Source organism: Culex pipiens, chromosome 2 (assembly GCF_016801865.2).
Source record: "Culex pipiens pallens isolate TS chromosome 2, TS_CPP_V2, whole genome shotgun sequence".
Lineage (NCBI taxonomy): Eukaryota > Metazoa > Arthropoda > Insecta > Diptera > Culicidae > Culex > Culex pipiens.
The window spans coordinates 39,389,533-39,677,890 of NC_068938.1; the positions used below are offsets into that span (position 1 = coordinate 39,389,533).

Here is a 288,358-nt window from a genome sequence, read left to right on the forward strand (position 1 = left end):
CACCCGCGCAGCGTTCGTACCAGGCGGCCCGAGAGCCCGCCCAGCAACAGCAGCGGTACCGTGAGTTGTCAGCAGCAGCAGCAGCAGCAGAGCAACGTGTCCGTAGCGTGCCCGCCAACGCACGTGAGCCAGAGGACCCAGTCGTTCACGCCAGCCCAGCTGGCCAACTTCCGATCGAGAATCGGACAGGCGTGCGAGTCCGTAGAGGACGCGCCAAATCCTTGAGCCAGTGGACCGCGCCGGCGACTGAGTGTGCAGCAACATAAAACAGCCTTAGGCTGTAGCAGGTCAGATTAGGTTTAAGAGAGCTCTCTATCCCCTCACACGTGCACGTGCCCCTAAATTGTAAAACCTGCCCCCCAGAGAATAAACGAGTGGATGCAAAGTTTATATCTCCGTGTGACTCTTTTGCGAAACGCACCTTCAAAGAACACTTGGTATTTGAGTCCCTTTTCTATCCCTAGTTCCGTTTCCGTTGACGCGCTTTTAATAAGTGGTTCCCACTTGACCTGCCCTGAGAAGCTAAGCCGGGTTCTCAAAGCAACACGCCCTTTCGCAGTGTGGCCCCAAGCCACACTGGCGCTTAAGCGAGAGGGTTTCAAAAGGGTGGTCTTTTCCGGATCGTTGGTTGGCGGAAACAGTTGTGGTGGTGGGTCAAAAAAATCAAATTTTGGTTCCGTGTCCCTCACCTCACCAGTCGCTAATCGCATCCCCCCAAAAGAACTGTTACAACCTAATCGATTAAAAAAATCCTTCAAAAGATACAGATTTTTGAATTTTCATACATCATTTTTGTATGGACAGCTGCTAAATTTGTATGGACAAACTAATGATGCAAAATGGCTTCTTTGGGCATACCGAAGGCACCAAATAAGTTTCAGTCGGATTAAAAAATACAAAAAAAATCGAATGACCGAAATTTGAGAGAACTGCTCATTATAAAAATGATTATTAAAAAATATAAAAAAAATATTTAAAAAAATCAACTGTTCAGTAACCAATTGAATTTAATCAGTTCTTTAGTTCTGGGTTAATTTTAAGACTGCTTCAAGTTCAATTAAAATTTAGCTGACAGAAAAACAAATTCTACAGAAAGTTTATGTGAAATCAATACCTAAATTAATTAAACTTATGGCGATATAATAAAACAGACTAACATTTTTTTGCATAAGGTGCACAACATTTATCAGATGCTTCTTATTTTGCTACGATTACGAAATTTAACTGTTTTTTTTTTCTGTCTAAACGAAAAATAATCCAATCCTGATGCCAACCGTACAACATGTCACCCCAGGAAAGCCCTACCCAATAAATTATTTTAGAGAGATTTTCGTTAATTTAAAGCGCCATAAATTAAAGTAATCACGTCGAGTTTGTCAATCCCCATTTCCCAGTTTCCGTCTCTGACCAGCGTCCATTTAAATTTCAAAATTTCATGCCTCGTGAGTTCATCACGATGTCCTGGAACAAGCCACCAAAGCCGGCGAGAAGGCCAACCTCGCTGCTGAAACAGCATGTCCCAAAATCGCCCCATAGTGGGGGGGTGGAACTGTTTTGGCATCATCATCACCATCCCAACACATAACCTAGCAAGAGTGCCAATGTGAGAGGCTGCAAATTGGAGTCAAATTTATTGTTCCTAGGGTGTCCCGCCAGGGATGCATAGTTCGGGTGACGACCGGCCAGACTCGATTATTGAAGCGACAAGTTGGCACAAGATCAACCAACATGGCCAAAACATCACCATCAGCCTGGGTTGAGCTTTGCTCTGACCGATTGGGTGGGTTGAGATTTTAATTAAATTGAAATTTATAGCCGACTGTAATTGCCGCACAATATGGTCAAATGGAATCAAACGGGCAGTCGCCATTCTGCTCAAATCTGACAATAAATTATGTTGGGAGCCGAAAGTGTAGAACAATTTTTCCATTTCATTTCAGATAATTTTAGTTTTGATTTTTAGTTGGAATGAAAATCTGTTTAAAAGCGCATCCAATTGTGGCCACATTTGCTGCCCAATGAATCGTGAAAATGGAGTGTTAAATTAAAATAGATCACACCCACTCCAAACCAATAATAGGCGCACTCAATTATCGGGATTCGGAAAACACAGAGAGCAAAAACCACACTTTGACAGACGATAGCCATTACGAACCAAACAACCCCTAACGCAGACTGGGCCCATTGTGGAGCAACAGAAAAACCTCAAATTAACCTGATGTTGTAATTAAGGGTGAACTCTCGCTGTGATTGAAATGTTCGGATTCATTAAAATAAACAACAAACTTCAACGATTTCACTTTAATTTTTCCAGGTTTTATTCAGCCATTTATTTTATGGTACAACTTACACGCTAATGATTAAAGTTAGGAGTCTTCTTCAGGGGGCTACGTATTTCGCGTTTTCGATTTATTATTTACAACTATCAACGATTTTTCACCTCTCTCGATTAGCGCCTTTCGGGAACGTTCCTCCTACGATACGGACGGTTATCTTACACAAGTACATAAATCGCGCTTTATTCAACTGATATTTTATTTTTTTACTTTCCTACAACTCGAAACAGCAAGCATTGTTTGTGTTACTGTGTCACAAAAAGAGAACTTTGCATTTTTAATCAGTTACAACGTAGCATTTTTCGTCATCTCTCATCAGTGAGGTGAATTAGATTTTTGCAAAATCAACAAAAGTTACAATAATTTCCTTTTTACACGCACAATAATTGCATTATTGCTGACTTGTTTTATCTCTTCGTAACTACACCGAAACCCAACTTACACTCATTTTTATAGGAAATCAGAGCTCCGCCAAAAACCAAACGCACACACTGGGTGATTGTTCCAGCAAATATCAACAGGTGAGTAGGTTTACGTTACGTTTTAAGCAGGTTTTTCATTAGGCAATACGTCATGTTTGGATTATCGTTTTTTTTTGTTCACAGTTTTACAGTGTTATGCTATGGTTGACTTAGGCTTAGGCTTAGTGACTTGCGCGCACGCTTTTCGTGTTTTGTCTAGTTTTGTTTTTCAATAGATTTTTTCTAGCTAGGATGATCACTAGGATTTTGTGCATTCCTTTTTTTCTCTCACGTAACGTTTGATATGGTTGCTAGTAACCAACTGTCCCAAAACACTCAAACGGTGACTATTATGTGAAGCGTCAAATTTTGAAATTTGGGGAAAACAATCTTATCGAAGCGATCTTTCTGATAAGGATATTGATTTTTCTCATGTTGAAATTATGGTGATATTTTCTACCATTCCCAAGATTTTTTTTATTTAATTCATTTTGATGCAGATATTACCATTTAAGATTGACTCTCAATTTTCATTTAAAATCATGAACGGTTCCACCTTAAGGAAAATATAAAAAAAAACTTATAATCAAATTTAATAGTATAAAAAAAAGTGATTAAAATATTAAATCTATTTTCTTTCTACATTTTCCATAATTTGTTCAGCATTTATGAATTTATTGATTTAATTTCAAGTATTATCTTTTATTTTCAGTGATTAATTTTTTTCGAAATTTTTTATTTAAATATTTGAGCAAATAAATAATATGTTATAAGACAATAACAAATGTTTATCAAAGGATGTTATTTATTAAAAAAAAATCAAATGTTATTTATTAATAGTTTTTTTTTAAACAAAATTCAAATTTTGTTATTCATGTTAGGCCAGTAAAATTTTTTTTGAGTTTAAAATGTTTCCAATAAATCAGCTTTGAATTATTAGAAAAAGTCACTTAAAATGAGTACAATTGTTTTTTCGTTTTTGATCAAAAGTCCAACCTTAAGAAATCTTAAGTTTTGGAACTACTACTTTTATATTTTTTAGGAAATTCAGGTTATCATTTCCGGTTGACCATTTGGCAGCCATGTCAGTTTAGTAAATTGACAAAAAACATTGTTTCGCAAAACAAAAACTTGTTCGGGTGTTGTAAATTGGAGTTTCACAAACATTTTAAATATTTTCAAACGAGTTAATTTGATTATCAACACCAAATTATTCGCTCTACAGCATTGCCTTGGCGTTCTCGATTACGAGATTCCTACTCGAAACTAAGTGTCCGAAGGTTTGATTGTTGATGCAATTGCAAACCTCTTTTTACACCTTAGCTTCCATCCACCCCGGGATTCGAACTGACGACCTTTGGATTGTTAGTAAAACTGCCTACCAGCGACTCCACCGAGACAGGACCCAGGGAGACGACTCCTACACCTGGATTGAGCTAACGACCTAACCTTTTTAGGTTAGTCCGGGGCCAACATTTACTTCCCGTCCGACGGAAGGCGTGATCAGACAAATCTCGTCTCGAAAAATGCCACCGGGACCTTCTGGGATCGAACCCAGGCCGACTGGGTGAGAGGCAATCACGCTTACCTCTACACCACGGATCCCCGCACCACAAAATAAACATTTTAAATTGTTTGCAGATGAATTGATGTTGTTTCCAATAAAATTAAAAAGCTGTTGAAAAAAAAATCTTTTATTCCAACTGACTTTTCGTGCCGATATTGAGCTTTGAAAATTATTCGGAGGTTTTAACTGAGGCAAACACGGAAGGCTATCCAAATGTTCTTTTGAAAATCAAAGAAAATTAAAATATCTAAATAGCCAAAGCTTTAGCCAAATAGAAAAAAATGTCATCATAAAAATTCCATACAAATCCTTATCATACGAAAAAATCCGTACAAAAATTCGTCGAAAACCCGTACGGTAAAGAAAAAATCTGTACAGTTGGTTCGGGAACTAGGGGAAATATACCCTTTCTAATCAAACACTTATCTTCGTCATATGGAGAGTTTGATGCTCGATTAAAGCTCCAAAAATACTTTTCAGGCTATAAACTTACCAGCAACAGCACCGCCTCGAGTAAGCACGCAAATTTATGCCACTTACTGGCCAAAAAGATCAAATTTAATGCGCTTTTGATCATAATTTCTATTTTGCGAGACAATTTCTCATCATTTTGGTGGCACACACATCCACACGCAAGGTCAGAGGTTAACTGCTTAACGAAAGTCGCCATCAATATCTTTTCACTTGCGCTAACGATTTCAAAGCGCTTAAGATATAAAATTGCTTCCAACTACCGACAACATGTTCTTTTGACCATTAGTTAGTCACTCACTAGAAAAATAATCAAAAAAACAAACGCGTTCAGTCTTTTGACGTTTCAATTTTGAATACCGATTCTAATCGAAGGCTGAAGAAAATCGAGCGAGGAGCGAAGACAAATAAAGAACAAAGGGTGGCCACCAACACCACCAACATGCTGGTGTAGCGCCTGTTGGAGTGAGCAAGTGCTGCCAGGAAACTTTCGCTATAAATACTACTTTTCGTAAGTGTTCGCTTAAAATTTCATCAATTTTGGCAGCACTAAGCAGACCCAAAAGAACGCTGGAAGAAAAAAAGGACTAAGCTGAAAATAGAAAAATGGGCGTGGCCCTATGTACTCGACTGATTAGAATGCATTTTTGAAATATTTTTTTTAAATGCTTGTAAAAGGAATAGCATAACCTTTAATAAAAGTGAAATAAACAGAAATGTTCACAAAAAGTTGCTCTACTCGTTGGTGTACTTGGTTTTAGGTTATCTAGCATCATTCAAACACAACCGCTTATTAGGCTTAAAATGGGCATATTTCCCCTATATCCTTTCTCAGCATATTTCGATCATCTGATAGGCTGATGATGGACCGAGATCATAAATTACAGCTTTCATTAAGTGTTTTTGACTGTTCCAAGGTAATAAATAGCTCAAATAAAAGTGAGCAAGCAACTCCCCATTGTTAATAATTCTGAAAATGTTGATTTAATAGCGGAAAACGTTAAAAGTGATGAGAATTGGTCGAACGGCTTATTATTAAAATGGGTATATTTCCCCTATTCTTTTTGGAATTGAAAAAAAGGTAATTTCATTTTCGTAATTCGTCTTTCCACCTTTATCGCACAAATATTGCCTTTTAAACAAAAGAGATCCCTATTAAAAGGGAGAGGAGCTTTTTTCTATAATCAGCTCCTTTCGTTGATCATTCATACTAAGAAATGGCTGACAAACACAAATTAGGGTGAGACCTTGGATGCTAATAAGCAGCCTATCCCACTCTTAATCAGTGTGTACTGTCACTAGTGCAAGAGGGATACGTGGTTTGTTTACATCTAAGGTTGTGCCCTTTTGAAAAATTAATACGGCCTTCAACCAACTAACTTACAGTCGAAACCGAGGTCGAAACGTTGTAAAATCAATTCCATACGAAAAGGTACCGTAGAGTCAATATTTAATTTTTGACATTTAGATATCTTTATTTCAAATCTATTAATTTTCATATTTTCTGTAAGTTTCACAATCCAAATGAGACACTTCACAAAACAGTCACCCGAATCCTCTCTCATTTTCCGTACATTTCCATCTCGCCCATTCCATCCGGAAAAGTGATATAGCGTACCGTTTGTGTGTGTTTGTGCCGTGCTGTGCATGTGCGTGCAATCAGTCTTGATTTATGCAGCCAACAAACATCGAATCCGCCCGTCTAGCTCTCTGTTTCATCTCTGGCACCGCAACTCGATTTGTACAGAATTTCGTCCTTTCCCCCGTACCTCTCCAAACGGTTTTTGAATCCATTATTTACAGGTGTGTGCGATTTTGCGAACCCAAGGAAGCAACCAACAATGTTCTCTCTTACAGAATTTTACGTATATTCACACCCTCACACTCAGTCTTTCGTCCATTCCCCGCCACTTGCACCACGTCAGAATAAGTTATTATAAATAGTGAGCCCAAAGCGCGCCGGCTACCCTCAGACGTTTTCGCCAAACTCCGAGGCGGACCGATAGCTAATGACGCTGCGGTTTCCGGTGGGATGGTACACCTCGCTTCCCCCGGACACTTCCGCCCCGTTCTGGTAGATGCGCCCGTTCCAACTGTTGGTGTTTGCGGGGACGGTGGCGGCCGCGTTGTTTGGGTTGGTGTCCCCTATCTTGATGTAGAGTTGCTCGCCCTTCGGAGCGGCTCCCAAATTGTTCAGCGAGGCCATTTTCTTCTTTTGCTGCTGGAAGGAGGAGGCGGGTTGGGGAGATTGATTGCCGTACTCGGACTCGGCGCGGTCCGCCGTGCCGAAGTTGATCCGCAGGTTGTTGATCGGCGTTCGGGACAGCTTGAAGCGATTCTTCCGGATTGTACCGAACGGCGTCTGCGGCATCGATTGGCTGCTGGGGGCGAAGATTTTTGCGGTTTCGCTGCGGCCTCCGCCGCCACCGCTGCTACTGCTACTGCTGGCACTGCTTCCGCTGTGGTTGGGCACGAGCTGGTAGCCGCCGCTTGTGCTACCATTGCTGGCCATCGCAGCCAGCTTGTTCTCGGTGATGTTGATTTGCTCGGCCGGATTGTAGTACGACTCGGAGTACACGTTCCGGCTTACATTGCCCTGGTACGGGTCGGCGTTGTAGTACATGCTTCCGTACGCGGATTGCGCGGATTGGTGGTTCAACGACTCTAGAGTTGCTCCGCCGTTCGAGGTCGTGATGAATCTGGAGTTGCCAATCAGCGTAGTCGTGGCGTACGGCGCTGGTGACCTCGTTCCGCTGTACTCCGACGGAGCCTTGCCCCCTTCTACCTTGTTGTTGTTTGGATTGAACGACGACACCTCGGCATAATCGCTCGGGTACTCCCCGTAGTCAATCCCAACGTACCGGTTCCTCGCTCCCTGATCCGCCGGCATTGTCCCAACCGGAGCATAGTCCTGAATGTGATCCTTGGGCCTCGCAACCGGCTGCCTCCACAAAATCCCGCTCGGATCCGTCCAATACCCATCGCCGCCACCCGCCGTGTACGTCGGGAACTTCAACACTCCATTCGATTGATGCCCCCGCAACGCCGCCAGCGCTGACTGCTTCATCATCATCTGCTTCCGCTTGACAAAGACCATCGCCCCGAACGAGACCATCATCAGGGCCAAGATCGTGCCCAGCACGGCGATGAACCACGGCTTGGTCAAGATGTCGTCTCCGACCTCGTGGTTGATCGGATACCGTACCGAGCTCTGGTCCAGCTGCTTCGTGACCGGGTCCAACCGCAGCGTGGCCGGGTTGCTGAACGGGCCCATGCCGAGCTCAGTGGCGGCGGCCATGCTGACGGTGTAGGTGACGCCCTCGGTGAGATTCGCCAGTAGGAGGTTGGGGGACGAGGCATCGATCGTGACGTTGCTCAACAGCTTGGAGTAGTTGGAGCGCAGGTCGACGCCGCGAACGAGCACGTGGTACGTGCGGAGGATGCCTGAGTGGAGAAAAGGTTGACAAATGATGAATTAGTCAAATTTTCATCGTTTTCCCGTATTCAGTTATTGAAAACTTTTTAATTATTAATAAAAAGTTTCATAATTTAACTCACCGTTGATTGATCCAATCGGGGGCGCCTTCCACTTCAAATACACTGCCGATGAGTTCAGCAACAGCGCTTCCATGGCCGTTGGGGGAGCACTTGGAACTAAAGAAAACCAAACCATTAGACCTTGAAAATAACAAATTTCCTTCAAAACTCACCATCCTCCAGCGTCCGCGCGATCCTCGAGTTCGACGGCTTCCCCTCAACAGTCTTGTAAAACGGCACGATGAAGAACTCATATTCGCGGAACTTGTGCAGCCCACTGACAGTACAGGACGACACACTGCCAGCGTTCAGCACCGTCAACATCTTGTACGTGCGCTCAAAGTCCTCGTCAAGATCGCGCGCGTAGATGTAGAACCCTTCCACGTACTTGCCGTTGATGATCTGTTTCAATGGTCGACAAAAGTAAGGTTAGGTTTAATCGTTTTAACGCTTGGTTGGTTGAAACTCACCTCCCAAACGAGCTTCATTGAGCTGGAATCGACGGAGGTGGCGTTGACCAGCTCGACGACGTCCCCGGAGAGAAGACTTGCTCGCGCTTCGCTCATGTCCAAACCTGAATTGAGTTCGTTCTGAAAAAATAACAGACCGCACTTACGATCAACAGCTCCCCAAAACAATGATCATCGAACTCACCATTCCAACCATGATCGGTTCGGACATCGGACTTGGCAGCGAAATGCCGTGGGCGTTCTCCGCTCGCACCACAAAGTAGTACGTGACCCCGGGAACCAGTCCCCGTTGGGTGAAGCTCGTGTCCAACATCTTGTTCGCAACCTCCGTCCAACCATCAGTTGCGTTCCGTCCAAACATCTCCACGATGTACCCAACCAAGCTGGACGCGCCAACGGCGTTACTCCGAACCCAAGAAATCGTCACCGTACTCTCGGAAACATCCGTCACCAGAGGCTTCCCCGGAGGTCCCGGAAAGGTGGACGCCTCCGGCGCCCGGTAAAACTTGATGTTCGGGTTGGTTGGCGAGTCCAACCTGAGCGAGGCACTCCACGTGGACTTGCCGGTTTTGCTGCTCGCAACACACGTGTACAGCCCACTGTCGTCGTTCTTGTTCAAGTCCGCGATCGTCAACGTTCCCGAATCGGTAATGTTAACCCGAAACGTCGTCAACACCGGAATCCCATCACGATACCACGAGATCACCGGAGCAGGATTCCCGCTCGCCTTGCACGGCAAAATCGCCACCGACTTGATCGGCAGCGTTTGATTGATAGGACCTTGCAGGATCAACGGCGGCGGCCGATCGTCCTGAAGGTTCACACTGAGCACCACCCTGGTGCTGACGCTGCCAACGTTGTTCACCGCACTGCAAACGATGACCCGCCCGTTGTCAACGCGATCGATGTTGGACACCGAAAGTACGCTGGTTCCGTCGGCGTTTTCGGTGACTTCGATGTTGCCGGAGCGAGTTCCCGGAAACAGGAGCGTTCGGTTACCCTCGAGTGACCAGAACAGTGTCGGATGTGGGTGGCCCGAGGCTTGGCACTCGAACAGGGCTTCCGAGCCCAGCTCGGCGATTTGGTTCTTGGGGCGGATGATGAAGCTGGGGGGAGCTGGAAGGAGTTTAAGTTGGTTTTAAATTAAAACAAAAATCCAGATTCAACACTAAAAAAAAAGATTGAAAATTATTCTAGAATTTTACATAAAATTGTATGTTAGTTTACAGTGCTAATAAAATTCTTGAAAAAATCTGAAAACTATTTTTTTTTAATTTTAAAGTTACAGGATCAAAGAAAATCAGAAAATAAATAAAATTGAAATTAATTGACATTAATAACAAAAATTGTCTATAAAAAATACTCAAAAATAATCTAATTTGGTTTTTTTTTTTGAAAACTTCAAAATATTTTTTTTGTCATTTTTTTTGAATTTAAGATTTTTTTAAAACCTTTTCAATTTAAGAATTTATTGGAATTTTGTGAAATTTTAATTTTTTAAAAGGTTTTTGGAGTTTTTTAATTTGGTTTTATGGTTTTGGAAATTTGTGGACTTTTTTATTTTTTTTTTCAAATGCTTAAATTTAACAAAAAACATTCAAAACCTTTGATTAATTTGTCGAAGTTTTGAATTTTTTAACTTTTAAAACTGTATTTTGTTAATTTTTATTTTATTTTATATTTTTCTGGAAAATTGGAATTTTTAAAGTATTTTTGAATTTTTGGATTTGTTGGATGGTTTAAAATTTTTGGAATATTTAAGTTTGTTAGAACTTTTGAAACAATTTGAGTTTTATTTTTGTTTGAGCTTTGAGGAGTTTTTATTGTTTTGGAATAGGTGGAAATTTTTGATTTTTTAAACTTTTTGATGATTTGTTTTTGTTTTGAATTTCTTAAATTTCTAGAATTGCTTTAATACTAAAGTTTAAGATTTTTTTTAGAATTTTTGAAATTTTGAAATATTTAGACCTTTTGGAATTTTTAAATGATTTGTTTTTTTATGTTTTAATTTTCTTATATTTTTTTAAATGTTTTATAAATTATGGAATTGCTGGAATTTAAAAAAAAATGGTTTAAATTTTTCATTTGTTTTTCAATTTTTAATATTTTGAATTTTTTAGATTTTCTGTTTTTTTGTATTTTTTAAGTTTTTTTTCATTTAAGGAATTTTTCTGTAGTTTTGTTTAAGAATTTTTAGATTTTAGATTTTTTTTTCAATTTTAGAGTTTTTATAGAATTTTTAGAATTTGAGATTTCATTTTTTTTTTGTGGAGTTTTGGTTGTTTAGGAAGAATTTATTTTAAATATAAGAATTTGCAAAAAAATATTTTTCTGGAAATTTTATATTTATGGGAAATTTTAAAAATTTATAATAATGATAAAATTTTGAGAATTTTTAAAAAATTTTAAAATTTTTAAATTTTTGACATTTTGAAAAATTAGCAAAATTTGGAAATTTTAGAAATTTTGAAAATCAAGAAAAATTTTTACTGGAAAAAAACATTGGAAATTTTGTTTTTTTTTAAATTTTGGAAATTCTAAAAATTTTAAAAAATTTCTAAACTTTGAAAATTTAGGATTTTTTTTATTTTGAAAATCCTGCATTTGTGGGAATTTTTAGAATTTGAGATTTCATTTTTTTGTGGAGTTTTTGGTTGTTTAGGAAGAATTTATTTTAAATATAAGAATCTGCAAAAAAATATTTTTCTGGAAATTTTATATTTATGGAAATTTTAAAAATTTAAAATATTGTTAAAATTTTGAGAATTTTTAAAAATTTTGAAAATTGTTGAATTTTTGACATTTTGAAAAATTAGGAAAATTTGGAAATTTTAGAAAATTTGGAAATTTTAGAAATTTTGAAAATCAAGAAAAATTTTTACTGGAAAAAAACATTGGAAATTTTGTTTTTTTTTTTAATTTTGGAAATTCTAAAAATTTTAAAAAATTTCTAAACTTTGAAAATTTAGGTTTTTTTTTATTTTGAAAATCCTGCATTTGTGGGAATTAGAAGAATTTTTGGATGTTAAAATTTTTAATTAAATTTTGAACTTTTGGAATTTCTGTTTTTTATTATTTTGAAATGCTTAAATTGTTTAATTCTCTTTGTGAGTTCTAAAATTTTCAAAATCTTTGAAATTTGTGAGTTTTTAAAAATGTTAGGTTTTTTGGAATTTTATAATTTTAGGATGTTTGTTTATTTTGCCAAAGTTCGTTGAAGAGTATTGAAGGTTATGATTAATATTTGATGTTTTGAACAGTATTAGTTATCAAAATTCCTGCAAGAATTGCGAAAACGTGTCTACAAGGCTCGCAGCTCGAATACTCACAGTGCACCACCAAATTCCCGGACGCCGTAATTGAACCGACGGCGTTGTCCGCCTCGCAGCTGTACTCGCCCATGTCGTCCACGGTGATGTCGTCGATTTTCAGGCTCCGATCCTCGAGGATGTGGACGCGACCTGCAACCGGGGGGTTGGGGGGAAGGGACAACTTTGTTTTAGCATGTCGAACTAATTGAAATTGTGCGATAAATTTGCAAATACTCGGACTTTATGTTCGGGTTTGACCTGTGCGCTTTTGCTGCTCTGCTGCCGGTCAGTCGGTAATTAATTTAATCCCCCATCAAAGAGAGAGAACTGCGTGGTGACCAGTGCTGGTCTATTGGCTTGTTTAAAGCTTATCACCGGGCACATGCCGGAGCTGCTGCATACTTGCAGGGGGCAGACAACGTACACACGGCGCTCTCTGAACAAGATAATACTAAATAACACCCCCGGCTCTGGGATTCTTACCGAGTGGCATGTTTCCACCGGATGCCGACCGTCTCCACAGGACGTCCGGGATGGGTTCCCCGCCGACACGGCACTGGAAGACCACCGACCGGCCGGCCACCACGGTTTGGTTCTGCGGTCCCCGGATCAGGAATGGTTTCACTGTTGAGGGCGAGTAGAGAGAAGAGGGAGAAGTGTTGAGTGTTGTTATGAATATTTGCAGGGGTCGTGAGCAACGTACCATGCACCCGAAGGAATGCCACAGTTGACTCTCGGATGCCGACGACGTTCTTGGCCACGCACTGGTACCGTCCGTCGTCGGATTGGCGGGCGTCCTGGATCGCCAGGTTGCCGCCATCCACGATGCGGATTCTGCAACGAGAGAACAATTTCAAGCCAATTCCGTAAGACGAATGCGCCTTCAAGTATGCAACCGCGTAACACACTTACCGTTTGGAGTTACTCATGTCCATGGTTTGACCGTTTTTTCGCCAAGTCACGACCGGTTCGGGGTAGCCTTTGGGAGGGCCACACTCCAGCAGGGCCGTCTCTCCCTGCGCCACCCGCGTGTTCTGGGGCTCCAGTCGAAAGTCTTCACGTAACACTGAAAAAAAAAGAAAACAAAAAAAAAAAATCAGAATTGATCGACTTGAACCAAAATTATTGCCGGCTATAAGTCAGTTTCCGAAACATGCACACGCACCTTTTCCGGACCGTGCATAAACGTTTTCCCAAAAAAATTTCACCCAAAAAAAGCAAGTGGAAAATTTGATACTTCCCGGCAAAAGGTGGGTCTCGCGTGCAAACCTAAGCTTTCCCGGTATCAACCCCCCTCCCTCCCCACACACCTTCTGGGAAAGCTTCTGCGGCAGTGCAAAAAGGTCAACCTTTTGGCAAATATAAATTTCTGTGCGAGCGCACGTGGGCGCACTCTTCTTTTGGCAATATTGACCCGGAAACTTCGGTTTCGTTTTCAATCAAAGATGAGCCACCACCAACGCCAACACTGGGGCTGGGATCGGGTGGGTGGAATTTTTTTTCGAGGTTGATGTTCGGTGTGCGACTCCGGAGAATGATTGAGGTGAATTTGTGGGTGAGGTTAAGAGGAGGATTGAACTCTATTTTGTGGACAGTGGGATAAATTTGTATTTTTTGAATTTTGTCTAATTTGTCAATTTTGTCAATTTTGTCAATTTTGTCAATTTTGTCAATTTTGTCAATTTTGTCAATTTTGTCAATTTTGTCAATTTTGTCAATTTTGTCAATTTTGTCAATTTTGTCAATTTTGTCAATTTTGTCAATTTTGTCAATTTTGTCAATTTTGTCAATTTTGTCAATTTTGTCAATTTTGTCAATTTTGTCAATGTTGTCAATTTTGTCAATTTTGTCAATTTTGTCAATTTTGTCAATTTTGTCAATTTTGTCAATTTTGTCAATTTTGTCAATTTTGTCAATTTTGTCAATTTTGTCAATTTTGTCAATTTTGTCAATTTTGTCAATTTTGTCAATTTTGTCAATTTTGTCAATTTTGTCAATTTTGTCAATTTTGTCAATTTTGTCAATTTTGTCAATTTTGTCAATTTTGTCAACTTTGTCAATTTTGTCAATTTTGTCAATTTTGACAATTTTGACAATTTTGTCAATTTTGTCAATTTTGTCAATTTTGTCAATTTTGACAATTTTGACAATTTTGACAATTTTGACAATTTTGACAATTTTGTCAATTTTGACAATTTTGACAATTTTGACCATTTTGACAATTTTGACAATTTTGACAATTTTGACAATTTTGACAATTTTGACAATTTTGACAATTTTGACAATTTTGACAATTTTGACAATTTTGACAATTTTGACAATTTTGACCATTTTGACAATTTTGACAATTTTGACAATTTTGACAATTTTGTCAATTTTGTCAATTTTGTCAATTTTGTCAATTTTGTCAATTTTGTCAATTTTGTCAATTTTGTCAATTTTGTCAATTTTGTCAATTTTGTCAATTTTGTCAATTTTGTCAATTTTGTCAATTTTGTCAATTTTGTCAATTTTGTCAATTTTGTCAATTTTGTCAATTTTGTCAATTTTGTCAATTTTGTCAATTTTGTCAATTTTGTCAATTTTGTCAATTTTGTCAATTTTGTCAATTTTGTCAATTTTGTCAATTTTGTCAATTTTGTCAATTTTGTCAATTTTGTCAATTTTGACAATTTTTACAATTTTGACAATTTTAACAATTTTGACAATTTTGACAATTTTGACAATTTTGACAATTTTGACAATTTTGACAATTTTGACAATTTTGACAATTTTGACAATTTTGACAATTTTGACAATTTTGACAATTTTGACAATTTTGACAATTTTGACAATTTTGACAATTTTGACAATTTTGACAATTTTGACAATTTTGACAATTTTGACAATTTTGACAATTTTGACAATTTTGACAATTTTGACAATTTTGACAATTTTGACAATTTTGACAATTTTGACAATTTTGACAATTTTGACAATTTTGACAATTTTGACAATGTTGACAATTTTGACAATGTTGACAATTTTGACAATGTTGACAATTTTGACAATGTTGACAATTTTGACAATGTTGACAATTTTGACAATTTTAACAATTTTGACAATTTTGACAATTTTGACAATTTTGACAATTTTGACAATTTTGTCAATTTTGTCAATTTTGTCAATTTTGTCAATTTTGTCAATTTTGTCAATTTTGTCAATTTTGTCAATTTTGACAATTTTGACAATTTTGACAATTTTGACAATTTTGACAATTTTGCCAATTTTGACAATTTTGACAATTTTGACAATTTTGACAATTTTGACAATTTTGACAATTTTGACAATTTTGACAATGTTGACAATTTTGTCAATTTTGTCAATTTTGTCAATTCTGTCAATTTTGTCAATTTTGACAATTTTGACAATTTTGACAATTTTGACAATTTTGACAATTTTGACAATTTTGACAATTTTAACAATTTTGACAATTTTGACAATTTTGACAATTTTGTCAATTTTAACAATTTTGACAATTTTGACAATTTTGACAATTTGACAATTTTGACAATTTTGACAATTTTATAGGAAAAACAATTGAGCGCAAAGTCAGTATCGACACTTTGTGGCCATTGGGCTGCTCGCCATCCTCTTCCAATCCTGTCCGACACGAGATTCCAGATCAAAAGGAGGGAAAAAGAATCAAGAAGAATCGAATCCCGGCGTTTTCGCCCCAGGCCTCGAAGTCAATTGACGTGTATCTGTCGATCATTATTACCGTGAAATATGGCGCACATCCAACATTCTCATTTCCGTATTTTTTTCTCTTTTTCTCCAATAGGCAGCAGTGTTGCCAGCTGGAGTCCTCTTTTTTTCTGGGGGTGGAGAAAAGGGAAGGTATAATGTCCTGCCCTGGGGATCATCCCGAAAAAAAAGTGCGAAAAAACAACATCCAGGCACGTACGGACGGGCTGACATCAACGGCCAGGAGGTTATTTTTAAGTTTTGCCAGATGGTGGCGCCACTGCTGACTGTTCGACGATGTTCGACGAGCTGGGTGACATATGGCTTCAAGGATTGCTGGAAGGGCAGCACCGTTGTTTGGTTTGGTTGGACACACTGAAATAATGACGACCTCACTTGCTTGCGACAACTGTGTCACTTGGAAAGATCAATCAAATGGGGTGTTCGAAAGTTGGAGAAATTCTGTGAGCCTTCTAGGAATTTGATAAAAAAGTAGAAATCTTTGAAGGCTGACTGTGGGAAAACTTTCTTTATGAATTGAATGTGTTAATATATTGATTGCTTTAAATAGAAATCCGAAAAATATAAAAAAAAGTCAAATAAACTAAAAATTTAGAAAGTGTGAATATTTTTCACTCCACCAAACAGTGCCTGGAGTGTTTTCAATGTTAGTTTTTCAAACCAAGTGCAGAGAGGATTGAGTATTCGAATGTGTGATGATATTTCATATTTATCCAATGTAGGAGATGTGAAGTTGAATATTTTTAGATTTCCAATCAAATTCTTGAAACTAGTTAACATTCAATATTTTATAAATTGAAAATTGATGATTTTAATAGCTTGATTAAAAATTTAAAACAGTTTTCACAAAATAAAATCACTGAAATTCTCCCCTACACTGAACATACCATTGAAATCACGGCCATCGCGGCCTTCCCTTTCGTGTCTGTCGCTCAAATGGGAATGAAAATCCCTCACAACAAAACGCACATGATTCCGGGCACGTGTGCAGGAACTTTTCTTCAACGCGGACAAAGAGAGTTTGGCTTTTCCACCCATAAATAAATATGTCAATTTCAATTTGTCAGACGCCCTTCCCCAAACTTCAAACTTCCGGTTTTGTTCGAAGAGGGGAGCATTGTACAACAGAAATAAAAAAAAATGTTAAAAGCGATAGTTTTTGAAAAAATATGGAAAATTTGCAAAATCAAAATGATTTTCAAAGTTGATTAAACCATCCAAGTTACAAAAATAAACATTGTATTTAGCAATTTAATTATTATTTTATAAATTCACGTGAAAACTTAGCCCAAGTCAAAACTCAAAAGAAGTTGTTAAGCGAAAATGTGCGTGTGTACGCACACACACTTTTATTCAAACACACATACACGCACGAACGCACGCGTTACCGGAAAGACGGCCAACGGCAGTTTGTCAATGGAATTCTTCTACCACCGATGCTGTTAAAAGGCAAGACCTTGTTGAAAAAAAAATCTAAAGGCATTGGCAGAAAATCCAATGAATAGAACAGAGATTCTTGTCCCCCCCCCCCTCTTCAAGCGCTCCGAGCACCAGATTCTGTTTGTGACAAAAAAAGGGCCAAGCTTTTAATGTAATTACATGGATGGAAAATTTAATCATTGAATAAACATCTTTTCGCATGATGAATGGAGAAGCCTGAGGAATTTGTGAAGGATGGGGGGGGGGGGGTGGCTGGTACGGAATCTACCTGGAAGGTATTTGTGATTTAAAGCAAATGATTTGAATCATGCGAGTCATTGGGCTTGTTTTAACTGATGAGAGCAGACCGAAGTGGCTGAAACTGGAAAACTTATTAAATTTAGATTGTAAATTATTGAAAACAAAAATAATTTGAAAGTCTTTTTGCTTTCTCTAAAAGTTATGTATTAAAAACTGAATGAAATAAAAAATGCTACACTGAAAAAAATTTGATAGTACAAAATTCCTTTATTTAGGAATTTGGTACTGTGTATTATACATAATAGAAATATTATATTATTATTATAATATATAATAGAAATATTAAATAATCTTGAGAATGTATCGATTCTAATCAGTGTTTTCGACAAAAATGTGGGTATTGCTTTTACTCTTAAAAAGTTTACCCATTGTTCAATAGTATTTTTCTCATAAAAAAAATATATTTTTTTTGCAATTCCATGTTGAAACAACCAACTTTTCCTGTCATTCTCGAGCAACGAAACCCACTTCTCTATACCAAATATTTTTGGTATTAGATTGGAAAATGAAAACCTGCTGTTGAACTTTTCAGCACTAGTATTGAAAAGATTTTTTTTTCAATATTTTATTGTTTTGAGCGGTGGGTTTACTTAACTCTTGGATTTTTGTCATAAAATTCCGTTAAAAAAAACCGTTGAAAAGTTTGATTTTTGAAGTTTTTTAGGCAACTCGTGCTGAAAAAAAATCTTTTTGCAATTTGTTTCATAAACTTCTGTTTTGTTAATTCTCGTTTTTTTATATGTTTTTTGAAGCCAATCATGCTATATTTTGGGTTATGCACAAGTTGGTCAAAAATTTTCTTGGAAGTGATGCAAATTTTTCAGCAAAATCATGTTTTTTTAAACGATGAAAAAAAATTTAAATTTTGTTCACTTCAGATTTACATGTCCAATCGAAAAGTTGTATTCAAGTATCGTTTTGAGTTATAGCCAACTTAAAATATTTTTTTTTTGTTGATGATTTACACTTTATTTTTCAGAAAAGTAAATTTAATATAAATTTGCCTCAAAGACATTGAAGATTTGTCCAATGCATTGGTTGCTGAGGTACAGCCTCTGAAAGAAAAGCTAATACGAAAAATAAAGTTTTATGTACACCATCAAATGGCGTCAAAATTCGAAGGGCCAAAACGACATTATTGGGAAATTTTTGAATAATTGAATTATCATGTTTTCAAAGTTTAAGCCACCCCATAACAAGTTTTTTTTCGACTATATTTAATGTAAGAGTTTATTTAAAAATATTTTTCATGTTTTTCAAAGTGAGCCCCTAAAACTGGGAAGAATAATTATTATGTGTTAAAAAAAAACAATTTTGCAAAATTGGCTAATTCAAATTTTATTTAAAGAAAGTAGAACTTTTCAGCACTTGTATCGAAAAGTATTACTTTCCGATTCTTTTATTTTAAGTAAAAAATGTGAACTTTTTTTCATGCTAGAATGACAGGATATGTTATTAGTTTCCCAACGGAATTGCAAAAAATGCTTTTTAAAACACTTTTTTAATGCAAATGTTGAAACTTTTGCTTGTTAGGCAAATATTTTTCAAAGTTTATCCCCTTCAAAATAGGTTCGAAAAATCAGGGGACAAAACATATTTCTTTCAAAAAACTTGAAAATGTCAATGGTCTTATCGACTGAAAACAATACAAAATGCCCTATTCTGCATTGATAATCATATTCAGCATGTTTGAGCCCGCTTCGAAATATTTTGAACTTTTATGGAATTCAAATGTTTAGCACCGCAAAAACTTTTTATTTCTTGCAAAAATAAAATTTTCATCTATGCTTAGAAATTTCGGAAATTTATGATTGCAAAACAACTGGACAGGTGTATAAAGCATTTTTAAACACTTTTTTCATTTAAATGTTGATAACGTGGCAAGTAATTTCAAATTTTTAACTTTTTTTTGGTAAAATAAAAAAAATAAGATGTAAGGAATTGGTCAAAACTGAATTTTAATACTTTAATCGTTAAAATATAATAAGTTAAAATTTTATTTTGATTTTATGCAACTTACAGAAAGCCTTTTGCTCAAATAGTTGCAAAGTTATGATAAAAAGAAAAAAAAGTTTTTTAAAAAATCGTAGAAAATCGTCAAAAAGAAAGCGGCGTCAAAAATAGCGGGATGGACCAATCAGCACCAAACTTGGGATTTCTGTTAACGATCAATAGATGAACGTTTTCTCCAAGTTTGGTCCAAATCGGTGAAGGTCGAGTCCAAAAGTGTACCCAGTTGACCAGGAATGACCCATATTTTTTTTATTACACTCAATTTTCTTTTTACTTGGAAATTCTTTTTCAATTGGTTGAAATGAAAGTTGAACAACATGTTTTATACACCAGAAGTCAAAAAAAGTGAAAAATTGTTTTTGTTTTGCCACGAAATCATCAAAATTAGAGTTGTCTGAAATTTTAAAAAATCTTTAAAAATAAAGGCTGAAGTTGTTTTTTTATCAGCCAGAACTCTGCATTATTATCTGAAATCAGTTTATTTTTAATTGTTTTTCATATGAATTAATAATTGATTGGATTGGCACATTTAGTATAGTTACATTTTTGAAATTTTGTTAGGATAATTTTTTGTCTTATAGAACGTTATTTTTTAAAATGATTTCAGTACAGTATTTAACATTTTTGAAATCGTTTCAAAATTCTAATTAAATTAAGTAGCCTTTTTTCTTTTTGAAAAGAATTCATATTTTTTGTGAAAAAAAAATCATTTATATTTTTGAATTATAAGTGTTCATCAACAAAGTCCTCAAAGAATTGCCCTCCAAGAGCTGGCCCAACTACACACAAAACAACTTGTTAAGGTTTAGTTTAGCATGAATGCCGAACGCGGGTGAGAGCACCCTCTTCAGCGTCATTCAGAGCTGGAAAAAAAAATAGTAGGTACTTGGTTTACAAACCACAGCGCGCACGGTTAAACGAGAATAAATAAAATGGGGCCCCTTTTATACCGCTGAAGAGCTTCCGAGTGAAAGGGATTGGAAAATGGTAAAAAAAAGTCCTCGGTGGTGAAATGCATCATAAATAAATCCATTGACGTTTTACGACTGATAAGCGAAAGAGCACTTTTTCCGAAGTTTGGCGTTGTGGAGTAGACTTCGCCGTAAGATTTGCATATTTATCAAGCAAGGGTTACAGCACTACATTCCAACTTGCCCAATTATGATCGAATTGTACTTGAACTGTGCCCGTAAAACGAGCACAACTCTTGTGGCAGGTCCTCTAATGGTCGTCCTTTTTTGGGGGGGTTCTTCCTTGAAGGACACAAAGCCAGCTCAAGTTGAGCATGAAACTTGTTGTTGATGTTCGTAGTGCGCCGTGGGCCAGCATCATTTGCATCGACTTGGCTGTAGAAGACAGTCAGTGCACCCTTTTGCAGGGAAGAAGTCAACGAAAAGGTTCTTGAGGCGGTCTCAAATTGGTTTGCACTGTGAGAAAAATGTGTAAAGAGGACGTTTTTCTGAGTTGTACTAAAAATCTGCAAAATTTTCTACTGTGTAATCTTCAGACGACTCGGGATGTAATCGTAACAGAACATGATAATAGCACACATTTTACACAGCACTGCGTCTCAATCGTAAATAATTGAACATGGCTGCTGCAGCAGCAGTGGCTTCTTCGGCGGGGAGTTCTGTCGTCGTGTCACGGTATGTGGAAAATTGTGCGTGTATGCATCGGTTGGGTTGGATTTCTGTGACAAGTGAGCAAATTATCGAAAGCGTTTTGTGCTCGGGGGTGGAAAATTTTACATGAATTTCTGCATGTGAGTTAACAGGCAAGCTGGGATGGGATCGTACAGTTACACACAATGTGCTTTAGTGAGACATCACAAGGAAATGTTGCATTTGACAACAACATTGTGGATGTCAATTGTACAAGGAATTGGAGAAGAGTTCAAGAATTTAATTTAAAAGGGTAATTCTCTACCAACTCACACGAAATCGGGAAAAGTTGCCCCGACCCCTCTTCGATTTGCGTGAAACTTTGTACTAAGAGGTAACTTTTGTCCCTGATCACGAATCTGAGGTTCGTTTTTTGATATCTCGTGACGGAGGGGCGGTACGACCCCTTCCATTTTTGAACATGTGAAAAAAGATGTGTTTTTCAATAATGTGCAGCCTGAAACGGTGATGAGATAGAAATTTGGTGTCAAAGGGACTTTTATGTAAAATTAGACGCCCGATTTGATGGCGTACTCAGAATTCCGAAAAAACGTATTTTTCATCGAAAAACACACTAAAAAAGTTTTAAAAACTCTGCCATTTTCCGTTACTACATTAACCCAGAAGGGTTATTTTTTAATTTAGAACAAAAATGTTGTTTGTGTTTTTATAACTTTGCAGGGTTATTTTTAGGAGTGTAACAATGCTCTACAAAATTCTAGAGGAGACAATTACAAAAATTTTGATGTATAAACATTAGGGGTTTGCTTATAAACATCACGAGTAATCGCGATTTTACGAGAAAAAAAGGTGCAGGTGGTTATGTTACACATGACCAGTATGATAAAGAACTTAGCAGAAAAGCTTTTATAATCAAGCCATTTTGTTGAATTATGCGTCAGATAAAATCAAAACACAATTGGATTTATTAATTCACTCAATTTCTCTTTATGCTCCGTATCAAAAACCATGATATCTGGGGTCGGGGCAGCTTTGCCCGATTTCGTGTGAGTTGGTGGAGAATTACCCATAAAATTTTAGAAAAAATATTTATTTTGACATCCAAATCTCCCTAGAGTCTGTCAACATCTCCGTCATTCAATCAGTCCCCAAAACCCCTCCAAACTTTTCCAGCACATCTGAGTCCGATTCATGATTTACGGCTCTCCAGCCCGATCGTTATAACTTGGTGTCCCAACTCTAGGGAATCGCCCCACCAAACTTGACACCAAAACCTGCGAAAATGATACGCAAGTAGACAAACGTGTTCAGAACTTTGATTTTGAACAGCTTCTTCCCCGCAAGAACTCGCCAGGCTGGTGGGGGAAATCAGTAGAATCACGTTTATCCAAACAAGATTAGAGAGGGATCCATCGCCGTCTTCGGCGTTTCTTCGGGAAAAGGGTGGCCACAGGACCAAACTCACTGCAGAGGAAACTCTTCGACAGGGAGATTTAGAAGTCAGCAGTGTGCGACCTTTTCTTTGCCTCTGCAGAGTGGTACTGAAGAAAAATATGTGACTTCTTGTTGTTGTGTTGTTGGCCACATATGGTGCTCTGTCGTCAGAATCAATTTATGGGGGTTGATCGTGATTGCTTTTCGTTCTGCTGCTGTTGACCTGACCTGCTGGAGGGGAAATTTGAAACGGAAACCGTTACTTGGAGTCGGGTTTGTAATTTGAAAATTGAAAGAATGTTTCTTCTTGTTTTTCTCGGCATTCGATGAACGAATTTTATCCGGGTTTGTTTCCAATCCGTCCGGTTTCCTATCCCATAGATTGATGTTGAAAATTGTAAAGTTTGATATTGAACTTCAAAAGTTAGATCAGATCCAACCGAGTTGATGTTTCTAAATCAACACCTTTACTTTTGACCTCTAGCGGATATATTTGAAAACTAGCTTTTGCAAAGCTTTATGCATGCATTCAGGCGCAATCAAATTTTCAAGCAGGAGATTTTTAAATTTTTGATTTTGACCCAAACCTAAATATCTCCATACAAAAGCTGGAAACTGAATTACCATTTATTTGAAACTTCAAATCCAATAATCCAAACTCCCCAACTTGGACGGTACTTTCGTAACAAACTTCTTACGTGAACGCACGCCACCGAGCTCGGCTTCGCCGGTCACCAGTGTGTGCAGCATTAAGTTGGGTGGGGAAAAGTCGTAAAGTTTGAGATTTGGCCCCTTTTTTCGGTTCGTCGTCGTCGCCGTCCTCGAAGGATTCTTTTTTTCCCCCCGTTTGAGATATCGACTTCAGGTGGCGCTGATGGGGTAAGTTCTCATTTTTTTTGCCCCTCCATCGGGGCACTCCAGAGGAATGACATCATTGGTGGTGAAACATAATTTAAGGATTTTGGATGAGTTAGGGGTTTCGGATATCGGGGAACCTGCTTGGAATACAGATTTGGACGGGGTAAAAGGGGTTGAACTGCTCGCCAGAGAGAGAGAAAAAAACGAGTGTTGCAGTGGTAATAAAATATTCATGGAATTTTATGGCACAAATGTGCGTGAAATTTGATCAAACAAAAACCGCCTTCAAAAGTCGTTGGAACACAGAATCCCAACAAATTAAACCAATTAGCGCGCGTGTGTTCCAGATTGAGTCGTCATCCAGCGATCCAATTACGGTGAATTGGAAGAGCATCACGCGCGCGCGGGGGAGTGCAGTTATAGAAATCCAATATCTATTCATTTCCTCTCAGGATATCGACCTATTAGAGGGGAGCAGTCAGTGACTGGTGGCAGAGCCATTTGAATTTTGCCGAGTGTTGTCGTTCCCCCTGTCGTTAACGTTGAGTGGCGAAGGCGAAAATCTCATCAAACAGACAAATTCTATTACACTTTACGTGTGCCGGAAAAATAACTTCTCTGTGGGAGTGTTCGCTTTTGGCGAAAATGGAGCAGGAAAATTTGGCGTTTCAAGCCAAAATATCGCTCAGTGTCAAAAGGAAAACCTGCCGGAACCAGGGTTGCCAGGTTGCCAGATAAATCTGGGAATGCCAGATTTTTCAAGTGTTAGCCAGAATAAAGATTTACCCTTCTCTGTGTCAGATATTGACAGATTTTGCCAGATTTTTCACTGCTTGCCCATTTTAAACAATTTTTGATTTAAATTAACGTATTTAATTGAAAATCAAATAAAAATAGAACGTGTTTTTCAAAAAAAAAAATGTAAACTCAACATTTTTTAGGTCATAAAATCAGTCAAACCATCTGTATTCTACAAATTTTTGAATCAATTCATATCGTCCCTCCCTTTACCATTCAGATTTGTAAAATTTTTGTCTGCCAGATTTTTCCAGATTTTTCATCGATATTTTGCCAGATTTTTCAAATTTTAACCTGGTAACCCTGGCCGGAACTGTAATCAAACTCGTGTGTTTAGAGTGATGAGTAAGGCTAAAGTATTTAGCACAAGTTTGGAAACGGTGTCAGTCAGTTAGAACTGAGATTTCAATCATTAATAATGTTGTTATGTTAAAATTATTATAAAATCCAAATTATGACCAAAAATCGTTTTTTTGACACTTTGATGTTAAAATTACTATAAAAATCCAAAATATGACAAAAAATCGTTTTTTTGACACTTTGGATCAATTCTGAGGGCAGATTTAGTTTTAACAAAAAAAAAATTGAATTTCGTTAGGGTAGTCCCTTACACTTTTTCCTTGAAATTCAAATTAAGATATCTCGAGTTTAAAAAAAAACATCTCTTCTTTCAAATGCAACCTGGAGCTTTAAGTTTGGCCTACGCCTTTTCGAGATATTTATGTTTTGAATTTAAATATTTTTTCCTTAAAATGGCTGTAACTTTTGACCCTTAAGTTCAAATTAACCTGTCAAAAATAAAAATATTAGGGCTCTGAAAGTGCCTCCAACATCTCTATTCTCTTAAACTCAACCCCAAATTGCTACGTACAAAAAATGATTTTTGAAGGTTAGATTAGATGCTTTCTCTAAATTTGTTCGTAGAAGGTGTAGATTGATCAAATTTTGGTGTCTTCGACAAAGATGCTACGATAAGCAAGCCTAACAACTTTCGGAGAGACAAAAAAATCCCGAAAATATTCCTGAAAAGTTAGATTTTAAAAATCACCTTAATCGTGAACCACCCTTTTTTTCAATCAAACCAAATGTTGCCTCTTTCTATTTACAACAACTCTTCACAAGACATCAAAGCTCCAAATTTTACCAATTTTTGGAAAATCAATTTTCCACTAAATTTTGCGATTTGGACCACTGTCAAAAAAATGAAAAATTTAGAATAATTGCGTTGGTTTCAACATTTCAATGAAAAATAGTATTAAAATGTACACTGCCCATAATTGAAAATTCGGCTATTATGCCAAATCAAGTATTCCGAGAAAAACGCGTTTTAGTGTTTGTCACAAAATCTCCGTCAAGGCAATTTCCCATAAGAGTGGCATATTAGCCGTTTGGTTTATCGCATCGGCAGCCAAGTCTAAACACTATTTCAGTGAAATTCAAGTTCCAGAAGATGCGTTGGAACATCCTCTACCACCTAGTGCTAATATCTCGTTTTTGCCAAAAGTGGATATTAGCCGTTTTTTCAATGGTGGGCAGTACAGTACAGTTGTTTTACAACCATTAGTTATCAAAAGTCTTAGTTTCGCAAAGCTTAAAAAAAATAGACTGTTTCAATCATGCTCTAAGTGATTATCAACACAGGGAAATACATTTTAAATTGTTTTCACGCCTTATTTCTTTGAAATCAATTTTGGAAAAAAAATATTTGCAATATAAAAGTTGTTGTGGAGTTCGATTATCCAAACTAATTTTCTTATTGCATTTTTTACGGAAAATTATTTTTTTATGGGACAAAAATCAACCCAATATTTCGTAAACGTTATTCGGCTGGTCAATTAAGGGCCACTAATAAACAACGTGGACACTTTAGGGAGAATATTTTTTAATAAGGGAGGGGGTCTAAAATAAATAAAAGCAGAGTCCCCGTAGTTTATGGATGGCCCCTTAAGAGTGGGAACGGTTATATTTCTATTCAAGAAAATTGAAACATATTTGAATCTTTGAATTCTTGGTAAGCTAATTAATCTAGATTTCGGCTTCAAAAAATATTTAAAAACACGTAAGTGCTTATAACTTTTAATAGGATTGTCAGATCTTAAATCTTTTGGAATTCATTGGAAATGTATTTTTATTACCTATCAAACAATGGATCGCATGACAGATCTGGACATCGTTTTCATCAAAATATTTGAGATCCGGCCTCAAAAAAGTGTATAAATAACACGTAAGTGGTCAAAACTTTTGATAGGATTGTCAGATCTTCAACTTTTTGGACTTGTTGAAAAGGTCTTTTGATAATCTTTCTAAAAATATATGACATGACTAAGTTTCTTACAAAAAACACCCTTTTGAAATTGTTAAAATTGTTCTTTTACAATAACTTCTGAAGTACCTAACTTAACATCATAATTTGTAAATAGTGACTTATGGGACCTGAAGAAGGATCGAATGAGACCAAAACAGTCAAAATCGGTTCAGCCAGTCCCAAGATAAGCGAGTGCAATTATTTTGATCAACATCTCACCACTTTCGAGTGATTTTATAGCCTTTCTTCATTGAGGTGAGGAAGGCGAAAAGATGGTTTTGACATAGTTTCTTGTGTAAACTGGTTATTTTTTGACGATATTGATAAATATTTTGAAATATTCTTTAAATCTCAACAAATAAATAGAAAATCTGTTGAAATTACTAACAAATCAGACCTGATTGCTCCTCCTTACACCATATTTGAAAGAGTCACGTCCCAAAACCATTTCCCCACTTTCCAATCACCAGCTAATCAGCGTTTAAACTGGCCCCTCTCGAAGCGGTGGTGGTTATTTTACCTGCTATTTTACACCGGAAAACACCCACTTCAACCCTCTTGAACACTCCTCCATCGCAATTTTCTAATGAACTCCTAACGACCGGTACAACACGCGTCGATTCCGATCAGAATCAAAACTGCGGTCCATTTGTGGGGTAGGAGAGGAGTTTGGGGGAAAATGCATCAAAAGTGCACAGTTGTGCAAGTTGTTATACTTAATTTCCGGCCTTTTGCCTAACTTCTAATTGAAGGATACGTACACACCAGTGAGTGCAAACCCGTCAGAACTCGCTGACTTGAAAGGCTGTTATTAAGGGGTACCTCTTTTGTGTTGCTAAAGAGGGTTGTTGCTATAAGCAATGTTCGCGTACTTCTGTCGAAAGGATTTAAATTGAGTTGTAAATCGGAGGGATTACACCCGTTTTATGTATCGGAAGGAGTTTGCAGTTCATTAAGACGATAGAATGCATTTGGAAAAAGTAGGGATGGGGGGAGTAGTTGGAAAAGCAGTGCACCGCACTTAATTGGATGTCAGTTTGATGGTTAATTAACGTTTAATTTAATGAAGGAAACGATGTAGTCTGGAGGTGCAAAGTTTAGTGAAATGGCAAACGTTTTTTGCGAAATCTCCCTCCCCTTTCAAACTTTTTACGCAGTAAATTTCCAGCAAATCCTTCCATTAAGCCCCAATTTATTTGATGACAGTGGAAATCTCCGTTTTAAAATGACCCCCAATTTCGAAGCAACTTCCCCCACCTTCTTGTAGTTCGAAAAATTGACACAATCGCCCAGAGCGCCACGTCCCCCCAAAATCGCACACATAAACATTAATCCCATTTGCCACTAATAGAGACAAATCCTACAGCTCCCGCACCTTACCAACTAAAAGTCCACAAAAATCCCCCCTTTGGCAAATCCCGAAAACGTTTCGACTTTTGCACGGTGGGTAAGAAGGGGATTATTATGCAACTTGCATGCACCTCGGAAATTCCTCCTGGAGGTTGTTGGGAAGACTATTCTGAGTCAGAAAAATCGATTTCCAAAATATTCTGTCGGTGAAAACTGATTTTATCTCGATTTGAAGTTAAAAAATCTAATATTTCACCTAAAACCTCAAAAATACGTCTAAAATCTCGGTCTAACTCTGGACAAAGATGTAAATTTTCATCAAAATATCAATTCTTAGTTCCCAAAATATATTCCTGACATAGTACACCTTAAATCGGTCCATTACTTGAGTCCCAGCGTCATGAGAAGGTGTTTTTTCTTAAAAAATATTTTCTAATTGCTCTGGTAAATAAACTGTCATGTCTGAATTCCAAAACTAATGTTGTAGCATTGTTGCAAACAAAATGAAGAACAATTTTGCAGAAAAAATAATGAAATTTTATCCATTTTTAGTAAAGTTATGTCCATTTTAGTGGGAAAATTGTTGCCAATTTTCAAAATTCATCGATATTTAACTCATTCCTGTTATTACCAGCTACTACGATCATACTCAGTAGGATGTAACAAAAATTACTTTTTGTCGGGCATTCAGGGGTTGGTTCCGGTGGGCCTTCTGAGCTCAAATCTCAAATATGAGCTTGATTGAACTTAATAGGAGCTGTCGCTTTGCATTTTAATTTTAAATGGGATTTAACCAGTAAAAAACATGGTTTTTCAAAAATGTAGATTTTTAGGCACTTTTTAGCCACTAAAACGTTTATCTTCAACATCATTGGCATGTAGGACAGATCCTTGCGCATGTTTTGGTATATATAACTTTGAAATTTTGAGCAAAATGAAATGGCACGTCGCCTATCTTTTCTGCAGAGCCGTTTTGCCTTCCTCACCTCACTGAGGCAAGGCTATAAAATCACTCAAAAATTGAACTTTTTAAATAAGCCTTCTAGATATACCTTTACGTATACATAACGGCTCAGAATCAAATTCTGAGCAAATGTCTGTGCGTGTGGATGGACGTAGAATTTTTTTTCTCACTCACTTTTCTCGGAACTGGCCCGACCGATTTTGTCCGGATCTATGTTTTTAGATTCGCCTTCAGGTCCTTTAAGTCTTTTTTTAATTTCATCCGGTTTGGTGCAGTACTTCAAAAGTTATGTTAGAAAAACTGTTTTGGTTGATACTAAAAAGGGTCATTATTTACATAATTTGAAAGCTCCGGCGGATAGCTGTCGGAACTTTCCGCTCAGTGCACGCCGTTCACGCACACAAATACTGCAGTGCTTTCAAATGAATAATAAAAATGTATCATAGATGGCAGCACTCAGATGTATAGTGTCTTTACTAAGTAAGCGTTAGCCAAAGCTTTCAGGAGGAAGGCAGCAACCACCTTCTGGTGGATTAAGTGACGTTTTTAGAAAAAAATCAAGACATTGAAGGCCTGAGCTCCAGAGTGCTTCAATTCAATGTTATATATACCAAAACATGCGCAAGGATCTGTCCTACATGCCAATGATGTTGAAGATAAACGCTTTAGTGGCTAAAGTGCCTAAAAATTTTCCATTTTTGAAAAACCATGTTTTTTACTGGTTAAATCCCATTTAAAATTAAAATGCAAAGCGACAGCTCCTATTAAGTTCAATCAAGCTCATATTTGAGATTTGAGCTCAGTATGCCCACCGGAACCAACCCCTGAATGCCCGACAAAAAGTAATTTTTGTTACATCCTACTGAGTATGATCGTAGTAGCTGGTAATAACAGGAATGAGTTAAATATCGATGTATTTTGAAAATTGGCAACAATTTTACCACTAAAATGGACATAACTTTACTAAAAATGGATAAAATTTCCTTATTTTTTCTGCAAAATTGTTCTTCATTTTGTTTGCAACAATGCTACAACATTAGTTTTGGAATTCAGACATGACAGTTTATTTACCAGAGCAATTAGAAAATATTTTTAAAGAAAAAACACCTTCTCATGACGCTGGGACTCAAGTAATGGACCGATTTAAGGTGTACTATGTCAGGAATATATTTTGGGAACTAAGAATTGATATTTTGATGAAAATTTACATCTTTGTCCAGAGTTAGACCGAGATTTTAGACGTATTTCTGAGGTTTTAGGTGAAATATTAGGTTTTTTAACTTCAAATCGAGATAAAATCAGTTTTCACCGACAGAATATTTTGGAAATCGATTTTTCTGACTCAGAATAGTCTCCCCAACAACCTCCAGGAGAAATTTCCGAGGTGCATGCAAGTTGCATAATAATCCCCTTCTTACCCACCGTGTTTTGGTTTTTGCTCGATTTACAATTACGTGCTGGCCAAAAGTCACGTAATGAAATGATCCCTTGGTTGCTGCTGGGCAGAAAACCAAAAACTTGCTCCCCCTTAACAAAACTTGCAATGAGTGCGTGTTTGGGGAGTCCGTGGTGGAGGAGTTCTTGTATCGCTGAATAAACTTGTAAATTCCACCTTAATTCCCTTGGAGGTGCAGAAAATGGGGAAAGCGCGTTTCGATGGATTACTCGTTCCAGAGTTTTTCTCTTTCTCTCTCTCTAGGATGATGGAGGAAAAGTTTGTTTCTCTTTTCTGGGGCTTGAAAGGATGGAAGTGTGTACACGTTTTGGTTGGAGGATTTGATTAGGAGCGGGATTACAAGTTTGTTTTTGCGTTTATCGGCTTCTTGGCTCACACTTTGATGATCTTTTTTTTCACTTTTTGATGCATTTTGAACTTTTTTTTTACATATTAGATAAAAGTATTTCAAGAATTTGAAAAGAACGAAGTTTTTTACTGCTTTAATTTTCATTTTTAAAATGTTAGTTTTAGGCTACTCCTACAACCATTTCTTATGAATAATTATCTCATCTTTTCCTAATTTTCAACAAAAAAAATTTCTTGACATTTATCATAGCATTTTCAAAGTTAAATGAAACAGGTTATCGGTTAATTCCGATATAAAGAAAATTTAATACATCTGTAAAAAGAGGCAAAATAAGGTAAAAATTGGTTTTTGGTGAATGTGTCGATATTTCATGGTCACCCCTTTTTAGATTTTGACATATCCAAAAGGTATTACAATTTCTTTTGACTATGTTAAATTCACTTTATCTTTTGAGTTAACTTCTAAAAATGTGCATTGTGATGGTATTACTTGTATTTAATGTGTTATGAAAGTCTGATACATTCCTTCTTTAATATATTTTTTACGAGTGTGTGTGTGAAGGTAAGTTTTATTTCAAACAATTTTGGTTTTATTTTAACCAATCCATTTTGATTTTTAGTTCCTTTTTTCGTTAGATAATTCAATATTGATTTTTTTTAAACTTCACAGATTCAGATTGATTTGATTAATGACCAAGACCATCAAACAGCAACAAACCTAAATTACCTTAACTCATCTTACCATCATTGTCCACATCACAGTACAACCCCCTTTGACCGTTGCACTTTTCTGCAACTCATCAAAGCTTGCACTCTTTTCTGCCCCATCATCGTTTGGGTAGTCGCTCAAAAGTGTTTCGTTGGTTTTGCTCACTCCCAACTTCATATTGAAGCATGCTAATCCACACGACGGCATTCATCAGGCAAATCCCAAAGAAAACGCCTCATCCGCGTCGCGACCGCCCCGTTTCAGTTAATCATCCGCTCATTCAAGCCGTCATAAATACTTTGAGAATGGATAAACGTTTTGAACCCTTTGCGGTCCTTGATGAGGACTTTTGATTACATTCATAAAATAATAAATGTATTTTTGTAAGATGAAGAGAATTACTTGAATAAATTGTTTAATAGCCTTATTTATCGTAATTTATTCGAAAAATCCTGGAAAAAATTAATCATTTATAATTTTGAGAAACTGATCCATTGAGGGTTACCTCACTTCCAAAAGGAACGACAAGTCCTCACATCAAGCATTCATCAGGACTGCCATCTCCTGTGCATCCCCCACGTCAGACAACATCACACACAACATCGCGCACATTCTTCAGTGTGCCAAAGTTATGAATCGGGTAATTTACGATTCACTTAATTTTATTTCGCTTTTAATAGAATAATGACTGTAATGAAGTCGTTCGCATCATTCATCCATCGCGTCCCGTCTGTCTGAAACAGCTGAGAGAAGACGTGTTGGCGTCGTGACGATGATGCTCCACACGTCGAACCATAATCCCGGGCCAACACATGTGCCAGTGTGTGGTATTTAAGAGCAAATTGAATAAAACGTTTATCCAATTCATGCTAATTCAAAGGGAAAATTTTCCCGCACATTTTTCGTGCTATCTCTTTTCAAAGAAAACGAAGTGGGTGGCCTTGGAAAAGTTTTTTTTTCAGGACGAGAAAGCATATGTACTTTTTGGGGTGGGAGGCAAAAAGTTATCCCGAGAAATTAAATGACTTTCTGATTGAGTCAACTTTTGCATAAAGTGAGAAGGAAATATTTTCACAAGAACCGAATCAAACTTTTCCTTCTGGTGCACGATGCATTTTCCTCAAAAAAGGAGAGAGCAGGAAAAACCCATAAATCTACAAAGTAACAAAAGTGCACTCTCCCTTCGCCATTTTCCCGCCAGAATTTCCCACCCCACCCAACTCTAGCGGGGAAAGTGCCAAACCTGTGTGTACATCCGTTCGCATATAATGTTTTGAATAAATTTGAATAACAATCGCACAAGTGTAAACTTTTTGCCGTTTGCAACGCAGTTTGCTGGGGCCCGGAAATAGCGACCTCCACCTCTCTCTCCCCGCCGGAGTCGAGCTGACGTCTGCCGCCAAAACCACCAAAAACAAATTTAATAATTACGCCAAATCTGCATCTCAAACAGTTTGCTGTGGGTATGTTTGTGAATCTGCCTGCCGCCTGTCTGTTGGAAAAATCTTGTTCTACTGCAGTGCAGGGATTCGCTGCAGCCAGCTGTTGGGCTTGCATCGACATGACGGCGCGTGTGGCGCCCCGGATGCTGTGTGCTGACTGTTGCAGCAGGGGATTTGGCCTGTTAAGATGATGATGTGGGTTTTGAGGTTGGGAAGGATGTGGGGGATGATGCTAGGATGCAAATGAATTTTCGGGATTGTCTTGATGAAGCTAAAGCGGATTTGAGATTTTTTTTGTGTTGTATTGGAACAACTGTATGAAAATGTTCATTGTCTACATTGTCTTAGATTGAATTTCTCAGCTTAACTTTAACCTATTATTAATCTTATTTAACCCTTTCAGGCCTGAATTTTCAAAAAAATATTTTTTTTTGAAAATGATGGGAAAATGATTCTTATGACCATACGAAAATTATAGGCTAGTTTTGGAAATTTTGATATTTGAGTCATATATGACCCATCAGGCTCGAAAGGGTTAAAGACAGTGGTGACTGAATTTCGATTCAGTTTTGTGAATATAAAAAATAAATGGTTGGAATTTTAAAACAATTGTGAATTCAACACAAAATAATGAAAAAAATATTATTAGAAAAAAAAAACAAATAAAGAATCACAAATACCACTTTAACACTTAACTCTTCTTTTACTTTTATAATGATCATTATAGGTATTTTGATTTTTAAAGTTTTAATTTTGAAATCAATTTTCTAACATTTTTTTCTACAATGTAATTCTTATGGAACGAACTGTCAAAAACTGCTCGACGGTTGGCACTCCATTAGTAATTCTCTACGTTTTCCCAAATATAGTAAATAGTTTCTCCATAAAATTTTGCTGACTGGTTATACTTAATGGGAAAAGGGTACGGAATAAAAATCCCGACTTTTTTTAGTTTATCACTTACTTTGAATTCCTTAAAAAAAATATTTTTTGAATTTTATTCAGCCCGCAATTGTAAAACAAAAATTAAATTAAATTAATTCTAATTTAATGTTTTTCAAAAATCAAATTGAATATAATTGAAAAATAGTACAAGATAACAAAATATTTAATTAATATTTAAATATTAAACTCAAACAAAATTTCGAATAGTTTTTTCAGCGTTTACTTTAACTTAAAGTTTATCTTTTTTAAGGAACTTGATTAAATTTGTAATTAAAAATAACATGAGAAAGCAAACAATTTTATGTTATTTTCAGCGGTAAAACTTGCTTCAAAAATGTTTTTAAAATATCCACAGTAATCGTACTGAAAATAAAGACCGCTGCAAATATTTTTTCAAAAATCAAAAAAGAATCTTAAAGATGGTCAAGAAATTGAGAAGCAAAAATATATTATTGATAAACCTCCATATTTTGAATAAATTTGAAAAAAAAACCTTTGAAAAATTTTCAATACATATTGTTTGATACATATGAATATTTCTTCTTTTAGTCAAATTTTGGGAAAAATTTTCATGTCATCAAATTAGCCCTCATTTTTTATCTCGCCATACCTTGGAATCTATTGATTTGGTTTTCAATGTAAAAAATTGAACTTCTGTGAAATATTCTGTTCTCAAAGTAAATAATCAAAATAAATTCGAACATTTTTAAATAACTTTTCAAAAAATCATATACTGTCATCATCATCATCATCATTTATCATGAAAACAATCCTTTTTTTGTTTACAAAAATATTGATACTAAAAAATATTACACAAAACAAAGGGGAGCCAAAGCCAATAAAAAAATGTGAAAGGCTCTGCTAATGTAAGAACCAGAAATTTACAGACTACAAATCCAAACATGGCATCCAATCTTTGAAAGCTGAATAAATTTCAAAAATAATCATGTGAGTGGAATTAAGCAGCAGTTTGCAAAATGAAAAATCTTTTTTTTTATTTTATGCCATTTTTGTTAAAAAAAAGATACAATTTACGGCGTTATTTTGAAGACTCTTTTAAAATGTGGATAATACAAAGAAATTAACTAATTTTAATGTTATTATTAATCTCATACATCGTTTAAAATAATTTTGAAAGAAGTATAACGGGCTCAGATTTCTGAATAATTGTGTAAACTCATGCTAAATCAACCACACCATCATTCATCGTTTGCTAGAACATCCCTCAATTGTTCGAAATTCCAACTGTCCAACCAAAAATTCCACGAGAAAACGTCAGTTAGTACCCGTCCAACTTCCCTGCCATCAATGCCAATTTTCATTTCAATCCAATCGCAACCCTTTTGAAAAGCTCAGGCTTCTATTCACCAAAACTCGCGTAGGACACACATTTTTCTGCACTGACTGACTGCCGGCCATCCCAATGTCCCACTCGCATAGATGTGCAAAACTCACCTGACACCTGCAGCGTTGCGTTGCGGCTTCTGGCCACGCCAAGCTCGTTGCGGGCCTCGCACCAGTACACGCCGGCATCGCTTTCCCGCCGGGAGTGGACCACCTGGAGAAAAATTGAGAGGAGAATTTTGATTTAGGAATTTTGTGAAAAATTGGAAAAAGTTAGAAATTTTGCAATCGTTTGACCCCAATTGCCCCCAACCTGCACCTGCCAAGTTCAATGAGTAATGCTCGCCAAGTACCCATGTAAATCCGTAATGGAAAAATCGATCGACCATGAGATTCTACCTTTTGGCTCCTTCTCGAGCAGGATGTTGTGCAATATTCCTTGGCATCACGTTGTATCAATACGCTTGACCGGGACCATCATAAATATAAGTGCGGGAAAAGTTTTCGAGGTCGGCACTTACTCTGACGAAGAAGATTTAAGGGGTCAGGTCGGGACTCGTAAACGGACCAGGTACAACTCAGAAAAGGTTGTTTGCTGCTCGTGATGGAACCTAATAAAAGTGTGTTTTTTTCCGAGGAGCGAACTAATTAAAAGAGGTTGCTTTCATCGCAAGATTGTTGTTAATACTCAATTGAGTGTTTATGGGGGACCCCAAAAACGTGACCAATATCCATAACTCGAACCCGTTTTGACAGCTTTTCCCACGATTTATCCTCCAGCGCGTTGCAAATCTGCCACGAAGGAACGATTCCTTTCCCCGCGCGCATATCTCAAATCCTTGTGACAAGTGGAAAATCCACGTCCTCTCTTATCTAGGAAGATCACACACCATCGAGAGGAGGAAAAATGCATCCTTCGTGCATCTCATCTTTCATCCCCAACTCGGTCAACCCGATCTGAGTGAAGCAGAGTGCAACATTATGACTTCCTATGTTCGCCGGGAAAGCAAATGATTTTATTACCCAAGGCGACAGTTAAGCGGAATTATATGGCGCCCTGCTCTGGTGTAGAGTGAACCAAAAGAGAGTAACACATTGTGAAAGTAGAAGGATTTTTTTTTTCAGAATTCTATTCCGTGCTCTTCGGGGCTGTAACTCGACCATCATAAAAACAGTAGTGGTCCGAGGAACTTTGCATAATTCAGTGAGTGGCTGCCGAAGCTGGTGATGCTACTACTGTAGCTGCGAGGGAAAAAGTATGCACAAAACCACGGAAGCTCATCTTGACGTGAAGAATGCAGATTACAGGAAATGATGGAAGTGCAGATGATGAGGTGGTCAGCTAGCAGGTATTTAACTTGGGTAAGGTAACAAGAGCTTAAAGCAAGAAAATTTTAAAAGAATAAAAATTGTATGGCAGGTTGCGACTGTAGAGTCGGTTGAATGTCGCGTTCTTTTTTTACAATTTTGTCAATTTTGTCAATTTTGTCAATTTTGTCAATTTTGTCAATTTTGTCAATTTTGTCAATTTTGTCAATTTTGTCAATTTTGTCAATTTTGTCAATTTTGTCAATTTTGTCAATTTTGTCAATTTTGTCAATTTTGTCAATTTTGTCAATTTGGTCAATTTTGTCAATTTTGTCAATTTTGTCAATTTTGTCAATTTTGTCAATTTTGTCAATTTTGTCAATTTTGTCAATTTTGTCAATTTTGTCAATTTTGTCAATTTTGTCAATTTTGTCAATTTTGTCAATTTTGTCAATTTTGTCAATTTTGTCAATTTTGTCAATTTTGTCAATTTTGTCAATTTTGTCAATTTTTTCAATTTTTTAAATTTTTTCAATTTTGTCAATTTTGTCAATTTTGTCAATTTTGTCAATTTTGTCAATTTTGTCAATTTTGTCAATTTTGTCAATTTTGTCAATTTTGTCAATTTTGTCAATTTTGTCAATTTTGTCAATTTTGTCAATTTTGTCAATTTTGTCAATTTTGTCAATTTTGTCAATTTTGTCAATTTTGTCAATTTTGTCAATTTTGTCAATTTTGTCAATTTTGTCAATTTTGTCAATTTTGTCAATTTTGTCAATTTTGTCAATTTTGTCAATTTTGTCAATTTTGTCAATTTTGTCAATTTTGTCAATTTTGTCAATTTTGTCAATTTTGTCAATTTTGTCAATTTTGTCAATTTTGTCAATTTTGTCAATTTTGTCAATTTTGTCAATTTTGTCAATTTTGTCAATTTTGTCAATTTTGTCAATTTTGTCAATTTTGTCAATTTTGTCAATTTTGTCAATTTTGTCAATTTTGACAATTTTGACAATTTTGACAATTTTGACAATTTTGTCAATTTTGTCAATTTTGCCAATTTTGTCAATTTTGTCAATTTTGTCAATTTTGTCAATTTTGTCAATTTTGTCAATTTTGTCAATTTTGTCAATTTTGTCAATTTTGTCAATTTTGTCAATTTTTGTCAATTTTGTCAATTTTGTCAATTTTGTCAATTTTGTCAATTTTGTCAATTTTGTCAATTTTGTCAATTTTGTCAATTTTGTCAATTTTGTCAATTTTGTCAATTTTGTCAATTTTGTCAATTTTGTCAATTTTGTCAATTTTGTCAATTTTGTCAATTTTGTCAATTTTGTCAATTTTGTCAATTTTGTCAATTTTGTCAATTTTGTCAATTTTGTCAATTTTGTCAATTTTGTCAATTTTGTCAATTTTGTCAATTTTGTCAATTTTGTCAATTTTGTACATGTTGTCAATTTTGTCAATTTTGTCAATTTTGTCAATTTTGTCAATTTTGTCAATTTTGTCAATTTTGTCAATTTTGTCAATTTTGTCAATTTTGTCAATTTTGTCAGTTTTGTCAATTTTGTCAATTTTGTCAATTTTGTCAATTTTGTCAATTTTGTCAATTTTGTCAATTTTGTCAATTTTGTCAATTTTGTCAATTTTTTCAATTTTGTCAATTTTGTCAATTTTGTCAATTTTGTCAATTTTGTCAATTTTGTCAATTTTGTCAATTTTGTCAATTTTGTCAATTTTGTCAATTTTGTCAATTTTGTCAATTTTGTCAATTTTGTCAATTTTGTCAATTTTGTCAATTTTGTCAATTTTGTCAATTTTGTCAATTTTGTCAATTTTGTCAATTTTGTCAATTTTGTCAATTTTGTCAATTTTGTCAATTTTGTCAATTTTGTCAATTTTGTCAATTTTGTCAATTTTGTCAATTTTGTCAATTTTGTCAATTTTGTCAATTTTGTCAATTTTGTCAATTTTGTCAATTTTGTCAATTTTGTCAATTTTGTAATTTTTGTCAATTTGGTCAATTTTGTCAATTTTGTAAATTTTGTCAGTTTTGTCAATTTTGTCAATTTTGTCAATTTTGTCAATTTTGTCAATTTTGTCAATTTTTTCAATTTTGTCAAATTTGTGTCAATTGTATGTGAATTTTATGTCAATTTTGTGTCAATTTTGTGTCAATTTTGTGTCAATTTTGTGTCAATTTTGTGTCAATTTTGTGTCAATTTTGTGTCAATTTTGTGTCAATTTTGTGTCAATTTTGTGTCAATTTTGTGTCAATTTTGTGTCAATTTTGTGTCATTTGACAAAATTGACAAAATTGACAAAATTGACAAAATTGACAAAATTGACAAAATTGACAAAATTGACAAAATTGACAAAATTGACAAAATTGACAAAATTGACAAAATTGACACAATTTTTTTTTTTTGCTTTTTGTTTCGTATTTGGACCTAAAATATCATTTCTCACCTTCAGAAAAAAAATCAGATTCGATGCAGTTGCATCGTGTACGTACCTTCAGAAAGAATAATCCCCCCGCGGGCAGCAAAATTTTATGCGAGCCCTGTTCCGCCTTGATCGGTTCGCCGTCCTTGTACCAGGTGAGCGTCGGCGCCGGGATGCCGTCCGCCTTGCAGTTCAGTGTGGTCGGTTCGTGCCGGGGCACTATCACGTCCAGCGGATGTTCCGTGATTTTCGGATACTCGCCGGCTGTAAATAACAAGAAGAGAAAAAAACTCTTTTAGTGATAATCCATGTTTACCGGATTACATGATGTAAATGTTTTTAAATATTGATGGCACGAACGGAACAAACGTGTTGATATTTTACGATCGGGACGTCCCAGGTTTGGTTCCCAAAGGGGATTACCCGGAAAAGTTCCATTATGGCCATCATTCCGGATCACTTGTGTTTGTTGGTTTCATTAAATTAAGCCGATAAGTTGGCTCGTTTCGAGTCCTGTTGGCACTTTTACAATCTGTTGATTTTATTTTTTTTACAGAAGAACATTCCTGAACTTTTTAGGTATGCAGATTTTATCATGAATTATAAATTGATTTTAAAACTTATTTACTTAACAATTTTTAACAGTGACGACCATCAAAGGATCACGAGGACACTCCCGAAAGCATTAAAACCAACAGGAGCAGCACAGTTGAAAGTTGTACAGTTTTACCAGTTGATCCTATTTTGCGCTCGACAAACTATGCGGAAACAGCAAAAGTTAACTATTTCAGCAGTAGCAGCATTTTCGAGCAGATGGACAGGAAAAATGTTTACAAGCTGATTTGGACCAGGGCAAAAAAGGTGGCCCAACTTTGGTAAGCTTTTGCTGCCCGGCAGTAGTTTTGCGTTGGAAACGATGTAAATGTTGTTTTGGTAAACTGTTGCACACTTTCCTGTGTGTGTGTTTGTGTTTTTTTTCTGTTTGCCCACAATTTTGTTTTTAATTGGGATGCTCCAGTTGGGGCAACGAGAGCGAGAGAGGATGTAATGCTGTCATTAAAATCAACTTTGCATGATGTGGTTGGAGAATTTTAAGCTTCAGTTGCAGTCGGTGCTAGAAGCTTTGTTTGTAGTTTGAAAGTTAAACTGTTAAATGTTTCAGTTGAAATAGTTCGAGCTAAATTGTGGGTTCGAAGAGTTTGTTAGCCAAAGCCATTTTCTGTGCAAAAGGTCATTGCAAATTTTATTTCAAGTTCAATCAAAAATCAATTCAAAGCATTACTACAGCTGCTAAATCTGTTGCATCTTCAAGATTATTTCAACTGAAAACCACTCCCTAGACAATGTAATCAAAGCAAATAACGCAAATTTCCCTGGAGCGAGTACAAAATACAAAGCAAACCTAATTCAGCACAGCCTTCCGGGCTTCACACATACACAATATTCCCACAAAATAACACCTCCTTGCGCGATCCTAATCCACCATCAGCTGCCATCAAGATCAAGCGCTCGCAGTCATTCCTGCTGGGGGCTAATCCACCCACCAACCACCAAAGTCTCACGACGTATGGCCGCCGCCGGTGACAATTTATATCGTCTCGCAAGGCAGGTGGTCCCATTTCATCCTCTCTACCTCCAACCACCAACATCCGGATCCTGTTTCTCCAGCGGTGTCCTTGGCTTTACTTAGTCGTCGACGAGTTGGCGCGGAGGTGGTTATAATTTATTCAATTAGTGGAGCCTTCTGTGCGACAATCTAGAGCGATTTAGCTCCGTGATTACTTCCTCTCTCGTTCGCGCAAACTTGCAGCAGCACTACCAGGCACAACTTGCACATAGATATTAAATGCTAATAACTAGTTGATGCTTGGTTGCTTCTCCCGGTCCCGATGAACTTCTAAGACAACGACGACGATGCTTGCACAGATAAGGTCGGAGAAAATTAAATCGCTGCTCCTGTCAAGCGAGAGGCACTCCCGGAACTTCTGTAAGGATTCCGGACTAGGGTGGTTCAAAAGTTTCTAGGCAAAGTTGCTAAAAATTTTCCTTAAAATGACATGTTCAATAAATATTTACAGTTGAGTAACGGAAAATGGCAGAGTTTTTAAAGCTTTTTTAGTGTTTTTTTTAATGAAAAATTATTTTTTTTTCGGAATTTTAAATACGCTATCAAATCGAGCGTCCAATTTTACATTAAAAGTGCTTTTGAAACCAAATTTCTATCTCATCACCATTTCAGGCTGCAAATTATTGAAAAACATGTCTTTTTTCACGAGATACCGAAAAACGGACCTCGGATTCGTGAGCAGAGACAACAGTTACCCGTTAGGACAAAGTTTCACGCAAATCGAAGAGGGGTCAGGGCAACTGCTGTGTGAGTTGGCGGAGAATGACCCTTTAATGATTTTATGATTTTATGATTTTATGATTTTATGATTTTATGATTTTATGATTTTATGATTTTATGATTTTATGATTTTATGATTTTATGATTTTATGATTTTATGATTTTATGATTTTATGATTTTATGATTTTATGATTTTATGATTTTATGATTTTATGATTTTATGATTTTATGATTTTATGATTTTATGATTTTATGATTTTATGATTTAATGATTTAATGATTTAATGATTTTATGATTTTATGATTTTATGATTTTATGATTTTATGATTTTATGATTTTATGATTTTATGATTTTATGATTTTATGATTATATGATTTTATGATTTTATGATTTTATGATTTTATGATTTTATGATTTTATGATTTTATGATTTTATGATTTTATGATTTTATGATTTTATGATTTTATGATTTTATGATTTTATGGTTTTATGATTTTATTATTTTAAGCTAGCGAAGTTGCTTGAAGTAGTGAACTTTAGATTCACTAATCCAAATGAACCACCCTAGTCGAGAATCGGCATTCCTCCGACCAGAATTCCCAGGACTCGACATCTTAATCTATCGACAGTTCGCAGAGCTTAGGACGGCGGTCGTAATGCACTGGCACCTGTCTCTACCGTGTTTCAGTGCATCCTCCCAGGTTGCACTACCGCGTATGCGTGTATACGTATGTGCCACCGAGGATAACTATCATCGACATCCCAGAGAACTTGTCTCTGATGGCTTCCCAGCAGCCAACACGGCTGCAGCTTCTCCAAGGATGCACCATCGTTATCCATCGTACGATACCCGGTAGCTACGGCACACAATTGACACACAAAGTGACTTGAACTTTAGCCTTTCACCTTTCATCGGCGATACCGAGAGAGAGAGGTGGGGGGATAACTCGTGCCAATAGAATTACACTGCTGTGAGTCTGCCCTTAAGCGACCTCTCATCCCGTTGACCACCCACTCGTGATGATGATCTTCGAGGACTAGTAGCAAGATTACAACATCCCCCCACACCAAAAGAGCTATCGCCGTCGTTCGGAACTTGAAGCAGTTATTACGAGTTGTTGTTGTCATCGCTGAAAACCACTTAAGCTTGAAAAATCACTCTCTCGGAAAACACTGCCGCGTCTGGGTTTGGTAATAAAAAAAATGAAACTACCGGACGGAGCTGGACAGACACCCCGTTTTCTGGACTCGGGACAAAACAATAAAAGCGGCATCATAACTCATTTCTGGCTGGCGACACATTAGCGGGGACGTTTTTCGGGAGCAGAACTAGACAGTTTTGTTGCTGTCTCGGTTACGAGTTTTTCGGAAACTGAGAAGATGATATTTAAGGACGTAATTGTCCTATAAATGAGCAACATTAAACTGTTTCTTTTTGTTTTTAGAATTCAACAGCATTCTTTAAAAAACCTTTCCCTAATGCTAATTAAGTTTGTCTCCAATTTAGTGTAATCATTGTGTCATGATTCTACTTCTAACAAACTGGTTCATTACCTTCCGTTTCCCTAAACCCTTTCCCATATCCCTCACCCCCACAAAAACTGCCAGCTGTAATAATCCCCATTAAACAGCAATTCCTGCCGTTTTCCCGTCAAGCACAATATGCAGCAAGCAACCTCCGGGAAAAGTTTTCCCCATCAAACGCCCTCTCTCCTCTCGCCAGTCGACGCATATTGTTATGTTATAACCATAATAAACTAAACTTTTCCCATATTTAATCCGCGCGCATTGTGTAAATCACATTCAAATAACGTGTCTCCCTCGACTACCCACCCACCTTCCCCGCTTAACCCTTTTTGCTCATAGTCTTAGTCAAAAAAAAGGGTGGTGGGGGTGTGGGGTGGAAAACCGCACGAGATTTTCCCCTCCTGGCCAGAAGAGCGGTGAGTCGTCGCTTTTTGAGGAACGAAGCGAAATTTGAATGCAAGCGCGCGTACGTGTGTGTTTGTGGGTTAGTTGGAAAATACTATCAAGAGTTATTTAGTTTTACAAGAAAATATACGGCAGCGTAAATATGGGTGAACGTTGAGGGGTGGGATTGCTGAAGGAAATGTACTTTGCTCTTGGTGATAGCGCTGGAGAAGTATCATCTCATTTATGAGTTAGTGGGATTCGTGAGCTAAACATATTGTTGCCAGAAAATCAAAACTCAAGCTGGAATTGAATTGTAGAAAGTTTTCTAGTTGTCTTTAGAACACATTTTCGAAAAGATAAGTTGTATATTATTTGTCATTGAAAATCAAATTGTTAAAAATGTGAAAACAAGTCATCAACAATCTAGCACTAGTGATTTTTAAATGCCAAGTTCAACATGATAGTAAAAAAAAAACATTTTACAAATTCTAACTCTTACCATAACAAAACAAAAAATAGATAAATAGTTTTGCATAGAACTCAAAAAATGTACAGAAATCAAGGCATCAGGCAAACCTAAAACAAAATTTCAAACATTTTTTTGTTCCAAGGAAATAAATTTGCGCAAATGAAAAAAATGAAAGCCTGATTTTCACCAAAGATATTACAAAATGACAAGGAATTATTTTTTTCTTAAACTGTTACGTCTTAAACAAACCTGCAGTGCCAAAATAAAAAAGTGTTAAACAATGTATTTCGAATGATTTACAACAAATTTTACATGTACTTTTTTGACGAATTTAAAATAAATGCAATCATTTTTTCTATCCCTCATTTCCAGGAAAATTTTGCAGGGGACATTCAAATTTTATTAGAACTTTCTCCCCTTTCCGTTGTTCCCTTCATTTTTTTTTTTTCATAAAAAGGGCACGCAAATTTAGGATAAAAATTGTTAACTATCATTCCATTATAAGCAATTTATGTTATTTATTATAATGTTGATGTATGCTTTTTTGATCAAATATGCTTCTCCATCTGCTAGACTTTTTTTAATTGTAGAATAACTGTAATAATGGCCAGAAAAAAAGTAAATCTCGACCAGAACTAAACATTAAATAAAACTTTTACTAAGTTTAATACTTTCTATTAAACTAAATTCAAAAAACAAATTAAAATGTAAAGAGTTACTAAAAAAAATCAAAACTACAAATAAGGTTTGAAAGTTATTGTAATTTTGATATTCACCATTTTGATATATATTGTAATTAAAAAAAAGACATAAAAAAGAAGAAAATCGAGAAAAAAAATAAATTACACTGTCAACTGGGGCGAATACGAACTAAGATCTGAATAGGGACAGAAGTTAAAAAAAATATATAATGAGTTTTTCTGAATCTGTTCTGACCGAAATCAATTAGTCAATATCAAAAATTACGTTCAAGAACCTGATAAAAACAGTTGTCCCAATTTGCCCCATGTGCCCCGATTCGTTTTCACCATCCTCAGATCGGAGATTTGAACTGCCTATTTGGAATTTTTTGAAACCGTTGTTGTATTTGTCAAATAGTCAAACCCAAAAAAAAACATTAAAAAAATATCGTGAAGAAAAAAATCTGTGTTTTTAAATGCATCTAGCAATAATTTGTTTTGCTGTTTGGATTACTATTTTAAAGTAAAAATAAATTTTGATTTTTTGTAGAATTGCAGTATGAATAACAGAAAAAAAAATGTTACGACCATTGGACATATTTTTCAAAGTAAATATCTCGTAAAATCCGTGAGCCATTATTTTTTGACGTTCTAAAACCCAAAATTAAATAAATGCCTGCGAAAAAAAAACTATTTTGGCATGATTACTCTAATTAAAGAATAAGTGGAAAAAATTTACGCACTGCAAAAGTCTTTATTGTATTTTTTTGTCAAGACTTAGATTTTTGAAAACTATCGATTTGAATTCCTGTTCTTGTGGTTTTTGTGATTAAAGTGTTGATACTACGGCTTGTTGATTCAATTTAACTATTTTTTAAAATTATTTTGCTTCCCTCGACTTTTTCCAGAGGCATGGGGCATAAACTTTTAAAGAATATTAGTGCGATTAAAAAAGTCTTTGTTGTACAATTATAACTTCGAATTGATTTTTTTAAATTAAAATTCAGGTTCTTGACCGAGCCACGTAGCCCAGTGGTAACGCTTCCGCCTCGTAAGCGGTAGATCGGGGTTCAAATCCCGGGTCGGACCGACACAACTGGCGATCTTTTCCCTTCTGGATTCGATTGCTTAGTAAAGGAAAGGTAGTGTATCGTCACAAACTGGACCTTATCTCGACACCTTAGGAAGACAACCTATGGAATGTTAACATTAACCTTAACATGTTAACATTAAGTTGATTTATAAAAAAAACTGTCACTGAATCCGCTTTGTAAATGCCGGTCCCGATACTCTTCACGGGTGTTCCCCTCAGGAACAGAGAAAGATTTACTTTCTTGAAAGAATAAAAAAATCATTATTTTTTCCTCAGAAGGATAATTTTACTTTTCTTTATTGAAAAAAGGTAATCTTAGTTCAAACTTATACAATTCAATAAAATGTTGATTATTTATACAATTAAGGGTGCACAGCAACCAAGGAATTTTTTGTCATCTTTATCCAAAATTGTCAAACTTACGGACCCAATCCTGCAACAATCTGACTGTTAAAATAATCAAACTTTGTTGTAAATTATTTTGTAGACGGTACTTTAGCGAATGAATAAAAAATTATATCGATAGTTCCCGTAGTTTTGAAAATACTAAAATGTCTATAACACAATTTCTTGGTGCAAAAAGGTCTGGTTGATGTGCACCGTTTGAATCAAAACTTTTTATTATTTGATGTTTTTTCTGGTTTGTTACAGTAAATCATGCAAATGCTTGAATTGGCAGTTTGATATCTTGCCTTTTGTCATCTTTTGATTGAATGTAAAATGTGAAATTTCTAAACATAAATATATGTAGTTGAATTCGATTGACATATAGAGTAAATAACTTATGGATATTTTGTTAAAAAAATATGTTGATCAATTGAAAAACATTCCCCATTTGTTTTCAATATATCAAAAATTCAAATTAGCAGGCTCCATCAAACAACAGCTTTTTTTTCTTCACAACTTATTTTTATTAGGTCCTTTTAGGTGCTGCGACCAGGTTAGGACCGAGGATCAAGAGTACAACAAATAATAAATATTAAAATAAAAAAAAACTGGAACTGAATTAGATGATCATTTTCTCGTGCCATGTGTTAGCAAGTGTGCCATCACGTCAATCTGTTCCTCGGGTGTCTTGCACTGCCTCAAGCGAACTCTGTATTCTCGGTAAATGGCCCACAGCTCCGACTCGCTGTACAGCATCCGAAAAAAAAACAACAGCTTTTCCGTTTATTTTCACTTTCCAGTACGAAAAACATTCCCCCACAAAGTAGCAATATTTTCACTATCATTGAACCGAAAACCCACCCCCTCACGTATGACATCTCCCAGCACGTGCAGCATCTCACGAATCAATTTCCCACGCACACCAGGCCAGGTCAGAATTCATCTCTCTCGTCAACGTCAATCGCGCGCGATCGATTGTTTATCTGATGTTTTTTAACGCTTCAATTAGAGTTCAATTAAATTGCTCTCAATTTTTCTTTATTTTTTTTTTCTCTAGCGAGTTCAATGGCTTTTACTGGGAATTGTTTCCTCGGGGCGGGAACCAATCGTTTGATTTGATGTCCTCTCCCCCTTAACCATAGATGGATGGACTTGCGCGACGCTCTTGGCGGTTAATTGCGAAATTGATTGCAATTTATGTCATTGAAGGGTTTATTGATTTGTGTGTGTGTGGGGGAGATCGAGATAGTTACGCAAGAACTTGCTTTTTAACTAGAGGTTACGAGGCCAATTCCAAGCCAATTGTTCTGTGTGCCTTTCTTCGCAGAGAGAGCTGGTTAAATATTCAACGTTCGTTCGTAAACCTTGCGCCCCGGCTTATGTCAATAAACATCCACCTTTACTGCCAATAGATCACCGAAATATGCAAAGCGAGTTACGTGGGCTTGTAGTCAGGACCTAGGCAAACTAATTCATTTAAGGAGGCGCACTCCCTTTCTTTCTGGAGTTGGCGTTTTACGAGAAAGCTAAAACCAACAAAGTCCGTGCCTTAAGCGGAGCCCTAAAACTAATAAACGTCAATACGAACCGGTGTCACGACAGTTGGCAACACTGTAGGGAAGAGTTTGAAGGTTCTGTAGGGTGGTGCAAATTTGGAAAGTTGTTGATTAATGTTTTTTCAAATATTTTTTTCAAACCGAATTTTGAGAATTTGAACAAAAAATAATGCAAAAATCTTTTTTAACTGTGCTTCCAATCCGTCAATTCACTTTACCTATTGTAGAATACAATAAACATCAACAAGCTGTGCCACGTGGTTTTGTTGGAGACCACCACCCCTCCCTCATCCCACCTGAACTGCACAAGTGTTTCTCGACAGCAAAACCAACATCGGAGAAAACTCTAAGCCGCGCGACTTTTCTGTGACAAGTCGTAAAATGTCCTGACGCCCCCTCCTACCCGCTCTTCGAAGGAGCCGGATTCGAACCTTTGGTTGTGCATTTCTGGGTAGCAGCAAAAAAGGAGCCAAAGTTGCCGGTTATTGGTATTGTTAAGGTGGGTTTGTTGTGTGTTGGGGAGAGTGCTGAAGCAATTTATGCTTCCATAAAAGTTATGATTTCTCAAGTAGTGCGATCCGCGCGCAAGGTGGCCTGAGGACCTGAGACCTTTTTTCGGCTTGAGTAAAGTGTGTTTGTTTGCGTGGAGAAGAGGGAGGTTCACCAACGATGGGACGTTGCAACAGGGGTGAAGTCTGGTGAGTTCAAATTTTTTAATTTGAAATTTAAATTTAAATTTGAAGGAGGCTTAAATGATCGGCTACTGAATTTGATGAAATAAAAAAAAAACGTGTTCTTGAACTACAACCTTTGCTACCTTCTCCCCAAACCATTTAGCCAGATTCCCAGACGCTCGACCCGGAGCGTCATTACGAATGCCGACCGCGGCCACAACATGACAGACTTATCGAAGAGGTATCACAAATTGTAACAATCCGCACTGGCAGGAACGGCGGCAGCCGCCGGTCGGAAGAACTTTCCCGTTTCACCACAAATGGAAAAGGAAATACATAGTTTCCAACCAATTGTGAGTTCTTGTGGCATGAAAAACACGGGTAAAATATCCGGAAGCATGCTCCAACCAGCATGGCACAGCACACACACGACTGGAATTTATGTCTAAATATTTATTTTATTTCTGCGACGGTGCTCCAGCGCCAATTGTTTCAGGACTCCAAGTTGTACTCGAAAGAGTCCTTCCAATATCATGAGGAAGACTGGTGAAACACGCCCCGCGTATGTTGAAACGGTGTGTGCGGTTGTCATAATTTAATGGGAAATGGGAAAAATCCACCGTGGAAAAAAAAACTGAAAACTGCATAATGTCGCCAACCCCCGCAAGCCGGATATTTGAGCGAAAATATCACCCCGTTCGTTTTCTTTGGAACCGCGGCGTCGCCCGGAACCGGAAACCGAATGCGAAATGTGTCAGTGACAAGGCTTTTCAGGCCGGTTTTAGGGGAGAGGTGTTAACGGTGTTGAGGAGTTGTTGAATTCGTCGATTGGTTGATTTGTGATTTGTGATTTGTTAATATGTTGATTTATTGAAAATTTAAAATTGTAAATTTTAAGTTTCGAATTGGATATTGGAAACTGGAAATAGGATCTTGGAAATTGAAAATTGAAAATTGGAAATGGGAAATTAGAAATTAGAAATTAGAAATTGGAAATTGGAAATTGGAAATTGGAAATTAGGAATTAAAAATTGGAAATTGGAAATTGGAAATTAGAAATTAGAAATTGGAAATTGGAATTGGAAATTGGAAATTGGAAATTGGAAATTGGAAATTGGAAATTGGAAATTGGAAATTGGAAATTGGAAATTGGAAATTGGAAATTGGAAATTGGAAATTGGAAATTGGAAATTGGAAATTGGAAATTGGAAATTGGAAATTGGAAATTGGAAATTGGAAATTGGAAATTGGAAATTGGAAATTTGAAATTGGAAATTGGAAATTGAAAATTGGAAATTGAAAATTGAAAATTGAAAATTGAAAATTGAAAATTGAAAATTGGAAATTGAAAATTGGAAATTGAAAATTGGAAATTGAAAATTGGAAATTTATTAGTTAGTAATTTGCCATTTGTTGATTGATGGTTGTTGGTTGTTGGTTGTTGGTTGTTGGTTGTTGGTTGTTGGTTGTTGGTTGTTGGTTGTTGGTTGTTGGTTGTTGGTTGTTGGTTGTTGGTTGTTGGTTGTTGGTTGTTGGTTGTTGGTTGTTGGTTGTTGGTTGTTGGTTGTTGGTTGTTGGTTGTTGGTTGTTGGTTGATGGTTGCTGTTGATTTGTTGAGTTGTGGATTGTTTTATTGTTGATTGATACATTAAAATTATAAAAATTTAAGTTAATATATCAGTTTACAGTTATAATATCTTTGAATATTCTTTACAGCCACTTTCCCCTAAACTTTAAGCGGAAATCGAGCGGCCATATCAGTTATGAGGGAATGGCGTATCAATTGTATCAATTTTGCCTCATTTCCGGGCGGTGCCTTCCCACAATGTTGCGGCGACAGTTGAAAGGTGAGCTGCCGATGTAAGTTGAGAAAATGGCTTTTCATTCGATTTCCGAATCCGGACTAAACGGGAAAGCGCCACCGATTGAGAGTGTGAATCAAATAAGTAGAGGGGCGGGGGTGATTCTAAAACCGCAAAAGTGCGGTTCTGTATTTGAGCTGTGAAAGCCGGAAAATGCGCTCCTGGAAAGGTGCAAAACTGCGGCGGTGTCGGAAATGGATTTGATCAAATTCAATGCCTGACGTACGGTTCAGGGTTTTGTGTGAATGATGGGATATTGACGAGGGCGTCAATAGTTGCTGCTGAAAGATATCAGCAATATTCCAACATCCATTAGGAAATCAAATGCAAATAGTAGCGAGTGAAAGCCCGGCAGAAACCAAATGTTTGGTTTAGATTTGAGTACGATTGCATAAAGTATTCAAATAAATAAAGAGCCCGGAAATTTCCAACCAAGAAGTCGAAAGCTTCAAGTTTCAACATTTCCCAGAACCTCACATCTCCACCAAAAATTCAATTAAGCCTCATCCGGTTGGAGTTTCGCTTCAAGCTGAGAGCTTTCATTAAATTTTATTTTATTAAATAATTAGCAATCTGCTGGATTCACTGCAGCACTGCCGCCGGCTGCAGGCCATCGGAAGGATAACAGTTACAGCGAGTTAAAATTGTGACTCCCCAGGGGCAGAGCTGTTGTTGCTGCTTTCGGTTGTGCAAACGTGTGAAAAGCAACAACTCATTGATTTAATTGTGGTGAAGTGGATGCTGTGTTTTTTGGGGGCATGGAAAAGGGAAAATTGGACCACTGGGGAAAATTTCGGAATAACTTTGCAGCTGGAGCAAGGTTAATTAATTTGAAAACATGTTGAGGTCCGGAATACATTGTTGGAAATTTTGTTGAATTTTCTCTTCGTTCAACAAATAAATAAGGAACAGGTTTTTGAGTGAATTCCGGAGAACCTCTGCAATCTTGCTGAGCAGAATACACATAAATCAATTAATCTGATTTTCTGATTTTTGTCCTCCCCTCGTTCCTCAAGTCAGCATGAAAAATAATATTGATGCTTCCGTCGTAGCTTATTCGAATCTCATAATCCATTCATTGAATCCTTCTGTCCATCTCCGCCCCCAAAAGCCTCTCGAAATCCCAAAAGAAAATGCCTCCTCCCCTTAAGAACCTTCCTCGCCACCAGTTCCGATTGGCAGAGAGTGCATAAAAACCCATCATCTCTTCATTTATTCAATAAAGCATATCCTCATCGACTTGCCAATATCTTTTTTCTCTTCGGTCCAGCTCGATCTTTCCTTTGCAGGTTAGAAATCTAAGCATTGGCCATCTTCACTGACTGTGCTGGGGAGCACCTATTCAGGGGAAAACCAGGAAAAACGATTTTCCTTGACTTGGTCTTTTCAGCCGGCGAGTTGCTCTCTTGGGGAAGCTTCTTTGAGATCGTCTTCGAGTGGGCACTGAGGGAAATTTACTGGTGGTTTTCATCAAATTTCAGTTATATTTTTGAAAAATAAGTTGATGAAATCTTTTAGAAGATTAAAAAATTTCAACAAATTTTTAAATTTGAATTTCCGCAGTGCAACCTGAAGCTTCTTCAAATCCAACGAATCTCATGAAAAGCCATTGTAGTTGTGAAGGAGCCGGTTCCCCTTAAGGATCAACCTCGGCATCGTCTTCCTGATATCTTGCCTCCCGAAGGAAGGCAAGACAAGCCGGGGCGTACATGTCTGTTTAATCAAATAATCGTTAGATATTCAATTGAATGTGTAAGGAAGACGGGCCAGAACTGGGTGCTTATTTTTATTTCTTTGCCAGCTCTTTGCAACGTGAAGCTGGAAGACATGGTCCGGGAAGGTATGGTTGGAACAAGTACTGCGGATGGTTTTTTTCATTCTTAGAATTGAGCAAGATTGGACCAGTGAAGAAGGCATTCGAAAAATCAACAAGCAAAGATGTTTAACTGAAGATGGAAAAAATAACCGTGAAATGATTGGAGTTGGAAGCGATTTGCAATATCCAAACAGTGACAAAAGTAATTTTCTATGAATCTAAATATTTTTCAGACAAGTATAATATGACACACTGTAACACTGGCAGATTCAAAATCACAATAAATCATATTTAATAACGCCCCCGTTGTCAAACCTGACACCGTTCTAATAAAACCCATCATCAACAACAGTCAGCTCATCAACCATCACCTTGCGCTCCACAAGATGAACGACTACCGATGATTACCCCTCGCGTACAGAATCTCTCCCAAGATGGGATCATCCATCTTCATCCCAGCGCGCATCCAGCCAAGTTCTCGCCCGTGAGGTGCGGCTCCTCAACAACGTGGAAAAACCTATTTAGAACGGCCGTGTTACACCTCGGCAGCAGTGCGTCGTTTGATTACAGGTCGTGCCACTTGTAGACATTTATTTAGTCGCTGATTATCATTTGTCAACCCCCGGAGAGATCCAAGCGTCGTTGGGCGTAACCATATTTGTACCGGGGGCCTACGCCCCCAACAGTTCTTCTTGGAAGTAGGCGTTTGGAGTTGAAGTGCACTTTTGCTAAACTTGTTAAATTGCTGCAAAAGTTTAACATCGACCACAGAACGGAAACCACATCATCATCAGATAAATTCATGAAACCCAATTAAAATGGTGTACGTGAACTACCGGAATGAAGCCTTTTCGAACTCATTTTGTTCGACATTAGGGCGATCCTTGGATCAATTTCAACCAAATAACTTAAAATCCACAAAAAAAAATCGAGACACCCTACCAGGCAAAAAGTTGTACTTGCAGGCCTGCACTTATTGGAAACGGATCCGTGCACTTCTGCATTATTAGGCCGGCCGGGCCGGGAGTTGCGTTTCACGCCGAAAAAGCCCGCAACCCAAAGGGCGGGTGATAATAAATTGGTCAGCTCTGTGTGTAGTATAAATGAATGTTTCATGTGGCTAACCGCAGCATATGTTGTTATGCTGCCATTGAAGTCCTCTGGTGGTTGGGCTTAGGGCCAATGTTGTGATGCTGTGCTGCTCCAGTTCTCTAGCGTTGTTAACTGAATAATGGGATCGTGTGGTGGGCACACGGTCGTTGGTGGCTGGTTAGAATGTTTGGGGAATTATCGGTTTGCGATTGTTAATGATTGGTTCATTAATTGGGAGATTAATTGCCGGTTGGATTGGAACAAATTGAAAGTGTTTGAACAATGAGAAAAAAGATTTTGTATGTCACGTTATTAGCTGTACTTTTCAAAGTTTCTGACAAAATTCATGGAAAAAATAGTCTTAGAAAATATGATGTAATTGTGAACAAGAAAGCTATTTTCAGTTTTTCAGAATCACTTTTTCAGAAATCAAATAAAGAAAATTTGCTGCCAACTTTTATTTAAGATATTTTAGTACCGTTAACCGGGGTGACTTTGATAGGATTTCAATTTGTTTTTGAAATATTTTCCAACAGGTAAGGTTGTATTCAAGATTATTATTTTTAAAACATGTACTGGGGTAGGCCACACATGGGCCATGCACTATTTTGGAAAAAAGTTGTTTTTAATAGTGTTTAGAAAAATAGTTACGTTAAAAATTCTTAGTTTAAATTACGGGGTGACTTTGATAGTAATATTTTTTGTTTTTAAAATTCAAACTTTATTTGTACGTTAAATGCACCATCACTGAACTTGCTGATATTGTTCTAAGAAATAAAATGTTTAAATTTAGTAACTAAGTTTATAAGCTTTTTAACAAAATAAATATAAATTTTTCGTAAAATTGTTAAAAAGTCGGCATTTTACCTGAAATTTGTTAAATCTAGTTATGTTTAAAATATTATTGATTTATATTGCATTTTCTACTGAATTCGAAGCACTAATCACAAGTATTCACATTTTACATGAAAATTGTTGAACTGAAATTGCCTTTAAATTTGGAGATTTTTTTAATTGTGTTTCAAAAATACATATTATTTATTATTAACAAACTTATTTTACCTTCTCCTAGTGGACAATTGTCCAAAGAATTGGAAAATGCATTCCGTTTTCCGATTCAAAATCATGTGCATTGAGAAAATCCTGACACTTTGAGAAGTTTAAAATAATGACTTTCATCAACATTTTCATAACTACAGTTAACTAACTTTTTAAACTTTTCAAAATTTTATAAAAAAATCTTTTTGAGGTTCTTTGAACACTTCTCTACCATGGTCAGAATGATTCTAAACAATTCCGTACGAATTTTAATTGTACTCTTCATTTTGCGGAAAAATCGCAAACCTATCAAAGTCACCCCGTTTTACGGTAATTCTTCGTTTGCCAATCGACAAAATTTTTCAATATTTTAAAATGGGTAAAACTTTTTTTCTTTTTTTTTAAATATGTAAAATTTTGTTAAATTAGTTTTCCCAAATAAGCTGATCATACAAAATGACCATAATACAGTGTACTCTCTGGCTGTCAATCTTCTCGATATCAATTTTGCTCCAGCTGTTAATAATTTTTCAGTCCCTTCAAATAGATTGGTTTGATTTTTAGTTCTATAATTTAATAACGCCCGCTCTCGACGATCCCTTCAATATCGACAACGAGAGAGTCCAGTTGTATTCGAAAATCTGTATCTTGAGAAGGGATTTTCGAAATTATCCTGGCCATGGTCTTCGTTTTCTACATACACGAATGGTATTCCGGGTCTATAGGACCCAGAAATGATTTCAGCTGCCAAAATTCGAGATTGTAACCGATTTTGGATGTCTTGACCGCAAATGAAAGGCTAGGATGTCTACTTTCTGAATCCGACTGGCAGAACCGGTTTTGGACACCGTGGCCACCGGGAACCTGCTATAACCGAAAAAAGTCCTTTTTGAGGCCCCTACTTTGGGGACCTGTATCTCCGAAACGATTGCACATAGCAGGTTGCTTCCGGTTGCATTCGACAGATAATAACCTGAATTTTAAGCCCCAGAAAAAATAATTGGTCCATAGTGGCCACCGGTTCCGGTAACCCGGAACTTCCGGAAAACTTGATTTTTGCAGTTTTTGACATAAAACCGTCACACAGACCAGTATTTTGAAACGGATTATTTTGCAAATCATTGCAGAATGATACTACATACTACCCCTGACTATTTGGTATCGGTTCTGGCCAACTCTGGCCAATCCGGAACCGGTTCCAGGGTACCACTGAAACGGTTCCAATAATTGTTACGCTAGAAACCCGTCATGTTGCATATCAAACTTCATGAATTTGCATGTTATGACCATCTGAGGTCATGCCGATGACCTTTGACCCATCCTGGTCACTCCGGAACCGGTTACCGGTGGCCACCGGGGGACACTATCGGAATATGCAATGAACCCTATCATCCGACGTATCAAACTTCATGAAATTGAAAGTTATGACCATCTGAGGTCACGCCGATGTCCTCTGACCCATCCTGGTCACTCCGGAACCGGTTACCGGTGGCCACTGGGGGACACTATCGGAATATGCAATGAACCCTATCATCCGACGTATCAAACTTCATGAAATTGAAAGTTATGACCATCTGAGGTCACGCCGATGTCCTCTGACCCATCCTGGTCACTCCGGAACCGGTTACCGGTGGCCACTGGGGGACACTATCGGAATATGCATAAACCCTATCATCCGACGTATCAAACTTCATGAAATTGAAAGTTATGACCAGAGCTGAAAATGTCAGGGGTCCTGACGCGAAAATCGGCGACGCATACACGATTCTTTCAGATCCATTCACTGAACCGCAAAACCGTGACATAAACAAACCCGACTCAGTCGTGAGTGCCCTAGCTCACTGAGCAACTGCAATGCGAGGCAGTAGTCGACCAACGCTCATTCGACGTTGCACGCACACACATAAAGAAACAAATTTTTACACAAAAAGTTGGTATTTATGTGTGGAAATGTAATTTTGAATATAAGTTATGGTTGTTTTAAGTGTTTTGCACAGTCTAGAACCATTCAATTGTTTAAAAAAAGTCAAAATATTGTTTAGAGAGGATTTTACGAGTCAGTCATACGACACGAATTAAGTGAGTGTAGCTCATTTTTTTACGTCTCTCATTCTCCAGCAGCCGACCGGCACGAGTCAGGCGGCAGTGGTTGAACGGACACAGTAAGCTTACAGTCAGATGCTAGCAGTGAACTGACATTTTGGTTTGCTTCATGTGTACGCTGGGTTGGAAACATTTTGCAGGCCTGGTTATGACCATCTGAGGTCATGCCGATGTCCTCTGACCCATCCTGGTCACTCCGGAACCGGTTACCGGTGGCCACTGGGGGACACTATCGGAATATGCATAAACCCTATCATCCGACGTATCAAACTTCATGAAATTGAAAGTCATGACCATCTGAGGTCATGCTAACGTTCTTTGAACTTATCTGGTCACTTCGGAATCGGTTTCCGATGGCCACTTGGGGACATTTGTGGAATATGCTAGAAACCCTATCATCCGAAATATCAAACTTGAATAGAAACCCTATCGTCCGACATATAAAACTTCATGAGGCCGTCTTTCTCTCAAACCGAGTGTTGCCGAGATTTGGGTGCAGAAACTCTTTCATCTAACCTTTGATTTTGATATTTTAGAAATTATAGACATAGTGTGATAGTGTGATAGTGTCCTCCAGTGGCCACCGGTAACCGGTTCCGGAGTGACCAGGATGGGTCAGAGGACATCGGCATGAACTCAAATGGTCATAACTTTCAATTTCATGAAGTTTGATATGTCGGATGATAGGGTTCATTGCATATTCCGATAGAGTCCCTCAGTGGCCACCGGTAACTGGTTCCGGAGTGACCAGGTTGGGTCAGAGGACATCGGCATGACCTCAGATGGTCATAACTTTCAATTTCATGAAGTTTGATACGTCGGATGATAGGGTTCATTGCATATTCCGATAGTGTCCTCTAGTGGCCACCGGTAACAGGTTCCGGAGTGACCAGGTTGGGTCAGAGGACATCGGCATGACCTCAGATGGTCATAACTTTCAATTTCATGAAGTTTGATACGTCGGATGATAGGGTTCATTGCATATTCCGATAGTGTCCCCAAGTGGCCACCGGTAACCGGTTCCGGAATGACCAGGTTGGGTCAGAGGACATCGGCATGACCTCAGATGGTCATAACTTTCAATTTCATGAAGTTTGATACGTCGGATGATAGGGTTCATTGCATATTCCGATAGTGTCCCTCAGTGGCCACCGGTAACTGGTTCCGGAGTGACCAGGTTGGGTCAGAGGACATCGGCATGACCTCAGATGGTCATAACTTTCAATTTCATGAAGTTTGATACGTCGGATGATAGGGTTTATGCATATTCCGATAGTGTCCTCCAGTGGCCACCGGTAACCGGTTCTGGAGTGACCAGGATGGGTCAGAGGACATCGGCATGACCTCAGATGGTCATAACATGCAATTTCATGAAGTTTGATACGTCGGATGATAGGGTTCATTGCATATTTCGATAGTGTCCCTCAGTGGCCACCGGTAACTGGTTCCGGAGTGACCAGGTTGGGTCAGAGGACATCGGCATAACCACAGATGGTCATCACTTTCAATTTCATGAAGTTTGATACGTCGGATGAAAGGTTTCATTGCATATTCCGATTGTGTCCTCCAGTGGCCACCGGTAACCGGTTCTGGAGTGACCAGGATGGGTCAGAGGACATCGGCATGACCTCAGATGGTCATAACATGCAATTTCATGAAGTTTGATACGTCGGATGATAGGGTTCATTGCATATTCCGATAGTGTCCCCCAGTGGCCACCGGTAACCGGTTCCGGAGTGACCAGGATGGGTCAGAGGACATCGGCGTGACCTCAGATGGTCATAACTTTCAATTTCATGAAGTTTGATACGTCGGATGATAGGGTTCATTGCATATTCCGATAGTGTCCCCAAGTGGCCACCGGTAACTGGTTCCGGAGTGACCAGGTTGGGTCAGAGGACATCGGCATGACCTCAGATGGTCATAACTTTCAATTTCATGAAGTTTGATACGTCGGATGATAGGGTTCATTGCATATTCCGATAGTGTCCCCCGGTGGCCACCGGTAACCGGTTCCGGAGTGACCAGGATGGGTCAAAGGTCATCGGCATGACCTCAGATGGTCATAACATGCAATTTCATGAAGTTTGATATGCAACATGACGGGTTTCTAGCGTGACAATTATTGGAACCGTTTTAGTGGTACCCTGGAACCGGTTCCGGATTGGCCAGAGTTGGCCAGAACCGATACCAAATAGTCAGGGGTAGTATGTAGTATCCTTCTGCAATGATTTGCAAAATAATCCGTTTCAAAATACTGGTCTGTGTGACGGTTTTATGTCAAAAACTGCAAAAATCAAGTTTTCCGGAAGTTCCGGGTTACCGGAACCGGTGGCCACTATGGACAATTTTTTTTTCTGGGGCTTAAAATTCAGGTTATTATCTGTCGAATGCAACCGGAAGCAACCTGCTATGTGCAATCGTTTCGGAGATACAGGTCCCCAAAGTAGGGGCCTCAAAAAGGACTTTTTTCGGTTATAGCAGGTTCCCGGTGGCCACGGTGTCCAAAACTGGTTCTGCCAGTCGGATTCAGAAAGTAGACATCCTAGCCTTTCATTTGCGGTCAAGACATCCAAAATCGGTTACAATCTCGAATTTTGGCAGCTGAAATCATTTCTGGGTCCTATAGACCCGGAATACCATTGGTGTCAGTTTTTTTTTGGTGGGCACTTCCGGTGGCCACCGGAAGTTCATTTTTGGCCAGAATGTGTGTCTTAGTAAGATACACAAAGTCACAAAATTTCAGATCTCTAGGTGTTTTTGGTCAAAAGTTACAATTACTTTTATAGTGCTACTGGGTCCTATAGACCCGAAGACCATGCCCGGGTTATTTGTTGTTTCCAGAAAATGATTGTAATGATTAGATTTTTTCAGAAAAATAGAAACACGGAAAAATACCGATTCTCTTGTATGGCTTTTCATACCAAAATTCCTTAAATGTTTTTTAAGTTAAAATTTGTGTCGATATGTTTTAAGGGAACTTTCATTTCCGCTGGCAGTTTAGAATGGTGCAAAATCTGCTGTTGGAGATATAATTTTTTGAAAAAAAAAGATTTTTGCTGAAAAACTCAACATTTAATCGAACATTTTTTTCTTCAAAACAGTGTTAACTCTGCATCTTAAAAGGTTTTTTTTTCGAAATTGTTATTTGTTTTCAGCAGTAAAAATTTCGATGTTTTTCAGACGTTATTTTGGGATATTTTTGAAATTTTATTAACTTTTCTCTCTTTTTAATTATTTTCAGAATTTTTCACTTATGGATTTTAAAAACGTTTTAAAAACATCGAACTTCATTTTTTGTTTTAAAAATCAAACTTTAAGTGGTAAATGGTGCTTTTTATCCAAATTTCTCTGGAGAATTTTCCGATGGCAAACTATTTTTTTCAAAAAATTATAACTCGAAAGTATAATTATGCCCATTTTTCTAAAGCAAATTATTAAAAAATGCGGATTGTAATAAATTGATTTTTTTGCGCGTAAAAAGGTTAATTTAAAATCTATAATTTTATTCGTGTACTTTTTCAGAAAAGTCCTCATCATTCAAAATATTCCATTTTTGGATATGATTAGATGCCAAAATTGTATGGAGACTTGTATGGTGAAACAATGAAGCAAAATGGCTCTTTTGATAATAGGAGAGGCAAAAAACAAAAAAAAATCGGCCGATTTCGTGGCGAATCTCTTTGTTAAAAAAATAAACTTTATGGAAATTGTCTGCACTATGTATACAACATATATTTAAAATCATAAAATAATGTGAAACCATTTGAAAGGTAAGCCCTTTCATTTTAAAATATTTTATGGAAACAAAAAATACTTTCCGGCATTAGTAATAATTTTAACATGATTAAATACGTTTAAAAAGAAATGCATCTGTTTAGACACAAACACTATGTTGATTTGATAATAGTATAAAACACTATGTTGATTTGATAATAGTATAAAATAAGATGAATTTGTTTTTGTTTAATTTTATCCAATTAAATGTGTAGACTTTGAAATACAACAGATTTTTTCTGGTAAAAAAATCTGCTGCATTTATAGATGTAATATTACCAAGATTTTGTGTTTACGGCGATGACCTTTTATTTAATTATTTGTTTCTATTTATTTTTATCAATTGTATTTCCGTCGACTTCGGCAACTGTCAAGAGAAATTTGCATTTACCTTAATTTTAAATATTTTAAATTTTTGATATTTTTGATGTTTTATGGATTTAAGGTTTAAAGGTTTTTTTACCCATAATACTGCATTTTTCAAAAGCATGAAAGTATGTTCTGTATAAAATTCTTACTTTAGTGAAAAAGTTTTCTCGACTTCAAATCGTTTGACAGCAGGAAGTGATCAAGTTTTGCTGTTACTTAATTTTAAAGTTTGCTGAATTGTCAAAAATGAGTTGTATTTATGTTTTCTTCAAAAAAGGATTTTGCTTGATTCATTTTTGTACTTAAATTTTAATAGATTATCATCAAAATCAGATGTCATTTGAAATTTTATTCTATTATCGTTATTATTTTATCTGTTTTGGAAAGCCTGGATGGTTATAGTTTGAAAACACGTAGTTCAGTACAGTTATTTCTTTGAATTAAAAATTCACAGTTAACACAAAGTAATTTTTTACGTCAGTTCTTATTTATAAAATATAAATCTGTTGAAAAACAAAACAAAAAACAACAATAAAATAACTCAAACCAATCAACCACACCTCCAACTTCGTTTTCCTAGCTCGGTAACCTTACCATCAAGGCGACGCAACGCGCATTTTCGTCCAATTTTCACCAAATCAACCTTGCCCCATTAAGAAATCGGTTGATCACTAGGCCGTGGCATTGTTCGCCGCTTGTGATACCGCTTGGAACCATATAAAACCACCCGAAAACCAACCGAAAGACATCAATCGAGTGCGACCATCTCACCAACTCACAGCTCAGTTCAGGGGTCCGAAAATCAGTGAAGCTTGCGAACATGAAGGTAACCATCATCCCACCCAAGTAAGTCAGTTAACTAATTCAGTTTAATAACTTTCTTTTTGTTCGTAACAGGCGTTTGTGGTGCTGTCGATGGCCGTGGCCATCGTGTCCTGTGCGGCAGTCGACAAGGAGTCCGCCTCCAAGAAGGACAAGCGTGGCCTGTGGGAGCTGGGACACGAATGGAGTGGGCAGGGGTTTGACAGCTATGACCACCACACTAAGGTGCACCATCACACCAAGGAGGTTGTGACGAAGCACGTGGATCGACCTGTGCCGTACCCGGTGGAAGTGATCAAGAAGGTTCACGTTGACCGACCTGTCCCATATCCAGTGGAAGTGATCAAGCACGTTGACCGTCCTTACCCAGTGGAGGTCGTCAAGAAGGTTCATGTTGACCGTCCCGTTCCATACCCAGTGGAAGTGATCAAGCACGTTGACCGTCCTTACCCAGTGGAGGTCGTCAAGAAGGTCCCGTATCCAGTGGAAGTTATCAAGCATGTTGATCGCCCTTATCCAGTGGAGGTCGTCAAGAAGGTCCCGTATCCAGTGGAAGTTATCAAGCATGTTGACCGTCCTTACCCAGTGGAGGTCGTCAAGAAGGTTCATGTTGACCGTCCCGTCCCATACCCGGTGGAGGTTGTGAAGAAGGTCCCAGTCCATGTGGATCGTCCTGTCCCATACCCGGTGGAGGTCGTCAAGAAGGTCCCGGTCCATGTTGACCGTCCCGTTCCATACCCAGTTGAGGTTGTCAAGAAGGTTCCAGTCCACGTTGACCGCCCCGTCCCGTACCCAGTCGATCGTCCCGTCCACGTTGACCGTCCCGTCCCATACCCGGTGGAGGTCGTGAAGAAGGTCCCCATCCATGTAGATCGCCCAGTCCCATACCCAGTGGAGGTCGTCAAGAAGGTCCCAGTGGTCCACAAGGAGTTCGTCGAAGTGCCGAAGCCTTACGCAGTTCATGTCGAGAAGCCCGTCCCAGTGTTCGTCGATAAGAACCAGCACCAGCACCATCACCATCAGGAGCAGCACTGGGATCAGTACTGAGAGTGCCCTGAACGTGAGAGATTGATTGTAAATAAATGTTGAGTTTTGTTGAGCATTGAACAAATCCTGTATCTTAATCATTTCCAACTGCATTTCTTGACAACAAAAACGCTTAATTTTTCACAGTAATCGTATCTAAGCTGACAATCTCACCGCAAAAGAGCTGCAGCTCGCAATTTCCCACCGGGAAATTCGTACAATTATTATCCGCTGTAAAAATCCACTTTGCCATTTAACTCGAAACTCGCGCTTTTTTCTCATCTACCTTCCACCAGGCCCTGAACAACTCTTCCTAAAGGGGGGAATTCCCAAGAGGAGCTCGAGCAATTTCGCTTCCTTTTTCCGCGTGACAAAGGGACTGACTGTTTTTACCGCCACCATCATCATCCACCTCTTTTTTTTTGTTAAAGTAAAGTTTTTCTCCATTTTTTTTACCCTCAACTACCTTGCATTATCATCAGCATCATTATCTTCGTGCTCAACGCTCACACGTGAGTCAGGTTGCGAGTGGGTGTAGTGTTTCCTGCACATTCGCAGACGCCGGAAAATTCAAGCCACCCCAAAGAGTTCTTTTTTCTCCTTCACTCTGTGGCGGCTCCGGTAAGATTCTTCATCTTCATTTACACTTTACACAAAAGCCCGGCACAAACATTTTTATTTCGCTTCCATCCGCCGGCGGCACTTTGCGACGCGAGCGAGCACACACGCACAAGTGTGTGTGGCGGTTCTTGCAAAGTCAAGCACGTGGGGGACACGTGGGGTAAAATTGAACTCCCAACAAATTTGAAAATTTCGTTGAATTCACAGTTTAGAAAAGAAATTTGATTTTTGTCAACAAACAAAGTGAATGAGATGAGAATGAGATGAGAATGAGATGAGAATGAGATGAGAATGAGATGAGAATGAGATGAGAATGAGATGAGAATGAGATGAGAATGAGATGAGAATGAGATGAGAATGAGATGAGAATGAGATGAGAATGAGATGAGAATGAGATGAGAATGAGATGAGAATGAGATGAGAATGAGATGAGAATGAGATGAGAATGAGATGAGAATGAGATGAGAATGAGATGAGAATGAGAGGAGAATGAGATGAGAATGAGATGAGAATGAGATGAGAATGAGATGAGAATGAGATGAGAATGTGATGAGAATGAAATAAATTGAGCCTCTTTCAAACTTCAACCCATTTCACCCCACAACATTTCAACAAAAAAAAAAATCATGAGTGGCTGCCAGCAAAGACGAAGAACACATATTTTTCACGTGTCGCCGAGAACTTCTGGCGGTGTGGGGCTCGCCCTTATATTAGTGGTGTCGTGGTTTTGGGGGGTACGACCATATCCTAAGCCGTTGTCGTCGTCGTCCGCGGAAATGGAACTAATGTAAAATTATGCAAGCAGACGTTCTCACCGGCTGGCTCGCGCACCCTGGTATCATTTTCCTTGCTTTTTATGGCCGAGCAGACTTTTCCTGTCTGAGCGCACACACACGCACACAAGCATGAATAGACCTTGGTGGAGGTAGATTTTTTTCATTCTTTCATTTTTCAAAGGACTCGGCGAAAGTCAAAAAATTATATGACAAATTTTTCGCTTTTCTTGCCACACAAGCGACAGAAGTGGCCCAACTCGAAGCCCAATGTGGTGGGGGTGGATGGGAAAAGTATGCAAATAAGTGTCGTGGAAAACAATGGATTCTTAAGAGGGAGAGAGGAAAATTCTTTTTGTGGGGTGTCATGATTTTCTTAGCATATTTTTGGTTGGAAATTTCTCTTCTAATTTAATTTTGGATTTTGTCAGGCATAACAATACAAACGAATTATTTTTAAGAAGGAGCAGGGCCAGTTCATTTTTCAATTTTTTTTGATTTTGAATCATTTTTAAAACACATTTAGGAAGCAAACAAAATAACCGTCTATTTAACCCAAAAAATCATTTTGTTTTAGCCTGTATTTTTCATATGGTTTTTAAAATAGATTTCCCATCATTAAATAGAAGAAAATTAAGTTTTACAATGTATTCAAAATTGTTGTTGTTAATCCATTTTTTCCTAATAGCTTTGATCTAAAACAAATTTTAGAAACTGAGACATAAGAAATTAGTTCTTCTCTCGAATTTCACTTTTTTCCACAGTGTTAATTTTGCATCTTTTTTTAATTGCATGTAAAGCTTCATACAATAAATTTTAGATTTTCCGATTTGTTAAATATATTTTTCAGGGGATTTAAAAAGGCACCAATTACGCTAGAGTAAAAGGCGTTGGATATTCTTGTAGGATATGAATTATGAAAAAAACTAAAATATTGTCAAACATAATTTTTTGAAGCAAAAGCAAATTTATTATCGAAAATAACATGCGTACAATATTTTCAGTCAAATGGCCGAAAATGAACTAATTTCAACTCGCGATATCTCGGTAAGAATTGGTTCGATTTTTTATGTCAAATAATGAAATATTTTTGAAATTTTAACTCTTTTCTATAAAAATAACTAAGAATTTTTAACCTCAAGAGTAACATTTCAACACTTATTTTAGAAATTTTTAGATGTTGAACTTGATATTTTAATTTAATTTTTTAAAGAATCAGATAATTTTAGCAAAACTTTATGACTGTTTTCGAGACATCACGAGTTGGAAAATGAGAGCTTATTAGATTTAAATTATTTTTTGCAATTCCGTCGTGAAACTACTTACTTTTCCTGTCATTCTTGAACGACGAAATAGCCTACTTTTCTGTACCAAAAATAACAGAATCGAATAGCAACACTTTTCAAAAATAATGCTGAAAAGTTCTACTTTTCAGCACTGAAATGGGTGCTGAAAAGTTGAACTTTTCAGCACTTGTTTCGAAAAGTAACACTTTTCAACATTTTTTTGATTTAAACGATTTATTGACAAAATACATGAAAATTCGACTTAAAATTTAACTCAATGGGTGTTTTTCGAAATTGCAAAAAATGTTGTATGGAACTCATTGCAAAACTTGTTTTTTCAGCACTCGTCGTATTTATCCAACTCGGTGAACCTCGTTGGATAAATGTACGACTCGTGCTGAAAAAATACTCTTTTTGCAACTTGTTGCATAAACTACTATTTTGCAATTCCGTCATGAAACTACTTACATTTCCTGTCATTCTTGAACGACGAAATAGCCTTCTTTTCTGTACCAAAAATAACAGAATCGAATAGCAACACTTTGCAAAATAAATGCTGAAAAGTTCTACTTTTCAGCACTCAAATGGGTGCTGAAAAGTTGAACTTTTCAGCACTTGTTTCGAAAAGTAACACTTTTCAACTTTTTTTTTTGATTTTAACGATTTATTGACAAAAAAAAATGAAAATTTGACATAAAATTTCACTCAGTGTGTGTGCAAAACATGTTGTATGGAACTCGTTGCAAAACTTGTTTTTTCAGCACTCGTCGTATTTATCCAACTCGGTGAACCTCGTTGGATAAATGTACGACTCGTACTGAAAAAATCCTCTTTTTGCATTTGTTGCATTAACTGCTATTATAACACAATTTAAACATAAGGCTGCATCATAGCAATCAGCAATCAGGTCAACTCAAAAAAGAAATTTGCAGAAAATTATCACAGCTCTTTCAAAATATATTTTGCAAGCTGTATTTTAATATAGCAAAAAATTACTATGTACGATCAAGATAACCTTAGAACGCTTTTTTTAAATGGTTGACTTTATCGAAAAATTTGTTAAGTAAGTAAGTAATTTTCGATCTAAAAAGGATTTTTGAATTTTATTTTACATTTTTACTGTAAAAATCGCAATTTTTCTACCAGATGATACCCGATTTTGCACCATCCTAAACTTTACCGCAAAAGATGCCTTTTTTGTTCCCCTAATAGATATCCAACAATTTCAAGAAAGTAAATTAAAAAAAAAGAATCATTAAAAAATACTATGTTTTTTTTCTGAAAAATTATAATCTCAAGCTACACTTTTGCCGAAGACTTCAAATGGATCAGAAAATCTCTTCTTAGATGCCCATTTTGTATGAGAAGCCCTTATTTTTCTTGCAATGGCTTCATTTGACAAAAGAAAAGTATAAATAAAGTTTCATCCAAACAAAAAATAAAGCAAGAAAACCTTTGAAAAAGTTGATTTAAGAAGATTAAAAATAATTACACAAGAAACAATATTGAATAAATACATCCGAAGAAAACAAATTTCGAGCACATTTTAATGAAATATGGAATAAAATAAATTCTAGGATCTGGCTGTCACAAAAAATCATGTTTCCATACAAATGTATATAGATAACTTGAAGTTTCAAATAAAATTGTTTAAATTATGCCAACAAGTACAGAAGCAAATAAATAACATTTTTGTAAAGTTTTTCATCAGCATTTCTTTTGCTAGCATCTGATGAATCTTCTGAGAAAAAATATTAGTTGAGAGGAAAAAGACAAGGAAGAGACATTTTATGAATCAATTATTCTTGCATATTCCTTGTTATAAATGGCTTTTTTTATCATTGAGCAGCATTTTGCAAACAATGTGTTACGAAATAAATGGATTCGGAAAGAAGTAATGGTGATTTATTGAAATTTAAATTTAAAAGGGTTAGCCTTTTAATATTTCAATTCAGAAATTTAAACATAATTTGTTGATGATTCTGTTAAAAGATGGAATAGACTGATTTTGAATAGCTATGATTTTTTTTAGAAAAAAGAGGAGGATTAAAAAGCAGGTGTTAAAAATTTTTCAAAAAACTTATAGTTTTCATTTAAAAAAATCATAACCAAATCCATCTGATAAATTTAACTCTTCATAAAAGTGCATAATTACGCATTTTCTTTTCCCCCTTCCCAACCAGAGCAAAATCGAGATTATTTACATTTTTCTACATGTACTCGTTACTAGATCGTCTAAATTGCATGACATTTTTATGGCTATAAGTTTACGTTCCATGTAAACTAATGCAGGTTGAACCAGGTTAAAAAATGCATGGTTGCAGAGAATTTTAACATGGGTTACCATGGACGTTAGAGGGTTAATAATATGTAATGAATCTTTAAATCATTTAAAAAAATAGTAAAAAATGTTTGATCCTTATGAATGATCTAAATTTTAATATTTCAAACAAAAATATTTTTTAAAACTTCGTCACAACCCTACCGCTCTTCCACTAAACAAACCAGCAAACATTTGCCACCACAACACTGAAAGCACTTGATATGTTTTCACGCCGAAAAGCATGTGTGTCTTCTTACCTCCCTTTTAGAACTGAGGTGGGGGGGTTGGAAAACCGGTAAATTCCGTCCCCCAAACCATGAGAAAATACCCAAGTTTCCATGGTGCGTGGAGAGATTTTTCCTCGGATTAAGGCAGGATAGCGCCGGGGAAGGCGAATTTATGAATCATAAACGTTAAATTAAACGCAATTGACGCGCTTGGCGACTAGGTGGGTGATGGAATATTTGATGAGATTGTCGGATGTAATTTGAATTGTCTGTTGTTTTCGTCGCACCGTCTGATAATGTGCAATTTTCGTGGTGATCCATAAGGTTCGCGCGAAACGAGCCAATAAAATATGAAAAATGAGATATTTTCAGCACTTTTTGCGTTGTTTACAGCGTTGTTTTGGTGCAAGGGGGGAAAACAAGATCCTTAACCAGAAAGTGCTCTCTATACAGCGAAGCATAAGTACCATAGTTTAGTTGGCTAGCAGCAATTACTTACGGGACGGTTGATTGCTCTTCAAATTAACACCTCTCGGATCGGTTGCGCTGGGAGCCTGTTGTTGAGATAATAAATCCCACTTTATTGATTATAAGTGCACTCTTGGTTGAGGCGAAACCCCTCCTTGACCATTGTTGTGGAAATTGTTGGCTGGTGTTTGCTGCTGTTGCTTCTTGGAGCAGTTGGTTTAATGCCCCAGCAAGAGTAATTAGTTCAATTCGTATGAAAAATGTGTGCAACAAAGTTTTGCTGTGGGAAAATGGTGGCGATAATTATCGACCCACGGGCGAACCCAGACCAAACGAGGTTATTTATGGTAGTTTCTTTACGACTTTGCTCACATGTACGTGAGATGTAACTAGCGGAAATCGTAAAGATCTCTCATACTAAAACAGTCTAATCTAATTTGTCAGAAATCACCAAAGAAACCGGATGTTATGAGTTTTGTGTTCAACGAACAATCATTTTGATTCATGATAAATTAAAGTTTTGTAAAGCCAAACAAAAATATTTTTGACAATTAAGTTACTTACAAATATCCCGTTTTAAAATCGTTTTTGATGTTTTTGGTTTACCTGAAAGAAAGAGAAAAAAATGTTAAAAAATGTTTTTACTGTAAGTCTCGATGTGAAAATAAAAAATATTCAATAGATTTTCAAAAGAAGATTACCTCTTCGATTCGTTACACTTCCCCCCGATCCGACGACTTCCTAAACGTGTTTCCTCTCATTTCCGCTTCCTTTTTATTCCACCTGAAGAGGGAAACTCTTCGGTTGACCCAAAAACAACTACGTAAAAAAAACCCCTGAAGAGAAACAACTTCAAAGACGTTCAACTTTTTCGCGCTTCAGCTTCAAAAACCCGGGCGCTACTTTCTGTTGATTTTCAATTTCCGAGCCAATTTAATTATCGCTCGCTTTAATTATGATAAGTGGCTCGTTTTTGGCTCGTATTTTTCCGTAACTCCTCGATTCTTCAAACGAGCTTCCGGCGACGAAGCCGTTCCGCTTCGGTGGGAAAATCCTCCTCTGGTCCAGCCAACCCGAGCATGGGTAAATAACAAGGGAAATGCGTAATAATACCTTTCTCTGGTATCAATACCAAATTTTGGTATTCCTGGACCCTTTAAAATTTGTCTTAAGGATTATGCAAGAGCAAAATGTGGTATCATACCAATTTTAGGTATTGTTTTGATATTGCAAAATTGCAGAATTTGTCAATGATCGAACACCACATTTTGGTATTCTTTTGGTATTACAGTATTTTATCAAATTTCTCTGCAACTATGGGAAAATTTTGACCAATTTTGACAAAATAATTAATTTTGCGCTAAAATCATGTCTCAAAGCGAATGCTTTCATTCAAAACCGGAAATTTCAAACTTGATTTTAAGCATTTTTGATATACCCCCTATAGAAATGACTTGAAATTGTGGAAAATTTTCTAAGTCAGGATGGCACATTTTGGTATTATTTTGGTATTTAAGTGTTTTGTCAAATTCCTCTGAAACCATGGGAAAATTTTGGCCAATTTTGACAAAATAATTAATTTTGCGCTAAAATGATGTCTCAAAGCGAATGCTTTCATTCAAAACCGGAAATTTCAAACTTGATTTTAAACATTTTTGATATACCCCCTACAGAAATGATTTGAAATTGTGGAAAGTTTTCTAAGTCAGGATGGCACATTTTGGTATTATTTGAATATTGAAAGGTTTCATCAATTTTCTCTGAAACTATGGGAAATTTGTTAAAAAAATTTTACGAGTTAATTAATTTTGCGCTAAAATGACTTGAAACCCAAAAATGTTAAAGATGATTTTAAAAATTAGTGTGATATACCCACTAATATTTTTTTCAAAAACGTTGAAATATCTCTAAGTCGGGATAACCAAATACTTTGAAAAACGAGTCAATCGACAGATTAATGAATTTTGGTGAATTTCAATTCAGTTTCATTTTAATAATACTTATTTTTCAATCTTGTTATTTTTCAGAAGCTTCAAGAACTTCAAGCACAGGCCGTTCATCAATGACAAATGCATTCGGTGTGGTGAAGAATATCACTAATAACATCATGGAATCATCAGGTTAGTAGATTTGGCTGTTGCATATGAATAATTTCCGTTTTTCACTAACTGCAACTGCTGCACTAAAAATGGTATGAAAATAGCAAATTTTGGTATTACTAGTTCAAATACCAGCGACCATAATGTGCTCTTGGTTGCCCAGTAATAGATGGTAAAATACCATGAAATCATACCAAAATCATGTATGTGAAAGACCACAGAAATACCAAAATATGATTTTCCAAGGGCGCGGGAATACCTAAAAATAAAACCATGGCAATACCAAGTTTTGGTATTCAAGCAATGTTCAAAAATCCAGAAGACCTCAAACTTGGTATTGAAATGGTTTTATTTTGAGGTATTATTTTACCCTTGGAATAACATGGTTTGGTATTGTTGTGCCCTTACACATACAAGATTTTGGTATGATTTCATGGTATTTTACCATCTATTACTGAGCAACCAAGGGCACATTTTGGTCGCTGTTATTTGCCCAAGTAATACCAAAATTTGGTATTCCCGTGTTATTTACCCCTGCTCGGGAAGCCTCCTCGATTGATGAAGAATCAGCAAAGTTACATTTTATCCCCACCACCAGGGGGAAACAACTTCGTTTTGGAAGGAAAGTTTCTCGAGCAGCTCACCTGGCCGAAGGCAGCTCAAGCAAAGTTCCCCCAAGGTGGCCGTAAAATATCGTCCTACATGGGGCGAAAAAAAACTAAAAGGTACCCAAAAAAACACAAAACTTTTGCTCTCTAATGTTCGATTCACTTTGCGTTACAGTTTGGCGAGCCGGTGTGTTTACTTACCCGGAAAGTTAACTTTCTCATCATCATCATCATCAGCACCGGCATCGTCTAGAGCAGAACTTAAGCACTTCTTGTGCGTTGGTTTGTGCAACATTTCGAACAAGTTGGCTTAACCTTTGATTGGGCATAGTTTAAGTTGGTTGATCTTTTCGCATTTTTAAAATGTGTATTTTTAAAATAAATTTAAAATGTGTTTTATTATTGGTAAATATTTTTAACAATTTTCAGATTAAAAAATTATTCTAGTCTAGTCATTACAAGGTTAAAACCTTAAGTGCTGCAGAAAAAGAAGATCTCAACTTCCATTACATTTCCCTCCGGAAATACCTGGAACTACTGCTCATTGAAGACCGCACACAGCCGTTTCCTGTTTGACTCCAAAAAAGTTTTGTTTTTCCTCCCATCACTCCCACTTCCCTTTTCCAGTCTGAAGAAAAACGATTCCATTTTGGGCACAGTTAAAATTTAATTTATTTTTGCGTGGAAAATATGGTTTTTTTTTGTAGTTGAAACATTTTTATAAGAACAAAAGTTTTAAGTTTTTTGGAAAAAAGTTTATTTTCATCTGTGATTTGTGATACACAAAAAGCAATAGAAAAGTTGCAAATTTTTCCCCACCAAAACTTGCTCTGGATGTCGATGGCCGGAAAACGACACGCTTGTGATAGCTCCTAGTTGCTCCTCTGGGTTGACGCTCTCTCTCTCGCTCTGAAGTGGGCAAGTTTTTCGTCGGAGACTTACAAAAAGTGACGCTTACGATACGGAACCGGAAAAAGAGACTTTTTGCGGTTACGGCGATGGCTGTCAGCGGAAAGTTACCCTATCGGAAAGCGGATTGAAGCAAGATGTCTCCCAAGTTTGGACAAGTTTAACCATCAAATGATTGGATAGTTTTTGGGGGCAAATGCTGATGGTTTGATTACAGGTAAAGTTTTATGTAACTTGAAGGAAAAGATCTATTTTTTAATGTTTGTCAAGACAAAATCAAAAATAAACATAAATAATTGTACTTTCCCTTCAAAAATCAACTAGTCTCAACGAGTTTGCGAAACAATGTTCCAAACTGCAAAGATTCTTAAAGACCTTTAACGTTATTGTTCTAAAAAAAATAAAAACTCCCAACAGTGACAAATCCTCAAACAACTTCTTATGTTGTGAAAGCTGTTCCAATCACTTCTGGTGGCGCCACATTGTCCAACTAGCACAAGAACTGCATTCACTGGGATGGCAGCCAAAACTCTTTCTCGGAACAATGAAGACTAATCGTTGACAAGAGCTTTCTTGAAAGCTCCTAAACACACAGCTCATCCATTTGGTTGAGTGTGGTTTAAAGTAGAAAAAAAAAAAATCCGAAGAAAATCAATTCACTCTGCTCGAAAATGGTCCAGCTCAAAGGTCACATTTGACCGGCGATTCCGGAATGTCGGACCTCTCGGAGCAGACCCCTGCCAGAGTGATTCCAAACCGCGTGCGATGGCACAGCCAAGTGCAATTTTAATAATGAAAGCACCTGTTCTCATGTTGGAATTCAATTTAGTTTTCCACCGCCCGAAAAGAAAACCGACACAAACGTTCCGTTTCATTCAAAGTCAGTTTTGCGCCGGGTGAAAACTAGCCACGTCAACCTTGAAGTTGTGCTCCTTCCACCGAGCGGTGCTGCTGTCAAGACGGGGGAAAACCCGATGAAAAATTCAGCATCTTTCAGAGTTTCTTTTTTTTTTGCTTGCCTTTCTCTGACGAGACCAGCAAGATATTGGAAGGTACTTTCGATGTGTAACGGTGTTAAAGAGATGGAATTTTCCTCGGGAAAAGGAAAAAAAAAACAATGAAAAGTTTTCCTTGCGTCCGGAAAAATAACCCAGCACGAGCTTTTCCTCGCAGCCAGGAAAACGCTGCACTTTGGAGTGTGTTTTTCCTCGACGGAAAAAGGAAAGGAAAAATCCAATTGTAGTATTTGCGGAAATGTGCCATTTCAGAGGGGTATTACTTCCGGGGTTGTTTTGAATAAGTAGATCACTGACGTTTGAAGGTTGATTTGATTAGGATTTCTGGGGGAGGACCTACTTTCACCGTGCAACTGTTGCACCACTTCGTTGAATAACCCAAAATAACACCCTTAAAGTTCCCGTTGACTCACGCGCATTCAAGTAAATGTTTGCAGTTGCATAGTCCAATTACCACTTAAAATTCCTCACACACAAATCTGCGCCACCAAGTCGATAGTAAATTTTAATGGTCCCCCCTTTTTAAGCTCATCATGCATGTGCGCGCCGAGGGTTTTCACGTCGTTTTTCCCCCGAAACTGTCAGTAAGATATTCGAGGCATTTCGGCGTAGCCGGGTTTTACACCGTGGCGAACGCGGCGGCGTGCAACTAACATCCAAATTTAATTAGTTGGTAGTGACAGTTACTACTCTCGTGAGTGGGCCTTGAGTGGGTGAAATTTTGGCTTTTGAGTAAAGTTTGTGTAGTTTTGTATTGTTTGTATTGTTAGTTTAGGTTCAAAATATTGAAACATCATCATCAGGTCTTTGGAATTAAAATTTATTATACATTCCATAACATTTAAAATACAATAAATTTTGATCCAAGAAAACAAACTTTTTTAATCCGGACATTTTTCGAAATCATTTTTGACTACAACTTTAGTACTATTGTACTAAACTATATAATTTTCAATATGGACTCATGGGACTCCAAGATGGATCGAAAAACACCAGCCCTGTCAAAATCTCTTGTACTTTAGTACTATTGTACTAAACATTCTGATTTTCAGTAGGAACTTATGGAACTCCAAGAAGGATCGAATCACAAAAAACACACACATTCCGAATCTTGCAGACTTCATCAAAAAAAAATTTTTTCACTATAATTTCAGTACTATTGTACTAAACTATATAATTTTCAGGGATATATGGGACTCCAAGATGGATCAAATGACAAAAACCCGATCTAAATCGGTTGTACCAGTCCGTATTCTACCAAGAACACAATCTTTTTGAATCTTTCGTATTTTTTCCAAAACCATATTTTGGCTATAACTTTAGTACTATTGTACTAAACTTAATAATTTTCATAAGAGACTTAAGGAACTCCAAGACGGATCTAATGACAAAAAAAAACAAACCTTTTGAATCTTCCGTATATAAAATCATCTTTCGATTTAAGTTTAGTACTATTGTACTAAACTTTATAATTTTCAATAGGGACTTACGGGACTCCAAGATGGATCGAAAGACACCAACCGGGCAAAAATTGGATGTACCGGTCCGCTTTCTACAAAAAAAAACTTTTTGAATCTTTTGTAATTTTTCTAAAATCATCTTCTGACTATAACTTTAGTACTGTTGTAAACTTACGGAACACCAAGATGGATCGAAAGACACCAACCGGGCAAAAAATGGATGTACCGGTTCGTTTTCTACTAATTTTTTTTTCAATCTTCCGTATTTTTTTCAAAATCATCTTTCGACTATAATATTAGTACTATTGTACTAAACTTAATAATTTTCAGAACTGTACTATGAGACTACAAAACGGATCGAATGAAAAAAACTCGGTCAAAATCGGTTGCAGTAGTCCGGAGATAATCAAATGAATTTTTTTTAAACTCGTAAATTTCAGTTGAAATCTTGTAATAATTTTTAAAACTTGTAAATTTCAGTAAGTTCAATAAACATTATTTAGGTAAAACATTTTGAACTTAATTTTGAAGTATCCTGATGTAATTTTTGACAACAAAGCAACTCTCTACGAAATCGGCCGATTTCGACCATTTTTATTTTTTGTATTATTTTATTTGACTTAAACTTTGCGGGGGCCTCCCCTATGACCAAATAAGCTATTTTGCGTCATTTTTTCACCCATACAAGTCTCCAGTCTGGCTGCTGTCAATACAAAAATGGTATGTAAATATTCAAACAGCTGTAACATTTGAGCAAATTTTCTGATCAATTTGGTGTCTTCGGCAAAATTGTAGGTATTGTTGAGGACTTTAGAGAAAAAAATAGGTACACGGAAAAAAGAAATTGCCAATTTTTTAAATAACTTTTTTTTCACTAAAACTCAATTTTCCAAAATACGTATTTTTTTATTTTCAAGATTTTTTGATATGTTTTAGTTAACAAAATTCCGCAACTTTTGAGCCATAGAGAAACATGGTCAAAAAATCTGCCGCCGAGTTATGAATTTTTGAAAAAAAAGTGATTTTTGAAAAAAAAATCGAAGTTTCATGCAAAAACAAGTTTGACATTATTTTTTAATGCAAAATTGAATTTGCAATCGAAAAGTACTTTACAGATTTGTTGATAAAGGGCTCTGTTTTCAAGATATAGCTACCGAAATTTTGATTTTAGCGAAATATTTTCAGTTTTTCAATTTTTAAAAATAGTAACCATAAGTGACCATCTCTAATTTTTTTTTTGAAAAGTTCAGAAAATTTGCTATAAAATTGTCTAAGAGACATTGAAGATTGGACCTCGGGTTACTGAGATAGAGCCGCTTTAAGAAAAAGAAACACGAAAATTGAAGTTTTCTTAATCTCACCAAAATAACCCACCATTTTCTAATGACGATATCTCAGCAACTAATGGTCCGATTATCGATGTTAATACATGAACCATTTGTGAAATTTTCCGATCCTTCCGAAAAAAAATTAAAGTACTTTTCGATTGCAAATTCAGTTTTGCATTAATGTAAACTTGTTTTTGCATGAAACTTCGATTTTTTTCCAAAAATCTCTGTTTTTTCAAAAATTCATAACTCCGCGGCAGATTATTTGACCATTTTTCTCTATGGCTCAAAAGTTGCGGATTTGTGTTCCCTAAATCATTTCAAAAAATCTCGAAAATCAAAAAATACGTATTTTGGGGAAATTGAGTTTTAGTGAAAAAAAAGTTGATTAAAAAATCTGCAAAAAAAAATTCCGTGTACCTATTTTTTTCTCATAATTCCTCAACAATACCTACAACTTTGCCGAAAATTCACTCAAAAGTTACAGCTGTTTGAATATTTACATACCATTTTTGTATGGACAGCAGCCAAAATTGTATGGAGACTTGTATGGATGAACCAATCACACAAAATAATTTATTTGGTCATAGGGAAGGCCCCCACAAAGTTTGAGCAAAATCAAAATATACAAATAAAATCCGTTTCCAATTTTGGTAGAGAATTGCTCAACATACATAATTCAATTTTAAATGATTTCAGACTCAAAATCTTCTCCAACGTTCATTCAAGTGCTGCCCCACCCAGTACGTGACGACGTGAAGACAAATTAGAGGAAGAAAGCAAACCTCAACCTCAGCGCTACTCGTGCGCATTCAGCAGATGAAAATTTAAATGCTTCCGCGGGGGAAAATCCCCTCTCTGACTGTGTTACAACAAATGATGAGCAGCTAATAAACTTACCGAAAATCTCATTAGGCGGAACGCGCACGGCGACTTGGTTAGTTACTAGCTCACTCGCTAGTCCCGCGACTCTGTCTTATTTTCATGGGTCGTAAATTACTTTCCGAAAATGATCACCACCCGCCAAACGTCGACGAATTTGTTTGAATAGAGTTGTTTGTTTTCGGTTTTAATGAGCATTCCTGCGGCCATTGAGGACTTTTTTTTGCGTTTTTCAAGGAATAAATGCACATCAAAAATTAAAAATAATTAAAGTGTTTGTGCCCGGGGATGCCAATCATACTTTCACACAAATTTCCCTGGAAAAAATCACGACTGAATGCCACTCGTGGAAAACAAATCCCGTTACCGCCACCCACGTTCCCCTTTCTTTCAAATTGCAGCTGACAGAATGGGAAATTGATTTTGATTAGCCAATTTTCCGTCATTACGGGGGCGATTTGCCTCAAATATTCTGTCGGTGATTTCTAAGCGTGAATAGAGAGAACCCCGCTCCCACCACTCCTTTTCAAGCGCACAAATCCTATTGCTGTAAGTCCGGGAAAGCGACAGGACAGCATTTCCACCAGAGTCAGCGTTTTTTTTTCTTCCTTGAATCCCAGGTCCCCCATTGAAAACAATACCTGGGGTAATTGAATCAACGGGAAGCGAGTGAATCGGGATGATGTTTCCTGCTGCTGCTGTCTGACTTTTCCCTGAGTGTGGAGGAGAAGTAGGTGGGGGAAATCGAAGTCAATCTATAAATATGTGATGCGGAACGTCGATAATCATCGTCGTGTGGCAATCAAATCACAACTAGCTAAAGGGCGGAACTTGGCAGGGATTTTGTTTTAAGGCAGAACTTGACTTGGAGACCAACTGTGACCGGATGCTCTCTGCTGGATTGGCACCGTCAACATTTCTGAAATTATTAATTATTTAAAACTGTCATTCGAGTGCAATAATTGAGATTGAGGATTTAAATTTGAATTGAAGTTGATGATTCTAGATTTCAAAAATACATATTTTTTACGGTGTTAACAGTTTTGTCGGAAATCTTCATGTTCAGGAAATCTTCATGTCAGTCCCTGAGAGATACAAGGACGCAGAGTTGCATTATTTATTAGCAGCACGCACGCACTGGCTGTGATTTGGCTCTTTTTCAGTTGGGTAGATTTTGCGTGCCGTTTTTCGGGTGAATACTCTTTGCGTTTGACTCCGAGAAAAGGTACAATCGACAGCAAATCACAGCGTACGTTTTTGCAGACGGAGGGTAAATAGTCTGATGTAGGGACATCTGTACTGATTTTGGCAACTACAAGGAGGAGCAATCCACTGGACCATGTTAAAAGCTTCCGATGTGCTGAATAATTGGCAATGAAAAAGTAACTCTAATAAAAATTTACTGGTTTGAAAATTTAGCTCTTTTAAAACTGAAAAAAAGAGAAATGTTCTTTCTAAACTTCTTTCATCCTGTCAATACCATCCAATTCCAGCATTACACCAGAAGAGCCATGTTTGTCTGCTTTTGAAAATCCCACACATTTCCAGATTCCCATATCAAAGTTTTCCCCGATAACACTTGGATTCCATTTGTTGATAAGAAAGAGCCCCGATAAGCCTGCCCGAAAAATCGCCTCCAGGGTCAAAGTTTAATTAAAAACATGTCCATGGCTATCAGATTGGCCGCAGGCCATGGAAGTGGGAAAAGGCAAGAAAAACACCAACATTTCAACACATCATTGCTGGCGCGAGATTTTCCCTCCAAGCCGGGGCTATCCGTGTCGGAGGTTCATCACTTTGATCTCTTGCGTCAGTTCAGTCTCTTCAGGGGTCAAGGGATCCCCTCCTCTCCCCATTTGGTCCAAGAAAATGGAAGGTAAACTCCGTCAAGTGGTGCAGTTTAGCCAACACAAAAACCGGAGCGGATTGATGAGGAGATGAAAAATTAAAAATGCTACGCATTTTTTTGTTTTGATCCTTTTATTTCCAATGATTTTCCACATTCCTCTCGAAGAAAAAGGTTTTTCTTTTCAGCCGGCATTCTTCTCGTTGGTGAACACCACCCTTCCGGGTGGAGTATTTTTAATCCTTCCTTTCTTTGCCCCCAAAAAGAAGATTCAATCCTTTCACGGGAATTTTCCGCAACACAAGAAAAAAACATTTGAAAAGCCCCCTCGAAACCGAACAGGGGGGAGCCTCCTTAAGAGGCTCTTTTCCTCTCCACAAAAAAATGTGCGTTCAAGAATGCGGACGAAAATATTATGACATGCGTTGTTTGTCTAAGCAGACCAGAAAAAAGGACCCTCCCACTTAAACGGGCCCTCTCAGTCCCCAATAGAAAACTCATCCTCATCAGTAGCGGGATCTGGGGAAAACCTGGAAAATTTGACGACGAAAAAAGCAAAGTCAAAAAGTGCGAGCGTGTGGGGCTCTTAAAGAAAAAATGTCCCCACACACATCCACCAGGACCAGGAACCAGGAAGGGAAAATGTTTGCCAAGTGGGAATTGAATGGAGCACAAGTCTTACGCAAACAATGTGTAATGGGAAAAGCCGGGAAGACGTGAGAGTATGTTTGTGCGTGTGGGTTTTTTTGTGACCACTTTGGGCAAAGGTGGAAGGGGATAATATTTTGAGAGGGTTTTCTTCCTTTCTTTTCGGAGGGGATCACTGTGGAAAGAGTATCTTTTCATTGATAATATCATTTCCATAAACATGGTGCTGTTTATGGTGCACACCTTAAAATTGTGTTAAAGGATTATGGACAGGATGAAAATCTTTAAAGCGTTGTAGTAAATTTTTCTTTTTTTAAATTGTAATGTTTTTTTTTTAAATATGGCTGAAACTGTTTGGATGGCTTTTAAATATAAAAAAGCCATTTTGGATCACCAGTTTTAAAACAATCTTTAGTTATCTGCATACATATTTTTTATCGATTTAATGTCTTCGGCAAAGTTTTAAGAATGAAAACTACAAAATATTGATAACCAGAAATTTTATTTCGCTTATTTCTAAAACCCTTTTTTGTCACTAAAATTTGATTTAAAAAAATCAATCGTTTCATCTTTTCAAAAAAATCAAGAAAGGGCAGAACATCCTTGACCAGCGATTAATCACTTAAAAAAAATAAAAAAAATAACTACAAAATATTTCTTTCATGTAAAACCAAAGCAATCAATTAAGTGATAATTTAACAAAATGCACTGTTTTCAAGTTATAGCTATTTCAAGTAACTTTTTTGAAAAAAAAACAGTCTCAGCTTAAATTTTCAAAACAGAAAAAAAATGTTTCCTGCATTTTGCTTTAATGAACATTGTTGATACGGCCTTTGGTTGCTGAGATATGGCCATGCAAAGATAATAAAAAACAGGCAACATGAGATTTTCTCAATGTTGTCCAATTAGCCCTCGTTTTCGAAAATGGATAAAACAGAACAGAAAATTTCAATTATTTAACCATTTTTAATATTTTTAATTGGACCACCTGCCTGAGATATCGGGGATAAAAAATGAGGCCTAATTGAACAACACTTAAAAAATCTCATTTTTCCTGTTTTTTTTTATTGTTTTTGCATGAGTATATCTTAGCAACGATCAATTTGATTGCAAATTTGTGTCCTTATTTTTGGAATTTTTTTTTCAAATCACTGTCTTTTGAGCAATTCTCTACGAAATCGGTCTTTTTTTTAAATTTTATTTTTTGTATTTTTTAATCCGACTGAAACTTTTTTGGCGCCTTCGGTAGGCCCAAAGAAGCCATTTTGCATCATTAGTTTGTCCATATAATTTTCCATACAAATTTAGCAGCTGGCCATACAAAAATGATGTATGAAAATTGAAAAATCTGTATCTTTTGAAGGAATTTTTTTATCGATTTGGTGTCTTCGGCAAAGTTGTAGGTATGGATATGGACTACACTGAAATAAATGATGCAAGGTAAAAAAAAATTGGTGATTTTTTTAACTTTTTGTTACTAAAACTTGATTTGCAAAAAAAAAAACACTATTTTTAATTTTTTTATTTTTTGATATGTTTGAGAGGACATCAAATGCCAACTTTTCAGAAATTTCCAGGTTGTGCAAAAAATCTTGGAGCGAGTTATAAATTTTTGAATCAATACAGATTTTTTTCAAAAATCGATAAATTGGTCGCAAAAATTTTCAGTGTAGTCCATATCCATATCTACAACTTTGCCGAAGACACCAAATCGATCAAAAAATTCCTTCAAATGATACAGATTTTTGAATTTTCATGCATCATTTTTGTGTGGCCAGCTGCCAAATTTGTATGAAAAATTATATGGACAAACTAATGATGCAAAATGGCTTCTTTGGGCATACCAAAGGCACCAAAAAAATTTCAGTTGGATTAAAAAATGCAAAAAAAATCGAATGACCGAAATCTGAGAGAATTGCTCTTTTTTCAAAAAGAAAGTCATGCCTTTTCATATTTAAAATGTTCTGATAAGATGGCATTTTATGTCTCCTACAACAAATGAAAAATTATAAATAGATTTTTTTAGATAACAATTTTTAGTGACAAAACATAAAAATTACCGAAAAAATAACTGTGATTTTTTTTTTTCAGTGTAATCCATATCCCCAATCTCCAATTCCTACAACATTGCCGAAAACACAAAATCGATCAAAAATTTCCTTCAGTTTTGTATGGACAGCTGCAAAATTTGCATGAAAAATAATATGGCAAACTGATGAAAAATTGCTTTTTTGAGCTTAAGGAAATCTCTGAAAATTGCCCTTCATTGAAAACTAATTGTTATTATTAAAAAACTTCAACCACAGTCTTTTTAACAAACATCATAGATTTTTTATTCGCTCAAAAAATCATGTAAAGATATTAATTTTGGAAGTACTTTGGCGGAATCTTAATAATTTGAAAAAAAAACATTATTTTTGTTAAACGTTGAAAAAAATAGACAAACAAATTCTACTTTATTATCAATGTAATATTTATTTTACAATTAAAAAGAACTTTAAATAAATTGCCAAAATTTAAAATATATTTGATTTTAATTTAACATTTTATTTATAATATAACATTGAATATAATTTTAAACATATTTTTATTCTAAATGAATTTTACTTCGTTGACAATCATATTTAGCATGTTAAAACAAATTTAAAATACAAACATTTCAAACCACCACACACTTTCACTCACTCACATGCTGTCAGCAAATCCACAGTTGAGCAAATCACCAGTCAGGAAACATGTCAGTCGGCAAATATTTAATCATAACATTGTAAACTTGGCTCTGTCTCTGTCTATACTAATTTATTTTAATTTCCCTGCCCCTCTCGTGCCGGCCCCACCATCGTCAAGAATCGTGTTGCACTCCCAAGGCAGTCAGTCAGAACGGAGAAATCTTCTAAAACTCCAATGAAAACATTGGCTCGGCTCCACAGGAAAACGAAGGAAAGGGGAAAACTTTGTCTTAATTACATTCGTTTTACTCAATCATACCAAGGGGGTGGTTGAGGGTGGTGAATGTCCCAGGATGATGTCTTCCTTTTTCGAGCAATCCAAAGTTGGAACTCTTACAACAAGTGTGCGCGTGTGTGCAAGTAGAATTCCAATTTGTCTTGGAATTCAAATTACAGTTGGATCCTTGCAGTTTGCTTCCGGGTGCAAAATTTTCCTTCTGATTCATTAAGCTTGTTCGGGCCTCGAAACTTTCTCCTCACTCTCTATCCTCAAAAGGGAACTTGGGAAATGATCGCTCGCGGCACAACTTTTCACCAATATGAATAATAAGCTTCGATTGCTATTCATTCGATTTCTTGCCGAAGAGCATCCAAACGCCGGATGACACAACCGGGGTGGTCCATTTCCCTCCAAATTGACTTCATTCTGAGGGTGTTTGCCGAAAGCAAACACCAAATAGCCCCGAAAACAGAACATCAACAACGCGGAGGGCAAGAAGGACTGCATAAAAATTCGAACCTTAAACAAACAATGAATTCCAGCTGCTGCCGCAAACCGATGCTTTCGGAATGCTCCCGATTCTTCAATTTGGTTGGAAAAATGTTTTGGGAATACGGAAAAAAGTTTAAGGACATTTTGTCGAATTTCACTGGCAACTTGTTTTATAATTCATTTACTTTAAATTTCAACTTAAAACTAGGTCAATTTGTTAACAAAACTTCATCACAAGTTTCATGTAAATTCAGAGTGAGATTTTTCTCCGTGCACCACTATCGTCTTCCAGGCAGCGATTCCCAACGGAATGACCCGAACCTAGAGAGAAAAAAAAGCGGAATTCGATGGAAATGTCACGTGTTTGTTTGTGTATGTTTCTTCGAGAAATCGTGAGGTGGCAAGATTTTCCTAGTCCTCTCGCTATTTGATCAAGTTGTTTTCGTAGTTTTTTCTTCACTTCATTTTGTTGGCGGTGGCGGTTTTTCCGGTGTATTGTTTTTCGCTTTTTGTTTGATGTTGACCACAGTGAGGGAATTTTAAGGTTCTTTGCTTTGCTTTGAACTTGACGCCGCGTTTTGTGTTTATCTTGTTGCGTTCTCTTTTTGAACGCCACCTCCCGTTCTTTTGGTATGCTTTTATTTTGTTTTATGGAAAAGATAAAAATTGAAACGGTAGGTTCGGTATTAAAAAAGTTCATATCACTTGTTTGTAAGCAATTTAAGTACATTTAAAAAACTAAAGCAACAACTTTTTTGTAAACTAATCCTGGTGTGTAAAAAAAAATCGCATGTTTGTTTTGATATCACGAATTATTTAATAAAATTTTTAGAACTAAACAACACACTACAAATATTTATTTTTTCTATCCAAAAAGCCCGACCTCCGTGTCGCCCCAGAGTCCATCAATCTTTGTGACAACTGCCGAACAAATCCCAACGACAGATGATCATCACCTCCAACTTGTGAAAAATAAATCACTTTCCCGAAGTGTTAAAAGTCTGCCTCGAATAATAAACCTCTGAACCCTTTGTCTTCGCTCCCAAAAAACTACGACGCTTTCCACGCTGCATTGTTTGTGTATTTTTCCCAAAGTTCAAGAAAACCTCGAGACTTGACGCATTAACAAATTTTCCTCGGAACCAAAATATCGAAACCCATCAATCTCGGAAGACACACGACGGCGGCGAGGGCACCAACAGGTCTCCGGGATTTCTTTCCGGATTTAAAATGGGGACATGAAAAACTATTGGCATTTTTTATGCTCTCTCGTGTGATGTGGCGGAGCTCAGAGAAATAAAATCTACTGCCCAGCGGGTCTTCCCGTCAATCGCTGAGAGTGAGGTGTGGGAGGGAGTTTGGAAAATCCAAACAGAAAAATAGAAGAAGTTTACTTTTTGGATTCGGGATTCTTGGGAAGATGTTTGAGACAGGCACACACAAACAAAAAATATATAAACAGAGAGTGGAAGAGCATAAAAGAAATGAAAATAAAGAAAATAAAGATGAAAGGAGTTGCGCAGAGAAGGAGAGTCGGTTGCGGCATGTGAGTAAATCAAATAAATGGACGATAAAACAGTCTTTGGAAATCATCTCCTCAGCGATATTAACTAAGATGGAAAACGAACGATTTCGGTGAAATGATCGCAGAGTGAGTCTTTAAAACAGATGAAGTTTTTTTATGTTCATTGAAATGTAAATAGTACAATATTTATGCTGCATTGTTAAACATTCGGTGAAAGACAAAGAGAAAATGTTTGTTCATCTCTCTGTGAAAGGAAAAATTACAAGTCAATCCTTTGTTGAATCATCGGCTTCATGCATTAATAATTACAAAGAAAGGGACCTCATCAGAAGTTGTAATTTTCATTGGCATCTTATTTGCTGGCCATATTTTATTCTTTTGACAAGAATCACATTGCTTTACATAATTCAAAACATCTCTTCGCATATTTTCCCATGTAAAAAGAGGACTCATTCTTTTAATCATTCGTTTACCTCCGACATGGCCACCCAACGGTGCGTCGTGAAAATCTTTAAGCACTTGATCTCTGTCTTCTGGCTTTACATAAATTCGTTCATTTTCTGTTGCATATAGTGTAAATGACTTTGAAAGTTTGATTGCAAAAAATCGTAATAAGTTTAGTTCCAACTCTGTTTTAAATATTCTATGAGAAATAATTTGTATAACTGATGCATCTTTAGCAAAATCAGGATAATCTTTAAAGCTTTTAAATAAACCATCGAAAAATTCTTCGTTCTTAACTGCTGAACGATATGTTCCATTCAAAATTAAACCCCAAATTTTCTTTTGCGGGAATACAAATATATTTTCATTAGTGTAATCCTTAATACCATGTGGAAGGTCAATGTATTTACTCAATTCTTTGTGTACCGTAACACTGTTTAATATCATAAATGTAGCTTCGGCTTGTTCAAATGGTATAATATTTTTAGAAAATTTTAAAACGTTAAAATCGATAACTGTATCTTGGAAATCCTTGTAGGTAAATGTTTTATCGTTGCTATCATCGTCATTATCTAAATTTATGTCAATTTGTTGAAGTCCATTCATATTATTATTCCAATTAGTGTTGTTTCTAGATAAATTCTGTCTGTTTGAAGTATTTGTTGAGTTTTGATTATCTGAAATATTTTGTCTATTTTGTTTTGCTTGTTGACGAGTTGTAATTGCTACTAATTTTGATGCTTGTTTATCATCTGCATGATCTTCATCATTATTTAAACGTGAGAGAAAATCTGCAACCACATTGTCCTTTCCTTGCTTGTAACGAATTTCACATCCAATGCCTTGGATTTTCAAACGAAGTTTTGTCAAAGTTGGTGATGTTTCCTTCAAATGCCATAGAGCTACCAACGGTCTATGATCTGTGTAAACGATAAAATCTTGGTTATGAAAAAAATGTTTGAAGTGGTCTATTGCCCAAACAATAGCTAGTAGTTCCTTCTCAATGGTGAAATAATTTCTTTCAGCCCCGATAAGCGCACGACTTGCGTAAGCGATGGGGTGATCATTTGACTTCTCATTAGTAAGAACTGCTCCGATAGCATAATCGCTAGCATCAGTTGTCAAAACAAATTTGTCATTGTAGTTCGGTCTAACTAAAACTGGTTCTGAAATTAAATAGTTTTTTAATTCTTCAAAAGCATTTTCACATTCTTCTGTCCAAATAAATTTCACATTTTTCTTTAATAATGCATTAAGTGGCTTACGTTTATCTGCAATGTTTGGAATAAATTTTCCATAAAAATTAACAGTTCCCAAAAATGATCTCACATTTTTAATCGTCTGCGGCCTTTTCATGTTTTTGATTGTATCAATATTTTCACTAGTTGGTCGAATACCTTCTTCACTAATAATATGACCCAAATATCTGACTTCTTTGTGTAAAATTTTACATTTTGATGGTTCGACTTTTAAATTATGTTCATGTAATGCATTCAAAACTTTATATAAATTTTCGTTGTGTTCTTCGATAGTTCTACCGAATACAATAATATCATCCAAGTATACAAACGCATTAACTGGTTGTATTTCATAAATAAGTGTGAATGTAAATTTTTGAAATGTTGATGGACTATTTTTCAGTCCCATTGGCATTCTTAAAAATTCATAATGTCCTAAAAATGTTGAAAAAGCGGTTTTCGCAGCATCCTTTGGGTTAATTGGGATTTGATAAAATCCAGATTTCAAGTCAATGGTTGAGAAATATCGAGCTTCTCCAATACTGTCCAAAATTTCGCTAATAAGCGGTATAGGGTACACAAATGGTTTAGTAATTGTATTTAGGTCTCGAAAATCCACTACAATTCTATAGCGTTTGTTGCCTTCGGCGTCTAAGTCTTTCTTTGGGATGCATAATACTGGTGCATTCCACGGACTTTTACTTGGGCGTATTATCCCTAATTTTAGCATTTCTTCCACTTGTTCTTCAACGTGTTTCTTAGTGGCTTCAGGAAATCTATATTGTCTTTTGTTAATTGGAATTTCTGTTGTTGTCTCTATATCATGCATGGTTAAATTGGTATAAGTCAACTCGTCACCCTCTAAATAAAATATTTCATTGAAATCATGCAAAATATTATTAATTTCTTGATTGATATCACCTTTCAAGTGGTCTGTTTTAACCAATTCATAAATTTTTCTCATTCTGTCGTTGCCTGTAAGTTTCTCATGCTTCATGTTTTCAATCACATCATAATCCCGATCGTTTTCTAAATTCATCTCTTTTGGGTAATCTTGGTTATCATCATCAATTTCGATTTGATCGTCATAATACTCATCAATGCACGGTTGGATTCTGCCATTGCAGCCATTGCCATTATCATAATTATTTCCATTATTTTCATCGTAATTTGTATTAAAATTGTCATAACTATTTGCTTCAATACCTGCCATATTTACTTTGTTTATATTTTCAATGTCATTGATTCTAAATAAATTGGTCATTTCATGATTATTATATTGCATATTATTTGTGTCAGGCGTTCGTAAAACTATGTTGTCGAAACTTTGACTAATATATAAGGTGTATTTCTTTAGAAAATGTGCTCCAAGAATTGCATCATCAGCGAAATGCTTCAAAATGTAGAACTTTTCCTCGTATTTTGAATTTCCTATTAATAAAATCATATTTACAGATCCTACTGTATCTTCTGCTATTCCATGAACCCCTCTAATGGAAATTCTATCGTTGAAATCAATGTTAGTTAAACGCATATTACTAACCACATCCCATCTTACAAAATTGTTACATGATGCGGAGTCAATTATAAATTTGTGAAATTTTGTTGGCCTTGCCAAGGTAGCAATATTTGCATAAAATATTGAATCATTATTGAAATTGATTTTTAATGTTTCATGTGGTGGAATGTATTCTTTAAATTGCATTTTAAAATTATTTGGAATTTGATTTTTATTGCGTCGACTATTTGTATAAGTTCGTTTAAAAGTGCTCTTTGCAGTATTCGTTTTATAACATTCATAAAATTTGTTAGCTTGATAATTATTTCTTTGATAAAAATTTTTATTTTTATTGTTCCAGAAATTTCTGAATTTGCTGTCAAAATTAAGGTTTGAATTTTCAGTACTAGCAAGTAACCTTTGTTCGAGAGTTCTTAAAGACTCTCTGTCAATTCGTTCATTTTCTAAAAATTCTAGCAAATTTTCCAACTTCATATGACGGTTATTAGTGGCAATTGCTTTGATTTCATTATTTATGATTCCAACTATAAAGTGGCTTTTTAAGCAATAAGCTGTAAATGAATTTTCGTTGTAACTTTGATCAATTTTTATGATTTCGTATTTTATGTCAAGAACTCTTCCTGCATATGATTTAAATGATTCATCCCGTCCTTGTTTCAGAGTTTCAATTTGTTCAATTATACTACCAAAAGTAGTTTTGATACCAAACTCTCTAATTAAATTTGCCTTGGTTTCTTCCCAAGTGCTTGCATAAATTCGGTTAATACGTGCTGCTGCTTTAAATTTTAGTTTCATAAAAACAATATTTAAAAATTTACTCTGATCTTCGCCTTCAGGAATTTGATCAGCATAATAATCTATTAATATTAAAAATTGCTCCAGTGAGTCTAATGACCCATCAAATTCTGGAATAAGCTGGATTAAATCCGTCATCTCCAAATTCGCCATCTTTAACGGTGCACATCAACAAGAGCTTTTGCACCAAGATTTTTGTTACAGATATTTTAGTATTTTCGAAACTACGGGAACTATCGATATAATGTTTTATTCATCCCCTAAAGTACTGTCTACTAAGTGATTTACAACAAAATTTGCCTGTTTTTACAATCAGATTTGTGCAGGATTGGGTCCGTAAGTTTGTCAATTTTGGCATAAGAAGACAACAACTTCCTTGGTTGCTGTGCACCCTTTTAAGCGTGTTTTTAACTATTTACATCAAATTTCGGTATAACTTTTGTTTACTCACCCTAAACTGCCAGATTTCCATGGTCGTCTTCTTGGGTGTCCGATGTGGCTGATTTTCGTCTCCAGTTGGTCCAGATGATCTCGTCATTGTTGAATCCCTAATGCTGTCCATCTTAGAACTCCTTACATAACATTTTCTTCAATTTAACGTGTTTTTTTTTACTATTTTAACTGTTTGTTACTTCGCGAAATCATTTTGTTCATTAACTTTCACACATAGTCACATTTTCAACTCTCGGTTTTGTCCAATCATAATGGCGTGTCCAAACACACACAGCGTTGCCCACCGCTGTCACCACCTGAACGGCCCGAGCGGTTTAGGCTTTCAGGATTTTTGTGATATTTACTTGCAGAGTCAAAACAGATCAGTAAACTTCACTTATTTGTATATTACACTTTTTTAAAGATTACATTTTTGCGGTAACACTCTTAACTTTTTTACGCGCACGATCACATCACTTTGCATTAAGATCTTCGTCAAGCCAGTTCTCTATGTTGAAGCCAGACTTGTCCTCCAGACCTCTGCGCCGAGCCATGCCAGACCCGAAATCTGCTACGTCCCTGGTTGACTCCACGGCGGCTAAGTCCCGGCGGACTCTTCGCGGCGGCTAAGTCCCGGCGGACTCTTCCCGGTGGCTAAGTCACGGCGGACTCTTCACAGCGGCTAAGTCCCGGCGGACTGCGGCCTCCACCGCTAAGTCCGGCTGGACTGGGGCCTCTGCTACTGGTGGCTGCTGGCGGGTCCGGCTGGTCTGGGGCTTCTTCAGGATCTGGAACTGGACTGGTCTTGAACTGGCTGGAACTGACTGGAACTAACTGGAACTAACTGGAACTAACTGCCCTCCTCAAGAATTTTGGGGTTTTTATAGTCAGTCCCCGAAAACTCTACTAAATTTTGTTCTACTAAAAGTGGTCCGTTTCGATGAGAAGCATCGATGAACCTCATGAATTAAATTATGCAGACCTCTGCAATTCTTCATGACTTTCCGTATGGTGTAGTGAGTACACCTCAAAATCGGAAGTCATGGGTTCGAACCATTGTCGTGAAACTTTAAATTATGTTATTGGAATATCAAAATTATGTTCCTAAAACATTCTCAAAAATGTTGGTCAATAATGAGAAGGTCGAATTCTCCATTGAACAAACATGCCAATGAATTTGGTTAAGCCACACCCTCAATTTCCCCTGTGTAATAACATCGCACATTCATAATTGAAAGCTTAACCATTTTTTTTGATTGCCTAACAATTGGCGAAATTTAATAAAGGGCTTTTCAGGTGAGGATGACTCATGATCCACACCTGTACATAAGCTTAATTATTTGTCGCGCAACGCGAGCCGACGGGTAAAATTATTTATGCTTGCGTAAGCGCGCATGGTCAGAACTGTGGTGAGGATCGAAAAATGGACAAATTTAATGATTTAAATTTGAGGTCGCTGCACCACCACTAAACGTGCAAAGCAGATTAAGTGCAAGAACTATGCGCTAATAAGTCCAGCGTGCATGCTTAACCTCTATCTTCCCTGAAGGTCTACAAATCTTAACCACACAATCCACCTGGGGACACTGCTCAAACAGGAAAGGTGCTAAAACCATCGGCATACAAATTTGCCATTCTTTCATCAGGGGGGGTTGTCCCTCAAGCAACTTCCCCCGGGGGGCCCTCATCACTTCAAACAAATGGGCCCACTTTGATATTTATTTACCCCATTCATCCCCAAACCATTGCTCAGTTCCTCACTCACCCCAGCTCTGGGATCAGGACGGCACACGTTTTGTGTAAATTATTGATGCAGAAAGTCGTGGCGCAGAGACCGAAAGATAAACCACTCTGCGAAAGCAAACAAACAGACTCACATCACAAGCCAACCATCAGGCTCATCTTCTTCAAACACGATGAAGTGCAGATTGCATATTTATGGGGATTGTCCTCAAACAACCGCCCCTGCAACAGCTTCTCTTTTTTTTTGTTTTTGAGGAGATCAAGAGTAAATTAGCGAGACTTTGAGTTTTTACCAGGAATTTTTTTTATCATTTTAATTCTATGAGTTGCCTGACATAGATTTGTTCAACTAAAGTAATTATATCATGAATATATTCCAAAATAGAAAGACATGTCTTTTTTAGACCTTTTTCGGAAAAATTATTCTTATGATTTTGAATTACTTCATTTTCTTGACCTTCAACATTAACTGTGGTAACACTGTTTGATAGGTATTCAGTCAATTTTGAAATTTTAGGAAAATTTAGGATTTTCAACAGGCCGGAATTTTTGAAGGGAATTTCAACATTTTTTTAATCTTAAAATTGCTTTTTGATTTGGTCGAAGCTTTTGTTACATATAAATTTTTATTTTTCTGTGAGTTTGATTTTAAAAGGGAGAGTTTTCCGGGGTTTTTTCAATTCAAATTTGATTATCAATAATTCTAGAGTTTTTGAACTATTGTCTTTCATATGTTGATAGGACCTTTTAAAAAAACTCTAGAATTGTTCTTTTAGAAATTCATTATCAAATCCACATTTTACAATTTTGTGCTCAAAAAACTGAGGCTGGTACAATTTTTTTTAATTTGTGTCGATTCCTCAAATTTGGTCTTAAAAATCATGGGGCAAATAAATATTTTTCAAAAAAACTTCAAAATATCAATGGAATGTCAAGCGCAACTTTGCTAAAATCAATTTCAAAGGCATTCCCTTGCGTTTAGAATCATTTTAAGCATGTTTGGGTCTGTTAAAAAATCTTTTAAATTTTTGAAGGTTTCGATTTTCAATACCACAAATTTTTTTTTTGTTTCATTTATATGTTTTCGTAATTTTTTTTAAACTTATGATTGCAAAATAACTGAACTAGTCTAAAATGCATTTTATAACACATATTTTATTCAAATGTTGAGAACATGGCTAGTTATTATTTTTTTTATATATTTATTTTTTTATTTTTTGTCCTTCCATTGACCCCAGCCAGAGCCGAGGGACAAAAACTTTGAAAAATATTTGCATCGCCCTAACTAAAAAATAAAAATTATGACAAGTATTTAATCAGGATGGAATCACTGAAATAAATTTCAAATTTACAGTCTAATTTTTGAAATTTCTAAAAAAAAAGGTATGAAAAAATGCTTAACACATTATTACAGTTGTGCGTCTATCGAAAATTTTCAAAATATCAATGAATATGTATTTATGAAAAAAAAAAAGTTTTTCAAAACGTCTAAATTTACCAATCTATGGTTCCAAAATTCAAAATCTGAACAAAAATTTGTTGCCTTTATTTGATTTATAATTCATAATGCGTTACGAAATGTTTACAATCGATCGTTTACAATTTAAACTTTTTTCTATGAAAACTTCAACTTTAGCCAACAATTATTATCTTTGCATCTGTTTTTTCGGGAAAAGTTGAAGGAGCTTGGAAGGGATAAAAGCTTGAAACAAAATTGGAAATGGCCTTATTTAAAATTCAATTTGATCGTTGAAATGTTTTGATTTTAAAAAGTTAAAAAAGAAAAGTTAAATTCTAAATTAAAAAAAATCATGATTATTTTCAAATTGTGACAAAATTATTGAATCAAAAACGGTATTATTTTATTTGGACTTTTTTTTTAATTTATTAAATGTATGTAACCTTTAATTCCTCGTAAGACATCATTTTTCTTCAAAATGTGATTGCTGTTTGGAATTTTTAGTTGATTCTCAGTTATGTATTACAAATATCTATTGTTACGTTATCAAGTATCGAAGTACTACAATTGCCTAAAAATTTAAATATGATAAAACAATTATCAATGCGAAACTGGTAAATTTCTTAGCTATTTCAAAGAAAAAATCGAAAAGTTTCTACCCAAATTAATCTTATTTAGATGGTGTCACTATTTCAGACTGAGCCTAACTCTTCCAAGTAGAACGTCAGCCATTTTTACTGGAATTTTTACGACTGTAATAAATATACTGCTTGAAATATTTATGCCAATTTCAAGAACACAAATTGTAATAACAATTTCAAAAACGGTACTTAATCCACCCTTAGGTGGTTGGTGCCTTCCTCTCATTCAAAGGTAATGCTATCCAAAATAGACACGCTCGTGGGAAGGTCTTTAAATTACCTATCCAAAGATAGGTCGCATGATATATTTGGAATACGTTTTCATCTAAATGTCTGAGAACTAGCCTCCAAAAAGTGTATAAATAACTCTTAAGTGCTTATAACCTTTGATAGGGTTGTCAGATCTTCAATGTTTTGGACGCGTTGGAAAGGTCTTTTGATTACCTGTTCAACGACGGGTTGCATGATAGATCCGGACAACGTTTTCATCGTGGTATCTGAGATCCGGCTTCCAAAAAGTGCATAAATAACACTTAATTGCTAATAACTTTTGATAGGGTTGTCAGATCTTCAATGTATTGGTCGCGTTGGAAAGGTCTTTTAAATACCTTTCTAAAAATGTATAACATGCTGGGGGTTCTTACAAAAACCACCCTTTTTACAATCTTCCGGACTTTAGTCAAAATCGTTTTTTTAGCATAACTTTTGAAGTACTTTACTAAACTTCATAATTTTCAATAGGGACTTATGGGACCCCAAGATGAATCGAATGAGACCAAAATGGTCTAAATCGGTTAAGCCAAAAAAAACGAAACTATTGGCACTACGCCCCCCGGGGCATGGCCTTCCTCTAACGTGGGATTTCTGCTCCAGCGCCTCTGACGAGACAGGAGAAACCGGGACCGACGTTTTACTTCACCATCCGATAGAAGCTCAGTGGATAAGGCGGGAATCGAACCCGCGTCTCATAGCGTCATCGGGATCGGCAGCCGAAGCTGCTACCCCTGCGCCACGAGACCCACTAAATCGGTTAAGCCAGTGCTGAGATAATCGAGTGCATATTTTTTGGTGCACAGACCCACATCCCTACACACACACACATAGACATTTGCTCAGATTTCGATTCTGAGTCGATAGGTATACATGAAGGTGGGTCTAGGAGGTCTAATTGAGAAGTTCAGTTTTCGAGTGATTTTATAGCCTTTCCTCAGTAAGGTGAGGAAGGCAAAAATGATTGTTGAAATTTTATTTTAGAATAACAAAAAACTTATAAAAAGATAAGCTTAGTATTTTTTAAATATTATACAGAACCAAACAAGTTTCCAAATTCTATCCATTTAACCCCGGATTAACCATTCCTACCCTTGGAGAGCAATATTTACCCATCTCTGAGCTCCCTTTGATAAAGATAAACAACAAGTGATACTTTGTCACTCAGAAAGCAAAGTCCGCGCTTAACAACATCCCCCAAAATCCAATCCCTCAACCCCTTGTGAACAGTGCAATCCTCAATGGTCACCCTCAAAAATTTCCTTGGAGGGAAGAAAAAAAAAAAAGCCTGTTTTTTCAGGGGGTGTCACTGACATGTCAGTCGGCAACACGATTTGTGTCAGAAATTCGTCATATTTTCGTTATGATTCCAGAAGCCCCCTCCGGAAGAGAGCTTCGGGCCGGATTGAACCTCTTTGGCTGCGGATAAATATTTTCCGAGATATTAAATTTTATTGTGTTTGTGTTTGTCCGGGGGGATTTTATGCGTGCTTCTGGTGCGCCCCGGCTGGTGCGGCCGGACATGAAGGACCTCTAAAAAAAGGGACACACAACCACTTGAAACGGTCCCGATAGAGAGAGCGAGCGATGTGTTTGCTTAGGAACATCCCGGATTGACTGGTGTGCAGCAGAACCGCCCAACTTCTGGCATTTGGTATTCCACGCCTGCAGTCTATCATTAAATTTAATTTCAAAGCAAATAACTCTCACAATAACTTCTGGCGAAGCGAACCGAACCTCCCAAACCGACAACAAACAAACCCGAGTTGGAATCTCTGGGAAGAAAGGGTTCTCCGCGCGCTCGTTCGCCGTAGCTGTGAATCAACAAATTAGGTAGTATAAATTCATGCTGCACCGAAAACACCCAAGTCACGGTCCAATGCAACGCCCTCTGGCGCACCAACGCAATTCAAATTCCGGGGCCAAACTTTCAATTTGTCTTCAGGACCCTGCCGCCACCATGACAACATTCGAGAGACCCAGCGCTATTTCGGCGGCAACTCTTCCCGAAAAACATGCATTCAATTTACATTTTCTGGGTCTCGATTTCGAAGTGGAGGTCGAGCGCTTCCTCAATTACAGAGCGCGCGCGATGCACCTATTACTATTCAGCTCACCTTTCGTCAACGTGAGGGCTCCTCTGGTGGAAAGAAGGTTCGACACCTTGGAAGAAGCTGCCAACGGAGCGTAACCCGGCAAGTTTCTTGACAAAAGTTACACGACCGGAATCATACGTGTTTCGTTGGGTTTGGTTGAGATGAGGGAAAGGGTTGAAGAAATTTCCAATTTCGTTGTGTAAATTGTTCTTGACAGTAGTGCCGCCACCATAAAATGCTACAGAGAGCAATAGTTTTCGATGAGACACGTGGTGTATTGGTGCTACTGAAGGTGTTGCACAGAATGGTTTTTAGGTGGTAGCGAGCACGTCTAATTAATGAGGTATTGTTGTGGAAACGGCTGGAATTGATGTTTCGGATGCATGTTGTTGATTGCAGTCTCATTCTGGAAAGTTTTGAGGTTATACATTTGTTATGAAGTTCAAAATAGCAGGAAAAAGTTAAAAACTGAATCAGTTGAAACATAGAAATTCGTAAAAAAAGGAAGTCAACTTTTAGCACAAAAATATGGCAGGGAATAATTCACCAATCAATTTTCGCTGCCAAAGACAACTCGCAATCCTAATTCGTACCACAATACGTTGAAGATTTTCCGCATCGCCAGGTTCTCATTTCCTTGATTCCGTTGTCGTCGTCGTCGTCGACAATATCCCTCGTCTGAACCTCCGACGCAATCATACACGATCCGTTCAAAGCCTATTTCTCTGGTGGTTTGACATGTTCCATAACTCACTGACATCGTTCCCGCTCTAGAAAAGGGATCCCCCTAATCCCGTACCAACATGTCCCTGGCAGGCAGGCAACCGACCTTCCTTAGCCGGTATGATTGGTTCAATTTAAATCAATTCAGTTCACGATTCACACCCCCAACCACCCCCGTAAAAAGTGCGTCCCCTGCTCATATCCAGAACTTCCGGGTGGGAGCCCTTCGATGAGTGATTTCGTTTGTAGTGTAGTGCCGCTATCGAGAGGACCAACAATTCAGCATATTTTAGCAAAACAATACGCACAGAGGGCAGATCTGCCCTCCGATATCTCGATGGTACCGATTTCAACCACATTCCCCCCTCCCGGTGTCGTCACGAGCGATGTAATGGTGTGATGATGATTGAGTTCTCATCCTTTGGGAAGATCCACCGAAAAAGGGCAGAATCCCGTTCCAAGTGCGATTTGCGGGGAGGGGTTGGAAAAATCAAAACAACACCACAAAAAGCCACCCCCTCGGTACCTGGGGCCGGAAAAATCCAACGAACGACCTGACAGTCAGACACTTGAACTGGCTGGTGGCCGGATCATCATGCACGCAATTTACCGAGGACAAAGTCGTCGAGTGAACGAGAGAGCGTGGGTGGGGGGACAGGACACAGAAATTGCGGTACACAGAGAGAGAGAGTTGTCTGTGGTTTTAAATCGTTTTCAGAATTTATTATTGAAATCCATTATCTCGAGAGGGTGGTGTATGTGCGAGCAGGGGTAGCAGCGAGTTCAAGTGTTCGTACACACAGGACCTTCGTAGGGGCGAGTTCAGGGAAGGAAAACATGCCCATCTTAAATCGATCATCGGACAACCTAGGAAAGGTCCATTGTCGGCTTGACCGACAGCAATACCGACAGGGGGCTTTGAATAGAGTGATAAGTATTTTGTGGAACACCTTTCATGAATATTTTATTACGAGATTTGCGTCTCCGACGTTAGGCAGTGCGGCCAGTGTAAATTTGTATATGTGAAAAAAATTAAAAAATAGTATTGAACGGCCCGAGCGGTTTAGGCTTTCAGGATTTTTGTGATATTTACTTGTAGAGTCAAAACAGATCAGTAAACTTCACTTATCTGTATATTACACTTTTTAAAGATTACATTTTTGCGGTAACACTTTCAACTTCTACGCGCACGATCACATCACTTTGCATTGAGATCTTCATCGAACCAATTCTCTATGTTGAAGCAAGACTTGTCCTCCAGACCTCTGCGCCGAGCCATGCCAGACCCCGAACTCCTAAGTCCCGGGTGGACTCTTCACGGCAGCTAAGTCCCGGCGGACTCTTCACAGCGGCTAAGTCCCGGCGGACTCTTCACAGCGGCTAAGTCCCGGCGGACTGCGGCCTCCACCGCTAAGTCCGGCTGGACTGGGGCCTCTGCTACTGGTGGCTGCTGGCGGGTCTGGCTGGTCAGGGGCGTCTTCTGGAACTGGAACTGGACTGGAGTTGAGCTGGCTGGAACTGACTGGAACTAATTCTGGAACTAACTGCCCTCCTCAAGAATTTTGGGGTTTTTATAGTCAGTCCCCGAAAACTCTACTAAATTTTGTTCTACTAAAAGTTGTCCGTTCCGATGAGAAGCATCGATGAACCTCATGAATTAAATTGTGCAGACCTCTGCAATTCTTCATGACTTTCCGTATGGTGTAGTGAGTTCACCTCAAAATCGGAAGTCATGGGTTCGAACCATTGTCGTGAAACTTTAAATTATGTTATTGGAATATCAAAATAATGTTCCTCAAATATTCTCAAAAATGTAAGTCAATAATGAGAAGGTCGAATTCTCCATTGAACAAACATGCCAATGAATTTGGTTAAGCCACACCTTCAATTTCCCCTATGGAATAACATCGCACATTCATAATTGAAAGCTTAACCATTTTTGTGATTGCCTAATAATTGGCGAAAATTAGTAAAGGGCTTTTCAGGTGAGGATGACTCATGATCCACACCTGTACATAAGCTTAATTATTTGTCGCGCAACGCGAGTCGACGGGTAAAATTATTTATGCTTGCGTAAGCGCGCATGGTCAGAACTGTGGTGAGGTTCGAAAAATGGACAAATTTAATGATTTAAATTTGAGGTCGCTGCAGTATCATCTAAGATATTCTTGAACAATTTTTCGATGTTTATGCTATTTGAAGAAAAAAATTATAGAATTTCTGTAAAATGCTCATTTTTAACATAACCTTTAACTAAACATACATAAATTCTGCAAGCTGAATGTAATTAAAGGGTCATACAAAACCTTTCACAAGGTTTTTTTTATTATAATTTTCAATATTTCCAGTTATTCTCAAATTTTCAAAATCATATTATAAAATCACTCAAAACCTGTGAATTAAACCTGTTTTTTTAAATGTTTTATCAATGGATAACTTACTAAAATCGTTCAAAGGTTCATCATCCCTACTTTTAAAAGCCCTTAAAACAAAAATAATCAAACCTAATTTCTGAAAAGCAAAGTGTAAACAACTTAAAACAACCCAAACATAAAATTGTTTTGAAAAGTTTTCCATTATTTTCAATAATGATTATCGACAATTATTGATAAATTTTTCTAGTACATTTATTACAAAGCCATGCTAAAAATTTTAAACGTATTTAAGCAATTTAATTTTTATTTTCAAATGTTGTGGGGGCAATCTCTATGACCAAAAAATTCATGGTTGTCATTTGTATTTTTTTACAGAACAAAATATATTTAAGAAGCACTACTCATGTTTGAAAGAAATAAAAAACTCCCGAAATTATTATGACCGTTAAGAAGTGTATTGCTACACAATGAAAAAATACAATATTTTACAGAATATGCAAATAACAATACATTTCAGAAATCAGATTAAAAAAAAGAACTGTTTATATTTTAATTAACCAAACAGCTAGTTTTGAAAAAAAAAACGAATTAAAAGAAGAAATTTCACAAAGTTATAGCAGAGCTTTGTATCACTTTTTAACATTTTCGGCCTATTGTCCCCTTTAAACCTTTTGTTCATTCGGCCTTTTGTCGCACAACCGGTTTTTTTTAAATGTTATTTTTTTTGTAAGAATTAAGACTTTTTACAGCATTTTTCTCGGCATTAATATCAAATCGTCAGTTGTGTGCTATCTTGTGACAACGACCATTTAGTACTTTTCGAAAAAATCGATTTTTAAAGTTTGTTGGTAAATAATTTCAAACCTATGAATGATAGAGCCAAACTTTTTGAAGCAATCAGTTCGTATACTATCGCTTAACAAACGCTCCAAGTTTCGACTAATTTAGTTACATCAGTTAAAAGATACAGTAAATAATGTAAACAAAAATCTGAAAAGCACGTGTCACAAGTGTGTTTCGAAAGTAAAATTGTACTACGTGTCACAAGTGTGCACAGAATTCCCATACAAACTTAAATAAGCTCAAATCAATGGTTTAATCGACTTAATCAGTATATTTTTTTAAACAAAAGGATGCATTGCCTATAAAAAGTATGTGTGTACATAAATTTGTGAAAAACAAGAAAAAATTTCCACATTTTCCAACAACATGTATGACGTGTCACAAGTGTGCACAATCATTTTGATGATAAATTGGTCTATGTCACAAGTGTGTATTGCGATATCCGGGAAACGGAAGCGAGTTTCCAAAATTGGGTTAAAGCATCTTGTAGTGTTTGTTAGGAATAGCAAAACGTCATCATTAACTCATTTTCGACCAAAATGGTCTATGTCACAAGATAGCACACAGCTGACAAAATGTTAAAACATGTGAAACTTGACTTGAACTCAAATAACAGTTTTTCAATTTTAAAAATTCTGTGTTCTCTAATCTAATCTAATCTAATCAGACCCTAGCGCAGCCAATCTTTCGAAGGGATCCTGGAGAGTGCCTTAGGTTAGATGACGCCTAGCACTCTTCTTGTCATTTATTAACATTTGTAGTGCGCCATTGCATTAGAATGCATTGAAACATCACAAGCGTTAAAGCGGCCAGGCCTACTGCGTAAAGCCGTATCGCAGAGATGACTCGTAATTGGGTTGAGTTTGAGCACTGAGTGTTCGAACAACAACACAATTCTGAATCGACAGGGGAGGAAGAAGCGTGGGGACACACCACCATACGCTCCGAGATTTGGTTGTATTCGTTGGGAGCACCATGCTAAGAAGGTTTGGTACTCCGGGACCCTCTGGGATGGGACATTGTATTTCCACGAATGCCCTGGACACTATTTGCCGTGGTTATAGCGCCACAACTCGCTCTCTGTAACAGTATTCCTAATTCCAGTCCACGCTCACCAAGTCGTCATGGCCTAGTGGTTAGCATTTTTGCTTACCAATCCAAAGGACGGAGGATCGAACCCCGCCTCGAGCGACTTTGATTTTTCGTTCATATTCATCATTTCAAATTTATGTGTTCTTAACTTTCTCGTTGGGAGCAGATGGGAATCGAACCCAGAACCATTCGCTTACAAAGCGAACACCGTAACCAGTCAGCCACGGCCGCTCCAATTTTAAAAATTCTGTGTTCAATTTCTAAATTATTTTCTAACACATTTTTTTTTCTAAAATTTAGATAATTTCCAATATACATGTCGAAAAAAAAACATTTAAAATTTTGGTCGCTGAGATACAGTGGAAATAAGAAAAATAAACAGGAAAATTGAGCTTTTCTAAGTTTCATCTTCCTTTTTGTCCTTTTGTCGCATATCCGTTTTTAAATAATATTTTTTGTTAAAAAAATAAATTTTACAGAAAAACGGCAGTTTTAAATGTACAATTGAATTGACAATATAAAAGTTTTTTACAGAAATTTCAAAATGCCACATTCGAGTTATATAGTCCCTCAAAGATTTATTTAAAAAAAAAATATTGTGCAATTCCATCGTGAAACTACTAACTTTTCCTGTCATTCTTGAACGACGAAATAGCCCACTTTTCTGTAACAAAAATAACAGAATCGAATAGGAACACTTCTCAAAATAAATGTTGAAAAGTTCTACTTTTCAGCACTGAAATGAGTGCTGAAAAATGAACTTTTCAGCTTTTTTATGAAAAAAACACTTTCAACATTTTTGAAAAATTTTACTTCAAATTTCACTCAATGGGTGTTTTTTCGGAATTACGGTGAATCTTGTTGGATGAATGTTGAAAATGTTGAAAAAATCCTCTTTCTGCAACTTGTTGCAAAAACTACTATTAATGTTTTACATATGTTATAATCATTTGGGATTTTTTTCTAAAGGTTTTGAAAATCCTATAAATTAGTCAGACAAACAGAGGTACAGCTAATAAAGTAAAAACAAAATAAGTAATTTGAGGTTTTCAAAGCCTGACCCAATCAACTTCCTTAATGCAAATTTTTTATTTAAAAAATGAAAAATTTGTGAACTTTTCTGATCTTAAAAATGTATTCAAAAATTTCTAGAAGTATGATAAATATTTGAACATTTGTGTTACTAAAATTTCAATAATAAACATAAATATTTTGTCCTTTAAAATATAATTATTTAATTTGACCTTTTCGACAAGTAACGTCATGATTCGAAATCCGGACACTTAGTACCATATTATTTTTGTTATAACTGGCATAAAATCATGTAATAAGTTGGAAATGTAGAAATATCATAAGAATTTAGTATAAACAATCAGTTTTAAGAGAATGCATGCAAAATATGTCTTTTCTAACAATTTTTTATCAGAATTTGAAAATTAAAATGACTTGTTGTGCATCGAATCCCGGACACTAATAAAAGCTGATTCGAAATCCGGACACTTTTGCTTCGAATTCCGGACACTCGATATGGCTTATGAATCGCACAAATTTGGACTGAAATGTTAGTGAATGGCATTCTTTAAGTCTCAAATAAGCTGTTAACATCAAAACAATCAATAGTTTGTATAAAATGGCTAGAATTTAAGAAAATCAAAAACATAAATTTCTGCTTTGCCTTCCCGGTGCTTCGGGCGCCTATGAAATATTTCCGTTGAAATGTTTCGCATTTTTGGTAAACTTATAATTTTATTTTATTTAATTGTTTTGGCATTAACTACAGTGTTCAGACAAACATTAAATGAAAGTTGATGTTAGAATTCATCAAATAACACAGTTTTGACATTCATAATTCGAACTTATATCCAAATAATTGATCAAACAAGTTGAAGTGTCCGGGTTTCGAAGCGTCCGGGAATTCGAATCATGACGTTATTTTTTCTTCGAAATTTCGTAAAAAAATTACAAACCAAGAAAATTGGATTAAAAGTTGCTGAGATATTGGCATTAAGGGAGCTATTTAGGTGAAACTCTGAAAACTCCAATTTTATTCAATCTCTGTTTCTTAGACAAATTTATAGGATTTTGTTCTAAACTTCCAAAGAAAAAAAATGAAATTGATACTTATGATCTTGTGTTAAATCGAAATAAATATTTTTTTAGTAGAATAAAAGATTAAGAGGCTGTACATCGAAATCAGCGTACTTTATCAAAATTTCTGTAATTTTACACGATTGCGATTTTTGCCCATTTTTCGTGTTTATTCATGGTTCATAGAGATTGAAAATATGACCCTGTCACGGAAATGGAAAAGATTTGGGTTTTTTTATTGTACAAATATTGTCAACTTTTGAAATAACTAGCTACACTGTTAAAACATCAGCTATCTGTAGCTCCTACGTTCACACAACAACGACTGCCGTAAATTTGTCCAAAAGTTGGTTCTCAGATCGCGCACGATGACCATCCCCCAGATCTCATCATCAGATATCCACCGAAATGGACAAGAATGCCAAGCTGCCACCACACCAGTTCAGTGAAATCCAAATCGGGGCTGACGGCATCTGCCGAAATGGAGCGCACCACCACCAACCCCATCATAAATTGGTTGAGTTATGAGCCGCTCCTCCCTAGTCAGCGATGAGCCGCGCGATTCCGTGCTCCGGATGCCACAACGTCCGACCCGTAATTGATGCCCGATCCACAATCGATCTGGGTTAATTGCTGGACCTTTGACAAATTCCTCCACTTTTAGCACTCTCAAAGTGAAGCGACAGAAAACCGCCTTTGTTTGGACGGCTGCTCGAAATTTCAATCAACGTCGTCTTCATTCATAATTCAGCAAGTCGGCGGAACACCCACTCCGATTTGCATTTGTCAAGTCTCGTTTGAAGTCGGATGGCCGCACGGCCAGTGCACGAGCGTTGTTTAATTAATACTTTTAAAAGCAAAGAATAAACATGTGTTTATTTGTTCGTGCTTTTAGGTACGATTTTTCCTCGTACGTAGACATCGTCAAGATTGTTCAAACTCTTATTAGCACGTGTGTGCCACAACGTCGTTGAGATGGTCTCTGTGAAAAACGTATTATTTTCAGGATTGTTTAGTAATATCAGACAGTTTTTAAATTAATTTTTCTTGAAAGTTGTTAAATTGTTACATTGCAAATTTAACAAAACCATCATCAACATTGTTATTTGTACAAAAATATATCAAAATTAAACCTATAAATTTCCCAGAGAGTTCCTCACAAAGTCTCGCCAACCCGACCCAACCTTCCAACTTTTAACGACGACGCCTCGTTCGACAAACAGAGACACCTCACGAAAACGAAAAGGACCATTTTACCCCTACTTATCCTTAAATCGTCACCCGAAAATGTCAGCTCGAGCCCAGCTCCACCAGGCAACCCTTTCGGCATGACGATGTGTGGTAAACATAAGCCGACGACGACGACGACGAGAAGGAGGTATGCAACAGTGTTCAAATATTTACCACCCTTGGTTCGCCCGTCGTCGTCGAGGTTTGCTTGAGCACAGCATAGAAGACATAATTACAAGAGGTGTGTGTTTGATGGCAAAAGCGCGCCGCGCACATGCGAGCTTTTATCTTTTGGCTAAATAGAAAGAGGATGGACCCGGCGTGGCAAACACCTGCTCAGCATGCGAGGGGAAGGAGGACGAGGAATTTTGGAGGGTTTTTGTGGGAGGTATTAATGCTGACTTAAGCAGTAATGAGTAGGAAGGTCATCTTTTGAAAATGCAAAAAAGTTTAATTGATTAAAATTGTCCTAAATGAAATCAGATTATATTAAAGCTGTCATTTTGTTACGCTTAATTTTTTACTTTATTTGAAATTTGAAACTGGAATTAATTGTTTTTAAATAATCAAAATATATTTTGTGCTTCGAATTGTTACCATTTAAGCTCATTTCAAGAAATCTTTAAAAAAAATTAACATTGATAATCAGAAAAAATAAATCCATGGAATGAAAGGCAACCTGAAAAATGGAAAAGTTGTACAAATTTTGTAAATTTATTCAAAAAGCATTTCTCGTTGTTGATTTAAATTCTCTACACTTATGTTCTTACTGTGTTTTGTGCTTTATAGTTCCGATTTTTATTTCAAATATTTGTCTCGAATTGCAATCCTTTTCCATTTTTTGAAGTTTTTTGTAACAACTTTTGCTATGAATGGCAGGAAATATATTTTTTAAATTTATTTATTTAAATTGTTTTATTCAACAATAAATAATATTATCTTTAAAATAAGACATAAAAAAAGCAGTTCTTTTATCGAGTTGGAACATGGATTTTTTCAAAAATTTTGAAACTATTTATTAGAGCGTCCAATTTCCCGGGGTTACAAATTTCCCGGGAAACGGGAAATTTTTAGCCAATTTCCCGGGAAATCCCGGGAATTCCCGGGAAATTTTAAATTTATTGAAAATTGTTATGATCTTGGTTTCAATTAATATTATGCAACAAAATTGTATAGGACATCAATATTAATGGTTTAAATAAAAATGTATTTTGGTATTTTTTGATGAGAAATTTTAAACTTGCCTCTGTGACCAGTTTATTGAAAAAAGAAAAAAAATGCAGAAATTAGGTTTTTCATGACAAATACTGGTTTCAGCTCTTGAACAAATGGTAAAGCTTTTTAGTGATGGTTTTTACTCCAAACAACCAATTTCTTCAAATATTTGAAGAAAGCTTTCAATATATTTTTGTTTAATATCGCTACCGGTTAGCGGGTATTGGATTGGACCACACACACACAGCTTTGAATATATTTTTGCATTTTTTTAGAACAAACAATAGAATGTAATTTTTCAATGATTTTTGTATGTATTATTATGCAACATGATTTAAATTATACGGTAGATTAACATCATTCCACAAAAAGTCTTTTAGTTTTTCACATTTAACCCTCTAACACCTGTAGTTGCACCACTGCTCCTCTTTTACTTCAAATTGTAATTTCTTTAGTACCAGGTATTCAACCAAATGAAATAATTCATTTTGCCGGGAATTCCCGGGATTTTTATTCCCGGGACGGGAAATTGGACGCTCTACTATTTATTTAATTTTCGATTTACAAATTGGTTATCGGTCCGTGACTCAAAACTACTAATAGAAGAAAGTTATGGAAATTACCAATAAGAACATGAGTGTAGAGAATTCAAATGAACAACGAGAAATGTTTTTTTTTAAATTAAATATCCTTTATTGAATCTATCTTATAATAATTACATTTGATTTACATAATAAGTGGTCAGCTGTGGCTCTTCAGCTTTAGTTTGCTTTTCGTGATTTAAACACTGTTAATTTTTATAACTTTAAAAGTATATGAACTATAATTTTTTGTAAAACTAGGTACAATGAGGAAAAAAAAGTTAAGAAAACATAACCTAACCTAAACGAAAAATGCTTTTTGAATCAATTTACAAAAATTGTACAACTTCTTCATCTTTTAGTTTGTTTTGCATTCCATGGATTTATTTTTTTTCTGATTATTAATGTTAATTTTTTCCACTTGATTTATGTTGAAAATTTCATAAATAGCGTTTCAAAAGTTTTTTTTTTGAAAAGGTCCTATAAACTATTGTCTTTCATATGTTTATAGGACCTAGATCTAGATTTTTGAGACATGGGTTAAGTAAACCCGACCCCGCTTTATGCTAGCTTCGATTTCATAAAAATTACAAAAATAAAATTTTCAACAAACTTTTGATCTTAAAAAAGCAGTTAAAAAAAGTTTTAGAAAAATTAGGGTTGAAAATTTACTTCTTGATTATTATTATGCATTTTATTCTTTTGTTATTTTCTAAACCTTTAACTCTTTTCTAAAAAAATATTTTATTTTGAGTAAAAATAAGCACAATATTTTTTTGTATTGCCCCAGGCTATGCTTGTACGCATTCTATTATAATTTGAATGATGCACCAATAAATAAATACATTGGTATGATTTGACTAAAATTTATTGTAAGTGAAAAAACAGGAACAGAAAAAAAACTGAAACAAACATAAACTAAACAAGATAAATGCAAATTTAAACACTTAAAATTTAAAAAGAAAACACAAAAAAGCATTGTATTTTTTTGTAAAACAAGAGTTGCTCAAAATGACTTCATAAACAATGGAAAAATAATAAAAATAAAAAAAAACATTAAATTGTCACATTAAATTGTCTAAAAATACTCAATTAAAGCCTAAATGACAACATAGATTAAGGAATTGCATAATTTTAATTTTTGTATGAAAGGTTTTAATCATATTTTCATATTAAACAAATCATGAAAAGTGTATTGATAAACATAAATAAAATTTAAGAAATCTGAAAATTAATACTGCTGTGATGCGCCGAAAATGGCAAATTCTCAAAATGTTGTAACCTTACGAAAAAAAAAAACGTATTCTTTGAGCCTGAATTTGTAGAAAAAAAAATCAAAACCAATTTGTAGATATTCAAGCTAGCAACGTTGCTAGATAAATAATAGAATTGATTGGAAAATCAATGGTCATATTGAGCATTTTTATTGATTATTTTCCAGGCTTGTTTTTTTTTCAATTTCAGATTTTATTATCTTTATTTATTTTTTATGTTTGCTGTTTTCAAAAGTTTTATATAAAATCAAATCTTTAACAAACTAGTTGCAACGAAATGTAATTAATTACAGAAATAATAAACAGCCTAGTATAATCGTTGGGGATGTTGGTAAAAAACGTGACCAAAGTTGTCTCTTAGAAACATCAAAATGAAAACATGAAACTTTAAATATTCAAGGAGTTATGCTCAAAACTATTTGATCCCAAAATGTAATGCAGATACATTACTTAAATATTTTCTAGTGATAAAAATATAAAATAATGTCTAAAAGCTTATTTTTATTAGATTTATTTTGTCAGTTTTTGAAATAAAATATCATAAAAAAATTCAAAATTATGTATTCAAGATATCACGTTCAAACTTCATTTACTTATGGTTACTTTAAAAAGTTCAAAATTTACTTCGTTAAAACTCGTCAAAAAAGTAAAGACATCCCTCTTCTCAAACAACTTCTTTCCAAAGTCATTACAACTCTGCATCTAATCAACTTGGACGCCACCTCCTCCGTCGCTCCATTCAGCATCCCCAAAATTACTCATGCATATCAAAGTGGATATCATTTTGTCAAACGTCCGCTGAAGCAAATAAAAGAAACGTCGACCAGCGAAACGAAACCCTTCTGCCATCACCCGTCCGAACGAAAACGTCTTCGACTTGTTATATTTGTCTTTTCTAATGTGTATTTGCATATGCGCCTCGAACCCCGCACACACACATGGTTTGGAGGTAAATTTTCCCTTTAAAGTGGCGCAAAAGACATTAATACATTATTTGAGACGTGTCTTTCGAGTGATGTACGCGAGCGGAGGTGTGGTTGTTGACTTTAGACCTCTGTTTGGTGAATACTTAATTGAATTTTCAGCAGGTGCCGATTTCCAAACACGTTGTCGTTGATCAACATTTGAAGTTTGGTTGGAACACGTGCTACCACTAAGCGATTTCAAGATATTTGAGAAAATGTCTTAAAGTTTCTCGACGTAAAAGTTGAACAGGCGCCAAACCTTAGCTTTCATCCTCTAACCTCATTTTTCTTCCACGTCTATTCAGAGTTGACAAACAGCAGGCAACTGTAAACCAACAGAGGCGACGTTCTGGGCAGAACCTACATAAAAAAAGAGAGCGACCAAGCCAACATACCAAGATTAAAATTAAATTTCACCGAGATAAACCTGCCATCATCCGTGTCGTCCGTGGCCACACTTCTCCGCAGTACTGGTTGCTCGACCCTTTCAGGATATCCCGGGTAGTTTTTCATGTCCAGACTCTCTCTCTCTTCATCCCAATCAGGACCGTGTCCCCGTCCCCTCGAAATCCGAAAAAGTTCGAAAATTGATTTCGACCCATTATCTCGGGACCCGGAGTTCTATTAATGACCGGGCTCAAACTCCGAGATTCCCGCATTTATCAGTCGATTTTTCACCGGGCGTAAATACCGCGCACGAGACGGATCCTTGGACGGGGTTTGCCGCCGGTCACAGAGAGAGAGAAAAAAAGTTGAAGAAGGAAAGTGCGCGCCCAACAGGCGGCTGCTTTTGGTCCCGTTCAGGGGTCTTGGGCAGCAAACACACACATTTTCGTATATATGTGGGTCAATTAAGATAAGAATAGTTGTTGAAAGTTTAATGGTTGGGCTGGGAGAGAGGGTGGTAGGTGGCCAGCTTCTTTATTGCTGTTCTCTTGATGACCCGTAGGGATGTCCGTTTAAAAAATCATCTTTTTTTTTAAATTCTGCAAATTTAATACATAAGATAAGAGCCACCATATCCTCTGAGAATTTTTTATATCATTCCCATCTCATTCTCATCTCATTTTCATCTCATTCTCATCTCATTCTCATCTCATTCTCATCTCATTCTCATCTCATTCTCATCTCATTCTCATCTCATTCTCATCTCATTCTCATCTCATTCTCATCTCATTCTCATCTCATTCTCATCTCATTCGCATCTCATTCTCATCTCATTCTCATCTCATTCTCATCTCATTCTCATCTCATTCTCATCTCATTCTCATCTCATTCTCATCTCATTCTCATCTCATTCTCATCTCATTCTCATCTCATTCTCATCTCATTCTCATCTCATTCTCATCTCATTCTCATCTCATTCTCATCTCATTCTCATCTCATTCTCATCTCATTCTCATCTCATTCTCATCTCATTCTCATCTCATTCTCATCTCATTCTCATCTCATTCTCATCTCATTCTCATCTCATTCGCATCTCATTCTCATCTCATTCTCATCTCATTCTCATCTCATTCTCATCTCATTCTCATCTCATTCTCATCTCATTCTCATCTCATTCTCATCTCATTCTCATCTCATTCTCATCTCATTCTCATCTCATTCTCATCTCATTCTCATCTCATTCTCATCTCATTCTCATCTCATTCTCATCTCATTCTCATCTCATTCTCATCTCATTCTCATCTCATTCTCATCTCATTCTCATCTCATTCTCATCTCATTCTCATCTCATTCTCATCTCATTCTCATCTCATTCTCATCTCATTCTCATCTCATTCTCATCTCATTCTCATCTCATTCTCATCTCATTCTCATCTCATTCTCATCTCATTCTCATCTCATTCTCATCTCATTCTCATCTCATTCTCATCTCATTCTCATCTCATCCGCATCTCATTCTCATCTCATTCTCATCTCATTCTCATCTCATTCTCATCTCATTCTCATCTCATTCTCATCTCATTCTCATCTCATTCTCATCTCATTCTCATCTCATTCTCATCTCATTCTCATCTCATTCTCATCTCATTCTCATCTCATTCTCATCTCATTCTCATCTCATTCTCATCTCATCCGCATCTCATTCTCATCTCATTCTCATCTCATTCTCATCTCATTCTCATCTCATTCTCATCTCATTCTCATCTCATTCTTATCTCATTCTCATCTCATTCTCATCTCATTCTCATCTCATTCTCATCTCATTCTCATCTCATTCTCATCTCATTCTCATCTCATTCTCATCTCATTCTCATCTCATTCTCATCTCATTCTCATCTCATTCTCATCTCATTCTCATCTCATTCTCATCTCATTCTCATCTCATTCTCATCTCATTCTCATCTCATTCTCATCTCATTCTCATCTCATTCTCATCTCATTCTCATCTCATTCTCATCTCATTCTCATCTCATGAGAGCTGCAGTCGGAGTCGTTGAATTTTCTGAAGCCGGTTCCGGAGTCGAAGTCAGCTAATTTTCAACAACTTTGTATGAACGTTGTTGTTGGAGTCGGAGTCGATAGATTCGGGTATATTTGAAAAGGTGGAGTCAAAGTCGCGGGATCACCAGAATCCGGAGTCTGACAATATTTCAAGAAGCTGGAGCTAAAACTCAATTTCTAGTGCATCTCTACACCATCGTAGATCAGCTTCCGTGAAAAGCCCTTGAAAGCCAAGTCCCAAAGTGAGCTCAAGAAGCGCAACAATTTCTTCCGTAAACTACGAACGAACGAGATTCGTCCATGCGAGCCCCCGTAACCTGGACCAGGACGGCACATATGGATGGCCATCGTATTTAGCTAAAGTGCTTTTTAATTCCTACGTTTTCACATTATCCCTTTTGGACCTAGGCGGAGGAAGAATGATATCTTGCCAGCCAGCAGTTGCGCTGCTCCTGGTTATTATCATGGTCCTTTCCCTTCTTCTACCAACGGAGGACTAGAGAGCGCGTCGTCCTGTTCTTGAACTACGCCGGTCTATAAGTCGGTCCCTACGTGGGTTCTTATCGCTTCTTTCTCTTTTTTTTTATGCAGGAGAAAGCAAGCGATAACGATAAATTAAACGATTTTTTCTCAGCGTGTGACGAGTTTTATTATACGAAATTGAGTCGGGCTGGGGGTCCTCAACAGTGAGTTTGGGAATTATGAGGCTGATCTGGCTTGACGGTAAGCTGCACTTACGGAGGGTGTTTTACTTACGATTTTTTTTTCTTTTTTCAAGAATTATGAGTTGCGTTAGAATCTTGGAGTTGAACATACCTGAAAAAGAAAAGATAAAAACATCGTTCATTAAGCATTCTTGAAAACTCTGATGAGATCTACACTTCAACAAGGCAGGCGCCGGCAATGATCACAATCCATTGAATTTAAAACTTTTAGTCGATTAAGTCGAACAAATTTGCACTTAAAACTCCTGCATCAGGAGTCTAGGACATTCAAAATTTAATACACAACTCATCGCTCATCAAGAACCAGGCAAATCCCCGCCGTAACACCGCTTGTTGTGTGGTTTATCATTTAATAACGATTCCAACACCTGGTCCCGGGTCTCACCGCACCGTTTTCGAGTAGGGGTTCAAAAACTTTTCCCCGACAACAAGAACAAAACCCATCTCGTAATGGATATATGCCTGATGGTTTATGATACACCTCATCGGTTTATGGTCCTCCTGGCTTTTCCCCTAAAATCGATGATGATTCTTGAAAAATATAAATCGATTTTCGCTCGCTCCGAAAGTGCATCGAATCGCTCGACGGGTGACAGTTGTTCCCTAATCCAGGACGCTGACAATACCTCTGGCAACAGAGGATACATGCGGGGATTCAAAAGCCATAAAAATTAAAACTACGTCCCCTAACTTTCAGCGCGCGCAACACACACTCTACTTTCAATTATGGCAGCAGTCCCGAAGACCTTCAAGCGAAATTATTACCCATATCTCTGGTCTGGCCCCGGCTTGGAAGCGCCTTTGTTTGCGTTGACATTTTTGAGATAGATTAGATGTAGCGAAAAAACAGGAGAAGCAGATTGTAATTGGAATGCCAACCAGGCTGGTCCGGGTTTGCAAAAATATAAATATATGTGGCACTATTTTGGGACAACAACAACAAAAGGGCGAAACTGGAGGAAAAAAAACTGCCAAAGGGGCTTGGGCTTGTTGCTGCTGTCATTTTAAGGGATGACGCTAGCGTTGAATGGTTTTTAGGGAAATTTTTCGTATTATTTGCATTTGTTGCGATTTGAATAACGCTATTGGACACGTTGCTAAACTACTGAATGTTAAAATTAAAATTTATGTTTTAATGTTTGAATACGGTTTGCTTCTAATCATTACAGCTACAGATAAGCCCATTTGGAAATAGTTATTTCAGATACAGTTAAAACTCTGTTATCCGAAGTTCCATACAAACCTTCGAATATTCGAACTTCGGACCAGGGTTGCCAGGTTGCCAAATAAATCTGGAAATGCCAAATTGTTCATGATATGCCTTTCTCTGTGCCAGATTTTTTTGATTTCGATCAAAATTGATTTTTTTTTATCAAAATGAACGTACCAATTATTCAATTATAAATTTTCTTACAATTTCAATGTTTTAGGGAAATTGAGCCATTTTGAAACACCACAATAGATTTTAATTGACGAACTGCAATCTTTTGTTTTACCAAATTTTCACCTTTACTCCCTATCTTGTTCGTCGCTGGTGCATCTTTGCTTGCCAAATTTTTCAGATTTTATTATCGGCACTTGGCTTTAATTTTAATATTTCGGACAATCAAAACTTTGAATAATCGAGGCTTTGGATCGTCGAGTTTGAACTGTATTAAGTAATTTTAGTACTCGCCATGTTCTGATCAATCTGATGTATTTTTTTAATGTAATGGTCATTTTTATAATTTGGTAAGGCTGGTTTAAATATTTTGATAAGTTCAAAATCGGCCCAAAACATCAGGGGGTAAAACATTTTTTTCTTTAAAAACAACTTCAAATTTCAAGTGCAATCAGATGAAATCAATTTGAAATGCATTACCCTGAGTTAAGAATCATTTTTAAGCATGTATGGAATTATTCAAAAATCTTTTGAAATTATTTTTTTTTCTAAGAAAAAAAAAGTTACACTACCAATCCCATTTTTTTATTTAAAACAAGCTTTTCCCGGCAAACTTCGTCCTGCCCTTTTTTGGTTTCTTGACGTTTTAAACTTGCCTCCTGTGATCAAAATTTGATTTTACGCAACTTTTCCCATACAATCTATAGATTTTCCGAAATCGGTTCCAGAGTGGTCAAAGTGTCAATTAGTTACCGTATAAACCTTCCTTGGGCTTATACGAACCCAACGCAACAAAGACCACCTCGATCCGACGCTCCGTTTTGAACTGATTCGCGTTCGAACAAAACCGTCGAAATTTTTTATATATATAGATTTCACAGAAAATAAAATGGAAAGCAAAAAAAAAATACCTATTTTGAACAATCTTATTTTATTATAAGGCTCAAAAACATTTATTTTCGACCATATCAAATGTTTTGGGTTAAACTAAATGTTTCGAAAATATTTTTATTCGAAACCTCATTTTCTAAGGTTTCTCCAAGCTCATAAATTTTTTTATGTTTAAAAAGATTTCCACGCTTGGTTATGATTTCTATGCGAAAAAAAACATGTTATCAAAATAAAATCTAGGTTTTTGATGCTACTCTCGTTTTGAAAAAAAAAGTCGATCGATTGGCAGCACAGACCAATATGTGCCATAGCTCAAATGATGCAGTTTTTGTCATTTCTTTGGCAACATATTTATTTTGCAAATTTCAGTATTTTCTGTCAAAAGCAAAACTAAAAAATAGGTACTTTTTGGTAATTAAAAAATACAGATTTTTTTCCAGGATGTTTAAAGCAATATCTACGACTCTGCCGATGACACCAAAACGTTCAGAAAACTCGTTCTCAAGAAGCAGATTTGTGAATATTTTGAAAGCCTTTTTGTAATGAAAGCTGCCAAAGTTGAATCGAGACTAGTAAGGACGAACTAATGATTCAAATTTTCTTTATTGGTCATAGTAAAGGTAGACAAAAATATTCATACAAAATAAAAAAGCAAATAGTTTAGCTCCCGTTTGAGAAGAATAACTCAATTGCTAAATGTACAAAACTTCAAGCAAAATTTAGTTCATCAGTTGACCAAGTTGTTTTAAATTATTTAGAATTTTTCGAAAATTTGCTTTCAACACGAGTTTTGACCAAGCTATCAAATAAAAAATATTTTTACAAAATTTGAAATAATAAAATTCATATTTCTTACTTTTGAAATTTCCCATTGATTTCATTAAACGTAAAAAAATTGTTTAAAATTCCGAAAAAGTGTAAAGTTTTCCTTATTTGTCCCTAATATTTAAATTATTATATTATTTATTCAAAATCAGTTTATCACTATTGGCAGTCAATTTGTCGGGGTTTTATTTTAAATTATAGAACGCTTTTTGTGGGAGAAAAAGTCCTGTGGTCTTTTTCAATCTGGGTTCTTTGAGATTATAGGGTGACGAGCGGAAATTCCCGGGAAAAAATTCCCGGGAAATCGATCATTTTTGGACCTCTCGATTCCCGGGAAATTTGGTCGAGACTCCCGGGAAATTTTATTCTTATAAATATGAAAGCCAAATTATATAAACTAATCAGAAAAACATTTGAAAAAATCGAAATTGTTCAGAACATTGAGTGTTCAATGATCGATATTCAAGTTCGAATAAACCAATGCTTCTATAATCTTCTTATTCAGAAAGTGTAAATTTTAACTTGTCAAAAATTCCAATAACTATAATTGAGTGTAGCCAAAAGTTACTTTAAAGCATACTTAGCAGGTACACCCCAGAAATGAAAAACTCAAGTTTTTTTTTAAATATGGATGATTTTTTAATATTATTTCTATTTATTATTTCTAAGAGGGAAAAACCTTTTCATATAAGATAAGTTCAATTTTCACATCATATCTCGAGCATATCAAACCTGAAAATTTAGTTTTTTTTAAATTCTAGGTTAGTTAATTTTGCTGTATCAAGGTAATTTCCTTTTTGATGTCATTCAAAGTTTTCGGTTTTGCATCAACCTCAAATTAATTTACATTTTGGAAGAATAATTCTGCAGCTCTTTGTAACGTTAAGGTCCAACAATTGTTAAAATTCTGGTTTTTGGATAGCTGTTAAAATTTATTCATTTAATATTTTCCAGGTAAATATCTCTTTATTTTAATATTTACAGTTGACCCTAGAAGGAAAAACAATTTTGAATTGTTGTTTTGAGCCGTTATTTATCATATTGCAAAATAAAGATACTGGGAAATTATAAATTAGCTAATTTTAAATTTTTAAAAATCTTATCACGAGTTCATGCTAAAAACTTCAGAATTCATAAAAAATGTATCAGAATGTAGAACTGTGAACTATAAAACGAGTATACTTAAATTAACGTTTCATTGATTAAGTTTGATTTAATTGTAAATGCATTGGTTGAAAAGTAACAAATGTATTACATTTCTGATAAATTATTGACACTATTGCATACTTAAAAAAAACTCCCGGGTCCCGGGAATTCCCGGGAAATAGCAAAATACAACTTTCGATTCCCGGGAAATTGAAAATCTCGAGAATCGTCACCCTCTATTTGAGATAAAATAATTATTTCAATGGAAAAGGGGCAGAATTGACCTTTTCTCAAGGTCTCTAGTTGATGAGACCAAACGATTTTTCAGATGGCCCCCTGTGTGTCGCCTCATAAAAAATATTTCGATCTAAATTTAATCTGTAACTAGAGCGTCCAATTTCCCGGGAAACGGGAAATTTTCAACAAATTAACCGGGAAATCCCGGGAATTCCCGGGAATTTTTAAATTTAGCGAAAATTATTCTGATCCTGTTTCTGATTAATCTTTTGCAACAAAATTGTATAGAACAGCATTTATGATGGTCAAAATGAGTGTGAGGATCAATTAATGGCTTGACTGCTTGTAAAAACCCATGCAGCTTTGAGAAAATATATAAACTTTCTAATGTTTATGCCGTCATTTTTTTAAATCAATGCTTAAAATTGCTTTTAAATTTGTCTCAGTGACCATAAAGTTAAAATGAAAAAAAAATCATGCAGAAATTTTGTTTGTCATGGCAAATAACTTATTGTAGACGCGTAGTGAACATTTATAAAGATCCGGAAATATCTTCAAACCGGACATTACAATTAGACTTATTCTCATAGGAAGGAGGAAATATCAGGTAGATTCACCTGACCACAGGGGGGCTACCAAGAACAAAAGGAAATATCAAAGGGTTAATGAGATTAGTGAGAAGGTAGACACCATGTGGCGAGGTAGTTAAAAGGATTACATGACAAGGAAGGAAGTGTGTAAATCTGATTAATCCGTCCCGCTTACTCTTATGCTGATCAATAATTTAAACTATATACTTCAGTAGTGTAACACGTAGGTTTAATGTTATATTGTAAAATTTTCCAAATAAAAGTTAAGTTCGGAGATCACTCCCAAAAACAACTGTTTTACTTCAGTCAATTGAGAACTCCTCATCCTCGTATTGGAACGAGCAGTCTCCAGCAGCCAGCAGTCTCCAGCAGTCACCCGGGATCAGCACCAGCAGTTCTACTTGGAGTCGTCGGCAGCCAGAGCGTAAGTTCCGCAAACTAAAAACGTACCCACACGTTTTTACATGGTGGCTCTGCAGAGAGGATTAGGAGAAGTGCTTGTCGGAATCAAGCACTGAGGACTCCGAGCTTCCGGTCAGTCGAAATCTGATCGTGATCGTAAGTAAAAGCGTGTCCGACGCTATAGAGCGGACAAGTGATCAAGTGTGAGCAGTGTCAGGCTCAGTTAGTGCAGACGAATTATCGTCAAGAGTGTAAAAGCGTCTCCGACGCTCTAGAGCGGTCAAGTGACCAAGTATGAGCAGTGTCAGGCTCAGATAGTGTAGACGAGTTATCGTCAATAGTGAATAATCCTGGACAATAGTCCAGAAGAACACAGTGAACGATCCTGGGCAAGAACCCAGAAGAAGAAGAAAGTAAGAAGAACCTTTTTCAACATTAAAACTTTACTTCAAGTAAAGGGAAGACTGGATGAAAATTCAGAGATCCGCTTGGTTGCAGAAAATCACCAAAAATAGTAAAAAAAAAAAAAACCTTTTAATAGATAGGTGATTTCAAGAAGTGAAGTGAGTGGTTAAAGGAAGACTAGAAACACATATATAAATAAAAAAAAATATATATAATAAAGGAATAAAAACTGTAAGATTGCAAAGCAGATTTAGTGCAAAGCGAGTGATAAAAAAAAAAAATATAAGAAGTAACACAGCGAGGTCGAACATCAAGAAGCAACATCGAGCATCAACATCGACAAAGCAACATCGAGCATCAAGAATCGACGAAGCAACATCAAGCATCAAGGATCGACGAAGCATCATCGAACATAAGGTATTTAGAAATATGGATCACAAATTCATAGTGAATCCAAATGGTAGGTGCAGGAGTTGCACCAATCTTGATGATCAGCACATGCTAATGTGCAGTCATTGTGATCGGTTCTTCCACCTGCAATGTGTAGGACTTGGCCGTATGCCAAATAAGAATGAAAACTGGCACTGCATCAAGTGTGATGCAGTTGCCAAGACTTTACAAAGTTTTGACCAAAAGGTCAAACAATTAGAAAAAAGTATTGAGGATGTTTCAACTAAACCCTCAACAGAAAACAAAGATATATTGACTTGCCAGTTTTTACAAGGCATAGTCAATAAATTAGAAGGACTGTCAGTTCAACCAAGAACTGCAGATTCATTTTTATTTAGGCAAACTTTAATAGACTTGCCAAAATTCAACGGCTCTTTTAAAGATTGGCCAAAATTTAAACAAACTTTCTTTGAAACCACCAAGCTTGGTAATTTCTCTGACATAGAGAACTTAAACCGGCTTGAAAAATGTTTAAAAGGAGAAGCTCTACTTAGAGTCAACTCCCTTTTATCGGATTCTAGTAACGTCAGCAAAATTATGAACGTTCTAGAAGAGCGATTTGGGAGTATTGAACAAATTTACAACGGATTAATGAACGATATTATAAAAATTCGCAACCCCAGTTATGATAACCCAAAATCCATGGTTGACTTTATATCAGCCATCGGAGATTTGGTTATTAATATGGAGAGTCTTCATCATGAAGAATATTTAAACGATCCTCGACTAGTTCGGGATCTAATGAAAAAACTTCCATCTGGTCTTCAGAACCAATGGTTAGACAATATAAACGAAGAAAAAACGCTATCATCACCTATCAATCCTTATAAAGCTCCAACGATAAAAGATTTTTACACTTTTCTAAAACCAAAAGAAAAGGTAGCCATTGCAAAATTAGTCGATTCTGATAGTTCAAATTCAAGAACTAAATCAGAACGAATTCTTTACACACAGGATACAAGCCAAATTAGCTGTATCAAGTGTAATTTAAATAATCACAAACTAATACAATGCTTTAAATTCAAAAAAATGACACCAGAAGAAAAGCAAAAATTTGTGACGGAAAAGAGGTTATGCTTCTCTTGTTTAGGAGCAAATCACGTAACAAAACAATGTCGATCTGCTCGAATTTGTAATATAAATAATTGCAAAAGTAAGCATAATAGGATGCTTCATGGAAACAAACCAGATTCTGGATCAGGAAGGGTATCAACAGAACATACAGTAAACTGTCATGTTAAAAGGTACAACAAGGTCTTTTATCAAATTGTTCCAATAACGTTGATAAATGGTAACAACAAAGTTAAAACCTTTGCCTTTCTTGATTCCGGCTCATCAGTAAGTCTCATAAATGCTGATACTGCAGAGCAACTTCAGGTTAAGGGAGTATTTAAACCAATGACATTAGCATGGACAAATGGAGATACCCAAGAGGACTCCAAGAGCATGTCAGTGCAAATAAGCATCAAATCTTCCAACAATAGTAGATTTAACGTTAAAGATCTACGCACTATCGAGAATTTAAAACTTCCAACACAATCTCTAGACATTAACTGTCTTAGAAAGCAGTTCTCGTATTTAAAAGATGTTCAATTAGAATCATATGAAAATGCAACACCTACAATACTATTGGGTTTGCCTCACGCTTACTTGTTCAAAGGGGAAAAAGAAATATCAGGACAATTTTCTGAACCTGTAGCAAAATTGACTAAGTTAGGGTGGGTATTATATGGCAATAGTAAACATGACGCCCATAACAACAACGAACATTTATTTGTAATTTCAGAAGACATAGATGATGAGCAATCAATTAAAGAAATGATGTCCAAATTCTTTTCGGTTGAATCTTTGGGAGTAAAAGTTCCCGAAAACGTTCTTATTTCTAAATCAGATGAACGTGCCTTACAAATAATGGGCAAAACATTAGTACCAACAGAAAAGGGATATGAAATTGGTCTATTATGGAAGGATGACAATGTTAATCTTCCTAATAGCTTCAAAACAGCTCTGAATAGATTCCTCCTTTTAGAAAAGAAGAGCGCTAAGGATCCTTCATTGAAGGAATGGTATAACAATAAAATAGATGAATATTTGGGTAAAGGTTACCTGAGAAAGTTAAGCCCACAAGAATCAGTAGCGGAACTTCCGAGAACCTTTTACCTGCCCCACTTCATAATTGAAAATAAAAATAAAGAACCCCCAAAACGAAGATTGGTCTTCGATGCGGCGGCAAAAATTAACGGTATTTCATTAAATTCTCAGTTGTTATCTGGGCCTGATATGACCGAATCATCTCTAGGAATTAAAATGCGCTTTAGGGAGGAACCAATAGCTGTATCCGGTGATATACAGGAGATGTTTCATCAGGTGGGAATTCGTAAGGAGGATAGAAACTCTCAAAGAATTGTTTCTCGAAAAAATCCTAATGAACGTTTAGACATCTATGAAATGCAAGTAATGACCTTTGGTGCCACTTGTTCTCCAGCCTGTGCACAATACGTAAAAAACACTAACGCAAAACAATTTTTGAACACTTGTCCAGAGGCAGTTGAAGCTATTTTAAAAAATCATTACGTGGATGATTATCTAGACAGTTTCAACGATTTAAACAAGGCAACAAAGATTGTGTTAGATGTGATAAAAATCCACGACAAAGCACACTTTAAGATGAGAAATTTTATCTCAAACTCAAAATCATTGTTGGCAAATTTACCCAGCGATAGAATAACTGCATTGAACGAAATCAAATTAGACATGGACGAGAACGTTTTTGAAAAAGTACTCGGCATGTACTGGAATACGGATAAAGACAATTATAAATTTAAAATAACCGCCAAATTTGATGAGATACAAGATCCTACAAAAAGACAGTTATTGTCGTTTGTTATGAGCATTTACGATCCCCTAGGTTTGATTGCACACATAACGATACACTCAAAGATCATTATGCAAGACCTTTGGCGTGTTGGAATAGAGTGGGATGATAAAATTCCAGATTCAGTAAAAGAAGATTGGTCTACGTGGATAAAACTATTATCTACACTAAACAACCTTAGAATTCCTAGATGTTATTCATATGCAAAGAATATTATCAAAAGAGAACTACATGTATTTTGTGATGCGTCAGCAAGAGCGTACGCTACCGTCATCTATATCAGAACTATACATGATAAGGGAATTGATTTGACAATAGTAGCAGGTAAATCAAAAGTTGCCCCTACAAAAATTATGTCAATACCTCGTTTGGAACTACAAGCTGCTGTATTAGGAACAAGACTAGCAAATACTGTGCAAAAGGAAACACGGTTGGAAATTAATACAATAACTCATTGGTCCGACTCAAAAACAGTTTTAAGCTGGATAAAATCTGAAGTCAGGAAATATAAGCAATTTGTGCAATACAGAATAAGTGAAATCTTAGATACCACAGTAGAGTCTCAATGGCAATACATTGATACAGCCAACAATCCCGCAGACGAAGGAACTAAAATGATAACAACACAATCAAAATGGGTTTCCGGTCCAGATTTTTTGAAAACTTACGATAACCTTTGGAAAATTGGAGATAAAGGTTCCCCAGATCTGAGCCATGAGGAATTACGACCTATTTTTACCATAGCAGCTATAGATAAACCAAATTTTGATTGGTTGAACATTGAATGGTGCTCTGATTGGACCCGTTTAAAAAGGTCGGTATGTATAGTAATGAAATACATAGATTGGTTAAAACATAAATCAAAACAGACAACATTTGATAAAAATATTACAGCCTTTGATATGGAAAAGGCAGAAATAATCCTTATCAAGAAGGCACAATGGGACTCGTTTAGCGATGAAGTGTTGGACTTGACAACTAAAAATAGAATCGAAGAAGAGAGTAATATTAAACCACTAACACCAATCTTAGATAAAAATGGCGCACTGGTTTCAAACACTCGGTACGTCAATGCTAAATGCTTACCATATGGAGCTAGACAACCATATATTTTGCCTAAAGCTCATTATGTTTCACAACTCATTTTGAAAAAACATCACGAAATCTTTTACCATAAAAAGAGAGATGTTGCAATCGCTGCAGTGAGATTGAAATACCATATAATTCAGATAAAAGCAGCTATGAATAAAGTTGTCAATAGATGCCAATATTGCAAAAACAATAAGGCGAAGGCTTACGTTCCACAAATGGCGCCTTTACCTGAATGCCGAATTCAACCGTACGTAAAACCATTTACGCATACAGGAGTAGATTATTTTGGTCCTTACAATGTCTCAATAGGTAGAAGGACCGAAAAAAGATGGGGAGTCGTTTTTACATGTATGACGACAAGAGCAGTTTATTTGGAAGTTGCACACGATCTAAGTGCAGACGCCTTTTTGGTCTGTTTAAACTCCGTTCAAAGCAGACGGGGGAAGATAAAGTTCTTGTATAGCGACAATGGCACCAACTTTGTAGGTGCAGATAATGAGTTAAAGAAAATTCGCTATAGGCTTGCGTCTGATGGAATCGTTTGGACCTTCAATCCTCCATTATCCCCTCATTTTGGAGGAGCATGGGAACGAATGGTAAGAGAAATTAAGTCCTTGCTTCCTAGCGATACTATGCCTGAACATACGCTTAGAGCACTCCTCACTGAAATTGAATTTATTATAAACTGCAGACCACTTACATCTATATCGTTAGATGCAACGGATGACGAACCTATTACCCCGCATCATTTCTTAATGGGATGTGCAGGAAGTACTGAGACGTCACTAAACGATGTTTCTAAAGCCGAAGCCTCAAGGCAACAATGGAAAAGAGTACAACTCTTAGCAAAGAATTATTGGGACAGGTGGTTACACGAGTACCTGCCCACTCAGGCAAAACGATCAAAATGGTCAAAGGTTGTAAAAAATGTGAAAGTTGGCGATATAGCACTTATAGCAGACGACAATCAGAAAGCCAAATGGAAAAAGGGAATGATAATAAAAATTCATACTGGCAAAGACGGTAATGTAAGATCAGCAGTGGTAAAAACCGCTAATGGTGAATATACTAGACCAGTCGTGAAATTAGCAGTTTTAGATGTTTTGGAACCATCTAAACCTAAGGAAACTGAAAAACAAACTAAAAATATACAAGAACAAAACCCAGTACATTTTGTAGGCTATATAAAGGTTATTGAAAAACCAAAAGCCAACTGGGGTATAAGAAAACAAGTAGACATAGATGAAGTTAAAAAATTAGCTTCAAGGTTATCTGCATCCGACCCTAAACCAAAGAGGAGGAAAATTATTAGACCCTGCACCTGGATGAACATTTTAACAACGTTGTATTTTATATGTTTATTCCTTGGAAAATCCCTTGGATTTCAAGGATCTGGATTAATTGCATATGATTGCAGCAATCCTGAGGTAAATTTAACTAGCTACTCTCTCTTGGACGTGGCTTCATGTTTACCACCGACAACTAATCTGTCAACACAGGAAATATATATTCAGGTGTTACAAAAAAAGGTGAACAAGGAGACAAAAGTTTTTCAATGTAAAGTTATAATACAAAGAAAAATTAGGCATTGTGGGATGCATTCGCACACATCGGATTATTACAAAGGGTATGAATACATAGTTAAAGATTTTACTTCAGAGGAATGTAGATATTCACAACAACTGGGAACAATCAAATTAGCGTATGACTTCCACCTTCACGAATTAAAACGCAATGCTACCACTAGAGGGGAAGAGTTGATCGTTGGAACACTTTCCGGTAGCAGTTGCAGAGGTGGGACTTATAAAACTCATCTTTACACCTGGGAAGACGCTCTGGTTTACTACCAATATGAAATTACTCTACGCGATTATACAGCAGTAGTAGATTCAGAAAATGATATTATTCATCTGAGAAATGGTTTAACCTGCACGTACAGCCAAGGAAAATGTCTGGATGCAGAAGATGGATACTTAACATGGGACATAGAATTCAATAAAAAATGCGAAGAAACTGAATTTGAAGTTTTGTTTGAAGGGGTAGTTAACAAAACCGTGAATAACGAAAATTCAAACCCAATGTATAGTACTATTACTTCCACTCATTTGTTCTCGATACGCACCAAAGATGTAACGAGAATCTGTGGAAGAATAGGGTATACCACTGATCACCCCCGCATTATTCTTTTAGAAACATCTGTTAGAGATTCCCCATTCACGAAATCAAACGTGGTGGGAAGAAATTTTGATCTCTTTACATATTTCAACTCAAAAATTACGTTCGTAGAAAACTACTTCGGACAAAGTATGACGGAGTTGTACAATACTGTAATGACAGAGATGTGTAAAGTCGACAAATCTTTACTAGAAACAAAACTAACATTAGCAAGAATTAATCCAGCTGAATTCGTCTCAAGCATTATAAGACGATCAGGATATACAGCAGTAGCAGCAGGGGAAGTATTACATGTACTCGAATGCAAACCTGTATACGTAACACCCCGGTTTGAGGATAACTGTTACCAAGAGATTCCAGTATTTTATAATAATAAATCCATGTTCATTGCACCAGTAACAAGAATTTTACAAAATCGTGGAAATCAAATTGATTGTACACCAATACTGCCTGCAAAATTTCGCATTGGAGGGAAATGGTACACAGTAGATAACAAATTTAGAGAAACGGTAGCACCGTCTAAAATATCAACAGAAATAGTCACAGCTTGGAAATACACTCCTTTACCAAACTTAATGGAAAGCGGTGTTTATGACTATGACAGTGTAGAGAAAATGAAAAACATGATTTATAATCAGGTAGACAAACGCGTTGCCTCAAATGTGCTTCATAGACTATTAGACGGCCATCAAACAGATCAACAAGGATATCGATTAGAAGCATTAAATGTAGTTGAAAAAGCCCAGAACATTATATACTCGATATTTGAATCATCATATATTATAGGTTTTTGTCGTATTTCATCATTCTTTTCTGGAATAATCATGATGAGTTATATATGTATACTAATATTTAATCCCATGACATGGATAATGATCTACAGGAAGATTAAATGTAACAAAACAAGAGAACAAGCACAGATCAACATAAATTTAGAGACGCATCTGTAATATTTTATTTTGTAAACCATAGGATGATTTACGGGTCCCGGAATGTAGACGCGTAGTGAACATTTATAAAGATCCGGAAATATCTTCAAACCGGACATTACAATTAGACTTATTCTCATAGGAAGGAGGAAATATCAGGTAGATTCACCTGACCACAGGGGGGCTACCAAGAACAAAAGGAAATATCAAAGGGTTAATGAGATTAGTGAGAAGGTAGACACCATGTGGCGAGGTAGTTAAAAGGATTACATGACAAGGAAGGAAGTGTGTAAATCTGATTAATCCGTCCCGCTTACTCTTATGCTGATCAATAATTTAAACTATATACTTCAGTAGTGTAACACGTAGGTTTAATGTTATATTGTAAAATTTTCCAAATAAAAGTTAAGTTCGGAGATCACTCCCAAAAACAACTGTTTTACTTCAGTCAATTGAGAACTCCTCATCCTCGTATTGGAACGAGCAGTCTCCAGCAGCCAGCAGTCTCCAGCAGTCACCCGGGATCAGCACCAGCAGTTCTACTTGGAGTCGTCGGCAGCCAGAGCGTAAGTTCCGCAAACTAAAAACGTACCCACACGTTTTTACACTTATCTCAGAACAAGTATTTTCATCATGTGAATAAATAAATAATCATTGAATTTACCTTAAAAATCTAATTTCTAGCGCTTTTTAACTTGAAAAACTATTTCATGAAATCACAACTCAAAGTTTTCAAATCTGTGGAGGGTATTTTTGAAACATAGTTGCATTCTTTGGATAAATTCAGTATGGTACGAAGTTTTTTTTATGGTTTTTCATGGTTTTATGATATGATTTTGGTTATATGGTATTCAGCCTAAGAAATTAATTAGATTAAAATAAGTTTGAGTATTTAAAAGTGGTTGAAATCAAACGATATTTTTTCATATTTAACTCAAGTGTTTCAAATGATATTTCAAAAAAAAACGTTAAAAAGGTTGTCAAAAATAATATAGTTTATTTTCATTCCATAACAGCGTAATTTTTGTTGTCCAACATAAAAGCAAACAATATTCAGAAATAAATATCATCTGAATTAAACCTTGACATGAAATTTACAGACAAGCTGATTAGTTTAATATGACAGTAGATTGATATAAATAAAATCAAATCAGGTTCTTCAATTAATATTTTTTGTATAATTTCAAAACATTTGTTCCAAAAAGGTAGGAAAATGTAATACTTCTGATTGTATTTCGGGAATTCCCGGGAAATTCACAAATTTCCCGGGAAACGGGAAATATTTTTTTCCGGAAAATCCCGGGAATTCCCGGGAAATTATTTCCCGGGACGGGAAATTTGACGCTCTATCTGTAACGCATTGAATGACAATCTGGATGAAATGACAGAGGTCTATAGTATGAGTGCACATTATTTCCAGACAAATACACGTTAACAACAAGCAGTGTTCTAAATAAAACATAAAAATAATATAAACAAGGGTTCAGCAAGCAATCCAAGTCGCAATTAATTGGTATTCTGGTACGAACAATCGGATTGTGGTTTTACAAATTAAATTCATCTTCACGATGCCCAAGCAGAAACATCTTCCACCCTTTTCTAGAAGGGGCCAAACGTCGTACAAATGCTTTTCTCATTCCCAATCTTTCCTCAAAACAAAACGAGAAAGTATTTTCACCCTCACCCTCCACAAAAAAGAAACTCTACGCTAAGAAAGACCAAATTTTAAGGGTTAAACGCTTCAACTTCCTAGCTAAAACACCCCTAAACCTTGCATGGTGTGACTCGTTTTCTCAAATTTCGTCTGACCTCTCCGGGGATCAATAAATCACTTTTAATTTCCCGTGCTGTTAAAGTTGACCTTCTGCGACTCTCAAAACCGTCTGGCAGACGGGGTTTCGGTGCCTCTTTTAAGATTTTCCAGCACGATATGGAATTGTGAAAACCTCTACAGAATCCTTCAAGCGATAAACTAATTTATTCCTATACAGGCAGAAGAGGTCCTTCGAGATTCCACCAATTGATCGTCTGCGGCTTTTCTGGGATTGTTTTCCAAAGGGGGAAGGAAAAACTCGCCAGTAATCTGACCCACAGCATCAGTTTCAATTACGGTCGAAGCCAACAAAGATGGATGCATTTCATTAGGCTAAATGCACTGTGCGTTGCTCATTAGAGCGAACCGTGTCAGTGGCAGCAGCATCACGGAATAATTAACATCATTATGACTATCTGCTCGGAATAATATTATTTGTTTCCGTATCAATCCGCTTCGGTTGGCTCAGTAGGGTTGGGTGGTGTTGATGGAATTCATCTCAATCAACGGGAAACGGAACTGAGTGGAGCAAACAACCGGCCGAGCCCGGAGGATATCTCTGCTGGGAGGAAGGACCAACAAGTCTGTGTTTGATGAACGCTGTTGGAATACCAGTGGATTCCGTCTACCTCTGAAGAGTTTTTTAACAGTCAATCTGCACCTTTGGTGACTAAAGTGCGCAAACTGTTATGTTAACTGCACAACGAATATTTGCGAATGGTCTTTTTAAATAAAAGCCTCAATTGGTAGGGCAGTCTTTCTCGTGTATAGTAGTTAAACAAGCTGATTCAAGAGAAAATAATCCAGCTTACAGCGGAGCTAGTCTCAGGTACTAACATATAACTACGGCACAACAATAAAAAAATCCAAAATCTCCACCGTATTTGTTCAACCCTTACGCAGAAATCCTCATATCGCGTCAGGCAAAAACGACCATTCACAAAAAAGCCATGCAATTCAAAACTAATTAGTCTCCAAAAACGTTCCTCTCCTCTCGGAGATTCCCTTGGAGACTTCCGACGCCGAGCCCTCCCGAAAAACTTAATCCCTCTTTTCAGCTGCTCAGCTCTCTGCGCGCTCATAATTAATTTATTTTCCTTTGCACAGAGAAGAAGACGACTGCACGGTGACGAGACCCACCCGTTGACGAGGTTGGTTTCTGTGGGTCTCCACCATCGTGACTGACATCCGACCGATGGGAAGGGGCCAATTTCGGTCTTTTGGTTTTGGGGGATTTTGCATTGCATCGTATGTGTCCAACGGAGGTGAGTTTCCGAAAGGTCCCAGTCGTAGTTCAAAGAGTTTCGTGAGAGGGAATTTCTACGACCTTTTGAAAACATACCCCCTCTGAATTTCTATGAACACATTCAACGGCAAGCCAAACCCGAAGATGACTCTTCACTTTCCACCTAATCAAACATCAATCAGCCGCTCTAATCCGCTTATGCTCGGATGGTGGTACCCTATGGATGCTGTATTACCGGGGTGTTGCATGGTGACGACGGATGCGGTGGAGGTTCTGAGACTAGAGGTCGCCTGGAGCACACGGAATCAACGCAACGGCTTAGAACAGTCGAGCTTGGTTGAGATAACTCCATTGATGGGTGAAAATTTGTGAAATAACTGAATGACTTCAAACTGCACGAATAGTGACTAAAGTGCGCAAATTGCAAGGGTTGCCACACAGCAAATGATTGCGACTTTTTTTCTCTTAAGGGATGTCACGATGATTTGGAATGTAGATAACGTAGCTTTGCTAATCAAATGTACAACTTGGATCAACCTGGAGCTCAACACAAAGTTCTAGTTAACTTCTTGCCAAAGTTCAAACCAACTCCTTGCAAAAGTCTCCGTCAAAGTGTCTCGAAAGTTTCCAACAACCTTAACCGTAACTTCCCCGACAACCCCTCGTCGTGAAAAGTTACATCATGAATCTCCTAATCACCGCGCGCTGCATAGCCATTCAATTCCCTCCACCGAGCGCAAAGAAGTTAAATCCCGTAAATCGAACGTCAACACCAACAGCACAGTCCAGCATCCACCGGAAAACCGAGAAAAACTTTCGATATACCTTGTGCTGCCGGATGGGTCTCTGCTGCAAAATAAATACCATTTAATCACGGCGTAATCTCCTTGATAATTAATGTCGAGCTGCTTTTGCTCTAGCGATGCCAGACTGCGAATATCCCCGGGTCTTAGTCAGGTGGTTTATCGGTCTCCGGTTGTTGTCTGCGCTGTACCGGGAAGTCGGGAAATTCTTCGGAATTGCAGCGAAGAGGTGGAGGGGGAAATGGCTTGGATTTTGCTCGTTTCATTGCATTTGTTGTGTGAGATTCTGGCTTTTATTTGGGCTATCAGAAAAGATTGGAACTGAAAAAGTGAGTTGAGTTGGTGAAAATGTCTAATATTCGAAGAGAAAAAAAGGACAAAAGATCATAAGGACGTTAGGACATTTGAACATTTGGACATTTGGACATTTAGACATTTGGACATTTAGACATTTGGACATTTGGACATTTGGACATTTGGACATTTGTACATTTGGACATTTGGACATTTGGACATTTGGACATTTGGACATTTGGACATTTGGACATTTGGACATTTGGACATTTGGACATTTGGACATTTGTACATTTGGACATTTGGACATTTGGACATTTGGACATTTGGACATTTGGACATTTGGACATTTGGACATTAGGGCAAATTAAGAGTTTGCAGAAGATTTTTTTTTTCATTTTTCCGTGCCATAAAAAATCTCAAACTCTTGAAAACTTCACATGACAGCGATTCACTGCAGCGCCACATAAACATGTTTTTCCTCTAATTAAACCAACTTGGCAATGGTTGGGGGCGAGTTGCCGTCGTTCCCTTCAGGGTAAATGACGATACAGGAAAATGAGGGGACTCCTAGGGGGAAGTTTTCTTTGAAATAGTCTTGAACTTTCCTCCCTCACAAAAAGGTGAATCTCCAAAATAAATACTTTTGATTAAAATTGCCGAACTAATCAAGCCATCGAGATATTTTCTAATTACGATGTCATTTAAGGTAATTATGGCTTGGGTCACCCCTCAACCTATGAAGAGAGTGGGGGAGACCGTTTTACAACCCCCCAACAAAACCAACAGGAAAGAATCTGTTTGAAATAACATTAATTTGATTAAATTTAGGGACACACTATTCTTTTGATGCCGACCCCCTACCGGAGATTCTGGAGCCGCCGCAGGTATGTCAAAGCAAAACACATTCCGGCTCACAAAGAGAGATCTGGGGACGAGCGTGCGCCATTCTTTTGCCATCCACGTGTCCCTTTGAGTAAATCTTTGTGGTAGCAGAGCGAAAAAAAAGAGCGAGCAACAAAGTTATTTTCAATTACACTCCAGCCAGGACCAGGACTGACACAGGACTTGCCCGGAAAAATCAATATTAAACCAATCAAATTGATTGGAATTCCTTCGAGATATTTAAGCAGACAGTAACCAACCCGAAGGTAGGCAGGTAAGTTTACCTTGCCTCAAACCACCCCAAAAGGAAATTTCTTCGAACTTTAATGCACAAACACACATGACGTATGACGAGTGTGTGTGTGTGATTGGACATATGAAGGCATGTCAGAATCCTTTGCGGGGAAGGATTTCAGGGAAGCATCTTTTTTTTGTTTGAACGCACGCTCCCTTAAGCAAACTCAGGGGGCCTCAGGTTGTAGAGTATGGAAGACTTGTTGGATTTCAGGTGAGTGACTGCCACTGTGGTGGCACACTGGGAGAACAATGTCGGAAAAATGATCAAAAAAAAAACAGAAAAAAGAGAAATCTAAAATAACTTAAAACAAGAATTCAGGACATTAGGTCATTACGACAATATAACATTAACACTTTAGGACATTTGAACATTTTAAACATTTTAAACATTTTGAACATTTTGAACATTTTGAACATTTTGAACATTTTGAACATTTTGAACATTTTGAACATTTTGAACATTTTGAACATTTTGAACATTTTGAACATTTTGAACATTTTGAACATTTTGAACATTTTGAACATTTTGAACATTTTGAACATTTTGAACGTTTTGAATATTTTGAACATTTTGAATATTTTGAACATTTTGAATATTTTGAACATTTTGAACATTTTGAACATTTTGAACATTTTGAACATTTTGAACATTTTGAACATTTTGAACATTTTGAACATTTTGAACATTTTGAACATTTTGAACATTTTGAACATTTTGAACATTTTGAACATTTTGAACATTTTGAACATTTTGAACATTTTGAAAATTTTGAGTATGTTCAAAAAACATTTGGTAATTTGGAAATTTGCAAATTCAAAAATTTGGAAATTTAAAAATTTGGAAATTTAAAAATTTGGAAATTTAAAAATTTGGAAATTTAAAAATTTGAAAATTTGGAAATTTGGAAATTTGAAAATTTGGAAATTTGGAAAATTTGAAATTTGGAAATTAGAAAATATGGAAATAAGGAAATTTGGATATTTGGACATTAAGAAATTTGGAATTGTGCTATTTTGGACCATTAGGCATTTATTTTTTTTTATTTGGGTATTTGAAAATTTGGGAATTAGGGCATTTGGATAATTGGACATTTAGAATCGTGCAAATTTTTACCATTGTACATTTGAAAATTTGGAAAAATGCAAATTTGAAAATTTTGAAACATGGAAATTTGGAAATTTGGAAATTTGAAGCATAAAATTTTGGAAATTAGGAAATTTGAAAAATTTTGAAATTTGTATATTTGGAAGTCTGGAAAATTTGACATTTGGAAATTTGGAAATTTGGAATTCTGCAATTTCGGACCATTGGACATTTAATTTTTTTTATTTGGATATTTGAAAATTAGAAAATAAGGAGATTCGAAAATTCGGAAATTAGGAAATTAGAAATAAGGTAATTAGGAAATCAGGAAATTAAGAAATTAGGAAATTAAGAAATTAGGAAATTGGGAAATTGGGAAATTGGGAAATTAGGAAATTAGGAAATTAGGAAATAAGGAAATTAGGAAATTAGGAAATTAGGAAATTAGAAAATTAGGAAATTAGGAAATTAGGAAATTAGGGAATTAGGAAATTAGGAATTTAGGAAAATAGGAAACTAGGAAATTAGAAAATTAGAATATTAGGAAATTAGGAAATTAGGAAATAAGGAAAGAAGGAAATTAGGAAATTAGGAAATTAGGAAATTAGGAAATTAGGAAATTAGGAAATTAGGAAATTAGGAAATTAGGAAACTAGGAAATTAGGAAACTAGGAAATAAGGAAATTATGAAATTTGGGAATGGGGAAATTTAGAAAATTTGGATTTCAAAATTTCCAAATGAGTTCTGCTGTTCTGTTGATGTATTTTGACGTTTTGTAGATTTATTTTTCTTAAGCTCATCAACTCTTCCCAGAATCAACCCACTTTTCCCACTATTCACCAACGACGATGGCTCACAGTTCAAACAAACATGACCTGGAAAAGTCACTCACACCCCTCTTCCCAACCCTTCACTGTTGTGTCTTTTCACGTGCTCTGATTGGCTTCCAGGCAGAATACATTTACCCCGTTCGATCCTTAATTTGCGACGACCCCCTGCGGGGGTAAGCCAAAGGAAGAGCTAAACGATGGGCGCCCCGACTCATGGTAACCCTTTGGCCCGAAAACTGCTCGCAGCTATAGTTGTTTGGTTGATTGAGGTTAGGATTTTTCTCTGCTGGGCCAGGTGGAATTTTGCTGCTGAATGGTGCGTTACACGTGTTGTTCTGAATGGGAATAGGCCTTCGGGATATTGGTTTTGTGGGCTTATGAAAACAGAAGCCGAACGGAATAATGAAAATCCAATAAAGCGTTAAATGGAATAATTGTGTTGTCTTTGAATGGTTGAATGGTAGTGAAAAGAGGGGTAATTACACAACACTTGAGGCTGGGTGATAGAAAATTTTTTGAGTCTGAAAGTCATTTTTACTTGAAATTTCAGACCTGAAGGTTGATGGAGTTACCTGAAAATGTAGCCAATGTTTCATAACTTCAAATATATCTCCCAGATTGTATGTTCAGCGCTCATACCAGCAATAAATTACATTACATTAATTGCTGAAAATATTTGCCCTGCTCAAACAAGTGGTAATTTGTGTTTCCTACCCATTCAATCGCTCACTGAAAACGAAAATGAACGTCCATCATTAAATTTTGTTTCATCAATTCACCACGCACGACAGCCCCTCAGCCCGTAACAAAACCCATCGATTTCGGAGGAAAACACTCACACACCCGGTCCAAAACTAATCGAAAAACATGAAACGTGAGCTGGCAGACAAATTTTTCATATTTTTCAATGGCAGCATTGTTTCGAGTTTTCCCTTTCATTAACTTTACACCCACCATTCATCGCCATGGCAATCGTCGTCGTCGTCGAAGTCTCGTCATCCGATATTACCGGCGGGACTGAATAATTCCGTCCGTCTGTCCAAGTCTGGGCTCGAAAGGGAATCCCGCTTTTCCGGACCAGACCAGACTCTCCATCAATAGAAGTCTCTGTCTGACAGGACTCATCAATGGAGAATGAACTAGCCCCGAAATTTGTGCACCAGAATGGAAAATATTATCCTCTTAAAAACAGCCCGATATTTGGAAATGAAAACCCAGGTTTGATCGACACTTTGTGCGAGGGCCCGTGCTTCAATATGTCAACATTTTTTCGCGATACCCAAATCCTGGACCCTTCAACGCGGGCTGACTGCCGTGTGTGTCATAATTGAAACCGATGGCCCACCGCAGGGCATCTCTCCCTCGATGAGTGGGTTATTATCGTAATCACCATCGAAATGTCCGGCTGGGATTCAGTTATGGCTCTCGTGACAGTCATTTCACTTTAAATTGGCAAGTGTGGAATTATTTGAACATTAAACAATCCTTTTTAATAAAGAATTAAAATACCAAATAGTTCATTAGGCTATTAGGACATTAGATCATTACATAAAAGGATATTATTACTTGTGGACATCTGTACATAAGGGAAATCGGACAATCGGACATTCGGATATTAGGACATTCGGACATTCGGAAATTGCGACATTTAGTCAAAATTAAGTTTATTTTGTTTTTTTTTTTTTCTATTGTTATGTTGTTCTGTGGTTCTGTTCTGTTTAAGATTTTTCAAATCCCTGGTATGACCTAGAATTTTAACCCACCCTGTACCGAATCCCCCAAAGTGCACCGAAATATCGGAAGCTATAATTCATGGTCAGAAAGTATCGAAATGAATTTTTAATTACCGACCAACCAGATCGGCACACATGTTTGCAGTATGGCTTGATATGTTCAAAAGCCACCTTTTCGGCGGGAACATCGCCCCTGGAGAGTTTAATGATACTCTCCCACCCACGCACGTGGGGTAAATATTTCACCGTGTCGGAATCGGAAATCCCCGCGTTAATCTGCACCAGGAAATGGGAGCGAGTTTAAATATTTGATCAATAAAATTACGGTTTGAGCGTTTGCTTTATGAAAATGTATAACAAATCCATTTGAACGGAAAACAACAACGAAAACCTAACGCGTTGGAATTGTGACACATTTTTGGGTGTGTCATATTTTGCTGGTAATTGAATTCTGGCCCAAATTCTCATCGCACGAGTTTGAGAATAAAAAAAAAGGTGCGGTCATTACATCGAAAACGATCCGTTGGGAATTCGCCAAACGGTGGCGTCACCATCCCACTACAAGGGGGACGCAGGGATGAGCCACGAGATAAATTGAAACCGGACGACCATTTGGCAACATAAGCTCCCACGGGGAGCTTCGATGCGTTCGATGCAAGGACATGGACCGAGACAATCGGAGAGCTTCTTTCCTTTAGAAAAAAAATTAGTTAGTGATTACTTTGAAGAATTAAAAAACAGTAATTTAACAGTCCACTTGTCTATGATAACAATACCGGAATGGAATTCTCGAAAAAAAAAATCGCAAAGCTTTTTGTAACTGCACTTTGGGGACAGTATTGTGCCAGCTCATCCCCGCCGGATTTCGATTTTGGGTTATCGGAGAGCTTTGGTGATCTGATGGTCGGACTGTGGCAAACGTACGTAGTCCATAGTGAAATCGATAGTTTTTGGGCAACATTTTGGGTTTTGTGAACGATGTTGCTTGGTGAATTCAATTAGAGTGGAATGGATTTTTATTTCGCTGGTTTTTAGGTAATTGATTTTTGTTGGGATCGATGGGGGACAGCGGTATGTAGCGGGTAAGTTTATCATTGATTGATTGGTGATTAAAAACAAGTACCGTAAAACGGGGTGACTTTGATAGCCGGGGTGACTTTGATAGGTTTGCGATTTTTCCGCAAAATGAAGAGCACAATTAAAATACGTAAGGAATGGTTCAGAAACATACTGACCGTGGTAGAGAAGTTTTCAAAATACCTCATGAAGAACTTTTCATAAATTTTTGAAAAGTTTATAAAGTTAGTTAACTATAGTTAAGAAAATGTGGATGAAAGTCATTATTTTAAACTTCTCAAAGTGTCATGATTTTCTCAATGAACATGATTTTAAATCGGAAAACGGAATGCATTTTCGGATTCTTTGGACAATTTTCCACTAGGAGAAGATTTAATAAGTTTGTAAATAATAAATAATATGTATTTTTGAAACACAATTTAAAAAAACTCCTTTATCCTCCTCCTTTATAGGCAATTTCAGTTAAACAAATTTCATGTAGAATGTGAAAACTTGTGATTCGTGCTTCGAATTCAGTATAAAATGCAATATAAATCGATAATTTTATAAACAATTATCAACAATATTCTGACTTTTTAACAAATTTTACCTAAAATTTATATGTATTTTGTTAAACAGTTTATAAACTTAGTTAACTTAACAAAAACATTGATTTTTTCTTACAAACTATATCAGCTACTTTAGTGATGGTACATTTAACGTACAAATGATGTTTGAACATCTTAAATATGATTTTAACAAGAAAAAACTATAACTATCAAAGTCACCCCGGAATTAAAACTAAGAATTTTTAACGTAACTATTTTTCTAAACACTATTGAAATTTTTTTTTTCCAAAATAGTGCATGGACTCTGTGTGGCCTACCCCAGTACATGTTTCAAAAATAATAATCTTGAGAAAAACCTTACCTGTTGTAAAATACTCTAAAAACAAATTGAAATCCTATCAAAGTCACCCCGGTTTGCGGTATTGAAAAAACTATAAAGGATAATGAAAAAATAAATACTTTCATTATGTAATCTAGTAATTCTTAGAAACAACCAAACTAATCTTCTTGTCACATTTTTGTCTATGCCAAATCGATTCCATTGGGAAATTTAGCATCTGGTCCTAATAAAAGTATTTTTTCAACAAAAACTTGAATCACTTTGCAGTCTTCGACAGAGTTGATCGGCGTAAAATTCCCCAATGCCCGAAGGGTTAAAAAAAGAATTTGTGTAAATTGTCATGTAACATTTTGATCATTTTTTAATCCAGTATACTGCCCATAATGGTGTTCATTTTTTCAGTTATTCAAACCAAGTTGCTTTTTTTATCGAAACAAAACAGGTTTTTTTTTTTTTTTTTAATTTATATTTATTCAAATTTCTTTTCCATGTACATTCATTCAGTTAAAATATTATTGAGTGTCCAATCACAAACGATGACTTTTCACCTCAATTTTAAATACTAGCAACTTTCATTTATTCATGAAATATTGTAGCTTTCGCTATTCAGTGATTTCAAATGTAGGAGGTCCTACATGTACAAAAGGGAAAAGGGATACCTTAAAACTAACTTATAAACTATATAAAGAGCGGATCAGTGCAGCTGAAGACTGCAATGATTTTTGTCGAAATGCATCAATTATCTTATTGGACATAACATCCAAAGTGTCAACTTCGGCTAATTGATGAAGTTCACTGGTGCTGAATCAGGGAGGAAGTTTCAGAATCATTTTCAGAATTTTGTTCTGAATCCTCTGAAGTTTTTTCTTCCTGGTTTGGCAACAGCTTGTCCAGATCGGCACAGCATAAAGCATGGCAGGTCTGAAAATTTGTTTATAAATTAAAAGTTTATTCTTGAGACAAAGTCTAGAATTCCTGTTTATAAGTGGATACAAACATTTAATATATTTGTTACATTTAACCTGGATACTTTCAATGTGATCCTTGTAAGTAAGGTTTTTGTCAAAACCAAGTCCAAGATATTTCACTTGATCCTCCCACTTTAAATTTACCTCATTCATCTTTATAATGTGATGACTTTTTGGTTTAAGAAAATCAGCCCTTGGTTTGTGAGGGAAAATAATAAGTTGAGTTTTTGCAGCATTTGGAGTAATTTTCCATTCTTTCAAATAAGAATTGAAAATATCCAAGCTTTTTTGTAATCTTCTTGTGATGACACGAAGGCTTCTGCCTTTGGCGGAGATGCTTGTGTCATCAGCAAAAAGTGATTTCTGACATCCTGGGGGCAAATCAGGCAAGTCAGAAGTAAAAATATTGTATAAAATTGGACCCAAAATGCTTCCTTGAGGGACGCCAGCACGTACAGGTAGTTGATCAGATTTGCTATTCTGATAACATACCTGCAGAGTACGATCCGTCAAATAATTTTGAATAATTTTCACGATATAAATCGGAAAATTAAACCTTTTCAATTTCGCAATCAAACCTTTATGCCAAACACTGTCAAATGCTTTTTCTATGTCTAGAAGAGCAGCGCCAGTAGAATAGCCCTCAGATTTGTTGCTTCGAATTAAATTTGAAACTCTCAACAACTGATGAGTAGTTGAATGCCCAAGGCGAAATCCAAACTGCTCATCAGCGAAAATTGAATTTTCATTAATGTGCGTCATCATTCTATTAAGAATTATTCTTTCGAATAATTTACTAATAGATGAAAGCAAACTAATGGGCCGATAGCTTGAGGCTTCAGGAGGATTTTTATCCGGTTTCAAAATCGGAATTACTTTGGCATTTTTCCAACTACTGGGAAAATATGCCAAATCAAAACATTTGTTGAAAATTTTGACCAAGCAACTTAAAGTTGCTTCTGGTAATTTTTTAATTAAAATGTAAAAAATGCCATCCTCACCAGGGGCTTTCATATTTTTAAATTTTTTGATAATAGATTTTATTTCATTCAGATCCGTATTAAAAACTTCATCTGATGAAAATTCTTGTTCAACAATATTCTGAAATTCTATTGAAATTTGATTTTCAATAGGACTCAAAACATTCAAGTTGAAATTATGAGCACTCTCAAACTGCTGAGCAAGTTTTTGAGCTTTTTCCCCATTAGTTAATAGAATATTATCACCATCTTTTAAAGAAGGGATGGGTTTTTGAGGTTTCTTAAGAACCTTTGAAAGTTTCCAAAAAGGTTTGGAATAAGGTTTAATTTGTTCGACATCTCTTGCGAACTTTTCATTTCGCAGGAGAGTGAATCTGTGGTCAATAACCTTTTGCAAATCTTTTTGAATTCGCTTCAGTGCAGGATCACGAGAACGTTGATACTGTCTTCGGCGAACATTTTTCAGACGAATCAGAAGCTGAAGATCGTCATCAATAATGGGAGAATCAAATTTGACTTGGACTTTAGGAATAGCAATATTCCTAGCATCCAAAATTGCATTAGTTAAAGATTCCAAGGCTGAATCAATATCAGCTTTGGTTTCTAAAACAAAATCATGATTTAAATTATTCTCAATATGATGCTGATACCTGTCCCAATTAGCTTTGTGGTAATTAAACACAGAACTATTGGGTCTGGTAACTGCTTCATGAGAAAGTGAAAAAGTTACTGGAAGATGATCAGAATCAAAATCAGCATGAGTCACTAAAGGACCACAATACTGACTTTGATTTGTCAACACCAAATCAATTGTTGATGGATTTCTAACAGAAGAAAAGCAAGTTGGCCCATTCGGGTATAAAACTGAATAAAGACCAGAAGTGCAATCTCTGAACAGAATTTTACCATTGAAATTTACTTTTGAATTATTCCAAGATTGGTGTTTGGCATTAAAATCACCGATGATCAAAAATCGAGATCTATGCCGAGTAAGTTTATTCAAATCCCCTTTGAAATAATTTTTATTTTCCCCAGTGCATTGGAAAGGCAAATATGCAGCTGCAATCATAATTTTCCCAAAAGAAGTTTCAAGTTCAATGCCCAAACTTTCAATAACTTTTAACTTAAAGTCACGTAACGTGCTATAAGTCATACTACGGTGGATAACTATTGCAACTCCACCGCCATTTCGATTCATTCGGTTATTAGTTATAACTTTATAATCTGGATCACTTTTCAAATAAGTGCCAGTTTTTAAAAATGTTTCGGTTATAACAGCAACATGCACGTTATGAACTCGTAAAAAGTTGAAAAATTCATTTTCTTTCGCTTTTAAAGAGCAAGCATTAAAATTCATAATATTGATGGAATTACTTAGATCCATGATTAAACTTCAGGGTAAGAACAACATCATTCGCAAATTTTAATCCAATCTGGATTGCTTCCATCATGGATGTAGCATTACTCATTGTTTGAATCAAACCAAACAGTGAGTTTTGCAAAAAAGTCATTTTTTCAAACGTAACATCGCCGAGATCAGAAGATCCCAAAGCGTTGCCAGCAGAAAAATTTTCAAATGAGATTTGAGGTACCTGCCCAATTTCAGAAAGATTGGTAGAGGATTTAAAATTCGTGGATGAACCCGAACCCGAAACGACGTTAGCATAAGAAATGCCATTGTTGTTACCTAACTTTTCGACGGTAGGGGTATTTCTAGAATTGTTCGAGTGAGACAGCACGAACGTTTGATTTAAAGATGCAGGTACAACCTGACATTGAGAAAATTTCGGTTTGAATTTCGGCTGATGCTTAGCACGAGAATCCAAAACCTTTTTTCTGATGGGGCAATCCCAGAAATTTGATTTGTGATTTCCACCACAATTTGCACATTTAAATTGGGTGACTTCTTTCACGGGACAATTGTCCTTGTCGTGAGAAGAATCCCCGCAAACCATGCATTTTGGAACCATGGCGCAATGATCAGTACCGTGACCGAATGCCTGGCAACGCCGGCACTGGGTCAGATTCTGGCCATTACCGCCATGTTTCTTAAAATGCTCCCACTTTACCCGTACATGGAACAAAAACTGAACTTTGTCCAAAAGTTTCAAATTGTTGATTTCATTTCTGTTGAAATGAATCAGATAAAATTGTGAAGTCAAACCAAAGCGAGAAATATTCCCGTTTGATTTTTTCTTCATTGGTATTACTTGGGATGGGGCAAAGCCAAGCAACACCTTAAGTTCGTTTTTGATCTCATCCACCGACAAGTCGTTGGAGAGACCTTTCAAGACCGCCTTGAATGGCCGAGCATTCTTGGTCTCATACGTGTAGAAATTGTGTTTGTGGTTTTTCAAATAACCAACAAAAGTTTGGTGATCTTGTAAAGATTCCGTCAACAAGCGACATTCTCCTCTTCGACCAAGGTGGAACGAAACCTTCAAATTGCAAGTTTCCTTGCAATTCTTCAGTTGCGTTCGAAAGCTGGCCAAATCGGAGACGGAAGTCACTACAATTGGCGGAGCCTTTACTCGTTTCTCGACGGCAGAAGGCTCAGTACGAGGAGAAGGTTCCTTGTCATCAGTTTCAGATAAAACACCGAAACTGTTTGTCAATGGAATTGGAGGATTGACCTCACATTCAGAATCAGAATCAGACCTCAGAAGAGGCTGTTTTCTTTTTCTGTTTCCGCTAGCCGGTTTAGCGTTCAAACGCTTCACCGACGTAACGACCAAATCTTCAGAAGATTTGCGTTTACCTTTGTTTTGACGCATTTTGCAAGCAAAGTTCTCTTAAAAAGATGGCTTCGTTTGTAAAATACAACAAAATTTCAGGTGGGGTTAGTCTTGAAAAGACTGTTTAGAATTTTGGAAAATAACTCAGGTAGTCTTTAAAAAGACTGTGAATTTTGTTTTGAAATAACTCTGAGCTTTGGTAGTAAAAAATACCGCAGCTCTAGTGTCCGTTCACCACGAAGGTTCGCAAGACACTGAAACAAAACAGGTTAGGTATGATTTGATTTGATCACTTACTTTTTGATACCTGCCATCAAGCATGCTTGGTTTGTCAAATTTGTGCACTATCGAGTGTCACCAAGTGAGATGCTTGTTTTTTTTGTTTGATATTTTTTTAGAATTTCCTGTTAATAGAAATGAAATAAAAACCTCAATGAATGATTTGGTAAATTGGTAAAATAATCTACAAGCATTGAGCAAAAATTTAAATGTTCAGAAACAGTCAAAGACACTAAAGTCAAATTAAGACGCTCAAAATGTATTGATCAATTTTTTTTGGTAAATTCGTTTTCCTGTCATATTTTGAGCATTTTTTTGTTGAATGAAAAACTAATTTTTCTTGCTTTTGGTTTTTCTTCTATCATTTTTAGAATTTTTGTTTGCATTTTAATTTTTTAGTTTTTGTTTGGTATTGTCACAATTTAGTCTACTCAATAACCGTCAATCATTTTCTTTTGCCAATTTGTTGTTATTCATATTTTTCAAATCCTTACGCCGAATGTGACGTTTCGCTGATGGACATTTTGGAGCATATACATTACGCCGACATTTTTGCTTTAAATCATAGGGATTGCTTGCATTTATTTTTGGTTGAATATAACATTAAATAATGACTTTTCAAAATATTTTAACAGTGCCTCGTCGTTATTGTATTTAATACAAAATCTTAAAGAAATAAATGAAAATTGAACTAAGTTTATGAATGATATCAATGTAAAAGGACAATCATAAATTGGCTGAAAATTGATTTCTGGTCAATTTTTAAATCGAATCGCGTCTAAAGGCAGGGTTTGGATGAAGATATGAAATTTTTATTTCAGTGATCATATGATTACTTTTTATCAATAATTCGAGAAGAAGCATTTTTCTCAGTTGATTATAAATATTTAAACGTTTAAATACTGTTAACATACCTACACCCAAAACTGGGCAGCGCTCGTTTGAGAGAATAATGGCCTCGAGTCGAGAGAATAGTGGTACCATGCACGGACACAGAGAACACAGCTCGAGATGGGCGAGAGAATTATTCTCTCGAGGTTCATTTGCAAAAAAAAATTCATCCGTCAAAACAAAAAAACCAAAAGTGTCAACTTCGGGAATCGAACCAGAGACCTTTGACAGCCTAACTTAATGACTTTAATGCTTCGGCCACCAGAGCTTGGTGACTAAGAAGTGGTCAGATGTCGATGTATGACACTTGTTGGGGATTTATTGTATAAATTAGCAAATGAACATACTTGTAATAATAGTGTGAGTTTGTAGAATTATTATTTCGATTTTGGCTATGAGCCCACAATAAATTTTGCGGGAACGATTCTCTCAACTCGGAATTTTGGATGTAGTATATGGAAAGTGGCGATTTTTGAAATAATCGGGTTTTTTTGCTTGAAATAAAAACTAATAAATAACATTTTTTCAAAGAAATATTTTTCTATATGTATAAGAATTATATTCAACAAAGATTGAAATTCTTAACACATCGATGCTCGTGCGCTCTTTTGTAATATCTAGATAAGAAGAAGCTTTCAAAAAAGCTTAGTACAAGAGAGCACATCAGCATCCATACGCAAAATAATATAAAATTAAAATATGGCAAAAAATATTAAAAACTATTTCTCAAAAGTTAGTTTTTTGCAAAAATGATGCATAATTTTTTAATTAGCGGTAAAACCTTCAGAAATAATGAAAAAAAAATCTTTGATAGTAGTATTTCAAACTTTTGAAAATAATAATAATAATTGAAAATGAAAATAATGTCAGTTTGAAGAAACCAGGAACTTTTACTCCACAGAAGAGTTAATCATGTCAAGCTCGAACCAAACTGTTAGAAACAATTACAAAATCCATTCCTCCAAACGTCCCAACCTTCATAACTCATTTCACAATGCTCAAGCCTTCGATGCAACCGACGGTTCCTTTCAAAATCATGCTTCGTTTCCTTCGCCAACCCATTAAAAAGAAGCGACCTCCATAATCACCTACTCCGTTCCAATTTTTCCGATCTTTAAAATCCTTCGATACCTGTCTACTGCTGCTCCACTGTTGAAACCAACTCTTGCACTAAGCTGCCAACTATATAGCCGTAGGTCTATCACGCTGGAATCGAGCCAAGCTCAAGCAAAGAAGCCAACTCCCTCGCCCGGGTAAAAGGATATCCGTCCGTCCGGTAATTGATTGAAAGATTATTTTTCTATCCATTATGAATGAAGCTTGTCTGTCTAGATTGTCTCGCGCACAGCCTGACTATACCTGGCACAAAACTTTGACAGGCCAGGCCGAACCCCCTTCCTCGTTCGTGGAAAAATCGCTGGAGTTCTTCAACGCGGTTTTAAAAATTAAATACAAAACTTCAATCCACCTACCTTGAGCTGCGCTGGCAAGGACGCAGACGACAATCAGTGTCGTGATTAGAATCTGCCACATCCTGGACTGCTTCACCGGATGTCCTTTTTTGTGCGCGAGTCCGCGCGCGGGCTCTCAAATATTTACACGAATTAGCAATTTCTCACTCGCGGACTTCGACCTTTTGTCCGTCCCGGGGGATTCAATTTTCCACTTGTTCAAGCATTTCGACGCTATCAATTATTGATCAGACTAGAAGGAGCGAAGATGTTTCAAGGATCGAACCCCTTTTCGCCAAAAAAAAGGTCAAGCTGCTCGCAGCTTTCAATTTTCCTCAAGTGCATTCACCGTGATTGTCTTCGGAATCGTTTCTTGCTTCAATGGCGGCAAATCACATAATTCGTCTGTTTTTGTCTGTGTCCCCTCCCTGGGATTCCTTTAATTGTCTCTGTCCCAGCTAACGGTCCCCGGGCACGTGACTGCCTCAAATCTTCAACGGAACGAAATCCAATTCCTCTAATTGCTCTCGAGCTTCACTTTTCTTGTAATCTTTGATAGTTTTGCTCGCTTCTTCCTATTTGTGAGCTATTTCCAGAGTCATCTTGACTTTTCACCCCTTTTTTCGCTCTTCTCGCTTTCTTCCTCGGAACAGTTCCGGTAAATATTTATTCAACTACCGCACACTTTCTCCGCTCCTTGAACAGAGATTTCCAGCAATTATGTAATTAGTTAACGGGAGGCGCGAGGAGGTTGAAACAATCCCAGAGCGTTGAAGAAATTTAAATTTACGACCGATGACGACTTCCGTGTTCGACCTTGCGGGATAAGGACCCTCTCGGGGACTATTTTTAGCTGCCACCAGAGAGCGTTGTTATTCTTCCGGCGTGTTGTTCCATATGGAATGCCGAGCCTATGACTCCTGGAATAATAAAGAAAGGAAAAATGCGTAAGTATAAGGTAAGGAAGAACTGAGAATTAAACAATAAACTTTATGGTTTTTGAGTGGTGTTCAAAGCTTGAAAGAGGAAAGGAAGAATATTCAAATTTTAACTGTTACTGAGAGCTTCTTTTGAATCGAGACTCCGGTGAAGAATCCTGCTCACGTGGCAGCAAAGGAAGTGTAAAATTTGTGACAGATGGTATATCTTGTGGGCGGATTGCGTTTCACGGGCAATTTGTACTCAGCGAGCTAAATGGCTCATTAGTATGGTAATCGGGAGTTTGGTTGAGATAATAAAGGATGAGCGGGAATTCCGGCACACTTGGAATGGATGGAAAAGGTGGAGTTTAAAGCAATGTTTGGGCTAAACTGTTTCTGTCAAAACCATGTTAGTTTAATTATTTATAAGAAGAAAAAAAAAACACCCTTTTTCTCGAGATTAAGAGTTTAGGTGCTAAGGAAGAATAATTTACCTATTTTCATTTCAAACAGTGAAACATATCCAGGTTTACATTTTGGTGTTTTTAGCCTGTACAGAAAACTTTTTAAGACAAAAAATACACTTTCCAAACTTTATTTAAAATTAAATTTTCTTCTTTAAATTTTGCAATTGAAAAGTACTTTGGCTTCAGTTAAATATAAAATATAAAATGAAAATTTATGGCACTGGAATTTTTAAAATAATTTTCTGAAACAAAAATGCTAGCGTATGTTGCAACAAAACCGTTACATGAAAATAATGTGATTTTTCGAGCTGAATCATGTAATTTTTTGGTGCAAATAATGATGATTACCCATATTTCTATGACTTTTTTTAACGAAAATTCTTCGATATATCTTGGCAGTGTAACCAGATGTCTTTTATTTTCTAATAGTAGTTAGTTTAAGATATCCCTTTCATAATAACTTGTTGCATTTGGCCTTTGAAAAAACATTTATTGGATATGAGTAAATGGCTGCCAGATCTCTAAATAATCACGATGATCGATTTTTTCAGGAAAGTGTCTAAAAATGTAGTTGAGTGATAGTTGAAAAAAGTGCAATTCTGGAGTTTTTTTTTAAAAGATCCAATAAACCAAATTTTCAGTTTTTGCTTTTTGGGTGTTTTTTAATACCCCTGACTCAAGGCGATTTCAAAAACACCCAAAAAGCAAAAACTGAAAATTTGGTTTATTGGACCTTTTTCAAAAAAAAAAAAAACTCCAGAATTATACTTAAATTACATGCATTTTTCCATGTTGGGATTCGATCGTAGCAATCAGGGTGTGCGGACGCGAAAACTTTTCGCTGTCACAGTTTTTCTCGGGCTTCAATAATTTTTGATGAAAAGTTGTGAAAGTTATGTGTTTCAAACGAATAGTTTTCGGCGGAAATTTTAAAAATCTTGATGGAACGCGGTGCTGATGGTGCTGGAGAAGGGCGGTTGAATCGAGGACGTGGCTCGTTCTGGGTCGGTTGCGGAACTGGCATGGAACGCGGTAGCTGTCGAGCATTCCCCAAAGACCAGGATGGTGGGTTCGACCGGGAAGTGCAAAATTATCGGTCCTCGATCACCGATCCCTGTCAATGTAAACATCCCGCGAACAAAAGGGAATCGGAGCCGAGGGCCATGGATTAGTTCACTGGCACCGGTTAATGTGGAACGCAGTCGCAGCAAGGAGGTTCAGTTGCCGCAGCGACAGAAGCTTGGAAAAATCCTACAAAAGAAGGACGACGGAGCGGATTACGAGTGGAGCGGTGACAAGCGGAAGCAGCCCAAGCGGGAACCGGCCTTTTTGAGCGGGTACCAGCCCCCGTTTGACGAAGACGATTGAAGATAAGCTGGTTTTGAAGAATTTGTTGACTGGTGAGCTCGTTCTTTTTATAAGACCACAATTCTTTCATTTATTCTGACATACATACACATCATTCAAGACAAAACCGGTAAGGTGTTTACAAGGAGCAGCCGTGGCTGACTGGTTACGGTGTTCGCTTTGCGAATGATCCTGGGTTCGATGCCCATCTGCTCCCAACGAGAAAGTTTAAGACTCAGAAATACTTGAAATTCTTTAATATGAACGAAAAAATCAAAGTCGCTCGGGTGGGGTTCGATCCCCCGTCCTTTGTATTGGTAAGCAAAAATGCTAACCACTACGCCATCACGGCTGCTTGGTGAGCTATGACTGGAATAAGGAATACTGTTACTACCACATATATACGCGCTGGGCCTTTGTCCACTTGGCAAGGGTACGGAAGTTCTAAATAACGTTTGAATCCGATTGATGCAAACGTTCTTCAGGGCGGGGCTTGTCGATTCAAGCTGAGGTACCTCGCGCACGGCTAGTCTGCGTAGAAATGGGTCGCCAAAGCTCGGCATAGCTAACACCATCCAAATGCCTATGCGAGTTGCATGTGTAGAATGTAAAAATTCTAAAATACATGGAAACAACTCAATTTGTAAGAAGCGACCGTGTGGTCCCGTTTGAATGGTTGCACACACACACACACACAATTACATGCATTTTTCCATGTTAGTTACTTACTCAGCTTACGTTAATGTAAAATTACCTCGAAAAAAAATTTAATATTCAAATTCAACCTTTAAACTTTGTAGCCTTCTAAAATTCAGCTATATTTTTACTTTGTAGTAAAATTTCTTATGATGGTAGCCAGAGTTCCGAAATATATTCTATTGAATAAAGCACAGTATGAATAATTTGGAAGCCATTTCGTAATCATAATCGTACCTCATAGATTTTTTAAGCTATGAAAAACTTTAACCACTGAAAATTTCAGACAGAATTGCCAAACATTCATTATTTTTCTTTAAAAAAAAACATTTATTTTTCGTTTTCTTTTTCTATAAGATAGGATTTTCAGTCAGCCATTTCACATTTTGATAGTACGACTTGAAGATCTACCGCTTCAACTCCATTTATAGGGCTAAGTTTTTTACAACCATTCCTCCATAATTTTATCGGCAATTAGCAAATAAACATGCACAGAGGCAAACTGCCTCTTCATTTTGGGATCCTTCTTCGGGCATCCCCAGCAGCATCCGCCGTCGGCCCAGTAATAGACATACTAACGTGCAGACAGCACATGCTGAAGGGACCATATAGCTCAACACAGTGAAAAGTATTTCAAAGATTGAGGAAAAACCTCGTGTCTAGTGAAAAAGTTTAATTAGGCTAAAGAAATATGTGAATTTACATGTTTTCAATTGTAAAATGTAAAAATACATAAAAATGAATGTAATTTTACACAATTTTCACAGTGCAGCTTTGCAGTCGATGAGTACAAGAACGTGCATCGCAACGCACCGAAAGAAGAAAACGCGTGAATTGCTTGTCGTACATGATCTTCCCCACCGACGGGTTCGCCGTCGTTCCTCCCTAGCGCTAAACAAGACAAGTGCGGTCCTCCCCGAAAAAAAAATGGCACGGATTCGGATTCTGCCAACAAACGTCGTTGTCGTCTGCGGTGGCGATTCGAGAGACACTGACGTTGTGACGTCGTAGACAGTGGAACGTACATTAGCACTGACTGAATGGGAGTATTCAAAATATGCGGATCGCGTCGTTCTTTGGCTCCTTCTTTTTTTATTGACTCATCCACTTTCTCCGTTGCTGCTCAACTTGATGGTTGAGGGCAGTGGTGCTCATCCGCTTGGTTTCAAGTGAGTTGCTCTCGATCACCCAGTAACTCACGAGCGAACGAGTGAACTCTTTGACATTTCGAAAGACAGTAAGCAAGAGAGCAAATCTCGTTCTACGCCTATAAAGAGAGCCGCGCTCTCGCTCACTGTCTTGTCTCACGCTCTTGGCCAGTATGGGTCAACAACTCGCTCAAAAATTTTAGTAATTTTGGACTCAACGTTTGGGCACCACTGACCTCCACTCGTGTCAGCCGAAAATGGTTCTGAAGGCTGGCAGCCTGACTGCGTCGGAATTTCCCTGACGAGCTGTTGCTGTTGTTTCGACGACGACGTTTACTTGGGTTAGCTCTCCGAGATTTGCTGCATCTACCGCTCGAGATTGTCTGCAAACATGTATTTTTATTCAAGTCGCTGCGAAAGGTTGACTTGACGACGACGGTGATTTGTGATCCGTGTAATGTGCGAACATATTAGTAGCATGCTCACACAACCTGGCAGGTCTCCCCCGGTAGCGATGCTACTAAACATTTTATGATGAGGGAAGACTTATGATGCCTGCTGCTGCTCACTGATGAGAACTATTATTTCGGGGCCGAGATGGATGCGTTGGACGTGGCCTTTTCGACATTCGCGTAAGTGAGCGCAAATTGATGGCGCGCAATGAGCCGGAGGTTTAATGAACCGTTGACACGGGCCGGGGCAGCAGATTGATGTGTGGGAGTGAGCTAAATACCTGCGCCGGCAAGATCGTAAACTGCGGGAACTGACCTCCGTTGGGTGGTTTTGGGTTAGGTTGATGTGGTTTATTAGGATCGGAGCATTTAGGATGGTAACGTTTCGTGATGCAGGAAATTGAGCACGTTTCGGGAGATTGCTTGGGCTTGAAGGAGAACATGTCTTCATTCCAATGTGCATATTTTGTTAAAATTCTAAAAGTTTTGCAAACTTCTAACGAAATGACTTATCAAGAGTTGATGCTTCACACCAACCACATTTATGAACTCTGATTTTTCCCCAGAAAACCTCTAAAATCTCCCATTTCGCCATGCAATAAAATTCCAAACTAAAAAAGTCAAACCTTTCCATAAAGCCAACCACACGCAAGCATCTTGATGAAATTAATCTCCACATCCGAAAAACCCTCCTCCCAAAAGGCCACACTAATCTTGCCCACTCATCGTAAAAGACGACAGTGCATTTAATAACGATAAAAATCCCTGTAATTTGACGATCATAAATCCTGCTTCAGCAAAACGCTCCCCAACTCATCGACCTCCAAACCTTTTGTCTTTGCTGCGCGTGTGAACCTGCTCCTCTCTAAGTAAAAGTCTCGCGCGCGCGTTGATGACCGTATCGAAGGGTCTCCCTTAAGGGGCGTTTATGACTAACATCTTTGTTTCCGCCCGTGGAGCAGCAACCTTTTGCGCGATTAAGGTGTGCGTATTAAGATATTGGAAGTCACCGTCAGTGCAACGACTGATCATCGATGGGTTTTTCGGGGGGAGCAACCTCGAAAGTGTGTAATTTTCTGGATTTCTAAGGGGGACAGCAGCGAGTCAACTGGGACCAGATTTACGACCCAAAGCAGGAATATTTTTTTGGTTTATGGTAATGGTCACGGTCGCTGGTCAAACGCCGACGGTGACCATCAGGGGATAATTTTGGCGCGCGTGACTTTGTCTTTCTCCAAAAAGAAATCATTCGAACATTAAGCCGTTATAGGTTGTAACTTGAAACTGATGCTTCGGGATGGATTTTTAATTTAATTACGCTAGCCGCCATCAAGCGATGATTTGTGGTGAGAAACTGTTTGAACAGTTGTGGGTCCTGACGGCACGGGCGAGAAAGTCAATAAAGCGAAACGTTACAAGCTATTTTCGATCCCCGGAGAAGTCGGTTGTGTGCTATAAAAAATACATATCACAAAACAACAAAGTTAAACTGGGTGTTCCGGAAGGCGAGTTCGGAACCGTACCGATCGCTGGGGCCTCAGTGGGTGTACGTGTGTATAAATAACTTGTAAGTCCTTTATGGTGGCAATTAGCGACACCATTAGCAACAATCAAGCGAGAGACCTATATGTCCAGCTTAATGCCTTGTTATTGGTGATGGAGACGTGCGTTGGACGGCGAGATGAAGACGAAGTTTAATATAGGACAATAAACCAGTATCTGAGATACAATCAAATGATATCGGATATTGCATTTAGAAACTAGGAAAACTGTTATGACTGATTAAAAGGTAAAAATCTAAATGTTTAGGCTAATCGATACAGAATTAAACAGATTCCGTGAATTTGTTTGCTGAGACATGGCCTTGCAAAGATAAAAAAAAGGAAAATTGAGGTTTTCTTAATTACCCATCGTTTTTGCCTTCCTCACCTCACTGAGGCAAGGCTATAAAATCACTCGAAAAATGAACTTCTTAAATACACCTCCTATATATACCTTCACGTATACCTATCGACTCAGAATCAAATTCAATGTCTGTGGGGATGTGTGTAGACATGATTTTTTCTACACGATTATCTCAGAACTTCCTGAACCGATTTTGGCCGGATCCGCCTTATTCTGTTCGTTCTCTATAGACTCTATTAAATTTTATTCTGTTTAGTGAAGTACTTTTAAAGTTATATGAAAAAGTTTTTTTTGTAGGGTGATTTTTGCTTAACCTCAAAAGCCTGCTTAAGCAGTGTCTGCGTCTCTTCTGGAAAAAGTCTGTATTAAATATGTTGCTGAATACATCATTTTGTCTCAACAAAGAGTTACACGAACTTTTTACTGAAATATACAACTCATAAGACATTGTTTACAAAGACTAGGGGGACAGGATGCAATTCCATCGTGCACCTAATGTTGGCATATCAGCACTTTTAAATTCAAAAAAAGCCCCCCGTTTTTTCGTTTATTTTGGAGAGTTGATTAAAAAAAGAATTGGTAAAAAAAATAATTATAAAAAATTAAATGAAAATAAAAATAAAAAAATGATCTTAAATAAATTTGTAAATACAACCTAAAATACAACATGAATGTGAGGAAGGCACCAACCAGCTTAAGGTGGATTAAGTAACGTTTTTTATCATATGATTATGAAAATTTTGTCTAACTTTCTAATCTTGTAACAACTTTTTTTTTAATTTCATTATCAATGATGTGTGAATGGGCACAAAAAACTTATTTTTAGCATTTTCAAATGTTGGGCTAGATTTAAAGATTTCAAATAATTTTATTTTTCAAATTCAAATTCGGTTTTATTGGTGAATAATCAGATACAATAAGTTCTTTTAAGGTACAAAACAGAGTTTTGGAGTTCCTTTCAGCTGTGTGTTACATCATAATCCATATTGGAACAATTGTTGCTTGTAGTTAAGAGGTTACCGAAAGTAAGAAAAAGTTAAGAAAAAAACTTACTAAAATTGCAAGGGAAAGGGGATAGAAATAGAAAAAGCTTAAAACTAGATCACAGTTTTTTATCCTTTATAGATGTGCTTAATCATCAGCTCCCCGAGGGCCAGAAATTGCTCCGCCTTGTTACGGCAGGTCCGAAACCGCGTCATCATCTCCCCGCGAGAGCAAAGAACTCCGGCAGGGTAAAGAGATCTTCCCCGGTGACTCCTTGCTGGGCCGCATCGCCGCTACCGGCAGCGACCACGCTTGCAAACGACCGCCCCCATCCAGGAGGGAACGCTGGGTTGTCCGTTGGAACCGTACACTGGCCAGCTGCAGGAACGGCTGCGCTCGTACTTCGTTGAGAAGGGTGGGATGCTGCTGCTTTCTTCTTCCTCTTTTCCTGCTCCTCTAGAAAGGACTTTCGCGCGAGGCATCCGCGGTAATTACCGGTATGGTTACCGCCACAGTTCGCGCACTTTACGCGCGACTTGGTTTGTTCTGCGTTTTCCCCCAAGTCCGCCTTTGGTGGCAGTGCGCACACCTCCGAGAGGTGTGACTCACCGCACTTCACGCAGCGGGGCCGGAGGTTGCAGTTCCGCGAGCCGTGGCCGAATTTCTGGCAACGGTGACATTGCGCTGCGTCCGTCGGATTTTTGGAGTAAAACCGCCAGTTTACCCAAAAACCGTCCAACGCCTTAGTCCGCCGCAGGTCTAGAATTTTGACGGTGCCGCGGTCGAAGTACAACAGGTACAGTGTGTGTGTACCTGTGACGGTTGTCTTCCGCGAGAGGACTTTTATGTCTCGCGGCGTTATTCCGACACCCGAGAGGTGCTCCTTGAGGACGGAGATCGGGCGGTCTTGATACCCCTGCAAGACGATCTTAACAGCGGTCTTCTGCACGGGGTCGAATGTGTAGAACTTGAAGTTTTTACGCTTCAATTTCTCCACAACCAGGTCGAAGTTCTTTTGGTCAAATGTGAACACTTGCACTGACGATTTACCTATTTTGAGGCAGTACACGAGGCCTTCCAGCTGCTCGTCAACATCGTCCGCCAACGTGTCCAAAACGAAAATTGGTGGTGGTCGTCGTTCCTTCGGAGTAATTACTTTTTTTGGCGAAATAACTTTCTTCCGTGCACGACCATCGTCGTCGTCGTCGTCGGTAGTGCTACCGTTGGTGTTGTTGTTGTTGCTTTCCTCGTCACTCAGTCTCGCGAACTTGTTACTGGTGGGAATGTTGGCGGATGTTGAAGCGCCATCGGTCGACGGATTACCGGAAGTAGCTGAACGGAGCCTTATAGGGCTGCGGCCCTGGGCACGGTAATTAGGGTGTAATAACTTGGGGTCGAATCCTTTGGCGCACACACTCCCCGGCGCGTTGGCGGTCGACGCGGCGTTGGTTTGTTTACCTTTTTGCACACGGCCGGTAGACGAACTTCGCGGGTTTTTCGAGGCCGCACTCGAACTGCCACGGCCACGGCCGGCCCTTGGCATGCTGTTGGAGCAAACTCGCGGCTAATCACGGTAAATTACGGCGAAAAATTTCGAAAAAACGATAGAGCACTGAGCACTTGACTGCTGCTTGCACTCGTGCGTACACGGAGGGAATAATTTTATTTAAACAGCCGAAAATGTCATATTTTTATAGTTTTTTTAACATTTATTCGGACCATTAGTTCCCGAGATAACGGTGATCGAAAACCGAAGTGAGATTTTTGGCTCGAGTTAAATCGACTCGAGGCTCGAGCCGAAATTCTAGTTGGGCAGCAATGAGAAAAAATATTTCTCCTGATTTTTCCTGAAATTTAGGGAATTTTCCCAAGTTTTCGATTATTTTTTATTACATGAGCTAACGTTAGCATTATTTTTGAAAATTAATAATATTTTACTATTTTGTTCTAAAAGTTATCTGTCTTGAAAATCTGTGCACTTTATCACAATTTCAATTTAGTACTTCAAGATTGAACATTTGATTTAACATAATCTAGAATTTTTTTGAAAGATAAAGTTTTATGTCCCATGAAAATAATAAAAGTAGTGTTTTTAAACCAATTTTAAGTGACAAAAACTAATTTTAAATATCAGCAATAAAAATTATCCGTTCATTATCAATTCATTGTAGTCTTCATTCATACCTACAACTTTGCCGTAGATACCAATTTTATCAAAAGAAACAGATTTTTTAATTTTCACAAACCATTTTTTGCATGAATAGCTGCCAAATTTGTATGAAAATGATATGAACAAACTAATGATGCACAATGATTTTTTTGGGCATACAGGAGGCATCCAAGCGTTTCAGCCAGATTAAAAAATTGATACACGGTAAAAAAATTTAGTCATTGAAATTTTTGTTACTGAAACTCGATTTGCAATAAAAACTATTTTATTTTATTTTAAATATATTTTAGAGGACATAAAATGTCAACTTTTCAGAAATTTTCAGGGTTGAGCTAAAAATCATTGACTGAGTTATGATTTTTTTAATCAATACTGATTTTTTCAAAAAATCGAAATATTGGTCGCAAAAATTTTTCAACGTCATTTTTCGATGTAAAATCAGTGAAATTTGGATAAAGTACACAGTTTTAAAATAATAACCATTTTTAGGTAACTTTTTTCCGCAGTTTTCAAGACTAACATTTCAAAAGGGCTAAACATTCACTATGACGCCCTTTGAAAATGTTAGTCTTGGTTTAAATTTTTTGAAAATATATAATTCGAAAAGATCGGAAAATTTCACGAATGTTTCATGTTTTAACAATGTTAATCGGACCATTAGTTGCTGAGATATCGACATTAGAAAATGGTGGGTTTTTTGGGTGAGACTTAGAAAACATCAATTTTCCTGCTCTTAAACACTTGCATGGCAATATCTCAGCAACTAAGGGTCGTATCAACAAAGTTCTTAAAAGTAAAATATAGAGAATTTTTCAACTTTTCAAAAATATTTTTTTCAATTGTGGGCAAACATGTGCACTAATTTAAAAAAATAAAAAACTGCGACTATTTTCAAAAAAATTACCTAAAAATGACTATTACTTGAAAACAGTGCACTTTATCAAAATTTCACCAAAGTAATTTTTGATTTAAAAATTGATTTTACTTCGAAAAATTGCGATTTTTTAAAAATCCGTATCGAATAAAAAATTCATAATTGAGTCAAAGATTTTTTGCTCAACCTGAAAATATCAGAAAAGTTGGCATTTTATGTCCCTAAAAAAATATTAAAAAATAAAATAGTTTTTTTTGCAACTCAAGTTTTCGTAATGAAAAATTACCATTTTTTTACCGTGTATCATTGTTTTACAGTGAAGTCCGTATCGATACCTACAACTTTGCCGAAGACACCAAATCGATCAAAAAATTCCTTCAAAAGATACAGATTTTTGAATTTTCATAAAGCATTTTTGTATGGACAGCTGCCAAATTTGTATGGACAAACTAATGATGCAAAATCGCTTCTTTGGGCATACCGAAGGCACCAAAAAAGTTTCAGTCGTACTAAAATATACAAAAAAAATCGAATGACCGAAATCTGAGAGAACATTTGTTATTATTTTTTTAAGTTACTTCTGGCAAGCAGAAAAAATCATTCCTTCATTCCATTTGAAACAGTTTGAAATCAATCCACCCAAAAATGTTCTCCACTTTTTAAGCCCTGCTGTCAATCTCAATGCTACAGCGGTTTTTGTTGTTTCCAATGATGGTCCCCGAGTTGAAAAAAAAAACATACAGCACAGAGCCGTATTGTCCAATTTCATGGTCTGGTAGATTTTCGAGGATTAATGTGCTTTCGAACTAAAATCCGGGCGCTTCATTTACTGGTGCTGTACAGAACTCGATGATGAGGGCTTTCGGGAGAGATTTTGAGAGGACAGTTTGAAGAATGGAACCAAAAACGAAGCAAAAACAACCAAATACTGAACACGTGGATCGGAGTGTGCTGTTCGATTTCGCTTTCACTTGCGATGAAGGTAGAAATTCGTTGGGAAGGTTGAAAAAATCAGGCAAAAATAACAGAATCATCCAGTAAATCCCTGTGCCAGTCAGTCTGAGCAGAATACCAGCAGCTGGTCGGTGCGTGTGTGTTGTTTCATGTTCCGTTTTTCAGGGATCAGCAACGGAAAAATAAATTACTCATCGAACATCGAACTTGAAGAGCCCCAACTCAAGGCAGAGTCAGACCTTGGTCCCTTTGATCAGCGGCTGGTTGACAGCCAAGTAAGAAGTGCAGCGCGCTACTAGCGAAAAGGATTATTTTCGATCACTTAGTCAACTATGCAGCCGCAGCTAAATCACGCAGTTTAAAAGCTACTTGATGCGCGTTGTCAGAGTGATTTGTAGTGGTGGCTTAATTGCAGCGTCTAAAAATAATCGGTTTGGGTTGCGTAAGGATGACTAATCGGAGCGGTTTTGTTGATTGTAGTAGAGATTTTAGTGTAGAACAAGTAAGGATGATAGGGATTAGATGGTACTCTTCTAATCAACCTTAGAAAATGTTCAACAACTTGTTGCAAAATAAGACAATTGACAGTTAAATCTCTCTTTCAATGCACTCCAAGAAAAACAAAAAAATACCAAAAAACCAGCATCACTTCTAGCCAACTAAAATTCAAAGAAACTTCCTGCAACAAAAAAAGAAAACTTTCACTAAACGCTTCTCGTTCAGTTGCATTTCACGGTATTTTTTATCTGTCGCTTTTCCCGTTCGTTACACTGATCCGCCTAATATTCCTCTCCGGCATTTGCGCGACTTTTGTCAGCACAAGGATCCCGTTTCCCAGGACCCAGCCAGAACTGCACCCAGCGCTCACGATGACGACGGTGTGGTGCGTCAAAGTCGACAAAGCAGAGACAACTTTTTAACCGACGACGACGAAGAAGAGTTTGTCGTTTCATTCATAAAATAACAAAAGAAGTCGAACTGGTGGTGCACACAGACTTACATACAGATATACAAGAAATGCTGGAATGTGGTAGAACGCCGATGGTTTGATAGACTGCAAGAAGCGACAATTGGAAGTTACTCGTAGTCCAACTAGCGAGTTTCGACCGTACTGAGCAAGAATGACAGCTACGGATTGGAAGCCCGCCCTCGAAGTACACACTTCAAAGAGTGCGCGCCAAAATGCGTTCATATTTTCATGCATTCTCGAACATGATCTATGGGAGCGATTCTTGAAGGAGCACTCCCGTTTGTACTACTTGTTGGGCTACCGCGGAGTCTGCATGGTTCGTTACGTTCGTGGAACCTCACAATACCGTCTTTAGTGGTAGGAAACAGATGGTATTGGTTGGAACCTGTCCCGTAAGTAGCTTGTGGGAGGCATCTTAAAAAGTTCGTTAGGAATCTCTCAAGAATTCTGGAGTGATTCTACTTGAAAGTTTCTCATCACTATAAAAGTTCATTCATAAATTAGGAATTGGAATTCATAAAACCATGACAAATTTCCAAAATATTTCCAGCAAACTGGACGTGTGAAGCACGCAGAGAAAAATAGAAAAGCCATTGAATTTATTGCCGGCTTATGGTGGTGGTATTCCAGCCGGCTTCCCCAAAAGTGACCATTAGCCGTTCGGGAAATTTATATCAATCTATTGTCCGAAATCGGTAAAACGATGTGAAGGAAGCCTGAAAAAAAGTAAGTGAGAAAGCCATCCCAGGAAATTGGTTTCCAACCATACACACTGGGACTGAATAATGTGCATCTGCTCTATTGTACTTGACTGAAACGCTTCTTCGCCGCTTCTTCAACTCCCCTGTTGTGTGTTCTGGAAGGCCTCGCATAGCGAAGCAAGCATCTTCTTCAGCCCAAGTGCATTCAGAAAATCATAAATTAGAATTATGTCACACCGAGAGAGAGTCCGGATAGATTCCGACAGACAACGACAACACAGGGCGCACTTATTGTTGTAAGGAGACACCCCTCCCCTCGGACGGCAGTGATGTCAGTTTATGAAACTGACTGCACACTGTAGTTAAGTGCTGAGTTGAGCAGTCGAGAAGGAAAAGTATCTTAAGCTTCGTTGTTGTGACTAACTGAATTGATGAAAAAGGTTGGCAGTGTTGCCAAAAATCCAATCCTCGTGGTGTGTTCTTTCCAATAACATGAACACTCTCAGCTTTCTAATTTAATGCAACCCAACAACATGCACACTTCGAGGGGGGGATGGTACTTGACAATCCGGCCTGGATGTCTCCCAGGTACTTCACCGAGACCAACCAAGAGCAGCCAGTATACTTCCAGCTGAGGTAAACATGGCCCCATGTTTCAGCAACAGAAATCTCTCCCCGGGAAAGAACGTTCTACTCTGCTGTGTGACATACCGGGCCGAGATTGTGACCTAGTGTCTCGACCTCTTCATATGTATGAAGATCTTGACGCTGCTGTGTAGAGTCACTGCCAGCATCGCTTCTATTGTTGTGACTTTTTCACTCGACCAAGTACAGGTTGGGATTTTCATGTACTAGTTTGAGAACTCTTATGGGGCGAAATCTGTACAGTCTTGAACCAAATCTTGAGAGCGCATCGTGTAGATGGGCGTCATTCTAGGCCGGGTGAAGAAGTGCTTTGACTTGTTGAAGGGGGAAATTTATCGGTTATTAGAGAGTTGAGCTGTCGTCGTTGGTGGTGATGCAGTTTTGCATATGGAGTACTCTTGAGTGACGACTTTGCTCATCAGATTGATCGGAATTTAACTACTTTTTTAGGATTTTGATTTGTGATTTTGTTTTTATTTTAATTTTAAGTGTTAGAAATATTTCAAGTCCAAAATTTTATATTTCAAGGGTTTTTTTCGAAAGGTTATAGAAGCAATGGATTCTTTTTGTTTATTGAACATTTAAAATTAAACTTTTATATTGTTTTGACTTGATCTGAAAGTTTTAAATTTATTTTATTGTGATGAGCATAATATTCCAAGATTGCTTCATATTCTAGTCTGTTGTAATATTTTTTTTTTTTCCGGAAAAATAAGAGGATTTTTTTAAATACTTAAAAATTTCAACGAAATTTTGAGTGCAATTTTTTTCAGTTTCTGCACCCAGAACTGTACATCGGCGTACGAGAGGATAAAGAGCACGATTCGGTAGTAAAATGGTACTGTGTGCGGACTGAGAGGATAAATCCCGAAATTACCGAGAGTACTTTACTCATGGGTTCATCTTCAAAAAAAGTTCATCTATCAAAAAAAAGTACCGGTACCGAGACTCGAACCCAAGACCTTCGGCATATTGAACCGTGCCTTTGCCGTATGGGCCACCATGGTTCGGTGACTAAGTGGCGGTCATTTGTCCATATAAGCCATTCAATAGGATGAACTGTTCCAATGAACGAATGAACACGCGAGAGGACTATACTCTCGCAAAATAGCACTTTCCTCACGTTTCTTTTCGTGAGGACTATCCCCTCGTTCTTTAACTTTGGGTGTGGCCTGTTATTTAAACTTTAATATTTTATTTTTTTTAATTTTTGGACCTCCTCCTCCCCCCTTGACCTTTACTAGAGTCGGATAAAAACTTTTAAAAATATTTGCATCGTCTTTAACAATAAAAAAAACTTACCAAAAGTTTCCAAAATATTTTCAGTTAAAAATTAAGGCAAATTTGATAAAACTGAAAAAAAAATCAATATAGCTAAAATTGTGAATATATTATAAATTTTCTCAGCTACTCTAAAATAGATGTTGCTTGCTCCTCAATTTCGCGTGACCATTTGCCGGTTACTTTTTCAAAAGGTCCTGTCAGCATAGGTAACCCATAGCGAATTGGAATTTTTGAAATTCCGTCGTGAAACTACTCACTTTTCCTGTCATTCTTGAACGACGAAATAGCCTACTTTTCTGTACCAAAAATAACAGAATCGAATAGCAACACTTTTCAAAATAAATGCTGAAAAGTTGAACTTTTCAGCACTTGTTTCGAAAAGAAACACATTTCAATTTTTTTGTATTTAAACGATTAATTGACAAAATACATGAAAATTTGACTTAAAATTTCACTCAGTGTGTGTTTTTTGGAATTGCAAAAAAAGTTGTATGGAACTCGTTGCAAAACTTGATTTTTTTCAGCACTCTTTGTATTTATCCAACTCGGTGAACTTCGTTGGATAAATGTACGACTCGTGCTGAAAAAATCCTCTTTTTGCAACTTGTTGCATAAACTACTATTTCAGGCATAAAAGGGTTCCAAAAAGTAAAATAAAAAAAAGTCGATTGCATCAAAATACAACATTATACACTTTGGATTTCTTTTGAAATTTTGGAAAATTCTCCAAAAAAAGTATTAAAAAAAGTAATGTTTTGAAATATTTCGAAATGTAAAATTAAATAAAATTACAAAAATTTTCTTTTTCATCCCTACTCATATTTCAGAAATTTCTTTAACCTTCTACTGCCCATATTTTTTTCGAAAATTTTTATTTGTAGGTCAATCATCTTGGGAAACTTTTGTTCTTCTCAAAACTTTACTCTTCATATTATAGTTTTTCTTGTTTCATTTTTGTACTTTAATTAGCATTTATCTTGTTCAGTTTATGTTCGTGATTGATAGTAATTGGCCTACTCAACCAACTCTTATCATAACATTTTTTCTTTCTATTTGTTTCATGTTTTACCAGTCACTTTTTCAATGTTTTGCTTGTTTTTCACATTTTCTGGTACAGAACGGCACCATGATCATTTAAATTGTATTTTTTTTACTACAAAAAATTACTGCATACTACTTTTTACTTAAAATATAGGAAATGTTCGTAAAAACACAGCCAAGGTTGACCTCTGAAAAATGTTATTTTAATAAAATATTCCCAAAGTCCAATGCTTTTTAAAGATCAAAAATTGTTTGAAAAAATGATTTTAGATTTTTTTTTTTTCGAATGATTTTTTTTAGATTAAAGCCCGTCTAGAGGTGAGGTTGGGTTTTAGAGGGTTAAAAAATAAAAAAGCAATATGAACAATGAATCTGGAGTTTTGTTTTGAAGACCATTCCATGTTTTGCTTCTTGGTTTTCTTTAAATAATCCTTACTATCGACGTATGAAAAAAATAACCTTACAATTTAAGTAGTGGAGCCTTTTCAAAAAACAAATTCTGATGTTAAAATTTCATACTTTATTTTAAAAAACTAAAAGCGTATTAGATATAAAATTCAAAGAAAAATAAAAAAATTCATCGGAGAGAATTAAATAATTACCCTTCCTAATTAATTTAACGGTCAAAGAGGTTAATTAACAGACTTTCACGATTTTCTTGGCTTTGTTACAGGTTTTAATGGTGAAATTAAATAAAAACGGATGTAAAACTGTCTATGTGAAAAACAAATGTTTCAAGCTTAAAATTCATTTATTTTTTATAACAGAATTGAAAAAATAATAGTTGGAAATGCACTAACTAGTTACAGTCATAGAAAATTTTAAATTTATTTAATGATGAGTTTATTCAATGAACATTTTTAATAATTTTTCAAAACCATGAATTAAAAAAATTCATGAATCACACCCTGTTAGAAGTTGTAATAATTGGCTTAAATGGTGATTATAATAATGATTGACGATCACTCTTTATTGTTTTGCTTTGTTAATTTCAAAATGCCAACCTGGAATATGCATTTACCGTTAATTCCGTCATTTGTTCGCGATGTTGGCTAATAATGGTTTAGCCCCGAATACAAATCAAAGCTCGTCCATTCCCCGTATTGTGATGAACTGTGCAATGGAATCTGATAAGCTCAACATATGTCATTTAAATGTCCAAAGTTTATGTGCGAGAGGTTTGAGCAAGCTTGAAGAATTTAAGCAATGTTTTACTAATAGTAAAGCGAACATAATTTGTGTTACTGAATCTTGGCTTACTGAAAAAATTGAAGATGAATTAATATCCCTTGATGGATACAAATTAGTGAGACATGATAGAAACATGCAAACTCGTGGAGGTGGTATTTGTGTGTATTTTAAAACGGGTATTAACTGCAAAATTTTGTCATGTTCCAAAAATGAATCTAATAATATAACTGAATTTATGCTTTTTGAGATGGAAATTGCAGGTGAAAAAGTTTTACTTGGTGTTTTCTATAATCCCCCGAGAGTTGATTGTGCAACTGTTCTTTCTCAAAAGCTAGCAGATCATTCTCTACATTACAATAAAATAATTTTTATAGGTGATTTCAATACTGATATCAGAAAATCTTGTACTCTTACAGACAATTTTCTAAATGTTACTGATACCTATGGATTAAGTTGCATAAATACTCTACCTACTCATTTTCATTATGGAGGAAGTTCAATGATTGATCTCCTTCTAACAAATGATCCAGATTTTGTTCTAAAATTCAATCAAGTTTCTGCTTCGTGTTTTTCGAGACATGACATAATATTCTCAACTTTAAATCTGAACACATCAAATACATCAAACTTTAGTTTATTTAGAAATTATAACAAAATTAATTTTCAAGCCTTAGATCATGCTGTGGCTTCTATAAATTGGAATCTATTGTATTCAATCACTGATTCTGAGATTGCTCTTGATTTCTTTAATGTAAATATTAAACAACTTTTTGAAAATTTTGTTCCTTTATGTAAATATATACCAAGAAAAAACCCATGGTTCAACAATGACATACTCAAAGCTATGATTGAAAGGGATCTGGCTTATGGCTTATGGAAAGCGGATAGAAGTACTTTAAGGTTTGATGAGTTTAAAAGGCTTCGGAATAGGGTTACTAACTTAATCAATATTGCCAAATCAAAATACGTCGCTAATCGATTAAACACTGCAGAATCCAGTAAAGTTCTCTGGAAGAAACTTAAAGTTATTAATGTCAAAAGTAAACAACCTCGTGTAGAGCAATTTTTGAATTCAAACAATGAAATAAATTACCATTTTAGTTCTAATTTTACGCAAGATAATACGCCTCCTCATACCTTGCTGCCAAATAACAATGGCTTTAAATTTTCAACGGTAGATATAAATGATGTTATCCTAGCGCTTAGTTCTATGAAGTCCGATGCTATCGGTCTTGACCAAATACCACTTAAATTTATTAAGCTAATATTACCTTTAATTGTAGATAAAATAACATATATTTTTAATTTAGCCATTTCTACTTCAAAATTTCCAAGAGCTTGGAAGTCAGCAAAAATTATACCAGTTAAAAAGAAACCAAGAAGTCTGGCCTTGGACAATTTGCGCCCCATTAGTATTTTACCTGCTCTTTCAAAAGCTTTTGAAAAAATTTTGAAAGCTCAAATACAAACTTATCTAAATAACTTTGATTATTTACATAGATTTCAATCTGGATTTAGATCTAAACACAGTACAACTACAGCGTTACTTAAAGTGCATGATGATATACTAAAAGTTATAGATCGCAAAGGAGTAGCACTTTTATTGTTTATAGATTTTTCCAAAGCGTTTGATCGCATTTCTCACTCTAAATTAATTAACAAACTATCATTAAAATATAACTTTTCTATAGAAGCTGCTAAACTAATTCAGTCTTATTTAACAGGAAGATCTCAATCTGTTTTGTCTGGCGGCACTTTATCTATTCCCATTGATATAATTTCTGGAGTACCTCAAGGTTCAATTCTTGGTCCAATTTTATTCTCACTTTTTATAAACGATCTTCCAACCGTTCTCAAGAATTGCATGATTCATATATTTGCTGACGACGTTCAACTGTATTTAGCTTCAAATTCTCGGCCCGTCACTGAAATGGCAAGGCTTTTAAATGATGATTTGTGTGAAATTCTCCGCTGGTCTACCCGTAATTTGTTGCCGATCAATCCTTCTAAAACCAAAGTCATGTTCATTTCTCGGAACAGAGGAGTTTCTACCCTACCTGAGATTATTTTTGAACAAAATGTTATTGAATATGTAACTGAGGCGTCTAATCTTGGAATAATAATGCAAAATAATCTTGAATGGGATTGTCATATAAATGGGCAATGTAGAAAAATCTACAACGGCCTCAGGCATCTAAGAATGACTTCAAGTATGTTGCCAATACAAACAAAGCTCAAACTGTTCAAATCTCTCCTACTTCCGCATTTTATGTATGGTGATGTACTTTTTCTTAATGCTGCAGCTAATTCTATTAATAAATTACGTGTTGCCTTAAACGCGTGTGTACGTTATGTCTATAATCTATCAAGATATGACAGGGTTTCTCACCTCCAGCATAATTTACTTGGCTGTTCTTTTAATAACTTTTATGAGCTCAGGTCATGTCTTACTCTGTTTAAAATAATTAATACTTCTACCCCTAGATATCTAGTTGATAAACTTTTAAATTCTCGCAGTACACGAACAAGAAATTATATAATACCACAGCACAGATCATCACATTACAATGAAAGCTTTTTTGTTAGGGGCGTTGCTAATTGGAACCAGCTTCCTATCTCCATTAAAAATATACATTCACCGATTGAGTTCCGAAAAGAATGCATAAACTGGTTTGGCATGAGAAATTAACAAGCGCTGTTAGTGGTTAAGTTGGCAAAGCCATATAATAAGAAGAAGAACTACACACTCTCGAACTCTAATTGTAGTAATTGAAAAGGAGCAGTCCTTACTCTACATGTATAAATAAATAATGAATTAATGAAATTGAAAAAAAAAAAAATGAGACATGAATTATAAAAGTAGAAAATAGCTATCTAGAGAGAATAGATTTTACCTGTTTTTGAACTTTTATAAGCATAGAATCAAATTCTTTTTTTTCGAAAATAAAATGGTTTGCAGGTTTGACTTGTTTTTTTTAAAGCAACTTGCATCTTTAAAGCTGATTTTTGAGAAAATGTGAATTACGAGCCTAAAATTGAAAAAGTGACAGGGTAAAAATAAAAAAAAAATACACACACAAAATATTATGACTGAACAATGGCCATTGTATCACAGATATAATGTGATTTTCTTTTTATATAGCAATAAAAATAACAAAACCTTAGCAAGATAAATGTAATAACTGCCTAGATGAGTTAAGTTTTCCAAGTACAAAAGTAGCTTAAAATGAGTTCCTAAACACGAGAAAAAATTTTGAAATCTGATTTTTTTCAGAATATTATTTTCATTGAAACAAAACTAAACCATCCTCTGAATACATTCAACAACCAATTTATTTCTTAAAATTTATGCCTCCCATTTGCCAAAATAAAAAAAAAACCCTCAACTAGCCAATTTATGCTATCCAAATCTGTTCACATTAATTCGCCACAACAGCCGTGCGTGGATATCGCGAAAGTGCGTCCATCGCGCGCGCTTATAATTAATCATAAGTAATCAGCCAACAAAACTGAACATCAAAAAACGCACATTCACAAAAATACACACACACACACGCACTTTTGCTCAGCGCAAACTTTTCGCCCAGAAGAAAAACACAGGCGGCAGAGCGGCAAATTTCTTAATCATCATCATCATCGTTGAAGTTATTAGGCATATTAATTTGTGCTGCTCATTTCGAATTGTGAGTGGGGTGGCAAGTGGGGTATTATTAATATTCTTTTAATAGTGAACTATTTTAACTTCTATCAAAATGTTGTAGTTGAAATTGCAATTTACATACTTTAATTTTTTTCAAAAAATGGTCCATTAAACCCCACTCACCTCAACTAAATTGGATTCGCTCTTCGCACATTTTTGGCGCTTCTGAAATTAATGATGATTCAAAAAGCAGAACCTTTTACCCGTAAAGAAAAAATCTGCTTGTTCTTCCGTTAAGCAGCATAAACGGCCAAGATCCAGAAAACCAGAAGAGCACAAATCGTGACCACCGAGGCTCCCCACCATGCTGAGTCACTGTGGCCAACTGGAAAGCTCCTCTTGCCCCCACAGAAAGCTTATTAGTGCGTTCTTGAAACAGCTTCACCTGGCTGCCGGGAAGCCTTTTAGACCAGACGGGAAGCCCTCTCATCGGAAAGTTAGCAGAACCAAAGCGAAGGAAAAGTCAAGAACTAATTTTGCGAAGAAATTAAAATTATCTTCCTGACACGCTGCCGCCATCACCACCGTTGACAGCGGTGAAGACGATGAAGACACACGACTCGATGTCAACGGGGATGGATTGTGGGATTAGGTGGTCAAAACTCTAAATTCTTCGAAAAAATACAATTTTAATATTTTTACAGGATTATTTTTCAAAATCCTAAATCGTGATTTTTTAAAAACCCTAAAAAAATAGATTCAAATTTTTTCATCAAATCCAACCCACCGTGCATTCTGTCGCCGACGCGCGAAGCAAATCGTGTTGACGATGATGATTAGTGCGAACGATTATGAGCTTCTGGACAAGAGTCCTGGGAACCCCGGGCCATCGGCTGTTGAGGGGTGAGGGGGGCGTTCGCTAAATTGCTTTATTTTGTTTTCATGGCTATCGCCCGCGCCGCCGTCAACGACGGACACGATCGTGACAGAAAGTTTCAAGTCTTGGCAAATTTTGGAAAGGGGTGGGGGGAGATGAGGACGGGACGGAATATCATTAGCATGATTTTATTTTTGGCCATTTTTGATAGAATCGTACTCTCAATTGAGGCGAGCCGGGAAGTCGGGGGTGGATTTAATTGTCGAGACATACGAGAAGCCGCGAAACGCGGCTGTCTTTATGGTGCGAAACAGAACCATTAGAAGACGTTATGGTGTGCGGTTTCTACTGGGTTGGTGAGCTTCTTTTGACTAGCCGAAAGGAATTGGAGCATAGTTTTGAAGGAAGATTTGAAAATCAAAGACAGTGCTAAAATTTGTTTTATTCTCCGATATCATAAAGTATCTGGAAAACTATTTTAAAAAGATATGTGTTTTTTATACTATATCTTCCAAATTTATTAAATAAAAAACACCTTTTCAAAGATCTTGTTTTAATAAAAAATAAGCTTGACAAACAATACTTTTCTGGGCTCATAAATTTCTAAACAAGCTTTTGGCGGTAGACAACACTTAGTACATGTATCTAACGAAATTCACCAAGTTGGATAAACATGACGATTGCTGACAAAATCATTTTTTGCAACAGGTTTATACAGCATTTTTGGCAATTTTTAAAAAAACCTTTTGAATAGAAAGTTAGGTTAATTCATCGTCAAATTAAAACAATATTGAAAAGTATTGTGCTCAAATAGTTCAACATCAGCACCTACTGATGAAAATTAGAACTTTCCAGCCCATGTATCGAAACGTATAAGAAATCTGTAATTTTTAGTACAGAAAAGAAGACTGTTCGAGAATGACAGAAAAATTAAGAAGTTTATCGATGGAATCGCAAAAATTCTTTTCCGCATCGATTTGAGTACTGAAAATTCAACTTTTAAGCACTTCTATCAAAAAGTTTTACTATTCGATACTGCACAGTGGTCGGAACCGCAAATCTAGCACGAATAATTTATGTCCGCTTCAGGGATGTGTTTTCGAGCTTCGATGTCTAAGATGCATTTGTAAAGAATAAAATTCTACATCTTTTGGTCAACATGTTATTAGGGTGGTCCAACAATTTATATTATTTTCAAAAACTATCTTCGCTCCTAGATGGGATGGAGGTATATTTCATCTTCAGTATTGTAGTACTAGCCATTTCAAATAACTTTGTCGAAGATACCAAATCACTTTCTCTTAATTTGTTCATTATACAGCATTTTATATGAGAATTACTAGGGTGGTCCATCAAAAAAGTGTTTTTATTGTGTATCTTTTTTGAATTGTTTTTGTTTTGTTTTTTGTTTTTTTATCCTCAGTTTGAATCAAAATCGAGGAAGTGTTTTATTTTGATTTTCAAAAAACGCGTTTTAAATAGTTAAAATGCTAGAACGGAACCCTAAAAGATAAATAAAAATCGAATTCCATACTCGATGTTAAAATATCAAAGAGTGTCAAATTTGAATTATTTCTGAGACTTTTTGAAAAAAAGTTAAAACTTATTTTTGGGTGTTTTTGGTTATTAAATTAGAATATTCTTTTTAAAGAATATACAAAATTTCCAAGAATCCCAAAGACGAAAAAATAATTAGATGATTTTCATTTCCTTTTATTTTTAACCAATTAGGCCGTTGCAAATATTTTTTGAAAAGGGGGGGGGGGGGGGTCAAGAAAATAAAAAAGTTTAAACATTGAATTTACGAGCGATGGTTGCAACATTTGAATGAACAAAGTTTTTTAAAATGCATTTTACACCTGCCCAGTTGTTTTGCAATCATTAGTTTCCAAAATACCTAAGTATTGACGAAAATTTATTTTTTTGCAAAAAAAAAAGTTTTTGCGGTGCAGTACATTGTAATTTCATAAAAAATCTAAATACTTTTAATCCAGCCCAAACATACTAAATATGATTATAAATGCAGAAAAATGCGTTTTAGATTGTTTTAAGTTAATTTGACTTCTATTTTCATAAAATTTTTGAAGATTTTTGAAAAACATATTTTTTTCCCCCTGATTTTTCGGACCAATTTTGAAGGAAGGGGGAGGGGGCGTGACATAAACTTTGAAAAATATTTTCAACGGCCTTATCAGGCTATTTACCATTTTCAAATATATTTTCATTAATTATAGAACATTTAATTTTTAAATCAACTGATTAGGTTTAAGATTGGTATATACATCTTAACTTCAAGATTTTAAAATGTTTATGAAAATTTACACCTTTATTTCAAGATATTCAAAATCCTCAAAATGTAAAAAATTAAAAAAAAAGAAATAAGAAACTGTTTCGAAAAATTTTAAGCAGGATTTGCAAAGATTAAAAAACTTGTAAGCACAACCCCATATTCCACGAGATATTTCTCTATAAAAATCATGAAATAGTTTTTTAGGAAAGTAAACTTTGTTGATTTTAATTTTTAACTGAAATATGGTTACATTAATGATGAATGATTTGTGACATGAGAACGAATAAATCAAAAAAATAATATTTAAAATATCTGGACTTATATTTAAAACTGACTCCCCTCCTTCTTAAATTTCAAAATTTCTTAAATATTCTTGTCCCAATATTCTTCGTTGATTTTCAACGCTATAAATCAAATCGAAATTTTGGACAGCTACATGAAGCCATAGCATATATTTTCAAAAGTTTATGTTCAACTTTCAAAATTGGCCCGTAAAATCATGGGACAACAATAAATCATGTTTAAGCTATTTCAAAATGTCAATGAAAACAGACGTTCAAATAACAGAAAACAATTTAAAATACATATTTTTTAGCAGTAATTAATCAAATTAATGATTTTCAGGATACTTATATTTTCATAAAGTAATTGATATTTTGCAAATTTTACGCCTTTGCACATATTGTCCAAAGTTCAAGTCGAGTATTGACTGTATAAATATTTTAATTCACAAATATTGAAAATTAGACTCAAATTTTACCCAACCCAAATCACTGCAAGCAAAATAAGGAACATGCTGTCGCTTAGCTTTATTGAAAACAAATCATTAATTCAAAAATTAAAATGAAAATATTTTTGATAAAACTTTATGAAGTTCTACTGTTTGTTTGAACAATTTTATGAAGAGAGTGCTAAAAAATTTGAAAAATTTATGCTAGATTGTGTGTTTGCCAATTTCTGCAAATAATTATAATAATTACATAATGTTCCAAATTGAATTAATCCATACACATTTCGGTACTCCACCAAAACCCCGCATCATAAATCCAGCTTAGTAAACAAACCACACAAGCAGTACACTCACACACGCATTCACAGCCCAATTTTCGCCGACCTTAAATTGCCCCACTTTCCAACAAAAACACACACATATCCACACCCGCACACAAAGCACAGCTTTTCCGGTGCTTTTCCTCCGTTTAGTAGCTCCACTGCCAAAATTTTGCACACATTTTCCGCCCCATTGGGCTTTTTCCGACGAATTTCCCCCGTTCACACAGGGTTTCACCTGTTGTGGGAGCCTGTTGGCGATGCCCAAAAAAAAAAAACGTGAAGAGCTTTCCCTCTAAGGACTCGTCGTTTAAGGGGGAAAGAAGAAAGCTCACAAGAAAAACATTAATCCCCACATAATCACCTTATAATGTCGGCAAAAATGCTGCTTATAATCTGCCGGGTTTCGTCGTCCTCGTCGTCGATTCTCGGGGTCCTCCGGAGAAAGTCCTTATTTCACTCAAACACACACACGTACAGGTGCGCCTAGTCCGGGGATCAACGTCCGCTCTCTACCTTCTCCTTCACCAGGATAATCCGTTATTGGTTTCAATCAAATTACTCTCTCCGGATGATTATCATGTTGATTGCAATCACTGCCGCTTTGGGTTCTGTTGCACACCGAACGAGCTTCCTGGGAGCACTTTATCACACATTTTGCACCTGTGAACCCACTTTCAGACCCTTCTTCTTCCCTCTTCATGAATTCATCATCATCATTATCACCTGTTCACGACCGCTCACGAATCGTGACGCTTTTGTCGCGAACGAATTTTTGCGCGATTTTTAAATTATTTTCGTGTTTTTTCCACTTGAATTGCTTGCACCTCACTTTTTTATTCGTTTTTTTTTTATTTCAATATTTTATTCCCTCACGAGGATGCACTTTCCCGGCACCTGCTGAACAACGCATTTCGCATCCTTTTCGGGGTAATTTTCAGGTTCAATTGTGCTCTCGACACTGATTCTTCACACAATCACTCAATTGAGCCGTTCTGCATCCAACTGCAGTACTTTCACATCATTAAATTTTCGTCAATTTTTCCACACAGCTTCCCGCAATTCTTCACATTCGACGAGCTTTTCCAAAGTAAATTTCCACGTCCCAAAAAACGCACCCCTTTTCAAACACCGGAAAACTCCAAACTTCGACTGACGCAGAGACCCCCCGACCAAAGTAACGTCCGATGCGAGCACACGCCAAAGAAGCACTGATGTCGAGGGGATCAGAGCAGAGCGAACGCGAACGATGCTTGTCTGGTCGTGTTCGTTTGTCGGCGTCGGAGCGGAGCTTCGCGGCTTCGGGTTCGAGCACGTTCGGGTTTGTTTTGATTTTGTTGGTGACGAAGGGAAGAAAGCAGAAGAAAGCGGTGAGCGTGAGGTTAGCCCTCGTTTTTCGGGGTGATTGCGATAGAACAGCTGTTTGTGTGAGATGAGAAATGCGTTCTTATTTCAGAAAAATAGTTTGAACATACAAATTAAAAAAATACAACGAAACAGTGATTTAAATGGGATGTCAACACATATAGGGACCATCCATAAACCACGTGGACACTTTAGGGGGGGGGGGGGGGGGGTATGGCGATTGTCCACGATCCATACAAAAAAGATTTTTTTTGTATGGACAATTGTCCACGAAGGGGGGGGGGGGGGTAATAGATTCCCAAAAAAGTGTCCACGTGGTTTATGGATGGTCCCATAAAATCAAATCGAATTTCCATGTATTTTTTTTGGACCTTTGAGTTAAATAATTTTGTAACGCAGGACAGACCACAATATATTATCAGCATTTATTAGGATTTTTAGGGAAAATTGTTGAAATTCAAGTATACAGATCCGCAAAATGACTAACGCTTTAAATATGTTATATTTTTTAAAAAGACTGGGTATAGTGTTTACGTATATTTATGAATTGAAATAAAAAAATGTCATAATAAATTATTTTTCAACAAACCTTGGGCAAATCAGGAAAAATAAAACTATTAAAGGCTGCAATTTAAGCCAATTTTTTGGCATAATGTTTTGAATGACTTCGGGTAAAACTGGAACAGAACAATACAAATAGTACAGCGATTTCCAAATTAATTGTTCAAGAATCATCTGTACCTATTCAGACTGTAGTCCGATTTTCTCCAGTTTGCGGTAGTAAGCTGGAAAATATGTGTTTTATATAAAACATGAAATTCAAAAATTATCTAAAATTTTACATTGATTGGTATCATTTTATTTGTTGTCGCTTCTTGTTTTTTGCTTTTCTAGTCCTTTTCAATAAAAAAAAGGAATATATTTATAAAAGATTTATTTAATTTGAATCAAATTGGAACAAAAAAAAACATTTTTAATTTCTTTTAGGCTACCGTCATCAGGGGTGACATTGAGTCTGGGGGGTGAGATTGGGTGATACAAATTTCAGCATTTTTGTATGACCCAATCTTATCTTCCAGACCCAATGTCACCCCTGTTGACGGTATTTAAAAACTGTTGTCCTTGTATAGATGGAAGTGTACATTATCATCAATACCATTGAGCCAATTAAATGAATTTAAGCATGAATAACATAACAAATATAATGAAAACATAGATTTTATTACTGTTTTCAAAACATCCCGGGAATTCCCGGGATTCCAAAAATATTTTTTTCCCGTTTCCCGGGAATTAAAACACTCGGGAAAATTGGACGCCCTACTGAAAATTACCAACATTTAATGAAAAATACCAACTCGGCAGATTCATCAAAATAAAATTGCCTTATTTTTGTTTAACATAATTTGTTATAAATTTGATAGTTTACTACAAATTAATGATTTTAAAAAGTTTTCAATTTTTCTAACAACTTTCCGATTGCCCCTCTACTGCCCTTTTCTTTTTTTTTCTTGTTCGGGAGATCAATAAAAAAAACATCTTTTGTTTCATGTATGTATTTCTTAATAATAAAAAAATTCAAAAAATACCTTATTTTAGGAAAATTCTCAAAAGTTCCGAAATTTTGTACAAACAAAAAACTCTAATAAAATGAATATATATACATAATTTCGTATCGTTACGAAATTGTGTGTATTTTAATTTTATTAGAGTTTTTAGTTTGTACAAAAAATCGAAAATTTGAGAATTTATTTATCTCTTCGAAAGTAAAAATACATATAAAATATCGCAAAGTTTGATACCCAGACAAAGTTTGTACTGTTTGAAACCTTTTTTTTTATTTTGAATGTTTATTTTGGTATTTTACAAAAAATTTTAAGTGAGTATACTTTAAAACTCACTACATTATTTTATAAATATATTCTGAGTAAAAGCTATAATATGTTCACAGGATTTAGTTTCAATAGGTTATTTTATTTTATTTTTAGTTGTATATTTTAACTGAGCTATCGTTGATAAAATTATCGCCACCAGAATATTTCGATTCGATTCGATTTCGATAACGTTTACGCTAACCAATATCATTATCATTACAAACTCGTTTATTTTGTCGGTAAAGTCTTTGTTTTTCATTGGCACTTTGCCAATCCTGTCTTGCCTGTGCCTGTATTTTTTCCAGGGACACAACAAAAATGACTGCTTACTTATTTTGACCAAAAATCGCTTTCCCATACTTTAAGAAGTTTCTAAATTGGGTTTTGTGTTAATTTTAAACCCGAAGTCCGCTTTGAATAGGATTTAGAGAATCGATAAAATTAGGTTTTTTAAAATTACTTTTATAATTTTGATAAATTCGATAAATATAATATTAATTGCATATATTTGAATTCATTAGTAACGATAACAAAAAAATATGTATTATCATTTTTCATTGTTTTTCTAACAGTCTTGCCCTTTTTCAATGCTTCTTATCATAACTGTGAAAATTTAAGAATTTTGGACATGTTTTCATTTTAAATTATTCTGAAAACTTTTTTATCATACAAGGCAATTCAATAAATAGTTATTGTGTGGAACTCCCCAAAATGCACTATTTTTTTACTTATGCAATATTTGTTTCTGATCTTATTTACCCCATTACTTTCCTTTGTCAAAAGAAGCTATTTGACCAAATTAGTTTAATTTTATTTGTTTTATTGCAAAATAATTTCAAAATTCAAAAAAAACAATGCATTTAGAAAAAAACAGTACAAAATTTTAAAAAAAATTAAGCTGAAACTGCTTATTACTTAAAACGGCGCTCATCTGATTTTTCATGAAAAATAAGCTCATGTTTTTCATACTCCAGTACCATATTTTGCACCATTCTAAAATCTAGAGCGAAATATGAACGAAACGAACAAGAATACAACAAGAATAAATAAATCTTTCCAATTGAACTTTTAGTAATAAAAAATCATTTGAAAAATCGGTATTTTTTCCTGTACCTACTTTTCTAAAACAGATTTTCGAATAATAACATGCTTATTCTGAATGACCAGCCCGTGAAATTTGTACGGAAAAACTTATTAAGTAAAATGACTTCTGCAACATATGGAATACATTCACAAAATTTCATCCAAAACAAAACGTACAGTATTAAAATTCTTTAAACAATTTTGATTTCCAAAGAATTACTCTTATACGAACTGAACAAAAATCAGCTTAAAAAATGCTAAATTATTTCCTTTTATAGTGACAATCTGAAAATTGGATGGGTATGGAGGCGAATTCATTACCTGTCAAACAAACGAAATTTCGAGGATCTTAAAAAAATGTATTCATTTTATTTCAGTTGAAAAGCAATAAAAACACCAAATCTTCGTTAAAACTAACATACCACCCCAAAATTTAACGAAAGCAGTACGTGAAACACTCTTTCTTCCGAACCGTACCACGTGCTCGTTCGGCTCCCTCTCTCGTTCGCACAAGAGAAACTTTTCCCGAAGTGTTATGCGTTTCTACGAAGAGAGCAAGCCAGCCTGCGGCTTCTCTCAGAATCAGAACCCAACATTGTTTATGTTTTCAATTTGCGGCCGCCGCTAACCCGATTTGAGCTCTCTCTCCCCCTCATTTTTGTTTTCCTCTCCCACTTTTTATGCTGCTCTATGCTCGCCGTTCGTTCTTCGCGCAGCAAAAGAAGCATAGCAAAACAGAAAGCATAGAGACAAAACGCCGCATGAACTTGAACATTATTTATTGTTTACATTTAGCCGAGCTATGCTTTGCTCGGCGTAGAGGAGAGGTTAGAGAGCATAAGACCACTCACCCTTCTTCCTCTTCTTCGAGGTCTTCTTTTCCCCCTAGCCGAAACTTTGTTTAATTCACAGCAAGAATCTCCGGCGACGAAGCAAGACAACGCAACGGAAGACGCAAAGCAAGCCTAGAATTTTCGACATGCGATGCTTATGCTCTTATGTTGTGTGTTGGTACCGGGAAGGAGCAGTATCGAACTCAGGCTAATGTTGTCCCGCGTCGGGGCCCCGAGAGTGTAAATGCAGCTATTAAGGTACTTGAGTTCGCAGCAGCCAGCCGGGTTCAATTGCTGGTGGCATGCTGTAAATTTGGGTATGTTGTGCGCAGTAAAAGTGGGATATACATATTTTTAAGTTCGAGTAGGGAAGCAATCTGTGCAGGTTCAGGTGTTACTGGGAATGCAATGGGATATGCCTTCTGGGAAGATTCCGGGTGTTTGGGTTTGGGCATAGGAAGTTTTCGTGCAATAAAATAGGTGTTATTCTGTGGAATAAGGTGATAATTCGTATATGGCAGTTGCTCTGTCCAGATTTATGCTTCAATACAATCCAGTGACACCTATTTAAAAAAAAAGAAAAACTGCGACTATTTTCAAAAAGTCACATAAAAATGGCTTTAACTTGAAAACGGTGCACTTTATCAAAATTTCATCAATTTACTTTTTGATTGCAAATTTGATTTTACATCGAAAATTGAAGTTGAAAAATTTTTGCGACCAATTTTTCAATTTTTTAAAAAAATCGGTATTGATTCAAAAATTCATAACTCGCTCAAAGATTTTGTTTTGCACAACCTGGATATTTCTTAAAAGTTGGCATTTGATGTCCTCTTAAACATATCAAAAAACAAAAAAAAATAAAAATAGTGTTTTTTTGCAAATCAAGTTTTAGCGACAAAAAGTTAAATAAAAAATCACCAACATTTTTTTACCGTGTAACATTTTTTTCATTTTTTTTCTACAACTTTGCTGAAGACACCAAATCGATAAAAAAAATTCCTTCAAAAGATACAGATTTTTGAATTTTCATGCATCATTTTTGTATGGCCCGCTCCTAAATTTCTATGGAAAATTATACGGACAAACTAATGATGCAAAATGGCTTCTTTGGGCATACCGAAGGCACCAAATAAGTTTCAGTCGGATTAAAAAATACAAAAATAAAAATTGAAGGAAAAAGACCGATTTCGTAGAGGATTGCTCAACTGTTTAAAACTGCTATGGTTTTCACAACATTGATTGAATGCTTCACGAATCCCTTAAAAATTTATAAAATCAGCAAATTTAAATAACAATTAGCTTTTAAACTTCATTTGAAGAGAACTTGGTCAGAAATAAATCTATTAACTGATAAAATCGCATGCAAAAGCTTAAACATCACCGTCGTCAAAAAAGACACTTAATATTACACACTGCATGTACATTTTTTTTACACACAAAAAAAAGTTGCAACCGATGGGATTCAAACCCAGCACCAACAGGAAGGACTGGCGCCTAAGCCCGTTCATCAGACCGATGAAGAATGGAAAGGATACACACATGAATGAGCTTAAAATTTCGGTCAAGTGGGATTCCCATAGTGATGGGCTGCATATTTCAGGATGTAATATTACATAGAATTTCATAAAATAATGCAAAATTTATTTTACACTCAGGCCTTTTACACGCAGCTAGATTACTACTTTTTTTTTGCTGTGTAGGCTATTAAATAGGCTGCAGAATCATAAATAAAATATTAAAAAATAGTTTTATTTATTTTTATATCGCCTTTTGACAAAAATATCTTTGAATTTTATCAATATTGTAGATTGAATTTTTGTAAATTAAAAAAAAAAGTGGGTCAGCATTTCAAAATTTAAAGGCTTGTTATAAAAACTTTGTAATTATTTTTTCGAAGCCTAAAAGACTGTTATTTGTATACCAGAAACACTCATTTTTAAGTATTATTTTAGCCAAAGTTGAAAATATTTTTGATTGTTAGTATTTTCTTGTGGTTTTTCTCAAATCATCTATACAACTGGGTGTCTTTGTAGTAAATGCAAATATCTTTTGAATTGTTCTGATTTTTTTTGGTCAAAATTCAAAACAGTTTGACTTTGATAATCAACTAAAAACTGAAAAATGTATAGTGTTAACAATTTTGCGCTTAATTTGATTTATTTCATAACAGTTGAAACTCAATGCTTCATAAATTATTTCAGAAAGGTTTTAAATAAATTAATGTTGTATTTTATACAATTGTTTTTTTTTTTGTATTGTTTCGAGGAATCTACAAAGTACAAAGTATAACGCCCAGCTTTAAGGATAGGCACTTGGTTCATAAGAAAACAAAATTAATAAATTGATTAGAGGTCAAATCTAAATCCAATCATAAACAAACTCTTTTATTGGATTATACTGTTATAGATTGTAAGGTACACAACTATTTCTCTGTCCACCTCTTCATAACATCTTCCCAAATCATCCCTAGCTCAATCGTACCATGTTGGCTGTCATGTTTTATCAACTTTCCCCATCGGAGACTTATGTTGCTCTGATAAGACCTAAATTGTGAATTAATGTAACTACTTAACTCTAACGCATTTCAGCGATTCGTTTTTCTTCTTTCAAGAATCCAACTCTTGTTCAAGCCAAGAAATAAATGTGGAACATCGCCGGCGGCTGTCTCGTGCGGCGCTGATGCTGTAAAAATTAATGAATAACGTTCCTGCGCCGGTTTCGTCAGATTAAGAAGCGGGGGCCACTCACAGCGATGACACGAGTCAAACCTGAAAGGGCCGGGAATGCTGGCTTGCCCCGCCACGGTCATTCTCGAGTGAGTGAGAGATTATTTACGATAATAGTCTGGATTCACTTTATAAATTTTGATGTTTTGACGGCGTCGGACGCCGGCGACCCAGCGATGATGAGCATCGTCGTCGTGTCCGAAATGGCCCGGATTACGTGGATTTAGTGGCCGTGGCCAACCTTCGACACGGATCTTTTTGTTTTCGGCCAACAAAGGATTAGCGCTAATGGTGACGACAGGTTTTTTTTTCTCTTCCCTTTTTTATTTGAGAAATCCACCATTTTCATTGCTAAATCGTTTTCACAATCATCATAAATCACGCCGTGGCACCTGATTCACTGAAATTTCGATGCCGAAAAAAACGCAGGGAGGACCCTTCAAAACCGTTCCGAAAAGTTGACACCCGTTCATGATTTGTAATTTCCACCACCGCGGAGAAGACGTTATCCCGCCGGATGTACCTTTCCGCACCTACCGCCCAGGTTGGGATCCGCTTGCTCTTCATCGCACGCACACACACACTTCCAGTTCGTTAATCATCGGCCGTTAATCGACAACCGACCGCGCCGTGATCCCGACGATGAAAACTCACTTAGCCAACACGCGGGGTTTAGAGGGTTGGATATTCTCTGCAGAATATGACAAAGTTTTGGCTTTTGAAAATTTAGTGACTCCGACTCCGGCTTCTGGAGATATAGCGATTCCAACTCCAGCTCTTCAAAAAGACCCGGTTTCACCGACTACAGTTGAGTTTATTTATATACTTGAGACGTATTCAAAATTGAAAAAAAAACAGTTTTCCAGAGAAATTCACAGCAGGTTTAGGAAACGTCAGAAAAAATTATCATAAATTGAATGGAAAGACACAACTCACTGAATTCATGAACGGGCCCCAAGACCCACGCGGCAGGGGAGAGGACCGTAACGAAGGATATCATTTACACAAACTGCGTTCCTCCTCGCGCCGTCATCGTTTCCTTAATTCTTTTGATTTCTTACCCCGACCACTTCTTTTCTTTTTTTAAGGGAAAACCGTCGTTTCCTTTCCAGCCGGCACTTTTTCGCGGCCCTCGACGGCGACGGCGGCTGAGTTCTTTCAAGAACGCGTGCGATTGAGATTGCTTATCTTCATTAATCAAAAACAAACGTGCCGACAAGCGACCCGACCGACCGGGGGTTTTGAGAACCCGACGAAAGGAGGAGGTAATCTCGCCAGAGGTCGTTGCTACTGTGGAGGAAATCCAAGACAGTGGATAGATGAACGATTAAGGAGAAAGTAAATGGGTGATTTGAGGTGCTTAGCGGGTGGTCGAAGGGATCGCCAAGTCTTAGGTATTGAAGCAGGTGAATCTGAGAGGTGGTCGGAGAGAAAGGTTCTGAAAATTTTATGACCTGGTTTTTTTTCGATATGGAGCATCACTAATGACCAAATTTAGATTCCGACTGATTGCTTGAAAATAACCCAAAAATTTGGATACCAAGAGCGCAGAAAACTTATTCCTAAATTACTTAATTATAAAAATGTAAACATAAAAATATAAGCATAGCTAAATTTAAATTTGTGACCATCATTAAACGAATCAATAACATATCCCCGAATGTCACATTCCCGAAAAGACACTTTCCTGTAATATACTTTACACAAACAAAAAAAATATTTTTTTTATTTAAAGATAAATTCAAGGCTCCTCATTGCCCAAAGAAGACTCATTCACTCGCGACCGCAAGTCGAACGCGACGAAAAACTGCTCTGACCGTTTTCTACTATTTTTCACTTCCACGTCGATCCCTACTGATTACTCTCTCATTGCTCTCGCTCTCACTCCATTCGGGTAGTACAGCGAATGATTCAGAGAGACCGTTTGCGTTTGTTGCTCAAAGCTGAATCGAAATAGTTTGCGATCGGCTTTGCTTTGATCATTTATTAAACTGCTTAATATCATTGTTATTAAAAATGTTTTCATTTTTTGTTGATAACAAACCGTCAAAGAGGCATTCAAATGCAATTTCCACCCTGCCAAATACAAATTAACTGCAAACTGAGGTATTGCAGGCCAAAACAGCTCTGAGCTAGTTTGTTACTAGATTCTCTCCTGGCTGAACGTATTCGTGTGTGACTCGGGTCGAGGGAAGAAGTAGACAAAGAAATTCACGAAGTATTTGGGTTACTTGGTTAAGCGATTGAGCAAGTCGCTGGCAGCCTGATATTCATGTTCGCTCGCGAATGGTTGTAAGTTAAGCCCGGGCAGACCGTAATAACAAAATTCATGCCAATTCAATAACAAATGTTGTTAAAATAACAGAAGGTGTTATGGAATCTTCTTGAAAAATCATTTTTTTGCATAAGGGTTTAATAACAATTTATGTTATTTATCATAACAATATTTGTTATTGGTCTAATATTGGTTGAAAGCCAAAACTACTTTGGAATAACATTTTTTGTTATGTAAGAATACCTACAACTGTTATTGGGTTGATCGGATTAGTTGTTAAAGTAACAAAAAAATAATAACATAGATTTGTTCAGAGAATAACTAAAAATGTTATAAGTCTGATATTACAATAACAATCCAATAACAAAACAATCATAGCGACGAAAAACAAATCTTGTAATAAATAACGAGCAATTCCAGCTCAAATCAGGAATTTGTCTGGTATTTTTGTACCCGACCCTCTGCGATTTCAATGAAACTATGTAGACATGTTATCCTAGGCCTATATAAGCCATTTTTGTGTATATGGAGCCAATTGTACTCGAAAATAATATTTGAGAAGGGCGTAAGGTATTTAAATATTTTTGTGTTTTGTAATTTAAAAATTACTGTATCTCGAAGCCGTTGCGTCGTATCAAAAAGTGGTCACAGACAAACTTGAAGGAAATTGGACGAGCTTTCTGAATAAAAATACACTGAAACAAAAATACACGCCACATCTATGAATTTTTTTGATTTCTAAGTCTAAAACTTAATATTTAAAGATGATGTCACGAATTTTTTTTCGCTCAAAATTTTTGAGGAAAAAGCCTAAAATATAACCAAAAGACTGACGAAAAATGCAGGATGGTATGTCTCTCCTAAAAAAATACAAAAGTCATTTACTAAAACTGTTTTTTTTAAAGTGGTCTAAGCGTCAAAATTTTTGAAAACCGGTAGTGGGAATCGACTCTCCAGATAATTTTACATAAAAGTCTCCATATTGACCATTGTCCTATGTCCAATCCTTGGGAAGATACAGTGGTTTTAAAAATGAAAATGTTGAAAAAACGGGTTTTTTGTGGTTTTTGGCAATTTCTATATGACAGACTTGGTTTTTCAGTCTAGTAAATATTTTTACCGGAAAGCCCGTTCAATTACCCATAAATTTGCGCTTGACAGCTTTTTGATTTATATCGTTTTGCCTTCCTCACTTTACTGATGAAAGGCTATAAAATCACTCGAAAAACGAACTTTTTAGTTAGACCTTCTAGACCAACCTTCATTTGTACATATCGACTCAGAATCACCAGCTGAGCAAATGTCTGTGTGTTTGGCTGTATGTAGACATGTGTACCAAATCAATGTCACTGGAATATCTTGTCACAGGCTCAACCGATTTTGGCCGGAATGGTTTTAATCGATCCGTCTTAACGTCCCCTAAGTTGCTATTTAAATTCATGCAGTTTTATCATGTATTTAAAGAGTTATGTAAAAAAAACTGTTTCATATTAAGTTAAAATTATGGTAAAAAGGGTGGTTTTTTCATGAAACCCTCACATGTTATATATTTTTAGAAAGCATATGAGAAGACCTTTTAGGTGGAATTAGAATTTTCAAGATCTGACTTACCTTTCTTAAATTAGAAGCAGTTTAAAAAATGGTCGGAATTCACATAACCTCAACTGGTCCCGTCTGATCGCCACGAAAAAGCCTTGTAGAGGGATGCCATTTTCCTGAAAGGCGGTGTCTGTATAATCTTGACAAAAAGTCTGTAGGAAGTTTATTTTTTTACTCGTCACTTTTTTTTATTAGGACCTCTTAGGTGCTGCGATCACGTTAGGGGAGATCCATAAACCATGGGGACACTTTAGGGGATTGTAATCACTCTATAAATGAGAGGAAGGCACCAACCACCTAAAGGTGGATTAAGTAACGTTTTTATAATTACGTTATCAAATTTACTATCCTCGTTTCTACCACACTGAAAAAAATATTCTATTTTCAATTGAAATGCTGTCAAAGGTAAACTTATGGGAAATTTGACGAGCTTTTCGGTAAAAATATTTACGAGACTGAAAAACCAAGTCTGTCATATAGAAATTGCCAAAAACCACAAAAAAAACCCCGTTTTTTCAACATTTTCATTTTTTAAACCGCTGTACATAGGACAATGGTCAATATGGAAACTTTTATGTAAAATTGTCTGGAGAATCGATTCCCACTACCGGTTTTACAAAATTTTGACGTTTAGACACTTTTCAAAAAAACAGTTTTAGTAAATGACTTTTGTATTTTTTTAGGAGAGACATACCATCCTGCATTTTTCGTCAGTCTTTTGGTTATATTTTAGGCTTTTTCCTCAAAAATTTTGAACGAAAAAAAAACCGTGACATCACCTTTAAATATTAAGTTTTAGACTTAAAAATCAAAAAATCTCATAGATGTGGCGTGTATTTTTGTTTCAGTGTATTTTTTTCAGAAAGCCCGTCCAATTTACTAAAAGTTTGTCTTTGACCACTTTTTGATACGACGCAACGGCTTCGAGATACAGTAATTTTTAAATTACAAAACACAAAAATATTTAAATACCTTACGCCCTTCTCAAATGTTAATTTGACATTCTGCGGTTCTAGCGAGCGTCAGTCTGCCTACTAAGCAAAAGGCGGTGGTCTGTTCTGAGCTGTTTATAGGCCGCGATTTTTTATAATTAAGATGCAGATATATCTTTAACATTAATTGATTTCAATCAAACTACACTTTTGGGTTTTATTCTTTCTATAAAAATCCATCAACTTTTTTCTACCATGCATGTTCAAACCTTATCGTCAAAGACGGCATCGTTTGATTCATTTAACTATGTTTCTTTCAAGCCACACTTCAAAACAAGAAACTGCAATTAAACTGCTCTCGTTAAGCACTGGCAGCTAATTTAATTACCGGGAGTTCAGTTCAATACCGACCTCCAGGAAGCAGGTACTTGAGCTGCAAAAACCTCTTTCCAAAGCAAAACTCGCACTTTTCGCTCTTGGTTCTCTGATCCTTTCCATTTAAAAGTGATTTCTTAAGCTACTTTTCAGGTTGAGTTTTTTTTGTTGGATTGAAAACACACAAACTCTTCAAATCATTAATCAAGCCGAGCGTTACGTAAAATCCATTTCCATCCATCAACCTTTTTGGAAAAGCTGAGCCTTCGCCGAGTCTATCCTTTCAAATAAAGGCGAAGCCCAAGACTTCAGGACGCCTACCTGTGTGCAGAAATAGTTTTTTTTCCTCTCCTTCTACCTTTGATTTGCTAGAAACAAACGCGCTTCGACATAAATCATTGCATTGAGAAGTGGACATTTCGGCCGCAGCGGCCGGATTCCTTTCAGGCCAGAGCATATCCCTTCTCGCAGGGATGACACAATGGCTATTTTACTGCGAATTGCAAGGACGGATGGTAGAAATTCGATTTTTTTTCTCGAAAAGTGACAAAAAGTTTCTTTTTTGACTAACCTCCAACAACAACTAGGTTAGTAAGGGACAAGCTTGATGAATTGAACGACGGACACCTCACATTATTGCTGTTGCTGTTGGTTGCGAAAATAAAATGAATGAAGCTTTCCCAGGACATTTCGAGACCATGATGGGATGAGGATGCTGGGCTGGACTACAATGGTACGAAGGTAAGAAGAAGCATTGCCAAAAAACATTTGTTTTGTTGCTTTTTTGGGACATAGTTTCTGTCTGTGTGGTGATTTATGGAGCATTTGGTTGGAACAGAGCAAACAAGACGTCTATTTTTCATCTCCGGAGATGAATCTGGAAGAAGTGTTTTGTTCTAGGAAATGTCGATGTACTGGATGAAACTGCCTGGTGCGAATTTTGATTTACTGAAACAGCAGTTTAAATTGAAAATTAATTCAGTAAAATTGCCCAAAATTTCAAGCCACGTGTTTTCACTTAGAGGAAAATTTTGACAAATGATACCACCACCCCCATCCGTGTACCCATCAAAGACATTCCTGTCGCGTGAGCGACAATCAACCCCAAATTATTTCCTAATTTTCCACCGTTTGAACCCACCCCCAGAGAGGGTGGAAAACGCAAACAATCAAAATCGAATAAGCTTTTCACCGTGACGATACGTCATTATCGCGTCACGTCACTAGTTCAGGGTGAGTCTCCTGGGACTGTCGCAGCCTGAGGGCCACACAAAAAAAAATCGATGAACTGATAAAAAAGGACACTGCCGAAAACCGCATTAGCCGGAAAAATACACACAAAACTCAGAAGGGGAAAACGCCACCCACCCACCTAGAAAGAGGGGGTGGAGTTGGGTGAATAAGCTCGTGGTGGCACACGCGTGGATGGATTGGTGCAGCATAAATTATCTGCATTGTCAAACGCGGAATTGAGCTGGTTTTAATACTCCTCCCTTTTCGTGTTGGTGAAATTCTGAGTTGCAAGTAATTCCAACTGAATCAGCATTGACTGTGGTGATATCATTTACAAAACTTAAATGAAATTAGAATTTCGCCGATGTCATGATTGTGATCAAATTTGTACAATTTAGTTGGTTCAGAATTTTGTAGTGTTTTTTTTATTCAGTATGATTAAGCAAATTGTATTTATCTAGTATAACACATTTTTTTTCGAGGTATTCAATTTTGTATTTATGATTTTTTTGTTAAACTTTGTCCATCAATTCCTTTGGTCCAAATACGCCATTACAATTTTCAGAGTAAGCGATAAAAAAAATGCTACCGTCATTAGGTGTTAAATTATTTTATTATCACAATAAATCAATTTTGACAAACTTCACCATTTTCGATTTAGTTTTTCATGTTCACGGAGGTATAAAAAAATCCTCCTGAAAAAATACCAAACATAATTTTTGAAGCTTATGTTGAAATTTGAATTAAAAACAACTTTTGTGATCTTCATTTTGAATAAAAGGCATTTTAAAGATTAAAATCAAAATAACCAAAAATGACATTTTCTAAGTGCTACCCATCTGGCCCTCAATCGTTGGACACAATTGATCAGAATTTTAATGTTAAGAAATAAAACTCGTGTTTTCATAATCTTTTGAAAAAATAAAAACGTTAAAAAATCTGTCGGATTTATTAGAATCATCTTATTCCAGGTCATGACTGAAACTTTGATAGAATAAGTTTAAAAAAAAAATCTGTTTTTTAATGTAAAAAATTGATTTGAATTTTTTTGATTTTTCGTACGTTCTACTTAACTAGAGGGGCAAGACGAACAACCTGTTAATACATCAAATTAGGATGTATTTGAAACGTTTCTTTAATTTTTAGATTAAAAAATAATATTTTACTAAAAATTTGACCGTTTTAACGAAAAAAATATTACTTAAATGATAAATAGTAGATTTTCATGATATTTTTATATCGTGTATGGACAATTTAAACAATTGTTTATCAGTTTTTAAGAACTTTTATGTATTTTTTTCACAATAAAATATATTGCAAAAGTCGTCGAAAGTCGTTTCGCCGAATGGACATTTCGCCGAATTTTTTAGGTACTGTTTGGGGGTCATCCAAAAACCACGTAGACGCTGAGGGGGTTGTGTGGGGGTTGTTTTTTGTTAAGATTTCGACATTGTATAAATGGTTGAGAGATGGTCTCTTATGCTATTTAATAGAAAGTGTTTTTAATTTCATGTATTTTAAAAATGCTCTTTTTTAGTTTTTTTGTTGTTGTTTTTTACTGCTTAATGCTTAGTAAGAAAGAATTATATCCATAGTTACAACAAGTTTAACAAAGACAAGATTACTGTAGGGGCAAACAGTTTTAGAATAGTTTTGTTCTACCCTTTTTTTGTTTTAAAAACTGCTGTATAAATTCACAGACAATATTCAAAATTATTTGTTTGAAAAAGAGTGAAACAATTTTTTTTTTAAACAGTGTATAATTTCCACAGACATGTACATTGAAGTCGGATTGTTTAAAGAAATGCTCATGTTTTAAAGAAATTAAAAAACATGTTCAAGAAAGTTAACTTCGCCTTAAAAACCATCAAAAGAACTCCTCTTTTTTAAAAGAATGTGGAAGCACAACATTATTAATTTTAAAAGAGTAGACAATTTCCAGAAACTTTTTTTATTGAAGTCATACAATTTCGAATTAAATACTATGATAAGAACTGCTCATGTTTTAAAGAATGGAAAAACACAAACAAAAATGTTTAAAAAGATAAAGATGTCTCAAAGAATTGATGTTTTTCCAAACATGTTCTGATCTAGACTGACAACTACACTTAAAACCATCAAAAGAACTGCTCTTTTTTTTTAAGTGTGTGAAAACACAAAAAAAAACAATATTAATTTTAAAAGAATAGACAATTTTCAGAAACTTTTTCAAGTCATTCAATTTTGCTTAAAAACTATGATAAGAACTGCTCATGTTTTAAAAAATGGAAAAACACACAAAAATGTAACAAAACTATTGATGATCCTATGAAATTTTTTTTTGCCAAATCAAATTAGATTATGATAAATTCGTTTTCATACTTTTTATTTTTATATAATTTTTCATTTTTGTCACAAAAGTTTGCATAAACAAAGTAGTCTTCTTTATTGACAACTGTTCCGCGGAGTAAGTTTAATAGTTTAATCATTTTTTGTCCTTTTTATAATTTTTTTTTTCATTTTTTTTTCCTTTTCGGCGAAACGTCCCATTCGGCGAAACAACCTTATTTTGTACTTTCCAAATATTATAAGGAAACAAAGGTTTTGAAAAATAAATTCATTCAATCTTATGCCCCGTGGCGTTTACGTCGTTTTGACGGTTATGTGGTAGTAGAATCAGCTAATTGCATTGCTAGCAACAATTCCTCATACTGGAAATAATCAAAATTGTAAAAATTACGGCCTTACGAGCGATTGTTCCTCTTGCCCCATATGGTCGTCTTGCCCCACCTTCCCCTAAATAAATTTAAATCCACAATTTACACTTTAGTTAGGCTTAGTATTAATTATTGGACGAAATTTCAATGGGGGGTTGTCAATATCGAGTAAAACAAACATCAAATCGATTGAAAAATCCCTTCACGTGATGTCGATTTTCGAATGTTTGCACAGCACTTTTCTATGGACAGCCCACACATTTGTAGACCAATTAGAAATCAATTATGCAACATAAGAAAACAAAGAGAAAAATACATTTTCATTAAATGTAGAATGTACCTCATCGATCAGCTCGTAGGCAGGATCAATATAGTATGAAAATTAATTTAATAATTTCTTTCACTTTTTTTTAGATTGGTAAAAACGTCTATATCGAGAAAACGAAGAACTTTATCAAAATAATTTGTTAGATTTTATTCCTATTATTTTGTTTTTTTTTTGTTTCAAAATATATCCAATTTTTTCCAGAAATCACTTTTTTTTACAAAAATGCATAATTCTGGGACCAGATCTATTAAAATATGTTTGACTTTTAATCATAAAAAGTTAAACTAATGTTCTACAACTTTATCAAAGACATCAAATCGATCAGAAAAACTCTTATCAGGTTCAAATTTTTGAACTCAAACGAGCTCATTCTGAGGCACAAGCAAAGTTTCATAAAGATTACCATATAAAAAAATTGTAAAAAATGCAGAATTCTAGATAATAACTCTTGATATTTCAAATTAATTAAACGAATATCTAACTACAATGCATTTGAAATCTGTCGATTCAAATGTGTTTCAATATTATATAAATTTGTTATGGAATCATTGACGTCCTGCTTATAATCATTTAATACTATTTTTACACTCGACAATACATGGTGAATCGACCTCCAACTAAATCACGTCATGTATGTAAATGTCTTGAACAACTTATAGGATTAAAATCTAACCAGTCCCTGGTGTAAAATGACTTTTATGAAAATTTTTGTTTGAAAAATCAGTTCTGTCAGTTTGTGTTGAAATTAACTTTTTTACACAATACTTTATGTAAAATTACTCAAAAATACGGAATATTCAACCATCAAATTTTAAACTTTCTAAATAAACTTTTTTTTTAATGTGAAGGAATCACTAAAATTTGACTAAGGTTGGGTATCGGAGCTTGAATGTGGTGTATAATATCAAAAATGCAATTCAGGTTTTAGGATCTTTTTTTTCTATTAAAATTCTGTTATTTTTTAATGGAACATTACTTTGTGAAATCCAAGCCGTTTCCTTTGATGTTCAAAGTAAATTTCCCAACGTCTCCCATCTGCCAGGCCAGGAGAGACATTCCCAGCGTGATTAGTTAAACATTCCACTTCAACCGGGCGGACGAGTGCCTCTAATGGTTGTATATTTTCTCAGCAGCAACCGGCAACACAAACCTCAGCGGGTGGCTGTCGGATTAGTCTGCACCACCCGGGCCACGCTGCTAATCAACGGCCCAAAAGGTGCTCAACGGACCCAAAATGGCAACAGCAACAAAGCCAAGGATGGTGTTTGTTTGCAAGGATTTAATTTTCACTCAGCCAGCCGGGCCCACCATCGGTAACAATGTTTCAAGTGTAGAGTCCTCGAAAATTTTGTTTCACATGCCCCGAAGGGGATGAAACCCCGATTGGTTGTGCACAGTGAAAATGGTAACTTGAAGCACGTTCACGTCCAAAAAAAAGTTCTTCCCAACAATTTTAACAGTGCACGTCTCAACAATAGAGCCTGTTGAGTACTTCGCGCACACAAACGGCGAGTTGACAAACGTAATAATGCTGCAAAGGAGGACCCTTCTCCCTCACTCGGTACCGAAATGCCAAATAAATTGGCACCCTCGAGGAAAAACTCCCACCCCTCGCCACCACACGTGAAAAACGGTGGAACATGTGATCGGCGGCGGCGGGAAGTAAACATAATTACAAGGTCGTCACACAAATGCTTCAAATGCCTCTTCCAGGGCTGTGCGGCGAGGGTCCCATAAATGCAATTCTGATCGCACTCGAATTACGCGTTTTTCGAAGGTCCTTTGCGAGAGTGGGTCCACTTTTGTAGCACAGTTTCGTGGGAAGTTGACTTGCGTCCGGTTCCGCGGGAAACATCCGGATCAGGGAAATTTATTGGGTGAAATCGATTATCGATATCGATTCGCTGTCATTCAGCTTCAGCTCGTCAGATCGGCTTTTGTGTGCGCTTAATGGTTTTGTGCCGATGGTGATGAGAGTGCATTGTTTGAATTTGGGAACATTGATTTGGGTGATTATGGGAATGTTGATTATAGATTTTTTCCTGCATTGATTGCATATTCCAAATCGTCGCTGTCGTGCTAACTTGTCGCACGTGCATTTTGGGCCAAATTGAGTTAAGAACGCCATTTTGTGCACCTCACTATGCCCCACCTTTTGACCTTCATAGATCAACAAAATTCGATTTCAATCCTGAGATATTCAATAAAAGCCGAACAAATCCGTGCATTTTTCTCACTTTCCATATTAAAAAAGATTCAATCTTGTCGTGCTGTCTTGACACATCCAAAAAAGAGATATAAGTGCGATAACTGACCAAAGGGATTTCAGGTCAGAACGTGTTTGACGCACGTACAAGCTAGACTACCGTAAACATTTTAAATTATAACTCGGGCAACCAATTCAACCAAACTTAGGGAAAATGCACAGAGTAGTCACCAAACAAAACGTGTTTGTTTGTGTTAACATTGTGTGCTCTACACAGAAAAAAAATTATTGTAATTTTCATCAGGAAATGGTGAATATTCGTCAGTTTCTGATGAATTTTCATCAGGTTCACATTCTTACACATTTTTTTCTAAAAAGAGGTAATAATATTCAACCTACCAAATTTTCAACTTTCTAAAATTCAACTTTTTTTCTGTGTATGTTTTGTTTATTCAAGGTCAAACATTAAAACTTCAAACATTAAAACGTATATATTTGAAAATCTGTAACCTTTGAATGAATTTTCTAATAATTTTGGTGTCCTCTGCAAAGTTGTAGGTATTGTTGAGGACTATTCAGAAAAAAGGTAAACAAACAAAAATTACCATATTTGAATTTTATTTTCACAAAAACTCAATGTCATTTAATTCGTCTGTTTTATGTTTTCAAGATTTTTCGATATATTTTAGAGGACAATAACCCGCAATTTTTGAGCCATTGAGAACCATTGTCAAAAATTCTGCCGCCGAGTTATAGTTTTGAAAAAAATAGTGATCCACTTGGACTTAAAAAAAAACATCAGTTTTCCTGTTACTTTTTCTTTAAGCCGTTGCAGCGTGCTGTATCTAAGCAACCAGAGATGCAATCTTCGCTGAAATCAAACTTTCGGTGGCTACATCTTGAAAACGGGGCCCCTCTATCAAAAAATCTTTAAAGTACTTTTCGATTGCAAATTCAATTTTACATAAAAAAAATTGGTCAAACAAATTTTATGTACTAAATTTTTTTCCAAATATCACTATTTTTTGTAAAAAATTCATAACTCGGCGGCAGATTTTTTGACCATACTTCCCTATTGCTCAAGAGTTGTGGGTTTTTCCCCCTAAAACATATCAAAACCCTCGAAAATCAAAATATATTCATTTTGGAAAATTGAGTTTTTGTAAAAAAAAAAAATATAAAAAACCCCGCAATTTTTTTCCGCCTACCTATTTTTTCTGAATGGTCGTCAACAATACCTACAACTTGCCGAAGACACCAATTGATCAGAAAATTCATTCAAAAGTTACAGATTTTCAGAAAGTTACGTACTATTTTAGTATGGACAGCTGCCAAAATTGTATGGAGACTTGTATGAGTGAACAAATGACACATAATAGCTTCTTTGGTTATAAGGAAGGCTCCCACAAAGTTTGCGCCAAATCATAAAATACAAATCTAATCTGCAATAACCCAGATGAGTCATATTTTCATTTTTTATTTTAAAATTTTGTGTTTTTTGTAACTTTGCAGGGTTATTTTTTAGAGTATAACAATGTTCTATAAAGGCGTAGTGCAGACAATTTTGATTTGCAAACATAGTTGGTTTACTTGTAACCATCACGAGATATCAAAATTTAGGAATAAAAGTTGTTTTTTTAATGTTCAAAAATGAAAGGATTTGTACCGCCCTCTTTTAGCGAGATATCGATAAACGGAGCTCGAATTCGTGATCAGGGACAACAATTACTCCTTTAGACAATCCTTTAGGCAAATCGACGATGTTGGGGCATTTTTTCTGCTTTCGTGTGAGTTCACGGAGAAAAAGTGTTTCCAAAATCGTGAACAAGCGTTCATGAAAATGGGAACCACGAACAAAGTGTTCAAATCCCATGGTACGATTTTGAAAAACGTACCATGGCATTTGAACACTTTGTTCGTGGTTCCCATATTCATGAACGCTTGTTCACGATTTTGGGAACTCTTTTTTCTCCGTGTTGGCGGAGAATAACTTAAATTAATGTATGTTCTAAATTATTTAGAAACTTCGTCTTGATAATGTTGAGTAAGATGAACGATTTTCTCTAACCTTGAAAGAAATCGTCTCATCTACACACTGCGCACTCTTGCAATAATCCCTCAAGCATTATCCCACTTTCCATATGCAAACAGAGCTATATCACTTCTATCCCAAAATGTCCGTAATTCATCATATCCCTAATCCGCTTTCACCACCCAGGAAAACATTGCACTGACGTTGAGTAACACATAGCTGTCACACTCCAACCCAGTTTCCTCCTCCCACAAGAACCCGTCTTACAGCTCTCTCTCTAGCCCTATTCACAATTTCATCAACTGGAGTCATTTGATGTTGATATGATTATTAAATTCAATTTGTTCTAATTGTGTTTGTTAAAACCACCGTGAAATGTGTTTCCCAGAGCCGCCTTGCGTCAACCAAACCAACTCCAACATTCTGGCAAACGCAACTTGTTTGGATCATGTGTGGTTGTTTCACCGAGAATGTTGAGCAGGTTTCATTAATAGGGTGATATTCAGTATTAATTTCACGAAAATTGAAGGATGTAGTTTGTTTGTTATTGTATTTTATTCAAAAATTTAAAAAAAAAGAAAATTGTGAAATTTCAAAGTTTTTGAATGTTTTAAGCTATTGATCATTCTAACAATCCTACACAATACCCAAACTCAAACAGTGAGGCGCGAGATGCACGTCAAGCTGATGTTTTCATGAACTCTCTATCTCTCTCTCACAAGATCATCCACAAACCAAAGAGGGGGCGGTGGTTGTTGGCAGCTCAGCATCAACAAGCAGGGCGCAGCGGGTAGGTTTTCATCAACCAAACCAAACCCAGCAAAACCAGCCTGCCAAATATGAAGCTTCACCAACTAGGTTGTACCGAGGAGTTGCAGTGCAGCTGTGGAGAGGAGAGTGCATCACCATTCAGCTCCGTGTACCGTGGATAAATGAATTTGCTGCTCCACACTAGACCACATAAAACAACCATGCGTGAGCTGGTAGACTGAGCCAAATTTTATTACAACTGCCTTAAAAATTCTTCAAATTAAGATTTCAATAAAATCAGTTTAAATTTGGAGTTGAAACCATTTTAAAGGTTATTTGAGAAAATTGAGAACCATTCTAACCAAACCGATGCACTCTCCGCCTGGAATGCAGCTTCCCACACCCTGAGGGGTGGGTGTTATCCAGATCCTCGATCCTCTTCATTGCCATCAGGCATCAAACACATGAAAGCTGTTTTCGTTCAAAACCGGCGAAGAGAGAGTGAGAACCGAGCTTTTATGCTGCACTTTTCGAGCGCGCTCGGTCGTACAGTGAAGAGTGAAAGCCAACTGTGAAGCCAATTTAATTAATTCAAGAATGAATAGATTTTGAATATCCCAGGTATTTGCTACGGCTTGTTGAATGGCCGAACGTTATTTCATATCGATGCTTGGGCCCTTTGTTCGCCCAGCTCAGAACCACACCGCCGGAAGACCCATCAGAACAAACGATGGGCATGTTTTGTGTAATCCTTTCAGAATATTTTGAAATATGTTCGGCACAATATTGCCCGGCAGCCCATCATTTGCGTACACTCAAAACAATCCTCGAAATGATGATCTGTTTATGTTACGAGCCAAAAGCTCTTTAGTCAAATGGCTTGCCTCAACACCAAAGTCACAACCCGTATAAGCCGTTAAAAGCAACCCTTCCACTGAGCAAGCAAACAAAAAAAAGGTCACCAAAATGAAAAATGTCGCCCTTCATCAAGATTCGGCAGCGATTTATAACCGAAACAACCTTAACACCTCAGCGCTCTTCGACTTGATTTTCGGAGCACACTCATAATGCCGTTCGACGTTTTCAACATCGGTGTAAATTAAAGTGTCATTTTTCTTGTCACAAAAATCATATTTAAAGGCAGGGAGAGTGCGTTCGGCCATTTCCATGTGCATAAACGTCTACTTTTCAACTTCCTGTCCCAGGTCCCAAAGTGTTGGGACCATTTGGGAGATTTGCTGGGCGAATTACAATCTGCGTTTGTCATCGTCCCAGAAGATGGAAGGGCATCACTCTCTCTCTCTTCTAGTCTGGGAGAAATGTTTTCAAATATCTATGCTGGCCTGCGTGGAGAAGAAGTGTGCGACCGTGTTGAGTGGAAGAGATTCATAATAGCCATAATAAACAAACTGGCTCGGGTGGTTTTGGGTTGACACATGGTTGAAAAGGAAGGATTTCAGTGCAATGAATGTTGGTGGAAATATTTTGTGATATTCTTTTTTTCAAATGGTCTGGTATTCAAAATACATGATTGATTTTTTTGGAAATTGAGTTCAAAATTTATTCGCATAGTAATGAGTTATTTATGATTTATAATTTTATTAATAATTAATTATCCTATTATTTGACAATAAAGTCCAGACTCGATTATCCGAAGTTTCGATTTTCTGAAGGTTAGTTTGGGACTTCGCATTATCGAATCATAAACAAAAAGATTTTTTTCTTACTTTTAACATCAAATTCGAGTTCTGCGACCTTATTTTAGTCAAATTTGAATAGTTGATTGCATATTAATTTACAAAATGCACCTTATTAAAAAAAGTCTCCGCCATATTGGCCGCCTTCTTGGATTTAATTTTTTTCTATCACTTTTTTTAGTGATTCGATTATCTGAAGTACAATATGTTTAAGGCCTTCTGATAATCCAGTCTGTATTTAAATTTCTTTATAGATTTTTTATGAAAAAATCAAGATCTAATTTATATATAACTTGAATATAATATTTAGGGCTAGTTATTTTTCACGGCAAAGGAATCAAAATTTCGAAGCATGCCAATTTCAAAACATTGGAATTTCACAGCAATTTCACGGTACCCTAAAAACTGCAAAATAATGTTAAACCGTGTTCTTTTGGCAGAGCTATGAACAGAAAAGTGTCATAAAAGTTAGCAGTAGTTCAAAATGCAAAATATTTGAGAAAAGTTGTTTTGTATTTATTTTAGGAAATTTTGCAGAATTTCCTTCAGTTGAATTTATGAGCTATTCTAATTTCACTGAGAATTGAAAAAAATCATTTGCTAAAATTTTTCCAAAAAGAAGCACAATCCTAAACGCCACATTCGTCAAAAGTTGAATTAGGGCGTCCGAATTCCCGAGTTTGCAATTTCCCGAGATTTGCAATTTATTATTTTTAAGTGTTTTGATTTGCCATGCATTTTAAATGACCCAAATTTGTATCCAATGTGATTCAGATAAAATAAGTTTCTGGTAAATAAATTCTAGAGTTTTTTTTTGAATAGGTCCTATAAACATACGAAAGACAATAGCTTATAGGACCTTTCAAAAAAAAAAAAAAAAAAAAAGACTCTTGAATTTATTTTCTTTATTTAATTTGTATGACATCAAGTCTTGGATATTGTCAGAAAAATAAACCAAAAAATTAAATAAATGGAAACGGAAATCTAAATAAAGACCATGTTAATTTAATGTAAGCTTAGAATTGTACAACTGATAAGTTCAGTGCTTCTGGGGACGCGCAGTCCTGTTTTTTCGCGATAATTTTCGTCTCTTTTGTGTGGCTGTTTGTGTGCATGGGGTGATTGGTCAGTATAATTGAATAATGCCGTCATAAGTTCAGTGCTTCTGGGGACGCGCAGTTCTGTTTTTTCGCGATAATTTTCGTCTCTTTTGTGTGGCTGTTTGTGTGCATGGGGTGATTGGTCAGTATAATTGAATAATGCCGTCATAAGTTCAGTGCTTCTGGGGACGCGCAGTCCTGTTTTTTCGCGATAATTTTCGTCTCTTTTGTGTGGCTGTTTGTGTGCTAGGGGTGATTGGTCAGTATAATTGAATAATGCCGTCATAAGTTCAGTGCTTCTGGGGACGCGCAGTTCTGTTTTTTCGCGATAATTTTCGTCTCTTTTGTGTGGCTGTTTGTGTGCATGGGGTGATTGGTCAGTATAATTGAATAATGCCGTCATAAGTTCAGTGCTTCTGGGGACGCGCAGTCCTGTTTTTTCGCGATAATTTTCGTCTCTTTTGTGTGGCTGTTTGTGTGCATGGGGTGATTGGTCAGTATAATTGAATAATGCCGTCTTAAGTTCAGTGCTTCTGGGGACGCGCAGTCCTGTTTTTTCGCGATAATTTTCGTCTCTTTTGTGTGGCTGTTTGTGTGCATGGGGTGATTGGTCAGTATAATTGAATAATGCCGTCATAAGTTCAGTGCTTCTGGGGACGCGCAGTCCTGTTTTTTTCGCGATAATTTCGTCTCTTTTGTGTGGCTGTTTGTGTGCATGGGGTGATTGGTCAGTATAATTGAATAATGCCGTCATAAGTTCAGTGCTTCTGGGGACGCGCAGTCCTGTTTTTTTCGCGATAATTTCGTCTCTTTTGTGTGGCTGTTTGTGTGCATGGGGTGATTGGTCAGTATAATTGAATAATGCCGTCATAAGTTCAGTGCTTCTGGGGACGCGCAGTCCTGTTTTTTTCGCGATAATTTCGTCTCTTTTGTGTGGCTGTTTGTGTGCATGGGGTGATTGGTCAGTATAATTGAATAATGCCGTCATAAGTTCAGTGCTTCTGGGGACGCGCAGTCCTGTTTTTTCGCGATAATTTTCGTCTCTTTTGTGTGGCTGTTTGTGTGCATGGGGTGATTGGTCAGTATAATTGAATAATGCCGTCATAAGTTCAGTGCTTCTGGGGACGCGCAGTCCTGTTTTTTCGCGATAATTTTCGTCTCTTTTGTGTGGCTGTTTGTGTGCATGGGGTGATTGGTCAGTATAATTGAATAATGCCGTCATAAGTTCAGTGCTTCTGGGGACGCGCAGTCCTGTTTTTTCGCGATAATTTTCGTCTCTTTTGTGTGGCTGTTTGTGTGCATGGGGTGATTGGTCAGTATAATTGAATAATGCCGTCATAAGTTCAGTGCTTCTGGGGACGCGCAGTCCTGTTTTTTCGCGATAATTTTCGTCTCTTTTGTGTGGCTGTTTGTGTGCATGGGGTGATTGGTCAGTATAATTGAATAATGCCGTCATAAGTTCAGTGCTTCTGGGGACGCGCAGTCCTGTTTTTTCGCGATAATTTTCGTCTCTTTTGTGTGGCTGTTTGTGTGCATGGGGTGATTGGTCAGTATAATTGAATAATGCCGTCATAAGTTCAGTGCTTCTGGGGACGCGCAGTCCTGTTTTTTTCGCGATAATTTCGTCTCTTTTGTGTGGCTGTTTGTGTGCATGGGGTGATTGGTCAGTATAATTGAATAATGCCGTCATAAGTTCAGTGCTTCTGGGGACGCGCAGTCCTGTTTTTTCGCGATAATTTTCGTCTCTTTTGTGTGGCTGTTTGTGTGCATGGGGTGATTGGTCAGTATAATTGAATAATGCCGTCATAAGTTCAGTGCTTCTGGGGACGCGCAGTCCTGTTTTTTCGCGATAATTTTCGTCTCTTTTGTGTGGCTGTTTGTGTGCATGGGGTGATTGGTCAGTATAATTGAATAATGCCGTCATAAGTTCAGTGCTTCTGGGGACGCGCAGTCCTGTTTTTTCGCGATAATTTTCGTCTCTTTTGTGTGGCTGTTTGTGTGCATGGGGTGATTGGTCAGTATAATTGAATAATGCCGTCTTAAGTTCAGTGCTTCTGGGGACGCGCAGTCCTGTTTTTTCGCGATAATTTCGTCTCTTTTGTGTGGCTGTTTGTGTGCATGGGGTGATTGGTCAGTATAATTGAATAATGCCGTCATAAGTTCAGTGCTTCTGGGGACGCGCAGTCCTGTTTTTTTCGCGATAATTTCGTCTCTTTTGTGTGGCTGTTTGTGTGCATGGGGTGATTGGTCAGTATAATTGAATAATGCCGTCATAAGTTCAGTGCTTCTGGGGACGCGCAGTCCTGTTTTTTTCGCGATAATTTCGTCTCTTTTGTGTGGCTGTTTGTGTGCATGGGGTGATTGGTCAGTATAATTGAATAATGCCGTCATAAGTTCAGTGCTTCTGGGGACGCGCAGTCCTGTTTTTTTCGCGATAATTTTCGTCTGTTTTGTGTGGCTGTTTGTGTGCATGGGGTGATTGGTCAGTATAATTGAATAATGCCGTCATAAGTTCAGTGCTTCTGGGGACGCGCAGTCCTGTTTTTTCGCGATAATTTTCGTCTCTTTTGTGTGGCTGTTTGTGTGCATGGGGTGATTGGTCAGTATAATTGAATAATGCCGTCATAAGTTCAGTGCTTCTGGGGACGCGCAGTCCTGTTTTTTCGCGATAATTTTCGTCTGTTTTGTGTGGCTGTTTGTGTGCATGGGGTGATTGGTCAGTATAATTGAATAATGCCGTCTTAAGTTAAGTGCTTCTGGGGACGCGCAGTCCTGTTTTTTCGCGATAATTTTCGTCTCTTTTGTGTGGCTGTTTGTGTGCATGGGGTGATTGGTCAGTATAATTGAATAATGCCGTCATAAGTTCAGTGCTTCTGGGGACGCGCAGTCCTGTTTTTTTGCGATAATTTTCGTCTCTTTTGTGTGGCTGTTTGTGTGCATGGGGTGATTGGTCAGTATAATTGAATAATGCCGTCATAAGTTCAGTGCTTCTGGGGACGCGCAGTCCTGTTTTTTTCGCGATAATTTTCGTCTGTTTTGTGTGGCTGTTTGTGTGCATGGGGTGATTGGTCAGTATAATTGAATAATGCCGTCATAAGTTCAGTGCTTCTGGGGACGCGCAGTCCTGTTTTTTCGCGATAATTTTCGTCTCTTTTGTGTGGCTGTTTGTGTGCATGGGGTGATTGGTCAGTATAATTGAATAATGCCGTCATAAGTTCAGTGCTTCTGGGGACGCGCAGTCCTGTTTTTTCGCGATATTTTTCGTCTCTTTTGTGTGGCTGTTTGTGTGCATGGGGTGATTGGTCAGTATAATTGAATAATGCCGTCTTAAGTTAAGTGCTTCTGGGGACGCGCAGTCCTGTTTTTTCGCGATAATTTTCGTCTCTTTTGTGTGGCTGTTTGTGTGCATGGGGTGATTGGTCAGTATAATTGAATAATGCCGTCATAAGTTCAGTGCTTCTGGGGACGCGCAGTCCTGTTTTTTTCGCGATAATTTCGTCTCTTTTGTGTGGCTGTTTGTGTGCATGGGGTGATTGGTCAGTATAATTGAATAATGCCGTCATAAGTTCAGTGCTTCTGGGGACGCGCAGTCCTGTTTTTTTCGCGATAATTTTCGTCTGTTTTGTGTGGCTGTTTGTGTGCATGGGGTGATTGGTCAGTATAATTGAATAATGCCGTCATAAGTTCAGTGCTTCTGGGGACGCGCAGTCCTGTTTTTTCGCGATAATTTTCGTCTCTTTTGTGTGGCTGTTTGTGTGCATGGGGTGATTGGTCAGTATAATTGAATAATGCCGTCATAAGTTCAGTGCTTCTGGGGACGCGCAGTCCTGTTTTTTTCGCGATAATTTCGTCTCTTTTGTGTGGCTGTTTGTGTGCATGGGGTGATTGGTCAGTATAATTGAATAATGCCGTCATAAGTTCAGTGCTTCTGGGGACGCGCAGTCCTGTTTTTTCGCGATATTTTTCGTCTCTTTTGTGTGGCTGTTTGTGTGCATGGGGTGATTGGTCAGTATAATTGAATAATGCCGTCATAAGTTCAGTGCTTCTGGGGACGCGCAGTCCTGTTTTTTCGCGATAATTTTCGTCTCTTTTGTGTGGCTGTTTGTGTGCATGGGGTGATTGGTCAGTATAATTGAATAATGCCGTCATAAGTTCAGTGCTTCTGGGGACGCGCAGTCCTGTTTTTTTCGCGATAATTTCGTCTCTTTTGTGTGGCTGTTTGTGTGCATGGGGTGATTGGTCAGTATAATTGAATAATGCCGTCATAAGTTCAGTGCTTCTGGGGACGCGCAGTCCTGTTTTTTCGCGATAATTTTCGTCTCTTTTGTGTGGCTGTTTGTGTGCATGGGGTGATTGGTCAGTATAATTGAATAATGCCGTCATAAGTTCAGTGCTTCTGGGGACGCGCAGTCCTGTTTTTTCGCGATAATTTTCGTCTCTTTTGTGTGGCTGTTTGTGTGCATGGGGTGATTGGTCAGTATAATTGAATAATGCCGTCATAAGTTCAGTGCTTCTGGGGACGCGCAGTCCTGTTTTTTCGCGATAATTTTCGTCTGTTTTGTGTGGCTGTTTGTGTGCATGGGGTGATTGGTCAGTATAATTGAATAATGCCGTCTTAAGTTAAGTGCTTCTGGGGACGCGCAGTCCTGTTTTTTCGCGATAATTTTCGTCTCTTTTGTGTGGCTGTTTGTGTGCATGGGGTGATTGGTCAGTATAATTGAATAATGCCGTCATAAGTTCAGTGCTTCTGGGGACGCGCAGTCCTGTTTTTTTGCGATAATTTTCGTCTCTTTTGTGTGGCTGTTTGTGTGCATGGGGTGATTGGTCAGTATAATTGAATAATGCCGTCATAAGTTCAGTGCTTCTGGGGACGCGCAGTCCTGTTTTTTTCGCGATAATTTTCGTCTGTTTTGTGTGGCTGTTTGTGTGCATGGGGTGATTGGTCAGTATAATTGAATAATGCCGTCATAAGTTCAGTGCTTCTGGGGACGCGCAGTCCTGTTTTTTCGCGATAATTTTCGTCTCTTTTGTGTGGCTGTTTGTGTGCTAGGGGTGATTGGTCAGTATAATTGAATAATGCCGTCATAAGTTCAGTGCTTCTGGGGACGCGCAGTTCTGTTTTTTCGCGATAATTTTCGTCTCTTTTGTGTGGCTGTTTGTGTGCATGGGGTGATTGGTCAGTATAATTGAATAATGCCGTCATAAGTTCAGTGCTTCTGGGGACGCGCAGTCCTGTTTTTTTCGCGATAATTTCGTCTCTTTTGTGTGGCTGTTTGTGTGCATGGGGTGATTGGTCAGTATAATTGAATAATGCCGTCATAAGTTCAGTGCTTCTGGGGACGCGCAGTCCTGTTTTTTCGCGATAATTTTCGTCTCTTTTGTGTGGCTGTTTGTGTGCATGGGGTGATTGGTCAGTATAATTGAATAATGCCGTCATAAGTTCAGTGCTTCTGGGGACGCGCAGTCCTGTTTTTTCGCGATAATTTTCGTCTCTTTTGTGTGGCTGTTTGTGTGCATGGGGTGATTGGTCAGTATAATTGAATAATGCCGTCATAAGTTCAGTGCTTCTGGGGACGCGCAGTTCTGTTTTTTCGCGATAATTTTCGTCTCTTTTGTGTGGCTGTTTGTGTGCATGGGGTGATTGGTCAGTATAATTGAATAATGCCGTCATAAGTTCAGTGCTTCTGGGGACGCGCAGTCCTGTTTTTTTCGCGATAATTTCGTCTCTTTTGTGTGGCTGTTTGTGTGCATGGGGTGATTGGTCAGTATAATTGAATAATGCCGTCATAAGTTCAGTGCTTCTGGGGACGCGCAGTCCTGTTTTTTCGCGATAATTTTCGTCTCTTTTGTGTGGCTGTTTGTGTGCATGGGGTGATTGGTCAGTATAATTGAATAATGCCGTCATAAGTTCAGTGCTTCTGGGGACGCGCAGTTCTGTTTTTTCGCGATAATTTTCGTCTCTTTTGTGTGGCTGTTTGTGTGCATGGGGTGATTGGTCAGTATAATTGAATAATGCCGTCATAAGTTCAGTGCTTCTGGGGACGCGCAGTCCTGTTTTTTCGCGATAATTTTCGTCTCTTTTGTGTGGCTGTTTGTGTGCATGGGGTGATTGGTCAGTATAATTGAATAATGCCGTCATAAGTTCAGTGCTTCTGGGGACGCGCAGTCCTGTTTTTTCGCGATAATTTTCGTCTCTTTTGTGTGGCTGTTTGTGTGCATGGGGTGATTGGTCAGTATAATTGAATAATGCCGTCATAAGTTCAGTGCTTCTGGGGACGCGCAGTCCTGTTTTTTCGCGATAATTTTCGTCTCTTTTGTGTGGCTGTTTGTGTGCATGGGGTGATTGGTCAGTATAATTGAATAATGCCGTCATAAGTTCAGTGCTTCTGGGGACGCGCAGTCCTGTTTTTTTCGCGATAATTTCGTCTCTTTTGTGTGGCTGTTTGTGTGCATGGGGTGATTGGTCAGTATAATTGAATAATGCCGTCATAAGTTCAGTGCTTCTGGGGACGCGCAGTCCTGTTTTTTTCGCGATAATTTCGTCTCTTTTGTGTGGCTGTTTGTGTGCATGGGGTGATTGGTCAGTATAATTGAATAATGCCGTCATAAGTTCAGTGCTTCTGGGGACGCGCAGTCCTGTTTTTTCGCGATAATTTTCGTCTCTTTTGTGTGGCTGTTTGTGTGCATGGGGTGATTGGTCAGTATAATTGAATAATGCCGTCATAAGTTCAGTGCTTCTGGGGACGCGCAGTCCTGTTTTTTTCGCGATAATTTCGTCTCTTTTGTGTGGCTGTTTGTGTGCATGGGGTGATTGGTCAGTATAATTGAATAATGCCGTCATAAGTTCAGTGCTTCTGGGGACGCGCAGTCCTGTTTTTTCGCGATAATTTTCGTCTCTTTTGTGTGGCTGTTTGTGTGCATGGGGTGATTGGTCAGTATAATTGAATAATGCCGTCATAAGTTCAGTGCTTCTGGGGACGCGCAGTCCTGTTTTTTCGCGATAATTTTCGTCTCTTTTGTGTGGCTGTTTGTGTGCATGGGGTGATTGGTCAGTATAATTGAATAATGCCGTCATAAGTTCAGTGCTTCTGGGGACGCGCAGTCCTGTTTTTTCGCGATAATTTTCGTCTCTTTTGTGTGGCTGTTTGTGTGCATGGGGTGATTGGTCAGTATAATTGAATAATGCCGTCATAAGTTCAGTGCTTCTGGGGACGCGCAGTCCTGTTTTTTTCGCGATAATTTCGTCTCTTTTGTGTGGCTGTTTGTGTGCATGGGGTGATTGGTCAGTATAATTGAATAATGCCGTCATAAGTTCAGTGCTTCTGGGGACGCGCAGTCCTGTTTTTTCGCGATAATTTTCGTCTCTTTTGTGTGGCTGTTTGTGTGCATGGGGTGATTGGTCAGTATAATTGAATAATGCCGTCATAAGTTCAGTGCTTCTGGGGACGCGCAGTTCTGTTTTTTCGCGATAATTTTCGTCTCTTTTGTGTGGCTGTTTGTGTGCATGGGGTGATTGGTCAGTATAATTGAATAATGCCGTCATAAGTTCAGTGCTTCTGGGGACGCGCAGTCCTGTTTTTTCGCGATAATTTTCGTCTCTTTTGTGTGGCTGTTTGTGTGCATGGGGTGATTGGTCAGTATAATTGAATAATGCCGTCATAAGTTCAGTGCTTCTGGGGACGCGCAGTCCTGTTTTTTCGCGATAATTTTCGTCTCTTTTGTGTGGCTGTTTGTGTGCATGGGGTGATTGGTCAGTATAATTGAATAATGCCGTCATAAGTTCAGTGCTTCTGGGGACGCGCAGTCCTGTTTTTTCGCGATAATTTTCGTCTCTTTTGTGTGGCTGTTTGTGTGCATGGGGTGATTGGTCAGTATAATTGAATAATGCCGTCATAAGTTCAGTGCTTCTGGGGACGCGCAGTTCTGTTTTTTCGCGATAATTTTCGTCTCTTTTGTGTGGCTGTTTGTGTGCATGGGGTGATTGGTCAGTATAATTGAATAATGCCGTCATAAGTTCAGTGCTTCTGGGGACGCGCAGTCCTGTTTTTTCGCGATAATTTTCGTCTCTTTTGTGTGGCTGTTTGTGTGCATGGGGTGATTGGTCAGTATAATTGAATAATGCCGTCATAAGTTCAGTGCTTCTGGGGACGCGCAGTCCTGTTTTTTCGCGATAATTTTCGTCTCTTTTGTGTGGCTGTTTGTGTGCATGGGGTGATTGGTCAGTATAATTGAATAATGCCGTCATAAGTTCAGTGCTTCTGGGGACGCGCAGTTCTGTTTTTTCGCGATAATTTTCGTCTCTTTTGTGTGGCTGTTTGTGTGCATGGGGTGATTGGTCAGTATAATTGAATAATGCCGTCATAAGTTCAGTGCTTCTGGGGACGCGCAGTCCTGTTTTTTCGCGATAATTTTCGTCTCTTTTGTGTGGCTGTTTGTGTGCATGGGGTGATTGGTCAGTATAATTGAATAATGCCGTCATAAGTTCAGTGCTTCTGGGGACGCGCAGTCCTGTTTTTTCGCGATAATTTTCGTCTCTTTTGTGTGGCTGTTTGTGTGCATGGGGTGATTGGTCAGTATAATTGAATAATGCCGTCATAAGTTCAGTGCTTCTGGGGACGCGCAGTCCTGTTTTTTCGCGATAATTTTCGTCTCTTTTGTGTGGCTGTTTGTGTGCATGGGGTGATTGGTCAGTATAATTGAATAATGCCGTCATAAGTTCAGTGCTTCTGGGGACGCGCAGTCCTGTTTTTTCGCGATAATTTTCGTCTCTTTTGTGTGGCTGTTTGTGTGCATGGGGTGATTGGTCAGTATAATTGAATAATGCCGTCATAAGTTCAGTGCTTCTGGGGACGCGCAGTCCTGTTTTTTCGCGATAATTTTCGTCTCTTTTGTGTGGCTGTTTGTGTGCATGGGGTGATTGGTCAGTATAATTGAATAATGCCGTCATAAGTTCAGTGCTTCTGGGGACGCGCAGTCCTGTTTTTTCGCGATAATTTTCGTCTCTTTTGTGTGGCTGTTTGTGTGCATGGGGTGATTGGTCAGTATAATTGAATAATGCCGTCATAAGTTCAGTGCTTCTGGGGACGCGCAGTTCTGTTTTTTCGCGATAATTTTCGTCTCTTTTGTGTGGCTGTTTGTGTGCATGGGGTGATTGGTCAGTATAATTGAATAATGCCGTCATAAGTTCAGTGCTTCTGGGGACGCGCAGTCCTGTTTTTTCGCGATAATTTTCGTCTCTTTTGTGTGGCTGTTTGTGTGCATGGGGTGATTGGTCAGTATAATTGAATAATGCCGTCATAAGTTCAGTGCTTCTGGGGACGCGCAGTCCTGTTTTTTCGCGATAATTTTCGTCTCTTTTGTGTGGCTGTTTGTGTGCATGGGGTGATTGGTCAGTATAATTGAATAATGCCGTCATAAGTTCAGTGCTTCTGGGGACGCGCAGTCCTGTTTTTTCGCGATAATTTTCGTCTCTTTTGTGTGGCTGTTTGTGTGCATGGGGTGATTGGTCAGTATAATTGAATAATGCCGTCATAAGTTCAGTGCTTCTGGGGACGCGCAGTCCTGTTTTTTCGCGATAATTTTCGTCTCTTTTGTGTGGCTGTTTGTGTGCATGGGGTGATTGGTCAGTATAATTGAATAATGCCGTCATAAGTTCAGTGCTTCTGGGGACGCGCAGTCCTGTTTTTTCGCGATAATTTTCGTCTCTTTTGTGTGGCTGTTTGTGTGCATGGGGTGATTGGTCAGTATAATTGAATAATGCCGTCATAAGTTCAGTGCTTCTGGGGACGCGCAGTCCTGTTTTTTCGCGATAATTTTCGTCTCTTTTGTGTGGCTGTTTGTGTGCATGGGGTGATTGGTCAGTATAATTGAATAATGCCGTCATAAGTTCAGTGCTTCTGGGGACGCGCAGTCCTGTTTTTTCGCGATAATTTTCGTCTCTTTTGTGTGGCTGTTTGTGTGCATGGGGTGATTGGTCAGTATAATTGAATAATGCCGTCATAAGTTCAGTGCTTCTGGGGACGCGCAGTCCTGTTTTTTCGCGATAATTTTCGTCTCTTTTGTGTGGCTGTTTGTGTGCATGGGGTGATTGGTCAGTATAATTGAATAATGCCGTCATAAGTTCAGTGCTTCTGGGGACGCGCAGTCCTGTTTTTTCGCGATAATTTTCGTCTCTTTTGTGTGGCTGTTTGTGTGCATGGGGTGATTGGTCAGTATAATTGAATAATGCCGTCATAAGTTCAGTGCTTCTGGGGACGCGCAGTTCTGTTTTTTCGCGATAATTTTCGTCTCTTTTGTGTGGCTGTTTGTGTGCATGGGGTGATTGGTCAGTATAATTGAATAATGCCGTCATAAGTTCAGTGCTTCTGGGGACGCGCAGTCCTGTTTTTTCGCGATAATTTTCGTCTCTTTTGTGTGGCTGTTTGTGTGCATGGGGTGATTGGTCAGTATAATTGAATAATGCCGTCATAAGTTCAGTGCTTCTGGGGACGCGCAGTCCTGTTTTTTCGCGATAATTTTCGTCTCTTTTGTGTGGCTGTTTGTGTGCATGGGGTGATTGGTCAGTATAATTGAATAATGCCGTCATAAGTTCAGTGCTTCTGGGGACGCGCAGTCCTGTTTTTTCGCGATAATTTTCGTCTCTTTTGTGTGGCTGTTTGTGTGCATGGGGTGATTGGTCAGTATAATTGAATAATGCCGTCATAAGTTCAGTGCTTCTGGGGACGCGCAGTCCTGTTTTTTCGCGATAATTTTCGTCTCTTTTGTGTGGCTGTTTGTGTGCATGGGGTGATTGGTCAGTATAATTGAATAATGCCGTCATAAGTTCAGTGCTTCTGGGGACGCGCAGTCCTGTTTTTTCGCGATAATTTTCGTCTCTTTTGTGTGGCTGTTTGTGTGCATGGGGTGATTGGTCAGTATAATTGAATAATGCCGTCATAAGTTCAGTGCTTCTGGGGACGCGCAGTCCTGTTTTTTCGCGATAATTTTCGTCTCTTTTGTGTGGCTGTTTGTGTGCATGGGGTGATTGGTCAGTATAATTGAATAATGCCGTCATAAGTTCAGTGCTTCTGGGGACGCGCAGTCCTGTTTTTTCGCGATAATTTTCGTCTCTTTTGTGTGGCTGTTTGTGTGCATGGGGTGATTGGTCAGTATAATTGAATAATGCCGTCATAAGTTCAGTGCTTCTGGGGACGCGCAGTCCTGTTTTTTCGCGATAATTTTCGTCTCTTTTGTGTGGCTGTTTGTGTGCATGGGGTGATTGGTCAGTATAATTGAATAATGCCGTCATAAGTTCAGTGCTTCTGGGGACGCGCAGTCCTGTTTTTTCGCGATAATTTTCGTCTCTTTTGTGTGGCTGTTTGTGTGCATGGGGTGATTGGTCAGTATAATTGAATAATGCCGTCATAAGTTCAGTGCTTCTGGGGACGCGCAGTCCTGTTTTTTCGCGATAATTTTCGTCTCTTTTGTGTGGCTGTTTGTGTGCATGGGGTGATTGGTCAGTATAATTGAATAATGCCGTCATAAGTTCAGTGCTTCTGGGGACGCGCAGTCCTGTTTTTTCGCGATAATTTTCGTCTCTTTTGTGTGGCTGTTTGTGTGCATGGGGTGATTGGTCAGTATAATTGAATAATGCCGTCATAAGTTCAGTGCTTCTGGGGACGCGCAGTCCTGTTTTTTCGCGATAATTTTCGTCTCTTTTGTGTGGCTGTTTGTGTGCATGGGGTGATTGGTCAGTATAATTGAATAATGCCGTCATAAGTTCAGTGCTTCTGGGGACGCGCAGTCCTGTTTTTTCGCGATAATTTTCGTCTCTTTTGTGTGGCTGTTTGTGTGCATGGGGTGATTGGTCAGTATAATTGAATAATGCCGTCATAAGTTCAGTGCTTCTGGGGACGCGCAGTCCTGTTTTTTCGCGATAATTTTCGTCTCTTTTGTGTGGCTGTTTGTGTGCATGGGGTGATTGGTCAGTATAATTGAATAATGCCGTCATAAGTTCAGTGCTTCTGGGGACGCGCAGTCCTGTTTTTTCGCGATAATTTTCGTCTCTTTTGTGTGGCTGTTTGTGTGCATGGGGTGATTGGTCAGTATAATTGAATAATGCCGTCATAAGTTCAGTGCTTCTGGGGACGCGCAGTCCTGTTTTTTCGCGATAATTTTCGTCTCTTTTGTGTGGCTGTTTGTGTGCATGGGGTGATTGGTCAGTATAATTGAATAATGCCGTCATAAGTTCAGTGCTTCTGGGGACGCGCAGTCCTGTTTTTTCGCGATAATTTTCGTCTCTTTTGTGTGGCTGTTTGTGTGCATGGGGTGATTGGTCAGTATAATTGAATAATGCCGTCATAAGTTCAGTGCTTCTGGGGACGCGCAGTTCTGTTTTTTCGCGATAATTTTCGTCTCTTTTGTGTGGCTGTTTGTGTGCATGGGGTGATTGGTCAGTATAATTGAATAATGCCGTCATAAGTTCAGTGCTTCTGGGGACGCGCAGTCCTGTTTTTTCGCGATAATTTTCGTCTCTTTTGTGTGGCTGTTTGTGTGCATGGGGTGATTGGTCAGTATAATTGAATAATGCCGTCATAAGTTCAGTGCTTCTGGGGACGCGCAGTCCTGTTTTTTCGCGATAATTTTCGTCTCTTTTGTGTGGCTGTTTGTGTGCATGGGGTGATTGGTCAGTATAATTGAATAATGCCGTCATAAGTTCAGTGCTTCTGGGGACGCGCAGTCCTGTTTTTTCGCGATAATTTTCGTCTCTTTTGTGTGGCTGTTTGTGTGCATGGGGTGATTGGTCAGTATAATTGAATAATGCCGTCATAAGTTCAGTGCTTCTGGGGACGCGCAGTCCTGTTTTTTCGCGATAATTTTCGTCTCTTTTGTGTGGCTGTTTGTGTGCATGGGGTGATTGGTCAGTATAATTGAATAATGCCGTCATAAGTTCAGTGCTTCTGGGGACGCGCAGTCCTGTTTTTTCGCGATAATTTTCGTCTCTTTTGTGTGGCTGTTTGTGTGCATGGGGTGATTGGTCAGTATAATTGAATAATGCCGTCATAAGTTCAGTGCTTCTGGGGACGCGCAGTCCTGTTTTTTCGCGATAATTTTCGTCTCTTTTGTGTGGCTGTTTGTGTGCATGGGGTGATTGGTCAGTATAATTGAATAATGCCGTCATAAGTTCAGTGCTTCTGGGGACGCGCAGTCCTGTTTTTTCGCGATAATTTTCGTCTCTTTTGTGTGGCTGTTTGTGTGCATGGGGTGATTGGTCAGTATAATTGAATAATGCCGTCATAAGTTCAGTGCTTCTGGGGACGCGCAGTTCTGTTTTTTCGCGATAATTTTCGTCTCTTTTGTGTGGCTGTTTGTGTGCATGGGGTGATTGGTCAGTATAATTGAATAATGCCGTCATAAGTTCAGTGCTTCTGGGGACGCGCAGTCCTGTTTTTTCGCGATAATTTTCGTCTCTTTTGTGTGGCTGTTTGTGTGCATGGGGTGATTGGTCAGTATAATTGAATAATGCCGTCATAAGTTCAGTGCTTCTGGGGACGCGCAGTCCTGTTTTTTCGCGATAATTTTCGTCTCTTTTGTGTGGCTGTTTGTGTGCATGGGGTGATTGGTCAGTATAATTGAATAATGCCGTCATAAGTTCAGTGCTTCTGGGGACGCGCAGTCCTGTTTTTTCGCGATAATTTTCGTCTCTTTTGTGTGGCTGTTTGTGTGCATGGGGTGATTGGTCAGTATAATTGAATAATGCCGTCATAAGTTCAGTGCTTCTGGGGACGCGCAGTCCTGTTTTTTCGCGATAATTTTCGTCTCTTTTGTGTGGCTGTTTGTGTGCATGGGGTGATTGGTCAGTATAATTGAATAATGCCGTCATAAGTTCAGTGCTTCTGGGGACGCGCAGTCCTGTTTTTTCGCGATAATTTTCGTCTCTTTTGTGTGGCTGTTTGTGTGCATGGGGTGATTGGTCAGTATAATTGAATAATGCCGTCATAAGTTCAGTGCTTCTGGGGACGCGCAGTCCTGTTTTTTCGCGATAATTTTCGTCTCTTTTGTGTGGCTGTTTGTGTGCATGGGGTGATTGGTCAGTATAATTGAATAATGCCGTCATAAGTTCAGTGCTTCTGGGGACGCGCAGTCCTGTTTTTTCGCGATAATTTTCGTCTCTTTTGTGTGGCTGTTTGTGTGCATGGGGTGATTGGTCAGTATAATTGAATAATGCCGTCATAAGTTCAGTGCTTCTGGGGACGCGCAGTCCTGTTTTTTCGCGATAATTTTCGTCTCTTTTGTGTGGCTGTTTGTGTGCATGGGGTGATTGGTCAGTATAATTGAATAATGCCGTCATAAGTTCAGTGCTTCTGGGGACGCGCAGTCTGTTTTTTCGCGATAATTTTCGTCTCTTTTGTGTGGCTGTTTGTGTGCATGGGGTGATTGGTCAGTATAATTGAATAATGCCGTCATAAGTTCAGTGCTTCTGGGGACGCGCAGTCCTGTTTTTTCGCGATAATTTTCGTCTCTTTTGTGTGGCTGTTTGTGTGCATGGGGTGATTGGTCAGTATAATTGAATAATGCCGTCATAAGTTCAGTGCTTCTGGGGACGCGCAGTCCTGTTTTTTCGCGATAATTTTCGTCTCTTTTGTGTGGCTGTTTGTGTGCATGGGGTGATTGGTCAGTATAATTGAATAATGCCGTCATAAGTTCAGTGCTTCTGGGGACGCGCAGTTCTGTTTTTTCGCGATAATTTTCGTCTCTTTTGTGTGGCTGTTTGTGTGCATGGGGTGATTGGTCAGTATAATTGAATAATGCCGTCATAAGTTCAGTGCTTCTGGGGACGCGCAGTCCTGTTTTTTCGCGATAATTTTCGTCTCTTTTGTGTGGCTGTTTGTGTGCATGGGGTGATTGGTCAGTATAATTGAATAATGCCGTCATAAGTTCAGTGCTTCTGGGGACGCGCAGTCCTGTTTTTTCGCGATAATTTTCGTCTCTTTTGTGTGGCTGTTTGTGTGCATGGGGTGATTGGTCAGTATAATTGAATAATGCCGTCATAAGTTCAGTGCTTCTGGGGACGCGCAGTCCTGTTTTTTCGCGATAATTTTCGTCTCTTTTGTGTGGCTGTTTGTGTGCATGGGGTGATTGGTCAGTATAATTGAATAATGCCGTCATAAGTTCAGTGCTTCTGGGGACGCGCAGTCCTGTTTTTTCGCGATAATTTTCGTCTCTTTTGTGTGGCTGTTTGTGTGCATGGGGTGATTGGTCAGTATAATTGAATAATGCCGTCATAAGTTCAGTGCTTCTGGGGACGCGCAGTCCTGTTTTTTCGCGATAATTTTCGTCTCTTTTGTGTGGCTGTTTGTGTGCATGGGGTGATTGGTCAGTATAATTGAATAATGCCGTCATAAGTTCAGTGCTTCTGGGGACGCGCAGTTCTGTTTTTTCGCGATAATTTTCGTCTCTTTTGTGTGGCTGTTTGTGTGCATGGGGTGATTGGTCAGTATAATTGAATAATGCCGTCATAAGTTCAGTGCTTCTGGGGACGCGCAGTCCTGTTTTTTCGCGATAATTTTCGTCTCTTTTGTGTGGCTGTTTGTGTGCATGGGGTGATTGGTCAGTATAATTGAATAATGCCGTCATAAGTTCAGTGCTTCTGGGGACGCGCAGTCCTGTTTTTTCGCGATAATTTTCGTCTCTTTTGTGTGGCTGTTTGTGTGCATGGGGTGATTGGTCAGTATAATTGAATAATGCCGTCATAAGTTCAGTGCTTCTGGGGACGCGCAGTTCTGTTTTTTCGCGATAATTTTCGTCTCTTTTGTGTGGCTGTTTGTGTGCATGGGGTGATTGGTCAGTATAATTGAATAATGCCGTCATAAGTTCAGTGCTTCTGGGGACGCGCAGTCCTGTTTTTTCGCGATAATTTTCGTCTCTTTTGTGTGGCTGTTTGTGTGCATGGGGTGATTGGTCAGTATAATTGAATAATGCCGTCATAAGTTCAGTGCTTCTGGGGACGCGCAGTGCTGTTTTTTCGCGATAATTTTCGTCTCTTTTGTGTGGCTGTTTGTGTGCATGGGGTGATTGGTCAGTATAATTGAATAATGCCGTCATAAGTTCAGTGCTTCTGGGGACGCGCAGTCCTGTTTTTTCGCGATAATTTTCGTCTCTTTTGTGTGGCTGTTTGTGTGCATGGGGTGATTGGTCAGTATAATTGAATAATGCCGTCATAAGTTCAGTGCTTCTGGGGACGCGCAGTTCTGTTTTTTCGCGATAATTTTCGTCTCTTTTGTGTGGCTGTTTGTGTGCATGGGGTGATTGGTCAGTATAATTGAATAATGCCGTCATAAGTTCAGTGCTTCTGGGGACGCGCAGTCCTGTTTTTTCGCGATAATTTTCGTCTCTTTTGTGTGGCTGTTTGTGTGCATGGGGTGATTGGTCAGTATAATTGAATAATGCCGTCATAAGTTCAGTGCTTCTGGGGACGCGCAGTCCTGTTTTTTCGCGATAATTTTCGTCTCTTTTGTGTGGCTGTTTGTGTGCATGGGGTGATTGGTCAGTATAATTGAATAATGCCGTCATAAGTTCAGTGCTTCTGGGGACGCGCAGTCCTGTTTTTTCGCGATAATTTTCGTCTCTTTTGTGTGGCTGTTTGTGTGCATGGGGTGATTGGTCAGTATAATTGAATAATGCCGTCATAAGTTCAGTGCTTCTGGGGACGCGCAGTCCTGTTTTTTCGCGATAATTTTCGTCTCTTTTGTGTGGCTGTTTGTGTGCATGGGGTGATTGGTCAGTATAATTGAATAATGCCGTCATAAGTTCAGTGCTTCTGGGGACGCGCAGTCCTGTTTTTTCGCGATAATTTTCGTCTCTTTTGTGTGGCTGTTTGTGTGCATGGGGTGATTGGTCAGTATAATTGAATAATGCCGTCATAAGTTCAGTGCTTCTGGGGACGCGCAGTCCTGTTTTTTCGCGATAATTTTCGTCTCTTTTGTGTGGCTGTTTGTGTGCATGGGGTGATTGGTCAGTATAATTGAATAATGCCGTCATAAGTTCAGTGCTTCTGGGGACGCGCAGTCCTGTTTTTTCGCGATAATTTTCGTCTCTTTTGTGTGGCTGTTTGTGTGCATGGGGTGATTGGTCAGTATAATTGAATAATGCCGTCATAAGTTCAGTGCTTCTGGGGACGCGCAGTCCTGTTTTTTCGCGATAATTTTCGTCTCTTTTGTGTGGCTGTTTGTGTGCATGGGGTGATTGGTCAGTATAATTGAATAATGCCGTCATAAGTTCAGTGCTTCTGGGGACGCGCAGTCCTGTTTTTTCGCGATAATTTTCGTCTCTTTTGTGTGGCTGTTTGTGTGCATGGGGTGATTGGTCAGTATAATTGAATAATGCCGTCATAAGTTCAGTGCTTCTGGGGACGCGCAGTCCTGTTTTTTCGCGATAATTTTCGTCTCTTTTGTGTGGCTGTTTGTGTGCATGGGGTGATTGGTCAGTATAATTGAATAATGCCGTCATAAGTTCAGTGCTTCTGGGGACGCGCAGTCCTGTTTTTTCGCGATAATTTTCGTCTCTTTTGTGTGGCTGTTTGTGTGCATGGGGTGATTGGTCAGTATAATTGAATAATGCCGTCATAAGTTCAGTGCTTCTGGGGACGCGCAGTTCTGTTTTTTCGCGATAATTTTCGTCTCTTTTGTGTGGCTGTTTGTGTGCATGGGGTGATTGGTCAGTATAATTGAATAATGCCGTCATAAGTTCAGTGCTTCTGGGGACGCGCAGTCCTGTTTTTTCGCGATAATTTTCGTCTCTTTTGTGTGGCTGTTTGTGTGCATGGGGTGATTGGTCAGTATAATTGAATAATGCCGTCATAAGTTCAGTGCTTCTGGGGACGCGCAGTCCTGTTTTTTCGCGATAATTTTCGTCTCTTTTGTGTGGCTGTTTGTGTGCATGGGGTGATTGGTCAGTATAATTGAATAATGCCGTCATAAGTTCAGTGCTTCTGGGGACGCGCAGTCCTGTTTTTTCGCGATAATTTTCGTCTCTTTTGTGTGGCTGTTTGTGTGCATGGGGTGATTGGTCAGTATAATTGAATAATGCCGTCATAAGTTCAGTGCTTCTGGGGACGCGCAGTCCTGTTTTTTCGCGATAATTTTCGTCTCTTTTGTGTGGCTGTTTGTGTGCATGGGGTGATTGGTCAGTATAATTGAATAATGCCGTCATAAGTTCAGTGCTTCTGGGGACGCGCAGTCCTGTTTTTTCGCGATAATTTTCGTCTCTTTTGTGTGGCTGTTTGTGTGCATGGGGTGATTGGTCAGTATAATTGAATAATGCCGTCATAAGTTCAGTGCTTCTGGGGACGCGCAGTCCTGTTTTTTCGCGATAATTTTCGTCTCTTTTGTGTGGCTGTTTGTGTGCATGGGGTGATTGGTCAGTATAATTGAATAATGCCGTCATAAGTTCAGTGCTTCTGGGGACGCGCAGTCCTGTTTTTTCGCGATAATTTTCGTCTCTTTTGTGTGGCTGTTTGTGTGCATGGGGTGATTGGTCAGTATAATTGAATAATGCCGTCATAAGTTCAGTGCTTCTGGGGACGCGCAGTCCTGTTTTTTCGCGATAATTTTCGTCTCTTTTGTGTGGCTGTTTGTGTGCATGGGGTGATTGGTCAGTATAATTGAATAATGCCGTCATAAGTTCAGTGCTTCTGGGGACGCGCAGTCCTGTTTTTTCGCGATAATTTTCGTCTCTTTTGTGTGGCTGTTTGTGTGCATGGGGTGATTGGTCAGTATAATTGAATAATGCCGTCATAAGTTCAGTGCTTCTGGGGACGCGCAGTCCTGTTTTTTCGCGATAATTTTCGTCTCTTTTGTGTGGCTGTTTGTGTGCATGGGGTGATTGGTCAGTATAATTGAATAATGCCGTCATAAGTTCAGTGCTTCTGGGGACGCGCAGTCCTGTTTTTTCGCGATAATTTTCGTCTCTTTTGTGTGGCTGTTTGTGTGCATGGGGTGATTGGTCAGTATAATTGAATAATGCCGTCATAAGTTCAGTGCTTCTGGGGACGCGCAGTTCTGTTTTTTCGCGATAATTTTCGTCTCTTTTGTGTGGCTGTTTGTGTGCATGGGGTGATTGGTCAGTATAATTGAATAATGCCGTCATAAGTTCAGTGCTTCTGGGGACGCGCAGTCCTGTTTTTTCGCGATAATTTTCGTCTCTTTTGTGTGGCTGTTTGTGTGCATGGGGTGATTGGTCAGTATAATTGAATAATGCCGTCATAAGTTCAGTGCTTCTGGGGACGCGCAGTTCTGTTTTTTCGCGATAATTTTCGTCTCTTTTGTGTGGCTGTTTGTGTGCATGGGGTGATTGGTCAGTATAATTGAATAATGCCGTCATAAGTTCAGTGCTTCTGGGGACGCGCAGTCCTGTTTTTTCGCGATAATTTTCGTCTCTTTTGTGTGGCTGTTTGTGTGCATGGGGTGATTGGTCAGTATAATTGAATAATGCCGTCATAAGTTCAGTGCTTCTGGGGACGCGCAGTCCTGTTTTTTCGCGATAATTTTCGTCTCTTTTGTGTGGCTGTTTGTGTGCATGGGGTGATTGGTCAGTATAATTGAATAATGCCGTCATAAGTTCAGTGCTTCTGGGGACGCGCAGTCCTGTTTTTTCGCGATAATTTTCGTCTCTTTTGTGTGGCTGTTTGTGTGCATGGGGTGATTGGTCAGTATAATTGAATAATGCCGTCATAGGTTCAGTGCTTCTGGGGACGCGCAGTTCTGTTTTTTCGCGATAATTTTCGTCTCTTTTGTGTGGCTGTTTGTGTGCATGGGGTGATTGGTCAGTATAATTGAATAATGCCGTCATAAGTTCAGTGCTTCTGGGGACGCGCAGTCCTGTTTTTTCGCGATAATTTTCGTCTCTTTTGTGTGGCTGTTTGCGTGCATGGGGTGATTGGTCAGTATAATTGAATAATGCCGTCATAAGTTCAGTGCTTCTGGGGACGCGCAGTTCTGTTTTTTCGCGATAATTTTCGTCTCTTTTGTGTGGCTGTTTGTGTGCATGGGGTGATTGGTCAGTATAATTGAATAATGCCGTCATAAGTTCAGTGCTTCTGGGGACGCGCAGTCCTGTTTTTTCGCGATAATTTTCGTCTCTTTTGTGTGGCTGTTTGTGTGCATGGGGTGATTGGTCAGTATAATTGAATAATGCCGTCATAAGTTCAGTGCTTCTGGGGACGCGCAGTCCTGTTTTTTCGCGATAATTTTCGTCTCTTTTGTGTGGCTGTTTGTGTGCATGGGGTGATTGGTCAGTATAATTGAATAATGCCGTCATAAGTTCAGTGCTTCTGGGGACGCGCAGTTCTGTTTTTTCGCGATAATTTTCGTCTCATTTGTGTGGCTGTTTGTGTGCATGGGGTAATTGGTCAGTATAATTGAATAATGCCGTCATAAGTTCAGTGCTTCTGGGGACGCGCAGTCCTGTTTTTTCGCGATAATTTTCGTCTCTTTTGTGTGGCTGTTTGTGTGCATGGGGTGATTGGTCAGTATAATTGAATAATGCCGTCATAAGTTCAGTGCTTCTGGGGACGCGCAGTCCTGTTTTTTTGCGATAATTTTCGTCTCTTTTGTGTGGCTGTTTGTGTGCATGGGGTGATTGGTCAGTATAATTGAATAATGCCGTCATAAGTTCAGTGCTTCTGGGGACGCGCAGTTCTGTTTTTTCGCGATAATTTTCGTCTCTTTTGTGTGGCTGTTTGTGTGCATGGGGTGATTGGTCAGTATAACGGAATAATGCCGTCATAAGTTCAGTGCTTCTGGGGACGCGCAGTCCTGTTTTTTCGCGATAATTTTCGTCTCTTTTGTGTGGCTGTTTGTGTGCATGGGGTGATTGGTCAGTATAATTGAATAATGCCGTCATAAGTTCAGTGCTTCTGGGGACGCGCAGTCCTGTTTTTTCGCGATAATTTTCGTCTCTTTTGTGTGGCTGTTTGTGTGCATGGGGTGATTGGTCAGTATAATTGAATAATGCCGTCATAAGTTCAGTGCTTCTGGGGACGCGCAGTTCTGTTTTTTCGCGATAATTTTCGTCTCTTTTGTGTGGCTGTTTGTGTGCATGGGGTGATTGGTCAGTATAATTGAATAATGCCGTCATAAGTTCAGTGCTTCTGGGGACGCGCAGTTCTGTTTTTTCGCGATAATTTTCGTCTCATTTGTGTGGCTGTTTGTGTGCATGGGGTAATTGGTCAGTATAATTGAATAATGCCGTCATAAGTTCAGTGCTTCTGGGGACGCGCAGTCCTGTTTTTTCGCGATAATTTTCGTCTCTTTTGTGTGGCTGTTTGTGTGCATGGGGTGATTGGTCAGTATAATTGAATAATGCCGTCATAAGTTCAGTGCTTCTGGGGACGCGCAGTCCTGTTTTTTCGCGATAATTTTCGTCTCTTTTGTGTGGCTGTTTGTGTGCATGGGGTGATTGGTCAGTATAATTGAATAATGCCGTCATAAGTTCAGTGCTTCTGGGGACGCGCAGTCCTGTTTTTTCGCGATAATTTTCGTCTCTTTTGTGTGGCTGTTTGTGTGCATGGGGTGATTGGTCAGTATAATTGAATAATGCCGTCATAAGTTCAGTGCTTCTGGGGACGCGCAGTTCTGTTTTTTCGCGATAATTTTCGTCTCATTTGTGTGGCTGTTTGTGTGCATGGGGTAATTGGTCAGTATAATTGAATAATGCCGTCATAAGTTCAGTGCTTCTGGGGACGCGCAGTCCTGTTTTTTCGCGATAATTTTCGTCTCTTTTGTGTGGCTGTTTGTGTGCATGGGGTGATTGGTCAGTATAATTGAATAATGCCGTCATAAGTTCAGTGCTTCTGGGGACGCGCAGTTCTGTTTTTTCGCGATAATTTTCGTCTCTTTTGTGTGGCTGTTTGTGTGCATGGGGTGATTGGTCAGTATAATTGAATAATGCCGTCATAAGTTCAGTGCTTCTGGGGACGCGCAGTCCTGTTTTTTCGCGATAATTTTCGTCTCTTTTGTGTGGCTGTTTGTGTGCATGGGGTGATTGGTCAGTATAACGGAATAATGCCGTCATAAGTTCAGTGCTTCTGGGGACGCGCAGTCCTGTTTTTTCGCGATAATTTTCGTCTCTTTTGTGTGGCTGTTTGTGTGCATGGGGTGATTGGTCAGTATAATTGAATAATGCCGTCATAAGTTCAGTGCTTCTGGGGACGCGCAGTCCTGTTTTTTCGCGATAATTTTCGTCTCTTTTGTGTGGCTGTTTGTGTGCATGGGGTGATTGGTCAGTATAATTGAATAATGCCGTCATAAGTTCAGTGCTTCTGGGGACGCGCAGTCCTGTTTTTTTCGCGATAATTTTCGTCTCTTTTGTGTGGCTGTTTGTGTGCATGGGGTGATTGGTCAGTATAATTGAATAATGCCGTCATAAGTTCAGTGCTTCTGGGGACGCGCAGTCCTGTTTTTTCGCGATAATTTTCGTCTCTTTTGTGTGGCTGTTTGTGTGCATGGGGTGATTGGTCAGTATAATTGAATAATGCCGTCATAAGTTCAGTGCTTCTGGGGACGCGCAGTTCTGTTTTTTCGCGATAATTTTCGTCTCTTTTGTGTGGCTTTTTGTGTGCATGGGGTAATTGGTCAGTATAATTGAATAATGCCGTCATAAGTTCAGTGCTTCTGGGGACGCGCAGTCCTGTTTTTTCGCGATAATTTTCGTCTCTTTTGTGTGGCTGTTTGTGTGCATGGGGTGATTGGTCAGTATAATTGAATAATGCCGTCATAAGTTCAGTGCTTCTGGGGACGCGCAGTCCTGTTTTTTTGCGATAATTTTCGTCTCTTTTGTGTGGCTGTTTGTGTGCATGGGGTGATTGGTCAGTATAATTGAATAATGCCGTCATAAGTTCAGTGCTTCTGGGGACGCGCAGTTCTGTTTTTTCGCGATAATTTTCGTCTCTTTTGTGTGGCTGTTTGTGTGCATGGGGTGATTGGTCAGTATAATTGAATAATGCCGTCATAAGTTCAGTGCTTCTGGGGACGCGCAGTCCTGTTTTTTCGCGATAATTTTCGTCTCTTTTGTGTGGCTGTTTGTGTGCATGGGGTGATTGGTCAGTATAATTGAATAATGCCGTCATAAGTTCAGTGCTTCTGGGGACGCGCAGTCCTGTTTTTTTGCGATAATTTTCGTCTCTTTTGTGTGGCTGTTTGTGTGTAATGTTCCGTCAGTGCAAGCGGGTGGTTGTGTTTGTGTGCAAAGTGCCCTTTCTTCATCCTCGCTGGTTGGAAGGCAATTTGACGGTTGAGTTCGTTAGTTTTATCGCGTAAAATAATATTTTGATTCATCAAGAACGTTGTGTGGTGTGCGAGTCTTTTTTTTGTGTTGAAAAGACCTTCCCATAGCTCCGTAGCTCGGAGGGCTCGACGTCGGTTATTTGTGTGTTAAGCCCTCTCCATAGCATCGTAGCTCGAGAGGCAACGATAATCAATACCTCATCTAGCTAACAGAAAAAAGATCGGAAGGCACTTGATGGTTGAGTTCGTAGCGTCGTTTCCGTAACAAATTTATGAATTAAATGGTTATATGATTAAAAATCAGACTACGCTATCATTGCAGCATTGCGTTTAACACCTCATTCTATAAATAAACTTTATTTGGCTTTATCTTTCCACAGCCGGCTGTCTAAGATGAAACCATTTCATTTAAAATTTAACAACAGTTAAACGGGAAATGTCTCATCCGCAGCATCCGATTGTTTGCCTTGAGAATAATATATAATACCTTTCAACAAACACTATGATTTTGGGTCGCATCATCATCTTCTATGATGAATCCTGACCAAGCACCCTATCCTACTAACAAATTTTCAGGTTCCTGGCGCTTGTGGGGTGTAAGCACAGAGTAAATCAGCTGCCCTAGTAGCAACCTGCGCTAACTAACATTCCCGTCCCTTAAAATCGAGGTCTACAAACTGACATGGCGGGCGCCGTTGGTGGCCAATGACTGTTACCTATTCGCAACTGATTTAGCTTTAGCAATCATGGTGTTTTATCTTTTCAGCGCATTCATACATGCTGTTGATAAGAGAAACACCACTAGATCGTCGAAGCTTATAATCAGTAGTGCTGAAAGGATATTACGGTTCTGTTCAGCAACGGAGGGGCAACCATGGGTGATCTCTCATGCTCATGCTCATGCTCATGTAAGCTTAGAATTGTACAACTAATACTTTTTCAAATTTTCTTTTTTTTTTCTTTTAGGTCTCTAATTCGAACGGGACTTCAATCTGAATAGGGACATAAAAATTAGTATAAAAATTGTGTTGATCTGTTCCTGTTTTATCTCAAATAAATCAAAAATATCATAACATTGTGCAAAATATTGCTTCAACAGCTGTCTCAATTCGTTACATTTATCCGGATTCACCAATATGCTGGTCCCTAAGGAAGGTTCCTGCTTCGATTTAAAAAAAAAGTAAATATAATACCCAATTTGTTTAAAATGTAAATAAAAAACATAGAAAATATTTATTTTAAAGCTAAGATGCTTAATGCTTGCGGATCTGTACACAAAAAAATAAAAATAAACTTTATAATCCAAGTATTAAACTGTTTCAATTTTTAACATCCAAATATTAATTTCCAGGCCAAAATATCATAATTTTTCAAATTCGGGAAAACCACATTTTTATTAAAATCCCGGGATTTGAAAGTTCCCAGTTTTGGAAAAAATCGCGGGAATTTTGTCCCGGGAAATCCCGGAATGGACGCACTAAATAGAATCAGTAAAATAAGTTAAGCAATTTTTTTGTTGTTTTTTCCTACATTTTGCATTTCGTAGAATATTCTTATGAACAATATACTAAAAAAAATGTAAATCTGACATGCAATTTTTTAACTTGAAAACTGCATCCAAAATGTTTGCTGTAAATCTTGAGAAGTGTTTGAAAATGAAAATAAAGCTTAAATGCACTGAGAAGCGATTTATCAATTGAATATTTCAAATTTCGCGGCATTTTACGGTATTTACCAAATTTCACGGATTACGCGGCTTCCACGAAATGATAATGATATTGTTTCTTCAAAGTATTATATCTTTCCTTTTTTACCCCAAAACAAGCAAAACAAGCAAAAAACAATCTTTAGTTTTGTTTAGTAGCAAGTTAAGACTTCTTAATTTTTCAAAAATTGGGAACAAATTGAAAGTGTCTAAGAATTTAACATTGCAGATATTCACAGTTTTTTATAATAGATCCATTTCTTCAACTTTTTTTTGCTTCATATTTTTGTAAAAAAACATTTTTTCAAAAATAGTGAAGAACACCTAATGATCAAAATAATTCCAAAAACTCGAAAAAAAATCGTACTTTTAAATCACTAATATTTGAGAGTACGCAAAAGCTCACAAAAATCTATTAAACATATTATCTTTTATCAAAAACTGGTAACGTTAACAAAAACAAAATACTTTTAAAAAAACATTTTATTTTTAAGGAACTGCTCATGTATAAAAACATATTTAAAAAAAAAACTTGTATCCTTCCCAATTCGTTTTCAGCACAATTCGACGGAACATAAAAAATACAGCTTTGTGTTTTTTAATAACCTTTAAAAAACTGAGGTGCCAAACTAGAGATTTATTCATTTATTTGCAATAAAAGTTTAAAAACATTGGTATGATATTGCAACCTCTCAAATAATTGTGCATACACTAGACCTATAGTTATCAGCTAAAAATCTAAATAAAAATACGCGTGGAATTTCTGAACATTTAACATTTTGCAGAAATTATAAAATATATCAACAATTTATTTACACACTTAGCTTTTTTACCGGATTCGATAAAGTTTACCAAATGTTCAACTGCTGAACAGTTTGGTAAACTGAAAATCAACGATTTCAATAAATACTTACCGAAATTCGGTTAAGAAGTTCTTTATTGTAAATCGTTCAATCGATATTCTGTAAAATTTTGTTCATTTTGAGAGATGGTTTACCGATCAAAACTTTACCAATTTTTTAACTACCGAATTTAGTAAAAAAATTAAAGTGTGTTCGAAAAAATAAAAAACGACATTTAACTTTTAGCTATCAATGTAGGATTGATTGAAAAAATATTATTAAAAATCAAATGATGCTGCTCTTAATTAATTTCGATATATCCCAAGCAATTTCTTATAATTTTAAATGATATACAAGTATTAACCTTGTTTTAATCTCATATATATTCATTTTTTCCCAATATTTTGATCTTTCGTTGGTTTTGATTTGGGGTTTCAGTCATAGAAATCAGTACCATATCTTATTTTGCATATTTTTGCCAATGTTGACTTGTAAATTGGAAGATACTTCTGCCTATAAAACTAATGGAAATATTTTTAATAAGTTTAATGTTTAAATAATAGACACAAAAGTGTTTACATGTTAAAGTATGTTTTCACTTTTTCAAAATAATATATCAGTTTATGTTACTTTACGGAAGTATTTGGAAAACGAATAGTATCTTAATCAATCTTAAAAACTAGCTCTTGAAATAGGCAGCATAAATAACACTCTTACCCAGTGCATCCATCTGGCACCAGCTGGAACTATCTGTCCGTTTCCCCCAACTCCATACGGCACACTTGATCCACGATGGTGGCGCATAATCTGGCTTCTTCGCGCCGAAACACTTTGTCTTTCGAGTGTGGGGACAACAGTTCTCCGCGCGACACCTCCTCCGTGCGTAAAGATCTCCGGCCGGCGTGAACGCATCTGCGGGATAAAACGACGAATGATCCTCCATTAGCTCAGGGGGGCCTGGATGTGTGGCCTTTACTTGAAACCGGCGGCGTGGGACCCTCTAATCAAGTGATTGATTGAGTTTAATCCAAAAGCTGAAATTAAAAGTTGTCATCCGGCCGATCTACACGTGTCCAAAAAAAAAAGACTCCAGCCACGGCTGGCTAAAGTGGTTTGGTTCGATTTCACCATAGATTCCCCACTCACACAAGGGCTATTTGCGATGAAATATGGTTACATCGGGACCAAATTGAGAGATAAATGGTATTAAAACATCGCCGGACTTTGGAAGTTTATCAATATTTTTGGTGGGCCCCGTGGAAAATCCAATTACGAGACGAGGTTGGGAAAGCCTTGCGTGGTCGTTCGTTGGAGGAGGTGAGAGAAAAAACTGAATTATTCGCCGGATATTGCTGTTGCGTTCCACTAATTGCACGTGTAGCGGAATCCACGCGTGCCAGGGGCACCCCGTGATGTTGGTGGTGGGTGGCACCAGCCAGGGCTCGTAATTGAGAGATGATTGCTTTTTTGCTGACAACGAAAGGGGTTAATATTCGCTTCGATAATCTAATAAATTCCTTTATCCCTGGGAGCTGCGTCGTTGTTGGCGTTGTCGTCGTAGAATTATATTGTATGCATGGGAAGTTGGCATATTGGGGGAGGTTGGGGCATATTGGGCATATTCAAGCACTTTAAACTTTTTTTTATATGAACAGAATTTCCATCCCAAAACATGATTTTTTCTAGTAAATATTTACTCGACCCTCTCCGATATCAATGAAACTATGTAGACACGTTATTCTTGGCTTATTTAAGCCATTTTTGTGTATATGGAGCAAGCTGCACTCGAGAATGGCATTTGTGAAGGGCGTTAGTTATTTAAATATTTTTGTATTTCGTTATGTAAATATTGCTGTATCTCGAGGCCGTTAAATCGTATCAAAAAAGGTCTAATACAAACTTGTAGGCAATTCGACAGGTTTTTTTTAAATACACTGATAGATAAATACACGCTACTTTTGCTCGATTATTTGATACTTAAATATAAAAACAAAAATTTGAGGTGAAGCCACGATTTTTTTATTCTTCTTTTTTTTTGTTGTAAAAATAACCTAAGATGATGTAAAAGCATTACAAAAAATGCAAGATGGAAAGTCTCCCCTAAAAAATACAAAAAAAACAGTTACAAAAACTGATTTTTAAAAAAAGTGGCCTAAACGTCAAAGTTTTAATAAACCAATTACGGGAATCGATTTTCCAGGCAAACCACACAAATATCGTCATATTGACGCCTTGTCCTTAGTCCAATCCTTGTGAAGATACAGTGTTTTTAGTTCTATTTTTTTTTAATGAAGGTTTTAGTGTCGATACTGTAGTTATGCCATAAGGTTTGATGATGATAAAACAGATTTTTTTTTTAATTTGACTGATCACAAAAAGATGTTTCTAGAAAAATTTATGGTTTGTTTGGACTTACCCGAGCATAAGTAAATAACAAGGGAAATGCGTAATAATACCTTTCTCTGGTATCAATACCAAATTTTGGTATTCCTGGACCCTTTAAAATTTGTCTTAAGGATTATGCAAGAGCAAAATGTGGTATTATACCAATTTAAAGTATTGTTTTGATATTGCAAAATTGCAGAATTTGTCAATGGTCGAACACCACATTTTGGTATTATTTGGTATTGAAGTGTTTATCAAATTCCTCAGAAACTGTGGGAAAATTTTGACCAATTTTGACAAAATAATTAATTTTGCGCTAAAATGATCTCTCAAAGCGAATGCTTTCATTGCAAACCGGAAATTTCAAACTTGATTTTAAACATTTTTGATATACCCCCTAAAGAAATGACTTGAAATTGTGAAAAATTTTCAAAGTCAGGATGCCACATTTTGGTATTATTTTGGTATTGAAAGTTTTCATCAAATTCCTCTGAAACTATGGAAATTTTTTATAAATTTTGACGAGATAATTAATTTTTAATTGACTTGAAACCCAAAAATGTTAAACCTGATTTTCATATTTTTTTGAAACACCCACTAAGATTTTTTTTAAAAACGTTGAAATTTCTCTAAGTCGGGATAACCAAATACTTTGAAAAACGAGTTTATCAACAGATTATTGAATTTTAGGTGAATTTCAATCCTTATTTTTCAATCTTGTTATTTTTCAGAATCTTCAAGAGATGCAAGCACAGGTCGTTCATCAATGACAAATGAATTCGATGTGGTGAAGCATATCACTAAGTACAACATGGAATCATCAGGTTAGTAGATTTGGCTGTTGCATATGGATCATTTCCGTTTTTTCACTAACTGCAACTGCTGCACTAAAAATGGTATGAAAATACCAAATTTTGGTATTACTTATGCAAATACCAGCGACCAAAATGTGCTCTTGGTTACCCAGATGGTAAAATACCATGAAATGAAACCAAAATCATGTATGTGGAAGACCACAGGAATACCAAAATCAGATTTTCCAAGGGCGCGGGAATACCTAAAAATAAAACCATCGTAATACCAAGTTTTGGTATTCAAGCAATGTTCAAAAATCCAGAAGACCTCAACTTGGTATTGAAATGGTTTTATTTTGAGGTATTATTTTACCCTTGGAATAACATTGTTTGGTATTGTTGTGCCCTTCCACATACAAGTATGGAAGTCTTAATGAAAAATTGAAGGTTTGTTTGGACTTATGGAAGTCTTAATGAAAAATGTTATAGTTATTATGAACAATTCAATTTCGAAAAAATTTTTAAATTTCTTTGAATTCGGTTCCAAAAATTTATTAAGCATATCAATTGAGAAATTCTCTACCAAAACTGTAAATGGATTTTATTTTTTATTTTTTGATTTGGTTCAAACTTTGTCAGGGCCTTATCTATGTCCAAATAAGCTATTTGGTGTCATTGGTTCACCCATTTACGTCTCCATACAATTTTGGCAGCTGTCCATACACGAATGGTACGTAAATGTTCGAAAATCTTTAACTATTGAATGAATTTTTTGGTCAATTTGGTGTCTTCGGCAAAGTTGTAGGTATTGTTGAGGAATATTCAGATAAAAACAGGCACAGATAAAAATTAGTTTGACAATTTTTGAATTTTTAATTCATAAAAACTCAATTTACAAAAATCTTTTATTTTTTGATTTTCGAGATTTTTTTTATATGTTTTAGGGGACAAAATCCCGCAACTTTTGAGCAACATTCTACCTCCGAGTTATGTATTTTTGAAAAAAAAGTAATTTTTGGAAAAATCGAAATTATATGCATTTAATTTTTTACGGTATTTTTTCATGTAAATCGAAAAGTACTTTAAAGATTTTTTTTGCAGTTTATGGATTTTTAAAAAAAGTAACCGTGAGTGACCACTCCATAATGTTTTTTTTTAGAAAAGTTATGTAACCCTTCATCATGTATTTTTCATAATGATTTTTTTAGGTTTTATAGATTTAGTTGATTTTTGAATTCTTTGTTAATGTTTTCTATTCACGCTTGTAGATTGTATATTTTTTAGAGCTCAATAAGAACTTAACAAGAACAAATTATGATAAAAAACCACAAAACAAGAGAAAAAATGGTAACAACAGAATCTTAAAAAAAAACTCGGAAAATAAAAAAATACATTAATTTCTAATGAATAAAAAAAAAGATTGATTTATTTTGCTTTGATTTTTTTTAAGTGTTGATTTAAATCTTGAAGAAAATGTTTAAGAGGTAATTTTCCAACAAGAGCTATCTATTTGTATAACTTTGAATGTATGCTATAAGTTTCATGCATTTATTTTTGAAGACTTTTGTTTAATAATATGTTAATTTACTTTTTGTTCTGAGCTGCTGTTAAGATGTTAAACTCACGACCAAATGTAATGTTTAGAGTTTTTTCAACAACAGGATAAATAAATCATTTGGTTTAATTTTTGTTGTTAAAATTCTTTGATAGATTCAGCTAACGGATGAAAAAATCATGAAAAATTCTTCAGAAATAAGAAATTTAAAAAAATAAAGAATAAAAAATACTATTGTTATTCACTGCATATAACATATTAGTGTAATTTCCACCAAATTGGTAAGAGAAATTTCATTTTCAGATTTTTTAAATTGGCTATGAAGTTGTTTCAAAATTTGTTCTGTTTTTGTTGAAAATAATTGTCCAATACTAATTATGTTATCAAGAAAATTATAATTGACGGTCAAAATAATTACAACATGCCATGAGCAGGGGTCATTTTAAATAAACATAAAGAATTTATGAATTTAAAAATTGACGCAAATTTGCTCGTCGTTGACCATTTTTTTATTGACCACTTGAACTCTTCTGTTAGCATAACCATGGTTTGAATGCAAGTTGCATAACATGCGTTTGAACGTATTTTAATTAGTATATTCAACAAGTTATTTACAAGTTATGTAAGGTTTGCCTTTTTTTACAGAACTAAATAATGCAAACATCTCTAATATAAAATGATTTTGTTACTGTTGCTTCTCGTGAAGATTTCATTAAAATCCATTTTCCCCTACAGTTGCCAACATATGCGAGCGGAAAACTAATTATTAGGAGAATATTGGAATTTTTGGCTTATTTGGCTTGCTGGCTTCTGCTGGTTGTTTGACGCCAAAGGGTTCCACCACTGACTGCTGCCAAGGGAGAATAACTTTGATGCCAACATCGGGGATGGTTAGCCGTTGAATAATATTGAGTGATGGATTAGAGAATATGGACGACGAGCGCTCAAAGTTCATGGTCTGATCCCTGGAGGGGCAAAAATATGCCCCGATTCATTGGAATTTTAGCCGAGATTGCATTGTTATCTAATTAGGAAATTCTTGAAGGAAAGTTAGACGCTTGCTGGCTTATTATAGATTTTGGGTGGGTAACTCAATTAGTTCCTAAATTGTTTCTGTGAAAGTTGTTTGCATGCCACGATTGTTGTGCAACAACTCCTTCAACCTCTTTTCTTCCCAGAGGAGCTTCCCTTGAATCAATCAATTTACGAAAAAAAATCCTTTCAAAGCCCGCATACAATCGCCCAACAGTCGCACTCCTTTCAAAGTCAATCACGCGTAAAACGCTCAATTTCTCCGAACATGTGCGCCAGCTTAGGTGACAACAAGGGAAATTTTTAATTACGCCAACAAACGCACTTCAAAAACGTTACGACAAATCCCGGGACGACGGCGGTCCTTCCGACGATGTTAAATCCAAGATATCGATCACTTTCACCCTCAGCCTGGAGAGTCGAAATGCACTTTTTGTCCCGTAAATTTCATCCCGGCGCAGGACAGAATGTTGTTGAGAGGGGTTCGCCGTGTCGTTCAGCCGTGCAAGCCGTCCCATAAATCAATAAGGTCGTATAGTTGCCGCCCGGGTACGGAGACGGATACATTTTTTAAACATAAAAATTGTCACTGTGTATTTTTCCTGATCAGAAGGGAGCGATTTTTTTCTTCTCTATCGCTGTAAATATTACACTTCTAATGAGGGGAAGCAGCGAGGCAATAGTTGCGCGGCGTTTGTAGTTACGGAAATATGTTTTCAAATTTTGGCCGAATCGCTACAAGGGAAGTAATGACGTTTTGTTGCATCGCAAATGAAGCTGGGAGGGGCAAAATTGTTGGAGGAGATTTGCCGCAACGAAAGATTTTTTCACTTTTGTTACAAATTATATATAATTAAACTCATGGACATTGATTGAAAACGATTTATTACATGGTCAGTAAAACAGTGTGACTAGATTTACCAGAACTTTCCCCAACCGAAGAACGAGGCCACCAGTTCAACGAACTTGTCGACATCGATTCCGTGCTCGCGCAACTTCTGGAACAGCGACTGAACCTCCTTAGAGTTCTGCAAAAACGATTCAATCAGTACTTATCAACTCAAGAAATACGCAATACTCACGTTGTAAAACTCCACCAGCTTGTGGAAATCAGCGTGCTGCAGCTTCTCAAACAGTGCCTTGAACTCGGGGCTGGTCTTCAGCTTTTCCTCAAACAGGGCCTTGATCTGGTCCTTGGGCAGCAACGCGAGAGCTTCCTCCAGGAATCCGCTGAGTCCTCCGGTCTTCATCAACCCTTCGCGGCGAATCGGCTTAACGTGGTTCAAGCCCAGCAGGTCGGCGACCACATTCAACGCATGGTACACATCCAGACCAGCGTCTTGGAGGTAGTTCAGCAGGTCCTTGATTTCTTTTAGCGCAAACAGCTGATCCCAAATGGCGGCAAATTCCTTGTCCTGGAGGTAGGCGAACGCGGCTTGCACTTCCTTGTCGTTGGCGTAGTAGTCCAGGGCCAGCGAGGTCAGCTTGTCCACCGGGACCAGGGCCAGGAAGTCCTTGAGGTCTTCCTTGAGGCCGCGGGTTTCCGGGATGGCGGAGGCACTGGCAAAGGCCACCAAGGCAGCGAACGCGATGAAGATCTTCATGGTTGGTTGAGGCGGTGTACTACGGTTGTGATGCTAACTCGACGGACTCGACGGTTTTTATAGTACTTTCTCAAGTGCTTTCAACAAACGGATTAAGATAGCAATTTTTAAAGTGTTGTTTTCAGACTCTATCGCACCGAGTTCAACAAGGCAAATCCATCATTAGCCAGATAACATAACCTAGTACAACACAATGCCACCGTAATTGAGCATAAGGGTCGCACGCGCTCAAAGCAAAACTGTACGTTTCGTCCCCTCACCCAATGATGGTGCTCGTTGATCCTGGCACGCATGCTGCGAAGATCTGCGTTTCTCTCTCTGTCATCTGTTGGCATCCATCATAATGATTCGTTTCGGCTGACGGCGCACGGCTCAAAACGGCTGTTTGTACAAGGGGATTCGGTAGGGCTTACACGCTGTTATTATGAGCCATTGTAGATTTCGGAGATCTGAAAAAAATCAGCTTGCGCAGAAATCCTGGCTCTCGGAGGGAAAGTACTGCGTCATTGGGTTAGATTCACGATGCGATAAGGTTTTGATTTAAATGGATTTTTTCCCTTGGATTTCATTTCAAAGTCTCAAAAAAACTATTTTTGAAAATTTGAATAATGTCTGTAAATTAAAATTGAGTTCTTTAATAGACACACAGAATCAGAATTTCAAAGGCATTGTATTATCTCCCTTTTGTCTAAACATAAAAGCGTAATTGCCATCATTACGTCCAATTTGAATTCACCTGTGCCGATTCATCGAGTGAATGGTTGCCATTATGCATCTGACTGTGTGTGGTCGGTTTCCAGGATAAAAAAAAATGATTCAAACCCAAGGTTTCCATAGTGCACACAAGCAGCTCCAGCCAGCTAAGCCGATAAGGACTTTCGGGAGCAAAAAGTTGAAACACAGAGTACAACCGAAACGCTCCAGTTAGACAAGGACGAAAAAACATAGAAGGGTTAGAGAAAAAGGTGAAATTATGATACTCCATCATCCTCCCAGCAGCCACAGCAACCACGCGGGCCATGTTGAAATGTTGTGTTGGGACCTGGTGTACACACCAGGTACGAAATAAAGACCACCATCGTCCGGGTGACAATGGTCTCCGAACAGGGGGGGAAGGCTTCTCAGTCGCTTCAGCCGGGTTGGGAAAAATGACTATTAATCCGCTTAGCTCGCGCGCTGTTGTGAATGGTGGGGATAGAGAGAGAGGGAAAAAGGCAAGGAAAAACTGTGTTTTCCTCCGCTGCTCTGTCTCTCGCCATGCATCAACTCTCGTGAATGAATGTCTAATACGTGTTGAATGAGGATCCCTCTCGGAAGCACTCTCTGCAAAGTTCCGAGGGCTCCCAGCAGGGTAGATCCGGTGTGCGGTGGCAAAAACTGAGCACCCAGGGTTGTGATGGTAGTGAATGACTGTTTCTCTACAAAGTAGTAAACAACAATTCTGAAAATATGCATAATTATTTCGAGGTTATAACAGGTTAAAATAAGTTTTTTTTTATTCTCCAAGATTTAAATCAAATAAGAAGCCAAAACAAACAGAATTGAATAAAAGAGTATACACATTTTGAAAATCTTTCTTTGTTAAAAAACAGCAAATTACTCAATGGAGAAAAACTTAAAATTACAAGTTGTTTACCATAAAAAGATTTTGCTAACTTTAAAGATTTTTTTTATTTAGAAAAGCAATGAAAATTAGCTTTTAGGCGAGGATTGCGAGAAAAGTGTTCCTTAAAGTCCCATAGTATTCAAGAAACGATGCATAATTTCTTGTTAGAACTAAAAAAACATATGAGCGAAATCGACAATAACATCAGTTACGGAAATTGCTTTCCGCATAATTGATGGACGCCACCAACATCGTCAGCACAGCCAACAACAGTAACCCAAACTGCGAACAAAGCTAAACTTCGTTTACCTCGCCGCGATTAAAGCAAGTAGCTCGATTAATGCTCAGTAAGCAAAACCTCAGTACCTCGTGTGTGAGGCTCTGGGGGACTTTTTGATTACAATAAAATCAGAACGTTTTGGACCGTCAAACTCAACACTTTGGAGTAATTAATTAAAAGAAAACCACCCTTTCATAATGGACGTTTTATAACTGGCGCAGTCGAGTCTTCGCCGAAAGGTGGCTGTGCCCAGTGATTGTAGTGGTCGTTCGCGAAAATCTCGGTAGTGAGACCAAAAGTGCAAGTTAATGCGGAAAACACGGCAGTTGTTCATTCAGCAGAAATTCGTCACCAACGGCTCTGGAGATCAGGAGTGAAGCAGCCAAGGAAATTGCCTGGTGAAATAGCCACCGACCGAAGAAGATGAACCAACGTTATCCGCTGGATACTTCGGCAAGAGGCGTGATACCATCGTGTGCACATCGCGAAAAACTCGGTCAGAGTTCAGGAGCGCAGCACGACGTGGACTTCAACACCTTCGACGAGGAGGACAAAGGAACAGCGTTACCCGGATTTTCAACAAGCAACAAAATTTAAAGTGAAAAAAAATCCAAATTCAAAATTTAAAAAATATTTTTCCAATTTTGATAAGTTAAGTAAGTGTGTGTGAGTAAAAACAAAATCAGCAATTCGAAAATCAGATTAACTAATTTGACAAAAGGAAAAAACACGATTCAAAATTTATTTTTAGAAGGTGTGTGAGTGATAAAAAAAACAAAGAAAATCATTTCAAAATTATGTAGCAAAAAAATTTAAGTTAATCGAGTGTGTTTGAAATTGTTAAGAGGAAACATTACAATGAAATAATAGTTTGTTTGTAATAGCTAATTACAAGTCTCGATTTGTAATTCAGAGTTACAGAAATGTAACAAACGAAGATGTAATTAAGGATTACGTACTCTTTGATTACAAATATTTGTAAAACTGAATTACAAAACAGCAACAACTATAATGTTTCAAACATCACCAAAGAAGCTTTAGATATTTCAAACTCGCTAAGTGACCTGTTTGGTAGTTCTTTCCGATGGAAAATTTCTATGCAGTCGATACGGATCGGGACGATCCTTTCTTGGTGAGGGAGCAGTTACGGAAATTGCTTTCCGCATAATTGATCGACGCCACCAACATCGTCAGCACAGCCGACAACAATAACCCAAACTGCGAACAAAGCTAAACTTCGTTTACCTCGCCGCGATTAAAGCAAGTAGCTCGATTAATGCTCAGTAAGCAAAACCTCAGTACCTTGTGTGTGAGGCTCTGGGGGACTTTTCGATTACAATAAAATCAGACGTCAAACTCAACACTTTGGAGTAAAACTTTTTTTAGTGTATTCCTGAAATTTCTATAGGAATGTTTTACAATAAAAACATTCAAAATAGTTCGTTGTTTAATCAGTTTTTTTTAATTTTCGTTAAACTTTTGACAATTTTTTTTGTAGATTATCAAGGATTGAGGATAAAATCAACTAGCCTATTAACTTTCTACGAAATAGTTATTTAAATGAGAAATTGTGTTTTGTAACCCAAAAATAATAACCCTTAAAATCTGTGTCCTCAATTTCCATCGGAAAACACGTATAAAAAGATTACAAAAGTTAACTTTGAGATTTTAACTTTTTTTGTGATAAATTTTTATTTGCAACCACGTTTTAAAGCCAAAATAATGTTCTTTGAACAATTTGATCCCGAAATTGTTTAAAAAACATTAATTTTGTTAAAACTAATATTTATCAATTTTGATTTTTATTAACTTTTATGAAAAGTTGTGTTTAAGAACAACATTATGAGGCAGAAATAATAACCTTGAAAATGTTGGTCCTTAATTGGGTCCAAAAAAGAAGCTTAGAATGATGAAATAATTGTTTACAGCTATAAAGCTTATTTTTGTGAGTACAATGACCCTTTGTACGACCACAAAGAGTTTAAAATGGATTTTTAAATCAATTTTGAAAAATTAACCTCGCGGTCCTTCTTGACAGAAAAGCTCCTACTTGACAGCTCGTTCCAAGGGGACCATAGTTGATCCACCGAAAAAAATGTTGTCTTGTCAAAAAAAAAAATTGCATTAAAATGAAAAAAAAAGTGATCAGAAATGGTTTTAAATCGTGTTTTTTACCGCTGTACATAAAAATTTACATAGGGCTTTAGTACCCAATTTCCTTCGGAAAACAAGGAAAATCAAATTGACAAATCTTCCTGGACTTAGGAAAAACACAGTGATTATTTATTTAAAAATCTGAAGTTTTTTTTTTTTAAATAGGTCATATAAACATATGAAAGACAATAGTTTGTAGGACCTTTTCAAAAAAAATCTAGAAATTAACTTTGAGATTTTAACATTTTTGTGAAAAATTATGACATGCAACCGAGCCAAAATGATGTCCTGAAGTTTTGAAATGAAAATATGTTGTTTTACAACTGCATTCAAAATAAAAGTTTTGAATCCAAAATAAATGCTTGATTGAGGAGTAGATAGATGATGCCCAGCTGTGTGTTCTTGGTTAGGGAAAAAATAAATGAAAATAAAATATGATGATTTAATATACGGTATTTAGGCCGCTGCAAATATTTTTCAAAGTTTATGTTCTTCCAAAAAACTTCAAAATTTCAATAAAAATAGAAGTCTAATCAACTGAAAACAATCTAAAATGCATTTTTCTGCATTGATAATCGTATTAAGCATGTTTGGGCTTGTTTAAAAATGTTTTGAATTTTTATAAAATTTCAGTGTACAGCACTGCAAAAATTTTATTTTTCGCAAAAAATAAAATTTACGTCAATACCTAGATATTTTGGAAACTAATGATGGCAAAACAACTGTACAGGTGTATAATGCATTTCAAAACACCTTTTTCATAAAAATGTTAAAACTATTGCTCGTAATTTCAATTTTTATACTTTTACTTTGGTCAGAGTCGGGGGACATAAACTTCAAAAATATTTGCAACGGCCTTAAGGATGTTTGATAAATTTCTTTTTGCAAGCCTGATTTTCAAAAATTTTAAATATCAAAGTATCACTAAATGCTTTATACATCATTAAATTTTACGTCTTTAGAAAATTTTCAAAATATCAGTGAGTTTATGATTTTTTTTTCGTAAAATCTTATTGATTTAAAATGCATGAATAGGCGTTTTACAATGTAATTTGATGAATTTACTATCGGCAAAAGCTTGATACAAAAATTTGCAATGATTCTAGGCATTTTGTGTCAATAAGTTTTTTAAAATTGGGCAGCTTTAAGAAGTCTGTAGGATTTTTGATTTATCATGGAATGTGAAGTTTGCTCAAAGCCATATAATTTGACAAACAACATGAAAATCGCGAAATTCAAATTATACAAAGAAAACTCTCTCAAAATAATTCAAAAATTATATTTTAATGTTCATTTAATACTGAATTGAAAACCTTTTCAATTGTTGTAAAAATGTCGGGACTTATACATTAGTTTGATTGTTTAGGTTAAAAATTAAAACTTAGATTTTTTAAACAGTTTTTAAGGGGCCGTGGAATTTTTAAGTTTGTTAATTTGTTTTATCTGAAAAAATCACTAGCATTAGAGTTTTTCTATCAAAAAGCTTCCACTAATTTATTATTTTTCTCACGTTGATTTCTTGGTGACTTACTGAAAACGTATTTGAAAAACAAAATTTAGATTTTACCCAGAGAATTCCTCGAAGGCTTTCGAGGGCTCGTTTCTATGAAAACAAAGCTCTCGTTGTGTCACAAAAATGAATACACGGGGCTCTAGTGTGTTTCTCAAAGTTATGTTTTCTCTTCGTGCTTTTTTTGTTGTTTGAGTGAATTTCATGTGCGGAAGCTTAGAACCCATTGAGAAGGATTTACATGCGAATTCGTGCCATCCATTTCCATCGGAATATGACGGATCGGCCTTCGGTTGGGGTAGGAACTGTCGGAGTGCTGCCTCAAAGTGACATTTAATAGCTCTCGTTGTAGCGATGATGAAAACGGGGCCAACCTTGTTCAGGTATTTTCCAACTTTTGGTCAGCCCAAGTGTGACCCAAATTCACCCGAATCAGCTCTATTAAAATTTTACAACTTTCAGCCGCCCGGGGCCAGCTGTTCGATCATCATTTAGATTCGCAACTGCCACTTATCCGGAAGATTTCCCCGCCTGACCAGACCGGACCGGGTCACACGGCATAAATATCGCGTTGATCCGCGCAAACGTGGCGATGGCGCGTGACGACCGGCCAGCAGACACTTTGAGCGCCAGCACTATCGACATAAATTTTCGCGCCTCGTTGAGGAAAATGCTGTCTGAGATTTGCGGAAGACGACGACTTTTGGAGAGTGGAACGCAACTTATGGCGTGAAGCACTTTGGTGTGCGTACTGGGCGGACTGTCAATTGGGTGTGAATTGTTTTTTCGGGGGTGTTACTGACGTCAGCATTTGAAGGTTGAGTTTCGTAAACTGAAATGAAAATCAATTCACTTCACTATCCGCCCCATCGATTGACCTGATTCTTCCCAGAAAGTCTCTTCCTTCTTCCGAGCCATAAATTTCCCAAAAGATCGCGATAACCTACTTGAATCGGACTTTTTTATTTCTTCGAGTACTCCTCCGCCATCGCATGCAATCAATTTATTGCAGTGAAAGTGCTCGGCTAAGCAATTTCCTAAACCAATCCGCACAAAACAATACCATTCAACTCCACCACAAATGGGCACTTTTCCTAGGAGGGGAAGAAAATTGACTCACCCAAGTCTGGACCCAAATTGTATTTCTTCGTGGCCAGACGCTTTTGGGGAGCAAGAAAAAATTATTAAGAGATAATAATAAAAATAAATTACCCATAGTTTTCGGGGTGGCTTGCCAAACCGCGTCTTTTTGGGAGGGGGGTTCAGCCAAGAACGTATGCACTTATGGGAACCGTGCCATATGAGCGGGATAAATTAGTTTGGACCGACTGTTACAAAAGGACGACGACAACCCGGAAAACGAGATCTGTATTCCAGGGATGTTTTTGCGCGCACACCAAAACACGAACAAGAAATTACAACACAAGCTCTGCGTCCTGGGAAGGGGGAAAACTGTTTAGAAGGTTGATTTATTTGGCGGCAACCCGGGCGGGCCAGCTGGTTCCTTCTCCGGACCGAACGTGGCCAGGAATTTTTGGTGGGGAGCTTAGGATTTTTTCCTCCTCCTGTTGTTGTTGTCCGGGGGACTGATTTAGATCAGCGAAGACGCCATGTGGAGCCAGTTTTGGTCAGATCGGGAGACGAAATAAATTCATCATGTTTTCGACAGATTGGGCACGATTGGAGAGAAATTTTCGGGGGACTCCGAGGGATAATTGATGGCAATTTAATGGGTCAGCTAGTTCCGATGGGAGGGGAGAAACATCCGGAAATGCATTCTATACTTAGTACATATAGGTACATTGAACCAGACCTTTCCGACTGAATTATGTGTTTTGGCTAGAATAACTCACAAATCATACACACTACAAAGACGATTACGGTTTTCTTAAAATGTCAACAATAACAAAGCATAAATATCCGCCCCAAGTCTCTGGGGCCTGGAAGAGACAACAAACCAGGGGGATCTGGCTGGCAAATAAATGGCCCAAGTGCAACACGCCTCTTAGTTTTTCCTACTAAACATCAACCTCGATGAAAGTGATACCATCAGCAAAAGTTTATGAGTGGGGCATCAAAACGGGCCTAAACAACAAAAACACAACAACTAGTACACATTGAGGAATCTGTACTCAAGAGATGACAAAGAAATTTTCTATTTGAAAATCATGATCTAGAAATAAATGTTTTTAATTTTTGTTTCTTAAAAAAACATCCATGAATTAAAAAAAGAAAATTTGTAAAGTACATAATTTCCTTTCCTTCTTACAGTTCCACAGAAAAACTACGCAAAACACCAACCAAGGAAACGCTTGCCGAACCAAGAGCGGAAAAACTCTCCTCGGCAGCGAGGAAGAAAACAAGCTGACGATTGACACTGGCATATGCTTTCGTCGCGTTTGCACGGGGTATATTAAAACACATTAATAAAACTGTATCAGCATCTCTTCGCCTAAGACGACGAGGTCGACGAGCCAAAACAGCGATAGTTGAAGGCGGCATATTCACTTTGTTCAGACTGGTACGCTGTTTTTAACGGAAAGTCTGAATAAAAAAAATCATAATTGATCCAACATTCAAAATTATTTAAAGTAAAATCATAAAATAGCAAAACAAAAACAAATTACTCTTAATTATTTAGTTAAATCTGAAAATACAACAGTTCCATAAAACTTTTATTGAAAAATCAAATTAAATGAAACAAAATTTGGATTTACCGTGCACCCAAGACGTTTTTTATTGCATCGCGGCGCTCCTTATTTCTGAATAGATCAAGAGTGTCAACGCCTCCAAAAGACGACATCATCAGCCAGCACCAGCATCAGCAGCAGCAACAGCATCTTAAAGTGAGTTGATACGGTAAATCATCCGGAGAATTGAGACAGTCTACGGTGTGTGAGAAGTGTCGGCACGCATCTGCTCTAGTAGTTTGAGGGCGTTGTGCGTTGGCTGCTGGAAGTGGAGGAGGATTCACAGTTGATGTTGACTGAAAAACAAAAACAAAAACAAAAACAAAAACAAAAACAAAAACAAAAACAAAAACAAAAACAAAAACAAAAACAAAAACAAAAACAAAAACAAAAACAAAAACAAAAACAAAAACAAAAACAAAAACAAAAACAAAAACAAAAACAAAAACAAAACCAAAACCAAAACCAAAACCAAAACCAAAACCAAAACCAAAACCAAAACCAAAACCAAAACCAAAACCAAAACCAAAACCAAAACCAAAACCAAAACCAAAACCAAAACCAAAACCAAAACCAAAACCAAAACCAAAACCAAAACCAAAACCAAAACCAAAACCAAAACCAAAACCAAAACCAAAACCAAAACCAAAACCAAAACCAAAACCAAAACCAAAACCAAAACCAAAACCAAAACCAAAACCAAAACCAAAACCAAAACCAAAACCAAAACCAAAACCAAAACCAAAACCAAAACCAAAACCAAAACCAAAACCAAAACCAAAACCAAAACCAAAACCAAAACCAAAACCAAAACCAAAACCAAAACCAAAACCAAAACCAAAACCAAAACCAAAACCAAAACCAAAACCAAAACCAAAACCAAAACCAAAACCAAAACCAAAACCAAAACCAAAACCAAAACCAAAACCAAAACCAAAACCAAAACCAAAACCAAAACCAAAACCAAAACCAAAACCAAAACCAAAACCAAAACCAAAACCAAAACCAAAACCAAAACCAAAACCAAAACCAAAACCAAAACCAAAACCTAAACCAAAACCAAAACCAAAACCAAAACCAAAACCAAAACCAAAACCAAAACCAAAACCAAAACCAAAACCAAAAACAAAAACAAGGACCAAGGACCAAGGACCAAGGACCAAGGACCAAGGACCAAGGACCAAGGACCAAGGACCAAGGACCAAGGACCAAGGACCAAGGACCAAGGACCAAGGACCAAGGACCAAGGACCAAGGACCAAGGACCAAGGACCAAGGACCAAGGACCAAGGACCAAGGACCAAGGACCAAGGACCAAGGACCAAGGACCAAGGACCAAGGACCAAGGACAAAAATCGCTTTGGGTCATTCTCTGCCAACTCACACGAAATCATAAAACCTTGTCCCGGGGACATTTCATTTTATGAATTTAGAACAAAATTTCAAAGTGAAAGAATACACATAAAACATATTTGGATTGATATTCTTATCTTATATCTCAATAATTTTAAACAAAAATCTTTAAATCCAACAAAATTGCATCAAACAATTTCCTTCCCCATTAGCAAACTCATCCCGGTACACAAAGCCCGATGTAATCCAATATTCGCCTTCCGAAAGTTCCAATAATCCGTATAATTATCAGCCCAAAACTAAGGCACCAAATATGATCAGATCTCACCCGTGGACCACGTGCTGCGGCAAACCCAGCCTTCCGCCATGTGGCCGGTGTTTGTTTTGGGATTGGCATTTACTTTTTATTTTCCTTGTGTGTTGTGCGTCCTACCGGAAAAGTTTTTGGTTGCATTTTGTCCCAACTCTCACCCACGATTCGCCAAGGGAAAGCAACGGGAAAAAAATGCTTTCGTATGCAATTTTCCGGCGTGGGAAGGCAAACAGATTTGGTTCGGGTTTTTTTTTATCTGCAGATCTCTGAATATCCCAACTTTGGCCAAAAAGGATGACAGCAGAATGACATTGAATTTTGTTTACTTTTTCAGCCGAGCGCTGCGTTTGTTTGTAGAAAGTGGTTGACCCCTCGTGTGGAAAGAAAAGTTCGTTACAAAATTCGCGTTCCCCTTGATGTAGAAAATTAAAGAATGAAGAGGAAACGCTGTGTTTAAATTTGCGAAATAAAAATAAAACACACGCACATTACAGTGACAATATTTATTTTCTATTTTTTAAGTTTCCCTCGAAAAAAAAAGAAAGATCTTTCGTCGAAAAAATCGGAGGGTGCCACCACCGGGATGACAAATGGGTGATCCCTTAGTGGAGGGAAAAACTTTCTCCTCTTGGGTGAAAATGTTCCTTTTTAAGGTTGCTTCGGCGGCAGCGACGATGGCTTAATGGAGGTGTGTCGTACATATGTTGTTCAATTAAAAATTTCATTTTTCCTCACTGAAACTTCCTCCAAACTGCTGCAGTGTTAAAAGGTCCCCTGCATGGTTGGTGCACTTTCATAATGGCTCAAGGAGGAAACAGAAGTGGGAAAAAGTTGCTCCTCCGAGCGCGGTGTGGCCTTTTTTATTGGTGTTGTGACGAAAATTTATTTTTATTACAGTTTTGTTACTTTTATCGGGACATAAATAATGTGTTTTTTTTCAGTTCTTCCTTAAAAACACTCAAGCTTTTTTCCCCCAACTAAGAAAACTGGAAAGTTCTCACTTGGTAATTGAACGATTGTATTGCACTTGCACGCAGAAAATGAGGGTCGAGCGATTTTAAAACACTTTGAGTCATTCGAGCGAGAGTCATTTGTCACTTCTTTGAAGGGGATTAGACGCGCGCACGCTAAGATGACAAGTTTTCTTGAAAGGCGATCAGAAGGTAAATCACACGTGACGTGAAAGTTGTGGGGTAGGTTGGCGATGCGACGAACAGATGATTGCACTTACGAGACACGTGTTGGGTAGTGTTTAAGGAATGTAATGTTAAAAAATATGATGATTGGAAAGTGAAAATATAAATTAAGCTACAATGCTATAAGAACATTTTATAAAATATTTAGATTAAAAATTAAATTTGCTTAATATTGTTTAACTTAACCGTACATTTATTCTTCTATTACTTTCGCACGTGCTAACTTGCGATTATTAGTACGCAAAAGAAAATGTTAGTTTTTGTCCATGCATTCCCTATGTCAAAATAAGTCAAAACAAATTATGCAACATTAGTTATTCCATACAATCCACAATATAATTTTGGGGGCTGGTCATGCAAAATGGGTATGTAAATGTATGAAATTCTTTATCTTGTTAACAGATTTTCGGATCGATTTAGTGATTAAGGCTGAGTTAAAGGTTAGGGTTACAATTGCTCGAAAAAAATGGTAAACGAATAAAACGATTTTCATATTAAACTTTTTATCATTCAAAGTTAAATTCTCAAAATTTGAATTTTATCAATTTTCGAAATTGTTTGATGTTTTAGTGGACTAAAATAGACATCATTTGAGCCATTGTGCGTGATGGTGCAAAATATGGTTAATTTTTTGATTTTTTGAAAAAAATACTCTATCATCCGTAGCCTTCACTATCCAAAGATTCGATTATCCAAAGGAATGGGAATTCGGATAATCAAATCACAAACTAAGTTATGTTTTTTTATTTTTTTTATTTTCTTGTTTACATCAAATTTTAGTTCTGGGAACCAGGATTACCAGGTCAAAATTTGAAATATCTGGCAAAGTATTTAATAATGGTGGTGAAGGATATGAATTAATTCAACAGTTTGTAGAGATCTGGTGGTTTAACATAAGGCCTCAAAAATGTTGAGTTTGCATTTTATTTAAGAAATACACATTCTATTTTCAATTACATTCGTTCATTTTAATCGAAAAATTGTTCAAAATGGGCATAAATTGAAAAATCTGGCAAAATCTGTCAATATCTGGCAATAAGAAGGTTGAATCTTTATTCTGGCAGCAGCCACTTGAAAATTCTGGCATTCCCAGATTTATCTGGCAACCTGGCAACCCTGCTGGGAAACCATTTCAGTCAAATTTGACTAGTTGATTACATATTAAATAATTAAAATGCATTTTTTCAATATTTCGCCACCGCCATAATGGCCGCCATCTTGGATTTAAAAATTCTTCATCACTTAAGCGTAGTTTAGGGGTCATACTTAAGCTTGACAATCAAAAATAAGACGACAACAAGTTATTTTTTCGTGATTCGATTATTCGAAGTGAAATTTTAAGAAAATATTAAAAATTATAGAAAAAAGTTATTATATTTTTATAAAATTTTCAATTGACTATACCTCGGAAGCTATTGTTTCAATTTTAATGCTTAAAATTGAAACTGATCCGAAATTTTCTAATATTTTCAATAGAAATAATTGCATTTTTTTAAATTAAGCTTAACTTTTGCAAAAGTTTAATAAAATATTTTTAAAAATTTCATTATATATTTCATATTGAAGACCAAATTATAACATTTTTGTTTTTTTTTCCAGCTCTTCAAGTATATTTTGTTAAGGGGTGATTTTTATTCGTGATTTGTTAAGGCCGTTGCAAATATTTTTTAAAGTTTATGTCGAAAAATCAGGAGGCAAACATTTTTTTTTCGAAAAAATATCAAAATTTCAATGGAAATAGAAATCTAACCAACTGAAAACAATCTAAAATGCCTTTTTCTGCATTGATAATCATATTTAACAAAAATATTTAACTAATTTTTGTTTCAATTCTGTTGTCCCAGCAATGATTATCGAGAATCTAGGTATCTACCGGCTTAATGAAATTTTAAAAAGAAATCTTCAATACTATTCAATTCAACTCAACACCCACATCTGCCAACTTTTGAACAATCATTTGATACCTCACTGCACGTTTCAAAAAACGAGACACCTTCAATCATACACTTTCGGCATCAAATATCCCGATGACGTCTGTTCGGAACTGTCCCTTCAGCCCTACCATCCTACCTCTTCTAGCCAAACCAAACCAAACCTTTTTTTCTGCAACAGTGTCGAATTTTATTTATCCTGCACATGACTCAACGTGGCCCGAGGGCCGAAATTCTTCCTGCGCCAAAAAAGCTAAAGTCCTAGTCCTCGCTGCAATTAAGGGGTGCCACACGGCGGGCTGCTTCCCTTCGTAATCCGCCGTGATTATTGTTATTATATATGGTTAAAAGTTAAAAGAGTGTTTTCCGCCGGAGGCCGTCTTTAAAATTTTCGGTGCTCCCTCATTTTGGAAAGGATAGCAAAAACCCATAACTCTGGCACATGGCTCCGGCCATTCGTAATGCTAATGACAATCAGTCTATGGACCTGCAACAAAAAAGTCCTGGAAAATCTCAATGCAAATGTGTACCACAGTCGCAACAAGCAACATTTTAGTGAAGATAAATGACACTCACGAGAGTGTGCCGGGGCGCACGCAGACGTCCTGGCGATAAAATCCGGGCGCATAATAAAATGTATCCTAATCAAAGACCGATTTGGTGAGTTGAGTGAAGAAGAACCCTTCAACGATTCTTGGTTGCTTTTGTAATTGCAGCGAAGCCGTCAAAGGTTCGTGTGCCTCTCCAAAGGCAGCGCACGACGACAACGTTTTAATTATAAGGATTCAGGATCAGCCAGAGTCGTAGCTGAGGGTTAACAACAACTCTTTCAGAGGAAAGTCCGAAAATTCAGTGTAGATCTTCCCTTAAAATTGAAAATCATTTCATTCTAGTTGTTTTGTTAGGAACCAAAACCTTACAAAAGTATAATTAAAACTCCTTGTAACAGCACTGCATTCAGCCTGCAGGGACGTCCCACTTTTTTCCCTTCTCCGACTCCAATCCCAGAGGACACCAACCAACCATGAGGGAACCCTGCCGCGTTGGTTTAGGGTAACACTTTGCAATTTCCACTCATCGCGTCATCAAACGCAGAGGAAAAAGGATACGTTTTGAAAACAATTCTTTTAATTTCGATTCAGCCCGCCAGATATATTCGCCGGCTGGGACTCAACGACCCATGGCCGAGGCTCCGAGACGTCCTGGGAGGAGGGTGACAACGTCCCCGCGGAACGCAACGTTGTGCCGCTGGTTGTGGATTTAGATTACAAGAAAATTGTGATTTGTAGCCACTGCTGCACCGGATAAAACAATCTCCACCCACACGTGACGCGTTCGGTCGCGGTTCGCGCTATCTCCGTCCAAGGATGATGGCTTCGGAGGGGCCAAGGACCGGGAGTGTGGCGGCCAGGTCACGTGCGCCGATCGTTATCATCAAACGCCGAACGCCGTGTGCAAGTGATGATTAAATTTCGAGTTGATTCCGTGAAAAATGAGAACAAGATACATTTTACGACACAGGATCTGGCGGCTATTAGGCTCGGATTTGGCAAGTCGTTGTTGCAATTTGATGTGTGGGTGTGCAGGCGACATTTAGAGGGGCTAATTGCGACATTGTGATTAACATGGTTGCTGAAAGCAGAACTTCAAAAATAAGAGGGAGCTTGTGTTTGTTTTTGAAGAAACTGAGTATGAACACTTCAAAGTTGGACAGTGGAAATGTTTTGCGGAACTCGATCACTGGAAATGTTTTGAGGAACTCGGTCTTGATTAACAGTACTTACTTATTATGTTGTTCAAATGTATTTAAAAAAAGTTAAAATTTGATGATAATTATTACAAGAAATAATTACGAAGTAAGCTTTAAGACAACCTCACTGAGGGCAGGCTTAAGATCACTAAATAAAGGTATTTTGTAAACCACCTTTAAGGACACTTGTTCAATAAATGTTTACCATAAACAAATGAAAATCGAGGCAAAATTCTAGAAAAATGAGAACTAATGTTTGGTAAGTTAAATGAGAAAACATACACGTTAAGAAATATCATTTAATCACATTTCACTAGGGTAATTCTCTACCAACTCACACGTAATCGGGAAAAGTTGCCCCGACCCCTCTTCGATTTGCGTGAAACTTTGTCCTAAGGGGTAACTTTTGTCCCTGATCACGAATCCGAGGTCCGTTTTTTGATATCTCGTGACGGAGGGGCGGTACGACACCTTCCATTTTTGAACATGCGAAAAAAAAGGTGTTTTTCAATAATTTGCAGCCTGAAACGGTGATGAGATAGAAATTTTGTGTCAAAGGGACTTTTATGTAAAATTAGACGCCCGATTTGATGGCGTACTCAGAATTCCGAAAAAACGTATTTTTCATCGAAAAAAACACTAAAAAAGTTTTAAAAATTTTCCCATTTTCCGATACTCGACTGTAAAAATTTTTGGAACATGTCATTTTATGGGAAATTTAATGTACTTTTTGAATCTACATTGTCCCAGAAGGGTCATTTTTTCATTTAGAACAAAATTTTTCATTTTAAAATTTCGTGTTTTTTCTAACTTTGCAGGGTTATTTTTTAGAGTGTAACAATGTTCTACAAAGTTGTAGAGCAGACAATTACAAAAATTTTGATATATAGACATAAGGGGTTTGCTTATAAACATCACAAGTTATCGCGATTTTACGAAAAAAAGTTTTGAAAAAGTTACTTTTTGCGTTTCTCTTTGTTTCGTCGTCCGTGTCTGTCGCGGGTGACCATGAACGGCCATGATCGATGACGACCAACTTTTTCAAAACTTTTTTTCGTAAAATCGCGATAACTCGTGATGTTTATAAGCAAACCCCTTATGTCTATATATCAAAATTTTTGTAATTGTCTGCTCTACAACTTCGTAGAACATTGTTACACTCTAAAAAATAACCCTGCAAAGTTAGAAAAAACACGAAATTTTAAAATGAAAAATTTTGTTCTAAATGAAAAAATGACCCTTCTGGGACAATGTAGATTCAAAAAGTACATTAAATTTCCCATAAAATGACATGTTCCAAAAAAATTTACAGTCGAGTAACGGAAAATGGGAGAATTTTTAAAACTTTTTTAGTGTTTTTTTCGATGAAAAATACGTTTTTTCGGAATTCTGAGTACGCCATCAAATCGGGCGTCTAATTTTACATAAAAGTCCCTTTGACACAAAATTTCTATCTCTTCACAGTTTCAGGCTGCAAATTATTGAAAAACACCTCTTTTTTCGCATGTTCAAAAATGGAAGGGGTCGTACCGCCCCTCTGTCACGAGATATCAAAAAACGGACCTCGGATTCGTGATCAGGGACAAAAGTTACCCCTTAGGACAAAGTTTCACGCAAATCGAAGAGGGGTCGGGGCAACTGCTGTGTGAGTTGGCGGAGAATTACCCACTATTGTTTATTACCTTCAAGATTAATACTTTTTGAATATTCCAATTGAAATATGCAAAAACAGCCTTTTTTCAAATTAGTTTTCTAAATCTAGATGTCGAAATCTGAAGAAAAAAAAGCAAAATCTTCATGCAGGATGAAGAAAATTGGAGCGCTTATCTCGGTTACATTTCGTCTGCTGTGTGCTATCTTATGACATAGACCATTTTGGTCGAAAATGAGTTTATGATGACGATTTGCTATGCTTAACAAACACTACAAGATGCTTTAACCCGATTTTGGTAAATCGCTTCCGTTTCCCGGATATCGCAATACACACTTGTGACATAGACCATTTTATCATCAAAATGATCGTGCATACTTGTGACACTTCATACATGTTGTTGGAAAATGCGGAAAAAATTTGAAAGTTTTCACAAATTTTTGTTGATACTTATTTTTTTTAAAGCAATTCCATCTTTTGTTTTTGAAAATATACTGATTAAGTCGATTAAACCATTGATTTGAGATAATTTTAGTTTGTACTGGATATCTGTGCACACTTGTGACAAATAGTATAATTTTACTTTCCAAACACAATTGTGACACGTGCTTTTCAGATTTTTGTTTACACAATTTTCTGTATCTTTTAACTGGTGTAACCAAATTTGTTGAAACTTGGAGCGTTTGTTAAGCGATAGTATACGAACCGATTGGTTCATAAAGTTTGAATCTATCATTCAAAGTTTTGAAAATATTTATCATCAAACTTTAAAAATCGATTTTCTCGAATAGTACGAAATGGTCGTTGTCACAAGATAGCACACAACAGACGATTTGCAAATTAATAAATAAGTATTCAAAGAACGACCAAGCGTGGCGTCACGATCTCACGACTCCCCCCTCTCCCACCCTTGTCTTACTTTGCCAGCTTGTTAAAACCTCCCCCCTCCCTCCCTAGATCGTGACGTATTTTATGGATGACGCCTTATGGGCGAAAAAATATTAAATATAATGAAATATTCTTAGGAATACTTTTTAAATCAAATCTTTATTTTTTTCACAGATTACATTAAAAATAAAACTCAAAATAAGAAAAAAATCTTTTGGAGGTTTTTTAAATATTGAATTCCATTTGTATTCCAATATTTTTTGTTAAAAAATGAACCAAACCAAAATTACTTGTTTGATATCAATATATTTATTTTTTCATGCAATTAATAGCATGTTTTAGGGACCATCCATAAACCACGTGGATACTTTTCATTCCACGAGGAGGCAGAGGGGGAATTCTGAAATTTCAAAAAATGCTATATTGATATTCAAACAAGTTATTTCGGTTTGGTTCTTTTGTAACAAAATATATTTGAATACAAGTTAGAAAAAATATCTTTTACAGATTTTTAAACATTGAATAAAAATTTGTAAATAGTAGTTTATGCAACAAGTTGCAAAAACAGGATTTTTTCAGCACGAGTGAGGTTCACCAAATTGGATAAATACGAAGAGTGCTGAAAAAATCAAGTTTTGCAACGAGTTCCATACAACATTTTTTGCAATTCCGAAAAACACCCATTGAGTGAAATTTGAAGTCAAATTTTCATGTTTTTGTCAATAAATCGTTTAAATCAAAAAAATGTTGAAAAGTTTAACTTTTCAGCACCCATTTCAGTACTGAAAATTAGAACTTTTCAGCATTTATTTTGAAAAGTGTTGCTATTCGATTCTGTTATTTTTGGTACAGAAAAGTAGGCTATTTCGTCGTTGAAGAATTACAGGAAAAGTAAGTAGTTTCACGACGGAATTGCAAAAAGATATTTTTTCTAACTTGATGTTTTATTTTAAATTTAATGGATGGAACAACATAAAGATGTGATTTGCAAACAAATCCGTTTTGTATGGATCGTGGACAATCGTTGACAATCTAAATCTAACAATCTGAAATGAATTTTTCTGCAATGATAAAAACATTTAGCATGTTTGGGGTAGTTAAAAAATATTTTAAATTTTCATGAAATTCCCATATACAGCACCGCAAAATCTTTTTTTGCCTCATCAAAAATAAAGAAAGTTTTTTTTGGCTTCCTGGCATATTACGGGTTTATTTTTGGCTATGCAACAAATGTTTAATTATGTTTAAAACTCATATCAATTATGCACGAAATGCAAGTGAAATCAATCATTCTTATGTTGATATGTGGCTTTTTAGCATGTTTGTCGGTCAAACTTTTGGGGCTGTACTGTACGAGCTGGGGCTGAACCGTACGTCAAAAAAGTTCGCCACGTGCTTCGAGATTTCAACCAATGAGAAGGTAGGTCGAAAATAGGCACATTGAAGGTCGGATACTAGGAGCAATAGACTCTAAATAGGGACAACAAATGTTTTATTTTTTTGGGCTTATACAGCGGAATAAGGTTTTTTTTATCAAATATGTGATTTGATTAAGTACGTGTACGTGGGACAAATACCCTATCTGTAAACATTTTTTTTTACAAGAAATGAACGAAAAAAAAATTGTTTACTCAACATTTCCTGAAAGTGTTTTTATTTTAAAGAAGTTTCGAAAATTTGAAGAAAAATGTCTTCCTTATTTTGATTTATATTTACACAAATTTAAAAAAATATTTGCTATTGCATCAAAATATTTTGCGTCGATGCTTGCAATAAGCATATTTTTCAAAAAATCATATCTCCGGAACGGCTGAACCAATTTCAGGACCTTTTCAAATATTTTGATAGGTTTTTCGGACCTCAACATATTTTTCTTGAAAAGCCCAACTAATATCCTTTCTTTTGAATTGTGGCGCACTGAAATCAGAGCACTTTTTATTTGGAGATTTCCTGTTTGACTTGGAATCGCTGAATTAATTTAAATATAGAATATGTTTTTCGAAATTTCATTTTACTTCCACTTATCTTGAAAGTTTTAATAAAAGGAAGCCTCTTCGAGACAGCTTAAATGCTACTTTAAGAAAACAAAAATGAATTATTTAACAAAATGTTTTGCTCACATCAGTTACCTTTTCAATTTGAATTCATTGCAAAAAGAGAAAATCACAGAAAACCACTACAAAATCCCAACAGCGACGCCATACGGTGCACTGAGTTATTCATTCCCTCATTGCTTCGGGATGCTCAGGAGGATGGAAATGTAAATGAGAGAGCCAGTTAGCATCGCCACTAAACAGTTGTTAACGCATTAGGGGACATAAATTTCAAAACACGGTGGTTGGTCGTCGGTGTTCGTTAAAATTTAAATATGTTTTAAGAGCCGCATGTTGCAGAAATATCCCCTTGTGATGGCTCAGCCAGTGCCCGAGGTGCCCTTTTGGACCTCTTTCTATTAAATTGTAATTACATGTTTGATAAACGTTTCAATTAACGCCACATGGTACATTTTTTGCTCGTTTTTCAATTTAAGGAAAGATGTGTTTGAGCGACGTTTAAGACTTGTTCCAGAGTCGAAGATATTTGTATTAATGACTTGTCGGACACTGCTCTGAGCCAAACATCTTTTAAACAAGACTAATGCAGTTTTAATTGATGAACAAGAAGCCAATCGGCAAAATTGACCACTTTCAACGATATAGTCCGCTGCAAGTAAAACAATTACCAGCAAAAGCCATAAAATCATAAAATATTAATACCTTCTTCCTTATCGAAGCCGGGTGTCGAACACACCACGTGGCCATCCTCCACGCCAATTTGGGTGCGATATGGCCAATGAATGGGGTTCGCGCTTGGGTTGACTTCCTTCCGGCTTATCTGCGGCCCCGGAATGGTCCCGCGCTGTGTGTGTTACGGATGACAAACCAACACGTGACCCGTCACTTTGCCACGTGGGAGCCTCGATGGTGGGGGCAGGGGAGAAGAAGGGAAAATATTGTTGTTTGATAAACGGAGTTTTGGCACTTGAATAATTGAACTCGGTTACAGACGATTAAAATTTTACAATGGATTTATTGTTGATTTTAACTGTCAGAACCCTCAAAAACAAGTGAAATATGATTCAGTGATGTCACCAGATTAGACTTTTACAGGAAATTTCGTGACAAAGTTTCATTAAAATTACAAAAAAAAATAACATTTGCAACAAAAAAGGTTGCATTTCATAAACGTAGAATTAATCTTAGAAAAATATTTTACATTTGTTTCATAAAATTCAACATTCCTCAAAAAAGCATTCTCAGAAAGGATTCTTTCCAGCGAATGAAACCGACATTTCCTTCAATTATTCATTGGTTTACGTACGACGTACGAAAAAAAAAACCAACGCACACCCGCTCAGAGCGATATCTTTCCGGTAAATATTTGACGTTCCTTGTTACGTACAAGACATTAAATTAATAATAAGCCCAAGAAAGGCACACAGCCAAAATTGTTGGTACTTTGCCGGAAATCGGATTACAGCTCGAGCGCAAGAATCTTCCGCCAGCTGTCAGACATTGAAGGGTTCGGGAGGGGGTGGGTTGAAGTCAGCTGGGAAATTTCTTGACGGGTTTCCATGTGGGAAAAGATTGGCTTTGGCATCAGACACACTTTGTCTCATTGCTGGATTGCACACGTGCAATTGACGGGTTGATTTCTTGGAAGGATTTTGTTGATTAAGAAAAAGAAAATAATTTTGTTTTGTTTTGCGCTGAAGTTATTCACCATTTTATTTGTATTGATTTAGATAAAAATCTTAATATGTTTTCCAATAACCCTAGAAACATTCAATAACTAGTACCCATTAGTTTAAGTTTATTCACAAACTAGTGTTAATTCTATTAATTAAAAAATACCCAAATCCCCAACAGAAGTTGCTCATCAACCAGCAGAAGCTCAAATCAACCCTCTGAGGCCGATGCTTGCGACGCAATAAAAAGCAGGCCCTTCTTTATAGCACACACCAAAGCGCTTATTGACTATTATTGTGCTAGTTGAACTTTTCAAATTCATCCCTCTAACGCGGGTTGCTGTGCTTCTTCCTTCTGGATGCTATTTTGTTTTCTTCTCCGTTTATTGAATTACGAATGTATTGCACCACTACCACCGTAATGCCAACCAGCAGAAACAGTCCGTTAGTTAGTTTGTTAGTTGGCCGAGCAACGAGTAGTTGTTATTAGCCTCTTATTCATAATGGCACTTTATGAATAAAGTGGCGGTAAGATGAATTTAGACTTATTATGAAAATTTGTTTTTGCGGAAACTTTTATAATTTATTTTAAGTTAAATTGTACACAGAACAAAAAAGTTAAATTTTTGAATGTTGAAAATTTGGTAGGATAAATATTACCTCTTTATTTGTGTAATATTACATAAAAAACAAGCCTTACCCGACAAACTTCGTTCTGCCTTTTTTTTTTTCGTTTGTTGACGTATAGCTTGTTTGCTTATTCAGCCTCCTGTGATCAAAATTTGAGTTTACGTAAATTTTTCTATACAATCTGCAGATGCTCCGGAATCGGTCCCAAAGTGGCCAAAGTGGCAATTTTTAGCATATAAACCTTCCTTGAGCTTACACGAACCTAACGCAACAAAAAGCACCTCGATTCGATGTTCCGTGTTCAACTGATTCGCGTTCGAACAAAACCGTCGAAATTTTTTATATATATATATATATATATATATATATATATATATATATATATATATATATATATAGAGAAGATGTGTAAAAATGTGAACCAGATGAATATTTATCAAAAACTGATGAAAATTAATCATTTTCTGGGGTTAAATTTATCATTTATTTTGCCACAAAATCTGTCACCATTTCCTGATGAATATTACCATCATTTTTTTTCTGTGTACTTTACAGTGCATTATTTTTTTTCCTGAAATTCGTGAGGCAAATAAAATATGACCTGAAATTGATTTATTTTTATGCCATATATAAGATGTATTATTCAATTTCCATTATTATTAATCAAAGGATAACACTTCGGGAAAAAAATCAAGGAGAAATATTTCTAAAAATTTGTATTTCATCCACTCTCCGACTTAAATCAGAGCCGAGGGACAGAAATGTTAATCAAATTTGTACTTGCCTATGTATAAATTTCACAATTTGAACATAGAAAAAAAAATTGAACGCACTTTGCAGAAAAATTTCAAATACTGTCGAGTTTGATTTGAGAAGCATCCAAATTTTTTAAAATACTAGTAAATGAACCTTAAATGTTATTTTAATGTTTAAATGATTTTTTTTTCGGTGATGATATTTTATAATAAATCATTGATTTTTCTAAACAAAAACGGTAAGATTTTTTTTCAATTTTAATTTTTTTCTCCCAGATCCTCTTAATAAATCTCCATTAAAATTGGGAAAAGTCCATAACAAATTAATTGAAAATTCTAAAGTAAATTTTAAGGCTTCGTGATTATGGAAAAAAGGTATGTTAAGTTTGTTTTTAAATATGCTTACAAGCTATTTTAATTATTATTTTTTAAGCTCAAAATTTTTACTAAAATAATGTTTACAAAAGTCGGGATTTTTAAAATAGAGTAGTACATTTTGATTTAAACTTTGTTCATGTATTCTCTATGTCAAAATGGTCATTAGTTTTTCCATACAAGTCTTCATGCAATTTGAAGGCAAGTTTTACAAAATGGGTATGTAAATGTATGAAATTCTGTATCTTTAGATGGGATTTTCATCACGATTTGTAGGTTATGATTAGGACTTTTCCAAAAAATTGCTAAGCGGAAAAAGTAAATTTTTCTTAACGTTTCTATCTAAAAATTTCCAAAATACTGAAAACTTCTATGCCATAGTGTATGGTGTTGCAAAATCTGCTTTTGTTGTGAATAAACGTATTTTATCGTAATATCGAGAACCTGGACACAAAAAATATTCAAAACCATTTTGTGTAGCTAAAGTTTCCTACATTTTCAAAAATATTTTATTTAAGGGTGCTTTTCTTACAAGAAGTATTTTTGAAATGCAAAAAAACGAAAATTCATATCTTCAAGAAGCTAGAAGAAGGTCGATTTTGCTTTGAATAAAGTTTTGAAACATTTCTGTCATGGTTTTCAATATCTTCGAAAAAAAAAAACATGATTTAAAAAAAAAATCATATCTACTAAACCAGATTATACGATTAGTGCGCTGACCACGGGGACGCGCTGTCTTGTTTTTGCATGCTCATTTTCATTTATATTGTGTCGCTGTTTTTGTGCTTGGGTGAGTGGTTATTATAAAGAACCGGCCCGTGGCTTAATGGCTACGGCTCCCGCCTCATAAGCGGAAGGTTCAGGGTTCGATTCCCGACCGGTCTCCTTGAAATTTTTCGACTGTAAATGAACTTTGAATATGAACAAAAAACACATAGAATCAGGTGGGATTCGAACTCACACCTTTGGATTGGAAGTCGGATGCTCTAGCCATTCGGCCACCAAGGGATTAATACTCCTTGAGTGAATTAATCCGTAGTGGTTAAATAATGTCACAAGGTCATTTACTATATAATACAACAATCCCTTCCCCAACGATTCCCCTACACACCACACACCATTATAATCTATAAATAACTCGAACCGGTTGGTACGGTATGTCCCCGGCTTCTTCTTCTTCCCCTGATGGTTCTATGAAATGTGGGATCCGTTCATAGAATCTGTCTCATGCGGTTAATGCAACGCAGTAGGCCGGGCCGCTTTAATGAGTGTAATACACTTCGGGGGTTCTCGAAAGTATTGCAATCATTGATAATGACAAGAAGGAACTTGAGGCGTAATCTAACCATAAGTTCCTCCCGGATGCTTTCTTCGGACTGGCTGCGCTTGTGTTCGATTAGAAGATTAGATTAGATTAGATATCTACTAAACCAGATTATACGGCATCATGCCCTATGGGTCAAAAGATGTAATTTTTAGTCCTATAAAACATTTAAAAAAATTAGGAAAAAGCGAGAGTTCAACTTTAAGTGATCAAAAGTTTAATAAAAAATTGTTAATTTTGTTTCCGTGCACCTATTGTTTCCTAAAAGTCCAAACAACCTGCAACTTTGCCAAGGAAACCAAATCTCTTCTCAAGATATAGAATTTAATACATTCATAACAAAAAAAGTAAAATTATGGAATGTTGAAAATTTGGTAGGCTGGATATTACCTCTTTTTGAGTAATATCACCTCAAAAATGTGTTAACATGTGAACATGATGAATATTCCTCAAAAACTGATAAATATTCAACATTTTCTGATGTAAGATTTTTTGACAAAAAATCCTGATGAATATTACCATCATTTTTTTCTGTGTTTACATACCCAATTTGTTTCATCCAAATAAAACAGTGCATAGAAAAGTCGATTTGTGAAATCGTAGAGAACCACTCAATAAGTGAAAAATCTTCAAAATTCGTTCTACAAATTGTTCGAAATAGTTTAAGTTAATATTTGATTTTATTCAAAATCACTTTTATTTGATATTATGGTTTTTTTGTTCTGAGCGGGAAAATTTATTTTGAGGATTTTATTTTGTGACATGTCATTTAAATATAAGTAATCAGTAACTAAAGTTATGCTTTGACCTATACACAGAAAAAATGGTAATATTCATCAGGAATTGGTGAATATTTATTGGTTTCTGATGAATTTTCATCAGGTTCACCTTTTTACACATTTTTTATGAAATAATTTTCAAAAAAGAGGTAATATTCAACTTACCATATTTGCAACATTCCGAAATTATTTTTTTCCCGTGTAATTTAACGCAAATTGATTCATAGTTTGAGGCAATTGTTTGGTTTCATAGCTTTATTTGTAAAAATCGGTAAAAAAATAAAAAAGGTGGCTGAGAACAATAAAAATCAGAACTGGCAAAAAATTGGATGTTGAAGTCCCTAAAATGAAAGAAAAAACTGAACACGATAAACAAAACCAAATTACATTAAAAATAACACAAGTATAAAAAATCACAGGAAATACTTTCGACTACATTTTTCACTAGTAAAACAATATTTTGAAAAAAACTTTTTGAATTGACGATATACAAAAAATAATCTAAATTAAACAGTTGCAAATGATGAATTGTCTTGTCAAATTAATGGTTATTTGTATTCAAATAATCTGCAAAAAATGTGACCAAATTGTTCAAGAAATTGTTTTGAAATATGAATCAAGTCATTCTGAAATTTTGCAGTTTATAATTTTGTTCAAAGCAAATCAAACGATTTAAATTAAACTTAACCTTTCATAATTTTTCAACAACTTGCCGAATATTTTCAAAACATACCAGATAGATACACCGCACCCTTCCTTGCATCAAACTACGTACCCCTCGGGTGAACAACAGCCGCAGCATAAGAATAGACGTTCATTAGCATAATTGAACAATCGTATCGAAAGGAAAAAAATGGGTCGTTGAATCGGGTCCCATAGATACTTCCTCCCGGCAAGGACCTCTCACTCGCTTGGAGGGTTGAAAGCGGGGCGCAACTTCTGCGTTTGATAGTGCGTGCCAAATCCAAGTCACAAAGTCACAAGCCGGTTTCGGGAGGCCTCATAAATTGAAGTGACTTTTTCTGGTGTGCAGCTTGAGTAATAAAATTATTTTCGCACGCATTAGCTGGACGACCTTTTTGGCAGGGATTTTGAACACCCTTCGGGTTCGATGCATTTGACCGGGAAAAGTCATCTGCGATTGATATCCCATCGAAAATTTTGACCGTTGACGGATGACGATGGGTTTCTCAAATACGCACTTGAATTTTACGCAGATTTTTGCGTTGTAAACAGGTCCCTCCCACAACAGCGTGTCTGGAGCGCTGCTTGGAGAGAAGATTCGCCTGGGCACGTGATGACCATTAAACACTCAGTGGGGGTGAATTTATGGGTAATTTCCAACAACCAGGCGATGACATACAACCCCTAGTAAGGATATTCTTTTTTTCTCCGGGACCTTAATGCGTGTGTAAATCGGTATCTTCTTGCTGGCCCAAAATGTTCTCTCAGATAAATCTGTAAGAATTCAAACGACGACGACAGGGTCCTGGCACCTGTGTCCCGTGCACAGGTAGCGATTTAGAGCTTGTTTCAGACTAGAAGAAGGAGACGTGATTCTGTGAGAAAAGTTGACGTAAATCATCGAATATATTCATTTGAGTTTGCATTTTCGGTGATGTAAGGGACCACTTAAAACAATTTTTTGAAAGCAATATTATTATTTTTTTTTGAAAATGTTTAATTTGTATATTTAATCATTTTCTAGTGATTTTTACATTTTACTAAATAATCAAAGATTAAACAACACTCAAGACACCATAGAAGTAACCCCTTAACATCATAACTAGCTGCCGTTTGTAGAAGATTCTACCTTCAACCGAGAATTCATATTTTCCCCTAAGACCAGATTCCACGTTGAACATCACTTTGATCTTTTCCACCTAGAATCTGAAAGCAGCAGGGATCGTTTTATTGCCTTGGTGTGTCCTCTTCCTACCGCTTTTTTGTCGGTTATCCTGACGAGGATGGCTGGCAGGATTCAGGTGTGAAATCCGCCACCGTAAATCAATTTTAGAATCAATAAAAGCGGATTTGGACGCGCGAAGCGATGAATTATACCTCGCCGTTGACGACGACCGGTTTGGGAGAGGAAATGGGTTCTTTGTTGGAGATTTAGATCTCTTTTTTGAAAAATGATGATTTTATTAGAAGCAGAACCCTTATTCCGTAGAATAAAATGTGTTGTGATAGAATTCCAATGCCGTCAATCAAACCTATTAAAAATATAAAAATAAATATTAGTTGGCTGGCTGACAGAATCCGTCTAATATGCCAAAACAAAGTCACATATTCGAGTACATTATATCACGAGAAATCACTGACACTCAACACTCAAGAGTGTATGACACACCTAACCAAACAGCTGAACCCGTCTCAATACCACTTGGACGCGTCTAGCCAAGTTGTCACCCACTTGTCAAATGGTCAATGTCTCTCTTTTACGGAATCCAGCTTCATCCAGGGAATAATAAAAGTATAACTATTCTCCTCATGTGCCGTTTCGATCCAGAGCTCACCCGGCGAGAGTACAAAGTACACACATCCAACTCGAAATGGAGACTTCTCGTTGTCATCGCAATAAAAGCACTTATCGCCGCTCTCTTCGAAAAGTGCTTCAATTACAAGAGATTAAAAGCATTTTGATACATTTTCTCCTCGTTTGGGCGACGGGCTTCGTTTTTCGGTTCGTTCACTTGGCCGGGATCTGTTCCCAGTCCCAGCTTTGTACCCGGACAGGTCTGCCCCAGATGGCAATTAGACACTGTTCGCAACAGTTTCTCTGTTTCGGATCGGTCGCAGAGGTTTTGTGTTACGATGTCACACTGCGAACCCAGCAGGGCACGGGCGCTGTCAAGCAGGTTGACAGAAGTGTCGGTGGTACGTGGGTAAGGATGTTCGTTGGAGAATTGCAAATGCCTTGAATTTGATCAGGTTCATGGATGTGTTCTGTGTTATTTTTAATTAAATTAATAATTTTACTGATCAGCAGTCCTTTGACAACGTGTTATTTAAAGGCAAATATATACTTTTAATCGAAATAGTTCATTAAATGGTCTTTAGCAGTAAAATTTCAAATTTTGATCCAGCTGTTTCGTGTCACTTGGAACGGATATTTTTTGTAGATTCAATTTTCCCCTTGTATGATTAGTAAAAATAAAATATAGAGGTTAAAGATTAGTAAATGTAAATAACAAAAATTTAATTTAACAAAAAGAAAAATGACACTATTCTGTAAATCAAATACTGCAAATAAATGTATAAAGATGCAAAATATAAACAAATATTTAAATGCCAAGAATGTGACTTTAAATGTATTTGAATCGGTTTTTTAAACGGCAGTAAGCTGATAAGTTAAGTATACTTAACAAACACATTGTTCTTCAAAAGTAGGTGTATCTTTTATCAATAAGATTTACATACTAACTCAATCTTTGTCTCCAAAACAAAAAAAAAATAGTTTCCGAACAACGATGTCAACATTCAACTATTTTTAAACGCCATAAAGTGCCCAAATTGTTTAAATGCATTGAACAATGTATTTTAACTAGTTTACAATTGATTTAATAATTTTTTGAAAATTACAAATTATATTTTCAGCAATTATTTTGAATTCTTTATTTTTTATGAAGATTTTAAATTGGGGCGGACAAAAAAAAGAAACTTAAAAAAATTCAATGGAATTAGTCGTGCAATTTAGTTAAAAAAAATAATTTATTCAGATTGATTCAGATAAAATAATTTTTTTTCATAATACATCACGGTGGTTTTGGTTAAATATAAGCAGAGACATGCTCAATTTTGTAAAATAAAAAGTTACTCTCTAACATTTCTGGATATAATGCACATTCAAACCATGAACACTGCTTACTCAGATTTTGTAAATATGATAACTTTTTTGTTAAAACATTACAGTTATATCAAATTTTTATGAAATTTAAATTAAATTTAATTTATGAGAGTCATATAATAAATTTAGTAGGCGATGATCGTCGTTTGAATGGTAATTAAATTCAAAAATGTTGGAGAATGTAAATCTTATATTTAAAAAAATTGGGCATATCTCTGATTATATTAAACCAAAAAGGATACTTTTTTTAGGTACATTATTCAGGAAACTGTTCTCTAAGACGTGATTCAAATATGTTTAAAATGTTATTGTGTAATATGACAAAGGATTGAAAAAATAATTTTGGGAACCTTTTGGGTAATAAATAGCTTTTTTAATAAAATACTTTAAGTTTAGTAGTGTTTTATCTTTAATATGTATCCGGGAAATCTGGTACTGTATTTTCATGTCAAATTGTACTAAGAAAAGATTTTTATTCGGTCGGATTTTGAGGTTATTTCAAAGAAAGCTATAAATCTGGCAAATTTGGTTCGGCAACTTTTTCGAAACTTTTCTGAAGAAAATTCAATAAAATCGAAAAAAACATCAAAAAAAGTTGCTTAAAAAAATAAGGGTCTTATTATTTCGGCCAGAGAACCCCCACTCCAATTTTAAGCCCCATCAGAGCACTTTCGTTTTTCTCCATGCTGTTTTTGTGAGGAATTGCTACATATATTTTTTTTTGATTTTTTTTATTTTTATGACAGAAATTCATATTGAGAACAACCTACAATAGTACTGTCGAATCATATAGTGTCAACAAGATTTTCACCGCGCAACCGACCTTCAGCAGGTATTACATCACTTTACAGCAGCACCTACCAGCTGTAAACACTTTGAGCAAGCATCGCCCGCCAAGTACCCACTTTCAACGCTCATCGTAGTCTACTCAAGTGGCTCGACGCTCGACAAGTCATTCGATTGGCTCTCTCTCCCTCTCAACTCATTGATGCAGCAGTGTATGTTTCCATGCAAACACCCCACTCATTGAAGGTCGTCGTGGGGGGGAGGAGCAGAAAGAGTGAAGACATAATTACACAGCTGACGACTGGCACCCGGGATGATCCAGATTTATCGAGATTCGTTAAAAATGAGAACATTCTTCGAATGTCATTCCAGCGCCAAGAGTGGCAAAATTCCGTCCCAAAATAATTTGAATTCCAGACAGGGGGAAACCCCACCGTCGTCGTCGTCGGAAAATTCACTGCTCCCAAATTCGCCGGTAATTTAGATTGATTCCCTCCGATAGCCCCTCCTCGTTGCTTTGAAACGCGTCAATCTTTCTGCCTTGGGAAAGAAATTTTCACCTTGCTCGTGAAGTGGAAATCACATCCAGGCAAAACTGGCGCGAACAATAGGTCTGTCGAGGGGTTTTCCCTCACTAAGCAAGTGTAAAGTGCGAGGTGGGAAAATCAATTTAAAACGAACATAAATTTTCCATGGAGCCGCCAGTCCTCCAAAAAAAAGACGTGGACTGGCAGCTGCTGGGAAACTCCTCCGACACAATCAGATTGAGACATTTATTACCATTTGGAAAAGTTTCCTTCTTTTTCTTTTTCCTGTCGTCTTCGTTTTAAGATAATCTGCCACAGTTTTACCCCAAGTTCAACGAGGAACAACTGTGCTCTCCATCAACGGGGGGAGGCTTTTCCCCCAAGTCAAACCAGAAATCAAGAATCGCGCAGGTTAATCTGATGCGATGATATTTTTCAATTTAATTTACCGCTTTTGGCGGGAATCGTCAGTAGATTCAGGGTGAAGGAAAGCAAAAGTTCAAATCCATTTGCAACAGTTCGATAAGGATTTGATGCGAACTTTCACTTGTTTGCCGCTTTGAAAGAAAAAAAAAGTTGGAAAAGCGAATCAAAGAACAATGAATCTGGATGGAAGCCTGTTTTGGGGATGGAAATTGTGGGGCAGAGTTTGGCGGGGATCATGTTTTGTTGATGGGGGACGAAATGCTACAAATCTTCTTTTTTTTTGGTGGCGGGCTTTGTAAACAATGTTTGAGTTGCAGCTGGAAGAGGGAGGAAAGCTATTGACATCGAGTGAAATACGGGAAAATCGGAATGGTTATCAGATTGAGTTTGAATGTTTGGGCTCAAGGATTCAGAAATGATTCTTCAGGATCATGTTATTTGGTTTTGTAAATTGAAGTCGATATAAAGATGACTAGTCGAGAAAATTAACTGGAAAAAATGTTTGCGTTTTTAAATCAATGATAAAAATCAAGTTAAGTTCATAGTATTGCTATATTTCTAATATTTGCATTAATAGCTTGCAAGAAAGAAGAAAAGTCTAGAGTTTTTTTTTTTTTTGAAAAGGTCCTATAAGCTATTGTGTTTTATATTGTTAAGGCACCACGCTAGTGCCTTAAGAAGCACGAGTGTTAGATTTAAGATACTATTTTAATTTGGCTACCTACATTTCTCACACTACGGACGGACATGTCACTGGGTTTCAAAAAGTGAAGCCGGTTTTCTTTTATTTCTTCCTGCGCAAGCGAGATCGCTCGTGTCAAAATCATCGCGCCACGTGGTTTCAAATGTAAACAAAGCCAGCTGATGCTGCAAATTCATGGGCACTTTTTGAAATGGTCGTATAAATTTATAATAAAAATACAATTTTTATAAATTTTTCGGCAAAAAATTAAATTTATTATTTCAAAAGACATTTTGAGAAATCATGCGTAATCGCTCGATGCTACTTCGACAACTTGAATGTAGATGGTGCTATTGATAGTTTGCTTCAGAAATTTGAAAAAAAAAATGTTCCTGGTGTCATGTCAGTTCGTCCGTGCTATTAGTACAAATATATCGTTCGGACTGAAACCACGCATTTTATCATTTTCTCCGTTTTCGTTCTTTGAACCTAAATTGTGTCGCGCTTTTCTTTATCGATCGCCTACGGAAATTGTGTTTGAATGCCGATTTGACTTTGACGACCTTCCCAACTGAACACATATGTTTATAGGACCTAATCAGAAAAATATCTAGAAGTGTAGATCATCATTTTTTTATTGAAACATTGCAATGTAATTATTTCACAATCCAACAGAGAACTTATTGAAGTGACTGTAATTCTGAAGCCAAACACTGTGTGAATCCGAATTCACGTCTAGATTAGCTTCAAATGGTCAACATTTTGAGCTGGTATCCGTACATCGTCAGTAATTTTTAAAGCCTTTCAGTTTACAATTGATTCTTGTATTTTTTTTAAATATATCAAAATCTTACTTTTCATAATCTTCAAGACTTCAATTCAAATCAGTCTACAAAAGTGAATTTTATGATATTTATAAAAAGATTCAACAATGAGCAACAAGATCGCCAATATATCCCACAAGGAAATAATAAACTTGTACATGAACTTTCCGGTTTAGACGCAAAATTTTAAAATAACCTTCATATAGGTTTAATTTTTTGGCATTAAAGCACGAACAAACAGTTTCCGAGATAACGCGAGTTTATAAATGAGGGCTTAGTAGGTAGGACACTGAGAAAAACATATTTTTTACAAAATCAAAAATCAAAAATTCAGAAAAACCAAGTTAAAGAATAAAAAATAAAAAAAAGTCTCGGTTTTCCAAACATTTTCCAGTCGTGCTTAAACCTCATTCAATGGAACATTAATTTTCGAGAAAAAAGGCCAGTAAAAATTTTATAAAATGTATTTGTCCCTTGGTTCAGGTCGTAGTCAAGCGACCCAATTTTTTCGAAATTTTAGAAAAAAAATGTATCACAAAATGCTATATAAATTATTACAGTTATGTTACTATTGTAAATTTTAAACATCTTAAACCTGGGAGAAATTTATAGGATTTCAATTTATTTTTGGAATATTTCTGAACTATTTTTGAAAACAAGTTTTTTTAATAACGTTTAAAAAAATCTTAGTTTGAATTCCGGGGTGACTTTGACAGTCATAGTTTTTCTTGTTAAAATCAGATTTAAGGTGTTTGATTTTTTTGACGTCAAATTTGCCATCAAGGTTGCTGATAAAGTTTTGAGAAAAGAATCAATTTTAATATTTAGTTAACTAAGTTTATAAGCTTTTTAACAAAATACATATAAATTTTAGGTTATATTGTTGAAAAGTAAGAATTTTGCCAGAAATTCGTTAAAACAAGTTTAGTTTATATAATTATCGATTTATATAGCAATTTAAACTGAATTCGAAGCACGAATCAAAATTTTTCACATTTATATATGAAATTTGTTTTACTGAAAATGCTATTTAATTGGCAGATTGTTTTTAATTGAGTTTCAAAAACACATAATATTTATTATTTACAAACTTATTTTACCTGTTCCTTGTCGTCATTGTCCGAAGAATTCGAAAATGCATTCCGTTTTAAAATTCAAAATCATGTTCATTGAATAAATCACAACACTTTGAGAAGATTATAATAATGCTATTTATCAACATTTTCTTAATTACAGTTAACTAACTTTTTGAATATTTCAAAATTTTATTAAAAGTTCTTCTTGTGGTACTTTGAGCACTTCTCTACGGTCAGTAAGATTCCATACCATTCCGTACGTATTTAATTTGTACTTCAAATTGTGCGGAAAAATCTCAAACTTTTCAAAGTCACCCCGGCTATCAAAGTCACCCCGTTTCACGGTATATGAACTTTTAGAAAAAAAATGAATTTACCTTACCTAAAACATACCTTAACTTGATAACAGTACACTTAATCAAAACAAAATACATTTTTGATAAAACAATTAATTTTGCACCAATGCATGATTTTTGAAATTGGTTTGACAAAATTTCCTATTTTTCAGTAAATCATTACTGCAGTATAATATTTTGTACCATCATTAACTGTAGCTTAAAAATGCATTTATTAGTCCCCTAAATCCCCCACCACAAAATTAAAAAAAAAGTTTTTTTTTTTGGGAATTCAACTTTTAGTGTTAAAAAAGAAAAAAAATAACGGGTTTTTTTCCTGTGTACCTATTTTTTTTAAAGTCCTAATCTAAATAAACACTCAAAATCGAACTTTTCTCAAGAGACAGATGCCAATTTTGCTTTTGAAATAGTTGTTTTTAAATATAAAAATACAAAATTGTATATTTGATAATGTTTGAGAAATTTCTCAAAATGAAAATTTTAAAATTAATGTTGATTGTTTTGTTTAATGTTTGAAATTGAATTTAAAAAATTAGTTTCCATGACATTTATTTGTTATATTGCTCTTTATGTAAAACAAAGAAGAGTTCATTGATTGAATAGTTTTGATATAAACTCATGGATAATAAATATTAGTTAAGTATTGTTAAATTTAATATGTGTATTCTCATAGCAAAACATAGCAAAACATTTTTCCAAAAATAATGGTTTTCTAAAATAAATAAATTATTTTCTAAATTATAGTGACGAATCGCCTCAGAAAAGCTATAAAGTAGGTTGGATCATGATCAGAAAACTAAATAGTTTATTTAAAAGTTATTTGCTTTAGTTGTTGCTCAGAAGCTTTATTATACCTATACAATGCAATTCTTTTTTTCATTTAAAAAAAATTATCGAATTTACGAGATTTTTTTACAATGAGTTATTTGCCAAGGGTTTCCAGCAAGGCCTCAGACTGGCAAGTAATTAATAATTACTTTGATTTTTAGCTGGTAATTAAGTAATTATTTAATTACTTAGTAATTCATGGTAATTTGAGTAATTTAATGTAAATAATTGGTAATTAAAGTAATTTTTGAGTAATTAAAGTAATTGTTTTTTTTTTAAATTCTACTTCTTCAACGAAACTATTTACTTTTTATGTATACATAATCTATTATAACAGTATTTTATTGATTTCAAATTAGGTTGAATAACAAAGATTAGATAACAAAGATTAAAAAAGATTGGTTATGTATGTAGAAGGCCTTATTCACCATAGTTCTCTCCTAAAACTCTCCCAAAAAATATTTTTATCATGTTGTTTATCGGAGCTGATTAACAACAAAAAGCAACGCCATGATATATTTCCCAGTGTTTTTTTTGTGAATCCGAAATCTATTCATTTTTATTAAATAATTAATAAAATATGTTTTTTTTTTGCAAGAACTACATTAGAATTGATTAATTTTTTATGCTTTTCCTAAAAATGTGCTATTTTCCCGAAAAATGTCCAAATAATAATTTTTGAAACAGCTATCGATTGAGCTTTTTATAAATAATTTAGTTTAGAACCGGAGAAATGAATGCTTAAATTTAAATTAAATGTTTTTTTTTATCACAGTGAAAAGTAATTAAGTAATTTATGTAATTAATCATTTTGGACCAGTAATTTGAGTAATTAATTGACAGACTGGCAAGTAATAAACGCTTCTGGAAACCCTTGTTATTTGCAATAAAATGAATCAAATTTTAATTAGAGATTGCTCACAAAACAGCAAACTTGGCAATTTATCTCATCAAAAAAAAGAATTTTCATGTAGCTTACTCCCTCCTCTAGCAATAACTTAAATAAATGAACTTATTGAATTGCACGTAGCCGTGAAACTTATGAAACAAAATAAGAAAGTAGTCCTTCGTCTTTGTAAGCTCTCAAAGAGAAACTGAAAAAAACGTAGTTCCCTTTTTCACTCGCTCCAATCTGATAATCTAGAATAATCTCGCAAAAAATATGATATTGCTGCAATCAAGAACGACAAAAAAAATATACACAGAGCACTTCCCGCTGTCTCGCTGCTGACAGCGCAGTGTACAATGTAATTAAAAGACTAATATTATTCGGAGGAGAAGGATAACGTGAAGAGCAACTCCCGCAAGTCCTGGCAACATAGAAGAGTAGTCGGCACTCATGAGAGAGGATTACAACAGAAAAGAATGGGGAGAAAAAAGGTCATAAACACACACTTACACACATACACTCCGAATGTTGGCAGAAATTTCATAACCATCACCATCATCCACTGTTTTGGAGTTGTTGCTGCTCTCGAAGAAGTGAATCATTTTCACCCAGCAGGGGGCGGCTCATAACGCTGGCAGAAGTACCACCCCTACAGGCAGGGATAGTAACAGTGATGAGAACTTGAGAAGATACCCTGAGAGAGAGGGGGTGGTCCTCGGCGGGTGCAATCAATTTTTGCGTTCCGTCCCGGTGTTCCGGAATTGCTTCGACGGGGTCATATTTACACTTTCACTACTCGTGGCGACTCCCCGTGGAGGGTAGGATCTGGAAAAATACATCCAGAGCAGAGATTCATAGAGATAGGTACTGAGGAGAAGTTCTGTTCGAAATCTGAATTGAATATTTTTTTTTTTTTAAGTTAGTCTACTCTGCTTGTAAAAAAATATTCTGCATTGTATTTCTAAAGAATATTTCTAAAATGTCTAATACACCATGGATTTCGTATGGACATTTTGAAAAAGTAAGTGAGATTCGATAGTTCTCCAGGATTTTTTTTTCACAAATTCAAAGAAAGAAATTTTTGAAAACGATGAATAAATTATTTTTCAAAACAATTTTTGATGAATCAATAAATTTTATTTTAGACTGTTAACATTTTTGATTTTAATCAGCACTGCAAAAAATGTAATTCTCCTCATCAGCCATCGATAGGAGCATGCACGCGAGACTCGATACTTCCTTCCTGCCGATAATGACGACGATTTAGCTCCCTAGCCTGATGGCACCACAACCTGGAGGAAGTTCTTGTGCACATCGAAGGGAACCCAGCAGACTGGCCCCTCAGGCCACACCACCAGTCAGTCAGAAGGTAAACTGCACGTTGATGGAGTGAAGCAGAAGCTGGCGAGAGAAAAAAAATCAAGGAAGGAAACTCAATAAAATTGCAATCATAATTTTGAAAAATCATTTTCGCTTCAAGAGGTACTCCCCCTCCTTAGGAAAAAAAACCTTGAAGGAAGAATAGATGATTCGGAAGAGATGGGTGGCGGATGATGGACTTTGAGCGTTGCAGATATTACGATCCATCGAGATTGGACTGCAATTTAAATATTTGAATCTCGTGCAGTTTTCAATCTAAATTCATATTGATTGCTATTGTTGGAGATGCATTCGAGCAGGAAAAGATTGCTCTTATTCTGCTGGCAGTCACTGCTGGTGCGGAGCACCACGGTGGTTGGTAATGGAGGAGATTTGTTTCTTCTGGAAAAGTTCATTTTCAGCTATCATTATTACAATCGATCAGATTCCAATTGGTGGGTAATTTTGGAGTTAGATGAGTGTATGATACTTTTGAATCACCTTATGAATTTGAATGTTCAAATTATGTCATACTCATAGTTGAATTAATTTCTGTTTATAATACAGTCCAGACTCGATTATCCGAAGGCCTTGGCAAAATTTCACTTTGGATAATCGAAACAGGATTTTTTTAACGTTGTCTTATTGTTGGTCTTTAGTATAACCCTTAAACTACTCTTATGTCTGGAGCAACATTTGAAAGGGGCGGTACGACATTGCTCTTACGGCCTTTCATTACACGCGTTTAAATGGGACGAAAGGCCGTAAGAGCAATGTCGTACCGCCCCTTTCAAATGTTGCTCCAGATGTGATTTAGAATTTTTAAACCCGAGATGGCGGCCAAATGGTGGTGATGAAATATTGAAAAAATATTTTTTTAGTTTAAATTTGACTAAAATGAAATCGCAGAACTTGAATTTAGAAAATAAAAAAATACGAAAAAATGTTTTGATCGTGATTCGATTAATCGAAATCCCATACAAATCTTCGGATAATCGAAACTTTGGATAGTCGAGGCTTCGGATAATCGAGTCGGGACTGTATTACTTTTCTCAGTTCATGTTTATTTATTGTTAAAACCATTTAACATTTCGTTTCAAAAAATCATTGCAAAACAATAATTTTCTATACAGATACAGAAATAAAAATTAAATAAAACTATGAATTAAAGCAAGTAGAAAAAACAGCTGTTTATTTTTTTATTGAAGATATCATGATAATTCAAGCTTTTATCCTGAAAATTAGAAGCATCATTCATCATCTATCAGACATAAAAAAAAAATGTTAATTCTATGAGATTTTCTAAATTAAATAAGTCTTCTTCATTGATGCATGTGTCATCTCTTGAAAATCAGATTATTATTATTATTATTTTTTTTTGCAAATTTTGAAATTGAAGCCCGACTAAAGGCAGGGTTGAGTATCAGAGGGATTAACTTTCAAAAAGTATCAAATCGACTTTAAGGTTTTTCAATTCAAATAGTTCATGTATTACGTCAAAAGATTTGAAAAACCACTGTAAAATTTTGAGGAATTTTAAAAAATTCTATATTTTTTTGAAATTAAGTTACTATAAAAATCCAAAATAGAAAAATTGAAGGCATGAACTGTTTTACATTTTTTGACTGATTGTATTTCACCCTTTTCTTCGAAATTAACATTTTTTTATTTTCTAATTTGAAAGATTTTTTTCATGTATTTTCTGTAACAAAAGAAGCCATTTTGCATCATGGGATTTTTCATACGAGTCTCCCTTAAAAGTAAAAATCTGTATCTAGAGAAAGAATCTTCTGATCGATTTGGTTTCTTTGGAAAAGTTTTAGGTAATGACCAGGAATATTGAGAAAAAAGGTACTCGGAAATTTTTTCGGGTGTTATTATTTTACTTTTGTTGCAAAAAGAAGAAATCCCAACATATTTTTTATATTTTCTAGATTTTTTGATATATTTAAGGGGACTTAAAAAAGCATATTTTTCGTCAAAGTTGTGAACCAAAAATTTCAAAATTATTGTTAAGATTCAAAATCTAATTTGCAATCTAAATTGACCTAACATATTTTTTTGTGATAATTTAGATTCAGATTTCTTTTTCAGATCTTCGAAATATTTTTTTTTCAGGGTTTGTTTTTGCCAAAAAACATTTTTAAATAAAAAACGGTTTTTATGAAAACTTTGCTTTAAAAACCAGTAACTTGAAAACAGAACACTCTACCAACAAAAAAAAATAACTTTCATTTTTGATTGCAAATTCTATTTAAAATCTTAATTCCAATTTCTAAATTTTGGTGGTCCATATTTTTCATATTTTCCAAAAATCATTAATTTTTCAAAAAATCATTCAAATTCATCCAAGTTTCAACCAAAACAAAAATGATTTGCAAAAACATAGACAAAACTGACAAACTGATTTGTTTTCTAAGTTTTTCGTAATTCTATTTTATTTGCAATTCATTAAGAATATTTTATAAAAAAAGAGTTTTTAGACAATAATGCAATTTTCAATACAGACATAACTATTTATTTGTTTTATATTTTTATATAGAATTTGAATCATTAACACAACCTTCATGATACATTTTGAACCTTTATGCTTTCAGTCATGCTGATTTTTTGTTCGAATCAAGATTTCTCGATTTCCCATATCATTAAACAATGGTTTAGTTATTTAAATATAATCTTACCTTAAAAGTGATTTTAAGTTCAAGTTTACCGATTGAAATGAACAAAAACAAAATTATTGAAATGTTTATTCCTCAACCTGGTTGAAAATCTTAATTTTTAAAAGTCATTCCATTTTTTTTTCTAAATTTAAAGGTATTTGCAAGCCTGAAAACGGTGGTCTTGTGCATAAAGTCTAATTTTGTCACACTTTCTGAAGCAGTGACCAAAATTAAAAAAATAAACGGAAACCTAAATTTATATAATTTGAAATCTTTTTTTACCTTGTGGATTATTTACTTAACTATGAAAAAAATGCTGCGTTCGAGAGTCTAGATTTTTCTTTGAATATATTTTTCGACGTTCGACGATGTTTTTATAGTAAAAAAAAAAACAAGATGACTCATACGAACAAATGTGAAATTCCTAACCAAACCCGATTTCAATCTGTCCTTTAACATATAAAATCGAATGACTTAGAGTTCAACCTCTGTCCCAATTCCATCTGGTGTCCCAAATTCGATTATTATTCGATTTTAATCAATTCTCATCACCAAACCCGATGCACCGGCCGGCCTCAAAGTTCGTTAATTATCTTCGCTTATTAAAATTCATAATCACTTCCAGCTATCAAAATAATCATAAAAATCACAGCGTGCAAACGACAACCTTTCGAGTTTTCTGGTCCCCAATAAAGATTAGTAAAATATATTTTCAATTATCGTCAAAAAGAGAGAGATACCGTTCTCCACCGAAAGATTCGGAACCTCGACCCCACCAGGGAAGCAAAGAACGAAAAACACACCTTAGCAGTGCCATAAATCAGTTTTGATAGCTATCGTGGGTTCGAATGGTCGTATTCATTGGACTTGGCCGCGCTGCACCCGAATGCATTCTTGGAATGGTCAAAAGGGGGAAGATATATGTGCAAGATTCTTTCTCCTCTAAAAGCAGCCACCCATTTTGCCTAATCTCTGATTGAACCCGCGCCTAACGAATTTAAATTCGAAAATCAATTTTCACCAACTACTCAAAAGAACCAAGTTTTTAATGTTGCCCAACTCGAGTGTGCGTTTTGCATAACTTGCCGCAGACGAAGCCGCCACAATGCAGCTCGCTGGAGAGTCGAGCGTGGGTGCGCGAAATGGGGGAGTGCATTTATATTGAATGAGACACATAATTTTCCATTAGCAGGGATAAATTAATCACCTGGCTGCTGAGGGGGTGGAGCTGCTGCGTGAGGACAGCCATAAAGCACTGCCAACATCAGCGCGAAAGGGCTTCTGAACGGGAGGGGAGCGGCGACAGAAGAGCTATTATGTTTGAGCTCGATATGGTAAGTGTTAATCGAAAGGAATATTTTTTAATTAACATTCATTATGATTTCATCGGTTGCACTGCGGGGTGTCTGCTTGGGGTGAGCAATCGACGGACAAATGGTTTCAAAGTGGTGCAACATAAAGTTTAAAGAGGCTTCTTTAAAATTAGTAATCTTGAATTTATTCAAAACAATTTAGAACATATTTAATACAGATTTGAAAAAAATCAATTAAAATAAAACACGCGAAAAATGACGCGTTTTTTGCAAGTGGTTTTTTGATCTACAAAAGTTAAACTACTTCAGGTCAATAAAACCTTATGAACTTCCGAAATTCTTTCCAACAAACAAACCCATTTGAAGCCCATAATATGCCTCTGCAATCTACATCACGAAATGATTATCCCCCGCGTCAACGCTCCATTACCGCCAAGATTAGCAGCAGCAGAGTGAAATTCCTCCACCAAAGCTCTCACCCCCAAAAAAGCCCTCTCGAAGCTCCACCAAAAACTACAACATAGTTTGACAAGATTCCACCACCGACGACGAGCGTTGGAGCGAATTCCACGCCACAAACAGAGCGGCAAATTCAATTAGAATCCGGTCTCGGAGGGAAACACCAATCGACGGAAACAGAACTGGTTGAAGAACTGGGTGGGACTGTGTTGCGAAAAGCGGAGCGAAGCTTTCATTAAATTTTATTTTATTAAATAATTAGCAATTTGCGAGAAGCGCCCCGGTTCCAGCGTTGCCGTTTGTCCTTTCCACCACCGGGGAAGGATGCTGTGAGAGAGTCCTGGACCACACTGTCGAAGGATGTGTTTGGGATGTCTGGACTGTTTGTAACACCAGACTCTGACAGTGTGTTGATGGTCAGTGATGGGAAATGATAGTTGAATATTTGTAGCCAATCGTTTATTTGTTATGTATACACATTTTAATTACAGTCTATGGTTTCAACGAAAAATGAGTTGTAAAATGTAAAATTAAACACAAGTTCACTGCTCCGAATCGCACAAAGGTTCCATATGCATTTTCATCGCTTTTCAGTTATTGATGCAGTTTGGTACAAAATTGTGTCCACTTTCAAAAGAGCCTACTACATCCACCACCTACTTTTTTATGAAATCAAGAGGAAATTCTGTTTTTTCGCAAAATAATAATAAATAATAATATTAATAATAATAATTGCTTTTTGGAGCAAACACAACTTATTTTCGAAATCTTCAAAGTGCAAACGTTTCAAATCGAATCTATGTGTTTTAATAAGTATTGTCATCATATTTCAATTGCTTTAACATATTTTGAATATTTAGTGTTTCAATCAAGGTTGTTATTCGATAAAATTATCGTCTTAAGTTAACGACAATGGTTATTGTTACGGTGAATCGCGCCGGCCCACAGTAGCGTCGCCGTTGAAGCAGTCAGTAGCAGTGGAGTGAGAGAGTCAGAGATAACGATTTTGACAACCGCACTACTACACACTCAATCGCGAGTACCTTAGGTAGAAAGCCATGTGTCGGGGCAGTGTTCAGCGAAGCTGGACAAAGAAGGAACAAAACAAAACAAAGTTCGGTTGAACGAATTACGCACAAAGGGAAGATCCTTTACCGTTTGTGACGATCAAGGTAGATTGTTCGGCAGCGATTATTGGGTTTTAAAACGTATCCAAATCGATTGCGGTGATTTGGTCAGATTACCAGCAGCTGTTAGAGTTAGGGTTAGTACACGCACATGGAAATAACTGAGTTAAAACTTAAAAATAGTGTTAGTACGTACAACTAACTTAAAATTACTATCACATGACTCGATTTGCTGGCAACAGTGCGAGCAGGTGGGACCACAGGTGCACAAAGAAGACCAATGTAAGTTGTATTTATTGATTAATACTTGACTTGTCGTTGACCAAATAAATGTAGCTTTTAGCTCATCCACACCCACAAGACAACAGGGTGTCTGCTCAAAAGGCTTCTTATTATCTGTCACAACAGTTATCGTTTAAAAAATTATAGAATATCGTTTTTTTTTTGCGAAAATACTCAAAATTGTGTATGCATTTTCGCTTTACCACAGTTTTTTGTTTTGTGAAATACTAAAATATTCATAATTTGCAAAATGAGTACCGTAAACTTTGGTTTGAGATTTTTCCGAAAAATGAAGAATACAAATTAAATACGAAAGAAATGGTATGAAATCATACTGTACGTGGTAGAAGAGTGTTCAAAGTATTTCAAGAAAACGTTTTCATTAAATTTTGAAAAGTTTAAAAAGTAAGTTAACTATAATTAAGAAAATGTTGATGAATAGCATTATTTAAATCTTCTCAAAGTGTCACGATTTTCTCAATGAAAAAGAGTCCAAATTGCAAAACGGGGTGAATTTTCCGATTCTTTTGACAATTTTCCACTAGGAGAAGATAAAAAAAAAGTAAATTAGTAGTTTATGCAACAAGTTGCAAAAAGAGGATTTTTTCAGCACGAGTCGTACATTTATCCAACGAGGTTCACCGAGTTGGATAAATTTGACGAGTGCTGAAAAAACAAGTTTTGCAGCGAGTTACATACAACATTTTTTGTAATTCCGAAAAACACCCATTGAGTGAAAAGTCAAATTTTCATGTATTTTTTTTTTTAATGTTGAAAAGTGTTACTTTTCAAAACAAGTGCTGAAAATTTCAACTTTTCAGCACCCATTTCAGTGCTGAAAGTAGAATTTATTTTGCAAAATGTTGCTATTCGATTCTGTTGTTTTTGGTACAGAAAAGTAGGCTATTTCGTCGTTCAAAAATTACAGGAAAAGTAAGAAGTTTCACAACGGAATTGCAAAAAATAAATTAATTGTGTTTTTAAAAACAATTCGAAAAAATCATAAAATTTTTGTCATTTGAAAAGTAGAACAATTTAAATATAAAATATGTAAACTTTTTAATCGTGCTTTGAATTTAGTTTAAAATGCAATATAAATTGATATTTGTTGAAAAGAAAACTAATTAAAAAAAAATGAATTTTGACAGTTTAACAATTTTACCCTAAAATGAGTACGTATTTTGTTAAAATGTTTTGATTTTGTCCTTAAAAACTGTAGCAACAATCTTAGTGATAGTATATTTGTCGTAACTTAAAATTTGATTTTAACAAGAAAAACGATGACTGTGAATTATGAATTTTTATTTTGAATTGCGGGATGACTTTGAAACCCCGGAATTCCAAATCAACACAACTATTTTTTAAAACACTGCTCAACTTTTTTCTAGAAAAGGACATTGACCTTGTGTAGCTTACCACAGCACATGTATAAAAAATAATAATCTTGAGGCAAACTTTACCAGTTGAAAAATATTCAAAAAAGTAATTGATATCCTATCAATGTCACCTAGATTTACGGTATCAAACGATGCGTTATTTTGTGTGCATTTTTATTGTATTAGAATTTTGTTTTGCTTAGTACTCAAATTTTCACAAAATACCGTGTTTTTCCTATAATTCACACTCATTTTTTATAATTTGTAATATTGGTATCAAACGAAACAAAATTGTGTAAGCATTTCCGCTTCGGTAATTTTTTTTGTAAAAACAAAAAATAAAATAAAGAGAAATCGCCGTACAAAGTTAGATTTGTTTACCGAATCCGGTAAATTAAACCGCATTTTCAATTGCTGAACAGTTCGGTTAACTAAACATTATCGGTAAAAAGTTATTGAAATTCGGTAATAAAGTTCATTATTTTTCATCGTACAGCCAATATTCGGTTATATTTTGTTCATATTGACAAATGGTTTACCAAGCTAAACTTAACCGGTTTATGAGCTACCGAAATCGGTAAAAAAATTAAGTGTGTATTTTTTGATAACATACTCAGTTCTTCATAATTTAAAAAATGGGTATCAAACAAAGCGAAATTATGAATAAATTTTCACTTTATTGGGATTTTTTAATATTGTAAAATTCTAAAGCTTTCACAAAATACTGTATTTAAAAAAATATATTTTCCCGTTAAAATTTGATTTTAAATACAGTATTTTGTAAAAAAAAGTGCAATTTACAAACAAAACTCTATAAAAGTGAATACAAAATTTAATTTGGTTTGGTACCCATATTGAACATTACAAAAGTAATGAACAAAAAAAAAATCATAAAGTGAAAATGCAAAAAAAATAATTGCAAATTAAGAAAATTTGAGTATTTTCGAAAAAAATACTGTATTTTGTGAAAATTTTAGTATTTTGTAAAAAAAAACTTTAATAAAGAAAAATTCGTTTAAAAATGTTGCTCCGTTTGATACCCATTAGCAAATTAGCATTTAAAAAAATGTGTTTCTTAAAAATTTTATTCAAAAAAAAACTCTGATAAAGTGAAAATGCATCATTTCGCTTCGTATATTGCAAATTATGAATTTGAGTATTTTCGAACAATTTGTCAAAATTATAGTATTGTATCAAAAAACAAAAAATTCTAATAAAGAAAAATGCATACGAATTTTTGCATCGTTTGATATACATACACTTTTCAAATTGTTATTGACAGTATTCAAAAAATAATTAAAAATAAAATCTTAGAAAATATTCATTTCATTCAAAAAAATAATTTCACATTCCTGTTCTCAATTCGTAGCCAGAAATTAGGCCAATGAATGAATGAATCGTCATCCCTTAGAGGGTGGCGAAAACACACCATAAACGGGCACAATTTTTAGCGTGAGAACAGCAGCCATCGGTGTTGGTTGTTTGGTGCTGCTGAACAGTCGACACACTTGATGAGGCTGCGGAAAAAAGGGTGCCCACAACTGTTCTCTCGCATCCTCGTAAACTGCTGTGAAACATGGCGCGGCGGAGGAAAACGCGTTCAGCAGCATAAACATTTGCGATGGAGCTTGGAGGGTGGTGCGTGGAGCAGGGTTTTTCCCTCCCCCACTTTGGTGGAATGCTCTCTGCGGTCGATTAGAAACAAGTGGGATGAATCTTCTCGTAATTTTGTGGTTTGGTTTTGTGGGTTAGGACAATCTTCTGATTTTTTTTTGCATTGGAATCGAAAATCATCCTGCTTAAAGCTCTTCAAATCTTGAAAAGTTATAATTTCTGAATCAGTAATCTGCTACTTCCGTTCATCCATCCTTCAAAATAATGCTAATGATACACACCTTCAGTAACACGATCCATTTCATTCAGGCTGTCGCGACTTTGAGGGGCTTCCGAAGGCCGGTCAGGTAAAAGATTATCATTATTATCACTCCGAAGACCGGTGGTGGTCCTTTCTCCAGACCTTCTTTACCAGTCAGAGGCAGTACTGAGGCTATCAGTGGGATACTCATTGCGGTTGAGGATTAGCAGTACTGTGGAGTCAAGAACACGGAATAGTGAAGAGAGCAGATTTTTTTTTGAGTTTTGGATGATCCAAGAAAACTCAAACTGTTACTTGAAAATAAAACATTTATTATTTTGTTTTAATAAAGTCAATTTTGTAAATTTTCAGTTCAAATCAACAGATATTAATCCTCTCAGTCTAGCCTATCACGCCGACCTCGACCTCAAGCTGGTATCATTTCTCAATAGCCCATTGCTCTCACTTTCCCGTCTTGGAAAAATGAAAATCCTGTCTTCAATCCTTGCCCCGGATCTCCAACCAGACCGGGTGCTGTCGTGACGGAGGAGAATAAAATCTGTACCTCGGCTGGGACTTCAGGCCTAAGCTCGATGATTCCCTTCCGGGCTGCACTGAATGAGATAATTATGATCATTATTAATTTCATTCAATCTCGGGGCCTGAAATGAAACCGTTTTCTTCCTCCTTTCCGAGACCTTTTGTCGGTGTTGAGATTTTGCAAAACGAGCACCAAGAGGTGCCTTTTATTGCGTTAGTAATTAGGATCAATAAATTTCACTCCTCATTGTGAAGAGAGCCTTGACGATTAAATTGAATTATTTCTCTTCCTTCTAATGACATTCCCCCGGAAATGCTTACCTCATTTATTCTTTACAACTCGAAAATCAGTGATAAACGCCACAGTTTTCCAATAAATCAATTTTAACCCCTCTCTCACTATCAATCGATCTTAATTCATGGTGCTGATCCATCAAAAAGGATTCCGGGTGCAGTTTTCCCCCTTTTTCCCGCTGAAAATCCACTCTTTTCAACCGAAAACTTGCGATAAAGTCCCCTCTCGGTGCCGTCTCCCGGTCAAAGTTACTAAATATCCGGCGAGCCAGCAATCGAGAGTGCTGTCGATGCGGAAATATCTGACACTAAACAGGCACCAATTGTGTGGAATGGAATGAAATTATGACGCTCTTCTGGGCTGCTTGAAGGAAGGAATGATGGCGCATTTCCGGTGGTTATTGAAAGGAACATTGATGATTGGAAGCCGATGGAGATGACAACCCTTTTTAGGGGGAAAAAACTTGATTGAGTGATAGAACTGGGATTTTTATAAGTTAGTAATTTCTTAAGCGAGCTCAATAATTTTAGTAATATTTGAAATAATTATTTCATTAATACTTCAACAATATTTTAAATTTGAAGACCTTTATTAAGATTGAAGAAGTCAAGGACCAACCAAACATGGCTAGGGCTAAAAAAATCGAATAAAAATCGTTAACACAATAAACACACTTGTTGAATGATTTTTTTTTGACTTCTAAATGGCTGCTACTTCACTATTTCCATATATTTTAAAGATATTTTCAAGACATTCCTCAAATATGTAAAAAATTAAAGCAAAAAGCAAAAAGCAAAAAGCAAAAAGCAAAAAGCAAAAAGCAAAAAACAAAAAGCAAAAAGCAAAAAGCAAAAAGCAAAAAGCAAAAAGCAAAAAGCAAAAAGCAAAAAGCAAAAAGCAAAAAGCAAAAAGCAAAAAGCAAAAAGCAAAAAGCAAAAAGCAAAAAGCAAAAAGCAAAAAGCAAAAAGCAAAAAGCAAAAAGCAAAAAGCAAAAAGCAAAAAGCAAAAAGCAAAAAGCAAAAAGCAAAAAGCAAAAAGCAAAAAGCAAAAAGCAAAAAGCAAAAAGCAAAAAGCAAAAAGCAAAAAGCAAAAAGCAAAAGCAAAAAGCAAAAAGCAAAAAGCAAAAAGCAAAAAGCAAAAAGCAAAAAGCAAAAAGCAAAAAGCAAAAAGCAAAAAGCAAAAAGCAAAAAGCAAAAAGCAAAAAGCAAAAAGCAAAAAGCAAAAAGCAAAAAGCAAAAAGCAAAAAGCAAAAAGCAAAAAGCAAAAAGCAAAAAGCAAAAAGCAAAAAGCAAAAAGCAAAACGCAAAATGCAAAAAGCAAAAAGCAAAAAGCAAAAAGCAAAAAGCAAAAAGCAAAAAGCAAAAAGCAAAAAGCAAAAAGCAAAAAGCAAAAAGCAAAAAGCAAAAAGCAAAAAGCAAAAAGCAAAAAGCAAAAAGCAAAAAGCAAAAAGCAAAAAGCAAAAAGCAAAAAGCAAAAAGCAAAAAGCAAAAAGCAAAAAGCAAAAAGCAAAAAGCAAAAAGCAAAAAGCAAAAAGCAAAAAGCAAAAAGCAAAAAGCAAAAAGCAAAAAGCAAAAAGCAAAAAGCAAAAAGCAAAAAGCAAAAAGCAAAAAGCAAAAAGCAAAAAGCAAGAACAAAAAACAAGATCTCGTTATTGAATTTATCATGTTTTTAACTTTTATTTTAATATGTTTGGTTTGGACATAACAAGAAGCATTTAGCATTCATTTCCGAGTCGTAAATAGCTTTACATAATGAAATTGTATAAAAATAAAGTGTATTATATACCCAATTTCACTGAATATCTGAAAAAAAAACCATCACAATGAGCTTACTTTCAGCACCATTGTGTTCAAAACGGTTTAATTAGCTTCAAAATTCCATGAATTCCGCAAAAACAAAACTGTTTTGTTGTACGATTGACTTCCCATTCACAACGTCAACATTAGCGTTCAGGCCATTGTTCCGCAGTCATTAATACCTCATTGTTTGCCATTTCCCGGGAAAAGTGCTGCACTCCCGGCAATGACTTATCAAACTTGCATTACACGCAGCGAATGGCCTCAACTCACAGCTGGCACACTTGAATCAGCACAATTTTGCTTCCCCTTCATGAACGCCATGCATAAGAACAAATAGCCCCCTCCATATCAATTATTTCGATCTTGGTCCTGCCACGGACGGGAAGGATCCTCTTATCCCTCTCAGTTTCTCTTGTGAATGTTTGGAGTGGAAGTAAAAATCTCACGAAAGCGGCCTAATGCCATTAGCAGCGACCGATTGATGATTGAGGGGGTCCAAAATAAAATCCTTCGACAAGGCCTTTGTTGGACTCTTCACTTGCCCTACTAAGGACTCGTCGCGATTTTGTTTTGAAGGGCCGACGCACATTTTCAAGTGTGGACCGGGGCCGCTTTTGGTGACCAGTGGATCACGATTAGATGATTAGATTAGCCGCCGTGGCGTTAGAATTAAGGCTGTGAAGCATAGGACGGAACCGTCCCTTTTTTTGGGGGGAATGAAAAAAAAATGGACGACTGTTTGTCCTGAAACCTCAATTTACACGTTGTCACGAGCGGTTGTGCTTGGATTTGCGTAGCGTTTCAGGAAAAAATGTTTTTTTTTCACCACATGTGGCAGCTTAGGTAGGGTGATGCAAATATGTTGTTAACATTTGAGTTTCAGTTTCACATTCAATAATAAAAACAAAAAAAGCAAGACATTTTCTACCGAAAAAACACAATAAAAGTATTAAAAACTCTGCCATTTTTCGTAACATAACTGTAAAAATCTAGGGACATGTCGTTATAAGGGAAATTTATTGTACTTTTCGAATCTACATTAACCCAGAAGAGACATTTTTTCATTTAGAACAAAAAAATGATTTAAAAGTTTCGTGTTTTTTCGAACATTGCAGGGAGTGTAACAATGTTCTACAAAGTTGTAGAGCAGACAATTATAAAAACTTGAAATATAAACATATTGGATTTGCTTATAACCATCACGAGATTTTACGGAAAAAAAATCCTTATAATATACTTAAAGAAATGCAATTCTGTTCCCTTATTTTTTGGGATGATTTAAAAGGAGTAACTGATTAAGCGATTCTGATTGTGACTCTAGCTCTCCAAATGACTCAATTCTACTCGAACAACAGCTCCCATACAAAGTTGTTGAAAATTAGGCAACCTTGACTAAAACTGTTGACTTAAAATTTGACTTCGACTCCAGTTCTTCAAAAAGGATCAATTATCCCAGAAGTGAGCTTTTTTATGTTTTATTGGTATTTTTTATTTTTTTTAGACAGTTTCCATTCATATTTTACAGCTGAGTAGTTCTCTATATTTTCACAAAAAAATTCGTGATTTTTAAATTTTTATTTTTTTGATTTGGATGAAAATTTGACCATACGTTCTCTATGCTCTAACAAGCAATTCTGAATCATATTTTTTTCATACAAGTCTCCATAAAATTTTGCGGGCTGGTCATACAAAATTAGTACTTATAAAAATCTGTATCTTGAGATATGACTTTCTGATCGATTTGGTGTCTTGGGTAATGTTGTAGAATATAATAAGGGTCGATCAAAAAAATTGTTGCATTTAACTTTTCTCCAATAAAAGTTAGATTCCAAAAATACGTATTTATTGCTTTTTTATATATGTTTTATGAGAATAACGAGACATTTTTAAAGCAAATGTAATATTATTAGAATGATATTGAAAAGTGGTAAAACAATGTAAAAATAATGTTTTTAAATGATAAATTAATTTGCAAATTGCAATCAAAAAATACTTTCCCATTTATTTTTAGTTTTATACATACACCGTTGTGGAGTTAAAGTCTCCTTCAGGTTATAGTTTACGGAAATTTAACATTTTTCGTTTTTAAATTCAATAAATATTTAATACTTTAGTATTCAAAAGAAAGGCCACCAAAGAAAAAAACATCTTTTAAAAGTTTTATCCACATTAGGCCGAAGCAAATATTTTTATGAAGTTTATGCCCCTGGGTTCTAACCAAAGTCAAGGGTGGCGGGGTGGGAGGCAAACAAAAATAAACCAATTTAAAAATTTGAAATTGTAAGCCTAGGTTTCAACATTTGAATGAAAAAAATGTTCCAAAATGCATTTTACACGTGTCCATTTGTTTTCAAATCATTAGTTTTCAAAATATCGAGGTATTGAGGGAATTTTTTTTTCGAGAAAAAAAACTTTTTGTGGGACTGTACATTGGTAATTAATGAAAATTTAATATGTTTTCAGGGGAGTTCAAACATGCTTAATATGATCATAAACGCAGGAAAATGCAATTTAACTGGTTTTCAGTTGATTAAACTTAAACTTTCATTATAATTTTGAAGTTTTTCGAAAAAAAAAATTGCCCCTTGATTATTCAGGACGATTACAAGAATATTAAACAGTTCATTCCACTTTTTAACAAAAAAAATTATGGTAAAAACCATATTCTGAAATATTTTCATTTCTTGAAATTTTAAGGAGAAGTAAAAAAGACAGTGATTCATTTTTTCAAACAATCTTATTTTTAGGATAAATTTGGAAACACAGTAAACAAATAATTTAACTTTTAAAGCAAAATTAGATTTTAAATCAAAAAGAACTTTATAGAATTTTTGATAAGGTCCAATGCTTTCGAAATAAATCCACAAAAAGTATGATAAAATTTAGCTTTTTTTCCTTTGGAACTGAGATATCAATACGAGACTAATCGAAACTGATTAGAATTTTTCAGCTTGTTAGTCAAAATGAACCGTTTTTTTACATTTTTAATTACAATATAAACATAAGATTGATCTTTTTGGAATATATATTATTAGGCATCAATCGAAAATGAGTTAAGCAAATAAAAAAAAAATCCACAATTTCATTAAACTTTAACGCAAACATAAATATTGAAGGAATAAAAACACATCTGAACTTCAAGAATTTTTGATGGATGATGAAATTATTATTTTTGAACCACCCTAACGAAACAAAAATTTCAAACGCATGTGTTCCGTTGGAAAATCGCGATAAAATCTCAACCTTTAGCGTGGTGCCGCCGCAGAATCCTCAATGGTGTGCCCTAACCGCGGCCAATGCCCGACGGGACTGATGAGCAAATATCCCATTCTGGCCGGGGACCTTTGTTTGCTCATACGGTGGCTGCTGCTGATGCCGAATCTGCGGATTTCTCACCACCCCAGCGCAACGTTCACTAATGAACGGGAATGTGTGTTTGTAAACGGTTCGTGTACGAAGGAAACAATTACCGCTAATTGCTTAAAAATGAGATTTTTTTGAGGTTTTCTTTTTTTTTGCGTTTAAAGAATCTCGCGTTGTGTTGTTGTTTTTGTTTGTGCAGTTTTATTTTTACTTTATTGGAACGCATTTTGTGTTATATTTAAAGCAACAATGTTTTCAAGTGTGGCAACATGTGACAAGCAGTGACAATCAAGAGTGTGAAAATGAGGAACTAAACGTTTGCAAACACTCAAATGTAGCGTTTATGTGTCGTACGTGCCCAAGATTGGATTGCAGACAACAATACGTTTATTATTTGTGATGACGTTGCGTTGAGATAAACTTGTTTTAATGAACAAAACAGCCTCTTTTTGTAAAAAACAATATCAGTATTCTGTTTTAACTTTCAAAATAAACATTAAAATTTTAATGAATACTGAAACAAAAACATATTTCATTTATTTTTTCAGATTTTGATAAAAAAATCTGAAATAAATCCAATTATATCATAAATTCTGTGTGAAAATGGTAATTTACAAATATTTTTCAGTTAAATTTGTTTTTCTAGCAATTCCTTACCCCTACTTCATCCATTCCTGCTAATTAAATGTTTCACTTGAGATTTCCCTAGCACAAATCTCAAACGATCCAATAAAGTCCCATTAATTACGCTCATTACTCCCTTAATAAAGAGCAATCCTTTCGCATACCTTTCAGAAAATCATCAACCTAAACTCTTACCCTTTCCCCGTAGAAGAAATTCATCCCCTTAAATCAATTAAAAAATCTTCTTAAGCCCAATTTAGAAACAAACATTTCACTCAGCAAACACACACACACGCCCATTTCCATCCCATTTCGAGCATCAAAAAGTGGCGATAAACTTTTTAACATTCCCATCCCGTTTTTTTGCTCAGCTTTCACAAATAACTCAAAATACTTTGCCCAACAGAAAACCTCGCGAGCAAGTTTTTACTTCCCCTGGTAAACGCAAACAATTTTATCAAGCGCTTTCCTGGCGCGCTGCTCTGCTTTTTTGTTTTTTGGAAAGGATGAAGAAAAAATTTTAATCATATTACAAAAATTTGTCATCTCGTTTCGCAAAGTTGTAATCCTTCGCCATAAATAAAGATTGTCGGGAAACAAACCGGGGACGAGAGTGGGTTTTTTTTTCGGGATGATGCTTTGGGAGTAAAAAGCCAACAGGGAGTGAGAAAAAAACAAACTGATAAAAGCACGTCTGATGGGATGTGTAAAAGCTCTTGGAGCGCTCAAGTTTTTCATCCGAGAGTTTGGAAAATGCTGAATCGGAAGCACACGGGTGGATCGGATCAGGGCCGCATATTGGGAAAACGGTGGAGTTGGCTGCGCGCTGTTCAAGTATAAAAAATGACGCTTTTCGCGGAAAAGGATAAATGTTGTTTGTGCGATTATTCGAGTGATGGGGTAATGGATGTGATAAGCTTTTCAAAAAGGCTTTACACATTTTGACATTTCGTCGCATGTGTTCTGTCTTGTAACAGCAACCATTTTGGTCGATTATGATTTAATGGTTACGTCACGTTGTGAGAAAATGTCATGTTTTTTCATGAAATGATATAAAACTATCGGTTTTGATCGAGCAAAACAAAAACATCTAAAATATATGACTTCTCGTATGTAAAGAAAGTAGGCAATTTTTTATGCAAAAAATGCTTTTATAATAAGAATTTGGAAAATTCGTCACATTTTGTTCACTAAAATGCAAATATATGACATTATATTTGTTTTTGTTTTTGTTTTTGTTTTTGTTTTTGTTTTTGTTTTTGTTTTTGTTTTTGTTTTTGTTTTTGTTTTTGTTTTTGTTTTTGTTTTTGTTTTTGTTTTTGTTTTTGTTTTTGTTTTTGTTTTTGTTTTTGTTTTTGTTTTTGTTTTTGTTTTTGTTTTGTTTTTGTTTTTGTTTTTGTTTTTGTTTTTGTTTTTGTTTTTGTTTTTGTTTTTGTTTTTGTTTTTGTTTTTGTTTTTGTTTTTGTTTTTGTTTTTGTTTTTGTTTTTGTTTTTGTTTTTGTTTTTGTTTTTGTTTTTGTTTTTGTTTTTGTTTTTGTTTTTGTTTTTGTTTTTGTTTTTGTTTTTGTTTTTGTTTTTGTTTTTGTTTTTGTTTTTGTTTTTGTTTTTGTTTTTGTTTTTGTTTTTGTTTTTGTTTTTGTTTTTGTTTTTGTTTTTGTTTTTGTTTTTGTTTTTGTTTTTGTTTTTGTTTTTGTTTTTGTTTTTGTTTTTGTTTTTGTTTTTGTTTTTGTTTTTGTTTTTGTTTTTGTTTTTGTTTTTGTTTTTGTTTTTGTTTTTGTTTTTGTTTTTGTTTTTGTTTTTGTTTTTGTTTTTGTTTTTGTTTTTGTTTTTGTTTTTGTTTTTGTTTTTGTTTTTGTTTTTGTTTTTGTTTTTGTTTTTGTTTTTGTTTTTGTTTTTGTTTTTGTTTTTGTTTTTGTTTTTGTTTTTGTTTTTGTTTTTGTTTTTGTTTTTGTTTTTGTTTTTGTTTTTGTTTTTGTTTTTGTTTTTGTTTTTGTTTTTGTTTTTGTTTTTGTTTTTGTTTTTGTTTTTGTTTTTGTTTTTGTTTTTGTTTTTGTTTTTGTTTTTGTTTTTGTTTTTGTTTTTGTTTTTGTTTTTGTTTTTGTTTTTGTTTTTGTTTTTGTTTTTGTTTTTGTTTTTGTTTTTGTTTTTGTTTTTGTTTTTGTTTTTGTTTTTGTTTTTGTTTTTGTTTTTGTTTTTGTTTTTGTTTTTGTTTTTGTTTTTGTTTTTGTTTTTGTTTTTGTTTTTGTTTTTGTTTTTGTTTTTGTTTTTGTTTTTGTTTTTGTTTTTGTTTTTGTTTTTGTTTTTGTTTTTGTTTTTGTTTTTGTTTTTGTTTTTGTTTTTGTTTTTGTTTTTGTTTTTGTTTTTGTTTTTGTTTTTGTTTTTGTTTTTGTTTTTGTTTTTGTTTTTGTTTTTGTTTTTGTTTTTGTTTTTGTTTTTGTTTTTGTTTTTGTTTTTGTTTTTGTTTTTGTTTTTGTTTTTGTTTTTGTTTTTGTTTTTGTTTTTGTTTTTGTTTTTGTTTTTGTTTTTGTTTTTGTTTTTGAGATTAATTGAGATTAACCCTTCTTTTTGTGAGAAGATTTACGGCACTGTCACGAGAAATAAAAATGGACAACGATTTGTAATTTTGTCACTTCAAGAAATTTAAAAACATTCCGAGAGTAGTTTTGCATTTGGTTCAAGATTTTTCACAACTTCAGATAGGAAAGCAATTTTCAAGCAAAACAGAATAAAATGGTTTCAAAACAATTTTCATTCATAAGTATTCATCAGTTTTTTACATACATAAACGAAAAGTAAATACTCCTAGTTTTAAATCAAATTATCCATAGAAACAATAACTTTATAATGGGCTTCACGGTCAACTAACTTCCAATAACACTGTTCAAAATGCTGGCAGTCAACGGGAAGATAAGAGACAGACCCGACAGTTTTCCCTTCCAAAAAAGCAAACCACACTGCTTCTGGTACGGTGTTTACCCTCCACTACGGAAAGCTAACAGTTTTATTTATCTTTCTCAAAAACGGCAACATCATTTCAACTGCGAACAACTTCCTCCCATTTCCGGAACGTCTTTTATCGCAAACACTCACACATATTCTATTGATTTATTTCCCCGGCGATGATCAATTCATTAATGGGAAAATGAAGTTTTGCTGGACACCTTCCAAAGAAAACCTTCACCAACAAGTGACAAAAGTGGGGGACGCCCGGAAAACAGCGCGCGTCAAATGGTTTGTAAATAATTTTTATTAAATTACGATCCCACTCCCCCCCACCAATTTCCACCCACAAAAAATGTTCAAGTCCCATGATTCTGGTCCAACGTTCAGCATCCAGTTGAAGCTGGACCATCGCACCCAAGGCCTTTGAAGTTTGGCGTCCCAGCAGCAGTGAGTGATGGGAGAGGTACTTTTCCTTGTTTACTTTTGGCGGCCGAAAAGTGGGAAAACTTGCCATTTCATCTTTTCGTCATAATTTATTTACAAAACTCACACCCCGGACCAGACTGGAGCAGCAACAGTCGAGCTGATTTCGCTGTGCTGAAAACGATTGGTGGTGGGAAGGAGTCGTTTTTGCTGCGGAAATATTGCTATGAATGAAAGTTTTTCTGAAAATGGCATGGACAAAAATATACTCATTACTTATCTAAAGAAATTATAAATAAATGTTGCTATTGAAATAAAATTTCCTTATTTTTTAAATTTTGATCTAAATTTTTGGCAAAATACTATCAGAAACAAACATAAACTAAATAAAATAAATGCAAATGAAATTACTAAAATTTTGAAAGAAAAACAAAAAAACAAAAAAAACAGTTTTATGTTGAACAAAAGTTGCCAAACATGGGAAAAATAATTGGTCACTAGAGGGTTAACAATAAAAATTCCATCATTTCTGTACTGTGCTACACTAAAAACTCTAGATTGGTATGGAAAATTCCCACTTAGTTTCCACAAAATTCCTTATCCATCACAGTTCAAGTAATCCCAGCGCAAATCCAGCTCCACACAGCAACTCCCAGACCAGTCTCTGTGGAGCAAAAATCTGCACATCTATTTTGTAAAATCTCCCAACATATAAGTCTTAATCAGCCAAAAATAAATCGCTCGCTCGTTCTCTCTCCATGAATTCGCCGAGCCACTATAAATATGCATGAAATATGGGTGTTATTTCATTCATAACCTCTCTCGTGCACCCAACTTGTTTGGTTTGTTCTCAGATCGGCAGCAAATCTTGGCGGGGAAAGGGCTTTCGAGGATGTTTTCTTTGCTGGCCAAGAGGTTGAACCGGGCGGAAGAACATGAAAAACGTAAGGGACACGCAACAGCATCAGCTACTTTCCTCTTTTTTTCTGCCTTCGTTTGAGTAAGCACATTTTCCGCCAAACCTTTTCCGCTTGTTTTTTTTTTCGCTCATTCATCCGAAACCCAAGACGGGCTTCTTTTGAACCGTTATGAAAAATGGATAATATTATAAGCTAATCATAATAAAGCGACGGTTATAGATCGCGTGGCGCGTTTCAAGTATGAATGGAAATAAGCAACCAAGATCAGAATCAAGTGGCTATAAAAACATACTTCCGGACGATGATCTGTCATGTGGGATGAGGTGAAGGATTGGCGCAGAGTGTCTAACTGGGAGCGATTTGTTTCGTGGTAAGTTATGCAATTTGTATGAGTCACCCGAGCTGCTTCTTGAGCACTGCTTTGACGTAGATTTGATCTTTTTCAAAAAAGTTACAAGTTGAGTTCATCAAAATTTAAATTAAAATCTGACTATTTACAATGATAAACACATTTTTAACTAATGAAGAAAACCACGTGTCGCAGACGCTCAAATTGAATCATCTGTAAAGTTATACCACCTTTGGTCAAATTGACCCACCTAGTGCCCTGATCTTACACCCGGGAATTGAACACATAACCGTTGGCGTAATTTACCCTTATTATCACCTTTTAACGATCAGGGGGATGCTGGCAAGATCACGAATTGTTTTTTTTCGTAATCAGAGCATTCCAAGTAAATCCATTGCAATTGCATTATCATTAGTTTTAGTCAGATTTATTTAGAAGTGCGTTTTCTATAATTTAGGCAAATATCTAAAATAAATACTAAAACCTTCCTTAAACCACCTTCGGTGATTGATGCCTTGCCTTCTTAAAAAAAATCAATTGCTTTAGCTATTTATTTGATTGATTGATTATTCGAAATAATCTTTCGATTACCTATCCACAAATCGAATGATGGATCTGGGCCTTTTTCATCAAAATTGCTGAGATCCAGCATCAAGAAAGTTAGTAAATATCGCTTAAGTCGTCATGACTTGAAACATGGTAGCCAGATCTTCAAACATTTAAACAAACATAAGTTCAATACTGATTAATAAAATCCAGCTTAAAAAAAGTACACAAATATCCCTAAAGTGGGCATAGCTTGAGTTAGGGTTGCCAGATCTTCAATGTTATAGACTCGTTTGAAAAGTATTTGAATTGCCTATTAAACAATAGGCAAAATGATGGATCTGGACCAGGGATGCCATATGATTTTTCGAAATGTCTGTAAAAAAGTCTGTGTATGTCTGTGCATTTTTCTAAAATTAAAATATATCAATTTACAGTCATGGAAATCCATCAGAAATTGTGTTTTTAAGCATTTGAAGACTAACGAAACAAGTTCCGGTTGATATTTATATAAAATATTAATTCATTGAAGTTTTTTTAAAGTCTGTGTACCTCAAAAAAGGTCTGACGCAAGCTCAAAAGTCTGTGAAACACAGACAAATCTGTGTATCTGGCATCCCTGATCTGGACATAGTTTTTGTACAGATAAAAGAGGTCCGGCTTGAAAAAAGAATATAATTATTATTTGAGTACTTATCTTCGATCTTTTGGAATCATTTGGGAGGTATTTACTTGAAGGTGGGTCTACGAGCTTTCTGTCAGAAGTATATTTTTAGATTTTTAGATCAGAATTTTAGCTTTGCCTCAGTGAGGAAGGCATAATACCTGTTGAATGCAACCAGTAACGACCTGATTTGATAAATTTTCTGGAGATACAGGTCGTCAAAGCAATGGTTTCAAAAAAAGACTTTTTGGAGACCTAGAAAATGAGATCTGGTCAAGATTTTTGATATTTTTTTAAAGTTTGGTGTCGGGAAGGAACACAATACATTATGGTTCGTGTTACCAAGAGAAGATTAACAGTCAAATGTATATTTTCAAAAATAAAAAGAATCGGGAAAAGACGTGATACCTAAGCTTTTCGTATATTCAATTAGCCAATATTGTTCAAATAGTTGAAAGTGCTCGCATAGATTTCCCATATGAGCAATTATCTACAAAATAGGCCGATTTCGACCGATTTTTATTTTATGTATTTTTAATTTGGCCTATACCTTGTGGGGACCTTCCCCATGACCAAAGAAGCCATTTTGTGTCATTGGTTCACCCATACAAGTCTCCATACAATTTTGGCAACTGTCCATACAAGAAATGGTACGTAAATATTCGAAAGTATGTAACTTTTGAGTGAATTTTCTGATCAACTTGGTGTCTTCGGCAAAGTTGTAGGCATTGATGACTGTTTAGAAAAAATATGAACACGGAAATAAAATTTTGCCACAAAAACTCAAGTTTTCCAATATTGGTATTTTTTTATATTCTAGATTTATGATATGTTTTAAGGGGACCAAACCTGCATTTTTTAAACATAGAGAGAGATTACCAATTTTTGAATTTTTGAAAAAAAGAGATTTTTAGAAAAAGTCGAAATTTTATACATAAAATTATTTTGACCTTATTTTATACTTTACAGACTATTTGATAAAGTTCTTCGTTTTCAAGATATAGCCACCAAAAATTTTGTTTCAGAGAAATATTTGCAGTTTTTCGATTTTTAAAAATAGTGACCATGAGTGACCATTTCTGAAAATTGTTTTTTTTGATAAGTTCAGAAAATTTGCTATACATTTTTTTTATGAAACATTAAAGATTGGACCACTGGTTGCTGAGATTCAGCGGGTCAAAGAAAAAAAAATAGGAAAATTTAAGTTTTCTAAGTCTAACTCAAACAAACTTCCATTTTCTTATGTCGATATCTCAGCAACTAATGGTCCGATTTTTAATGTTAAAAAATAAAACATAAGTGAAATTTTCCGATCTTTTTGAAAACCATATTTTTAAATCAATACTTACATTTCCAATGTAATGTTGAATATTTGGCCCTTTTTGAATGTTAGCCTTGCCTCAAAAATGCATGAATAACTCAAAAGTGTTGAAAATGCATATGGGACATTTATGCGAACAGAGGTAGTGAACATGTTGGAAACTTGTAATTTCTGTTTTTTTTACACTTATTTGATGTTTGTTTTTTTTGGTTTATTTCCCCAGAAACAATGAAATATTAAAGCCAAATCTTTTTTTTTCTTCCTCTGTCGTTGTATAGGTTACTAGCCATGACCACAACCTCCAAGCCTTATCAACTGTCAATTGAGTGCATTTTTTAAACATGTAATTAGTAACACAACTAAATTCACATTGGAATAACTAATATTTTCATATTTAGAATGACGCTTTTGGCCTTTCTAGTATTTTTTTCAATTTAAAAATCTAAATTTTATAATATTGTTTCAAAAAGGAACAAATACAGTTTTTCTTATGTAATAATTTGCGCTCTTTGTTATTGTCATAACTAGGGTTAGTGAATTTCACGATTGCGCGGACAGCGTGAAATCCGCAAAATTTTGCTTTTTCCGCGTAATCCCGTGAAATTTTATGTTTGTGTGAAAATAAAGATTTTTCTCAAAATAATTTATCAAACTCAAAAAGGAATAAAAATAATCTTATGAACTACTGAGAATTAAGCGGGTGAATACCCTGGTTTAATTACTAATATAGGGTTAGTGATTTTTGACGATTTCGTAGATGGCGTGAAATTCGTGAAATTTATCAATTTTCCAAAAAGACTATTCAATTAAATTTTAAAAGTTTTCAAGCTTGAAGCTTGAGTTTCAAAGCTTGGATATATATGTATGTCAAGTTGATATGAACCATTTGAAGTTCAGAGTTTTGAGTTTTTTTAGAAACTAACTAAATTTAGTAATATTTTCATTCGCTGTATTAAAAATTTCTCTGCTATTTCATTTGAAAGGTAAAGTTTTGAAAGAAATTAAAAGAATCAAGCTTTGTTTTATTCAAAATAAAATGAAGAGTATTTATTTGGGTTTATTTGGGTGGATGATTCCCGTGAAAGTTAAGTTTAGAATAAAAAATCGATTTTGTTAAAAATTATATTATTTTTTCAAAATTGATTTTAAATTTAGTTTTTGAAAAGTGAGCTAAAACCCTTAAAAAAACATAAACCAGGAAGATTTTTTTTGTATCTTGAATGCGATGTAGTGAAGATTTTTTTTAGTTTATCGAAGAATATAATGAAGCATAAAAAGTAGTTTCTGGAATTTAAACATAGGAATTTCAGAATTATTTTAACATTTTTCAAGTTCCGCGAAATTTGCGTGAAATTTGGTGTTTTTAAATTGAGGTCCCCGTGAAATTTTCAATTTTCGAGCGTGAAAAATCACTAACCCTAGTCATAACGGTACAAAAACTATCTTACGCTAGCATGGATTTTCCCCTCTGCCGTGTCCTCCAAAACTTCGGAGCCAATCTTAATGGAGATCCCGATAAAAAGCACGCCGGATTTCTGGATTTCTCTTTCCACGTATAGGAAACTAAATCTAGTGTATAGTGATACCAACGAGCAGGGATCTGTCTAGACCGATAAAAGACCACAGACCATCGGGAAGAGGAGAAAGCAATTATCCTCATTTTGGAGCAACATTTTCGGGCGGCGAGGCTATCATATTCGGTTCGGTCCTTCTCGGTGGTCCTGAAGTGCGCTGCTGGACGTGCCAAACATTTGCCACGAGAGTTCCGTTTCCGGCTTGGGAGGGCAGTTTCTTTGCGGCGCGTAGTATATTGCAACATAATCGAATTACTTTATTATATGGGCGTTTAGGACAAAAACGGGAACAAACAACAGATAACGCTGTCTTGTTTGTTTTGTTTATGGTTTTATTGGATCATGACAAATGTGGCCACTAATTCGAGCGATTGTGATTGGATCGCCCAAATTTGATGGTTTTATTGGGGGCACGGTGCCATAATAGGGAGTGGTTTTATGCATTGGAGCACGACATTGTTGTGTTTCTTTTCGTGGAAGTTACATGAACTAGATCCGATGCTATCCATCTCGTACAAAGTAGTTCCATCAAGCTAAAGCGCAGTTTGCCAACACTACACGTGTGTCTCCATCATCGTTAATCCGAGGGACTACCGCTTAACACCTCTCATTTTTCGCTGGAGTCACCGCTTGAAGGAAGGAACTCTCCCAAGGATTCCGAGCGCCAAATACGTGACTTTCGGTGATGCGCCGCCGGCTTAGCAATCGTGCCGTGGAACATCTCCATCAGAATTCATCTTCGGTAAGAGGTGAGATTACACAACTTGTACGGAGGAGCGACTTCTCGGATTTCTTCCTGCTTCCTGCTATGAAGGGGAGCAATACGTGGAAGATAAAGGTAATTTTTGATGCTGTGAGAGATGGGGTCGGGGGAAAAGATGATAAATGACACAACAAAGTTGCTTTTTGAGGTTGGTTTTTTTTATACTTTGGTTTGTGGAAGCATGTAAGACTTACATGAGAAAGAGAGTTTATCGAGACTGTCACAAGTGTTACCGTGTGTGTCACTAAGATTGAGATCAACTATCGGTTCCGTGTTACGTGACTTCTTGTCACCGCGGGACATGGACTCAACTTATAATCTTAAAAATGTATAGAAGGAATTTGAGCTGGAGGTGATTTCACCGCTAAAAGATGTTCTTTTTTTCAATATCGTTCAAAAACCTGTATTATTAATAAAACTAATATTGCAAAAATATATTTCAACAATCCTTGCAAACTGAAAAAAAATACCGTTAAAAGTGCGAACTGCCTTTAAAATTCATACGAAATTTGTGAAAATATTTTATTTATATGAAAAAAAAACATAATTACTTAATTTCTCAAGTAATTATTTTGTTATATAAATAAATATTTTTGCAAATAATATATTATGTAAATAGTTTTCCTCCCTTTCTTCAAACGATTAGAAGTTATTTTAGGTTTAGTCAAATATTTTATGCCAAAACTTCGTATGAATTTTAAATGCAATTAACACTCTTAACAGTATTTTGCTTATTTTTTTTCATTGGCATTGAGAATCTTACTAAAAGTTTTGAATAAAAATCAGAAAGCAAATAATAAGCTTTTACGTAATAAAAGTTAAAAAAAGCCGTTTGGAGTCAACTGTTCAAAACACTCTTTCAAACATTTTTTTTTTAATTTTTGGCAAATGAGTCAAGCTGTTTTTCCAGAAATTCAGTTTATTATTGTAAAACAATTTGAAGGAATTTTTAATCAGTTGCATATTTTTTTTCAATAAAATTTAAAATCGTTGGTTGAATATTAATTGATTTTTTCACCAAATTGTAGTGCAACTCACAAGTAATTTTGTTTCAAACTCCTCACTATCTCTCAAATTATAACCAATTTGCCAGATATGTTATAAACAATACTTACCATTTAAATTTTTCTTCGAGAAAATTTTTGCCAAATATTTTCTTTAAATTATTTTTTGCATTCTTACATATTTTAGACTTTTCACAATTTCACAAAAGTTTCTGCACGAATTGTAATAGTTTTTTTAGCCTTTTTTCATGGGATGATAAAATGTTAAAAGAAAATCAAGCAATTATAAGTAAGCTTAGATAATAATAAAGTTTTGAAGTATTTCAAGAATGAACCAAATTTAAGTTTTGCTTGGAAACACAAAAGAGTCAAAAAGTTCAACTCAATTTTAGTCTTCTATTGTTTTGGTTAGAAAGAACAAAATCAAAAAAAAAAATCAA

The 288,358-nt window shown here is 36.4% G+C and overlaps 3 protein-coding genes across 5 annotated transcripts; 1 reads left to right on the forward strand and 2 right to left on the reverse strand.

The window, feature by feature from the left end:
- Nucleotides 1-2,294: 2,294 nt before the first annotated feature.
- Nucleotides 2,295-168,329, reverse strand: LOC120419619 (roundabout homolog 1-like). Of its 2 annotated transcripts, none has more exons than XM_039582373.2 (13): nt 168,041-168,329; nt 141,338-141,569; nt 39,049-39,242; nt 35,340-35,442; nt 13,066-13,219; nt 12,857-12,987; nt 12,637-12,777; nt 12,172-12,303; nt 9,027-9,958; nt 8,843-8,962; nt 8,546-8,774; nt 8,394-8,489; nt 2,295-8,279 (listed from the first exon to the last, which is right to left on the reverse strand). In XM_039582373.2, the coding sequence occupies exons 2-13, from the start codon at nt 141,396-141,398 to the stop codon at nt 6,805-6,807; spliced, it is 3,768 nt and encodes a 1,255-aa protein (XP_039438307.1). In that variant the 5' UTR covers nt 141,399-141,569; nt 168,041-168,329; the 3' UTR covers nt 2,295-6,804. The 2 variants fall into 2 exon arrangements, with proteins under 2 accessions (XP_039438307.1, XP_039438297.1); XM_039582363.2 differs by having other exon boundaries at nt 141,338-142,236; nt 167,287-168,329.
- Nucleotides 60,745-63,181, forward strand: LOC120419628 (mantle protein-like). Of its 2 annotated transcripts, XM_052707697.1 has the most exons (3): nt 60,745-60,985; nt 61,057-61,824; nt 61,879-63,181. In XM_052707697.1, exons 1-3 carry the CDS (start codon nt 60,980-60,982, stop codon nt 62,026-62,028), a joined length of 924 nt encoding a protein of 307 aa, XP_052563657.1. In that variant the 5' UTR covers nt 60,745-60,979; the 3' UTR covers nt 62,029-63,181. The 2 variants fall into 2 exon arrangements, with proteins under 2 accessions (XP_052563657.1, XP_039438319.1); XM_039582385.2 differs by having other exon boundaries at nt 61,057-63,181.
- A 56,139-nt stretch (nt 168,330-224,468) lies between the features above and the next one.
- Nucleotides 224,469-225,221, reverse strand: LOC120420470 (protein G12-like). Its single transcript, XM_039583503.1, has 2 exons — nt 224,683-225,221; nt 224,469-224,628 (listed from the first exon to the last, which is right to left on the reverse strand). The coding sequence occupies exons 1-2, from the start codon at nt 225,202-225,204 to the stop codon at nt 224,518-224,520; spliced, it is 633 nt and encodes a 210-aa protein (XP_039439437.1). The 5' UTR covers nt 225,205-225,221; the 3' UTR covers nt 224,469-224,517.
- Nucleotides 225,222-288,358: the final 63,137 nt, after the last annotated feature.

Bases quoted from the DNA above. Each gene is read 5' to 3' on its own strand.
- LOC120419619 (XM_039582373.2), bottom strand. From the start codon at position 141,398: ATGTGGCAGATTCTAATCACGACACTGATTGTCGTCTGCGTCCTTGCC. The intron at 35,443-39,048 runs GTACGTACACGA...ATTTTTCTCCAG, and splicing joins GGGGATTATTCTTTCTGAAG to GTGGTCCACTCCCGGCGGGA. The intron at 8,490-8,545 runs GTGAGTTTTGAA...GGTTTTCTTTAG, and splicing joins CGCGCGGACGCTGGAGGATG to TTCCAAGTGCTCCCCCAACG.
- LOC120420470 (XM_039583503.1), bottom strand. From the start codon at position 225,204: ATGAAGATCTTCATCGCGTTCGCTGCCTTGGTGGCCTTTGCCAGTGCC. The intron at 224,629-224,682 runs GTGAGTATTGCG...TCGTTTTTGCAG, and splicing joins AGCTGGTGGAGTTTTACAAC to AACTCTAAGGAGGTTCAGTC.